The sequence below is a fragment of the Lynx rufus genome, unplaced genomic scaffold (assembly GCF_022079265.1).
Source record: "Lynx rufus isolate CCGP_SWC_20201006 ecotype Redwood Valley unplaced genomic scaffold, mLynRuf1.p SCAF_7, whole genome shotgun sequence".
Taxonomy (NCBI): domain Eukaryota; kingdom Metazoa; phylum Chordata; class Mammalia; order Carnivora; family Felidae; genus Lynx; species Lynx rufus.
Genome location: NW_025814889.1, coordinates 21,523,658 through 21,812,015, shown reverse-complemented (window position 1 = coordinate 21,812,015; position 288,358 = coordinate 21,523,658). Strand labels below are relative to the sequence as shown.

The 288,358-nt window shown below is 42.5% G+C and overlaps 2 protein-coding genes across 3 annotated transcripts; one reads left to right on the top strand and one right to left on the bottom strand.

Moving 5' to 3' along the window:
• Positions 1-42,203: 42,203 nt before the first annotated feature.
• Positions 42,204-49,758, bottom strand: OTUD1 (OTU deubiquitinase 1). Of its 2 annotated transcripts, XR_006959765.1 has the most exons (2): positions 48,045-49,758; positions 42,204-42,520 (listed from the first exon to the last, which is right to left on the bottom strand). XR_006959765.1 is itself a non-coding variant. In XM_047065669.1 (1 exon), exon 1 carries the CDS (start codon positions 49,580-49,582, stop codon positions 48,119-48,121), a length of 1,464 nt encoding a protein of 487 aa, XP_046921625.1. In that variant the 5' UTR covers positions 49,583-49,758; the 3' UTR covers positions 46,872-48,118. The 2 variants fall into 2 exon arrangements, 1 of the variants encoding a protein (XP_046921625.1); XM_047065669.1 differs by lacking the exon at positions 42,204-42,520 and having other exon boundaries at positions 46,872-49,758.
• Positions 49,759-121,763: 72,005 nt separating this feature from the next.
• On the top strand, positions 121,764-283,842 carry CUNH10orf67 (chromosome unknown C10orf67 homolog). The gene is made up of 19 exons (XM_047066303.1): positions 121,764-121,942; positions 138,464-138,584; positions 146,534-146,677; positions 148,353-148,427; positions 183,027-183,179; positions 189,549-189,681; positions 190,741-190,799; positions 199,626-199,691; positions 217,917-217,976; positions 218,944-219,121; positions 219,171-219,301; positions 222,938-223,039; positions 233,068-233,130; positions 234,083-234,162; positions 234,247-234,312; positions 247,192-247,279; positions 264,410-264,490; positions 264,577-264,637; positions 283,751-283,842. Exons 1-19 carry the CDS (start codon positions 121,764-121,766, stop codon positions 283,840-283,842), a joined length of 1,932 nt encoding a protein of 643 aa, XP_046922259.1.
• The last annotated feature ends 4,516 nt before the right edge of the window (positions 283,843-288,358 follow it).

The window sequence follows — 288,358 nt, the reverse complement described above, 5'->3', positions numbered from 1 at the left end:
GGAAAGGCAGAGAAACTTTCTGGAGTAGCCGTAAGATAAAATAATAGTTTAAAAATTTTTCTTAATACGGTAATAAAAATAGTAAAATTAGTTTTTAATTTTGATTCTTTTCTTCTCAAAAGAACACTTTGTTTCTTTTTTTAAATTTTTTTTTTCAACGTTTATTTATTTTTGGGACAGAGAGAGACAGAGCATGAACGGGGGAGGGGCAGAGAGAGAGGGAGACACAGCATCGGAAACAGGCTCCAGGCTCCGAGCCATCAGCCCAGAGCCTGACGCGGGGCTCGAACTCACGGACCGCGAGATCGTGACCTGGCTGAAGTCGGACGCTTAACCGACTGCGCCACCCAGGCACCCCAAGAACACTTTGTTTCAAGATCCCCTGCAGCAACCTTTCAGGAGAGGCATACGTAAATGAACTGCATGACCGTACTCTTTATGTGTCCACCAAATCGGTAGAGGTACGTGGGTGCTTTTACGCATTCTCTTGCCAACTAAACCACGCTTGCCCAACTGGAAAAGTTCATTTTTGAGAAAATTGGTACAAATTACAGGATACTGTTTCTCAGGGGAAAATATGGACATACACATACGTATACTTGCAGATACATCTATTGAGTCTTCCCTTGAGTCATAATTACTCGTAAAAAGAGATCAAATCAGATTCAGACCATGAGCCCTTGGAGCCCCATTAATCGGCATGTCCAGTTAATAAAGAACAATGAGCTAATTGCTTTTAATTGGCAGCGGTTCATGACAACATTGTCAAAATTCCAGCACCACTTAATCTGGCTTCTGTTTTGTTCTAAGGAGACCTTTTCCACATAGAAGATCTGCGTTACGTTGGTTGTCATGTTTCCAATGCACACGTGGGCTTGTGTAACTCTCGGCCAAGCGAGAAATAGGTCAGTAGTCACTGCACTGAAATCCGAAGTACATCCCACGCTGTCAGGCAGATCATAGACACGTACCACTCACCTGTTGAAAGAAGAAAAACATTTTTAGTCAAGAGCAACTTATTCTCCTGAAGATACAGTCTAATGCAGGCAAAAAGCACGATACCAATTTTTAAAGTACACATTTAAAAAAAAATAAAAAATAAAAAAATAAACACATTTATATTAGACTCTGTGATCGTTTGGCTCTGTTACTGGTTAAATCATTTTCTTCTGACCCCAAGACTGTTATTTGAATAGCTTAAGCTTCAAGAGTTAAACACACAGACTTTGCTTTCTGGAGGTCTGGGAGTTGAAAATGCCCCTGCTATAAAACCAAAGGTAATTAATTACACAAGAGAAATTTACAGTGGCCAAAAATGACTGAAACACTTAAACTGGAAAGAATAAACTGATAATACTAAACAGTTCTACAGGGTTTTGTATGTCTTTGGAACCAAAAGTTTAGGTTCTCAGTCACCACATGAGCAACAGATAATGCCTGGAGACTTTCTGAGGAAAGGGAGGTAAAACTAAAAAACTTGAATCAAAAGAGTTTCCAGAAGGTTTCACCCCCTCTGTAAAAGGTAAAAATTAAAAATTAAAAAAATTTTAAAAAGCCACCCAAGAAAAGAAGACTGTTTATCTTGGCTTCAGTTGGAAAAAATAATTATCTCCCCCCAAAATATGTAGTCATGCACCTATTCCATTGTCTAGAGATGTCTGAGCCAAAAAGGTACCAAACAAACAAACAAACAAAAGTCCTACCAATCTAGAAATATCCTCGGCAGCAGGAGATTAGAAGTCACTCTGGAAGTTGTGCCAGATTCCCACCAAGAAGTCCCACTTGAGATGATTTCACAATCCAAAATTTACGAATAGTCAAAGAAACCATACTGAAAATCATCATAACATCAACACATAGTGGAAGAACTTCAGATAACAAAATTATCAGAGACATAAAACAAGTATGCCAAAATCAAAGGCAAAAGAGAACTTGGACATGAGAAAAGAATAACACTGTTTAAAAAGATAAGATAGATTTGAAAAAAATAAAATACAAGTCATACATATGAAAAATATAATCATTGAAATTAAAAACTTAGAAATGTGAAGCAGCATATTAGACACTGCTGAAGAAAAGATTAGTAAGAAAGAAGTTAATTGTGAGGAAATTGCACAGAAAGCAAGACAGGGAATCAAGGATGTGAAAAACAGGAAAAAGAGGTCAAGAAACATGGAAGATAGAAGTTCAAATATAGTTCTAACATGAGTTCCAGAAAATGAAAATAAAGAGAATGCAGGAAAGAAAATATTCAAAGAGATATGTCTTATGTTTTACCAGAATTGAAAATAATCTAATCCCTTAGTTTCTAGAAGAAAAACAAACCCAAATGGGATTAATAAAAATGCACCTTTTCCTAGCATAGAAAATTCCATTCAGTGAAAAAATAAAATAAAATTAGATCCTTATCCTACACCATTTATAAATTTAAGTATAGATAAATTAAGAGCTAAATGGGGGTGGGGAGAAATACTTTAAAGCATTTAGGAGACAAAATTGGGGGAAATAGCTTTATGACCCCAAGATATGAAAAGCTTTATTAAAGAAAAAATTAGGGGCACCTGGGTGGCTCAGTTGGTTAAGCCTCTGACTTCAGCTCAGGTCATGATCTCACGGGTTGTGGGTTCAAGCCCCGAGTTGGACTCTGCACTGACAGCTTGGACCCTGCTTGGGATTCTCTCCCTCTGTCTCTGACCCTCCCTCCCTCCCCTCTGTCAAAATACAAAAAAGTAAAAATTTTTAAAAAGAGAGAAATTCAGCACAGAGCCCACTTCAGATCCTCTGTCCCCCCCCCGCCCCCTCCAGCTCATGCTCTCTCAAAACAAATAAACATTAAAAAAAATAAAAATAAAGAGAAACTTTTAAAAGAGTTACCAAATTATTTGCTAATTAAAAGATAACATTTAAAAAACAAGAAACCACAGCCTGGGGGAAAAAATATTAGTGGCAAAATATTATAAGGAACTCCTATAAACCACCAAGAAGATAAACAATTTTTTTTTTTATTAATTTTTTTTTTCAACGTTTATTTATTTTTGGGACAGAGAGAGACAGAGCATGAACGGGGGAGGGAGAGAGAGGGAGACACAGAATTGGAAACAGGCTCCAGGCTCTGAGCCATCAGCCCAGAGCCCGACGCGGGGCTCGAACTCACGGACCGCGAGATCGTGACCTGGCTGAAGTCGGGCGCTTAACCGACTGTGCCACCCAGGCGCCCCGAAGATAAACAATTTTTAAAAATAAGCAAAATGTGGGAAGCCTGGGTGGCTCAGTCGGTTAAGCAGCCGACTTCGGCTCAGGTCATGATCTCGTGGTCCGTGAGTTCGAGCCCCGCGTCGGGCTCTGTGCTGACAGCTCAGAGCCTGGAGCCTGCTTCAGATTCTGTGTCTCCCTCTCTCTGCCCCTCCCCCACTCACGCTCTGTCTCTGTCTCTTTCTCTCTCAAAAATAAATAAACATTTTAAAAAATAATAATAAAATAAAAATAAGCAAAATGATATAATAATGTAATTCTCAGAACAGGAAACCTGAATGGCCAATAAACATATACAAAGGTTTTTAACTTCAGTACCGATCAGGGAAATATCTATTAAACAATAAGGTATATTATTTCACACTCATCAGATTGGTCAAAATAAAAAGTTCTGGTAACTGTCAGTGAGAATGCAGAGCAGTAGGGATGCAGTTCCAGAAGACCGTGGAAAATGGGCACAACCACATTAAGGAACAATTTGGTCATAGCTGGTCTTAGTAAAGATGTGCCTACCTTATGTAGGAGCAATTCCACTCCTACATATTTATCCCTAAGAGATTCTTGCATAAGAGATTTGGAGAAATGTCAGAGAATGTTTAACCTGATGGCTTTTGAAACTGAGAAAAATTTGAAACAACTGAACAACAGGAGAACAGCTGAAAAAGAAAATGTTTGGTCTGTTCACCTAATAAAATGCCAAACATCAGTGAAAGTGAGCGAAATAGAGCTTACCTCTGCCAACATGGTTAAATGTCACAAATATATGATTAAACAAACAAAATTTTTTTAATGTTTGTATTTGAGAGAGAGAGAGGGAGGGAGAGAGAGAATGAGCAGGGGAGGGGCGGAGAGAGAGGGAGACAGGATCTGAAGCAGGCTCCACCCTGACAGCAAAGAGAACCGTGTTCCGGGGCTCGAACTCACAAACGTCAGATTATGCCGTGAGACGAAGTCGGATGCTCAACCGACTGAGTCACCCAGGCGCCCTACAAAAAAAGTTTTTGAAGAAGGACATATGTGGTATGACTCATATAAATTTAAAGGTATGCCAAAAAGATCATAATTTTAAGGCTGTATATGTATAGAGTAAAAGTATGAAAACTGAGGAGGGGTGACAGGGTTTCATGGGGACACCCACTGTCTTTGCAATCTTCTTCTTAATCCAGGCGGCCAGTACTTTGAGTGTTCATTATACTGTCATTTATACTTTTTATAGGTCTACAACAGTTCATCACTTAAAAAAAATAACTCAAAAGAGATGCAAACACCCTCACCCTTCATGGAGAAACCTTGAAACAATTTCTGAATCATGATGAATGAGCTGATGTGTACTCTTGGGCCTTGCAAAGCTCTTGGGAAAAATGAAGAAAGCATGTCTGCAACCACTTGGCTTATGAGTAAAGGAACCCTTACTACTTTAAATCATTTTATCTGCTTCATGAAACATTTTAGATTTTAGCATCCCCATTGGAAGCTCCATGAGAGCATTCAAGCCTAAGAAACGGGGTCGGGCGTGGGGGGCAGGGAGAGATACTAACTGCACTAAGAAAATTTCTTTTTTTTTTTTTTTAAGTTTATTTATTTTGAGAGAGGGCGCAAGTGAGAAGGCAGGGGAGGGGCAGAAGAGGGAGAGACAGAACCCCAAGCAGATTCCACGCTGTCAGCACAGACCGCAATGCGGGGCTCACGAACCGTGAGATCATGACCTGAGCCCACATCAAGACTCGGAGGCTCAGTTGACTGAGCCACCCAGACTCCCCCAAGAAAATTTCTTGTTTTATGCATTCTGATATGGCTTAAATCTTCCAGGTCCCCAAACCAGAATGATAAAATGAAACTAGAACATTTTAAAGAAGTAATTTGCACAGGAGTATCTATGAGGTTCTCTCACAGGCAAGAGGGCCACATTTTTATTTAAAATATTTCGAGAACACACTATGAAATTTATTGATACATATATAGGTGTCTCCTCTCTTCATTTCAAAACACATTGGAAGCACCTAGACCTTTATTCTGAGTGTAATAAAGTCAGGTGCTTGGGATCAGGAAACACGTATTACACAATGCCTACCCACGAGAAGTTTATGAAATAATCTACAAAACCTTTGATCCAAACATTCCAAGTCCATGTTCTACATTTTATAGACTATCTGCACACTTAAATGGCTGGCTGATGCAAGTACCTAGAGAGTAAATCTCATCATCATCAGATATAATATCCATGGGCCCATTTATGCTCACCCCAGAGTGTCCCAGCCACTGACAGAGTCAGCATTAACCTTTCTTGCTGATCATTTTGTGATCCTTAAAATACATTAAAAAAAAAATGCAGTTTTGCAATTTCACAGCAACTTCATAGTCCGCTTAGGCATTTTCTTTGCATGCCCTCTCTCCACAGTTGCTAGCCACCTAGAAAGACGTTGTCATGATCGCGTCTGGAAAATGACCCTATTCAAAGTATTACGGAACAGTTTTTACATCAGCAATCGCCAATGACAGAAGAGTCCCAGAGGATACTTACTCAGAACAGTCTCACCCGGGTCAGTCTGATCCTGTCCAGGCTGGAATGAAAAGCTTTCATTTCCATGAAGTCTTGTGAGCCCAGGAATCTTTCTGATGAACTGGTTTGAACTTTGGGAGCCTTCAAGAAGCAAATAACAGCAAAGCCTGGTCAAGTAAAGTGAGGGTGTGGGGAGGTCAGACGAGACAGCATGGAGCCCAAGGGGAAGTCAACTATAATAGTGGCTTCCGGGTCACTAGATCCAATCTCCTTGAGATGGTTATTGAGTCGAAGGGGGTTTGGTCAAATCACTTTTGTGATTGGTATGTAAGAAATACGTTAGCGGCCCAAAGTCAGTCAACTTCTTTGTGACTGGGGTTACCTCTATCAAATATGACGGCACACCTTGAAGGAGTTTACAGGCTCACCCAATACCCTCATTTTACCTAAGGAGAGAATGGAGGCCAGGTGACTTGCCCAATTACAGCAAAATCGGAAAGCAATTAGCAGGGCTGCTGATAGCAAAAACGGGTCCTTCCCCCGTCCTTGTCCCCCCACCATGCTGGCACAGACGTGTGCGATGAGCTATCGGAAGAGTCTCACCTTCAGGCTGCAGGAGCCAGATGACAGAAGCCCAAACAGGAAACAGTGACCATGGCAACATTTCTAAATATACATCTGGAGGAGGCTCTGTGATTCTTTGATTAGAGAGGTCCGTTAAGGAAAGTATCTGTCCATACACGCTTAAAGAGGCAAACAGCGTGCTGTTTTCCCAAGGGAAGGCAAGAGCCGAGAGCACGGGTGACAGGTAGAGTCCCTTCTACTTGTAGGTGGACCCTGAGTCTCGAGCGGCAGAAAGTAGCTTCCTTCAAAGGCTGCCCAAGTTAGAGCTTGTGCTCAGAGATGCCAAAAGTCCAAAAGCAAACACCTAGTTTGAGTAAAGGGAATTAAGAGGGTTGCCCCTGCTCACCCTGACCACCCCACTGGGAGACACCATCCCCGCAGGAAGTGCCTTCCCGAGCAAGCAGGATAGATCTCCTTTGTGATGTGCCCCTCCACATCATCTGCCCCTTCACCGCCAAGTTTACCTGGCTGAGTTGTCTCCACCTTTTTTTTTTTTTTTTTCACTTGTTGCTGACAGTTGCAAGAAGAGGGCTTATTCCATTTTCCCTTCTAGGTAATAAATGTCTTACTTTAATTAGGGGCTTACTCTATGGCAGGTATAGTTCTAAGGGCTTTACATGCGTTAATATTTAAGCTTCATCATAACTCTATAAAGTGGATATTACTATTATCCCCATTGTACAGATGAGACACCAAAAGGTGATGGTTTTATATATATAGTACATTCAGGTGGCCCAGTACCTTCTATATAGTATAGAATGTACTATATATATATATATATATATATATATATATAGTACATTCAGGACCCAGTACATTCTATATAGTATAGAATGTAGTGTGTATATATATATATATATATATATATATATATATATGTAGTACATTCAGGACCCAGGTAATTCACCTGTTCAATCCATGTGTAACCCAAAGCAGTGTTCTAATATTTGTGATTTTTTTTTTCAGGTGACTTAGAAGAAAAATAGTGCCAACGTTGGCCTGTAAAACACTTTATCTCTCTCCATATCTGTATTGGAAGCTGCTCGCGGTTCTCAAATCTTGCGTGGATACCTGTTAAATTTCACCTACACACGTGGTCGACTTTGTGGAAGTCCGAAGGTCCGTCTGCTCTTGAGACATATAGCTGCAGAATAAGAGAAGCACAGCTTCACACACTCCTCGTATTTACCCGCAGGGAGCATTCCTAGCACTTTCAAAACTCTGAGCTAGAATCGGCTTCAGCCAAAAGAAAAACCCATAAATCATTTCCAAAATGTACTTCGATTCATAAAACCGTGTGATATCTGCAACATCATTTTCTCTTCGATACGAATTCGTATCTTTGTAATGTATTCGCGATTGTATAGTCTGCCTGATAGAAGAAGAATTTCAGGCCCATGCGCATGCTTACCATGCTGCTCGTTCTCTCGGCTCTACCTGTTACCTATTTGGGAGCTCAGTAATACATCAGCTAAGAATCTTTTCAGTCGTGCTGCGGGGGGAAAAAAAACCAACCCTGTAGCCGTTTATAATTCATCTCCACTGTAACTTCAAAATCAAAAGATGAAATGAAGTCAGAGCGGAAATGAAACAACATGTTACGCTCTCTCGTACGTGAATGGACTGGCCCGTAGGAACCAACAAGTTGATATTTCATTCATTTCGGACAGCTCTCGACACACTTCAGAGACCTGGATATAACAGAGCTGATTTCCTTAGTGTGAAGTGGTAAGGACCTCAGCCCTGAAGCTCAAACTAAAACGGAAAGCCATTTGAGTCACGCTTTTAACACCGGCTCACCACCTCACGTGTCCCCTGCACACAAGCAACAGAGAGGTAGCCCAGGCCAGGTTGATAAATGACAGAAAAACCGGTTCTTGTGTAAGAGGCACCGCACACCTCACCCAGTTGCATAATTAAGTATATTTGGCAAGAGATGCCTAACAAAACTGGAGGACCCTGCTTGTTTGTAAGTGTTCCCACAGAAGTAGGGATGGGAACAGACATCAAGAGACACCAGTTCCACCTATTGAAAACCCTCGGAGCAGCCTTTCAATGGGCCATGTCTGAATAAACACCCCACCAATTTGCATGGGTGCTGTCTTAGCCCAGGCGGCCACAGTAAAACACTATCGTCTGGGTGGCTTGCACAACAGACACTTACCTCCTCACAGTTCTGGAAGCTGGAAGTCTGAGGACAGGGAGTCCATATGGTCCAGTTCTGGTGAGGGTCTTCCTCCTGGCTTGTAGATGGTTGCCTCCTTGTTGTGTGCTCACGTGGCCTTAAAGGGTGCATGCACACAGAGAAGCAGAGACATCTCTCTCTCTCTTCCTCTTCTTACAAAGGTACTAATTCCATCATGGAGGTGCCATATTCCATCATGGAATCCCCATACACGGAGAAACAGAGACATCTCTCTCCATCTTCTTACAAGGGCACGAATTCCATCATGGTGGTCCCATATTTATAACCTAATCAAAGCCCAATTACCTACTGAAGGTTCCACCTCCAAATAGCATCCCACTGGGGGTTAGGACCACAACTTATGAACTTGAGTGGGACACAAACATTCAGTCCATAATAGGTGCCTATATTAGGGAAGACCCTTAATTAGGGAAGATTCTTTAAAAATCATTCTTTTGTCTTTTTCCTTTTAAAACCAATCTTCAAAAAGTGAATCTTTGCTCATTGCCTCTCCTTCCTGGCCCTCTGCAATTGAGGGACTTACACCATCAGCCAAGATTCTGGAGGCTTTCTTTTCAGACAGCAAATCTAAATGGCCTTCTTCAGGCTTCACCGTCCTTGATCCCTTTGTAGGGAAGCCTACCTTCCTTTCTCAAACTCTCTCATCCACAAATATAATAGAAAGTTCAGAAACAAACCAATTGGGGTTCCAATTTGGGTCGTAGACAATTACAAGTTACTTAATTCCTGAATCTCAGTTGCTTTCTTCACCTACAAAAATAAGAATATTTTTTGCCTACGCTCAGGAGATTTGTGTGGGTTAAATGAAATAAGGCAATGAAGGCACCGACCACTAGGTCATCTGTAAGTGATTAGTTTTTCTTCTCTCTACAGCCTTGTTCTTGCCTCTGAGTGCTGGCCCATAATTTCCATTCGCCTTTGGCACACCTCCACCTGGACTTCCAACTCAACTTGTACAAACCTAAGCTAATACATTCTTCTACTCTTGCTTACTCTCCCATAGCTGATTTGGGGCTAATGGCATCAGCCCTCTTCCTATCCCCTGGGCCAGAATTCTAACGATAATGAAATTAATGGAGATGTAAGAACAAAGGACTTACTTAGAATTGGAACATCACCCTGTCTGTGTCTATCAGCCACAGAAACATGCCAGCACCCAGGCAAGCCTTATGAATGTGTCCCTCTGAGTGTTTAAACCAGTGGTTTTCCAAGTGGGGTCCCCAGGCCAGAAGCAACAGCATCACCTAAAAACTTGTTGGAAAGGTGAATTCTTGGCCCTCCTCAGATCCACAGGATCAGTTACTCAGAATGGGACCTAGTATTCTCCAGGCAATCAGGGTACAAACTAAAGTTGGAGATCTAGTGGTATAAACAACCCACTATCCTGGGCTTTAGCAGAAAACAAATATTTAAATATTGCATACAGTCCATGAATATTTAAACATTAGTGTACTTTAATTCGGTCAGTATACAACAATTTATAATTGTATGACAACCCGTAAAACAGACATTATCTTGGTCTATTTTATTCCATTATAAAAAATTCAGATGTAATCTTGGTGCTATGAGACCAAAAATATTTCCATTTCCTATCCATAAATGCAAACTATTTAAAGAAAGACTGAAAACGTACCTAGCTTAGCTCTGCGAGAAGAGTATTTGCAAGAAACAAAAGGTAACTTACAGAAGCAGATTCCCACTTGAACCTCTTATACAACAACAAAGTAAAACTACCTTTAGGAATGGAAAGGCTGAATTTGTTTTTACTTTAATGTGAAACTCCTCCTCCCCATGATCTAAATAGCATGCGATACACATGATCGGTGACATTTCAGAGGCCAGGATATGCAGAGGAAGAACTTAGCTATTTAAATATACTGTGTTAATTGCTGTCTCCAAAGAGATTAGGTTAAAATAATTGGTACATAAAAATGCCTTTAGAGACTCAGGAAATCTCAGCTCTACTTTCCAACTAGTAGAACGAGGACGCATTAACAAGATAGATTTAAATTGGAGAGCTGCAAGTTGCTTCGCAAGATAATGGATCATACAGCAAGGGGCAAGGCAACATCACCACCAAAGGCACCCTGGAAATATTGAGGGGGTGGGAGGGAGGGTGACTGCTAACCACAGAAACTGCCCCACCATCCACATAACCTGGGAATGACAGTCAACAACGAAGGGTTTCAGAACAATGAAATCAAACAAAGAAACGTGACCACCCGTTGTTTATGAAGGCTTGTTTTCTCAAAGGATTACCATCTAGCTAAAAATCAAGCGGGTAGAGAAGATTTTACCTTTTTAAGGTCATTCAGGTTAAGTTATTTCTACACACAGGATTGTAAGACATGTAGTACGAGTAAATTAACACCCATCAGGGCTGAAAAGGTGCCTCTTGTCTGCCTCCGATTTACTCGCCTTCTATTACTACTGACTTCAAGTCACCGAGCAGATGCTGAATATATTTCAACAACATTTACTTACTGGTTGCCTTTAGGTATGCCTTTAATTTTTTTTAAATGGTTATTTATTTTTGAGAGAGACAGAATGCAAGCAGGGGAGGGGCAGAGAGAGAGGGAGAAACAAGAATCCGAAGCAGGCTCCAGGCTCTGAGCTGTCAGCACAGAGCCTGACACGAGGCTCCAAACCATGAACCTAGAAATCATGACTTTAGCCAAAGCCGGATGGCTCAACTGACTGACCCACGCAGGCCCCCCGTGTAGTCATGTAATTTTGTCTCAAGTATCAAATGGACCCTTTCCCTTATTTCCCCACAGTTCAGCGGGAAGCAGGGTTACAACTTCACGGAGTCTCACTGTCATTTTGGGAACACTGGGAAGGAAGAACCACACGCTGAATACCTCAGAATTCCTACTGCACATGCCCAGAACGTATCCTTGGTCTTTAAGAAGGCTAGTTTGCTCCCAATTTCCCTGTGTAGCCATTGCTGTTAATGCACTGGAAATATCCTGAAATCCTCAAAGGAAATTCTGGTATTAGAGAGATAAAAGCTTGGGGCGCCTGGGTAGCTCAGTCAGTTAATCATCCAACTTTGGTTCAGGTCATGATCTCCCGGTCATGAGTTCAAGATTTGCGTTGGGCTCTGTGTGGACAGCTCAGACAGAGCCTGGAGGCTGCTTTGGATTCTGTGTCTCCCTCTGTCTCTGACCCTCCCCTGCTCATGGTCTGTCTCTCTCTCAAAAATAAGTAAACATTAAAAAAAAATTAATAATTAAAAAAAAGAGAGAGAGAAATAAAAGACTTTTACCACACCTCAGCTTACCCAGGATTGGCCACTCCTTGGATGACATCTATTTCTTTCAGGAGAAACCATAACCTCAACAAAGGTATGCGATTTGGCCATATGTCCTTTAAAATGAAATCGACCAAGAATCAATCACCAAGCAAGGGTCAGACTCCATTATATCAGCACAGTGTACGGACCATTAGTTATCCAGTATATATCAGACTGCAGATCTTGGCTGTTTGTTTTTCAATCTCACCACAGCTAGGATTCCAAAACTCCTGGGGTTCAACCTTACAGCATAGTCTACTATTTAAAAGCTTAAAAGAGTGTGGAGAATGGATGCCAAATTTTAGTAGTGGTTTCGTCTGGCTAGTGGATTACAGGTAGCTTTTCTTTCTTTTTTTTTTTTTTTTTGACACATCTCTATTTTATGATATTTCTACAAGCCATTTTGGGTGTAATAAAAACGTTAAAAGAAAGTATCAAGAAGAAAAATATTCTCTTGGCTTTGTATAGGATCTTGCCTTAGTCTGGAGAGAGTTGATGCTGGAAAGGGGGAATGGCTAGTTAATAGTAGGAAAAGAATGGGGACCCGAACTAGGACAGTAGAGGTGAAAAGATATTCAAGTGGCAGAACTGACAGGAGTAGGTGACAGGGTACAAAAATGGGAGCGAATGTTTAAAGATGACCCTCAGGTTTCTGGCTTAAGAGAGTTAGTGAATGGTGCTACCCAGGTAGGAGAGGCAACAAGTTACCGTGTGACAGGAAAGATGGGGCGTTCGGTTGCAGACCTGTGGAGTCGCTGAGGTAGCTAGGGGACCGTCAAGCAGAGATTACTAGCAAAAAGTTGGATTTGGAGCCCAGGAGAAATGCTGAAGAGAGGGTCAGGCTACAAAGTTGTTGCTGAGGTGAGGGCAAAAGTCACTGTTCTAGATGAGATAGTTGGAGAGAATGTGCAGAGAACAAAAGGCGTGAACAGAAGACGAAGAGCCTGAGGAAAAGTTTTCCAAGAAGGAAAAAGCAACCCGGAAGAATAGGGCCACAGAAACGAGGGGGATGATGGCAGTCCCTCTCAGCGACCACACACTCCCTGTGGGCCAGCTGCTGCGTTTCACCCCGTTTGGCAACTCGGCAACCCTACATGGACGACATGACCATGCTCCTTTAGAAAGAACTTGTGGGTTATCTGGGTGGGTTAAGTGGGTTAAGCGTCGGACTTTGGCTCAGGTCATGATCTCATGGTTCGTGAGCTCAAGCCCTTGCTGACAGCTCAGAGCCTGGAGCCTGCTTTGGATTCTGTGTCTCCCTCTCTCTCTCTCTCTCTCTCTCTCTGCCCCTCTCCCACTTGTGCACCCACGTGCTCTCTCTCCCTCTCAAAAATAAATAAACCAAAAAAAAAAAAAAAAAACAAACCACACATTAAAAAAAAGAAGGCAACTTGTAACACCCAGAAGATAAGAAGTTTCCCCAGAGTCACACAAGCCATAAAGGCAGACGCCAAGGGCACCTGGGTGGCTCACTCGGTTAAGCGTCCAACTTGGGCTCAGGTCATGATCTTACAGTTCACAAGTTCAAGCCCCACATCAGGCTCTGGCTAGCTCAGAGCCTGGAGCCTGCTTCTGATTCTGTGTTTCCCTCTCTCTCTGCACACCCCCCCCCCAACTTGTGCTCTCTCTCTCTCTCTCTCAGAAATAAAAACATTTAAAAAATTTTTAAATAATAATAATAATAATAGACAGAATCCAAACTTGGGCTTTCTGACTTTGAAGTCTTTCCTCAGTGTCGTGCTGCTTTATTAGAATGTATGGTAAATCAATCACTCGGGCGGCCTCTACCAAGATGGAATCTAGAATCTAGAATCACAGTTCTTCAACGATAGGAGGGATGGCTAGTCGGGTTTTCCTTGTACAGCTGCATCAACTACCCCGGGAGCCCCCTCTTTGATATCCGGCAGTTTTCAGTAGCTCTGAGACCAATGCCCTGTTGTCTCTTGGTACTCATACCCTACAAATTGTTAAGTGGGTTGAATATTACCCCTGCAAATAACTGAGGGAGCTAGGTAACGCTACTGACGTACGTGTTAAACACTCATGGGGCACGACGCTGATTTCCTAAAAAAAAATTTATCTTTTGAGGAAAATAGCTTTACTTTCTTATCTAAAAAGCAAGACTAGGGGCGCCTGGGTGGCGCAGTCGGTTAAGCGACCGACTTCAGCTCAGGTCACGATCTCGCGGTCCGTGAGTTCGAGCCCCGCGTCGGGCTCTGGGCTGATGGCTCGGAGCCTGGAGCCTGTTTCCGATTCTGTGTCTCCCTCTCTCTCTGCCCCTCCCCCGTTCATGCTCTGTCTCTCTCTGTCCCAAAAATAAATAAACGTTGAAAAAAAAATTAAAAAAAAAAAAGCAAGACTAATCGAAAGATGAAATTATAAACAATACTTTTAGAGATCAATAACAATCGTTTAAACAGCCAAAGAAATATGTGCGATTTTGGTGTATCCAGTATTTCCAGGATGTTCCACTTGAACAGAATAGAGTAAACATTTGCCAATGGATTAACAAGAGAGCACCCGTTAGAAATCATACAACTGTGGGACACAAAAAAGCCATGCCATAGACTCATAGATATTTTATGGGCCACGGAAAAAAATTAATAAAACATTATGGTGGAAATAAAAAAGTTCAAGGGTACAGGTGACCATACCTAGTTTCTTAGGCATTTGCTAAATGCCTCTGTGACTGGCAGATTGAGATGCAAGAAAAAAACTCGGGGATAAAGAAGATGTGGTATATATATACAATGGAGCATTACTCTGCAACCAAAAGAATGAAATCTTGCCATTTGCAACAACGTGGATGGAACCGAGGGTATTTTTTTTAACGTTTATTTACTTTTGAGAGAGGGAGAGAGACAGAGTGCAAGCAGGAGAGGGGCAGTGAGAGAGGGGGACACAGATCTCAAGCAGGTTGCAGGCTCTGAGCTGTCAGTACAGAGCCCGACGCGGGGCTCAAACCCACAAACCATAAGATGTTGACCCGAGCCCAAGTCAGATGCTTTAACCAACTGAGCCATCCAGGTGCCCCTGTGTTTTGAAATTTAAGGCAAAAATTAAAAATGGCCTGGGGCGGGGGAAAGAGGTGCCTGGGTGGCTCAGTCAGTTAAGTGTCTAACTTCGGCTCAGGTCATGATCTCAAGGTTTGTGAGTTCGAGCCCCGCATCGGGCTCTGTGCTGACAGCTCAGAGCCTGGAGCCTGCTTCGGATTCTGCGTCTCCCTCTCTCTCTGCCCCTCCCCAGCTTTAACTCTTTCTCTCTTTCTCTTTCTCAAAAATAAATAAACACTAAAAAATTTTTTTTAAAAAGATGCATTCTTAAGGGAAGACATCACCACAGGGTTTTTTGGAATGCAAGGGATAGTGTAGACTGCTTCACGCTGTATCAGTTCTGAACAGAACAGGACAACGAATGTTGCACTTCTAGAATTCTGGAACATTCTTTCTGACTCTAAGATCTCTCCTCTGTGGTGTTGTTCTTGGCTGGCTCTACTCACGCCACAAGAGAATTTGTTAATTTGAAGAAGCTCTTGCCATCCCTGGTGCAGCTGGAAGAACCCCAGCTCCTTGCTGCCCCCAGTTGTGCTGAGACATGGTACCCCCACCTTTACCACCAACCTCTGAACTCCCGTGTGAAGCTACCTAGATTGAAGGCTTCTGGCTTCTGTTGGCTCTCTACTTGTATTATTTTTTTAATAGCCTTTATTTTTTACAGCAGTTTCAGGCTCACACAAAAATTGAGCAGAACCTACGGAGATTTTCCTCCTCCATCCATGCATACCCTCCCCCACTACGGGCATCCTACACCAGGGTGTTACATTTGTTACAACCAATGAACCTACACTGACACATCATCATCTCCCAAAGTCCATAGTTTGCAATAGTGTTCGTTCTTGGTGTTATACATTCTATGGATCTTGACAAATATAGAATGACTCGGGCCCACTGCGCTAGAATTATACAAAATAGTTTCTTTCGCTGCCTGAATTTTGATTAATTCTTAAGTTAGAAAAGCTACGAATCAAATTTAATTAATTGAAGAGACACTTGAATAATAAAAACAAATTGCTTAGGTCACTGCCACATGGAACAGAGATGGTTAAACGATATATAAAAAAAATGTCTGTTTGCTTAACTCACTACCAAATTATTCTTTGTAGGTAACATAATTGTATAAGGGGGAGGGGGTTACAAGGTCTTAACTAAAGTTCAGCTGCTAGCCAATTGGTCCGTGTAGAGCTGACCACAGACTGTATAGAATGAAAAAAAAAAAAAAAAGAACAAACCACGGGTGAAAATCAGAAGTACAAATCAGAGTTTAGTGCCTTCTAAGGTCATGGTCTCCCCAAAATACATCACTCAGAGGACCCATGGGAAACGTCACTGATCAGTAGACACTTCACTGAAACGCACTTTCCCCGTTCAGTCTACACTTCACAACACATATCCACTTGTCTTCTCGTTACGGGTTAGAGGCCTTAAAGATGCTTTTGAGCTTTTCATTCACTGTTTCCTGATCCCTGAACCTGAGAATTTTCTCTGCTTCCCAGACGCCTTGCTTCTCTGAGGCTACTCCCTTCACCTGAGATGCCCGGATCCCCAGACATACAAACCTCAACTTCGTCTCCTGTAGCTGGGGTTAATAATATTTGCCTTCAAATGTGTGTGTTGAAGCATTAAACAACACATGTCCCTATTTCCTAACATAGAAGTCATCCATAATCAGTGAATAGTTTTCTTATCTTCTGGACTTCTAAATTTACCTATAATTGTTGTTGACAAGTATTACAAATCTTAATGTGTATTTTCCCCTACCATTAGATTGTAAGTTTCCTGAGGTCAGGATCTGCTTTGCTCATCTTGGCGTCCCCTTAAAACAAAGCAAGTTTAGGGGTGCCTGGGTGGCTCAGTTAGTTAGGCGTCTGACTCTTGGTTTCAGTTCAGGTCATGATCTTATGGTTTGTGAGATTGAGCCCCATGTCGGACTGCACACTCACAGCACAGAGCCTGCTTGGGATTCTCTCCGTCTCTCTCTCTCTCTCTCTCTCTCTCTTTCTCCCTCCCCCACTCACATGCACATGCTCTCTCTCACTCTCAAAATTAATAAACTTCTAAAAAATAGCAAGTTTAACCACAAAACAAATGTATAAACATGACATTTAGGGACTGTTAGAGTATCAATTCTATCTGTAGTACAGACAAGTGAACCAACTTCCCTAGGACAGAGAATGTGCTAATTATTTATTAACTTGACTCAAACCTAGTGTCTTGCTCATACTAAGAATAATTTCCTACAAGGTCCTGATAGTCCAAGTTCACAACACAGCACTAAATGCAATTACTGATCCAAGGATGATGAACCCCAGAAATCTCCAAGCTAATGGAAGATGAGGTTGTCAAATTCACGAACTGCTTTAAATTTCCTTTCTCTCCCTCACGAAGAGATGTGGCTGAAGTTCATTCGCAGCTGCCAGTCTGTGAGGGGGTAGTGGTGTGCCAGAAAGAGGCTAAGGCTCGGAATCTGACAACCTAAATTCCAGTCCCATCCCTGTCCCATTATTTGTTTTATCACTGGGTAGAAACAACGATCTCCCTTAAAACCACGGTGTTCTCATTTCCAACGTGGGAATAACAATTTGCACTTCAAAGATTACGATGAGAATTAAATGAGAGAGCACACATGAATGTGCTTTTTAAAAATCCCAAGATACCGTTACTATGTATCTAACATGGGATCATAATCCTCATCCAGATGAGTGTATTGTTCTTTGTTTTTTTTAACTGTTTAAGTTTATTTATTTAGTTTGAGAGAGCATATGAGCTTGAGCCACAGAGGGATAGAGAGAGGGAAAGAAAAAATCCCAAGCAAGCTCCACGTTGTTAGAGTGGAGACTGATGTGGGGCGTGAACTCATGAACCATGAGATCGTGACCTGAGTGGAAATCAAAAGTCAGTTGCTTGGGGCGCCTGGGTGGCGCAGTCGGTTAAGCGTCCGACTTCAGCCAGGTCACGATCTCGCGGTCTGTGAATTCGAGCCCCGCGTCGGGCTCTGGGCTGATGGCTCAGAGCCTGGAGCCTGTTTCCGATTCTGTGTCTCCCTCTCTCTCTGCCCCTCCCCCGTTCATGCTCTGTCTCTCTCTGTCCCAAAAATAAATAAACGTTGAAAAAAAAAATTAAAAAAAAAAAAAGTCAGTTGCTTAATGGACTGAACCACCCAGGTGCCCCTGTTGTTCTTTCTTTAAATATTCCTTTCAATAAAATAACGTGATGTCTGGGATTTGCTTTAGAACAGAGATGGGGCAGAAGGTACAGGATAAGACGGGAAGCAGGCTGGCCACATGTTAATGATTGCCAATGCTGGGGGATAGATACATGAGTGTCCTAAAAGATCCCATCGCAAAAAAAAATGGAATTAGGCAATGGCACACCGATTAAGAATGAACTTTAATGTAATTTGAGAAACAAACCTTAGCTTCTGGAGTGCTGCAGAAGATCATTTTAGAAAGTCAGAGACGCTTTTGAAAACCTGATGAAATGTACATACAAAAAAACATTGTGCAGCCTTCTTTAAGAGGGATCTCCAGAATCCTGCAGTTCAGCCAAAGATGCCCATTGGACTCTGGTCCCTAAATTGCCATGGATTCCGGTCAAGGTCCCTGCTTTGGTAAGCCAATCTTTTTATTTTAGAGTAAAACACTGCAGTTCTGGGAGACCTTTGGTCCAATGCCCGCATATGAGCCCAGGGACCCTGATATTCACCAGACAGTTCTTTCCCGTCTCTCTTAGGGAGAGAAAAAAATGGAATTAACAGGCTATGACTGCTATTGAGCAACTTACCACAAGGCTCTGCAAGCTGTTTCCCAAAAGACAAATATTGCAGCAAGGGAAGAATATCTTACGTTTGCAAAATACCTATAAGAATTTTCTCTCATTCTAAAATGTGTTCGCCCTTGCCAGTTAGGGTAGTTTTTAGAGACAATCTGCCCCGTGGACATGTCTCCAATGGGGAGAGAGCCGGGCTAAATGTTTTCTCAATGACATTTTTTATCTACAGGAGGTAGTAAGGGCAGAGCACTGTTGCCCTTTGGAATAGAAACGCACTCAGGGTCATAGACCCCAGCTGGTATTGCAGGCAAATTCCTTTGTATCCGCTTTTGCCCAAGTAAGTAAGAGTGGAGGATTGTCCCAAGACTTTATGAGGAAATATCTCATTTATAAATGCTCAAAACCAATGAGAGTAATATCTAGATATTGCTTAACACGGTTTTGGGCAGAAAACCAAGGGGATAGTAGAAAAACCTTTTGACTAATCATCGACTTTTGGTGCCCTGAAAGCTCTACTCATTGCTCACCCTAGAGAATTGAAAGTATGCTCTTGGCAAGGTCTAAAGCAAATATGTTTAAAGGTCGGATTACTCTGCCAAAGCATACACATAATCGATGCACGCATTGATCTTCATCCTACATTCTGTGCTTCTTGAATTGTGTTAATGCAAGTGAAATGAAAACAGAAGCCAAAAATACCATGACTTGCCAAATACCGTGGAGTTTCATTATACTCAAATTAATTTATGTGGCTGTATCCAGGGAATTTAACTAGAAGCCTTTGGTATGGGGCACAAATGGGAAGAGAAGGACACAAAAGCAAATGGGTGGCAAGGAGAAGGAGAAGGGGGAGAAGGATGAGGAGAAAGAGAACGATTTAAGTAGCACAAGTGATCACTCCCAGTGGCTGCGTGAGTGTGTGCCCGAGGTCAAATGGCACCTAAGGAGCAAGAACTTGACCCATCTGAGGCAATACCCCTGACCGCCAGGACATCCAGGGATTCACAAAGAGCTCATTGAAAAACTTAGTTTTCCAAAGGTAACTTTCACTAAGTGTCACCGTTAGAACATGCAAAACACTTCGCTGTTTAAATTCAACTTGGGGGCAATATTTTACACTACTTTCTAAATGGTACCACTCAATGCCAAAATTATACGCCTATTTTTAAATTATTAGGAACTATTTTGCCACCAGATGATAGATAATCAACAAATTTAAAATACCCTTTGACTGTGAATGCCATATTTAAAAGGCAACTTCTCTGGGAGCCTGGGTGGCTCAGTCGGTTAAGCGTCCGACTCTTAATTTCAGCTTAGGTCATGATGTCACAGTTCATGAGTTTGAGCCTTGCATCAGGCTCTGTGCTGAGCGTGTGGAACCTGCTTGGGATTCTCTCTCTCTCTTTCCCCTCTCCCTGCCCCTACTCTGCTTGCTCACTCTCTCAAACAAATAAACTTGAAAAAAATAATAAAAGGCAACTTCGGAAATTACCATCGTACAGACCTATGCAAATTTTGGAATACCAGCCAAGAAACAAATTCCTTTGGTGTGAGAAATACACTCATAGCTCCCAAATAAAAGCATGCATGGACATCTTCATTGGTCCTTTGGTTTTTCTTGAATTGTTATGGGAGAGGAGGGAGACAGAAAGTTGATCATAAGGTCCATTTTCTCTCTATCCTGAGTAACATGTTTTAATTATATTTTAATTGAAAACAACAATGGCATTTTGAGGAACCAGTGGCCCATCTAGTATATCTAGTATACTGTCCAGATTGGACAATCAGAGTGCATCCTTTTTAACATTCCCTTCTTCTATATGTCAACAAGTAATAATCATGCGATAATCAGTAATAAGCATTATTTTCTCGATTTGTTCTTTAGTTTTCAAATAAATAACTTACGATGAAATATTTTTAATTTCAAATTTAAAAAGATGTCATTCAGGGGCGCCTGGGTGACCCAGTCGGTTGAGCGTCCGACTTCAGCTCAGGTCATGATCTCGCGGTCTGTGGGTTCAAGCCCCGCGTCGGGCTCTGTGCGGACAGCTCAGAGCCTGGAGCCTGCTTCGGATTCTGTGTCTCCCTCTCTCTCTGCCCCTCCCCTCCTCATGCTCTGTCTCTCTCTCTGTGTCAAAAATAAATAAACATTAAAAAAAAAGATGTCATTCAAATTCAATAAAGTGTTTCATGTGTGAACTAAAACACACACTCAAAATATTTCACCTCGTCACTTCATGCTCTTTTCCACGATTTTAAAATCTTAATGCGAGTAGGAACACTACAGGCTCACAGAGAATGACAGATCTGAAGGATCTGATTGTGAGGAGAGCTCATTTCTTGTCCTCACAATGCCTGTGCTATCGTCGTGGATTTCAAGCACACCGTTAAATGAGGAATGTGGAACGTCACAGGGCTTGGAAAAGGCCTTTCAAGTTAGTTCCAGAGATGCTAAGCCTCCATGAATTTATTCTCTGAATGAAAACCCATGGAGAGCCCGCTGAATAACCGGAGTCTCTCCAAATTAACTTCCAGTTACCATACAGTGTTGACTGAAGGATACGAAACGAAAAATGTGTTCATTTGAAGCTCGTGCACAACAGACTCAACAGGAACCACAGCAATTGCTCAAAACTGATTTGGGGGGAGAGGCACATTTTATTACTAATATTGCTTACAAGCGCCAGCGCACGATGAGTTTTTTTAAAAGAATCACATCGATTCTTAGTCACTTTGATGATTGTTTTTGAATTCTCTACACCAGGGTACCCCTTTATTGCCTGCATCCAGAGCTGACCACCCTCACCTTTTCTCCCTTGGGACATCACTTTGAAGATTACTCTGTATCTAAAGAACTTAACTTCTTTCACAACAACTTGACGGCTTTTCACAATTTTATGGTAATTCATAAGGTGAATACGAGGTACTAATGCCTGCTTGATCTTTTTTTTTTTTTTTTTTTGAGAGAGAGAGAGAGAGAGAGAAAGAGCGAGACTGAGCAGGGGAGGGGCAGAGAGAGGGAGAGAGAATCCCAAGCAGAATTCACACTGCCAGTGCAGAGCCTGTTGTGGGGCTCGAACCCACGAACTGAGAGATCATGACCTGAGACAAAATCAAGAGTCAGATGACTAACCAACCGGGCCACCCAGGTACCCCACCTGCTTGCTCTTTGGTATAAATAAGTAACCCCGAGGAAATGTTTCAGGCAGGCCTCCTTATACCCCACTGTACATTTTTCAGTACTGTTCATCCAACCTGGCCTAATAATCCCCCTGTCTCAGGCTACTTCTGTTCTCCTATTGGACATATTAGGGACACCAATGTGCTCAGACACATACGACATCATTCCCACCATAAAGGAGCTGGATGTGTCGTGAGGTGATCCCTGCCATCTTCTAAGACAATCGGGAGTGGAGGCGATAGGTAAGGACCAGGAGAAAGATGCATTGTTTTTCCTCCTGTGGACCCACGACCTTGAAAAGGCGTTGGAGGGGACCACAAGGACACTGTTCCCCTCATTCTGACTATGAGATACTTAGGGAAAGAGGAGATAAATAGCCCCGACTAGAGAGGGTCTCAGTGGAGTCAAGAAAGTGAAGAAAACAGTACAAGACAGTTGGAGGCAGAAGGGGATGTGCTTGTTGCTCACAGAACAGGAGCTCTGGAAAGTGCCGGAAGGGCTGGCAGGCTTGTGGAAGGGCAGTTGGATTAGGGAAGTTGTTTGGGGCAGTGAGGGATGAGAGAAGGCTAGTGATAGAGATGAGGGAATATAGGAACTGCACCCCAGGCCAAGGCCAATGGGAACAGGCTATAAAGCCCTGGGTAAATCCCCAACAGAGGGCACCTGCAAAGGGACTCCTTGGGCCCACCTAGAAGAAAGCCTCAGTGATGCCCTGTTTGGCAGTTTCCTTTTTCGGGGCTGACGGGTGTAGGCAGCCCCAGAGAAGGGCAGGTCTGGAAGCCTAGAAGCAAGAATGAGCCAACAGGAGCCCTAAGACCCTTCACTTGCTTTGGAATTCTGGGACATGGGCTAAGCATACAAATTCTACTTCCCTTACCCTCTTGAAGCCCATTGAAATAGTATCTTCTGTGAGGTGCCTGGAAATCTTTCAATTCAACAAGTCTCTCCAAGCGGTTTTTATCACTAGGGAAATTAGGGAACACTGCCTGGAGACAATAACACATCCACCGGTGTGCAGGGCGCCGTTCTAAGAACTTCCACGTTTGCTCATTGACTCCTAACCACAACGGCCTGCAGTGTGGTCTTCTTTTCACAGACTACCTGCCCCTCTTCACCAATCCGTGGTGGGTGGCTGTTCCCACTTGAATCTCAGGGCAATCTCATTTCACGTATCCACCCTCTCTCAGGGAAGATTCTGAATTCTCCAACGCCTGCCTTGAGATTAAGCACCCGTTTGCAGATCTCTTTCTATCGCAAAGCACATCGTTAGGTTCGTTGCGTTACAGAGGGGCTCCAGATGTATTGTTGTTTCTAAGAAATCAGAGCCATTCCGCTTTTTGTCCCAGTGCCTTGGGCAGCGTCAGCGCCTACCTTGATCTTGAAGATGTGGAGACAGAAGTTGGCAGTAAACCGGCTTTGAAAGCAGAGACCTTTTGAGTAACTCTGGCTGAGAGTCAGAGTCCTGCAGAAATTGAACCAGGAAAAGGAAAACAGAAAGATCATCTGGTTTGGCTGGCCCACCTGGCACCGGATGCTGGCCAGGGAAGAGAATTTCGGGGCAGAAGACAAAGGTAATAGATATTTCCCGTCTCCTGTCACACCCTTCTCCCACACACTTACCCACTCTGAGCAGCTTCCCAGAGACTAATAGTTTCCAGTTTACTAAAAGCCTATACTCATCTTTCCCTTTCTAATTCCTTTTACACTTGCCTGTATGTCACAATCTTCACATTTTAGGCTTCTCTGTTCTCCGATTAGTCAACAGCACAAAAGCTAACACTTCCATTCATCTCAAACCTTGAGACGATTACCGCAAATGGGAACGCTAACCGTTTTTCTCATCAACAATTATCCTAACTCCTTCAGCCTGAAGATGCCTTTTTTTTTTTTTTTTGCTCTGTAATTCAGACTCTCTTTCTTGAAACTCAAAACATGCACGAAGCACCTACCACTATTCTTCATGGTTTTCCTTTTTCTTCCTTTAAAAAAAAAAAATCCATTCAGGTTTTTGTTTGTTTGTGTAATCCTAACAAACTGGGGGGGGGAGGGGAGACATCCATACCTCTATTTTTTTTTTCTTCAGATAAAACTGAAAAAACAGACAGATGATGAGGTTAGTAATTTGCCTGAAATCGTGCGGCTGGTAGGAGAAAGAAACAGGATCGGAGCTACGTCTGACTTCAGACTCTGTGCTCTCCCCACCATATTGGGACACTCAGCGGGCAAGCTATTATGTTCATTGCTCTGCGTGTTTACCTGTTATCTCCTCAAATAGATGAAAAACATGTTCGCAGAAAACACGGAGTGCTTCCTTGTACTGGCGCTGTGCTGGGCACTCGGTTGGAACGACATAAAATGAAGCGATTGCTTCTCTCATTGGTCAAGCCAACCTCTCTAAATCAGCTGCTGAAACCTTCAAATCAAAAAGCTCCTGAACCAAAGTGACTCTTCAGAATTTATACCAGAGTCACAAACCATTTGGTGACATCACCTGAATGTCAGACTACTGCTTAGACCATCTCAACATCCCTCGTTGTTGGGGATCCCACACCCCGTGCGACCTCCTTGCGTGACACCTCTCCACTCTGTAGTCACTTGACTTCAGCGATCTAGGAGCTGTGTTCTTACCAACAATTATCTTGGATCATTCAACAGGGGAGAAGCTTTACCTTGCTCCCTCGATTGAAAACCGCTTACCTGGAACTGTAAAGATTCTGTCAGGACGTCATTTGTAAATATTTAAGGGTCTGTGTGGTTCTGTTTTCTGGTTTGCACGCCCAGTAATAACAGTTCTGTCCAGAAACTTAACTATCGAGTGGATGAGATGGCATGATTTGTAGATCTTTTTCCGGAACTTCTGACTGAGAAACAAATAGAGAGTAAAGATCATCTTTCATCGAAGAAAGGAAGGTCTGGGTGTTAGGGGGAGTTTAACTTCTGTTTGCTCAGGGTGCCTGGGTGGCTCAGTTGGTTAATGTCTGACTCTTGATTTCTGCTCAGGTCATGAGGTCATGATCTCATGGTTCATAAGTTTGAGCCTCGCATTGGGCCCTTCACTAACAGCACAGAGCCTGCTTGGGATTCTCTGTCTCCTCTCTCTCTGCCCCTCCCTTGCTCATTCTCTCTCTCTCTTTCTTCCTCTTTCTCAAAAATAGACTTTAAAAATTAATTAATTAATTAATTCTCTGTTTGCCCAACCACCAGTTTCTAGACCTTCAACCTGAGTCTACCAACTTCTCTCCATTGCCCTTGACCCCTCCCCAATTTACTCTGTCATCCTTTCTGGCCTTGACTATTGCAATAACCCCTCAACTCTTGATTACTGCAGTTTTTTTCTCTAGTCAACACAGAGATATTTTTAGACAGTAAATCAAATATTTTGTTTGTTGGTTTGTTTACGCACCTGTTTAAAATCCTTCCGTTTCTTTCCAGTTTCTGTAGAACAAAATCCAAACTCCTCACCATCGCCTACCAGACACTCCAAGGCCTGGCCCCTGCCCCTGTCTCCAACCTCATCTGGGACGTCAGTACCTAAATGTCTGTTGAGTGAATGAATGAGTGACACTTTTTCTTAAATTTTCTGATGTATGCCACCTGCACAAAAATCATAGTGCTAGAACATAACAAACTTACTGTCGTGTATTCACTTGGACAGAAACTACTTGGTAAATGTTACAGGTGAACATGTCTATTACCAGTTTTATCTCTGCCGTGTTCATGAAAAGAAAGCTCAGAGCCAGTGGCCCACAGGTGGGGGCCACGGAGGCTTCTCGGGGCGCAGAGCAACCTGCGGGCCCCAGGCCCCTGGCCAAACCCGCTCTCGCGCCCCAGCTCGAGAGGGCCTTCCTGCACCTGGAAGCAGCCCCGCGTCGCAGTGACGCCAGACGGGGTGTCGTGGTGGCTTCTTGGAGATGCGACCCGGCACTTTGAGGGGAGGAGCTTCATACTGGTAGGAGTGAAGATGCTGCAGGTGCCAGAGGGCCCTCACCGAGCACTACCGGGGCCTACAGGGGAAGCCCTTCCACCCAGCCCTCATCAGCTACATCATCAGCCACGTGAGCTCCAGCCCCATGGAAGCTCCAGGCTGTGGTCTGGAAAGACCCCAGCGTGGCCTGCCCCTCAAAGCCCTGGAAGGACACACCGATTCAGCTGAGGCTGTCCCATCACCAACAGGGAGGACTTCGGGGTCCGCATCAGCAGGAACGTCATCCACACCAGTGACTCCGTGGAGGGGGCCCAGAGGGACCAGGGCCAGCTGTGGTTCCAGGGCTGTGAGCTGGTGGACTGGAAAGCCACCAGAGAAGCAGCTAAGGCCACCAGAACAGTCAGGCTGCCCTCAGCCACCTCAACAGCCACTCAGGATCAACTACCTCTGTCGTAAGGACTTGAGCCCACGCCCATGCTCTGCCCATCTGTCCCAGACCACCTCCCTGTCCCCCTTCCACCCCACCCCAGCCCAGAGGGGTTGAGCAACCAACTTGATTTATATGCCTTTTAGTATGCTGAGCCAGCAAGAGATTGGACCAAATCCTCTCTGTACCAAAGTGCCAGACAACCCTTGGGGTGTCTCCGAAAGTGGGTAGTGTGACCTCCCTTCCCCCGGGGGGAACGTTAAATGCAAAGTCGTCAAGAGTTTGAAAGTAGAGATAAAGCTTACTCTCTCACAAAAAGAAAAAGAAAGAAAAAAAGAAAGTTCAGCTTGACTCCAACCTTCGTAGGTATTTGGTGAGAGACTTTTACTTTTACCTTTTTGGTTGACAACTAATAAGACAAAATCTTACAATAATATCTATACTATGTTAGCCAAACAGTATATTCTATAGGGTCATCCTATTTGTACTAAGGGTCATCAGTGTTGCCTCGTATCTATTAGTTAAAATCAATCAAGTAGCAGTAGCCGTTCTGGTGATGACAGATTTGATTGTTAATTAATCACTATATCAACTGGAGGGTCTTTTTTTTTAATGTCTTTATTTATTTTTGAGGGAGAGGGAGAGAGGGAGGGGCAGAGAGAATGGAGGACAGAGGATCCAAAATGGGTTCTGTGCTGACAGCAGTGAGCCCGATGTGGGGTTCGAACTCACAAACCCGTGAGATCATGACCTGAGGCTAAGTCGGATGCTTTACCAACTGAGCAACCCAGGTGCCCCTGGAGTGTCTTTAAAATTCATACAAAACATATTTTTTTTCAACGTTTATTTATTTTTGGGACAGAGAGAGACAGAGCATGAACGGGGGAGGGGCAGAGAGAGAGGGAGACACAGAATCGGAAACAGGCTCCAGGCTCTGAGCCATCAGCCCAGAGCCTGACGCGGGGCTCGAACTCCCGGACCGCGAGATCGTGACCTGGCTGAAGTCGGACGCTTAACCGACTGCGCCACCCAGGCGCCCCCAAAACATATTTTTTAAAGGCTCTCCTTTGGAATGTAAGTAAACAACCATTGTTGACCATTTGGGGAAGCTCACCACCCTTTTGTTCTAGTAACAACACCTAATGAGCACAATAGCCAGGAATGAGTGAAATTTAAAGACTGAGAAGTGTCATACGGGTATGATCTGTGACTAGTTAACAAACACCACTCAGTTAATGGATTTCACATGGGTGATGGGCAGGTTTATTAATATGCTGATTCTATTCTGGGAATCCTTATTAGAAGACACCACTTTCATCTTTAAGATGTCAAACGTGCTTCCAATGGATGAATTATCATGATACAAAAATAGACTGCAGATAAAGCCCTCAATTTTACCACGAATGCCGAAATCCAGATTGTTACTTTTTAGAAAGGTAGGGCATTGCAAATAAAGACATAAAATTGGTTGGAAAACACGGGCTACTTTTCTAGATTATGATTTTCTTACCCATCACTTACTCAACAAATATTTATTTACATGGGGTCAGGCAGGCAAAAGAGCTATCAGGGTTCTAAGAGTAGACTCTTCAAATCATGCTTAAAGGCTCAAAGTGAGTACTTACTTAAATAGGCCAGGGATACAGTTTCATGACCCAGTAAGAGGTATGGTCCACAATATCTATCCTTCATCTCATTTTGCGTATTGGAGGAGCCCAAATCTCACGATAGCCTATTCAGCCGGAAAATCCACTTCCGTGTATGCTATAAACCAACTAGGTTATCTCTCAAAGGCAAATGAAAAAAAGAAAAAAAAAAAACAAAACATGTAGAGTCATATTTCCCAGAGATCTTTAATCTAAGTCCAAATGTTTAAATATTTTAACATAATTAGAAAGGATCATTTAGTTCCTTGCTTTCAAAATATGATCTTTTATATCTAGATCTGAATGACTCACGTGTACAGAATCAGCAAACACGTGCAGAACACCAAGATAAATTTACATTAACAGGTTTTATTGTATTAACTGAAAGCCATAAGAGCTTCACATGCTCTAATAAGCCCAGGGAATTCATAAGAGCTAACAATGCCAAGAACAAATTAAAAAGAAAGTTCAGATGTCAGACTTAGTTCAAAGAGATCTTTGGAAATGGTTTGTTTTCAAGTTGAAAATTTTCTGACTTGAAAATGAATCTTACCAGGGTGCCTGGGTGGCTCAGTCGGTTAAGCGTCCAACTTCAGCTCAGATCATGATCTCGCGGTTTGTGAGTTTGAGCCCCGCGTCGGGCTCTGTGCTGACAGCTGGGAGCCTGGAGCCTGCTTCGGATTCTGTGTCTCCCCCTCTCTCTCTGCCCCTCCCCACTTGGACTCTGTCTCTCTAAGAAAGAAAGAAAGAAAGAAAGAAAGAAAGAAAGAAAGAAAGAAGAAAACAAGAAGAAACTGAAAAAATTTTAAAACAGAAAAGAAGTCTTACCATTATTTTAAGAGAATTTATAAAAATAATAAGGAAAGGTCTAGAAAAAAAAAAAGCTAAAGCCTAATGCTAACTCTTTAAAAAAAAAATCAAATGAAGAAATAAAAAGGTGGAATATATTCTATACAGCATAAGAACCTGGGGCACAAATTAAGCATTCTTAAAAATTGAGGCATGGGGGCGCCTGGGTGGCGCAGTCGGTTAAGCGTCTGACTTCAGCCAGGTCACAATCTCGCGGTCCATGAGTTCAAGCCCCGCATCAGGCTCTGGGCTGATGGCTCAGAGCCTGGAGCCTGTTTCCGATTCTGTGTCTCCCTCTCTCTCTGCCCCTCCCCTGTTCATGCTCTGTCTCTCGCTGTCCCAAAAATAAATAAACGTTGAAAAAAAAAATTAAAAAAAATTGAGGTATGGACCGCTCAAATAAGATACTCTCTGACATAGGGGTAAATTGCTTTGATATATTTGCTTTACCTCACAGGGTCACAACACAGCTTGGGCATAAAGGAGAAAACCGTGTCAGCAAACTTTCATAACACTGCAATTTCTCTTTCTTCAAAATGCATTCTCTATTGTATGTCTAAGCTCACAGTTTAACATGCCTTTCACACAAATTGCTACGAAGAATTTTTTACTAAGAATTATTTCAAATCTAAAGGAAATAACCCCCACCATGCAAAAGCACTTTTTGTCACTGTTGTTATTCATTATTTTCTTAAAACTCACCAACCTACTTAAATTTTTCTCATGTTTTATCGAAAAACATGTGTAAAGTATATTTCATTTGACTATACACACACACACACACACACACACACACACACAGTGTAATACATGTCCCCCCATTTCTAGATTTCAGATAACCTAGAAGCATCCAGAGACTTGGCCAGAAAACTTCTCTATAGCCCAATCCTTGCATATTACCAATCTAAAGAAACATGGTGAGATCTCTTTCACTCTTAAGTGCTAAGGTCCATCTTGCATTAATTAGAAATGATTTAACTGCACGCCTCCCAACCAAAGACCTGTATCCCAGAAATTTGAAGAATTCCACCATACTAAAATACGTTTGGACTTTATAAAGCATTTTTTTAAATTGTTTTAATGTTTATTTATTTTTGAGAGAGACAGAGAGAGAGCATGAGAGGCAGAGGGGCAGAGAGAGAAGAAGACACAGAATCTGAAGCAGCCTCCAGGCTCTGAGCTGTCACCACAGAGCCAGATGTGGGGCTCGAACTCACGGAATGCAAGATCATGACCTGAGTCGAAGTCGGCCGCTTAACAAACTGAGCCACCCAGGCAGGCGCCCCTGGACTTTATAAAGCATTTTTTTAAAGCTTTTTTAAAATTCTAATCTCAACTTGGAAAATTCAAATCCCTTAAAAAAAATTATTTACTGGGGCACCTGGGTGGCTCAGTCGGTCAAGCATCTGACTCTTGATTTGGGCTCAGGTCACGATCTCACCGTTCATGGGTTCAAGCCCCAGGTTGGGCTCTGTGCTGACAGTGCTTGAGATTCTCTTTCTCTCCCTCTCTCTCTGTCCCTCCCCACCCCCCTACCTCTCTCTCTGTCAAAGTAAATAAATACACTTTAAAAAAAAAAAGATTATTTACTAATGGTCAATGGCCAATGGAACAATGGTCAACGGTATGCTTGTTGACAACAGTTCTGTAGAAGAGGAGGAGGAGAAGGAGCGGAAGAGGAGGAGGTGGGAGACAATGGCTCTAATTTGTAGCACTGCCGAATGGCATGGTGTAAATACCCCCACCATGGCTGATTTCCAGCTGTCACTGTGACATTGGCGAAAGCAGATGGATTAGATAGAATTGCAAATGGATGCTCAGTAGTACGCCATTACTTGGTATTTCCACTAGACACATGCAATCGACATGTATAAACTCAAGAGCACGTGTAAGAGTGAAATGAACTAAATTAGTTAAGAAGTAATGACTTGAGTATCATTTTTTTTAAGTTCATTTATTTATTTGAGAGAGAGAGAGAGAGAGAGAGAGAGAATCCCAAGCTGCCAGCACAGAGCCCGATACGGGGCTTGAACTCACGAACCGAAAGATCATGACCTGAACCAAAACCAAGAGTCGGACGCTTAACCGACTGATCTACCCCGCCGCCTCTCATTTTTGTTTTTAGTTCGATTTCTTTAAGTTCATATAATGAGATATTTTAATAATGGCTATTTAACCACCGCCTCACCAAATTCCTGAAAATTGAGCAGCCGGTGAGGGTGGATTCCAGCCCAACTGTGGGATCTCGGCTCTTTCCTTGGCTCTGTTTTATGTTCTTTTTTTCTAATCTCTTAAGCCGAATACTCTATGTCTTTTCATTTTCCTTTTTGGTTTATGAAGACCATTAAGGAATTTAATCATGAGAACAGTTTTGGCTGCATACCATGGAGATTTCTACACATTAATTTTCTCTCTTCACGTATTTCATAAATAGTCTGTTGTTTGTATTATGGACCAAATGCTACTTAGGAACATTTGTGGGTTTTGTTGTTGTTGTTGTTGTTGTTTTATCCATCAGGTTACATGTGTTTTCTTCAAACTTATTAATTCTGGTTTTACTGCAGGGTGACTTGAGAATGTGGCCAATATCATTTCTAAGGCATACTCTAGACACGCTGCGGTTCCAGGCCACTGCAATAAAGCGAATATCACAATAAAGTCAGTCAAATGAATTTTTTTGCTTTCCCAGCACAGATAAAATTATGTTTACATTATACTGCAGCCTATTATGTATACAATAGCATTGCGTCTAAGAAAACAATGTGCATACCTTAATTTAAAAATACTTTATTGTTGGGACATCTGTGTGGCTCAGTCGGTTAAGTGTCCAACTCCTGGTTTTGGCTCAGGTCATGATCTCACGTTTCTTGAGCTCAGGCCCCCCATCAGGCTCTGCGCTGACGGTGCAGAGCCTGCTTGAGATTCTCGCTCTCTCCCGTCTCCGCCCCTACTCTTCTGGTGCTGTCTCTGTCTCTCTCGAAAACTATTGTTAAAAAATGTTGACCATCATCTGAGCTTTAAGAGTCATAATCTTTTTGCTGGTGGCTGCTGACCGATCGGGGTGGCGGTCGCCGAAGGCTGGGGTGGTTGTGGTGATTTCTTAAAAGCAGACAACGATGAGGTTTGCCACGTCAATAGACTCTTCCTTTCACAAGCGACTTCTCCATAGCATGCGGTGCTGTTTGATAGCATTTGAACCACAGTAGAGAACTTCTTTCAAAATCGGACTCAGTCCTCTCAAACACTGTCCCTGCTTTATTAACTAAGTTTATGTGATATTCTAAACCTTTTGTTATCGCTTCGACAACCTTCACAGCATCCTCACCGGGGGTAGATCCCATCTCAGGAGATCACTTTCTTGGCTCATCCATAAGAAGCAGCTACTCATCCGTTAAAGTTTCGTCATGAGATTGCAGCAATTCAGTCCCATCTTCAGGCTCCGCTTCTAATTCTAGCTGTCCTGCTGTTTCTGCCCCATCTGCCATCACTTCCTCCACTCAAGTCTTGAGCCCCTCAACATCATCCCTGGGGATTAGAACCAACTTCTTCCGAAGTCCTGTTTACCTTGATATTTTGACTTCTCCTGAATCACGAACGTTCCTAATGGCATCCAGCATGGTCGGTCCTTTCCGGAAGGCTTTCAATTGATTTTGCCCAGATCTATCAGAGGAATCATTATCTATGGCAGTTGGGATTTATGAAGTGTATTTCTTAAATAATAAGCCTTGAAAGTTGAAATGACTACCTGATCCGCAGGCTGCGGAATAGATGTTGTGTCAGCAGGCATGAAAACAACATTCATCTCATTGTACGTGTCCATCAGAGCCCTGGGACGACCGGGGGCATTGTCACGGAACAGCCATATTTTGAAAGGAATCTTTATTTTCCGAGCAGTAGATTCAACAGTTGGCTTAAAAATATTCAGGAAACCATGTCATAAATAGATGTACAATCACCCAGGCTTTGTAGTTCCACTGATAGAGCACAGGCAGAGTAGATTTAGCATAGTTCTTAAGGACCCTAGGATTTTCAGAATGGTAAGTGAGCATCGGCTTCCGCATGAAGTCACCAGCTGCCTTAGCCCCTGACTAGAGAGTCAGCCTGTCCTTTGAAGCTTTGAAGTCAGGCTTTGACTTCTCCTCTCTAGCTATGAAAGTCCTGGATGGCATCTTCTTCCAGGCTAAGGCTATATTTTCTATATTGGAAATCTGTTATGGAGCGTAGCCACCTTCATTAATGATCTATCTTTGCTACGTCTTCTGGATAATTCGCTGCAGCTTCCACACCAGCACTTGCCGCTTCACCTTGCACTTTTGTGTTACGGTCACGGCCTCTTTCCTTACACCTCGGGAACAAACCGCTGCCAGCCTCTGATTTTTCTCCTGCAGCTTCCTCACCTCTCTCAGCCTTCATAGAATGGAAGAGTCAGGGCCTCGCTCTGGATGAGGCTTTGGCTTCAGGGAATGTCGTGGCTGGTTGGATCTTCTCTCCAGACCACTCCGACTTTCTCCGCATCAGCAATAAAGCTGCTTCGCTTTCTTATCATTCCTGTGTTCACGGGAAGCACGTTCAATTTCCTTCAAGAACTTCTCTTCTGCGTGCACAACTTGGTTAACTGTTTGGCTCAAGAGGCTTAGCCTTTGACCTACTTCAGCTTTTGACATGCCCTCCCCTATGCTTAATCATTTCTAGCTTTTGATCTAAAGTGAGACCCGTGCAACTCTTCCTTTTCACTTGAACACCTAGAGGCTATTGTAGGGTTATTAACTGGCCTAATTTCAATACTTTTGCATCTCGGGGAATGGGGAGGTCCAAGCCGAGGGAGAGAGACAGGGCCTGGCTGGTTGGTAGAACAGTTAGAACACACACAGCATTTATCCGTTAACTTTTCGGTCTTATACGGGAGTGGTTTATGGCACCCCAAAACAATTTCAATGGTAACGTCAAAGATCACCGATCACAGATCATCATGACAAATACAATAATAATGAAAAATTTGGAAATAGTGCAAGACTTACCAAAACGTGACACGCAGACGTGAAATGAGCAAATGCTGTCAGAAAAATGGCCCCATTAGACTTACTCGATGCAGAATTGCCACGGCCTTCAATTTATAAAAAAAAAAAACACAGCAACTGCAAGGCACAAGAAAGGAAGTGCGGTAGACCGAGGTATGCCTGTACTGTTGAAGTCCGTTCAGATTTTGTTATTATGAAACGCTTCTGTTGGTGACACTGCCAAAAGTTACAGCTTATGGAGTGTAATCCAGAGACATTATATCCTCTTTAAATCTTCTCGAGAATCTGATATAATAGTGTCTTAGCTCAAATACCTATGAAATAAACTGGAGGCAAAGACTGTATGCAACGCTGCCCAGACTCCCAGGACACGTCCAGTGAGAGCGTGTGGAACCAATGAGCCTCAGAATAGTCCAGCGGGGAGACAGAAGACAAAGCGATTGTGGATCTTTCTGTTCTGTCTTCCAATCATCAAAGTTCACCCCACTAGACATCAAAATTCTGTGGGAGAATTTGCAAAAATGGCCACAATAATTCCTACCGTTCCTGGATACATCCTGGTACGTTTCCCTCTGCAATGTGACTTTGCAGCAACTCCTATCACGAGGACAGGTCTATTTCCACCCCCTGAATCTAGTTTCGGTCGTCTAACTTTCTTTGGCCGAGGGGACGTTAGCAAACAAATAGGATGCTGAGCAGAGACTTGGAAACTGCAGGTGGCTCTAGGGATCTCTGTGAAGCAAGGACCAAAGTCAGAATTTGGAGGGAAGGCCAAGCGATATGGGGAGGTGCTTAAGGCGCTCAGAGAGCTATTTGTATCTAGCGTGCGTTAAGACTCTTAATTTTAAGGAAATGAAAACGAGCTTGAATTAGCTTAAGGGGAAAAAAGGTTAATTTATTGCAAGGATGCAGGAAGGCAGCAAAGCCTTAGAAAGGGGTCAATGCCGGAAATGATAATCTGGGAATTCTCTCTTCCTCTAGTACCCAGATCTCATAGCACATTTACATCATTCTTTCCTCTTTCTTTTTTTAAAATTTATGTATTTGTTTTGAGATAGAGAGGATGCGAGCAGGGAAGGGGCAGAGAAGGGGAGAGACAGAACCCCAAGCAGGCTCCATGCTGTCAGCGCAGAATCCAAAGTGGGGCTCGAACTCACAAACTGTGAGATCATGACTTGAGCTGAGGTCAACAGTCCGATGCTCAACCGGCCGAGACACCCAGGCGCCCCTATTCTTTTCTCTTTCTGCAGTTCAGCTAGCTACCTCTTCTGCTTCCCCAGAACTCTATGGAAGAAATCACACACACAGCCTTAAATTCAAATATTACCATCCCAGGCCCACAAATGTGTCCAATTTCCAGAAGAAAGAACCTGATTAGTGTAGCTTCAGTCAGATGTGTATCCCAGAGTGGTGGGGGTGTAAGGCTTCCCAAGGATTGATCCCTGCAAATGGGGGCAGAGGGAAATTTCCAGAGAAAAGGGTAAGAACTGAGAAAATTGCATTTTACAACACTTGCCCCATTTAAAAGATGAAGAAACCAACCAAACTTCAGGGAGAATAAGGAACTCTCCCTAAGGTCACAGACTACCAGGGGGCAAGGAAAAGATCTTAGCCCAGATCTAATCTCAAATCTCAACCATTTCCACTTCTAACAGAAGTGGAAAAATATCTAAGATACATGTATTTTCTATAATTAGCATGCTTAATTCTATAAGAAAAAGTTGAAATTACATTTTAAGCCCAAGATACATCAAAGAAAAATACTCCCTTGTTTTACAGTTGACCGTCTTTAACACATCAAATTTAACTTCTTCCTCCTGCCTTCCGATATCTTCTATAATGTAGCCCCACGACACCTAGCCTGGTTTCCACACGGCTCCACAGGAACTCTTCGCGGTGACGTAGGACTGTTTTCCTACTGATCTGAATGCACCTCGGTCACTGTCACATCGGTGCGTTCAAGGGGATGGTCCCAGAGTGGCCGTCCCCCTCCCCCTTACCATTCCAATCCTTTCTCCCTTCGGAGTTTCCTGTGAATCCAGCCTCTTCTGTGAACCTCTTTGGACAACTCAAATCTCGCTGAATTTCCGCTTTTCTGAACCCCAAGAGTCAACTCATTCAACAACAAAAACATTTAATACGTTTGTATTCTTAAAATTTCTTTTCTTATCTGCCCCCCACTGGGCTATTAATTTCTTAAGAGGGGGGATGACACCTTGGTTTGATTCTCCAGGGGGTCACTGAAACCTTCTGGTCATCTGAATACAAAATGTGCGTGAGGGGGTATGAGTTTTCCAACCCCCATCAGATGCCTCAATGATTAACCAGTGACTACCATCGTGGGAGCTTAATCATTCCAGGGTAGAGTCAACAGCCTGCTAGACCAACGGATTCTTTTCTCTGCCATTTCTCCTAGAAATTGCAGTGACTCTTATGCCCTGAGTATGTGTTTTGATCTGTGTAGATGAGAACTGAATCTAGCTTCATTTAAATCTAGACTGAACATAAATGTATTCATTGCTTTCCGGCCCGTTACACAGAGGTCTCTCATGTATGTCAGTTTCAGAATTCTACACTCGTACTAGAACTCAGGTCTACATCATATCTATATCACACCATAGTATTAAGAACAGTGCTGCACGGGGGCACCTGGGTGGGTCAGTCAGTTAAGCGTCCGACTTCAGCTCAGGTCACCATGTCCCGGTCGGTGGGCTCGAGCCCCGCGTCGGACTCTGTGCTGACAGCTTGGAGCCTGGATCCTGCTTCGGATTCTGTGTCTCCCTCTCTCTCTGCCCCTCCCCTGCTCACGCTCTGTTTTTCTCTCTCTCAAAAGTAAGTTAAAAAAAATTTTTTTTTTTAATTTTAAAAAGAACAGAGCTGCACATCTAAAACCTGGAACCCAGAGCTTGCGAGAATCTGTAATATATTGAATTTTCTCCGTCATCATTATTTTTATTAAGTTCTATATATTCTTACTTTTGAAAGTCAAATGGTTCAACACAGCTTAAAATGAAAAACAGGGGGTGCCTGCCTGGCTCTGTGAGTAGAGCGTGTGACGCTTCATCTCAGGGTCATGAGTTCAAGCCCCGCGTTGGGTGTGGAGCCTACTTAAAATTTTTAAAAATTTGGGGCGCCTGGGTGGCGCAGTCGGTTAAGCGTCCGACTTCAGCCAGGTCACGATCTCTCGGTCCGTGAGTTCGAGCCCCGCGTCGGGCTCTGGGCTGATGGCTCAGAGCCTGGAGCCTGTTTCCGATTCTGTGTCTCCCTCTCTCTCTGCCCCTCCCCCGTTCATGCTCTGTCTCTCTCTGTCCCACAAAAAATAAATAAACGTTGAAAAAAAAAATTTTTAATTTTTAAAAATTTAACAAAATTTGGGGCGCCTGGGTGGCGCAGTCGGTTAAGCGTCCGACTTCAGCCAGGTCACGATCTCGCGGTCCGTGAGTTCGAGCCCCGCGTCAGGCTCCGGGCTGATGGCTCAGAGCCTGGAGCCTGTTTCCGATTCTGTGTCTCCCTCTCTCTCTGCCCCTCCCCCGTTCATGCTCTGTCTCTCTGTGTCCCAAAAATAAAAATAAAAACGTTGAAAAAAAAAATTTAAAAATTTAACAAAATTTAAATGAAAAACAGTAGTCTCCTGCCACAACCTTCCCACCCCCCAGAGGCAGCTGGTTCCACTCCTTTCATCTTTATTCTAACATATGCCTCCATAATTAAAAATAATGTGTTGCCATTATTATGTGAATTACTAATACAAATGTAATTTACGCTCATATAAATATATAATATAGTTATATTTACTAAAATATTTTTAAACTTCTTGGTTTTTTTCTTTTAAGATAGTATATATTTTCTATTATGGAAGATAAGATTTTTAACTCTGCAACATTATATATATATATGTGTGTGTGTGTATGTGTGTGTGTCTGTATATATACATATGTGTGTGTGTGTATATATATATATACGTGCATCTATATACATATATATATAGGCACTTCCCCTCCCTTATCTTCTCAGTTATTTACTTCATTTTTTGCGAACCTGACATCCAGGCTGTACATTTTATGTTATGCAGTGATCTTTCGTAACTGAGTACAAACATTTGGTCTTTTGGTTACATTTCCTTTTCTTATACAACTTTTTTGTTCTCCCTAAAAGTAACGATTGTCCCTTTTTCTTCTATTTGCTTGGTTGTCTCTGTTTTTGCCACTGATCTGTCCCCAAACTGTTGTCAGCTCCCCTGACAACACTCATCCAGCCCTCAGTGGCCAGAAGCCCCGAGCTGTCCTGTGCCAGCCTCTCTGTAGACCCGCAGCCCAGATGCCAACTTGGACATTCCTTCTACCACAAACCAGTCTGTGGCTTCCCTTTATTTCAGGTGAGATGGAGACCTGTTTCCTAGATCCCGTGTCTTAATTTCCCTTGGTTGGCACCCTCGTGTAGGCAGGACTCTTGCAAGTAGATTTCTGAGAAAGGCTAAGGAGGTGGTACCTTTTTTGAGACTTCAGTGTCTGAAAATATGTTTATGCCACTCTCATTCTTAATAGTTTGGCTGGTCTAGTAAATACTGTTTCATTTCCGTGCTACCCGAGATCTCTTGGTCACCTTTCCCTTGGTAAATCTCCCACGTCTCGGGTCTCACTTTTCCAAGATAACATCTAGAATGTGCCCTTTGGCTGCTGGGGTTGGGGAGGGAAATATGTAGCCTAAATTCTTCCAATGACACGTACGTGGGTAAGACTTCGGTTCCGAAGTCAGCAGTGTGAGAGGCGCCTGGGTGGCTCGGCAGTTACTCAGTCGACCTCTGAGGTCGGCTCGGTTCATGATCTCATGGTTCATGAGATTGAGCCCAGCGTAGGGCTCTGCACTGACAGCCCGGGGCCTGCTTGGGATTCTCTCTCTGCCCTTCCCCACACACTCTCTGTCTCAAAATAAATCAATAAACTTAAAAAAAAAAGTAAGCAACATGAGAAAGTGGCTGTTTCCTTTTTTATTTTTTTATTTTGTGGCAGATTATGGAGACGGCGATCTACTCTGTGGGGGAGGGATGGCTCGATACTGAGCTGACTCATTGCTGCAAGCTGTGGTATCCGGAGAAGTGTGGTAGTGTGGATGTTTTCTCAGGTGCAGTCCCCACGATGGTCTTTGGGTGTGGGTCCTGGCAACATGGTGTGCAAGCATGCATTCTCTTACCAGAAAAGCCCATAAACAACCCAAACAATGTAACGTCAATAAACTTCTCATCTGCTTACATCAACCGTATAGATTCTGCTGTTTACAATTAAGAATGCTGATTTGGCTGGGTATAGAATTGTAGCTTCGAAATCATTTTCCTTCCGAATTTGCAAAGCATCGTTCGATGGTCTCCTGGTTATGTTTCTGTTCAGAAGTCTTAGTTGAGAATCTGTTGAGTTCTTCTGTTGAGAAATGACTTCGTTTTCTCCTCGAAAGCAATGAGGCTATTTTTTTAATACCGAGTACTTTGAAATAGCTATTCAAAATAACATGGCATGGGTTGCATTCATTGGGCTGCCACACACAGTTGTACATGTTGTGCACTGCACCACTCTGGGGAATACTATTCCCATAACATTCACAGACACAACCTATATGGCCGTCCATGATGACACTGTGGACATCCTGTGGGACCTTACAACCTAGAGGTTGCTATCCTTGAGCTCTGGGAAATCATTGGTATAACCTTTCTTTCTCAACCATCGTCTTCGTTCTATCTCTGGAATACCTATTAGTCAAATATTGGGCTTCGTAGATTCGTTTCCTCATTTTCTTATCGGGTCTCTATTTTTCATTCCATGTCTCCTTGTACCACTTTCTGAGAGATTTCCTCCACTTTATCTTCCAAACTTCTACTGAATATTTAACATCAGCTATGCTATTTTTAATTTACAAGACTTCTTTTTAAAAATAGCAGCACTCTGTTCTCCAGGATCCAAGATCTTATCTTATTTCTCGGAAGAGATCAATTAGAGATTCACTCACTTTTTTTTCTCCTTTTCGATTTTCTTCTGTTCACTGCATCCTTTCCTTTCTCTTTCCTTCTCATCCACTGCTCCTCCATCAATTATTGGGGTCTTGCGTTTATGTTAGAGACGATATTAAATGCCCGGCGATTGATGGCATTGGTATTTCTGAGACGGAAGCGGTTTGGAATATGTGTACAGTGTGGCTTCCCTCTGCGTGCCTACTTTCCTGAGGATCCCAACTGAGAGTCCCGGAGGTCTTTTCTCTTGATCTAGTCTATTTTCGCCCAAAAGAAATCCGCCTCGGGTTGGGTGTGGCAGGCAGGGAGAGGCGAAGCCTGAGCAGCCAGTATTCTCAGATCGGAGTGCAGGCAGTGGCTCCACACTACTGCGTGCGATTATCCCGAGGGGTCCATGAGGAAAGCAGGTAAAGCACCAAATTTAACTTACGATTGTGAAATCAGTGGGACCAAACGCTCCAAGAAGTGTTTTCCTTTATTTCTCTCATCTATTCAGCATATTACTGTGGCTTGCCCAGGACACCTTCTCGCCTAGATGGACAGAGACACATTGACCAATATTCTTCCTTGGTTCTTTGTTCTCTAGACATCACACAGAGCGCTATCCTTCTCTTGTGACAATACGTTCCTGCAGGCAAGATAGACAGGCAGCTAGATAATTCGGATACAGTTACTTGCATCAGTTATGGCTTTCTTTACATCAGTTACTTTTTTATTTATTTATTTATTTATTTATTTATTTTGGACAGAGAGAGCACATGCACAAGTACGAAGCAGAGGAGGGGCAGAGAGAGACACACAGAACGTGACGCAGTCTCCAGGTTCCGAGCTGTTGGCATAGCTAGCGCCTCGTGCGGGGCCTGAACCCACGAACTGGGAGGTCGTGACCGGAGCCAAAGTCAGACTCTTAACCAGCGGAGACACCCAGGCACCCACACGTCAATTACTTTTGATGAACCCTTCACAAGGCTTTGCTTATAGTACAGCTCTCCTGACTCAGCCGGACGACCGCCCATCTCAACAAGAACGTTCATGATCATCTCTTGGGATGGGTTATGCTTCCTGCTGGCGGCTCTGACCCATTTATGATGATTCTTATTAACCTTAAGAAAGTGATTAAGAATTACAAGAAGGAAGCCTCATCCTTAAATTTTAAATATGACACTTATATGGAGCCGCTAGTCCACTAAGTACCCACTAATGGTGTGAGTTCTTCCCCCTTCTTTAGGTGTGGTTTAGACGTTTTCTTTTAAAGGCTGAGCAAATTAGTAAAACTAGTAAATTAGTAAAAATGAGTAAGGATCACCTTATTTTAAGCACAGAAAACTATTCTAAAGGACAACCAGGCAGGAATTATAAATAAAAAAGAACTAGAAAGTAGAGAAAGGGAGAGAAGTAAAACCAGCAATACCCCAGAGAAGCAAGATCTATGAAAACATAAGAGGGAAAAGTTTTATATATTGTTCTCTCTGAAGAGACCCAGGACGTGTGTTGAAGGCCAGATTTTCAAGATATTTCCGACATCCTACAAAACAATTAAGAATGGAAGGGAAATAGAAAAATAGCAGCCTTCTTAAAACAAGGAAGGCTTTGCACACGTATATATTTAACCGGTGGCAAACACATTGTGGGAGAGCTGATAAGGAGCCCTCCATGGCAGCCACTATTAATTCAGTGAAGCAAGTTCATGCATATTTTATTCCCAGATACCGCCTTATTATAATTTTCTTCCTAAAGATACTGTAACCCTAAACCATTCCTGTCAAAAAAAAGATTTGGAAAAGATTGCTATTTTTCTGCCAAAACCCATTTACCCTTCCTCTTGGCAACAGTCTGAATGGTATTTGCCAGTTAGATAAGGCCATATGATGAAATTCGGGCCAACAGACAAGAGCAGAAGCGAAGGGTGCTACCTCAGGGTGTGTGCTGTTTCTCTGAGCTACGATCCAGACACGGTGGTGGCCCAGCTTGGATCTTGGCCATAGGGACCGTGTCCTGGGGACTGTGTCCTCTGCGGAGCACAGCCGGCCTGGACTGCTCCCTTGGGAACAGTTAAGCGAAAAAGAAACAAGTTTCTCTCTGTTACAGGCTTCGCTTAACTATCTTAACTATTAAAATCACACTGTCTATTTCTGTAGGTTCCTGTCGCTTTCTAAACTAGTCTAGCCATCTCTCTGCAAATTGCCTCAATTCCGAGCAGTACTGACTTCTGCCAACAGCCACCATCAACAATATGGGAAGGTAATGAAAAATCTGTCTGAGAAAACTACTTTATATTGAAAAGTGTTGGGGCGCCTGGGTGGCTCAGTCAGTTAAGGGTCTGACTCTTGACTTCCGCTCGGGTGGTGGTCTCGTGGTTCCTGAGTTCGAGCCCTAGGCTGACAGCGCAGAGCCTGCTCGGGATTCCCTCTCTTTCTCCCCCTCTCTCCTCCTCCCCTGCTCATGCTCTCTCTCTCAAAATAAATAAATAAACTTAAAAAAAAAAAAAAGTGTAACATACGTCTTAAATCGCTCTTCTAATTCCGTCCTAAAGCCCTGTAGGATAAGTCGTGTTTGAGGTTTCTGTTTCAGACATCTACTGTTTATTGAGATAGGAGTATGGTTTAGAGTTAAAGTTAAAGACAAAATGTAATTGTTCACGCCCCTGCCCACCCCCAGGTCTGGCACTTTCGGGCAAGATGACCAAGGCGGTGCAGCGACGGCTGAGAATTTCCTCGCGGTGTTCTTCCGCTTCTTCAGTCCTATTCTATCGTCAGTACGGTTCAGATTTCACTGTAAGAGACAAAAGGTGTGAATGTTTCCTGTTTGTCATTAGAACCGAAAGCTTTATTTGAGTTTATTTTACAAATTGGCTGCACGGGTCTTACATGACCCATTGGTTTAAATTTCCTTCACAATTACCTACTTTGCACACCGCCCTTTTGCGCTTTGATAGGCTACGAAATACAACCACACAGTCCGCGGTTAAAATTATTGACAGAACTTCTCATCTAAGTGGAACATGTGTTCTCAATCATCACTTCGAGCGTACGTCACTGAGGCTACCTCTCTACATACTCTCAATCTACTTGACGTCGATATTTGCTAAAAATTCCAGTTCAAAATATAAAATTCTTGGGATGGGGGTAGGTTTTCTCTAACTGCTGTCGAATATAAAATGCACAAATCCCGTCGGGAGTTTTTCCAATTGTCGTTGCCTGAGTTCTATTCAGGTTAATTGCAGAGTGCCTATGCAACCATTCTAATCAATATAAGGGGAAAATCCTTTAAAGAAAAGGGAAGGCCAGGATGAGGAAGACTCACTTATTTACCCAGTGTAGACATAATGGACGCTCATTAAAGGAGTATTAGGGAGAGGCCGTTCGAAAGACAATAGTCATATTTGTACTAGACCTATCTATGTGTACTGTACTTTGGAGTCTTCAATACAGAACTGAAATTTGAATTACTTCATAATCAGCACATCGTGGTGAACCGGAACACTAAATACAAAAAGCAAAAGGAAGACGATGACAGGTACACAAAAAGGATTACATGTGGCACAGAGGAAGCAAAGTATCAACCAGGCAATGACAAATCAATTGCAGCTTTGAGGACTAAGATAGTTAGCCTCAAGTTGTCTTGTTTTGTTTTGTTTGAATATGGCACTACGGGGTCCGGGGTCCCTTAATCAGAAAATTCAGCATTTCCAGGATACTACCCACACCATGCACAAAAGAAGACGGGCGTGCCTGGGTGGCTCAGTCTGTTGAACATCCGACTCTTGATTTTGGCTCAGGTCATGATCCCAGGGTTGTGAGATCGAGCCCTGCATTGGGCTCCACGTTAAACATGGAGCCTGCTTAAGATTCTCTCTCCCTCAGGGCGCCTGGGTAGCTCAGTAGATTAAGCGTCCAACTCTTGGTTTCAGCTCAGGTCATGATCTCACGGTTCACGGGCTCAAGCCCCGCGTTGGACTCTGCACTGACAGTGCAGAGCCCGCTTAGGATTCTTTCTCTCCCTTTCTCTCTCTACCCCTCCCCTCTCTCTGTCTCTAAGATTCTCTTCCCCCACCGTCCCTCTCCCCCTCTCCCCACTCTCTCTCTCTCTCTCTCTAAAAAAAACAAATAAAAAGAAGACAAAAATATAAGCAAAAAAACCTCTCTCGCTGCCCCAAAACTAAAGCTGAGCACATTACTCATAACAGAACATCCTATTCTCAGATTAGAAACCCATTTCCTATTATCCTAGAGTCAATTCTGATTAAGCCTGCTTATTGGTGTCTTTAATTCAACATAGGAAATCAGGATGGGGAACCGGGTTTGAGGGAGGAGACAGGAAAGTATAAACCACAAAGACAAAAGCGCGAGCACTCTGAGATCCTTTAAAGTACAAAGGGACTTGTCCGACCAACACCAGCCTGCCGTGGCTTCACGTCCACATACCCATGCCACCATGAAAGCACTCAGCCGTTCAAGGAAGATCAAACTACGTTATTATTTCACAAAGGCAAATTAGTGCACCACAGATTGCTTCTTAAAAGAATTTTATCGAAAGCAGTTTTGTTTTAAATTCTAGACCTTAATAGACCGCTCCATTAGAAAATTCACTTGTGAAAACCAGGCTAGATAGGATTTTACTACTAGTAATCTGATGACAGTGAACTCTCTCTCTCTGACCTCTACTCATAGAATAGTCACTGACCTAATTTACAGTGGGAGGAAATACACCGATTCTTTTCCCCCAATAGATCTGCTTGCCTAGGCCCCGGTGACCAATGGTGTAAGGCTGAGGCCGGTGCTGTTGAACACAACAATCCTAAAACATGCCTGAAATCTGTCCAACGTTTCCTTCCGAACCAGGCTATAGAAAGAAAACAGAACAGAACGAGGAAATGGCGGAGACTGGACTCGAGACGCGTGCAACCCCGAAAGCAAGTCAGAGCAAGGCCCCTGGGCTGAGGCAACACTTTCAGAATCACTTCAGATGAATGGAAGTTCTATTTTTAAATAATTTTCCTTAGTTTAGCTCTCAAGATGTTTGCAAGATGACACACAGATCACATCAAATTCTGATCTTTGGGTTTCAAAATCTACCTTTTCCATTAGAGAATTAAAGACTACACTGCCTTTTTGTAAGTGACAAGCTCAGAATTACTCTGTCAGTGGTAATGCCCCGTAATTGTAGAACCCAATCATTTTTACTTAATTTCCCATCCACCAAATATTGTCCCAAGCTCACGCTTTCCTTCAATCCACTCTTTCAGCAAATACTTACTGAGCATTTACTCTGCTAGTTACTAGGTTTGAGCGCAGAGACTCAACAGGGAACATAATATACAGTCCGTGTCTAGTGCACTTAGTACATTTAGGGAATGAAATGGAATTCAATGCCATCTAGTTTCTTGGTGACTCTTTGAGATGGTTATAGACACTCCAAAGAGTAATAAGGCCTGGGCTTGTGATTTCATGTAACAATCGTTGAGCGTGACCATGACAGATCTGATACAGACACTTGAATGTCTCCGGTTATGTTTACCTGCATGTTAAATTATCAGAGGTCCAAAGGTTTAAAACCTATTTTTATTCGCTAATACTTTTCCTCCATATGGGCACGCTGAGTACCAAGCTAACTTTTAGAGTTCAACTTTCTCACCTTTTAGGGAAAGAGGGAAAACACATAAAATAAATTTTAAAAAGTAGTGAGATTAGCTCAAGATCCTCTTCTTTAATACAAAAACTACGGAGAAAACATGGCAACAGAAAGACTGTTTACCCAAGCTGAGGCTAACCAACTTTGATGTTCAAGGAACCCTAAGGCATTTCCTTTTCTTAGAGAATATCTGAAGGAATATGAACCAATCTGGCTGCTGAGAGTAAGTAAATTACATTCACCACATTTCCACCGCTTCAACTGCTCGACCCAGCACTGCTACTAAATATATAAACCTGGGATGACAGCAGAGAATAAATACTGAGTGTAAGGGAGTTACAACACGGCACTTCTTCAAAAAAACAAAAACAAAAACAAAAACAAACCCGAGCCAAAGAAAGACAATGGGAAAGACACAGACAGATCTTTTAGGCGAGACCGCTAAAAAAACGTGTTGCCATGCAATACAATCTTAGGATTCGTTAATTTTTTTTTTAAACACACACCTTTGAGAATCTCGGTCGAGGAGTTGGGACTCTAATTCAAAAATGAAACCGAACCCAGAAGAAATCGGTTTCTTCTGAACAGTCATGGGCTTCTAGAATGCTTTTTAGGAAATTATACCTAATTAGCCTATTCATATGTGTAAGTTTTAAGCATATCCAAATTTTATACATGTCTACATAAAGGGGAGAAGAGGAAAGAGCCATATTTAGCTAGGTAATTCAAATAATTTTTTTCCCCAAGTTAATCAGCGACGCCACGAGGCAAACCTTATCTTGCCTGAAAAAGCAAGAGATGCGTGATTAGTTAACATTTGAAAAAGTTCATTAGTTAACATTTAAAGGAAATTGTCCTGCTAACCCATGGCATTCTTCCAAAAATGTGGTTAAGCAATGAACGCAAGCTCAAATGTGCCTAGACACGTGACACATAAACAGATGCCATTATCGACTGTAAAGTAAAACATCCAAAGCAGCTGTTTTTATTCTACGATAAACAATATACCCCGATTATATATACACAGGTGTGCTTGTAAACTAAATCCGATTAACACGTGTTAAACTTAATAGATTCCCGTGGTCTCCAGATGCCAGACTGGATAAAAATTAGGGCACTGCTTTGGTTACCCTTTGAAACATTTGAATCTGTGCTGAGAATAAGTGAAACGCAAAACCCTGATACTCAGACACTGTGCTGGCTAACACAATACCTGCACTTCCCTGTTTAGTAGCCATCCTCTAGGGTTTGACAGGAATTATAATTAGAAATAATGAGAGCAATGTCCTCAGTTACTCCACCTTCAAATTATATTTCTCAAAGACTTATCCTGTGAAATGACTAATGATTATCCTACCCTGTTCACGTGAGAACTTAAGAAACCTCCCTCAGAATTCCGTGACAGCTTTACCTACGGAAAAAAGGCACATACGTGTAAGAAAAGCTCCCACAAGTGTCACTTTTGAAATTCAAAAACGGCCTTAGCCAAAAAGACATTGCAAAAGTAAAATTACACATTTTATTCATTCATTCCATCAGCTGAGAATCGCTCTATTGTACAAATACAGCATTGTACAAAAAAATCACAAAATGTTACAAAATAAAAAAGTACAAACTGCAGTACTTAATAAATAGGACTGAAAGTAGTTAAAGTGGAAATAAGATAGATTTCAGGTTGGGAACATTGTTTGACCCAGCAAACCATACAAGATCTGTTTACAGACATTTTTATTTGTACATAATACAGGGCAATCCTATTTTGCCTTTTGAGAGAATTTAAAAGGAATAAAATATTAAGACGGTATTCTCCTGCTGTGAAACAACCGCCACGGTTGATTCAAGGCATTTATGCTGTTAGTTTTTCAAATCTCTTAGTTGAATCCGAGAAGCTCTACAAAGCAGGAGGCTTATCTTGTCACAAAGTTAAAATGCTTCTATAACAAAATGACAAATATAAATAAAAACGGTTCAGAGCACCAATCTACTCTAAATGCCAACCAAAGTACAAGAAGAGTTGTCACTGTACCATCAGCAAACATCAGACTTTCATTCAAGTAAGCTGGTACTATCCCTTAAAGAAAACTCCCACAACCTTCCCTTAAGTGTTTCTCTTTAAAAGGTTTACCATTTCTAGAAAAATAATGATTTCCAAAACAACAAATCTGGTTTTCATCAAAATGGAATGGGCCAATCAGTCTGGTAACACGAATGCATCGATATCCACTCGAAATAATTATCTAAGAATCGTAAAATTCAAAGTGAACAACATAAAATCACTACTAAATCACAAAACTCTGTTCAAAGTAAGAAACTTCATGTAAAGCGCTTCTCCGGATTTATGCTGGAAAGCTGTCAAAATGGAACACACGTCATAGGTGAAGGTACACCAATTTTTAAAAATGTTGTGCAAAAATACATTTGTGTAGAAAACAGATGACCAGGAATGAACAAATTTATACCGTGAGAAACTAGCTTGCAAATTAAGTAGTGCCAACTTTATACAGCAAATTATAAATAGCAGTAGGACAGTAGGATCACCGAAAGCCATCATGAAACATCATTTAGGTGCCCAGCAACCTTCAGCTCTGAGGAGAAAACATTCAAAAAAATGATTAAGGCATTACACCTACAGTAAATCTACTAGGAAGTTTAAAAGTGCTATTACCCTGATTAGAGTTCATAATTCTCCCGACACAAATCACGTATGCAATTCTCCCAGGGTGTGGGTTTTCAGCCACTTCAAGAGCATGCATTTTGTTCAATATACATTTTGGACAGGGATATGGCCATGGATTTGGCAAGTTCCTCATCGCGTTTTCTCTGCACTTGAGTCTGTTTGCACCAACTGTCATACTCTGGGTTAGGATAGGAGTGATCGAACACCGCATCATAATGTCCATTACTGAGCCAACTGAGCCAAATACTAGGCCTTAGGGAATCCTCTGGGCCCAAATAGTGAATCATGGTAGACACCGTGGGGCTCTCCAACCTCCCTCCAGTAGTTAAATGTATATTCACATTCAGCATCTGCCCCATGGCCAGCAGCTCCGGGTACCCGGCCCACGCCCCGTCTTGAGCAGCAGCGATGATGAACTCCCCCACGTCGCCCTCAATCAGGGGGCTAAAGTGGTCAAGGTGATCGGCGATGTAATGCACCGTCTGTTCCCTCAGCTCTCGGTGCAGGCTCTGGTCCCCGTACACCGTCTTGCTGACCGCCCGGTAGAGGCAGTTGCCGTCGGGAATGATGTGAAAACGGTACTTATTCCTCTGTCGCAGGTACTTGTCCTGCCTCTCCACCTCCGCCAGGTACAGGGCCAGTTTCTCGTCTCTGGGATCCGACCTGGAGACGATCACCGCCTCGGCCCCGCCGCTCTGGGCGGCCTCGCCGCCCCGCGCCGGGGGCGCCTCGGCCTCCGGGTCGGGCCGCCGTGCCTCGTCCGCGGCGGGAGGGTCGCTGCGGTCGCCCGCCCTCTCCCAGCCCCGGAGGCTCCTGTCCGCCGGGTGCTCCTCGCCCCACGGGCCGGGGCTGGGCTCCGGGCTCCCCGGGGGCGGCGCGGGGCCTCGGTGCTTGGCGGCGGCCAGGGCCTGGCGGTGCTCGCTCAGTCGGAAGTTTCTGTCGGGGCCCTCGCGGGCCGCGTCCAGGCCCGCGGGCTCGGGGCAGTCGGGCCTCAGCAGCTCCTCCAGCAGCCAGGCCGAGGAGCCCCGGCGCGGCGGGACCGGGGCGGCGGGCGCCGGGGCCAGCAGGAGGCAGCGGCCGCGCTGGGCGGCGGGCGCCGCGGCGCCGGGCTCGGGCCCGTGCAGCAGGAGCCGGTCGGCGCCCAGGGCCCGCACCGTGATCTGCGCCGTGGACGTGTAGTGCGGCGGCAGCGGCGGCTTGCAGGACCCGCCGGGCGGGCCGGCGGCGGCCGCGGCGGGGGCGGCGGCCCCGGACACCATCTCGAAGCAGGAGGAGAAGGCGGGCATCTTGGCGGCGGGGGCGGCGGCGGCTTCTCGGGGCTCGGCGGCCGCGGCAGGCTGGCACTCACCGGTCTCGGGCTCTGGCTCGCCGCTGGCGGGGCCCGGGGGCTGCAGCGAGACCTTGAAGGGGGCGGCGGCGGCGGCGGCGGCGGCGGCGGCGGCGGCGGCGGGAGGAGCGGGCGCTGCGGCCGTGGGACCCGGTCCCCCGGCTGGGTAGTGGGTGCAGACGCTGCTGTAGAGCTGCATGTCCCTGCCCGCCGCTCGGGCCCCTTATAGGCGCGGCGAGCCCCTGTGAGGGGGACACACCCTCCGGGCCCGGGGGAGGGGGCCGGCCCGGCGCGATGACCCAGTGCCCCTAGAATAGAAATGACCGAAGGGCCACCGGCCGCCGGCGCGTCAAGAGCCGCAAATAGCGCCCGGGTCCCCGCCAAATTCCTGCTGCGCCACAACGCGCGGTGGGGGCGGGGAGGGGACGCGCGCTCGACCCCGGCCGGCGCGCTCGGCCCGCAGACCCGGGGCGCCGCGCCCGCCTGCCGCTGCTCCGGCCCGCGGCGGCCGCTGGGGACTGTCGGAGGAAGCCGCCCGCCCCGCTGGAGCGCGTCCCGACAGCGAGGAGCAGTGCAGGGCCCGCGGAGGGGCCGGGAGGCGGGGCCGCGGTTGTTTACCTCAGGCCGCGCGGCCGCGTCACGTGGGCCCGTTGGAATGCGCGGCTCGTCGCGGCGCCCCATTCAACAGCGCGGGCTCGCCCCGCCCCCCGGCCCGCGCCCCGCCCCGTTCGGCGGACGCCATGGGCGTGGCCGCGGCGCTGGTTGGGGCGGGGGGCGGGGGACGGGCGCGCGCGCGCGCGCGCGCGGGCGCGCGGGCGGGGCGCGGGCTGGAGAGCGGGCTGGAGAGCGCTGCGCCGGGGTGGCCTGTGCGGGCTAGGCGTTCCCGGCCTCGGCGGGCGAGGAGGCGGTGACAGCTCTCGCCTGCTCTGCCACAGGTTTCGGTGCTGCGCCATCCTGCACTGCGGCTGCGGATTGTGGCGGGATGGGCGCCGCTCAGGGAAGCTACGATGCTTTCACAGCGTGCGTTTCGGAGGAAGTTTCAGGCTCGGAATGGAGGACGGAGCGCCTCCTTAAAACCTGCGTGGCCTCTGCAGGGCCCTGGCACCACTGCCGTCGTTTTGACTCAGTTCTTTGGATTAAAATGTTAACGTAGCGTGACGCCTCGCGTCCTCCCCAGGACCTTGCTGCCCTGCTTAACCGAAAGCAACTTTTCTGCACCCCCTACCCCCTGTCGACTGGCAAATACATGCATAACTTGGGCGAAAGGAAGCCCTTCAAACAGCCCTTCCAAATACCAAATGCCTAACTACCTCGGGCCCTTGGCAAATAGAGGCGGCTACTAACCGTGGGTCAGAGTCGTGATGCATACCGGGGTCGTGTAGAATAGTGAAGACTTATGCTCAACTGTTAGTTGTACCCTCTCTGTAAAACAGAGCTAGAATACTCCTGTGATCAACCGCGGACTGACTTTACAGGAGCGGCAGCTTTTGCTGCATGCTGAGCTTTGATCACGTGCAAGTAACAGGCCCTAAACGTTCAAATTGAACCTGGAAGCTCTTCCGTAGTTTTAAGAAAGGGGGAAGTAGGGGCGCCTGGGTGGGCTCAGTTGGTTAAGCATCCAACTCCTCGTTTGGGCTCAGGTCGTGATCTCATGGTTCATGGGTTCAAGCCCCACATGGGGCTCTGTGCTGAAGTCTGGAAGCCTTTTTGGAATTCTGTCTCCCTCTCTCTCTCTCTGCCCCTCCCCTGCTCGCTCGCTCTCTCTCAAAAATAAATAAACTTTAAAAAAGGTTTTTTAAAAAAGAAATGGGGAAATAGCCGTGGGCTACGGTGTACGCTCCGCCCTCCCTCAACCTTCCGTTGAAATGTAAATTCCATGAATGAAAATACTTTGTCGCGTTCGCTGTTACGGTGACCTAGCAGTGTACCTGCCACACAGTTGGGGCTAATATTTACTGAATGAATTAATTAACGGAGAATGTGGGTCCCCAAGGTTTTAAAGTTTGGAGAAACCAGAACTGGGATCCCGGTCTCCTGGCACTGGCCAGGGCTTTTAATTTGCCACGGTAGGCGGGGCCGGCGGAGGTGCGGCTTTGGGGACCGTCGGGATCCCAGCAGTTGGCCCTTTGCTTGCGTCATGCCAACCGGTTGGGTAAATCCAGGCAGAAGGAAATAAAAACTGCTGGTGGGCTAGTTTGAAAGCTTGTAGCCCCCATGGCTAACTAGAAAAGGGAGAGGTTACTTAGATTTCATCGCTGCTTTTGTGGGCGTGTCCGTGGCTCTGTGTATTAAGCACTTCGCCCTGAGCTCTACCTTTAGCCCGAGTAGTTGGTGTTCTGAAACAGGAGACAAGACAGTTTAAAAAAAAAAAAAAAAAATCCCTCCACATTTACTAAGTACCCTTTATGTGCCTAGCAGAGCTAAGCATAGCAGGAGCCTGGAGGGAGATAAGGAAACTTCCATTTAAATCCTAAAGCAAGAATGTGTTTTAACAGGTTTGGGGGCAACACAGGAACAATGTACCAAATTAGGAACAGACAGGTAAAAACAAAGATGTGAAAATACAAAATTTTTAACATACGTGAAGGCTTTTTTTTTTTTTTCCTTTTTATCTTGTGGGATTGGTGGGAGGATGTGGTGGGCTATGCCAGACCGCGTATTCACTATGGAATCAGTGTCCACTCTGTATCTCAATCTGGGAAGTCTTCCTGAAGGAAATGACACTTCAGGAAACTCAAAGCAGAAATGATTGCCAGCCTTGGGAATGGGAATTTTCCGCCTTAGGGAGGCTACTCCCTGCAAGTGATAGCAAAGCAATTAGGGTAGGAAATAGAGGGGCAAACCCAATTCCCAGATACTCCATCGGAAAAGAATTCCTAATGTTTCCATCCTGGAAACTCATCCGTCTAGCGTATTTTGGTGCTGTGAAGAACATTGGCAGGAGTTGAGGAAAATAGGGTTCTAAACTAAAATTACCGTTTTTGAAAGGGCTGGAAAAAACAGGACATTTTACCAACTATCAACCAACGGGTAGCGACAAGACAAGCAATAGGTTAAAACAAAACAAAACAAAAAGGACAAGGCATTTAATCAATGAATATTTATCGAGTACCAGCTATGCCCTCAGCATGCTGCCAATTACAGAACATTGAGAAACAGATCCTGTCAAGCAGCCCAGGTAGCAGAAACCTAGCCATCAAAGGCATCTTTATAAAATAGGACTAATCCTGGCATGTTTTCGGGAAGTATGTATATCTAAATATCACTATCTCTTAGCTACGGTTCCTTTAAAGATAATAAAACCTCCTCACCCTCAAGATAAAACTTTTAAAAATGCAAACATTCATCCATTTACTCATTCACTAAATAATCATTTTTGTATACACCTAATATAAAAAACAATCTTGAAAAAGAACAAAGTTGGAGGACTCGTGCTTCCCTATTTCAAAACTTACTGCCAAGCTGTCAAGACCGTGTGGTGCTGTCATAAAGATAAACATAGAAATCAGTGGAACAGAATAGAGTCCAGAAACAAATCCACGTTTTTGGTCAATTGACTTTGCCAGGGTGCCAAGACAATCCAGTGGGAGAAAGAATACTCTTTTCAACAAACGGTTCCGGGACAACTGGATATCTGCAATACAAAACAATACAGTTGAACCCTTACCTCACAACGTATACAAAAGTTAATCCAAAATGGTTGAAATACAACAGGTAAAACTATTAAATCCTTAAATGAAATTAGGAAATCTCAGCCCCATGGATCAGGCAATGATTTGTTAGATGTGATTCCAAAAGCACAAATGACAAAAGAAAAAATAGGCAAATTGGACCTCATTAGAACTAAAACTTTGTGCTTCAGACGACACCCCAGAGAAAGTGGAAATAGAAACTGAAGAATGAGAGACTATTTACGGTTCATGTATCTGATGAGACTTTAAAATACATAAAGAATATATGAAGAAGTCTTAGCATTCAATGATGAAAGACAACCCAGTTCTTTAAATAGCCAAGTAATTTGAATAGATATTTCTCCAAAGAAGATATTCAAACAGCAAATAAGCACATAAAAAGAAAAAAATCATTAGCCATCAGGGAAATGCAAATCCAAACCCACAGTGAGATCTACTTCTCACCCATTAGGGTAACTATACCAAAAAAATCAGACAATGGCAAGTGTTGGAGAAAAGGTGAAGAAAACAGAGCCCTTGTACATTGCTTATGGGATTTTGAAATGGTGCAGACACTTTGTAAAACAATCTGGCAACTCCTTCAAAAGGTGATACCTAGACCCCTAAGCATAGAACCAAGAAACGAAAGTCCAAAACTTGTAAAGTACAAGTACAAAAACTTGTAAATCAGCTTTGTCATAGCAGCATTATTGGTAATACCCAAAAAGTGCAAAGGACCCAATATCCATCAATTGATGAATAGATAAACAAAATGTGGTATATCCACAATGAAATATTATTTAGCCATAAAAAGAATGATACATGCTACAACCTGAAAACATTCTAAGTGAAAGAAACCGGACGTAAAAGGTCACATGTGTCACATAATTCCATTTATATGACATATCCAGAATAAGCAAACCCCTAAAGATAGAAGATAGATTCATTGTTGCCAAGGACTAGGGAGGGACTACCAATGGGAATGGATTTCTTCTTAGAATGTTAGAAATACTTCAAATTAGATTATGGTGATGGCTGCACAACTCTGGGGATATACTAAAAAAAAACCACTGAATTGAGGGGCACCTGGGTGGCTAAGTCGGTTGACAGTCTGACTTCTGCTCAGATCATGATCTCACAGCTCGTGTGTTCAAGCCCCACATTGGGCTCTGTGCTGATAGCTCGGAGCCTGGAGCCTGCTTCAGATCCTGTGTTTCCCTCTCTCTGCCCTTCCCCTCCTGGTGCCCTGTCTCACTCTCTCCTTCAAAAATAAATAAACATTAAAAAACAAACAAACACTGAATTGAGCATTTTAAAAGGGTGAATTTTATGGCATGTGAATTACTTCTAAATAAAGCTGTTTTTAAAAAGCCTACTATGGGGGCGCCTGGGTGGCTCAGTCGGTTAAGCAGCCGACTTCCGCTCAGGTCATGATCTCACGGTCAGTGAGTTCAAGCCCCGCGTCAGGCTCTGTGCTGACAGCTCAGATCCTGGAGCCTGTTTCGGATTCTGTGTCTCCCTCTCTCTGACCCTCCCCCATTCATGCTCTGTCTCTCTCTGTCTCAAAAATAAATAAACATTAAAAAAAAGCCTACTATGATTCACACATTCTATATATCTTAATGACTTTTCTGGCAAATTAATTGTAATTGTCAGCAGCTTTAATGTAATTGTTAAAATGATATAAAAGAGTTGAAACTATCTGAAATCAAATTGTTTAGGGCCAGGTAAAAGGATATTTGAAAAGCTGAGCCATTTGAATTCATAATTCATAAGTTTACACAAGCTTTTTGTGTAATCGTCATGTTACAAAAAATAATTGTCCATTCTGTTCCAACAGTTACTGAGAACTACTACGCGTAAAGCATATGGGAATATGTCTCAACTTAACCATGTACAGAACCAACCAAACTTAAAATATATAGTGTATTGTGGGAAAAGATCCTGAAAAGTGCCTGAGACTTAGTGGGCTCTCAATAAATATTTTCTAAATATTGTCAAGTAAAAAATGGAACCTAAGCAGTAAAGGCAAGCATCTTGGGAAGTATTGCGTGGGTTGATATATATTCGTTCTATTATATGGACAATTTAAAGTGAACAAATAAATAAATAACACCATAGCATGCAAACACCTCAGTGTTCTCTCTGCAGCACATTTACCACTGCTGACATGTCATGGGCTACAAGTGAAATTTCCAGACAGAAACGAAAGCTCCTTTTAATTATTTAAACCTTATAAGCTCTTCTGAAATTGTATTTATTAATATCATTGAAAATCCCATTGTCTAAAGATCTCATAACGCCAGGAAATCTAAATTAATTTAGGATAACTGGATCAGGTAATCAGTAGATTTTTGCCTTTTATAGGAAAAAAAATAGGACAAGGAACGGAGAAAAGACTGGGAAGTATGTGTAATCACTTCCTAAGTTTAGGCTTGGAAAATGTGCAGACCCTTTTGATAAATAGTCCAACAGTTCCCCCAGTGACTAGCAATACGGCTCAAGTCCTTACTCATGCAGTGGCAATGGCATTTTTTTGTGGATTCAATGGACTACTGAGAGAATAGAAGCAAAGCCAGGGCTGGTATTCACAGGGAGTTTCAGATGACACAATCTGAACAGAATAATCAGTTCCCACACAGCTTTGAGTCATTCCAGCACGAAGGGGAGGAGCCCAAACACCTCAGGTGTTCCCTGAATTCTGTTCATCAGATCTGGTATTAGCAAAGGAGTGGTTAGACCAGAAACACTTTGTTCTGTGCCCTGTTACCTGCTTCCGACTGCCTTAACCAATATGATGATCAGGTCTACTGATAATAACTAGGCCTGCTAGTTGGAGAGGAAGAAGTGGAAATATAAGATATGGCTCCTCATATGATTTGGATTTTATGTCCCCTCCCCCCAATTCCTCTGTTGAAATCCTAAAATCCTAACGTGCAAAGATGATGGTATTAGGAGGTGGGGGCTTGGGGAAGAGTTTAAGTCACAAGAGTGGAGCCCTCAGGAATGGGATTAGTGCCTTAGAAAAGAGGGTCCAGAGGTCCCCAGCCCCTCCCACCGTGTGAGGACACAATGAGATGTCTGTGACCTGGAAGGGGGCTCTCACCAAATCCGACCGAGCTGTCACCCTGATCTCAGACGTCTAGCCTCCAGAGCTGTGCGAAATAAATTTCATTTTTTTTTGTTTACCCATCCTCCTTTTTAACTCTTCCCCCCGCTTTTTTTAATACCTCACCCATGAACAATAAATTTCTGTTGTTTACAAGTTACCCCAGTCTCTGGTATGTTGTTATCAAAGCCTGGATGGATTAGGACAGCCCCTGTATATAAAGGGCTTAACATAAAGTAGCAAAAACAAGACATTACACACACACGCACACACACACGCACACACACACACACACACACACACACACACACACACTAACAATGCAGTAAGTGCTGTAATGTGTTGCCAGTGGTGGTTCTAACATTACTGAGCCATCTGGTTGTACGCCAACATGTTAAATATCCGCAATCGTGAATGTTCACACAGTTAAATATCTGTAAACAGGAGAACATGATAGTAATACAGCTCACCCCTCCCAGAGACCAATGGGGAGCACGAAGCCACCTTCACACCCCTCCCCCCCCCATACAGGTGGAAGGCCAGGTTGGGAGACACACCCTTAAAGGCTAAGAGGTCAACTGTGAACATGCCCCGCCGTTACAGAACTATTTTGCCAAGATTAAAAAAAGGAGAAGATGGAGGGGGGAAAAAGCGTGTTATAAAAGATTAAAGCGAGGCAAACATGTAAAATTAAAAGTGCCATTTCCTTCCATCCCATGTTCCCTACCTCACACTGCAGAGGTGAGCACTGTCACCATTTTGTTACATATATTTCTAGAATGTTTATAAGCATGTAGGTTGTATATTTCACATACCTATGTGCCTGTAGTAGGATTATACTGTGTGTGTTTCTTTGCGATATGCTTTTGGCCTTCACAGCTACATACTGAACATTTTTCATGTCCTGTATATAGATCTACCTTGTTCTTTTAGTGTCTAGCAAAATTTTCCAAAGTGTGGATGTGGGGTAATCTATTTTTAATGACATATCAATTGTTCTAATTTTGTCACTAGTCAATGTCATGGAGAGCATCTTTGTACGTATATTTGCGCCTTTAAATGCGGGTTCTTAGGACAATTTCTTCCAAACATTTTAGAAGGTAGTCCATGAGAAAGTTTACCGACCCCGGGAGGTTTTGAATGCCAGTGAATCTGATTTGTTTTGGAAACTGTTGCATTTATGAAACATATTTAATGACATTTAATTCTCCCCCATAACTCCAATTTTCCGTTGAGACACAGGGAAAATAGCACTTAATGATTCTATTTCTATTTTTTTTTATGTTTGTTTATTTTTGTGTGAGCAGAAGAAGGGCAGAGAGAGAGCGAGACAGAATCCGAAGCTGACTCCAGGCTCTGAGCTGTCAGCACAGAGCCTGACACGGGGCTCGAACTCACAAGCCATGAGATCATGACCTGAGCTGAAGTTTGACACTTAACCGACTGAGCCACCCAGGCACCCCAATGATTATATTTCTAAAGACTCTCTCTTTATCATATGTAAACTTACACAGTGCTAATAAGGAGACATTTTTAAATGAATGAATGGAAACAAAATAAAAGAAATCGTAGTCTCTTGGCTTCTGCAGCTTTATAACTGAGACTTCTCAATTTTCTGGAAACATCTTCCAGCTTAAGAATCTCAATCATCAAAATTATAAAAACTGCTGTGAAGCCAATGCTTTTTTTTCAACGTAAAAACAATTTTATGGGGTTTCTTATTATGAAAATACAAAAGACAGAAATGTTTTCCTAAAAAGTCCATCCACTGAAAAGACAATTCCTGGGTCAATTGTATCTATGTCAGTGGTTCTCAGCCCAGGTGAGCTGGCAATGTCTGGAGGCGTTTTTGGTTGTCACGATCGGATGGATGGAGGCAGCTACCGCCATCAGAGGTCAAGGATCCTGCTAAATATCCTATGGTGTATAGGACAGCCCCTTGTAGCAAATAATTATCTGGTCCCAAATGTCAATAGTACCAAGGTTGGCAAAACCTGAAACACATTACACGTGGGTACAGACGCAATGTTTTACCAAATGAGATCATATGCAGATACTGTGTTGTCACCTCTTTTTCTTACTTGATATGTCAAAATCTCTTCCATACTAAAAATACACTTCTCCGGACTTTTTCTCCGACAGCATTTTAATGAATCGGTTATCCTTAAGTCTTTTAGAAACCTTGTAACATCCTTACACAAGGGGTGTGTAAGTGTCAAGTGTGCGTTGTGCGATCTGCTTCATAATAATACCTGGAAATACGAAGACAACTAAAAAATATACCCTTTAGGGGCGCCTGGGTGGCTCAGTCGGTTGAGCGTCCGACTTCGGCTCAGGTCACGATCTCGCGGTCCGTGAGTTCGAGCCCCGCGTCGGGCTCTGGGCTGACGGCTCAGAGCCTGGAGCCTGTTTCCGATTCTGTGTCTCCCTCTCTCTCTGCCCCTCCCCCGTTCATGCTCTGTCTCTCTCTGTCTCAAAAATAAATAAACGTTAAAATATATATATATATACGCTTTAAAGTGATTATTGCTTCCCCTGACTCTATCATTGTAGTGAGAGATTTAATATTTATTCCTTACCGTGTCTCAAAGACTGTGAATTTTAGCTACCTTATCGAGACAGCCAATTCATCTAGCAGCTTCCTGCAAAGTGGTATAAACGGTCATGGCCTTGCATCTTCTTTTTTAGAGTTGTTAAAGTTCTGGATTTCTTTATGCCACGGCCTTCCCACCCTTTTTTTGTTTTTGTTTTTGTTTTTCACTGCAGCCTACAACAAGAAGTAGGTGTTACATTGAGACCAAGTGCACTGCTGTGTATATATGTATGTATGCATAACGGAAACAAGTTTCTTAAAATAATGCTTACTTTTACTATATACATGCATTCTAATTTAATTTTTCTTCGATTTCCTCTTTTAAATTTTCATTAGAACTCCGGGGCACCTGGGTTAAGCATCTGACTTCAGCTCAGGTCATGATCTAGCAGTTTGTGGGTTTGAGCCCCACATCGGGCTCTGTGCTGACAGCTCAGAGCCTGGAGCTGCTTTGGATTCTGTGTGTGTCTCTCTCTCTCTCTCTACCCCTCCCTCACTCTCTCTCGCTCCCTCTCAAAAAAAAAAAAAACATTTAAAAAATTTTTTAAAAATAAATAAATGTTAACTATAACCCCACATTCATTTCATGGCCCACCAATGGTTGTGACTTGGAATTTGAAAACCATTATGGCCTTGGTTTTACTCTGATTAATCATTGTATTTATAGCATAGGCTGACCCTTTTACTCCAATACATTTGCTGAGAAGATGGAATCATTGAAGAACAATGTAATTTTTCATTAAGTGAGCTAACCTGCAATTTATGTTCCCGCACACTTTTCAGGGTGAAAGGGGTTCCTCTTAATAATTATTCCAGTCATCAAGGATAAACCCAAAGTGTCCCAGAGAAAATAGCAGGTGTGGTCACTCCATCAATAACTGACAGAAGAGAAAAGTTATTTTCGTATTTTTCCCTATTTTCTCCTACAACACATTCCTCTGTCATGTCCATGAAAATCTAGGATCTCTGATATTTGGTGCATGAGTCTTTTAGTTTGGTAGAATATGCTAGAATCAGGAGCTGTGGATTCTCCTCTCAACTTCAAAACCAAATGATCGGCTTTGAACAAATCTTTACATCTCCCCGGCCTTAATTATTTCATATATAAAATAAGAGTTTAACGATCTGTACGATTCCTTTCAACTCTAAAATTAAATGATTTTGGGGCACCTAGCTGGCTCAGTCAGAAGAGCATGTGAGTCTTGATCTCAAGGTCATGAGTTCAAGCCCCATGTTGATGAAGAGGTTACTAGAAAATAAATAAACTTTAAAATAAAAAACTAAAAAAAAATTTAAGTGACTTTATACCATAGGAAACGATACAAAAAAAGCTTGCAATATACATGAGGTAACTAAGTCACATAATATCCCAGCTTTCCCCCAAAACATTATCTCTTAGAACATTTGAACACAAGAACATTTCAATACAAGTACGTTTCAATACAATACACTTGTATTGAATAAGAATAAGAATATACTTGGTGCTGGGCTCAAAGAATTAACAGCCAAATATGTAACCGGATTGGAAGCCGAAAGTGTCCCCTTCTTTTGTCCACCCAGGCACGATCCCCCCGAAAAAGACAAGATGATTAGGTTAGAGTAAGTTTCTCAGATGAAACTGAAAAACAGGTAAGAAGAAAGAGTCTGGGGTTGAAGAAAACTATGACAAGAGGCTAAACGAGAGGCTGACAATGTTGACATCACAATTTTGTTAAGAGTAGATCCTATTTTTCTTAACTTTATTTAAGAGAGAGAGAGAAAGAGAGAGAGAGTTCAAGTGGGGAAGGGGCAGAGAGGGAGACACAGAATCCGAAGCAGGCTCCAGGCTCTGAGCCATCAGCACAGAGCCCGATGCAGGGCTCAAACTCACGAACCATGAGATCATGGCCTGAGCCAAAGTCGGACTCTTAACTGACTGAGCCACCCAGGCGCCCCAGAGTAGACCCTATTTAAATTCATGGTTGCAACCCTGTGTGTCGACTATAATTTCAAAAATAAATTAAAAAAAATACACAGTAAAATAAAATCATGGTTGCTGAGTCAGTTAATCCTCATTGTTTTATTCAAATTGAATGAAACACAGCACATATGGTTTTAAGAGGTGCGGACCACAGAGGGCGTTTGTCATGTTCGTTACTGCCCAGCATCTCTTGAAACATCCTTTTCCTACGGGAAGAGCCCTTCCTCCCCAGCAGGAAGACAGGATTCATTCTCCCAGCGCCCAGAAAATGAGGTCCGGGATTTGACCCGGACTCCGGCCATCTGACACACCGCGGGCCTGGCACTTCAGCTCGGAAGGGAGTGACAGGCACAAGAAGGTGTACAGGGGACGCGTCCCCTCTCCAGGTTGCCAGCATTGTCTCTGCCCGTGTGGCACCCATGTGAGCACCAGCAGGGTGATGGAGGCCTCCCCCCAGAGCAGCCCCTGTTAAAATGTGGGCTTGTGGGGTGCCTGGGTGGTTAAGCCTCGGACTCCTGACTTTGGCTCAGGTCATGATCTCGCAGTTTCCTGAGTTTGAGCCCCACGGTCGGCTCCATGCTGACCCTGTGGAGCCTGCTTGGGATTCTCTCCCTCCTTCTCTCTCTCTCTCTCTCTCTCTCTCTGCCCTGCCCCTGCTTGCTCTGTATCTCTCTGTCTCAAAATAAATTAAAAAATAACAAACTTTAAAAAAAATGTGGGCTTGTTCCAGCCCCCCTCTGACTCTCCTGGGGGAGTTGCTGAATGAACATCCTGAGGTTACGCAATGCATTCAAAGCTACTTCGAGGAAGCGCTGTTGTACTAAGGACACTGAAAGATACCATAGCTCTGTTCCGTCTAGCAAAGTTTGACTAACGGGCGAAGAGGTTAGTTTTGTCCCAAAGGGTGGAAGTCCGTGATGGGACTCTGGACAAGGAAGATGGCTGAGGCGGGAGAGTTTAAGGAGCAGTAGACACTGAGCAGTGGCCCGCGGAGAGCGTATAGACGACTCTGACACCTGAGCCTGCATTTATGTGTTCACGATTTGGGGGGCACAGGGTAGTCATCATAGAGGTTTCCTTCTGTGCGAAGTGACTAGAACTGATTTTAGCAGCAAAGACATGCACGTTTTCACAAGTAAGTTTAAACACTTAACTTCAGGGGCACCTGGCTGGCTCAGCCGGTTGAGTGTCCGACCTCAGCTCAGGTCATGGTCTCGCAGCTCACCGGTTGGAGCCCCACGTCGGGCTCTGGGCTGACAAACAGCTCAGAGCCTGGAGACTGCTTCGGATTCTGTGTCTCCCTGTCTCTCTGCCCCTGCCCTGCTCATGCTCCGCCTTCCTCTGTCTCTCAAAAATAAATACATGTTAAAAAAAAAATTAAACCCTTAACATCAGTGGTCTCAATATTACCATTCTGTGAGAATTCCAGAAAGGTGCATCTAGAAGAAAACTCAAAAGAAGGAATAACAATCTCCTGGGAAAAATGAGAAAGTTGGGAGGAAAAGGGATGGGGGAGGAAAAGGATTTTTATTTTTATTTTTAAATATAATTTATTGTCAAATCGGCTAGCATACAGCGTGTAAAGTGTGCTTTGGGTCTTTGGTGTAGACTCCCGTGGTTCATTGTTTCCATACAACACCTGGTGCTCATCCCAACAGGTGCCCTCCTCAATGCCCATCACCCATTTTCCCCTCTCCCCCACCCCCCCCCATCCACCCTCAGTTTGTTCTCTGTATTTAAGAGTCTCTTATGGTTTGCCTCCCTCCCTCTCTGTTTGTAACTATTTTTCCCCCTTCCGTCCCCCATGGTCTTCTGTTAAGTTTCTCAAGATCCACATATGAGTGAAAACATATGGCATCTATCTTTCTTTGACTGACTTTATGTCACTCAGCATAATATGAAAAAGGATTCTTAGATCTTAGAGACAGGCAACTGTGATGCAGAATCAGAATCTGTGCATGAAACTGTCATAACCAAGCTGATTGCTTGGCTTCATTGGTGATTGATACGTAACATCACATGATTGTTTCAACTATATAACTGATGCTTGTAACATTGCCGCGACGTCTGGGTTAGGCATACCACGGTCTGTTTAGTGATCTTATATATACACTGTCCATGCTGATGACTGTCACTGTGGATGGGAAAGATGAAGGGGATACAGGAGAAAGTATATTTTGTGTGTGAGATTGAAGCCATTTGCTCTGAGCATGGATTCTCAATCTTTCACTCCCTATCTACTATTTATCTACCTGTCTATCTATCACGGTATATGAAACTTTCAGAAGTGTTATGCTCCCATGTATATACTGAGATTTTGCAAAGGGGAACATGAGGAAGTAAAATATGGAAGTAAACTTTTCATTCCTACAGCTATTTTATTTTTCAAGTAATTTCTACACCCAACATGGGGCTCGAACTCACAACACTGAGATCAAAGGCTGTATGCTCTACCAACTGAGTCAGCCAGGGGATAACTTTGAATGCACTCCAATTTCTATTTTAAAAAGAAATAATTGGGGCGCCTGGGTGGCTCAGTCAGTTAAGTGTCTGACTTCGACTCAGGTCACGATCCTCCTCCATGAGTTTGAGCCCCGCATCGGGCTCTGGGCTGATGGCTCAGAGCCTGGAGCCTGCTTCTGATTCTGGGTCTCCCTCTCTCTCTGCCCCTCCCCCGTTCATGCTCTGTCTCTCTCTGTCTCAAAAATAAATAAACGTTAAAAAAAAAATTTCTGGGGTGCCTGCGTGACTCAGTCAGTTGAGCGACCGACTTCGGCTCAGGTCATGATCTCACAGTTTGTGAGTTCGAGCCCCGTGTCGGGCTCTGTGCTGACAGCTGGGAGCCTGGAGCCTGCTTCTGATTCTGTGTCTCCCTCTCTCTCTGCCCCTCCCCCACTCATGCTCTGTCTCTCTCTGTCTCAGAAATAAACATTAACAAATTTTTTAAAAAGAAAGAATTCCTAAAGAAATTTAATATTATTAACAGCTGATTGCAATCGCATCAGTATCGTGAGAACTGCTTTGCGCTCTACACACCCTGACTAAAGAATCATGATGATTTACCCTGGAAAATGCACAAGTACAGTGGAAGGATTTGAGAAACGAAGTGCATGACTATCCCCCAAAAATATAGAGTACAGATTAGTAGTATATTAGTTTTCTATTTCTGTGTAATAAATGACCCCAAAGCATAATAGTTTAAAACATCCATGCACATTTAGTATTGCGTACAGTATAGATATAGCATAAATTCAATAATAGCTTGGCTTAGTAGCTCATAGAGTCCGAGTCAAATTGTGATGGAGGCAAGTTCAGGAAGACTCGCCTGGGGCCGGAGGACCTCTTTGCAAGCTGGTTCGCTCACATGGGTGGCAGACAGCTGGCTGTTGGCACATGGGTGCTGCCCAAAGCACTTCCATGTCTTTATGGCACGGTGGTTCACGTCCCCCAGGACAAGAAATCAAAAAAAGGAGCGGAGCAAGAGCTTCCGTGGCCTTTATGAGCTAGCCGTGATGTCACGCACCATTATCTCCATCGGAATCTGTGAATCACATGCGTCAGCCCTGACTCGGTGTGAAGATAGACGATGTAAGAAAGTGACTACCATGAGGATTATTGGGGGCCATCTTGGAGAGGACATATTATAGAAATAAGGGAAATACGACTGGGAAAGGAGCAGTCCTTCCCCTTTAGGTAATAAGAGATGAAAGCTATCTTAAGACTGGCACATTGAGGAGCGTCTGGGTGATTCAGTTGGTTAAGCGTTAGACTTCCGCTCAGGTCATGATCTCACAGTGCATGAATTTGAGCCCCCGCATCTGGCTCTGTCATCAGCGCAGAACCCGCTTCAGATCCTCTGTCCTCCCCCTCTTTCTGCCTCTCTCTCTCTCTCTCAAAAATAAACATTAAAAAAAAAAAAAGACTGGCATATTGAAACTGTTGGGAGAGTAGAGAAAGAACTGTAAAGAAAGGGTCTCAGGAACCTAGGACCTAGATAGAAGAGAAAGGATAATGGCTCTCCGTGGATCCTAGCTCCTTAGGAAATACTTAGCAAGGTAGAATGGGAGGGAGAAAGAGCTGAATGCCTGGCAGTAGGATTTATACCAGATTCTTCCTCAGAGCTTCGATCCCAAAGGGCTCCTTCTCATTTCCTCGAGATGCTTCCTTTAGGTCACTACACTCATTTCACCAGAATACAGAGGGATCCTAGGGCTCAAGGAAGAAACTATTTAACAGTAAAACTTGTGAACCAATGGGGAGCCTGGGGGGCTCCATCAATTAGGCATCCAACTCTTGATCTCAGCTCAGCTCACGATGTCACGGTTCGTGAGTTCGAGCCCCGCATCAGGATTGGGATTCTGTCTCTCCCTCTGCCTGCCTCCTTCTCTCCAAATAAATAAATAAACTTAAAAAAAAAAAAAGCTTGTGAGCCAAAAAAAAAAAGGCATAAACCAGCAAACCTCATGCCGGTAAAGCTCCCTTCACGGATGTGGCAGAGAATGAAGAATGACAGGGCTGGCACCATATGACTGCTCTGATACAGGGTCTGTGCTGTTACCTAGCTGGGCCGTCTGTAAGCACGAATCCCACCCACACCACCAGGGCTACCATTGCATGAAGCCAGGCAGGGGAGAAACTAATTACTGTTGAACATTTGACATGCGCTGGGCACCAGGCTAGGTGTTTTCTACACAGTGTTTAATATAATTATCTGCATTTCACAAAGGTGAAACTGAGGCTCAGAGTAGTCCAAGGGGTCAGGGTCTGCTAATTGTTTCCCCAAGGACCAGTTTTCATCCTTCCTTTTCATACTAGAACCTTCGTGGTTTCAGCTAGGCACATAGCTGGCCAGCTAGAGTCTATGATTCTCGACCTCTCCTCCATCCCGGTAATAGCCAAGTCAGTCAATAATAGTCCATGGAAGGTGGTTAGAATAGATGTGTGTAACTTACAGGTCAGGCCTTTTTAAGGAGTGCCTTCCGCTGACGTATTTCCCCCATTCCCAACAGGCAGGAACATAGATGTAGTGATGGGGCACCCAGGTGGCTCATTCGGTTAAGCGGCCAATTGGGGCTCAGGTCATGATTTCACTGTTCATGAGTTCAAGCCCCGCGTCGGGCTCTGTGCTGACAGCTCAGAGCCTGGAGCCTGCTTCAGATTCTGTGTCTCCCCTTGTCTCTGCTCCTTCCTCACTCATGCTCTGTCTCTGTCTCTCTCTCAACAATAAATAAACATTAAAAAATTTAAAAAAAACATAGACGTAGTGCTGAGTCAACTTCCATGCTGCAGATAAGACCACAACCTTATGGCATTGCAAACCCCAAGTTCTCAGATGGCCACATGAAGCTATTAGCTTGGACTGCCAGCCATCTTGAAGTTTTAAGTGAGAAAGAACTAAAGTAATATATTTTATTTACGCCATCGTTCTCTTGATCTCTATTAAAGCAATTAAACCAGTATTCTAACCAACACGTGAACGTGTCAGAGATCGACCAGCAGTAAGTGGCAGATCAGAGACATTTCCTCTTTCAAACTTCTACTCCATCACTTGCCATGCACTTTCACAGGGAAGATGTCCTTGTTAAGGAGAATGTTACTTTTTTTCTTAAGTAATCTCCACGCCCACCATGGGGCTTGAACTCATGACCCTGCGATCAAGAGTCCCAGGCTTTACTGACTGAACCAGCCGGGCACCCCAGAAGAATGTCACTTTTTCTCTCAACGCTCTTGTGTATTCTAAGAGCTCAATACAAATTTGAAAATGAGTGAGTCCATTCGGACAACTTTATGCCCTTATTTAGTGAAGAACCAAAATTATGTCTCCTTCAATGTTGAGCACAATCTACCTCCATTATGATGAATGTTACACTTTTTAGAATTTGGGCTCTGTTTATGTTCTGTTTTGGGGTTCTGACTCATTTTTCTTTGGAACAGAAGTCTATTTGAAGGATGTTAAATTTACTGATTGTTTTTTCAAGTGCAGTGTTCTCTGGGCACATTTTTCCTGTAGCTTATACAGATGCCTACCATCCTGCCATTTTTATATAGCTCTTCCTATTCGTACTAAAAATAAGAACATGTACAGCTAGTATTAAGCCAATACCTACTGGTGTGGTCATACCTGTTGGTAATAAAATATTGAAATAGTTCCATATTCCTTGGTGAACAGCCAACACCCTATGACCTCTGAGGTTTCCCAGCTGCTCTCACATCTATGCTCCCTCTTGCAGCGTCCCTGGTGGTCCCAGCACTCAGAAACCAATAGGCAGCCTCCAGCTCTGTGATGAGTCCTTCTGGATTAATTGCTGCGTATATCCTAAGGTCATTAAGTATTTTTAACGTCACTTCCGGACGCATGTCCAGTCTATGGCTTGCAAAGTAACTTTTTAATTTTTTTAACGTTTATTATTTTTGACAGAGAGAGAGAGAGTGAGAGACAGAGGGCCAGTGGGGGAGGGGCAGAGAGAGAGGGAGACACAGAATCTGAAGCAGGCTCCAGGCTCTGGGCTGTCAGCACAGACCCCAACATGAGGCGCAAACTCACGGAACATGAGATCACGACCTGAGCCAATGTCAGATGCTCAACCAACTGAGCCACGCAGGCACCCCGACAAAGTAACTTTATGATAGTTTCTAAAGCTCTTCATTTCAACAATGCCTTTGAGAAACCAACAGCATGAAGATACTATTCTGCTGATAGTTTTATGTCTTCTCAAAGACTTTATGTATATTTCCATAATTCAAAGCATACATTTGCAACATTCTTCCAAGGCCTTCCCACCAAATCCCCACTTACCCTACTACACACACACACACACACACACACACACACACAATCATTAAGCTAACACAAAATGGCACTATAGGGAAATAAATTAAACATAATTCAATTTTATTCAAAACTACTCTGTACTTTGACCAATTTTCCCAAGTAATTCTATGTTCCCAAAATGAAAAGTATCCTGTTCGCTTACACTGTCAAATTACGTCCTCTAAAGCTGGGGTCCACACATCACATAACGCCTCACTTGTGCTGGTAATCATGGAACAAAGCCCCATTTAAGTAAAATAAAATGAATCTCCTTTCCATTTTCTGACAGTCACAGCATAATGTATATAGCTTTTATTGTAAGCTACAGTAATGGCACTTGAAAAATATATTAGGGAGTGTTTGATATAAGACATTTAGTATCGTGTCTGATATGTTATCAACACAATGAATATTAGCAATGATTATTCTTGTTATTTATTACGATTATTATTATTATATATCTCAACTGCAAATCTTATCCTATTATCCTCCCTTGCTTAAGAACCCGTGTGACTGACTCCCCATTGCTTTTCTTTTCTTTTTTGTTTAAGTTTATTTATTTATTTCAAGAGAGAGAGAAGGTGGGGGGAGGAGCCGAGAGAGAGAGAGAGAGAGAGAGAGAGAGAGAGAACCATGAGAGAGAGAACCCGATATGGGGCCTGATCCCACAAACGGTGAGATCATGACCTGAGCTGAAATCAAGAGTCGATGCTTAAACTGACTGAGCCACCCAGGCACCCCTCCCCATGGCTTTTCTTAACACAGTGTAGTAGGTTTGGTGGTCAGGCTTTCGGCTTCTTTTGCAGCCCTCGTCTCTCAAAACTCATACTCTGTCTCCCTTTTACCTTCAAATCGTAGAAAACTTCATTAAGTCCCCTAACCGGACCCTGTCTCTCTGATCACTGGGCTTTTGCACATACTTCTCCCTTTGCCTGAACACTTTACCTGGGTAATTCTTGTCCATTCATAAGGTCTCAGTGTAGATGATGCTTCTTCCTTGCAGGTCTGGGTTAGATGCCTCATGTCTACACTTTCACAGCAGCCTGGGCCTCATGACACTGCTTTGCCATGTGGTGATTTGCCCATCTCCCAGATCACAAGCTTTGTGAACATGAGGAAATGATCAGTCCCTTCTCCCTCCTGTATCCCCATAGACTGTGTTAATACAGCAATTGTTGAATAAATCAATGTTTGAAGAGGAATGCGGGCTTCTCTCATAATAAGAATAAACCCTTTCACTCTGAGGCAATTCATCGCATATATCTAAAGAGACTGAAAACAAAACAGAAATCTATATTTATATTTAATTACCATGTGTAAATAAGTTAATACGCCTCTTACATTTTAGATGGCAGCTTATGTTTTCATTTCATAGCCAATAAAATGGGGTAAGAATATTTACTCAATTTTTTTTTTTTTGAGAGAGAGGGTGCAAGTGAGCAAGGGGCAGAGAGAGAGAGAGAGAGTGAGAGAGGGAGAGAAGCAGGGCTCACCCAATGCAGGACTCACACTCATGAACCATGAGATCATGACCTGAGTCAAAGTCAGATGCTTAACTGAGCGACTGAGCCAAGTAGGCACCTAATATTTACTCAGTTGTATTGAACTTGAAGGAGCAAAGGAGATTAAAAGTATTTTTAATTATCAACTATTAATTTTTAGTAGTAGGCTAATAGGCATTTTGTTATATAAATCTTATGTCCTTTCTCCATTAAACATATCTCCAGTAAATGTTTTTGAGACTAAAAAGTACCCAGAGTATGACTGAAGTATATTTTTAAAAAATATAATCTGTATTTAATTTACTTCTTTCCTAAATCTCATGATTATAGTGTCCTTAATTAATTTTGCTGTATGGTATTTTTTTTTAATCCAAGAAACATATAATCAAATCTATCTTGTCATAGGAGACAGACAAATATTCATATGTACTTTTAGAACTAATAGGGGCAGATGAATGTTAAAACTTAAAGTAAATACAAATAACTAGTAAAATTATATCATATTTAATTAGGAACTAAATGCGATTAGGAATCTTTTTTGAACTAGCTTATATAGGCCATACATATGTAGTCATATTTCTACTCTTTTTTTTTTAATTTTTTAAGTTTATTTATTTTGAGAGAGAAAGAGTGACAGCAAGCAGGGAGGGACAGAGAGAGAAGGAGAGAGAGAGGGAATGGATCCCAAGCAGACTCCACACTGTCAGCACAGAGCCAGATGTGGGGCTTGAACCCACGAACTGTGAGATCATGACCTGAACCGAAATCAAGAGTCAGATGTTTAACTGACTGAGCCACCCAGGCGCCCCTGTATTTCTACTCTTGAGTGGTAAACATCATTCTGTATTCTTGATGAAAACAATGTTATGAGCACTCAAATAATGACTTACTTCAAAATTAAAGCTGAAAGGGAGAGCAGGACCTCAGCCTTCTGGAACAAAATTGGACCCAAATGTCTAGAACCCTTTTCCAGGCAGAAAACTAAATACATTCCTTGTTACAAATAAAAGAGTGTTGTTGCCTTTAGACGACTGGCTTTCACGCTGCAATCTGAGATCACATATTTTGATGGAAACCAGAGCTTTAGGACAGGCAAATTTACCAGAACTACTTGTTTTTAGGGAAAAAGAGACATAGAGAAGTGGAAATGGATTTTTAGACTGTCTGCATGAAAAAAAAAAAATGGGAAAAGATTTCCAGTAAAGTTGCTCAAGTTGGAGGAAGGGGGAAGTCAGATCTGTAGATGCAGTCGCAAACTGGATCGAAGATGTGGAGTTTCCAGGAATAAGGAGCGACCTAAAGAAGTAAATTACTAATGGGGCACCTGGGTGGCTCAGTCGGTTAAGCGTCCGACTTTCAGCTCAGGTCACGATCTCGCGGTCTGTGAGTTCGAGCCCCGCGTCAGGCTCTGGGCTGATGGCTCAGAGCCTGGAGCTTGCTTCTAATTCTGTGTCTCCCTCTCTCTCTCTGCCCCTCCCTTGCTCGTGCTCAGTCTCTCTCTATCTCAAAAATAAACATTGAAAAAAAATGTTTTTAATAAAAATAAAAAACAAACATTTCTCCAAAAGAAATACAGCAGGGGTCAATAGGCACATGAAAAGATTTTCAACACCATTAGTCTATACAGAACGGTAAATCAAAAGCCACAATTAGATAAAACTTCTTACTGGATTTTTTTTAAGTTTATTTATTTATTTTGAGAGAGAGAACATGAGCAGAGGAGAGGCAGAGAGGGACAGAGAGAATCCTACGCCGGCACCCCACCATCAGCACAGAGCCCAATGCAGGGCTCACACTCACAGACCGTGAGACGGTGACCTGAGCGGAAGCCAGGAGTCAGTCACTCAACCAACTGAGCCTCCCGAGTGCGCCTTTACTGGACTACCTTTGAAGAAAATGAACACAAATCTATAGAGACAGGAAGTAGATGAAAGACTGCAGGGGTGAGGAGTGCGGCCATTGGAGAGTCACAGGTACTGGGTGAAGTTTCTTTGGGGGTGATAAAATGTTCTAAAATTGGTTGTGCTTACCATTGACAGCTGTGAATAGGCTAAAAACTATTGAATTGTACACTTTAAAAAGGTGAATGTTACTGTAATGTGAATTACCCCTCAATAAAACAGGAAAAAAAAACCCACAATAACAAGCATTAGCCAGTATGGGGAGAAATTCAAACCCTCAGACATTGTAGGTGAGACTATATAGCGGTGAAGCCACTTTGGAAAACAATTTGGCCGTCCCTCAAAAGGTTAAATATGGTTACCATACGACCCAGCAATTCCACCCGTCGGAATCTCTGCAAGAGAATTGAAAGTTTATGTCCACACAGAAAGTTGGAAATGAATGTTCATCGTAGCGTTAGTCACAATAGCCTGAAAGTGGCAACGAACGGAATCAATGGAGGAATGGATAAATAAAACACCGTATAGCAGCACAACAGAATATCAGCAATACACAAGAATTATGTACGGATACATGTTACAACATGGATGGACTTCGAAAGCACTAAGCTAACGGAAAGACATCAGTCATCACAGATGACCACAACTGTAGATTCCCATTTGTACGAAATGTTCAGCGTAGGCAGATCTATAGAGACAGAAAGTCGATCAGTGGTCATCTAGGCCTGGGAGGTGGGGGAAGGAATAATAAGGAAAGTGGGCGGGGACCAGTAACGGGTACAAGATATCTTTGGAGGATGGTGAAAATGTTCTAAAATTAGTGCATGGTAATGATTGCCCAGCCCTGTAAACATATTTAAAAACATGGAACAGATGCTTTAAAACCCGTGTATTTCATGATATGTGAATTATATCTCAATGAAGCTGCTAAAAAAGAGTTGATTGTGGGGCGCCTGGGTGGCTCAGCTGGTTAAGCGTCTGACTTGGGCTCGGGTCACATTCTCGAGGTTCCTGAGTTCAAGCCCCACATCTGGCTCTATGTTGATAGTGTGGAGCCTACTTGGGATTCTCTCTCCCTCTCTCTCTCTGCCCCTGTCCTGCGCTCTCTCTCTCTCTCTCTCTCTCTCTTTCTCAAAATAAATAAACTAAAAAAAAGAAAAAAAGAAGAGAGTGCTAGGCATATTATCAATACTGAGTTTTCAGCCTCTCACCTACTTCCTTTCACCTACCTCCAACTGTGGCTTATTCCTTCCATGGACTACCTTTCTTGAATAGAATGTGTGTCCCTTGTACCTGGGGAAGAAAGATGAACATTTTCTATTTTTCTCATAAAAACCAAAAAACTCAGTTAGCATGTTGCTTCTTCCTCTTTCGGGTGTCAGGGATTACCATTCTGCAGTTTAGAACTCTAGGGGCACCTGGGTGGCTCAGTGGGTTAAGCGTCTAACCGCAGCTCAGGTTATGGTCTCAGAGCCCGTGAGTTCGAGCCCTGTGTCACACTCTGTGCTGACAGCTCAGAGCCTTGAGCCTGCTTCTGATTCTGTGTCTCCCTCTCTCTCTGCCCCTCCCCCCAATAAATAAATATTAAAAAAAATTAAATTCAGAGTCTAAAGGAAGCAATCGCTAGAGAGATAGTTGAATGATCCTGCAAGAAGAGTCCAGTCACTCTTACTTTTCTGTGAGACTTTCCGACCTACATGGAGCTGAATTTGCTTGCCCTGCAAAACTTCTGCTGTCAGTGTATAAATCTCCCTAATGTAAGGATTTTTCATTCATTAAAATGGCTTCCGGTTAAACATTTTGGAATTGCTAAAAAAAAAAATTTTTTTTTTTTTTTTTTTTTTTTTTTTTAATCTGAATGGATCTCTCCTTTCCATTTCAGGACCTCACACTCCTCCAGAGCTAAGCATGGCAAACAAAAGAACAATCTCAAAATGATTAGTGGAAAAGAGTAAGCTTTCTTTTTCCAAAGGGCTTGTTTTTTTTGACTGTGCCTTTTCTTTCCTTCGTCTTCTTTTTTTTTTTTTTTTTTAAGAGGGAAATTTCCTCTCTCTGGCTCTTCAAGTGAGGTCAGAGCTTCAAAAATACCATACTGTATCATTTACTTGGACATTTTCTTAGAACAGGATTAACTTTGGGAAAGAGTTTAGGTGGTTACAAATGACTCAGAATGATAAAAGATGAGTCAGGGAGCGTTGCTAAAACTGTATGTAGCCCCTTCACTACAACCTTAGGAAGATTGGATTTTTTTCTGCAACTTGGCAACCGTAAGCGTATATTGATTAGCTTAATGGATTCCTTCTGAGTATGGTAATGAAAACACAGGCAGAATGTTCTTAGCACACCAATAAATTCTACCAGTCATTTTTTGATACTTGGAAAAATTACTAGGCTCAGGAAGCAAAGTTCAACCACATAGCAATCTTTGCATTATTGGAAAATGCTCTAAGAAGAAAGGCACTCTCAGTTGGATCTCTGTTTACTCAATAATATACAGAGACCAAGCGATCTTTAGTAAAAAGCAATTTTTTTTTTTTTAATTTAGGACATAGCCTATTTCCTCTGAAACTTGAGAAATTATCTGATCATCTTCACTCCGGGAAATATCTTTAAAAAAAATTTTTTTTAATGTTTACTTTTGCCAGAGCATGAGTGGGGATGGGGGGAGCAGAGAGAGAGGGAGACACAGAATCTGAAATAGGCTCCAGGCTCTGAGCCATCAGCACAGAGCCCAACGCAGGGCTCGAGCTCACAGACAGTGAGATTATGACCTGAGCTGAAGTCGGACACTCAACCGACTGAGCCACCCAGATGCCCTGGAAATATCTTTTTAACAGGTTACTTTGGGATAAAACCACATAATAATGACCAACGTCCTTAGTATGTTCTGGGTACTGTCTAAAACTTTCACCTGTATTAGCTCAGTTCAACCTCACAGTCCCTGTATAAGATAGTCACCATTATTATCACCAGTTTATAGATAATAAAATTAAGGTACAGCATATTCAGTAAGTGGCAGAGCAGGGAGTTGAATTGAAGGCAGTCCCATTCCAGTGCAAACACTATTTCTGTGCCATATTGCTTTTTCAGGTTATGGTCTTTCATTGGAAGAAAGGGAATCCCATTTTATTTTTTTTTTAAGTTTATTTACTTATTTATTTTGAGAGAAAAAGAGCATGTGCATGCAGAGGAGGGGAAGAGAGAGAGGGAGAGAGAGACAAAATCGTAAGCAGGTCAGCATAGAGCCCAATGTGGGGCTTGAGCCCATGAATCACGAGTTCATGACCTGAGCCGAAGTCGGAAGTTTAACCAACTGAGCCACCCAGGTGCCCAGAAATTCCATTTTGGTCTCATGAATGGATCCTTGTGATGAAGTTGAGTCTAGTTAGTGTTCATTCTGAAGATCTTTTGGGGCCCCCTTTTTATTTATTTTTTTTTTTGAGTGAAATTTCTAGGATCCATCTGAAATCTTGTGCATCTGAAAGGAGAATGTGTTGCTTCATACATGCAATGTTTATCCAGTTGAGTTGGATCGACTGTTCGCTGTTTGGATACCCAAGTAGATGGAATAATGACATCTGTCAGGAATCGAGAATAGCCTCTTAATCCATAGTTCTTAGGTAGTATCTTCATTTAAAGGGTGGCTTTAAGTTAATTCCAGTGATGACTGGAGTTTTGCATCCAAGACCATCCTAAAAGAAACTGAAAGGGCTTCAACATCTGGAGCTCAAGTCTGATACTTAGAGGGGACTGCCTCACTGATATGTTTCCCAGCTTCAAACTAGTTTGTTATGTTTCTCATTTTGTAACTGATTACTAAAAGTTTTACATGTTTAAGACATTTTAAAAACCGCAAGCAAATCATAATAAAACTGAGAATGGAGATTCTGATCTCTTGAGGTATTGGTGATATTTGCTGAAGTTTGTGACGTAAACAGTGCTTCCCACCAGATGTTCAGGAATATAATAATGAGGATTTAGAAATACTTTTAGTATTCTTTTTTTTTTAAATATTTTATATATATATATATATATTTTTTTTTTTTGAGAGGGAGAGAGACAGAGAGAGAGAGACATCAGGGAAGGGGCAGAGAGAGAGAAGGAGACACAGAATCCGAGGCAGGCTCCAGGCTCTGAGCTGTCAGCACAGAGCCTGCCACGGGGCTCGAACTCGCGAACCGCGAGATCATGACCTGAGCCGAAGTCAGACACTTAACTGACTGAGCCACCCAGGCGCCTCTAGAACTACTTTTAGTATTCTTAAAAGATGAGTAAAAGCATAATTCCGTAAAGTTATGTAAGCTAGTTAAATGTCAATTTCTCTATTTTTTATTGGAATATATCAACAGTAATTAACTATGAGCTCTCCAGAAAGAGCCTATTTCATTCATCGTTCTGGGAGCAGTGCTCAGAACATGCCTGGCATGTGGCAGGAAGTAAACAGTTATCTAGAGAAGTGACCACATGCCCACAGAAGCTGTGATTGGCTGCTGATGACATCATAGAGATTCCTGGGATTTATTAAATGGAGCAGATGGTTACCAGAGTGTTTCAACATGCTAGAGTTTTTTTTAACAACCCAAATTTTATCAATCTAACACATAGTTAATGTCATGCATAAATACAGAGTGACTGCTGCTAAATTTTAGTGACCAATAATAGCCACAAAGAGCACTGAAGTGTCTGTATGTTACTTACATAATTGCTTGGGGTTTTTTTGTTTATTTAGTTTTTTTGTTTATTAGTATCAGAACATTTTTGTTTATTAGTATCAGAACCACAGCAGTGATCCGTGCAATCTTCCCATTTTGTCAATTTCAGATGATTTTTATCTGATAAAATACATGGCTCGGTTTTGCAAGAGAAAAAAGGAGATACGCTGCTGCAACCAATGCTCCCCCGATATATGCATATGGCCAGATGAACGCATTCAAAGGATTGCAGTCTACCGGAGAAGATAATGAAAGGAATAGCCGAGGGTAGAAAAGGTGTCTTTGGTGGTGATGGTCAACATTCTGGGGTAGACCTATGTATATATTTGTGAACGTGTGGATCCCGGGTATGAAGTCCTAACCCATAAAGCCACCCACAAAGTAAGAGCTCAAGACATGGCCTGGAGTCACAGAGATAGGAAGCACCCTCCTCTTCCCCTCCACCCCTCCACCTCCATTCCTGTCCCCTCCAGCCCTCCACCCTTCTTTGTCCCACTGCTCTATCCTTAATAGCAAACTCAAACCCCCCTTCACCCAGGCGAAAAAGGTGATTGGCTCATTGGCAGAGGGATTCTGGCATTCCTGAGTCCTCTCACTGAATACCTTCAAAGTCCCTTTCTTAACCACTTAGTACAACGTAATTTTCGTTGCTCTTTCAATCTCTGAATATTTTGGGGCGCCTGGGTGGCTCAGTGGGTTGAGCGTCTAGCTTCAGCTCAGGTCATGACCTCACAGTTCATAAGTTTGAGCCCCGCGTCGGGCTCTGAGCTGACAGCTCACAGCCTGGAGCCTGCTTCAGATTCTGTGTCTCCCTCTCTCTCTCTGCCCTTCCCCCACTCGTTCTTTTTCTCCCTCTCTCTCTCTTTCTGAAAAATAAATGAACATTAAAATTTTTTTTTAAATATCTAAACACTGAGTCTTATTAATCTGCAAACCATGAGGTCACATAAACTTGAATTTGGGGGAAGATGCCTGCTTTATGAACAGGACATGGGGGGTGCCTGGGTGGCTCAGTCGGTTAAGCGTCCGACTTCGGCTCATGTCATGATCTCTTGGTCTGTGGGTCCGAGCCCCACATTGGGCTCTGTGCTGATGGCTCAGAACCTAGAGCCTGCTTCAGATTCTGTCTCCCCATCTCTCTGCTCCTCCCTTGCTCACTCTGTCTCTCTCAAAAATTAATAAACATTAAAAAAAAATTAAAAAGAAACAGGACGTGGGTTTATTTTCTTCTCTACCTTTGTCTATAGTTTTCAATGTTCCCAAATACCAAAATAAACCGCTGCTTTTGTAATCAGAGAGAAAACCAGTAAACCATCAGAAACAAATAGACTGAGGAAGGAGGAATAAGCAAACAACTTCACAGCAGTTGTTGGGAAGAGTTGAAATTCACACTCTAGAGGAAGATTTGTATTACCTCTAAGACTTACGTTACGATAAGAGTGAGAACAGTTTACAGAGTGATTTTATGTACCTTTTCCAGTGTATGTTGGTAGTTCTTAGCCACAGGCTGATTACTACCTAAGTGCTAGCTTCCTTAATGCACAGGAGACATGTGAACGAGTCAAGGAATATGAAGCTAGGCCCAATTTCCCCCATGTTTATCCATTCATTCAGGAGGTATTGAACTATATTCCAAATCAAAAAGCAGGTATTTTGAGTATAATAGGAGACAGGATAGACACGGTCTCTGCCTTCTGGAAATCTCACGTCTAGTTGAGGAGATAGGAGAAAAAGTAAACATAAAACAATGGAAAACATTTAGTCCATGCTATGGGAGTCAATTCCATCCCGCCAAAGGCCATTAAGAACACACTTAGAGTTGAACAAGTTGGCGTCTGACTCATTACAGTGAGGGGAACATACGATGTGGAACCACGGGCTGTCTCAGTGACACAGTGTTGTTAGAACTGAGTTTGAAGAACCTGGTTGGGTGATTTGTGATTTGCCCCACAACGGATGCTGTCAGAAAGTGGGGGGTGTGGGGGGCGATTCTATGATTGGATACAGAAGCGTCAGACACTCATTTAGTAAGAGAGGGGAAAGTTTGGGATCTGTGGGTTTTACATACAGTGGCCTGGTTTTGTCCGCGCTTTGCCCAAGTGACAAAGTGGCCTCGCTTTGTCTCATTTTATCCTGGTCTCTCGGAGGAAGCATGTCTGAACTCGATATTCCGTGAGATTGTTTACATCTGAGAGCACCATGGCATGGCCTAGCTGTGAATGCCAAGACAGCTTCTGAATGTCAGCTGCTCCTCTTTTCTCCCCACAGTAAATGAATGAAGGACTGCAACCCCGAACAGCAGGGGAGAAATCTGTGTTCACCGGGGAGTGATCAGGGATTGCTATTATCTTCCCCAGAATGGTACCACGAGGAATCCTTAGAAGGGCTTCTCGGGGCGCCTGGGTGGCACAGTCGGTTAAGCGTCCGACTTCAGCCAGGTCACGATCTCGCGGTCCGTGAGTTCGAGCCCCGCGTCGGGCTCTGGGCTGATGGCTCAGAGCCTGGAGCCTGTTTCCGATTCTGTGTCTCCCTCTCTCTCTGCCCCTCCCCCGTTCATGCTCTGTCTCTCTCTGTCCCAAAAATAAATAAATGTTGAAAAAAAAAATTTAATAAAAAAAAAAAGAAGGGCTTCTCAAAAGGCACATTGGTTGGTGGTATAATACAGTATCTCTATCCCACTAGAAAGAGGCGGTGTGGTTGTGTGTGTGTGTGTGTGTGTGTAAAAAAAAGACAGAAGCAGATCAGGAGAGAGAATGTGTTTGCATTGAAGGTTCTGGGCTAGGTGACTTTAAAGTCCTTATAGCGCAGGGGCCTCTGGGTGGCTCAGTCTGACTTTGGCCCAGCTCCGTGAGTTGGAGCCTTGCTCGGGTCAGGCTCTGGCTGACGGCTCAGAGCCCGGAGCCTGCTTCGGATTCTGAGTTTCCCTCTCTCTCTCTCTGCCCCTCCCCCGCTTGTGCCCTGTCTGTCTCTTTCTCTCAAAGATAAATAAAACATTAAAAAAAGATTTTTTTTTTAGGTCCTTGTAGCTCAGCCAGTCTGTCGGTGCCCCTGACGAGACGACTCACGCACGCGTGGTGATCGAGTAGTTGCCCTAACGGATCAGCAAGGAGTCTTGAAGATCATCTGTCTGTGGCTAACAGAAACACAGGCCTACACAACAGAAGCAAATACCGATGCAATGACTACACATGACGACAGCTCTCCTGTTGACCGCAGTTAAAATAACGGGATGGAAAACAGTAAGAAACGCAACACAGTACATTTTATTTTTCCAATCCCCACACCCTACTTCAAGTCCCTGCTCTCTCAGCTTTCTATTTTTATTAGAAAAACTGCACCATGAATTCTGTCTTGAGTACCATGGCAACTGCTTGCTCTTAGCCGAGCATTTTATGTCCAGATTATACATTTAGACAATTTTTAAAGGATGCTTAACATGATGGGTGCATCTCAGTAACAACTTCACAGGTAGAGTTCTTGTGCAGAGCCCCACAGCGGGTCACCACGAAGTGACAGCAGGGTGGGACATAAGGAATTGATGATGCTTATGCAAAGAAGCTTAGTGTCTTTCACCAACGTGGGAAGGGCTACGCGCATGCTCCAAGTGACAGATACCCTTCCCCCCGTCACCACACACACATCTGCAAGTGTGCAGACGAATGGTCAATGGCTGGCCTTGAGTCTGGAAACCCAGGTTCCACCCTCTGGCTCTGCTCCTGAGCATGTAACCAAGAGTTGTGTGACTCACCTGCCCTATCTGGACGGTGAAGAGATTGGTCTAGAGGCCTGTACTGCCCATCAGCTTTATGCTTCTGTGATTGGGGTTTTCCTTCTTGAGGACATTCTCTCAAGACCTTTCCCCCCTATTTCTTTATAGATAATGCAACATGGTTAAGAGTTTAAGTTTGGAATATAAACAAACCCAGCTTAACGGCTGGCTCAGTCCCCCTGGATGCGTCCTTGAGAAGTTCTTTTATTTGTGAAATGGATCTTATAATAGTAACCACCTCATAGGGGTGTTGAGAAGATTGACATGAGTTTAATATTAGCATCTAGCTCATATGTTGTGCAGATTGCCTGAGATAATACGCATAAAACATACTTAGTCCTGCGTTTGACCCATCAAAAGCAAACAACAAATACTAGCAAATGTCAATAACGATCCTAAAAGGCGTCTTTCCCTTTGGGGTGCCCTGAATGGCACAGGCAGCCAGCCATAAACCTTTTCAGATAAAGTAAGAAAATCTTGAGATACAAAGTATTTGCAAAACATTTACATTTCTTGAACTATCTTGACGCAATTTAACAGCCGTTGCCTAAGTTCACTGGTTCTTGTCAATAAACCTCACCCTCGGGATTATTCAGGCCGAGGTTCCAGGTAAAAATCACTCTCTGCAGAGCCAGCTAAACAAATCGCTCTGTGTGATTGTGTCCAAAGTCAAGGCCTTGTCAAGCTAATTTGCCTCTGGTCAGTGAAGTTTTTACCTGCCAAGCGCTCCGGCTTTTACTTTAATCTCTTAATCTGAATGGTTAGTTTCTCTAAAAGCAGCCTGGTATCTTTACATCATTTATCTCTTCCATATCATTTATCTCTTTTTCCTGCGCCGTGACCTGCACACATAGGCAGAGTCATATCTGCATGGTTTAACCTCACGTGTATACTGCCTGTCAAGCAGGTGCAAACGGCCAGTCGGTTGTAGTAATACATGATAGCACTATATTTAAAACTCATATGGGGAGCCTAGGTGGCTCAATCAGTTAAGTGTCCGACTCTTGATTTCGACTCAGATCTTGATCTCAGGGTCGTGGGATCGAGCCCCACATCAAGCCCTGCACTGGGCATGGAATCTGCTTAAGATTCTGTCTCTCTCTCTCTCTCTCAAATAAAAAAAAAATAATACAAAGCTTCATATTAATATTGTGATTCCTGGGGCACCTGGGTGGCTCGGTCCATTAAGCATCCAACTTCGGCTCAGTTTATGATCTCACAGTTTGTGAGTTTGAGCCCTGTGTCGAGCTCTGTGCTGACAGCTCGGAGCCTGGAGCCTGCTTCGGATTCTGTGTCTCCCTCTCTCTCTGCCCCTCCCCCGCCTCTCTCTCTCTCAAAAATAAGCCTAGTATGTATATGTATATTGTGATTCCTTTCAGTCCCTCTGAATTTAGTTTAAGAAGACCATTTAAACACCTGCCTGTGTATATATTACTTATTCAATCACAAAATTACAGGTAATCGTGAAAGATCCAAACATTGTAGTGTTAAAGAAAAAATGATTTGTGACGCTTGTTGAAGATGGTAAGGCACTTTTTGCAAGGGGGGGACTGCTCCAGGGGAGCTTTGTAGTAGGGGCGCCTCTACTCCAACCAGGATAGCCGGGGGTTCATACGCAAGGAGCAGGCTGGAGGTCAGTGGATGGAAAAGAGGAACTCTCAGAGGTAAGGGGGCTTCTTACCAGACCCAACAGAATTTCTGCTGAAGGCAAGCCAGAAGGATGAGGTGGGGGAGGGGAGGATGAGGCATTTGATCAGGTACCAGGGTGAAGGCTTTTTTTTTAAACTGGGTTAGCGGGATTCTTGCTGAAACCGGATCTTGCAAAGGGCAGACCCAGAAGCTCAACATCAGGCTGAGGCAGGTGGAGGGTTTAGAGGCACCAGGTCAGGGTTAGGTCAAGGAGAGAATCTTCGTCGTAGAAATAATATCGTGCAATGCTAGTCTCCCATAACCCCACCCAGGGACAAAGTCTCTATCAGGGTTTTACACAGTCCTCTGAGCGTGCTCTGTGCCTGTACTAACTTAATTAGGCTAAAGAGCAAGCTGCTATAATTACAAGGGGACTAAGTGACTTTAAAAGCCCCGAGCCTTGTTTTTCTTTCACCTAAAAATGCCAGCCTGAGAAAAAGCTATAAACTGCACGATTCCAAATATATGACATTTTGGAAAAGGCAAAACTAGGGAGACAGGAAAAGATCGGGGGCTGCCAGCAGTTGGGGCGGGGCAGGGAGAGGGATGAGTAGGAGGAACCCAGGGCATTTTTAGGGAAACGAAACTAGTCCACAGGCTACCGTGGTGGGAGATATAGGTCATTATATCTATGAGTCAAAACTCATAGAATCTACAATGTCAAGAGCAAACCCTAATGTATCCTATGGACCTCAGTTAATAATAATCATCCACTGTCACTAACGCACCACACTAATGCACGATGTTAATAATAGAGGAGGGGCGCCTGGGGGCTCAGTCGTGGAGCATCCGACTCCTGGTTTCAGCTCAGGTCATGATCTCATGGTTCATGAGATCGAGCCCCGCGTCAGGCTCTGCACTGACAGTAGGGAGCCTGCTTGGGATTCTCTCTCCCTCCTTCTCTCTCTCTCTGCTCCTCCCCTACTCTCTCCCTCTCTCAAAATAAATGCATAAAACTTAAAAATAAATAAAAAAATAATACAGGAAACTGAGAGGGGCAGTGGAAGGCTTATAGGAAATCTCTGTAATTTCTGTTCAAATTTTCTGTAAACTTAAAACTGCTGAAGAAAATAGTCTTTTTTAAAATTTTTTTAAATTTATTTTTGAAGGAGAGAGAGAAAGAGAGACAGAGCATGAGTGGGGGAGGAGCAGAGAGAGAGGGAGACACAGAATTCGAAGCAGGCTCCAGGCTCTGAGCTGTCAGCACAGAGCCCGACGCGGGGCTCGAACTCACGGACTGTGAGATCATGACCTGAGCCCAAGTCGGATGCTCCGACTGAGCCACCCAGGTGCCCCATCTTTTTCTTTTTTTTTTTTTTTTATGTTAAAGTAAGAATTCCAGGCTGTTAGGGAAATTCTGCTCCTCGTGGTCATTCAAGGACCCAGGTTCCTTGCCACCCCCATGACCTGTCATTGTCTGAATAGTGAGAAACAGATGGGTCCCCATGACACTGTCATTGTCTGAATAGTGAAAGATAGGTCCCTCCCGGGTCCAGGTTCCAGTTGGTAGGAAAGATGAAGAGAAAGTGGAGGATGTATGCCCACTCTCCAAGAACCTAGACCTGCACACGACCCTAAGCCATCTTCTATTTTGAGAATTTAGTCACTTGCCCACACCTACACACAAGGAGAGCTGGGAGATGTCTACACCGACGCCCAGGAAGACGGTAAGAAGAGATCATGGTGCACAGTCATCCCTAGCCACACACACGCACACATATTCATATTTCATATTTTATTATGTATTTTATATATATACGACAGGAAATTATAATTATTGTCATTTTAAAACTAGGATAATACCACAGCACATACTACGGTCCAACTGTTTTCAAATTTATAATTTATCTCAGACATAAGCACATGCTTTTCAGCTGCCTAATTCTTTTTTTATTAAGAAAAAAAATTTTTTTAATGTCTGTTTCTTTTTGAAAGAGAGAGAGAGAGACAGGGCATGCGCGAGGGAGGGGCAGAGAGAGAGGGAGACACAGAATCCGAAGCAGGCTCCAGGCTCTGAGTTGTCAGCACAGAGCCCCACGCGGGGCTCAAAACCACAAACCACAAGATCATGACCTGAGCCGAAGTCAACCACTTAACCACCTGAGCCACCCAGGCGCCCCTCAGCTGCCTAATTCTTAATGACAGTTATATGTGATTCTATTTATAGATTTGCTGTAATGTGTTAACCTATCCCTGAACTTTTTTAAATTTTTTTTTTTTTTTTCCAACGCTTATTTATTTTTGGGACAGAGAGAGACAGAGCATGAACGGGGGAGGGGCAGAGAGAGAGGGAGACACAGAATCGGAAACAGGCTCCAGGCTCTGAGCCATCAGCCCAGAGCCCGACGCGGGGCTCGAACTCACGGACCGCAAGATCGTGACCTGGCTGAAGTCGGACGCTTAACCGACTGCGCCACCCAGGCGCCCCTCCCTGAACTTTTTACCTATTGTGCACTTTGTGCTGTGCCCTATTTTTTTCTATTTCACTTCTCCGGTCTGGTCCACGTCCTTTAATTACATGTGCTCAGAGTGGCGCATACTTCTCTTTTGTTTGGCCTTAAATAATATTTATTTAAGTAATTTGAATAATTTACCATCGTGTCTTGTCTTGTCTTTTCTTTTCTTTTTCTGTTCTTTTCTTTCCTTTCCTTTCCTCTTTTCTTTTCTTTAATTAAATGTGTAACCAAATCATGAATTGTGTGACTCCTGTCTGTGCTGTCTTCTGACACAGAAACTTTGTAAGAGTCCCCCATTAAAGCTGTACTACAGCCGTCTTATTCAGTAACATATCCCCAGACCCCGCCCTACACCTACCACAGAGTAGATACTCAATAAATACATGTCAGTTGAAAGTTGAGTGTATGAATGACTACCTACCAAAAATGTCTCGGATTTTTTGATCCAAACATCATGAACCTTTTGTATTTTTATAGATATTGCCAAATAGCCCCCCGGAAAGTGTGTATACCAATTTACATTTTTAAGATTTTCACAACAAAAATACATAAGATCAAAGAGAGGAGCATTTTAAAATTCAATTTATGGGGCGCCTGGGTGGCTCAGTTGGTTGAGCGTCTGACTTCAGCTCAGGTCACGATCTCGCGGTCCGTGAGTTCGAGCCCCGCGTCGGGCTCTGGGCTGATGGCCTCCTTCCAACCGGGCCTCCTTCCAATTCTGTGTCTCCCTCTCTCTCTGCTCCTCCCCCGTTCATGCTCTGTCTCTCTCTGTCTCAAAAATAAATAAACGTTAAAATTCAACTTATTATACCTCTATCATTGTGAGATGAGAAATGTTATTTTTGGTTTGGGGGAGAAATTTTATTTTATTTTATTTTATTTTATTTTATTTTATTTTAATTATTTTGAGAGCTATAGAGAGAGCAAACAAGGGAAGGGCAGAGAGAGGGGGAGACAAAATCCCAAGCAGGTTCCACGCTGTTAGTGCAGAGCCCGATTCGGGGCTCTAATCCACAAACCCTGAGATCATGACCTGAGCCAAAGTCAAGAGTCTGACACTTAACTGACTGAGCCACCCAGGCGGCCCCTGGGGAAGCAATTTTAAAAAGATAAAATAGAGCCCTACTTAAATATGACAGATTTAGGTCTATCAAACTTTGTAAAATTTTCAAACATTATCTTCAAAATATCTCAAATATGTATTGTCATGTGTATACGGTTCGTTACTGTAACTGCTCAATTTTTCCTCGAAAAACTGAGATTAAACAGCAAAGGTTTAATGTTCTGAAGGCGTCCGGGTGGCTCCGTGGGTTGATTTCAGCTGAGGTCATGATCTCATGGTTCTTAAGATCCAGCCCTACATTAGGCTCTGTTTTGACGGTATGGAACCAGCTTGGGATTCTCTCTCTCTCTCTCAAAAATAAATAAACATTAAAAAAATAAACAGTGTATGTTTCAAACTGTTTATTGAAATATAATACAGGAAAATGCACATAAGTGTTGGGTTTCGTGGATTTTCACAAACTGAATCCTCTCTGTAAGCAGCTCCCAGATCAAGAAACTGAACACTGTCAGGACCCCTGCAGCCCATCAAATAACAGTGTTAATCGATACATGTATTTGTCTCAATTAGATCAGCAAATCGATCACACGTGTAGTAATAATAACAAGATGCATTTATATTACTATATTTAAAATACATTCGTGGGGTGCCTGAGTGGCTCAGTGGGTTAAGCATGTGACTCTTGGTTTCAGCTCAGGTCATGATCTCACAGTTTGTGGGTTCAAGCCCAGAGTCAGGCTCCATCCTGACAGCATGGGGCCTGTTTGGTTTTGCCAATCTCTCTCTCTCTCTCCTTCTTTCTGCCCCTCCCCTGCTCACTCTCTCTTTTCTCAAAATAAATAAACTTAAAAAATAAAATAAACATAAAATAAAATAATAGAACAAGATAGAATACATTTGTAAATACATTTCCATATGTTATTGCACAGGGGTTCACACCAAAGTTTTCTCCTGACTTCCCTTCATCGTTACACTATGTATTTTTTTTTTAATTTTTTTTTCAACGTTTATTTATTTATTTTTGGGACAGAGAGAGACAGAGCATGAACGGGGGAGGGGCAGAGAGAGAGGGAGACACAGAATCGGAAACAGGCTCCAGGCTCCGAGCCATCAGCCCAGAGCCTGATGCGGGGCTCAAACTCACGGACCGCGAGATCGTGACCTGGCTGAAGTCGGACGCTTAACCGACTGCGCCACCCAGGCGCCCCTACACTATGTATTTTAAAGACAGGTCAATGGAGACACATAGAAGGTGCCTCACGTCATGCATGGTTAAAATTGAAATCACCGATTACCCTGCACATTCTTAGCGGTTTCCAGGGAGTGTGGAAAGCCAACCACACAAGTCGTGGAAACAGCTGAGGACTCCGGATGACACCTCAGTGACGCAGGATGATTCAGGCCATGGGCTATTATTAGAGTAAGCAAGTGCTGGGTGTGTAAACAGGCTATTAAATAATCCCCTTGGAAGAGGAAGGAGAAAAGGGAAAGTGAGTCCCTGGCGCTTTGTCCCTCCAAACTGTACTAGTCACAATCCAAATGTCCTCTTAGCCAGTGTCCGAAGAGCTCAGATTCTTGGCCTCTGCGCGTCTGCTGCAGGACTCCCATGGGCACAGCCAGCCCCCGTGTGTGTGTTTGTCCCTCCGCAAGAACTCAGGGTCACTGTTATTCATTTCAGACACTTCAGGAAGCACATGCATTTCTTTTTCTCAGATCTTCTGTCACAGCTTACTTTGACTTCCAGTATGCTTGCTATTTTCTTAGGCTTTTTTTAATGTTTGTTTATTTTTGGCCGGGGGGGTGGGGGGGGGGGGCAGAGCGTGAGTGGGGGAGGGGCAGAGAGAGAAAGGGAGACACAATCCGAGCAAGCTCCAGGCTCTGAGCTCTCAGCGCTGAGCCTGATGCCAGGTTCCAACTCACGAGTTGTGAGATCATGACCTGAGCTGAAGTCGGTCGCCCAACCAGCTGAGCCACCCAGGCGCCCCTTTCTTAGGCTTTTAAAAAGAGCTTTTAAATGGCATGGTCTTTTATGATTTTGTTTGGGTGATAATTATCTTACATTCGAAGGCCCAAGTAAGAAAGAAAAGCATCTGTCAGCAGGATAAATGGAATCAAAACAGAAGCTCATATGACTCTCCAATAAAAAAACAAAATCAATCACACAACAACAATAAAAAAATTTTTTTTAGAAAAAGTAACTGTCCCGGAGGTACCAAATAATTACACACACACATATTTGATTTTCATTCAGCAGCCCCCGTGGATGTTCAAAATAACCCAGAAAATTAGAAAAATTATCTATTGGGGAGGGGAAGGGGGAAAAAAAAAAGAGGTTAGAGTGGGAGAGAGCCAAAGCATAAGAGACTCTTAAAAACTGAGAACAAACTGAGGGTTGATGGGGGGTGGGAGGGAGGGGAGGGTGGGGGATGGGTATTGAGGAGGGCACCTTTTGGGACGAGCACTGGGTGTTGTATGGAAACCAATTTGACAATAAATTTCATATATTGAAAAATAAATAAATTAATTAATTAAATTAAAATTAAAAATAAAAATTAAAAAAAATTATCTATTGAATGAAATTCAATAGAATAATATTACACTAAATAAAATTCAGTAGAAGTTTGAAATATGACAGATAATCCACTTCCTGTATGGCAAACATTTTTGCATTTTTTTTTGTTCACTTAATCCTTCTAATGGTGCAATGAATTAGTTACTATTATTATTGCTGTCTTATAACAGGGGACACTGAGTGTCAGTGAGGTTCCGCGATGCACACTCATTTACGTAAAAAAAAGACACCAGAACTCAGGACTATTTTGATTTGGAATGAAACCTTTGGAAGGTTCTTCTAAATGTTATGCTCTACAAAAACGACTGCATATTCTTTCAGCTCAGGTTTACCTAAAGTCTTGGCCCAAAATGTGAATGGTAATGTGGAAATAGGTCAAAGACAAAAGTTGTTGACTTACAAGCCACGTGTCCGCAACACTGTCTTTGAGTACCTGTAATTTACCAGATACGATGGCAAATGTTCACCCATCAGTTTCCAGAGGAGGCTCAGAGATGGGTCAGAGTCTTGCCCAAAGTCAAGCAGGTAAAGGGTCCGGTGGTGGGGTCTACGTGCATCACTATCAGTCTGACTCCAGATTTTCCTGCGGATGAAGCACATTAGAAATGTAGCCCTTTAACTTTTGTGCCTTTGTTCTAAGGTGTATTCCTGACGGGCCTGGGAGAGGCGTGGTTCCCTGCCGTCAAGCGTGAGGCTGCCCCTGTTATTCGTGCACCCGGGGCAGGCGTACAAATGGAGGCTCACATACCATATGACTAAACATGTACGAATGAAGCAAGATAACATTTGTTAAATACATTATGTTCCATCTTTCTGCCTACAGGTATATACCTGTAAGATGATCTGGGAGGCCAGATTGCAATTGCGGATTCTGACTCCCTGGAGTTACAAGCCGGGCTGACTGCACAGGGCCTAAGCTTGCCCTCCTCTTCCTTTGCAGTGAAAGGTCCTGTGCTGGGCCCCTAGTCCTTGGCCCCTCTATGCCCTGCATCACCTGCCTGGCCGTGGGTGCACAGTCTGCTCTTGGGACCCCCAAACGAGACCGGAACAAGCCCTGTAAATCAACCTGAGGCCACTGGACAAGAAATTCTGGGGTCCTGGGTCCTTTGGGGCACCTTTGTGGGTGTTGGGTGGGCATATCTCCCTGGCCCCATCTCTTCACCACAGGCTACAGCTGCAGGAGATCAGAGCAAGACCCCCCCCCCCCCCGCGGGCCTCCTTATGGGCAGAAAGTACTCCTTGTGGTCCCCAGAGACTTTGAAAAAAAGCATCCTTCAAACAGCCAACATTACAATTACTTTTTAAAATGAATCCTAGCCTTTTAACCGCGCCTAAGTTTTAAAACATTAAAAGCTATCCACTGCACAAATCCCAGCAATAATTCTTTAAACCTCTCTTCTCAGGGGCATCCGGGTGGGCTGAGTCAGGTTTCGGCTCAGGTCGCGATCTCGCAGTTCGTGGGTTCGAGACCCACGTGGGGGCTCTGTGTTGACAGCTCAGAGCCTGGAGCCTGCTTCGGATTCTGTGTCTCCCTCTCTCTCTGCTCCTCCCCCGTTCGCACACACTCTCTGTCTCTCTCTCTCTCAAGTAAATAAACATTTAAAAAAACTAAACCTCTTTTCTCATGTATACAATTTTGTACCACCCCCTAAGGCTCCCATCCCCCTTGGGGGGGATGAGAACTTGGCCTCCGCCCTTTTATCAGTGGGAAAACACTTGTTCCCTGCTCCCATCTAGCTAACCGCCTACTCTAACAATATATTTTGCCCTTTGTTTTAGGGGAAAACCCCTCACATGTACACTGAAAATCTGACTCACAGCATTAAAATTCAGGAAAATCATTAAATATGTATGACGACATTCCAGTAATGTTATTTTTTTACTGACTAATTTGATTTCTTGCCTACTGTGGGTTTTTGTATCTTTGTTTTCTTTTTTAAAATAACAATAGAAAAATCGTTTTTAGACGCCGGAGGTAACGTTAATTCCTCTGAATGCACAGCTTGGGCAACCCAATATCTGTATTGCTAGCTCATATGACCCTGGGGAGGAAGTGTTCACAGAACTTCATTTTGTTAAGTTCAAAGGAGTTATCAATGGTGGTTTTCCTTTCAAGTCTTGAATATTTTTCTACATGTAAAAATAACTATGAGACTATTTGCATTGGTACTTCGCTTAAACGAACGTGAATATTTTAACTAACAACTATCTTTTTCCTTAAAGCATATGCTTTCAAAAGTTGATGCCTTTATAGGTGAGCCTGCTTTCTTCCTGAGATGTGTTTCTTCCTGGCAAACATCTCTTGAATTTCATTTTGAAGGACATTGAGAAAACGAGGGTTGGTAAGTAGGGGTATGCTTTATAGATAATGTTTTTAAGAATATATTAATTGTATACAATAAGGTAGACCTGTCTTCCTTTAAAGGTTTCATCTGTACTCTGAGGAGAAATTTGTGTTCCTGTTGTACGATTTGTATAAAGCATTGCTGGGGTGCCTGGGTGGTTCAGTAGGTTAAGCGTCCAACTTCGGCTCGGGTCATGATCTCACAGCTTGTGAGTTCAAGCCCTGCATCGGGTTCTGTGCTGACAGCTCAGAGCCTGGAGCCTGCTTCAGATTCTGTGTCTCCCTCTCTTTCTGCCCCTCTCTTGCTCGCACTCTGTCTGTCTCTGTCTCTGTCAAGAACAAATAAACATTAAAAAAAATTTTTTTTTAATAAATAAAGCATTGCCTTAAAAAGGGACATCTGGGGGCACCTGGGTGGCTCAGTGGGTTTAGCATTTGACACTTGACTTCGACTCAGGTCATGATCTCACACTTTGTGAGTTCCAGCCCTGCATGGGGCTCCATGAGGAGCCTGCTTGGGATTCCCTCTCTCCCTCTCTCTCTCTCTGACGCTCCCCCACTCTCTTGCTCTCTCTCAAAATAACTAAACTTTAAAAAAATAAAAAATAAGGGGCGCCTGGATGGCTCAATCTCTCTCTCTCTTTCAAAAATAAATAAACATTAAAAAATATATAAAATAGAGGCTCCTGCCTGGCTCAGTTGGTTAAGTGTCTGACTTTGGCTCAGGTCATGATCTCACGGTTCGTGGGTTCGAGCCCCACATCGGGCTCTGTGCTGATAGCTTGGAGCCTGGAGCCTGCTTTCGATTCTGTCTTCCTCTTTCTGCTCCTCTCCCACTCACACACTCTCTCTCTCTCTCTCTCTCAAAAATTAATAAACGTTAAAAATTAAAAAATATATATAATAAAATAAAAAGGGGACATCTGGCTCCTGTAAAGTGAAGCTGAAGGCAACATTTTTTAACATGACTCTTTCTTTTTACAAATGAAACACACTTATTTTTTTTTTTTACTTTTTAGAATTAAACATTATACACTTACACTCTGTAGAAACTAAAAACCCTTCCGTAGTTCTTCAGAGAGCCAGTCACTGTGAATATTTGGGTGCCGACTCCTCCAGACTGATTATTACTCTGACAGACCCAATCGGATCCTATTCTAAACACTGTTTCACAACTTACTGTATTCATGTCAGAGGGGTACTGACATCTTACCACGCATGTATGCATATGAGTTGGGGTGTGCGAAATAGCCTCACAAGATAGAACCCAAATACAGAGGCTTAAAGAATTTATTTTATTCTTGCTCACTTAAGAGTTCCAGTTTTCAGGGAAGGAAAGGCAGGACATGGCTTCAGTCTTCATGGAGTCATTTGAAAACAGGCTGATGGCAGTTCCAGCAATTGAAGTCCAAGGTCACTCTGTGTGTGTGGTCCCAGTCAGCCAAGAGAAGAGCTCAGAGGTCTGCGCAAGGGCAGTTGCAGGACAAATATCACTTCAGCCCCCAGGCCACCAGAAAGAACTTCCTCATACGGCCAGAGTTAACTGTGGGAAAGACGGCCAAACGCAAGCCTAGATAAAAGGGGAGGAGGCCTGTGGTCAGTTTATGTCTCTACTGTGCCATGTTGTTACAGAGCATTCTATATCATTCTAACTGCTGTGGGGCAGTGGTTTCTAAAAGACTCTTCTGGGGCCAGGAACTCATCTAAAAATGCTGGCCCTTTCTTCTGAATTTACACGTGAAGGTTGTACATCTTCAGGGAATTTCATTTTAAAAGAAGAATCGGGGGCGCCTGGGTGACTCAGTCAGTTAAGCGAACGACCTCTGACTTCGACTCTGGTCGCAATCTCTTGGTTTGTGTGTTCGGGTCCCACCTCAGGCTCTGTGCTGACAGCACGGAGCCTGCTTGGGATTCTCTGTCTCCTTCTCTCTCTCTGCACCCACCAGCCCTCCCCCCAGCTTCTCTCTCTCTCTCTCTCTCTCTGTCTCTCAAAAATAAAGAACCATTAAAAAGATAAAAGAAGAATGAGTTTTACCCTTTATTTTTTTATGAGTGTAAACTATCAGACTGCTGATATTTAAAATTCACAAGGCATTATAACATAGTAGTTCTACTGGGTCAGAAATACTTGGACAGGAATCCCTACTATGACATTTACTCACCATCTGCCTTTGGGCTGGAATAGACTCATCTATACATAGGCTATAATAATAATATGCCCCTCACAAAGTTGCTATGATTCAAAGGAGGAAATGTGTACAGAGGGCTCCATACTGCCTGGCACATAGTAAGCACTCAATAAACGATAGCTTGGCTAACATTGCTAGAAAGAACAATTAACATATCGTTGGACTTTACCAAGGAAAGGCATCGGTTGTCCACCAGGAATGTTGCCTAACGTCACGTGTGAGGCAATGATGCAAAAGGTCCCACTGCCAACATACAGATGCTTGGGATTTCCACAAGTTTCCAGGAAACTACTTTTGTGTCAGGCCGCCATCAGCCGACTTTTGACGTCATTCCGATTTCTAATTTCTGACCATCTTCCTCTTGCGTGTGAAATACTTCAGTGTGTCTTCTTCAGAAGGAGCCCTATGCTGCTGGGGTCGTTTGGTTAACTCTACACTGAGCGGTAATGTGAACTGGCATCAGCTTTTTGGGCTTGTCGTTTTATAATAACCAGACCTTGCGACATAAATGCATTATGATTTCAATATGAGTTATCCCGGGCACCTGGGTGGCTCACTTATTAAGCATTTGACTTCGGCTCAGGTCATGATCTCACAGTTCACGAGTTCGAGTCCCGCATTGGGTGCGCACGAGCCCTGCTTCAGGTAAACACGAGCTCCACTTCCGGTGAACCCCACTTCTCTCTCTCCCTCTCTCTCTCTCTTTGCCTCTCGCTCACTTGCACCCTCTCTCTCTCTCTCAAAAAAAAAAAATATATATATATATGAGTTATCCTTAAGCTGCTTTCTAAGATCTATTTCTGCACATTCATTTTAATTTTTAAATTTATTTTTATGTTTTGAGAGAGAGAGAGAGCACACAAGTGAGGGAGGGGGAGACAGAGGGAGAGAGAGAATCCCAAGCAGGCTCCACTCTGTCAGTGCAGAGCCTGATGCAGGGCTCGATCCCAAGAACCATGAGATCATCACCTGAGTCAAAATCAAGAGTTGGGCACTTAACCAACTGAGCTGCTGAGGCACCCCTGTTTCTGCAGTTTTGAGGGGCTCTTTCCAGTAAGACTGGGCAGGCTTTGAGGCCTTTCGTCCCTTTAACTAAAGTGGACCATGGTACAAACGAGTTCTAAAACATCACAGCATAATATTCAAGACGACTTCTTGGAATCTTTGCTGCTGTTGTTGGAAAGTCTAATCATTTTTGAAAACGACTAACAAATCTTCAAGTGCAGGATGTAAGGACCAGATAGTGATTACCCTCTAAATTTGGTACTAATCATATCCTTTCAAATACTATATTTAATTCTAGGCGTTGCATCTAAAAGGAGACAGAAAATTTGGAGAGAGTTTAAAAGGAACCCATAAAAATGATTAAAGGTTTAGGAAACAAGACCCGTGAGGAAAAGCTACAGATGATACCGCTTCTGCCTACGGCACAGAGCAGGAGCCCAAACCTGAGAAAAGCTTTCAAGGGGAGGACAGCGATCGTGTCCTAGCTACCACATAGAAAACAATTTACATTACATGTAAGATATTTTGACACTGGGGAGTGCTTTACGTAAAAGGCCTATTAAATAAGTCCTGTGCAAAGGATTACTACAAATAGGGTAGGTTTTCAGCTGCCAGGAAGGAGATTTGGGGCCTACCCGATGGAAAGAAATATACACAATGTCCTTTTGAAATTTCTTCTCAATCTCATGATCCTAGGATTCTTTCCGCTTCTGTAAGTGAAAGACTGATGTTAGGTTACAAATGGTGTGGGGCGCCTGGGTGGCTCAGTCGGATGAGCGGCCGACTTTGGCTCAGGTCATGATCTCACGGTTCGTGAGTTCGAGCCCCGCGTCGGTCTCTGTGCTGACAGGTCAGAGCCTGGAGCCTGCTTCGGATTCTGTGTCTCCCTCTCTCTCTGACCCTCCCCTGCTCACGCTCTCTCTCTGTGTCAGAAATACATAAACATTAAAAAAAAAAAAAAGCAAAAAATAAAACTCCTTTAAGTTACAAATGGTGAGACCCCAACCTCAGTTGTGTTTAGGATCCCAATCTGATCCTGACGATTCAGATGAAGAATCAACTTTGTGGTAAGGCAGTCAATGTGATTCCAAAATGATGATGATGCTAATGAAGGTCAGAATCCAGCTCTATTGATATTTAGACTAACTCATTCATTACTGGAAGGCTTAAGTTCCCCAGCTGCAACCCTGCTCCACTGATCACTCTAGAAAATTCCGGGGAGATCATAGGGAATTGTGGTCATTCTATCGCTTTGTTGGCAAAGACCAATAACTCAAATACATGTCCATGGCCATTTTAATAATCAAGAAAAAATGCTGTACGTTCAGAATGTCAGAGCTAACCTGTACCTTTATCTATAGTCTTTACTTGATATGTATTTGACCCTGTCCCTCTCAACAACTTTGTAGATTCACTGAGGTACAGAGAAGCTGTAAAAACGTGGCCAGAAGGGATCACTGTATGAGCAAGAGTGGGACACTAGGTATAGTGAGCATTTGCTTGGTATTAAGAAGGTTTAAAATAAAAGTCTGAAAGGCACATGCTCTGTCCTCCCCAAAACAAACACACTAAAGAAGCATGTGATGTTTGCTAATAGGACCAAGCTATGTATTATATAAGATAATTTTTTAGAACCAAACTGGCTTAAAGTCTTGGCACACCAGAGTTTGGGACAAGCCATGACGTCAGGCAAAGAAAATTCAAACTTTCACTTTAAATATTGCTTTGACTGCAACATAAGCATATTCGCCAAACTTGATTCGCATAAATCTAGTAACGAAGAAACAAGTAGAGTAATCCAGAATGTGAGACGTTGTTCTTCAAGACTCTTGGGGAAAAAAATCATTAGTGTTGAATATTTTTTTTAAGGCAGGGTAATTGTCCTGCAGTAAGAACTGAAGAATCACCGAATGGGAGGGACAAACCTGGGTTGGAACCCAGAGTAGGAAAACCAGCATCAACAGCAAAATCCAGCTTTAAGACCTTTTTTGGAAGAGCAGAGGAAATTCAAATATAGACTGTATATTAAATGGTACTATACGATCATTGTTAATGTCTTTGTTTAATGTTTATTTTATTTTTGACAGAGAGAGACAGAGCATGAGTGGGGGAGGGGCAGAGAGAGAGGGAGACACAAAATCTGAAGCAGGCTCCAGGCTCTGAGCCATCAGCACAGAGCCCCATGCGGGGCTCGAACTTACGGACCTCGAGATCATGACCTGAGCCAAAGTCGGACGCTCAACCGACTGAGTCACCCAGGCACTTCCAGAGCATTCCAAAATAAAAATGTGGAGGGTGTGTGTTTCAAAACGGTGCAGTTACAAGCCCCACTATACAATTAAGAACCCATATAGGGCACCTGGGTGGCTCAATCAGTTAAGCATCCGACTTTGGCTCAGGTCATGATCTCATGATTTGTGAGCTCGAGCCCCGCTTCGGGTAAACATGAACCCCCCGTGAGCCCTGCTTCTCTCCCTCTCTCTTTGCCCCTCCCTTACTTGCATCCTCCCTCTCTCTCTCTCTCTTTCTCTCAAAAAAAAAAGAAAGAAAGAAAAGAAAAAAAAGAAAGAAAGTAAACCCATATAGTGTTAGAAGTAACAAAAGAAGTTAAATTCTTTTTGTGGTCATTATTTTCTTTTTTTTTTAATTAATTTTTTTTTTTAATTTTTTTTTTTCAACGTTTATTTTTTATTTTTGGGACAGAGAGAGACAGAGCATGAACGGGGGAGGGGCAGAGAGAGAGGGAGACACAGAATCGGAAACAGGCTCCAGGCTCTGAGCCATCAGCCCAGAGCCTGACGCGGGGCTCGAACTCACGGACCGCGAGATCGTGACCTGGCTGAAGTCGGACGCTTAACCGACAGCGCCACCCAGGCGCCCCGTGTGGTCATTATTTTCTTATAGCCTTCCCTACTCTCAAATTTATACTTGCCATTCAAAAAATATTTGCTTTAAGTACAAAAACTTCCAAAGCTAAGAAACTAAGTGCTATAGAAATTCAAAATAAATGAACAAAACCTAAGTCATTCTCAATGTACATATGTCAAGTCATGTGGTATGCCTTAAACTTATACAGAGCTGTATGCCAATAAAACTGGGGGGAAATAAGTCCTATCAAAATTAAAATCTATAGACATTGTCTCGTGATTTACAATCCTCTTTCTCCCTGAGTTCTCAGAAACCCCATCTGTGTTTGTCTGTGCGATCATATCGAATAGTGGAAAAGTGAATAAAAGTTAGGGGCATAATTCTAAAAATGCTTTGAGTTCCTATTCTTTAATATGTCAGAATATAGCCCCTAGGCTGTAATTTTCTTAATAACCTTATTAAGTTATTGCATAAAGTTTACATAAACGGATTATCCATTGAGCTGATCCCATTAATCCAAACTCACAATTTTAACATGTTTGTAGGTCCTGATGTCGTCAAGTGTAAATAATTGATGAAACTGTAACGAATCCAATTCAGTTTGCCAGCGTGAGGCTTTTCGTTGCCTTGGTCTATCGCAATCCTCCCTATGTTCCTGTGCAATCTGCCAGATGAGTTGCAACTTGCATATTTTATATTTAGATTAGGGAATCCTTCTGGAATGCTACGGACTTGTTTTGCTTTGTTCACTGAATTCTTTGTTGTGTGTGTCTTGCAAAAAGGATTCAGCTGGATGGTTGAGGGCGACACCCAATAAATGCTTCAGAAACACAAGTTGGACAGAGCATTCATTCTGTTTTCTGTTCTGAGTCACCGGAAGACTTGTTGGGTCTTGAGAGCTTGCTTAAGTAGAACAGACTTGAGGCATGATTCAGAGCCACTGAGCTCGCAGTGTGCTCCTTTCACATCAGGTTCAGTAAAGGGGCCGTGGATATTTTTCTTGTAACATTCATGTTACAAGATTTCCTTTGAAGCATTTATTAGTGAAGCGATATTCAAATTCTTCAGTGTTATCATATAGGTATTAAACCATTTGGGAGAGTTGGAGTCCATTCAAGTATTTCGGGAAACAAGCGACCCATTTTTGCAACAAGAGGAAAAACATCCTACAATGGCATGGAAGTCTCCCTCTATGCTTTGCGGAAGGCAGCTCCAAGGTCCTCTGATTAACCATCAAAGAGAAACCTAGCAATGACAATGTACTTTCTTCTTGGGTGAAATCAATAAGGTTTGTGTCACAGACATACTTGTAGCTAATCCTTTGTTATGTAATATGACGTAGGCAAAACGTGGGGCAGAACAATTTTGCACAGAAAGGTGTTCAGAAAGGTCTGCTCTTGCTACCAACTCAGGGCGCCTGGTCCCCAGGGTTTTTCCAAGGGTCAACGACGGCCCTCTGCCCGTTTCCTCGTGGAGTTCAGATGCCGCCTGAAGAAGGTGTAAGCAACGAGGAACTTCTTTCTCCCCTTCCACCCTAGTCCGCCATCCCTCGTGTGCTTTTGCAAGAGACCTTCTTCTGTGTCCCCAGAGCCCCCTAGCACTGTCATTATTGAGTCCCGACAATCTATTAAAGCCTTCTCGAATACCTGGACATATTTTAAATTTTTATTACTATTATTTTTTAATACCACCGCCACTTAGACTAACTTCATGGAGTCACATGCCAACATTTCATGCATAAAAGTGATTCACCAATTTCCAAGGACACCTGCAGATAATTATTAGAACAGTGTTTGTTCTTATTACTTATTATTAGGACTATTCCATCCCTATAAAAAGAATTCTTTTTTTTTAAGTTTATGTATTTATTTTGAGAGAGAGAGAGAGAGAGAAGGGCAGAGGGGCAGAGAGACAGGGATAGAGGGAGAGAGAGAATCCCAAGCAGCCTCTACACTGTCAGCACAGAGCCCGATGCAGGTCTCAAACTCACGAAGCTTGAGATCAAAAAGAATTCCATTTAAAATTATTTATCATTGGGGCACCTGGGTGGCTCAGTCAACTGAACATCGGACTCTTGATTTCAGCTCAGGTCATGATCTCATGTTTCCTGAGTTCAAGCCCCAAGTGATGGTGCAGAACCTACTTGGGATTCTCTCTCTCTGCCCCTCCTCTGTTGGTGTGTGTGCTCTCTCTCTTTCTCTCTGTCCCTCTTTCCCCCTCTCCTTCTCTCAAAAATAAACTTAAAAACTTAAAAAAAAAAGAAAACATACTTTATCATTTCCAAGCAGTGAGGTATAGTGATGCTAAGGTACCCTGCTTAGAGCCTGCCCACCATTTCGGGACTGAAGGATTCATTCCTCCAGCTGCTGTAAGTATTGGTGCTGACCACTCCCATCTGAGTTCCTTTCTGGTTGTTGCCCTTTTTTATACCAGGTGACCTCACCCCTGGCCAGGTAATTCCTTGGCCATCGTGTGTTTCTTAAAGGGCCATTGTCTTCTACCTGTGTTGGAAGCAAGTGCTGGTCCTAGGAAACCGGAGTTTCCTTTGAGTCTCCCTAAACTCCCATGCATCATGGTTTCACCACATCTGTACTTACGGGGCATCACATACACTATATGTAAACTGGGGGAGACACAAAACTCCATAAGTGGATGTGTATATTGTGTGTATCTCCTCTGTTCCACACACATGTTCCATTGCCCATCAGATTTCACTTGCAAGACACAGGTTAAAAGATATGATTAAGGGGCACCTGGGTGGCTTAGTCAGTTAAGCATCTGACTTCGGCTCAGGTCCTGATCTCGAGGTTCATGAGTTCGAGCCCCGCGTCAGGCTCCGTGCTGACAGCTCAGAGCCTGGAGCCTGCTTCAGATTCTGTGTCTCCCCCTCTCTCTCTCCACCCCACCCCTGCTTGCACTCTGTCTCTCAAAACTGAATAAACATTTTAAAAAAAAGAGGTATGATTAAGAGAGTAGAGCATTAAACCAAGCACAGGTCCTCCTAAGCATGGAGACGTGTGCTTCTCGCAGATCTTATGTCCATAAACCCTCCCAGTGTGGGAAACGAAAAGAGAGGTGATGTTTTCCAGATTCTAGTTCCAAATCCTCATCCTGGGTGGGGCACACACATCCCTCTCTCTCAGTTCCTGGAGACACCCGTTCTGGGCACAGATGCAATGTAGACTCGAGCCGGTTTCGTAGGTTGCACTCAAAACTCTTAATGAATAGAAACGATCACGCATAGCGGCTTTTGTTTTTCCAAATGAAGCATCTGAATTGGGTCAGCCTGTATTTAAATGAGAAGCCCTCAATGATACCTCAAATGCTTTTCAGTGGTCTCTTGAGGTGACTTCTCCAGCTTCACTTTATTTTCCTCCAGATGCCGTGACTGTAGGAGCACACTGCGTGTTAAACAGGTGCCTCTGGTTAGAGTGCAGGGACAAGATAGATGCGAGCTGTGCTATTCCGTTCACTTATCTCGGGGATGGAGGTCACACACGTGCTCAACTTTCTTTCAATAGTATAAAAACTAAGAGCTCGGGCTCTGGTGCCAGGCTGTCTGGATTTGAATCCCATTCCCACCATTTGCTAACATGAATGAATGCCTCAGTTTCCTCGTCTGTAAAATGGGAATACTAATAGTCCTTACCGCATAGGATTATTGTGAGGATTAAGTGCTTTATATAGAAAGCACTTGGAATTCTTTTTTTTTTTTGAGATTCTACATATAAATGAGATCATACCATATTTGTCTTTCTCTCACTTATTTCACTTAATCATAATGCCCCCAAGATCTATCCATGTTGTCACAAATGGCAGAATTCTCATGACCGAATATATAGTATATATACTATATATATACTATATATAGTATATACATATATATATACATATATACACATATATAGTATATACATATATATACATATATATACATATATATACTATAGTGTATACTAGTGTACACTAGTGTATACTATATATAGTATATACATATATATATACACTATAGTATATATATAGTATAGTATATATATATAGTATATATATATAGTATAGTATATATATATATATAGTATATATATATAGTATAGTATATATATATATAGTATTCGGTCATGAGAAACATTTTCTTTATCCATTCATCCGTCAGTGGACACTTAGGTTGTTTCCATGTCTTGGTTATTATAAATAATTCTGCAATGAACATGGAGGTACAGATACCTCTCTGAATCAGTGATTTTGTTTCCTTTGGATAAACAACCAGACACAGAATTGCTGCATGATAAGGTGGCTCTTTTTAAAAAAATTTTTGAGGCATTTCCCTGCTGTTTTCCATAGCGACCGCACCCATTTACATCCCCACCAACAGTGCATGAGGGTTCCCTTTTCTCCACATCCTCGCCAATACCTATTTGTTAGCTTTTTGATAACGGCCATATGACAGGTATGGGGCGATATCTCATTGTGATTTGCATGACGATGAGTGATGTTGAGCCTCTTTCCATGTGCCTGTTGGCCATCTCTGTCTTCCTTAGAGAAATGCCTCTTCAGATCCTCTGCTCATTTTTAAACTGGGTTATTTGGTCTTCTGTTATTGAGTTACATTGACTTGTATGTTGTGTTTTGGATAGTAACGCCCTATTGGATACGTGATTTGCAAATATTTTTATCATTCAGCAGGTTGCCTTTTCATTTTGTTGAAGGTTTCCTTCACTGTGCAGAAGCTTTTTAGTTTGATGCAATCCCCCTTGTTTATTTTTTCTTCTGTTGCCCTTGCTCTTAGAGTCAGATTTTTTTTTTTTAAGTCACTAAGACTGGTGTTGAGCAGCTTTACCACCTCCGTTTTCTTCTGGGAGCTTTATGGCTTCCAGATAACCCACTTTGAGTTAATTTTTGTATATGGTGTAAGACAGTGGTCCAGTTTCATTCTTTTGCATGTAGCCGTCCAGTTTTCCCAGTACCTTTTACTGAAGAGATTGGTCTTTCCCATTGTCTATTCTTGCCTCCTTCATCAAAAATTAATTGCCCATATATGCCTGAGTTTATTTCCGGGGCAAAATAGGATTTTGTTCCATCGATTTATGTCTCTGTTTTTATGCCAATATCATACTGCTTTGAGGACTACAGCTTTGTAGCATAGCTGGAAATCAGGAAGCCTGATACCCCCAGCTTTGTTCATGGTTCTCAAGATTATTGGCATCTTTTGTGGTTCCTCTCTGGCCTCTCTTTAAATCCTTACTTAAACAAGCTATTCTGTGATGAAACCTATAAGGCATCAGAGCTGACGGGATCCTTATAGATCATCGAAAGCTCTTTGCCAGAGGCCCCTGGGATTCAAACAAAACACAAATGATCTCGATCATTTTCCCTTTGTCCATATTTATCTACCATCTCAAGTAACTGTTTTAAATTACTAAGATTTTATTTCCCCCTATGTTAAAATGCTTCTTGGGGCTCCTGGGTGGCTCAGTCAGTTGTGTGTCCAACTCTTGATCTCAGCTCAGGTCTTGATCTCAGGTTTGTGAGTTCAAGCCCCGTGTTGGGCTCTGTGCTGGGCATGAAACCTACTTTAAAAAAAAAAAAAAAAGCTTCTTTCCCATTTCAGAAATTGGAGAGAATTATTTCTGAGACATGATTGTATGTGTGTGTGTGTGTGTGTGTGTGATACAGCAGGTTGGATAAAGCATTGGTATTTCTTCCATAACTGGGAGTTCATATTTTCAACACCAAAAAAAACCCCAATATATCCCGATTCTGTCGCGTGAGCTGGAGCCAAACTAAGAAGTCAGGTGGACGAGCTTCCCTTCAAGTTTTTCTATTTCTGGGAAGCTCAGGCTAGTTCTGTTCCCTGGGTCAGAGAGGAGGTAATAAAACAAACTCACACAAAGCTGTGAGTGATTCAGTGCTAAGGAGGATGTATCAGAAAGCATGACTTCATACAGACGATGAATCACTGACACTGAGAAGTCTGGCCATCGGCCAGAATAGGAGATATTTCCAAGTTTCACATCAGTTGTTTACTCAATAAGTAGTATTGATTACTTTTCATGCATAGACTGTAGTAGCTGTTGGGGATACTCAAAGCTTTTGCTTCCAAAGACCTGGTGATTTGGTAGAGGAACCAGCATAAAGGCAATTATAAAAACATGATAGTGGAATAAAAGCAGGTGCAAAGACGTGCCTCAGATATGCGATGTCAGGAGGGAAGCACAGGAACAGAGATTGTGTTTGCCCAACCTCCTCTCCACCTCTTTCTCTCTGGGTAGCCGTCGTAAGGTCAGGGGGCTGGTTCCAGCTCCAGGCATGGGCCCCGAGGAACCTAAGTCACTCAGAAGCCACGAGCCCTGCTCTGGATGCAAGACATCCCCCGGGGCCCTGGTCTACCCATTCACGTGTCACAGTTCAGACCATCAACAGCTGAGGAGAGAGAGGTCTTCTGAGAACGTTGGGGAAAGAAGTGTTCATGCTCTTCTGTTATTATTAATTGAGATACAATTTGCACGCTGTGGGAGTCAAACCCACCCAGGTCAGTGGTGTTCACATATAGCATATGGCATAGAACCACAAAAGATGCCAATAGCCGAAATAATCTTGAGAACCGCACTCTCTAATTCCAGAATATTTTCCTCACCCGGAAAGAACCCTCATACTCATTTTCCTCTCCCTCCAGCTCCTGGCAACCTTTAAATTCCTCTCTGTCGTTAGCCTGTTCTGAATGGTTCGTGTACACGGAATCACATAATATGTGGCTTTTTGGGTCTGGCTCCTTATGTTTACTTAGTGTAATGTATTTAAGGACGACCCATGTTGCAGCATGTTATCAACACTTCCTTCTTTTTCTGATGGAATATTCCATTAGGTGGGTATACCAGCCACATGTGGTTGGCCCATTCACCCGTTGATGGTTCTTGTCACTTCTTTGGTTATAACAAAAAGTGCTGCTATGAACATTTTTGCATAAGTATTTTTGTGTACCTATGTTTTCAATTCTTTGGGGAAGCAGGCTCCGCACTCTCAGTGTGGAGCCCAACGTGGGGCTCGAACTCACGAAACCACAGGATCATGACCGAAGCAGAAGCAAGAGTCGGACCCTTAACCCACTGAGCCACCCAGGTGCCCCTGGCTTATTTGTCTTTTAATTGTTGAGCTTTCAGAGTTCCTTATATACTCTGCACACCAGGCCTTGATCAGCGACATGATTTGCAAATATTCTGCCCCCTTTCGTGGGTTGTCTGTCAATTCGCTTTTGAGAGGAGTTTTGCACATGACCCTTCTCCACCTGCATCTCAATGTTACTGAGGTTTGATGTGGCTACAGCCAGCATGCTACTGCCTGAGAATGAACTGAGGGAATTGCAGGGACGTGAACTTGGAGCTACTCGCTTGAGTCAGTCCTTGGGAAAACTTTTTCTCTTATCTCTTGACTCCCAAGTTCATGAGCCAGTATATTTATTTTTAGTTGTGATGTTCAGTTACCTCCTGCTAAAAGCCTCCTAAATGATACAGGTACCAAACCCTGCCTGAGGGAGAAAGTCTTGACCATTTCCTTCTCCTCAAATCAAACCACGGAGTTCAAGAACTAACCTTCAAAAATCTCAACAGCAACATTTGGGAGTCTATCCAAGCATTGTAAGAGCCGTGAATAGTGTCACCACCAAGACAGGGGTGCCTTCTCAGAAGCAGTGGTTGTAGACGTTACTGTTGTGTTGCCAATTAAACATTAGCTTAATTACCTTTTATCTCAGCATCTGGTTTTCTGATATAATCTATATTTTAATGGACTTCAGGCAGATCAATAGGGGAAAGCCCAAATGGGTAATTTTACTGCCCCAGTCAGGAAAGCATTCTGAGTAAATGAGTTTCTTAATAGAGCACAACACCCTAGCCAATCCCTACTTCCTTTGGTTTTCCACAAAGGAAATGTTCAGCTGCTTTGTTTTCAAAAACCTCAGGGTGTAACAGTTAATCAATTGTCCTGAATGTGGCTTTGCTGGTTTGTATACTGCTACAGAATGAATTACAGAAGGAAGGAAGGAAGGAAGGAAGGAAGGAAGGAAGGAAGGAAGGAAAAGAAAGAAAGAAAGAAAGAAAGAAAGAAAGAGAAAGAAAATAAAGAAAATAAAGAAAGAAGAAAGAAAAAGAAAGAAAAAAAGAAAGAGGGGAAGAAAGAGGAAGAAAGAAAAAGAAAAGAAGAAAGGAAGAAAGAAAGAAAGGGGAAGAAAGAAAGAAGAGAAAGAAAGAAAGAAAGAAAGAGGAAGAAAGAAAACAAAAAGAAGAAAGAAAGAAAGAAAAAGGGGAAGAATGAAAGAGGAAGAGAGAAAAAGAGAAAGAAGAAAGAAAGAAAGAAAGAAAGAAAGAAAGAAAGAAAGAAAGAAGAAAGAGGCAAGGTGGGCGAGAACTGATCATAGTAAAGACGTGCAAAGCACCGACGGGTGAATTTCACTCTCATTCAGAAACTCTAGTGATAGAGTCCACTCAATACCTACCCGACTTTTTTTTCTCTTAGAAGAGAACTCCGTTGCTTTAGGAATCAAAATACCTAATCATTTTCACCAAACCTTTGTTCTGTGGATCTCCCTCAATCCATTTTCTCACAAGGATTTAGTAACACAAGCTCTTGTTAGATTTTCTCTTAGATGACATTTGGTCACATGGTTTGAAGGCTTAACCTACACCCGACTGTCAGTGCAACATCTGAGGGAAATGCATGGACCCTTCATTCTTCATCGATGTACTTTCATACCACCTGGCACGTTACGTGTTCAAGTGTTGATTACCTCATAAGCACATGCACACACACACACACACACACAAGCACCCACTATGTGACAGAAGGGAATTACTTCTATTCCCAATGCCTAGAAAAATAGATGGACAATAAATTTAATTTTTTTTTATTTTAGAGGAAGAATGTGACCAGGGGAGAGGGGGAGAGTGAGAGAGAGAGGAGAGAGAGAGAGACTGAGAATCTGAAGCAGGCTCCACACCTCGCTTGGAGTCCAACAAGAGGCTTGAACTCATGACCCTGAAATCACGACCTGAGCCGAAATCAAGAGTCAACCAACTCAACCAACTGAGCCAGCCAGGCGCCCCTGGACAGTACATTTTTATGTGATAAATAATTCGACGAATCTGCCTCTTTATTCACTGATTCATCTGTTTAAAACAGCATGCGACACAAGTTAGGAACATGGGGTCAGGACACAGACAAGTTGAATCGCAGTCCTTCTACTTATAAGCTGTGCAATCTTGGGCCATCACATAACTTCTCTGGGCCAGAGTTTTGTCATTAGGGCAACAGGAATAAGAACTCTCACAGAGCTGTCACAAGTATGAAATGAGATGCTACACATAAAACCCTGAAAACAATGTCGTATATAGCATATAAGCCCAATGCCTATGAAATCTCTTGTGCTCGGGGCACCTGGGTGGCTCAGCGGATTGAGTCTGACTTCAGCTCAGGTTAAGATCTCGTGGTTTGTGAGTTCAAGCCCTGCCTCGGGTTCTCTGCTGTCAGCCTGGAGCTGAGCTGCTCCGGATCCTCTACATCCCCCTCTCTCTCTGCCCCTCCCCCGCTGGCTCTCTCTCTCTTTCTCTCTCTCTCTCTCAAAATAAATAAACTTTAATTTTTTTTTAATTTTTTTTTCAACGTTTATTTATTTATTTTGGGACAGAGAGAGACAGAGCATGAACGGGGGAGGGGCAGAGAGAGAGGGAGTCACAGAATCGGAAACAGGCTCCAGGCTCTGAGCCATCAGCCCAGAGCCCGACACGGGGCTCGAACTCACGGACCGCGAGATCGTGACCTGGCTGAAGTCGGACGCTTAACCGACTGCGCCACCCAGGCGCCCCAAACTTTAATTTTTTAATGTCTATTTATTTTTGAAAGACAGAGAGGTTGAAAGAGAGCACAAGCAGGGGAGGGGCAGAGAGAGAGAGACACACAGAACCCGAAGCAGGCTCCAGGCTCCGAGCCGTCAGCACAGAGCCTGACGTGGGGCTCGAACTCACGAACCGTGAGATCATGACCTGAGCCAAAGTCAGACACTGAACTGACTGAGTCACCCAGGTGCCCCTAAACAAACGTAAAAAATAAATAAATAGGGGCACCTGGGAGGCTCAGTCGCTTCAGTGTCTCACTTCGGGTCAGGTCATGATCTCACGGTTTGTGGGTTTGAGTCCCGCATCAGGCTCTGTGCTGACAGCTGGAGCCTGGAGGCGGTTTCAGATTCTGTGTCTCCCTCTCTCTCTCTCTGCCCTTCCCCTGTTCACACCCTGTCTCTCTCTGACTCTCAAAAATAAACATTAAAAATATTGGTTTTCGTAAATAAACAAATAAAAATCTCTTGTGCTTCCAACACGTGAACAGTCATTACTCATTTCTTCAGCAAATATTTATTTAACGTTTACTCTGGGCCAGGTGCTGTGCTAGGTGCTGGGAATACAATGGTGGATAAAACCAAAAATGGACCCTGCCTTTATGGAGCTTATAATACAGTGAGGGAGAAAGTTATGAATTACAGTAACCACACAAGTAAGTGTAGCATTAACAGCCTTTTGTTAATTTTTAAGTAGGCTTCACCCCCAGCTCAGAGCCCAACGAAGGGCTTGAACTCACGACCCTGAGACCAAGAGGCAGATGCTTAACTGACTGAGCCACCCAGGCGCCCCTGTAGCATTAACAATCTTAAAACTTAAGAAGAGATGGGGCAAGATTATATTTATAGGGGACATTTGATCTGGCCAGAAATGGAAAACCCACATTTCTGGGAGAAGCCCGCTAGGTATGTGTGATGCGGTAAGGAGGTACACAATATCCGATTTCCAGTTGCTTTCTTTTATGTGTTGTTCTTTTTAAAAAAAAAAAAAAAACATTTATTCATTTCTGAGACGGAAAGAGACAGAGCACATCGGGGGAGGGGCAGAGAGAGAGGGAGACACAGAATCCGAAGCAGGCTCCAGGCTCTGAGCTGTCGGCACAGAGCCCGACGAGGGACTCGAACTCACGGACTGTGAGATCATGACCTGACCTGAAGCTGGACGCTCAACAGACTGAACCACCCAGGTGCCCCTCTTTTATGTACTAGTCTGTAATCCCCTGTTTTTCCTCAAAGAGTCTGTAGGATAAGAGTGAGCTCATAGCCTCGAGTTGTGATTTTTGCACTGAAGAAGAGGCCGGTCTCTGATGAGGGAGAAGCTCTCCTCAGAATGGACAGTAGCCATGGGCACAGGGACAAGGACAAGAGAATAAAGCCCCCCCCCCATCTCTGGGAATTAAAAAAGAAAATATAGGAAAACAGTGGGTTGTATAATTAAATCATTTTATTTGGACATAAAAGGAAAGTCGGAGCCCAGTGTCTAGAGTTTTGAACGTCTGGTTTGTTTATAATAACAATGTTCAGAGAAAATTTAGAGGCAGGAATAAGTTCATTCGTAATCCCACCTCCGTACATAATCATTTTTCCTTTTTGGTTTTCTTTTGTTTTCCCTTTTATTCTCGAGCTATTACAGCCGCAGGCATTTTTAAATGGTTGTACTCACAGGACACAAATAATTTCACATCTCCCTTTTATGTGGTAGATAGTCTTCATAATTATTCATATTAATCATCATCCTCTTTTTATGGGGGGGGGGGAAGAAACTGAGCCTTACAACCTTGCTGGTTGCTGTCCTCGGCAAATTAAAGGCTCATGGTCCTTCATCAGAAAGGCAAGTCCTCGACGACAGCATCTGTCTTACTGCTGCAGTCAAAAGACGAAGAAGGTACGTTTTAGAGATGGAGAGACATCTAAAGAAAAACGTGTCCTGTGTCCTCCTGACACTTCACCGCCCACTTCCCTTTTGACTTCAGACGTGCGGGGCGTCCACCCTCCAAGCAATTCTGCTCCACCGGCTGGGTGTTCTAGAGTTTGACCCGATTCTGACACTACCCTCCCTGCGGATAGTGTCCGATCCCACAGGTTACGGGCTCGGTCCCACAAGACTGCTCCCCTCCTTCAGACGCCACTCACAAGGCCAGCTTGCCATTTCGGTTTCTCATGGACCGGCTGTCCATTGGAGGGTCCCAGACTCCGTGCTCGGGTTTAATGAATTTGCTAGAGGGGCTCGCAGAACTCAGGAAAACAGTGTAGTCACCAGATTACTGGCTTATGGATATAACAGCCAGATGGAAGAGAAGTGTGGAGCAAGGTATGGGGATGAGGGTGTGCAGCCCCCATACCCTCTCTGGGTGCACCACCCTCCAAGAACCTCCGTGGGCTCACCATCTAGAAGTTCTCCAAATCTTTGTTTTTCGGGGGTATTTACAGAGGCTTCATTACAATAGGCATGAGAGATTAAACCACGGGTCTTTGGTGACTCATTCAGCCTCCAGCTTGTCCTCCCTGTCTGGAAGATGGGGCTTGAGGCAGAAACTTCCAACCCTCTCATCCTGATTGGCTCCTCGGGCAACCGCCCCCATCCTGGGGCTAACCAAAAGTTCCCTCCTTAACATCAACTGGTGGGTTGAGAGAGTGGCTTGTTACGAATGACAAGACACCTTTATCTCTTCTCTCTTGGGAAATTTCAAGGGTTTTTGGAACTCTGTGCCAGAAACTGGACAAGATAAAGACGTATTTCTTATAAATCGCAATATCACAGGGGAGCCAGAGAGCGGTCTGTGGCCAGGGAAGGGAGAAGGTGCAGGTACGTGACAAGCCAAGGTCTTGGACCCATTGGTGTCATTAGCTTATTCATTGAGCTTAACAGCCTGAAAAAAAAAAAAAAAGAAAACAAGAAACAAAAACTACCAACTGTTTCAAGCTTCAAAGTGCGAAGAAATTTTAATTTTAAAAGCGGGGGAGGGGGGGATAATAAATAAGATCCTGTGGACATCAAGATAGGGAGGGTTTGGATTAAAATTCATTAAGATGCAATAAGAAACTCTAGGCTCCTTGCAGGTAAAAGAAACTTTGCTAATGAACTATTCATGAAGAAATGAGCTGAATGAGGGAATCCTGTCTTGGCTTGGCAAAGGTTCAGACTTGGTTCAAACTTTCTCCCCAGGTAATAGTATAACAAAAAGTAACAAAGAAGCGTGTTTGTTTGTTACTTGAGTACCTTGCTTGTGGTACAAACCAACCTGGCCTTAGCCTTCCCGTTATATACTGAATGTTTCGCAGTAACCGAGGAAAAAACCGCTAGGAATAAAATCTTCCATTTAAAAATCAGCAACGAGGGGCGCCTGGGTGGCTCAGTCGGTTAAGCGTCCGACTTCTCGCGGTCCGTGAGTTCGAGCCCCACGTCGGGCTCTGGGCTGATGGCTCAGAGCCTGGAGCCTGTTTCCGATTCTGTGTCTCCCTCTCTCTCTGCCCCTCCCCCGTTCATGCTCTGTCTCTCTCTGTCCCAAAAATAAATAAACGTTAAAAAAAAAAAAAACTTTAAAAATCAGCAACGAACAGGCTCAAGAAAAGTTTGGAGCCTGTGTGAGTCCCTTTTTCTATGATTCTAAGCAAAAATTTTAAACCATACAAAGTAAACAGTTTTGAGCACATTTTATGTGCCACATGCAATGCTTACTGAGCTTATCCAGGGATAAATAAGTCCTGTTCCTCAAAATGACAACAATCCAGTGGGGTAGAGATACATCTAAGCAACTAATAATAACCCAAAGTGACGTGCCACCCCATGCCACTTTCCCGGGAGCACAGTACAGCTCCACCATTTGTTCATACTGTTTCTAGAACTGACTCCCTTTTCCTGTTCACCTATCCAAACTATATTCAGGCTTTAAGTCCCGGGTCTACACCAGCTTTTGCACGAAAGGTTCACTGAGTATTCCTCTTTCGTAGAACTTAGTTTTCTTGGGGCACCTGGGCGGCTCAGTCGGTTAAGCGTTCGACTTGGGTTCAGGTCATGCCCTTGAGGTTCGCGAGTTTGAGGCCCGCATCGGGATCTGGGCTGTCACTGTGGAACCTTCTCAGAATCCTCGTCTCCCTCTTTCTACCCCTCCCCCACTTACTCACACTCTCTCTCTCTCTCTCTCAAAAGTAAATAAACATTTTAAAAATGGACATTAAAAAAAAGAACTTAGTTTTCTTCATATTTCCTATTTGGAGTTTTTACTGTACAAAATAGCATTTTGTTATAGACCATTTGATGAGAACACGTGTCATTTTACACGTATTCATTTTGTCTTTTTCCACTGATGCATACGTTTCCAGAAGACCACCATTTTCCTCTGTATTCTGTCCTGTGACTTTTTTTTTCCCCTCCCCGTCCTGTGACTAACTTAATACCAAATGCTTATTCTGTGATTGGCCCTGCCATTCTCATTTGGCTCTACTTCTAAAATCCTAATTGTTGGGGCGCCTGGGTGGCTCAGTTGGTTGAGCATCTGGCTCTTGACTTTGGCCACGGTCATGATCTCATGGTTCGTCAGTTTGAGCCCTGCATCAGGCTCTGCGCTGACAGTGCAGAGCCTGTTTGCGATTTCTCTCTCCTTCTTTCTCTTTCTGCCCCTCTCCAGCTTGCTCTCTCTTTCTCAAAAATTAAATAAACATTAAAAGTTTTTTAAACATAGATATTGTGTCTGTCCTCACCTACCAGGCAGGTTTTGTTGCAAAATTTGGTTATAAGTAAACAAATCATAATTAGAAACTAGCTGCATTATTTCTTTACTTTTACAAACACTTTTGCGTCAAAGCTCTTTCATACTGAATTCTGGGGATGGGTTTCTCATATTGGCCTGTCCCTGGATGAGATTCCGAATTATCCCACTTTTCTTCTTCGGTCATCTTCAGCTCTGACTAGACTGTCAACATTTCATCTCCTAGAGACTCAATTATGTGATCCTAAGCAAATCACTCCATTCAACTGAACTTTCCTTGAGACTGATTTTCTCATATGAAAAGGGAAGATAATGTTATTGAACAAGGTTGAGTTAATAATGCATATGAGAGAGGGACGCCTGGGTGGCTCAGTCGGTTGAGCATCCGGCTTCGGCTCAGGTCACGATCTCACGGTTCGTGGGTTCGAGCCTCGCGTCGGGCTCTGTGCTGACAGCTCGGAACCTGGAGCCCGTTTTGGATTCTGTGTCTCCCTCTCTCTCTGCTCCTCCCCCACTTGTGCTCTGTCTCTCTCTCTCTCAAAGATAAATAAACATTTAAAAAAAATAATAATGTATATGAGAGAAGCATTCTCTGGACCTTAAGGACCTATGAGATATCAGATATCATCATCATTGTCACCGTCATTGTTATTGTCTCCTTCGCTACTTTGAAATTTGCAAGGTTGTTTAAGAAAGGTGATATAATAATGGGGGCGCCTGGATGACTCAGTCGGTTGAGTGTCCGACTCTTGGTTTCGGCTCAGGTCATGATCTCCCAGTTTGTGGGCTCGAGCCTTGCATTGGGCTCTGTGCTGAAAGCACAGAACCTGCTTGGGACTCTCTCTCACCCTCTCTCTCTGCCCCACCCCTGCACTCTCTCTCTCTCTCTCAAAATCAAAAAATAAACTTAAAAAAAAAGGAGGAGGGTGATATAATGGAAAGAATACTGGTTGATATTACTAGTGTTCACTAATATCAATTCCCTTCTATTTCCTGAGAGCTTGACCAATAGATTTTCTAGTCCCCTTTGCAGTTGGTAGAGCCATGTGACTCTCATCAGTGGAATGGGCAGAAGAGGCCAATGTATTTTACTGCCAGTGCTTGATTCTTTCTCCCTCCTTCTCTTCGTAAAGTGACTCAAGAGGCCTTGTGTTCCACATCTGTTCCCATAAGAAAAAGATGTTTCTTGGCACAAAAACAGACACTCAGATCAATGGAACAGAATAGAGAACCCAGAAATGGACCCACAAACATATGGCCAACTATCTTTGACAAAGCAGGAAAGAATATCCAGTGGAATAAAGACAGTCACTTCAGCAAGTGGTGCTGTGAAAACTGGACAGTGACATGCAGAAGAATGAACCTGGACCACTTTCTTACATCAGACACAAAAATAAACTCAAAATGGATGAAAGACCTAAATGTAAGACAAGAAGCCATCAAAATCCTTGAGGAGAGGGGCGCCTGGGTGGCGCAGTCGGTTAAGCATCCGACTTCAGCCAGGTCACGATCTCGCGGTCCGTGAGTTCGAGCCCCGCGTCGGGCTCTGGGCTGATGGCTCAGAGCCTGGAGCCTGTTTCCCATTCTGTGTCTCCCTCTCTCTCTGCCCCTCCCCCGTTCATGCTCTGTCTCTCTCTGTCCCAAGAAAAATAAATAAATGTTGAAAAAAAAAATTTAAAAAAATCCTTGAGGAGAAAGCAGGCAACAACCTCTTTGATCTTGGCCGGAGCAACTTCTTACTCAACACGTCTCCGGAGGCAAGGGAAACAAAAGCAAAAATGAAGTACTGGGACCTCATCAAAATAAAAAGCTTCTGCACAGCGAAGGAAACAGTCAGCAACACTAAAAGGCAACCGATGGAAGGGGAGAAGGTATTTGCAAACGACATATCAGATAAAGGGTTAGTATCCAAAATCTACAAAGAACTTATCAAACCCAACACCCAAAAGACAAATAATCCAGTGAAGAAATGGGCAACAAAAATGAATAGACACTTCTCAAAGAAGACTTCCAGATGGCCAACCAACACATGAAAGAATGTACATCACTCATCATCAGAGACATACAAATCAAAACCACAATGAGATACCACCTCACACCCGTCAGAATGGCTCACATTAACAACTCAGGCAACAACAAATGTCGGCGAGGATGCGGAGAGAGAGGATCTCTTTTGCACTGCTGGTGGGAGTGCAAACTGGTACGGCCACTCTGGAAAACGGTATGGAATTTCCTGAAAAAATTAAAAATAGAACTACCCTACAGCCCAGTAATTGCACTTCTAGGCATTTATCCAAGGGATACAGGTGTGCCGTTTCGAAGGGACACTTGCACCCCCATGTTTATAGCAGCACTATCGACAATAGCCAAAGGATGGAAAGAGTCCAACTGTCCCTCGATGGATGAATGGATAAAGAAGATGTGGTATATGTATACAATGGAGTATTAATCGGCAATCAAAAAGAATGAAATCTTGCCATTTGCAACTACGTGGACGGAACTAGAGGGTGTTATGCTAAGTGAAATTAGTCAGAGAAAGACAAATATCATACGACTTCACTCATATGAGGACTTTACGACACAGAACAGATGAACATAAGGGAAGGGAAGCAAAAATAATATAAAAACAGGGAGGGGGACAAAACAGAAGAGACTCATAAATATGGAGACAAACTGAGGGTTACTGGAGGGGCTGTGGGAGGAGGGATGGGCTAAATGTGTAAGGGGCATAAGGAATCTACTCCTGAAATCACTGTTGAACTATGTGCTAACTTGGATGTAAATTTAAAAAATGAAATAAAATAAAGAAAAAGATGTTTCTATCGGCTGGATCCCTAGGCAGTTGCACGGAGCAGAATTTCTTGCCAACTCGGCGGGAATTGTAGTGTGAGTGAGAAATTCACTTTTGCTGAATCAAGTCACTGAGATTTGGGATTGTTTGTTAGTACAACATAACATAGCCTCATGGGACTAACATACTGTGATGGACCAAAGGATAAAGGAATCCTAGATAGGGGCACTTGGAGGGCTCAGTCAGTACAGCATGCGACTCTTGATCTCAGGGTTGTGAGTTTGAGTCCCACATGTGGCAAGGAGTTTACTTAAAATTAAAAAAAAAAAGAATCTTAGATGTATCTACAGCCTAACCTATATGCCCTTGAGTGAGCAGACTAAATTATACTATCTCTAAGGTCCCTTCAGCTCTGAAAACTCTGATATTGCAATAACACAAAGCAATCTCATGGGAGCAACAAAGAAATGTCACCTTTTGTTTAAAGAATAAGATAAAATTTCAGTTATATCAAACCATCTCAGAGAATGAATTCAGCCAGAATACTTTTTAGGACACTTTTCTTGGCTGTAGAGGCAGAAAGCAGATTTCCAACTCTGTTGGGACTGTACATAATGGTAAAGATATATAGGGTCTAAGTAATGGGTTAAGAAGCTTTCCTAGGAGCAAAGCAATTAGGATTTAGGCATGAACTTTGTAGCCTCTTTAGGCTCACAGGTCTTTTGCTTAATTTCTAGTGCTCATGAATATTGCACAAAGGTGAATTTCTCTGATAACCAGGCTCCAGTTATACAGGGTGTTAGTGTATTTCTCGACAGCAAACCCAGCAACACAGATCCATAATTACGTGGCTAATATGTACTTGACAGTTTGAGAGATACTTTGTAGGCCATTTGCAAAAACCAACATTATGGAAAGAACTGAAATAATTCGTTCCTCGTGACGCTTCAGTGAGGCAATATAGCATCACGATGAAGCGTGTTAGGTTCTAGAACAAAACTGTCTGTGTTCGGATTCCAATTTCACCCCTGAAAACTGTGAACGTGGGCAAGTAAATGAACCTCTTGGTGTCTCCATTTTCTCATTTTTAAATTGCAGGTAATCAAAGTGATGTGTTAAATGCCTAAGAAAGTTGCCGACACATAGTAAGCACTCAGTAAAGATTAGACTTGTAGCGATTATTTTTTGCAGTCCTTTTAATATATTTATGTATCCGTCAGGGTTCTCCAGAGACACAGAATCAATAAGAAAGATTTGTTATAAAGGGTTGGTTCATGTGACTGTGGAGGCTGAGAAGTCTCACACCCTATGGTCTGCATGCTAGAGGCCTAGGAAAGCCGGTGGTGTAGTTCCAGCCTGCACTGGGAGGCATGGGAACCAGGAACCCATGGTCTAAATCCTTGTCCAAGTTCAAAGGCTGGGGAACCACGAGCGTGAATGTCTGAGGGCAGGAGAGGGTGTCTGTCACAGCTCAAGCAGAAAGCTAAGTAGTCCTTCCTCCCCCTTGCTGTTCTATACAGTCTCTCAACAGATTGGATGATGCCCACCTACATTAGTTGGGGGGGGGGGAGTTCTTTACTCAGTCTCCTGAGTCAAATCCCAATCTCTTCCAGGAACATCCTCACAGACATATCCCTAAATAATGTTTTACCAGCTATCTGGGAATCCCTTGGCCCAGTCAAGTTGACACATAAAACTAACCATCACAGGGGCACCTGGGTGGCTCAGTCAGTTAAGCATCTGACTCTTGATTTTGGCTCAGGTCATGATCTTACGGCTCGTGACTGCTAGACCTGCATCGGGCTTTGGGCTGACAGCACAGAGCCTGCTTGGGATTCTCTCTCTCTCCCTCTCTCTCTGCCCCTCCCCGCCAAAGTAAATAAATAAATTTAAAAAACAAAAAAAAATGCTCTCTTTCTCTCTCCGCCCTTTCTCTGCTGTCACGTGCACACTCTCTCTTTAAAAAAAAAAAAGAAAGAAAGAAAAGAAAGGGAAAAAAATCAACTAACCATCACATTTACTATTATTGATATCATGTAAGAGCTGCAAAGAACATAAGAGTATCCTTTGATTAATTTATTAATTTTTCATTGGTCACTGTGTTAGCCAGGGTTTTCCGGAGAAACAGAACCAATACGATGTATACAGAGATTTATTTTAGGGAATCAGTTCACGTGATTATGGAGGCCGGCAAGTCTAAAATTTGCAGGGCCTGGCAGGCAGGCTGGAGATCCAGGGAGGAGCTAATGGGACAGTTGTAACCTTCAGGTCACCAGGCGGAAGACCTAGGAAAGAGCTAATGTTACAGTTCAAGTCTAGAGGCCACCGGCTGCAGAATGCCCTTTTGCTCAAGAGTGGGCAGTCTTTTGTGCTATTCAGGCCTTCCACTGATTGGATGAGGCCCACCCACATTATGGAGGATAATAGGTTTCATTCCAAATCTACCAACTTAAATGCTAATCTCATCCAAAAACCACCACAGAAGCATCTAGAATAATATTTGGCCATATATCTGGGCAATGTGGCCCAGCCAATTTGACGTACAGAATTAACCATTATAGTCAAACATACAATTTTTCCTCACCGGGCCAATCATTTCAATTGGTGGCTTGAACCTAGACCTAGAATCTCCTGATGGGAACTCACCGCTTGCAATCCTTCCCTCCTTTCCACTTGTACATTGATGATGGGAGTTTCCTTCTTCATAAAGAATGAGTCAGCAGAGAAACAGGGTCTTTCTGGCCCAAACAGCTCCTTCTCCCCCCTGCCATGGGGTATGGGATTTCAGGCAGCCATCTGGCTTTGGCAGTGTGGATTAATGTCTCCCCCCACCTAGAAATAGCAGCCAACAGTATTTGCTTGCCTAGTTCCTAGTGTGAACCACGGAGGTACCTTATGCTTAAGAAATAGCTCTTTTAAAGGAACTTATTCAGAATTTCCCCATCACTGATTCATTGGACAAATACTTACTGAATTCTTACTATGTGGATGGCACAGGCTTGGGCTGGGAATATTCAAGGACGAATTAAACAGATACAGATTTTGCACGTCAAAATCAGTTACAATGAAGATTTGGTTACGTCTTCTGGCTTCCTAGAACGCTGACTTCATTTGGTCACGCACAATTCTTACGTTTCTTTGCATCGATGCTATATCCTTCAAAGAAATTTGATGAAGGTAAAGATCGGCTATTCCCCACCTCCTCGCTCTCAGCTTGCTCATATTGAAAGCAAGTCTCAGGATGCCTGGGTGGCTCAGTCAGTTGAGCATCTGAACTTTGGCTCAGGTTGTGATCTCATGGTTCGTGAGTTTAAGCCCCACGTTGGGCTCTGTGCTGACAGCTCAGAGCCTGAAGCCTGTTTCAGATTCTGTCTCTCTCTCTCTCTGCCCCTCCCCTGCTCAAGCTCTGTCTCTCAAAAAAAAAAAAAAAAAAAAAAGAAGTTGAAAAAAAATTAAAAAAAAAAAAAGAAAGCAACTCTCCCACATTTTTTTTATTAAAAAAATTTTTTTAATGTTTATTTATTTTTGAGAGAGGGAGAGAGAGCATGTGGGGGGGCGAGGGGCAGAGAGGGAGGGAGACGAGGATCCTAAGCAGGCTCTGCACTGACAGCAGACAGCCTATGTGGGGCTCGAACTCACTAACTGTGAGATCATGACCTGAGCCAAAGCTGGACTCTTAACCTACTGAGCCACCCGGGTGCCCCTCTCACATTTATTTTTAAAAACACTCATGGCGGGGCGCCTGGGTGGTGCAGTCGGTTAAGTGTCCGACTTCAGCCAGGTCATGATCTCGCGGTCCGGGAGTTCGAGCCCCGCGTCGGGCTCTGGGCTGATGGCTCAGAGCCTGGAGCCTGTTTCCGATTCTGTGTCTCCCTCTCTCTCTGCCCCTCCCCCATTCATGCTCTGTCTCTCTCTGTCCCAAAAATAAATAAAAGTTGAAAAAAAATAAAAACACTCATGGCAAGCAGACCCCAAGAGGTTTATGCAGGCTATTTGTGGAGGTCTCCAGAGCCCCACCTTTCTGTCCTGGTAGGTGCACTAACGGCAGGTGTGAATGATTCCTTCGAAGCCGATGTGATAACATTCCAGAAGCAAGATCCTAGTCCCTGTCAGTAGGCACTGGGCAATTACAAATCAAAGGCTGGACGGAGGACTGTCAGGGGATCAAGATCCAAGCCCCATCCCTCAAGGCTTAAGTTCCAGCCTCCCTGAGACTCTTGCATACTTTTCCTGCAAGGTAGGGAGGGTTTCTGAACGATTTTGGCTGACCTACATAGCTTGAAGATCTTTAAATTCACCAATTTAAGCCCACTTCTAACATCGACTGTGCTAGTCACTAGGCCACTACGTTCACCAACAAAAACCCGCTGCTGACATTCGGTATATTAACTAGCATGGCGTGGCTTGTTGGTCTAGAACGGTTAACAGCAGAGCTTGGAGTAGCCCCCTCAGTAAGTTCGAACTTCCTGATTTGAGCAAGAGTGGATGTGCCATCCTAGACCGTGAGCTCCTGAACAGCACCTTGGTAGAGCAGAACCCAGGTAGCCTAAGTCCCTCTCAGGGTACCTTGAAGCATTTCTAGGTAAATAAACAGGCATAACAATAACAAACTGGAGTTTCACACTACCGAATTCTTCTGTGTCCAATATTCCCCGTGAGTTCTCAAAATTGCTAAATTAGAATGTTTTACTCCACGTTTCTGAGATGGAGTTCGAAGCAGAAGGACAATGAAGGTGTTCATATTACACTCGCTGGAATACTAGTTCAAGAGCCGAGCTGACTTTCTAGGCAAAGCCTGACCTGGTGGTTCGTTATGGGGAACGTCTTGTCTCTAAGTCTGGTCCTCCTGTAGAAGGTCTAAGCACTGTATCTTATTTATCAATTCACTTAGGTCAAAGCACAGGGGAATACGCTAACCAAAACCAAATGTCTGCTATCTAGATTATGTCTTTTGTGTGAATCTATATATCCAAGGATCTGAATTACCCTGTGGCACTACAAATAGAACAGAGAACTAGACGGTCCTACGTAGCTGATTTATGAAAGTCTGATGAGTGTTCCACTCCTCGTGACAGTAAATCCAAGCCTTCTGTGGTCTGATGAAACGGAGCCCCCAGAAAAGGGCTTCGTCTCATCAATTCTTATTATTTCTTTCACTGATTCTGGGATTCATACCTTTACCGTCTTTCGTTGAAATCTCAGACTGCACGAACCATGGTAATTGCCCTTTTATATTACTCTCCATTCAGACTTCTACCTTTCCAGAGTCACTTCACTGCATATTGCAATTTGCAGTATATACATATTGCACCGTATATGTTGCAGATTTGCCAGGTTGTGTTGGCAGGCATGCAGACCCACTATGGTCAGTTGGCCAGACCCAGGAGACTTCCCGAATTTCCCTCAGCAGCAAGGTCACAAACCTTCTTGCAGGTGGCCTGACTTCGGCAGACGGCTAAGCCCTACCGTCCTTTTTTTTCCACATTTTTACTGATCTCCCTTTTAAACACCTAGACCAGCTCCAAATAGAGGATATCCTCTATCCCAGCGCTCAAGGACATTTGGCAGTAAGATCCAAATTCCACATCAAGACTGCTCCTGCCCAGCTCCCATCATACTTCCCATCTTGGTTTTCAGCTCTAGCCACGTGACAAACACTTACCGATGGATTTTTACAAGAGTGGATGTGCTATGTCATTGCAGCAAAATTTAAGACATAAAAATGATGCAGTCTCAGGAGGTTTTCCATAAAGGATTTAGTAGTATAATATTGTCCTGGCCATTTCCTTTCCCAACCCTTTATTTAAGACCTTGGGTTATGGATGAAGCACAACATAAAACAAGTTTACCTAACAGAGCCTGCACCACATAATCACAGATTACAGCTGGTGATAAAAGAAAAATAAGCACTTTACATATGATGGCTCCAGAAAGAATTTAAATTACAAACCTAGCCTGAAAACTCTTGGCTTTTATTAGACTACAGGACCGATAATATCCAAGTGGGATATATAAATGACTATGTTTAGAGTCAGCACTTGACTCGTAATCAAATCCTCATGCTGTTTCATCTGAGATGTTATCACTTTTAATAATTGGTGGATGATATTTTCATATAAACACACATTACATTTACACCCGTTTCAAAGAAGCATTTGAAAAGTTAAAATTGTGCCGCAAGTAACACAAAGTTAAAAACTTTAACTTACAAAGTAAACTGAACTATTAACTTATAAAGTAAAAAGTATTTTAGCTTATAAGACATTTCACCTTTTTTTTTAATTTTTCTTCAACGTTTTTATTTATTTTTGGGACAGAGAGAGAGACAGAGCATGAACAGGGTAGGGGCAGAGAGAGAGGGAGACACAGAATCGGAAACAGGCTCCAGGCTCCGAGCCATCAGCCCAGAGCCTGACGTGGGGCTCGAACTCACGGACCGCGAGATCGTGACCTGGCTGAAGCCGGACGCTTAACCGACTGCACCACCCAGGCGCCCCAGACATTTCACCTTTTTAAAAATGGAAAACTTTAAACGGTGTATTCCTTAGCTATGGTTTAGAAAGGAGGGACCCGCGTTGTTACAGGCCTGGTTAGGATCTGTTTTACCATGGGCTGCCTGAGCCGTGTGCTTTTCTTCCTTTATAGATTGCTCCCAACCATCCTGAGAAAGGTTGATTAGCCAGTTTTTACTGGTGAGAAAAAAGAGGCTTGGAGACGTTAAATCAATTTTCCAATGTTCTAACGCAGCTAAATTTCACAGGATTAATTTATTTTTAATGTTTACTCCAGAGCTCGTGAGCTTTCCACTAAAAACCATCAATTAATTCATCGTGCGATACAAGAGCCTGGATTTAGTATGACAAATGCTTTGACAGGGCCAACCCCAGTTGTTTATAGGTGAGAACATGATCTGAAATGACCAGTTTTATAAGGCAGAAGGCCTGAGAGGTAAACGTAGGTAACTGACAACAAGAGAAGTGCGTTAGGTAGTTAATAGTTTCAAAAACAATCCTGCTCATAACTTGGTCTCCCAGACACTGAAATCTGAAACTCTTTGATATGCTCTAGCAAGGCTTGAAACAAAGAAGTTTTGTTCAGTCCATGTTTTCGTGGGATGGTGTAACTATGTCCGTATCAGCCAACAAATGCTGCACAGAGCTGACCAATGACTCATGAAGTCTACCGTGAGATGTCCCTCTTCAGTTTCAAAATATTAACTTTGAATTGCATTAACGGAAGCAGCCAACAGCTTTGTCACGGTCTTTTCACCACCTTAGCCCAGTCCTAACCAGATTACATTTTTTTTTTAAACAACAGACTTCTAAGTTTTTTTTTTCCTTTGAGATAATACTTTTTACTTATTTTTTAATATAATTTATTGACAAATTGGTTTCCATACAACACCCAATGCTCGAGACAAAGCATGAGAGGGGGAGGGGCAGAGAGAGAGAGAGAGAGAGAGAGAAAAGGGAAACATAGAATCCAGAGCAAGCTCCAAGCTCAGAGCAGTCAGCACAGAGCCCGAATTGGGGCTAGAACCCATGAACCGTGAGATCATGACCTTAGCGAAAGTCAGACACTTAACCCACTGAGACACCCAAGGTGCCCCTAACCAATTTACATTTTTAATTTTACCTTTTAGAATTTTTACCTTTTGGAATTTTTATGTGCACTGTGATAAAAAAAAATCACTTAAGATAATTATAGATTTATATACATTTCTCTCTTTTAATATACTTTTTGATTATGATGAAATTTCCCTCAAGAGACTTAGAAGTTAGATTTTGAAAATAAAAATCTACATAAAATAAAAGTAACGCTTTCTGTCTTCACCTTCTCAAAGGAAAACAAAACTTTACAGAAGATCATGTTGGCATTGGTTGCGATTAATTTTTTAGTCGTCTTCGGATTGGGGCCTTCGGTCTTTGTCTTTAAATACAAGAGCAGTGTTAATGCTACCTAATTTCCTTTTTGTAGTTTGAGCTGCCAATATGAAACTTACTTTGTTTTCACACGATTATGAGAGAAAATATTGTTTTCCTGTAGCCCATGTGTTGAAATGGAAATCTAGTCTCTACTTAGCTCTAAAACTAGCAAATGACATACTATGACATTAGAAACGATGTATCACCATTGTCAACACGTAATTTAGAATAACGGATGAACAACAGCTTGACCATTAAGCAGTTTCTCTTACGATTTTAGACACTTTGCAACAATAAATTCCACACTACACTCCATCGCTTAAAACCTAACGCCGGAATTCTGACCTTCATACTAAGTAGGAATGTAGGCTGTTGAATGTGTGCAAAGAATTTTTTGTCCACGAACGCCTACGTCTGTGGTCAAGTGGCAGGTGTAGGCAATTCATCAGGCAGCCCTCTTCCTTCTTATTAAGGCACTGCTCCGGGCGCCCGAGGGTCCTTAGGTCCCGAGCATGGCTATTTGTCGTCCGCCGGGAGGGCGCCTTTTGGCGCAGGGTGGACGGCCAAGGAGGCGACGGTCGCTGATTTTCGTTCGAACGTCGCGTGGGGAGGGGTGTTCGTGTGAAAAGAAAGGCGCTCGGGAGAAGGGGCGGCAAGGAGAGGAGGGGCGTGGTGGGATGCTGCAGGGGCGGCTAGACGGGTCCAGCTTTCCCGGGGACACTTCGGCGGCCTGGCCGTGGGCGCCCGGGGCACAGGGCGCCGGGTCGGGAAGCCCAGAGTCAGACGCGCGGTGCCAGCCGCCCGGGCCCCTCCGCGCAGGCGCCGCCCGTTCCCGCGCTCCGCCCGCCCCCAGGGGTCGCCATGGCAACGGACGCGGGGTTCTGGACTCCGACTCCCCCGAGCCCCCAGCTTCGCGGGAGGCGGCCGGCTGAGCCGCGGGCTCCGATGGCGGGCAAGGGCGACACGCCCGAGACCGAGGAGTGCTGGAAGATCCTCGAGAGCCTCGAGTCGACTATTGAGCAATGCCGGTTCAGCCCCAGGTGACCCGCGCGAGCCGCAGCGCCACCCCTCGTCCGCGCGCCCCTTTCCCGCGCCTCCGCGCCCGCGCCCCGGGCCACGGCCCTGCTGGTCTGATTTCTTCAGTGTATTCACGTAAACTGAGAGCACGGGTTCTGGAGCCAGGGGGCCTGAGTTCAAATCCTGAGACCCACTGCAGGGCCCCTGAGTTGGGCGAGTCACTTAAAAACTCTGTCTCAGTCACCTGCTGGGAAAGCAGCCGGGTGGTGCCGAGCAGCGCCTACTTCATAGCCCACAGCGAACATGAAATGGGTGCATGTGGGTAACGTGTTTAGAAGTGTGCCATACATATATATACATAGTACCCTGTAGGTGTTTGCCAATATTCTAGTTATTTCTTGCTGCTTTCTTTACGTCTCCTCCCTCCTGTGACCCTTTGCCCCCCCCCCCCCCCCCGCCACATTTTGTTTGGATAACGTAGAGCTGATGTATCTGGAAAAATGTATTTTTCTTTCTGAAATCAGTAGGTGGCCGGCACTAGGTTAGCTACCGTGTGCAAGCACTTAAAATTCTCCAAGTCAGGGGTCTCACGGTGCCAGGTGGGCTGGCTTAGAGGCAAGTCCCACACACTGAGGCTCCGGAGTGAGAAGAAAGGACGAGCGCCGTACTCGCCCGATGGTGGGGACTGACCCAGTGAGCCAGTGCTGCTTAAGTGGGTGCGTGTTAAATCGGGTTTTTTTGGTGGTTGTGAAAGTCACATATTGCCGGTGGCACGTAATAAGCACCATGGGCACAGTGTCTAACCTGTTCGGCTTGTTTACTGCTAGGAATGACTTCCTGCCTGGGCATTGCGTGGCGTGTGGCTCTCCCACAAAACACACCGGCCCCGCTCAGCGGACAAGGTGACGTACCAGGGCCCAGGGCATGCTTGGGGCCCAAACAAAGGAGCCGCTGATGCCCACGTGAATTCCTCTTCACCCCGAGTGCCAGGGGGACCGGGTTGGTGCTCTGGTAGAAGAGGCTGGAGTGCTGTCTGCCATCCTGGGTTTAGGGCACAGGTTGGCACCGGGCAAGCAGCAGCCTCCGCCTCCTGTGAAGCCCCGCCCTTCTAGTCAGGAAACAGATGATGAGCCAGCAAACTAGAGGATAAATAAGTTAGCCTGTAAACGCTGAGGACGGAATAGCAGGGAGGGAGCAGAGGAGCTAGTGTATGGAGTGGGGAAGCGGATGGTAATTTTAGACACTGATGAAGTTTTAGGGTGATGGGGGCTTGGTTCGTAGGGTCCGGAGCCAACAACCAAGAAAGAATTTTGGAAGATGTCTTTGGTGCAAAAAAGTGATTTTATCGAAGCGCAGGGACAGGACCCGTGGGCAGGATGAGCTGCGCTGCAGGTGTGGGGGGGGGGGGGTGACCATTTGGTTGGGGGGGGGGAGATAAAGTCTAGAGGGAGTTTCTGAAGAGAATTTCACATGCTAAAGACTTACTGGAGGCCTAGCTGTTGTCAAGCTAAGGTGGGTTTTCCCTCTAGCAAAGCATTAACATTAAGACTCTCGGGAGTTCCTGGACTTTTAGGCTGTTGATGGGATCGCCTTGATTGCCCTTTTCTAGTAAACAGTTTAGCCATTTGTGGGTTTTTTTTGGTTTTTTTTTTTGTCCTTTCCTGTTTTGGGGTAGCTTGGAGTGTCCAAGGAATATCATACATGTCCCACCTCGGGGGGGGGGGGGGTGCTGTGAGCCTGTACTTTGCCCCCAGCTTGCCCCACACTCCCTCATCAACACTGTGGTCAAGGAAAGCTTCTCAGAGATGACACTGGAGTGAAGAAATGCAGGCTGGGGGTGGGGGGAACCATTCTGATCTCTCAGGGGACAAAGTGTTCCGGGCAAAGCACAGGAAGCTGGAAGGGGTGGGGCTGGGTGTCTGGGGCCCAGCCAGGACCCCTGTGTGCCTGCAGCAGAGAGAGGGGAGCGCAGTGGAGAGGAGGTCAGACCTAAGGGGGACAGTGCCAGGTGTGGGACCTCAGCTTTGACTTTCAGTAAGGTATCAGATGTGCTTTTTCAGCACCGCCAAGCAATTCTCCAAATGTCAGCACTGACTGAGTGTCCTACAGTTTAACTCAGTGCTGACACTGCTACCTAGAGACGGCCTCAGACACCACAGGTTAAGGGCTCAGTCCCACCAGCCTGCTCTCCCCCACCCCACTTCAGGTGCCAGTTGCAAATCCAGGTTGTTACCTGTGCTTCTGACCATTCAGCCTTAAGTGAGCGGTTCCCCTAACTCCCTCTGTGGGTTCAATTAATTTGCTAGAGCCACTCCTAGAACTCAGGGTAGTAAAGGAGACAAATACATACATGACCAGATAAAGAGACACATAGGGTGAGGTCTTGAAGGGGCCAGAGCACAGAAACTGCTCTCCCCATGGAGTTTGGAGTGTGCCACCCTCCTGGCACCTGGCTGTGTTTTTGTTCATCAACCCAGAAGCTCGCTGAGCCTTGTAGTTCAGAGATTTTTATGGAGGCTTCATTACAGAGGCCCAATTGATTGAAATCATTGGCTTTTGGTGATTGGGTCTACCTCCAGCCCCTTCAGAGGGAGGTCTGGTCATGGGACTGACAGGTTCCACCCTCTAATTGTGGTTGGTTTCCCTTGCAACCAGCCTCCATCCTTAGGGGCTTTTCACAAGTCCCCTTAGGAACATCAACTAAGGTGTGGTTCAAAGGAGTTTGTTATGAATCACAAAAGACACACAGTTGACCTTTTTCCACATCGAGGCTATTTCAGGAACTGAGGACAAAAGACCAAATATAACAGAAGATGATCCTATTGCCCTTGTCCTTTAAGAAATTCCAAGGGTCTTGGGAGCTTTGAGGCCGGAACCTTGGATGAAGACCAAAATATATATTTCTTATTATAAATCACACTGTCAAAGATGGGAAGCCATTGCGGGGTGGGGGTGGGGTGGGGATTGGAACAGAGGAACAATTTCATATGATTAATCTTTCAACTGGATTACTCTGGCTGCTGTTTTGATAATAGATTATAATGAAGATAAGGGCAGAAACGGGTAGACCAGTTAGGTGGTATGGGGGGAAAATCATTTTGCCCTTACCTTTCTGTGTTCTCACATGAGACCAACCCCATAATAAAAGATAGATTAACAGGAAAAAACAAACAAACAGAAGTTTAATAGGGTGTATGCCTCTTGTATACAAACACGAGAGATACCCAGGAACACTGAGTAACTCCTCGAAATGGCCCAGCCAGCACCTTAAATACCATCACCTAAACACAAAAGATGGAGGTTGGGTAGAGGGGAAGAGTGAGTTATGGGAGATTGTCAGGAAAAGCACAGTAAACAAAAGCATGGCTGTTATGCAGATTTAAATTGGTGCCTTCTTATTGGTAAGCTTCTCCTGTGATTTACTCATCCTTTTCTTCCTGGTCTGGAGAGGAAGACACTTCCAAATGGCAATATTTGTAAATGTAAATTTATAAAATATATTATGTAATATAAATATACATAAAGAATATGATATATTCTTTATAAATGTAAATTTACAGAAGGATAACTTCTGCTTTGTTTTCAGAGCTTCTCTTGTGTCTGCAGTTCTCAGAATAATTGACTCACAATAATCCTCATGCCAAAGAGGCATACTTTGAGGTACCATATTCTGCTTCTCTTCAAGTCTGATGTCCAGAAGAGAGGTCCAGGCTGACTACATCAATTTGGGAGTAATTAGCACAGAGACAGAGAGGCTGGAGGACTTGGTGAGATCACCTAGGAAGTGGGCACAACAAAGAGAAGTCTCTTTGAGCCTGGGGTACATCATAGTTGTGTATTCTTGGAGGAAAGGAAGAGGGAAGCAATGTTTTTCTTATTTCAAATTGAACAGTACGCCACGGTGAAAGTTTAGCATGCCGAATGCCATCTTCTTCGACTAATTCATTAATGAGCATTTGTTAGGGTAGTCTATTCTGGGATTCAGTGAGAAGTATCATTGCATTCTATTAATAAATATTCATGGGTCTGTTTTCTATAATAAATTTACATGTTAATTTTGTATCTAGTTTATTAAAAAAAACACAATCGTCATCTTTCCAAGATTGTATTTTATGCACAACAACCAAGCCATTATTCAGAAGTTGAATTGCTGAGACTATAAATAAGGACTGTGTAGGAACCACTTAGCTAATTTGTTGTGATGTGGGTTTCCATTCTAGGCACGGGGGCTGCCATTTAAAATTAGAGACATTTGGAATGTGACGGGAAACTGAAGAATGAACCGTCATGTTTCACTTAGATCTTGAATGAGCCAGATCTTTCTGAGTCGATTATACAAAAATTTAAGACTCGAGAGACCTTGGAGCCGTGAGCCTGTTCTCACTAGGGATGGAGAACTGGAATCTGTCACTTCAGGCTTATGATTCTAGAGGAGTTATTTCCTCTCTTCAAATCCTGGTTTCTACATCTTCAAAACAAGAAAGTCAGTATCTCTCTTATGAAATTATTGGGAGGATAACCTGAAGGGAAAATGTGCGTGTTAATGCATGTATCTTAACAACCACACGGGACCAGTTAAGCACTCAATACATAGTGCTTAATATAATTTTTAGATGCTCTGTAGGAGGTATCTATAGAATTTTTGGACTTGATTTTAAAGCATCGTATTGTAGTATTATAACATTATGGCACCAGAAGGAATAACTGAAAACGTTATGCCAAGTATGTAAATCATATCCTGAAAATATATGTATTGGAGGTGTTTTAAAAATACTTTTAACTTATTTTTACCAGCGTTATTGGCATGTAATTGACATGTAACATTATATATGCATAATAACTACCCACATTCCATAAACCTACTGTCCACAAAAGATTTTTTGCTTAAAATGGAAAAGAAAGAAGATACATGTTCAAGCTTAATGAAAAATGAAGTTGAATAATAAAAAAGAGCTACTTGGCACCAGGGAGGATAAAAGATTGCATTTCTAGACTGGAGGATGAAGCATTGAGGTCTGTGAAACATGCAGCATTGTAGAATATAAACAAGTTAAGTCGTTGTTCGTATTTATTATATCACTGTAGGACTCGGGATCTAGACAAGAGGGAGAAACCTTGCCAGTATTTGAATGGGAGAATATTTCCCATTCCTTATTAAATTTTAAGTATTTTAACTAGTAAAAGTACGAGAAGTAAGTGAGAGGATTCGTTTTCCGAAACACCAAATAAAAGCCGTGCTGTCTAGTTAACAATAGGTTTACAACCTATTGGAAAGATGTACGAACCCCCCACCCCCAAATGGAGTCCCAAACCCCTAGACACTTCACCTCCCAGTTCTTCTTCCCTCTCCATCTTGCAGGCTTATTTTCGTGGGCTTTGCAATGAGCGTGCACCAAAGAACTGAAGTCTCTGTGGCTCCTCAAGGAATGTACTTTGGGGCTTACATGGGCGTGGGGCGGGGGGTGCTGGGTAAGGCTGTAACGTCTGTAGTACTCAGCCAATGGGGAGTCAGGGGAGGAACTTGCACGCTAGGAGATAAATTGCCTGCTGTAACTGCCTGTCTGTCAGACACCCGCTCTTGCAAGAATGTTGACTAAAGCCTCGCCTCACTGTGCCTGAGTCTCCATGTCCCTCCTTTGATGGGGCTTATTTCCCGCAAAAAAGGCAGTAACGTTGGCAAAAGAAGACTTTAAGCAGTATCCTCACAGCGATCGAAGACTGGAGCTGTGAACCCAAGGGCAGAGGGAGAGTAAAAAAGAAAGGAACTAAGAATTTAGAGGACCCTCACTTCCACCCCATCCCGGTCCAAAGCGGATGTTCAGACCTCTTGGGAGAGAGCATGGCTGGTGGCAGAGAAACTTGTCAGAGTGGTGGTGAGTGGCCAAGAGACTTGGGGGAAGATGTAGGCAGGCTGAGGTTCTTTACCCAGCTGGGAGATCCACATGTTCATTCCTGAAGGTCCTGAGTTCTGAAAAAATAACTTTCCCAGGGTGCCTGGCTGGCTCAATCAGTGGAGTCTGTGACTCTTGATCTCAGGTTTGTGAGTTTGAGCCCCATGTTGGATGTAGAGATTATTTAAAATCTTAAAAAAATAAATAAATAACTTTCCCTCTACCCTTCTAGGCAGGTTCTTGGCTGAGACCCCTGTAGGAAAAGACAGATTACTCGTAGAAAAACAAAGAGAAGTTTAATAACATGTATACCTCCTGTATGCACGGACCCCAGCAAATTTAGTAACCCCCCAAATGGCCCAAGCTACCACTTTAAATACCATCTCCACCTAACGACAAAAGAAGATGTTGGAGGGTGAAGAGGGAGCCAGTTGTGGGAGGTTACCAAGCAAAGCACAGTAAAGGAGGGTATGGCTGTTATGCAGATTTAAGTCCTTGCCTTGTTAAATTTCTAGAGATTTAGTCTTCCTTCTCTTGCTGGTACAGCTTGGGAGACACCTTTACAAATGGAGATAACCCTCATAAATGTACATGTCCCTTACAAAAGGGCAATTTGTGCTCTGTTTTCAGAGCTTCTGTCCCTGCTGGTCCTCAAAAATAACTCGCTCAAGATAATCCTTATACCAAAGAGGCATGCTTTGGGGTGGCAAGTTCTGCTCCCCTTCAGCATGGAAATGCTAAAAAGCACCCCAGAGAATCCCCTGGGTTCCAAACGTAGCCTTCCCTGACTCCATTGTGTACCAACAACCCCCTTAACCCCTTTGTAATCAGAATCAACCATTTCAGCCAGACGCCATTCTCTCCAATTTGGTTCAAGGGCAAAAGGATAGGGAAGTGGCCAGGTAACCGTTCAATTAAATCTCATCTAACCCACTGGAATTATTGTCGTGTTTCTGGGTGGAAGTAATCACCCCCTGAAAACGAAGACATCCAAGCCAGCAGATCATCAAGTTGCTGGGACAGGAAGCAGTACTTTAAGGAGTGGGTTACGAGGTATCCTAGTGAGAGGAGCCACTTTACTTCCATCTCTCGGTTCCTGGACCCGTGGCTGTGTGAATGAGAGCACCACATGCTGATTCAAAGCATATACTGTATCCTGTAAGACAGAAACACATCCTCGCATGGGTTTGTCTCTCAGATGCCGTAACGGAATCTGCAGTAAGCTATTTTACCCTTCCATTAGGCCAGCCACTACTGGGTGATGGGATATGTGATCAGACCCGTCATTTCCATGGGCATGAGCCCATGGCTCCACTTCTGCTGTGAAACTAGTACGTTCTGATAGAAGTGCTTGTGTGCACCGTGTCACGATGGTGGATGAGGCCTTCTGTGATGGATGGTGGTTCTGGCAGATGCATTATGACCAGGGAATGCAAATCCGTGTGCAGAATACGTCTATGTCTATCCCAGGGAGGATGATGGAAGAGGTTCAGTGTTATCAAGCTGGTACCCGCCCCCCTGGTTAACACTGCCATGTTAGGAACTCAGGATTGGTGTGTGTTGTTGGCTGAGTAGGCCCTCAGTGCTTGCAGCAGCCAGGCCATCCTCCGTAAGGGGAAGTCCATGTCATTGAACTCCGTCCCTGCCACCATAGCCATTTCGTTCAAGGGCCATTGAGCGAACGCTGGGTTGGTTGCAGAAACTAACCAGCTGCTATCCCCAAAGGATGTCATTTTGCCTCCTCGATCACTGAATACTTTCTCTGTGGTAGATTCCCTTTTGTGAGCATTCACAAGGGGCACAAGTATCATTATAGCCTGGGCCTGTTCTTAAAAGTTCATCCACAGAACTCTTCCCCAGACTTTCTTGTCACCAATTTCTCAGTCTTCTTCCTACCAAGTTCCTGACCATTATCCACTTAAAACTTGAACAACAGAACATAAATCAATACAGATACGCGATCCTGGCTGTCCCTCATCCAGAAAAAGCAAACAACCAAATGTACTGCATGAAAGTCTATTCAGTGGAAGGATTTTCCTTCATGGCTGTCCTTCACGGTCACCTCTGAGCAGGGCTGCGGGACTAAAGGTATCCCCCTTCTGACGGCAGCACCCTCTGTTAACCAGGCTTGAGTTCTTCTTCCTCAATCAACTGATCATACGGAAGTGCCCATGAGGCCGTAGCCGTGGACGGAGGGGGAAGAGGCGATGCAGCGCGAGCCACATGCTCCCTGTAAATGTCGTCCCTTCTCCTTGAGCCTGGTCTCTTACATGTCCCTTCCATCTTATGAGACTGAAGCTGCCTATGCCCGATTTTACGGTTTGGTGGGTCAGATAAAACCCAGTTTGTCATGGGAAACTCAGGCCTGCTGACTCACGGTGACGTATTCAGTCTTTTCCAGGCTCAGTAGCAAGCCAGGGCTGTTTCTCAAAAGGAGAATAGTCATCTGTACAAGAAGGCATAAGGTTTGCTCTGAAATCCCAGAGGTCTCTGCTGTGATCTTCTTAGTGGTGCTTGCCACAGGATCACAGATCATCCCCGTTTGTCATAGGCACTCATGAGAGCCATTTTATCTGCTGGATCAGATAAAACTGGCAGCCTTACCTGTGACTTGGGAAATGGGTTGAAGTAGCATATACAAATGTGGTATATGTCGCTTCCAAAGTCACACTTCATGGTTCATTAAGGCCTAAAATATTGACAGTTCTTCCTGGTTGAAAGTGGTGAAATTTGAGCTTGCTTGAAGAATGCATATGACTTTTAAAAAATGATTTACTTTGGGGGAGCCTGGATGGCTCCGTCTGTTAAACATCTGACTCTTGATCTCAGCTCCGGTCTTGATGTCTCTCTCTCTCTCTCTCTCTCTCTCTCTCTCTCTCTCTTTTTTAATGAGTTTATTTATTTTGAGAGAGACAGAGACAGCACAAATTAGAGGGGAGCAGAGAGAAAGGGACAGAGAGAATCCCAAGCAGGCTCCATGCTGCCAGCACAGAGCCTGATGCAGGGCTAGAAAACACGAAACCATGAGATCATGACCTAAACTGAAACCAAGAGTTGGACGCTCAACTGACTGAGCCACCCAAGTGCCCCAGCTCAGGTCTGGATCTCTCGGTTATGAGTTCAAACCCCCACCCCCTCGCCCCCGTTGGGCTCCATACTGGACGTGAAACCTACTTAAAAAAAAAGATTAGTCTGAAATTACTTTGAATCTACAGAAAAGTTACCAGAACAGAACTAAGATCTTTCATATCCCCTTCACTGAGATTCTTCAGTTCTTAACATTTTACCATATTTGTTTTTCCTCTCTCTCCCTGCTTCCTCCTCCTCCTTGTCCCCTCCCTTTGTACACATTCACACGTATAAAAACTCATACACTCATTATTGTTAGTCTTTTTCAAACATTTTGAGAGTAACTCTAGAATTGGTGCCCACCACTGCTAGGTATTACGGTACGATTTTCCTAAAATGGATATTCTCCTATATAACTAGCACACAGCTCTCAAAATCAGGAAGCCGACATTAGCCCAGCACTACAACGGGCCCCTTCAAGTTGTGCCAGGTGTACTAACAATAACTTTTTCCTTTTTTGTTCAGGATCCTGTCTACGTATGTGTTGTGTTCAGCTATCCTGGCCCTGCAGGCACATTCAGTGTAGAAGAGTTCCTTAGCCTCTCCCTGGCGTTTATGTCCTTGACACTTTTAAAAAGTATTGACTTCAGATTTTGTAGGATGACCACCTCTATCTGATGTTTTCTTGTAACCAGACTCAGGTTATGCATTCTTGGCAGGAATGCCCCAGAAATGGAGATGTGCTCTTTCCAGGGCATCAACTTCAGTGGGCAAATGTCATTCAGTCTGTTTCCCCATTGGGGCTTTAACTTTGACCTTGTTGGGTTGGTGTTTGCCAGGGTTCTGTATCATAAATTTACCATTCTTCCCTTTGTAATAAATTATTATTTGGGGGGCACCTGGGTGGCTCAGCCAGTTAAGCGTCCTGCTCTTGATTTCGGCTCAGGTTATGATCTCAAAATTTGTGAGACTGAGCCCCGTGTTGGACTCTACTGGGACAGAACACAGCCTGCTTGGGATTCTCTCTCTCCCTCGCTCTCTGGCCCTCCCCCATGTGTACGTGCTCTCTCTAAATAAATAAATAAGCATTAGAAAAATTTTATTTTGTGAGTGGGTATTACAAAATCTCCTTCCCCCCCCCCCCTTGCTTCACTGAGATATAGTTGACACTTGACATGGTGTACGTTTAAGATGTATAATGTGATGATTTGGTATACGTATATATTATAAAGTGGTTACTGCAATAAAGCTAGTTAAAACATCCATCACCTCACGTAATTACTTGTGTGTGTGTGTGAGGACATTTAATATTCACTCTCTTAGCAACTTTCAAATATACAATACAGTACTGTTGACTGTAATCACTATGCTGTACATTAGATCCCAGAACTTCTTTCTCTTTTTTTTTTTTTAAATTTTTTTTTTCAACGTTTATTTATTTTTGGGACAGAGAGAGACAGAGCATGAACGGGGGAGGGGCAGAGAGAGAGGGAGACACAGAATCGGAAACAGGCTCCAGGCTCTGAGCCATCAGCCCAGGGCCCGACGCGGGGCTCGAACTCACGGACCGCGAGATCGTGACCTGGCTGAAGTCGGACGCTTAACCGACTGCGCCACCCAGGCACCCCAGAACTTCTTTCTCTTAAAATTGGGAGTTTGACTAACATCTCTCCATTTCCCCACCCTTCAGCCTCTGCAGCCACCATTCCTTTCTCTGTTTCTGTGAGTTTGGCTCTTTTAGATTCCACATATAAGTGAGATCATACAGTATTTGTCTTCCTCTGTCTATCTTATTTTACGTAGTATAATGGCCTCAGTGTTCATCTATGCTGTCACACAAATGGCAGAGTTACCCTTTTTTATGGTGGCATAATATTCCATCGTATATAAACATTCTATCTTCTTTATCCACTTATCCATTAATCGGCACTTAGGTTGTTTCCATCTCTGGGCTATTTTGAATAATGTTTCAGTGAACGTGGGGTGTAGATACTGAGATAATGACCTAATTTCCTTTGGATATATACCCAGAAGTGGGATTGCCAGTACATAAGGTAGTTCTATTTTTAAGTTTTTGAAACAATTTCTTAAATTTTGATTAAGAAAAATTCTCTTAATCAAAATTCCGCTGACCAGCCTTACCTGTCACTGATGACTCCCACCTTAATGAGTCGCCTCTGTGGGGGTTGCCAAATGCTGGTTCCCTAGTTTCATCATTCTTTTTTACATCCATTACATTAACGTACCCAAGTCTCCTGATCATTCTGGCTCTGCGATGCTGTTCCTGTTTCTCACACTACCCTACATTCTTGGCTACTGGGCCTACTGGCCTTTTCCCCTGCATGGCTTCCAACCTTTCTCATGGGGAAATTGACTCTTGTCATTGACCACGATGTTGATTCCTCCACTCTTGCGAGGGAAGGGAATGGAAGGAAAAGGAAGTTGGAAAAGATAGTGACTACATACGGTTTCAATAGGTGAAACTGTGGGGAGACTGTATCTTAGGCTATGGGTACTACCAAGGTACAGATGTATTTTGAGAACATTTAATAGGTGACCATGGTACATAGTGTATATGCAATGAGAGATGAGTTAATCGCTGCCTCAGAATATATAGCATATTTTTGTTCACTTGTTTACTGGTTGTCTTTCCCTTTACAATGTAAGTTTCATGAGAACAAAGACTTTACCTTGTCCACTCCCGTTAGCTTTGGTGCCCAAAACAGGGTCTAGCAAAAAATAGGTACTCAGTTATGCTTTGTTAAATGTGTGAAGCTCAAACAAGTAGTTTGCACCCATATTTTGAAGGTCAGAATAAGAAGACTGTATTTAATTCTCTTTGACAAGGGAAGACGGTCGAAGTCTTTTATAGCAGGATAGTGAAACAACCAAGGTTTTTGTAAAATACCTCTAGGGATAATGGGAATGATAGATTAAAAAGAGAGAAATTTGGAGCCTTGTAGTAATTTTAGGAAACATTTATTATCTATATTTTATGGGATGCTTACTTGAAAGTAAAATGATTTTTTTTTATATCATGTTTTAAAAGATTTCAGGGGCATCTGGGTGGCTCAGTAAGTTACGTATCTGACTTTGGCTCTGATCATGCTCTCATGGTTCGTGATTTCGAGCCCCCCCCGCCCCCCCCCTTCGGGCTCTGTGCTGACAGCTCGGAGCCTGGAGCCTGCTTGGGATTCTGTGTCTCCCTCTCTCTCTGCCCCTCCCCCGCTCATGCTCTTGTGTGTCTCTCTCAAAAATAAACATTAAAAAAATTTTAAAAATTCTTATCATAGATAATAAGATTCATCCATTTCTATAGTGTAGTATACTGAATTTTAACATAATATACTGAATTTATACATAAATATACAGTATACACATAAATATACTGAATTTTAACATAATAATTACAACTTGGTGGTTTTCACAAATTATTTTCCAAAATGGTTGTAGATGTCAGGTAGACAAAGCTTTAAATATTGGTGGTCTCTTTAGTTAATTGCTATATCTTAGTCATAAAAAAATTCAATACAGAGGTGTGTGGCTGGTTCAGTCAGAAGAACATGCACCTCTTGATCTCAGGGTCATGAGTTTGAGCCCCATGTTGGGTGTAGAGATTACTTAAATAAAAAACTTTTTAAAAATAAAATAAATATAAAAAATTCAATACAAGAAGCATTTATTGAGAGGATTTATGGGTCAGGTACCTGTCAAGGACTCTGCAGTGTTTGAGATCTTACCCTACTTATAAGCTAACAAGTTTGCTTGTTTCATGGCTGTCAGCAGAAGACACAAGACTCCTGGGTCAAAGACAAAGGACTTTATCATCATTGCAAAAGGACTATCCAGACTTTCATGCTTATTTCTGATGATTTGCCATGCCCCCGCAGTGCCATGAGGGTAACACTAAAGACCCATCATAGATACCTATATACACAGCGTGTTGCATTAAAGGAGGGGATCCCTGAGCTTGCTACTCTTTATAGTAAACAGTATCAGCCTGCTTCTTGGCAGAGGAAAGGCATTACCTCATCCTTCAAGATTGCTCACTGCAAACTCAACTCTGAGGAATGGCCTGCGGAAAGAGTGGTCAGGATTTTGCATTCTTGGCATACACAGAAAGAATGTGCAGGGACACTCAGGGACCAAGGAGATGGCCTCTTCCAATAGTACTGTGTTAGTGTGAAAAAGATACAGACTCCTAAAATGAAATTAGGCCAAATCTAAAATACAATTTTCTGTGGAAAAACACGGGAAATATTAGTTGGAACTGAGGTATACAACATTACTGGTGCTCCCTCCCCATCTGGATAACACTACTGATGAGATTTGTCATCAGTCTGATATTGATGAGTGTGCGAAAGATGAGTTGAAAATTTAGTGGGAGTAGTTGAAAATCATTATTTTAAGTGCTTAAAAATTTATGAATTTAAATTTAGCCTTTCTTGGTTGAATATTACTAGACTACAATGGTTTTTTCCAAATGTGATGAAAAAATGATACTTCAGACCATAATAATGATAGTAACAATTGCCACCACAACACCAATAGCAGTGAACATTTCTTTTTTTTAATGTTTATTTATTAATTTTTGAGAGAGAGACAGAGTGTGAGCAGGGGAGGGTCAGAGAGAGAGGGAGACACAGCATCTGAAGCAAGCTCCGAGCTAGCAACACAGAGCCCCGTGTGAGGCTCGAACCCACGAACCGTGAGATCATGACCTCAGCCAAAGTCGGATACTTAACCCACTGAGTCGCCCAGGAGCCCCAGCAGTTAACATTTCTTAAGGGCTTACTATGTGACATGCATCATTCAAAGTGCTTCTGGGTATTAACACACTAATCCTGACAATAACTGTATGAAATAGGCACTATTTTTTTTTTCATAAGAAGAAATTAAGGCCCAGAAAGGTTAGGTAATTTACATCGTATCACATAGCTGGAATACCAGGAAGCGTTCAGCCGCGATTAACAGAAACTCTCAACAATTGGTGCGTTTATTATATGATGCAGGAAGACCAGAGGTATGGCGGGTTTTAGAGCTAGTTGATTCGATGGCTAAACAAAGTCATCAGTGAAAATTACTTGGTTTTTTTTTAACAGCTCATCATTCATGTACGAGCTTTGCCCTCTGACTGGCCCCACTTGTGGTCACCAGATGGCCGTGGCACTTCTTGGCATCGCTTCCACGCAAGGCAGTGTTCGGTCACAGAGGAAAACTCTCCCCTGGTGCCCTGTCGGTGTCGGAGTGTAAAAAGCTTTCCCACAAGCCCCCAACATATCTTTCCTCGGGTCATTCTTGCCAGAAGCAAGTTCCACACCCTCCCCTAAAACATCTGCCCAGAAGAATGGGATCTCTGTGATGGAAACAAGACAAGAGTTACCCTCGACACTGGGAATATGATCACCCTGCCCTGATTTCTGTGGGAGATACATGTGAGACTCTGCCAGCAAATCAGGAGGGAAAGGGTTGCAGGGGGGCGCTCCCAGCAGGGTCAGCTGGTCAGCAGACAACGGAAGATAGAAGCACTCTGTCTTCTTCGGGGCCTGCCCTGAAAAGTCTGGTGATTCTCCTTGGGCTTTCATGGCTTTCTTTGTTGAGCTGACATTTTAAAATTTTTTTTTTTCAACGTTTATTTATTTTTGGGACAGAGAGAGACAGAGCATGAACGGGGGAGGGGCAGAGAGAGAGGGAGACACAGAATCGGAAACAGGCTCCAGGCTCCGAGCCATCAGCCCAGAGCCTGACGCGGGGCTCGAACTCCCGGACCGCGAGATCGTGACCTGGCTGAAGTCGGACGCTTAACCGACTGCGCCACCCAGGCGCCCCGAGCTGACATTTTAGAAGCTGGTAGTTGTGGTAAGTTTGATCACATTGACGGAGTGAATCCAGAAAATTGGCTTTCTTTTTACTGTTTACGATAGCCATCATTCAAGGTCGGTAGGAAGAGTTTACAAATACTTAAATTCCTTGCCTACTCAGATTTCTCAAGAAACGGAGTCTGAAAATCAAATACAGTATGGTGGTGTCATGATCCCAAAGAAGAATCCTCAAATTGTTTGGTTCCGGGAACTGTGATCGTTCCTGGGGACCTCAAAGAGCTTTAGTTGATGCCTATTCATGGTAACCGTATTAGAATTTTACAAGGAGAAGTAAAGAATATACGTAAATTAATTCATTGAAAATAATGGTAAACCAATTCTATGTTAATGTAAATAACACAGTTTAAAGAGAAATGAACTTTATTTTTGAAAACAAGAACTTTAATGAGTATAGTGTCATTACTTTACATTTTTGCAAACCTTTTCAGTGCCCGGCTTCGTGAGGTAGCTGAATTCTCATATCTGCTTCTACATTCATGTCTTGTGCTCACATAACCTGTAGCTTCTGGAAGACTCCACTGAACGCTTGGGAGAGCGTGATGGTGGAAAAGGAAAATAAAATTTTAATGCTATCGGGGTGCCAGGGTGGCTCATTTGGTCGAGCATCTGGCTTGATTTCGGCTCAGGTCATGATCCCATCCTTGGTCATGGAATCCAGCCCCGTGTGGAATCCAGTCCTGCCAGAGCCTGGAGCCTGCTCAAGATTCTCTCTCCCTCTCCCTCTCCCCTGCTTGTGCACTCTTTCTCTCTTAAAAAAAAAAAAAATCTTAATACTATTATGAAAATAATTTTGGGGCGCCTGGGTGGCGCAGTCGGTTAAGCGTCCGACTTCAGCCAGGCCACGATCTCGCTGTCCGTGAGTTCGAGCCCCGCGTCAGGCTCTGGGCTGATGGCTCAGAGCCTGGAGCCTGTTTCCGATTCTGTGTCTCCCTCTCTCTCTGCCCCTCCCCCGTTCATGCTCTGTCTCTCTCTGTCCCAAAAATAAATAAACGTTGAAAAAAAAAATTTAAAAAATAAAAAAATAAAAAAAAAAGAAAATAATTTTGACCTTGTGGACTCCCTGGAAGGGTGTCCTGGAACTCCAGGGGTCCTCAGGCCACATTTCAAGAACCCCTATCTCAAAGTATTTTTACTTGTATGCCTGTGTATAATTTATAATGGGTTTAAGCAGTAGCACAGGTAAAACAGTAGATAGGATATTAAAAGGAGGCTCAAATTGATCATAACTCAGAGAATGGAATTAAGATGAGTACCAGTAGAGCAATATGCCCAGTGCCGGGAATCTGATAATCCACCAGAGTCCTGGTGAAAACCCCAAATCATGAGCAGCTAATTCAGAACTTTCCTCACCCCACAGGTCCCTTTGAATCTTTAAAATATAGTATGATTCAGGGCACCTGGGTGGCTCAGTCGGTTAAGCATCCAAATCTTGATTTTGGCTCAGGTCATGATCTCACGGTTCGTGGGTTCGAGCCCCCATCAGGCTCTATGCTGACAGTGCGGAACCTCCTTGAGATTCTTTCTCTCCCTGTCTCTTTGCCCTGCCCCACACATGCTCGCTCTCTCTCTCTCTCTCTCTCAAACTAGGTAGACTTTAAAAATATATATAACATGATTTACACAAAAATATGTGTAATAACACACATGTTAAAGGAAATATCTATTCTATAAAGCACTTTTAATCTCTGTTTATTTTTTCCAGACTTAAAATTTCCGATGATTTGAAGATTGGCTTTTTCAGCACAGACCATGCTACTCAAACAGATTCCAATGAAATTTTGCCATTGAAAGAGTTGAGTTCATCTACAGAGAAGCTAGTACAGGTAAATCTGGATTCATTTAGAAACTTCTGAGATTATTTTAGGTGTTGTTTACCTTTATGTCTCTTTCCTTCACAGAATGGAAATGATTAAAAAATTCTAAATATTAGCATCTTTTTTTTTAATTTTTTTTTTCAACGTTTATTTATTTTTTTGGGACAGAGAGAGACAGAGCATGAACGGGGGAGGGGCAGAGAGAGAGGCAGACACAGAATCGGAAACAGGCTCCAGGCTCCGAGCCATCAGCCCAGAGCCTGACGCGGGGCTCGAACTCACGGACCGCGAGATCGTGACCTGGCTGAAGTCGGACGCTTAACCGACTGCGCCACCCAGGCGCCCTAAATATTAGCATCTTTTACAAGCTGAATTGGATGAGAGCTGTATTTTTTTTAAATAATTTGTATACACTGCTGCTTGTATTTACATCACGCGCATATATGTTTTGCGAAGTGTGTTGTTACTCTCCTTGAAATTCTGTTGACATCTGTGAACATTTTCTATTTATGATACCTTCCGAGATCAGACGAGATCGTGCGCGTTCAGGCTGCTATGGCCATAGACTATTTATGATACCTTTTAAAAATTGTAAAATACTTTTGGTGTGTAGAAAAATGTGGCGAATACTACAATGAATAACTTGGGTTACCCATCATACAGCTTTGTCGAACCTTGGCATTCCATCATATTTCCTCTGGATCTTTCTTGATTGTTAAGAAACAGCACATTTCATACACATCGGATATCAAGAGTTATTAAGGTCCCTAATCAATAAAACTGTCACACGGGATAGCATACAACTATAAATACTCTTGTGTCCTTCGTTTCTGTTTTTTTTCACTCAACAATATAACTTGAAAATCATTCCATATTGATACATAGTTTCCTTGCCTATTTCAAAAGTACATCATATCATAAAATGTGCATCATTTATTTAACTATCCCTCTATTAATGGATGTTTTGGTCATCTTAAATCTTCTACTGCGATGAATAATTCTGTACATACTCATAGGCCAGCAAATTTGTGGCATAAATTTAAAAGTGGAATTTCTGAGTCAGAGGATGTATCCATTAGTCACTTTGAAGGATATTGCCAAATTGCCCTACACGGAGATCGTACCAATTTACACCCCAACTCATAACTTTTGAAAGTTATTTTCTTACATACTTGCTAATTTATTGTCTTTCCTAATGCCTTCAGAACGGTTTTATAACTTCATTTCCTTTGCAGTTTGGCGCGTCCGAATGACTGACTTCTGGTCAGTAGAATTAGGTGGAAATATTATGCGGCAACTTTGGGGAACCTTCCTTAGTGAACAGTTCATGTGCACTCATTTTCTGCTACTTCACTCCTTCCTCCACCTCTTCTCCCTACCTCCCTTCCTTCCTCCTTCCCACTTTCCTTCCCTTCCTTTCCTTCTTTTCCTTATTTCTGCGCCTAGAACATGGGTGCTAACGTTTGTACCGTGATTTTGAGGCAGTGCATGCAGCGGAGTGATAGAATGGGAGGGACTTGTGTCATTTTCACCACTGATTGCCCACATCAATTTCCAGTGAAAGAGAAATAATTTCTCATTGACGCTTCTGTTATTTGGAGTTCTAAGATATAGCTGAACCAAATTCTGACACAATATGCTTAAATCAGATTAAGAGTGTTTCCTCTATTTTTAATTAATAAGAGGCATTTAAAAAAATATCATGAATGACTGGGTTTGAATGCTTTTCATGGATCTACTGAATCATTATGGCTTTTCTCCTTTACATGATGATGTGGTGAAAACTGATTTCTTTTTTTATTCCAGTAATCTTTTTTTTTAATTTGTTTATCGTTTAATTTACATCCAAGTTAGTTAGCATATGGTGCAACAATGATTTCAGGAGTAGATTCCTTAATGCTCCTTACCCATTTAGACCATTCCCCCTCCTGCAACCCCTCCAGCAACCCTCTGTTTCTTCTCTGTATTTAAGAGTCTCTTATGTTTTGTCCCACTCCCTGTTTTTATATTATTTTTGCTTCCTTCCCCTATGTTCATCTGCTTTGTATCTTAAATTCCTCATATGAGTGAAGTCATATATTTGTCTTTCTCTAATTTCGCTTAGCATAATACCCTCCAGTTCCCTCCACGTAATTGCAAATTGCAAGATTTCATTCTTTTTGATTACCAAGTAATATTCCAGTGTGTGTGTGTGTGTGTGTACATCTTCTTTTTTTTTTTTTTTTAATTTATTTTTGGGACAGAGAGAGACAGAGCATGAACGGGGGAGGGGCAGAGAGAGAGGGAGACACAGAATCGGAAACAGGCTCCAGGCTCTGAGCCATCAGCCCAGAGCCTGACGCGGGGCTCAAACTCACGGACCGCGAGATCGTGACCTGGTTGAAGTCGGACGCTTAACTGACTGCGCCACCCAGGCGCCCCTTTATCCATTTACCTGTCAATGGACATTTGAGCTCTTTCCATACTTTGGCTATTGTCAATAGTGCTGCTATAAATATTGGGGTGCAGGTGCCCCTTCAAAACAGCACACCTGCATCCCTTGGATAAATACCTAGTAGTGCAATTGCTGGACCATAGAACAGTTCTATTTTTAGTTTTTTGAGGAACCTCCATACTGTTTTCCAGAGCGGCTGCACCAGCTTGCATTGCCACCAACAATGCAAAAGAGAGCCTCTTTCTCCGCATCCTCGCCAACATCTGCTGTGGCCTGAGTTGTTCATGTTGGCCATTCTGACAGGTGTCAGGTGGTATCTCACCGTGGTTTTGATTTGTATTTCACCGATGATGAGTGATGTTGAGGAAAACTGATTTTTGAGTAGTAAACCCAGAATGAACCCAGCTGGACCATAATAATTCTTTCTGCTTTCTGCATCATTTGCTATCATTTTACCAATGATTGTTTTCATTTATGTTCCTAAGATATTGTCCTGTAATTTTCTTTTCTTCTTACAGTATTGTTCAATCTTGGCACCAGGGTCTTAGTACCTTTATAAAATGAGTTGTGAGATGTTCCTGACTCTTTTCTCTGGAATAATTGACGTGAGGTTGGAATTACCTGTTTCTTTATTTGTTAAAAGTCACTTGTGGGGCGCCTGGGTGGCTCAGTCGGTTGAGCGGCCAACTTCGGCTCAGGTCACGATCTCACAGTCCATGAGTTCGAGCCCCGCGTCGGGCTCTGTGCTGACAGCTCAGAGCCTGGAGCCTGTTTCGGATTCTGTGTCTCCCTCTCTCTGACCCTCCCCTGTTCATGCTCTCTCTCTCCCTGTCTCAAAAATAAATAAAACGTTAAAAAAAATTAAAAAAAAAGAAGTCACTTGTAAAACTGAATGCGCCTACTTTCATTGCTATTTTGATTTTGTTATGGATATATTAAGGTTTTCTTAAATCTTCTTGGGTGAGTTTTGACATTATGTTTTTCTACAAAAGTATTCAGAACGGCAAATTTTTAAATTTTTAAAAATTTTTTTTCAACGTTTTTTATTTATTTTTGGGACAGAGAGAGACAGAGCATGAACGGGGGAGGGGCAGAGAGAGAGGCAGACACAGAATCGGAAACAGGCTCCAGGCTCCGAGCCATCGGCCCAGAGCCTGACTCGGGGCTCGAACTCACGGACCGCGAGATCGTGACCTGGCTGAAGTCGGACGCTTAACCGACTGCGCCCCCCAGGCACCCCAGAATGGCAAATTTTTAAATTACTGTCTTCTCTTATTATTCTTAAATCTTTATTGTATCTGTAGTTATATATTTTAAAAAACTATAATTTTGTCCGCACACTTGTTTTTCCCTAGATGAATCTGGGCAGTTTTATCTATCTCGTTAACTTTTTCAGAGACTCAACTTTTAGATTTATTAATCCTCTCCCTCATATCTTCATTTCTAGTACATAAATTTCTTATCTTTATTATTTAATTTTTGCTGCTGTTTTGGGTTCGCTCTGTTTTCCTTTGTCTAATTGCTCGAGTTGGATCTCAGTGTCAGTTAGGATGGCATATCACTCTATTTTTAGAAAATGCAACTATCGTGGCTCCCCTGCTTACACTCTGTCCCTCTGTCTCCCCAAAATAAATAAAACATTAAAAAAAAACTTTAAGAGGCACCTGGGTGGCTCAGTCGGTTAGGCATCTGACTTCAGCTTGGGTCATGATCTCATGGTCCTTCTGTGGGTTCGAGCCCTGCGTCAGGCTCTGTGCTCACAGCTCGGAGCCTGGAGCCTGCTTCAGATTCTGTGTCTCCCTCTCTCTCTGCCCCTCCCCTGCTTGCACTCTGTCTCTCTGTCTCCCCAAAATAAATAAGACATTAAAAAAATTTTTTTAATAAAAAATTTAAAAAAAGAAAATGCAACTATCGTGCCTTAATCCCATAATTCAGTTAGAGTTAGATAATCCATAGTTGGGGCAGTAGCTCTCTGTTGTTATCTATATACTAGACTTGTTTTATTTTTTCAAATCTCCATTATTAGTGCATGGTTTTGCTTTCATATTCTGACCTCATAGTAGCAAGATGGCTGTTTCACCTCCAGTCTCCATTTGCTGTTCATGGAGGAAGGAGAAGATGAGAGAAGTAGAGGGGGCGGCAGCCATGTGAGGAAAGCAGAAAACCCCATAGAAAACCCCTGCTTGTTTATCGTTGGCCTTAACTGTATCCCTTGACCCCTTTAACTGGACGGGGTTCTAGAGAAGCGAACATTTTTTTTTTAATGTTTATTTATTTTTGAGATGCGGGGGAGGGGCAGAGAGAGAGGGAGACAGAATCCGAAGCAGGTTCCAGGTTCTGAACTGTCAGCACAGAGCCTGACGTGGGGCTCGAACCCACGGACTACAAGATCACGACCTGAGCTGAAGTCAGACGCTTAACCGACTGAGCCACCCAAGCACCCCTAGAGAAGAGAGCATTTTAACTAGTCATATTTCTGTTCCAAAAAGTCCTGGCCCTCTCAGTAAGGAAGAACCAGTGTAATGGATATTGGGTTGTCAGCTACCAAAGCCTATAGATCATTGTTTTTGAGGCCCCCTCTTTCCTTTGATAAGCATTTACAGTCTTATATTTCCCATAAAGTACTTTTTTACTTTCATTCCACAAATTTTGAAATATAGTATTTTTATTGGTATTCATAATACTAATTATTTTTATTAGTTATTGCTATTAATATTTATCGGTATTAGATTGAAATACTCTAACATTTTCCAAGTATGCTTTTTAGTTATTCTTATGTTGTTGATTTTTAACTTCAGTCCTTTGTTGTCAGTAAAAACTCTTTGTGAGACAAATTATTTGGTATTTGTTTGCAACTTGTGCTCGTGTGAGGTCGGTCTTTGTCATTGTGCCCTGGATATGGGAAATTAAAGATAAGCTGCACTTGTTAACAGTTGAGAGCGTATATATATGTATGTGTATATGTGTATGTATATATATATGTATATGAACATATATGTATGTGAATATATATGTATGTGTATACGTGTATGTATATATGTATATGAATCTATATGTATGTGAATCTATATCTATATCTATATCATCTATATCTATATCTATATTTTTACCATTCTCTTCAATATACCTATATCAACATTCTTTGATATAGTGTTTGCCTGATAAATCTTTCTCATTCTTACACTGACCTCATTTCTGTGTTGTGTCTTAGTACGTCTTTTACAAGTTATATATAGCAGGTTTTAAAAATCCAACCTAAGGGCTCCTGGGTGGCTCAGTCAGTTAGTTAAGTGTCTGACTTTGGCTCAGGTCGTGATCCCACAGCTCGTGAGTTCGAGCCCCGCATCGGGCTCTGTGCTGACAGCTCAGAGCCTGGAGCCCGCTTCAAGTTCTGTGTCTCCCTCTCTCTCTGCCCCTCGCCACTCATACTCTGTCTCTCTCTCAAAAATGAATGAACATTAAAAAAAATCTTTTTAAACATTCCTATATATATTAAACTAATAAGAGGTAAAACTAGTCTTTTATATTTGCTTGGATATTTACTATTTCCAATGCTCTTCACTCGTTCCTGAAAATCTAAGTTTCCAGCTTGTAATATTTCTTTTTAGCCTGAAGGAATTTCTTTAGCAATTCTTGACTTGGGCAATGAATTCTCATAGTTTTCTTTATTTAAAATGTTACATTGATTATAGCATTTTTGACTGATGTGTACTTTTTTACTTTTCGCTGTAACATTGCGCCTCTGACTTCCATACTTTCTAATAAGAAAACATCAATCATTTCAAAAGTTATTCCCCTGTATGCACTTGTTTTCTTTTCTGACTGCTTTCAAGATTTTCTTTTTGAGGCGCCTGGCTGGCTCTGTTGGTAAAGTATGCCACTCTTGATCTCAAGGTCATGATAGGGCATAGAGTTTACTTAAGAAAAAAAAAGTGTTTTTGTTTTTTTTACTTTTAGAGAGAGAGAGAGAGGGACAGAGTGTACACATGAGGGGAGGGGAGAGGGGCAGAAGAAGAGAGGGAATGAGAGAGAGAGAGAGAGAGAGAGAGAGAGAGAGTCTTAAGCAGGCTCCATACTGATGTGGGACTCAATCCTATGACCCTGGGATATGACCTGAGCCAAAATCAAGATTTGGGCACTCCACCGATGACTAAGCCACCCAGGTGCCCCTAAAAAAAGATTTTCTTTTTACCTGTAGTTTTCAGCAGTTGAATTGTTATGTACCTAGGTGTGGTTCATATGTATTTATCCTGCATGAAGTTTGTTCAGCATCTCGAGTCTATCTTTCACCAAATTCGGGAGCTTTTTGGCCATTATATCTTCACAAAAACACATTGTATGTTTTGATGACAATCAGAAATGATTCTTAGTCACCATGCTAGTTATATATTTAAATGTTTGGCTAGTAAATTCACAACAAATATGAATTTTTTCCTATCTTTTCTGATTTAAAATCCACATCTTGGATGATACTTTTTGAGGTGTGATAAAGGGTTGTCGTTAATAACCCAGGTATTTTATTCCATTTAGGAAGAAACCACCAGGAACCTTCTCTCCCTTACTCCATTAGCATATGTTAATAGCAAGTTAACTGGAGTTCTCCAATGTGCACCATAATTCAGAGGTATTCTTAAAAGGCAGGACAAGCCCCTGACCACATTCCAGACCATATGCTCATGTTGGGGAGGAGAAATTTTTATTGACCCTTCAATATTCATCTGGCTGGTCTAAGAATCAGATTGATGTTTGACAGATTAACAGGAGAAAATCAAGCAATTTTGTGACACGTACACCCCCTGCATATATGGGAGAGGCCCAGAAAAACTGAGTAACGCTGAGATGGTGGAAGTCGTCATCTTAAATACCACCTTCAACTAAACACAAAAGAAGATGTTGGGGGAGGTAGGGCACAGTTATGGGAGGTTACTAGGAAAAGCTCAATAAACAAGGGTATGGTGGTTATGCAGAGTTAAGTCAACATAAGACTTTCTAGGGGAGTCTGGGTGGCTCAGTCGGTTAAGCATCCCCCATGATCTTGGCTCAGGTCGTGATATCATGGTTCATGAGATCAAGTCCCACATTTTGGGCTATGTGCTGACAGCACAGGGCCTGCTTGGGATTCTCTCTCTCGCTCTCTCTCTACCCCTCCCCTGCTCACGTGCACTCTCTCCCTCTCTCTCTCTCTCTCAAAAATAAATAAATAAACTTAAAAAAAAAGGGTCTCTAAAGATTTTGCGTCATGCCCCTCTTGCTGGTACAGCTAAAGAGACACCCTTACAAGTGGTGATTTCCCTTATAAATGTAAATGTCTCTTATAAAAGGGAAGCTTATACTCAGTTTTCAGAGCTTCTCCTGTATTTGCAGTTTCTTAAAAATAATCAGCCTAAAATAATCAGTTTGCCAAAGAGGCTTACCTTGCGGTGGCAAAATTTGCTTCTCTGTGCCCGGAACCAGGCAATGTGCTAGAACCTTTACACAGAGCGCCCTTACTCTCTACAACAATGTATGTTTTTCCCATTTTTAGGTCATTAGATCTCTTCAGGTGGATTTTGGGTTCCTCAGAGAACTGCTTCAGCTGAAGTTTGAGGACCGTCTCAAAGAGGAGTCTTTCAACCTGTTCACTGCTCTACATGACAGGATCCTCACAATCGAAAAACACTATCACGAGGTACAAACTCTCTCATTTCCTTTGTTTTCTATGGCTTGATCGCCTGCTTAGGTAGATACCTAGTGCAGTTTTGAATTCAGCAACTCATGAAGGCGATTTTATTTGCCTACGTTGTGTCTCATAGAGTAGATAATACAAATAATAGCTTTACTTTGTGTCAGAAACTTTGTGAGTGCTCTGTACACAAATTAATTCTCACACTCACCTCATAAAGTAGGTGCAATTATTATTATCCTGCTTTCACAGATGAGGAAACTGAGGCCCAGAAAGTTTAATTCACTTGCTCAAGGCCACCGGTTAAAACAAAACATCAGAGTTTATGTTCCCAGCCAGCCAGTTTGACGCTTGAGATCTGACTCTTAAGCACAATTTTATATCATCTTATTTGTGCTTATTATCTCTGTGGAGCCAAAGGCTTGAAAATTCTGCTGTTTCAAGGAATTTCCTAAAATCTTTGGTCAGGTTAGCGTACGTATCTGTCATTAAGAACAGGTATGGGGGGCGCCTGAGTGGCTGGCTGAGTCAGTTGAGCATCCGACTCTTGATTTCGGCCTGGGTCGTGATCTCAGGGTTTTGGGATCGAGCCCCATGTTGGGCTCCACACATGGAGCCTGTTTGAGAGATTTCGTCTCTCCTCCTTTCCCCCTGGCCTCCACCCCTGCTCTCTATCTCAAAAAAAAAAAAAAAAAAAAAAAAAGAACATGTACTGTTACTATAAAACAAAAATCTCATCTCACCATTCTAAGAGCCACACTAGCCTTTTAAATTTTTTTTTTAATGTTTACTCATTTTTGAGAGACAGAGATCATGAGTGGGGGACGGGCAGAGAGAGGGAAACAGAGAATCCAAAGAAGGTTCCAGGCCCTGAGCTGTCAGCATAGAGCCCGACGCGGGGCTGGAACCCACGAAGCACGAGATCATGACCCGAGCTGAAGTCGGACGCTCAACCGACTGAGCCACCCAAGTGCCCCACACTAAGCCTTTTAAATGTGTTTCCTCCTTAAGTCAATGCTTAAATGAAACCTGATCACCCCTAATCTACAGATAAGGAAACTGAGATGCCAAGGTCAGGTAACCTGCTTCAGGTCAGACAGATTGAAAGTGGCACAATGATATTGAAATCCAATTCTGTCTGACTCTAAAACCTAATCGTTGTTTGCACTCCATGCTGGAATCAGAATTGACATCAGAATCAAGATTTGTGAGTTTTTTTTTAATGTACTATCTTTCATTGTTATCCAAAACGGTGGTCAAGTGATTCGATTAATCAGAAAATCACTCTGGTTGATGGATTAGTGGCTTTAGATTTCTTTTTATGAGCATATCCTATTCAAAAGGTATAAGGACCGGGACAAGATATGAATCATAAGTAGATTTTATTACTTTTAAAAGCAGTTCCAGGAAGACACTAAAAAGATACATAAAGCGAAAGAACATGCTCAGATGATCTGTATTTATTTTATCCATGTGAGCTCTCTATTGCCTTTGGTTAAGTGTAAGTAAAAATTGACTGCAGTGTAATAGCTTTAGTGTAGGAGAAATGGTTGCAAATTGAAGTGTTCACAAGATTTGTGATGATCTGAACGATGGTTTTATATGGAGTCCCTTAGTAGGTGTGAGAGCTATATTTGAAGCTACATTATGGTGCTCATTGTATTTATTTTTTGGTTTGCAGAATGAGGACATCATAAGAAAATGCTACAATCAGCAGTTGGCTGATGCCATAGCTGTTATCAAAGGAACGTACAAGGTGGGTTTTTAGTGCCGTCACGGATCAGGCCAGCGTCACGTCCTGGGATCGCACAGAGTGGGGCTCACTGTGGGGTCCCCGTCCGTGTTTTTAGCTTTGAAGAGCTGTTTGCTCAGTTTTCAGGTCACTGTTCACACGCACATTAAATTGACCAAAATGACACTTTATGGTGACAGATGTAACTTTGCAGACACTGGAAAATTCCATCCTGGTATGCGGGTAAGTGAGGGAATAATCCAAGGTTTGTTTGGTGAGCGTGCAGTTGGAGGGAAGGCTGGCCAGTCTCAGAGGGTTCACTGGGTCTGTGGTAAATCCCGATGAATCATCTCTGACTCTCGGTCGAGTCACTTTTCTTTTGATGAGGACTCATCTATTCGCCAGTTACGGTGCTTCATTCTCCTCCATGCTGGGAAAACTCATCGTTTTCCGTGCTTACCCTGCAGGCTTAGGAAGGACCTTGTGCTTCTTTTAGGTTTTATAACTGGAACCTTGTCTTTCATGTCAATAAACCTCCGGAAGAAATATTTTTATTGTGGCAAACTGTGCGTTGATTACATGCATTTTTTTCCTTGGCACTTGCCACATTTGTACTTAATTATAACTACTTGTTCCGTGTTCTGGTCCACACCAGACTGCAAGCCTTAGGAGGGCAGGGATGCTGTGTCTTACTCACTGCTCTGCCTGCCTCTCAGCAGGCCCGATGTGTGGTTAGCGATCAGCTAATATCTGCTAAACAGGTGGACGGCTGCCCACATTCGTGGCAGACACTGGTGACTCAGGAGTGATTCTCGCTCTTCCTTTTTTTATTAGCGTAAACGCTTCTCACTTCTCTTCACAGTATTAAGGGGCCCAAATGCTGGGCCCTTTCTTTCCCTGCACCCTTTCCAGATACGGCGGGAACACGGGCAAGGTCAGGTCCCTGACCAACGTGAGCTGAAGCTAAGTGGGCTCTGAGGTTATTCTTGGGCGTGTAAAGCCACCCGTGGGAAGAAATACCCTTCGTTTTCTTTGCTTGACACGTTGCCTCCTTCTGATGCTTGGGATTGCCGCGGCCAACCGAAAATGAAGGACTGAGACACTTTGGATGTGCGACGTACAGGTGGCAGAGTGAAAAGATGGAAAGCACTGGGCTCCTGGATGAATCACTGAACCACTAAATAGCCCCGGACTCGCTCTGCCCCTGGCCCTTTCATTTCCAGACACAATTACCCCTCTTGCTGTTCAAGCCACTGTTGGCTGCCTGTTCCATAACCTACAGCTGGACCTACTGCTCTGTCAGCAACCTCTCTGACTCTGCACCAGTCGTTTGCTAAAGTGGCTGGGACGGTGTCCCGCTCACGTGCAGTGTTACCTCGCCCCTCTTCAACAGAGAGGAGGAGCCTGACTCCCCCTCCTTGAACCTGGGCTGGCCTCAGTGCCTTGCTTGTCTGTAGCCAAGGTGAGGGCAGTGACGCCAGCTCGGAGACCAGGTCCAGAGAAGCCCTGAGGCTCCATCCTTCTACCCTTGGAATGTTTTCTCCGGCTTCACCCTCTCCGCATCCAGCTGCCGAGCCGCGAGAGGCCCAGGTTTTCGGAGGACCCACGTGTGGACACTAGGTCCACAGGCTCACCTGGGCTCAACTCCCCAGTCACGCGGCCCCCGGCCACTTCGTCCTTCCGTCTGAGGTCCCGGGCAGTATAGAGCAGAGACAAGCCATCCGCCTGTGCCTGTCTTACCCCCTGACTCACAGAGCCCGTGAGCATGAGGAACAGTTGTGGTTTCGTGCCGCTACGTTTGGGAAGATGTATTCTGCAGCAGTAAATAGAGGGGACGGTTTCCTTGCACTCCCATCAGTGAGCAGTTTCTGAATTACATTTGTTGGGTGACAGAGTTCTGCCAGCACAATGGAGCATCATGGATAAGAGTTCGTGTAATGTGTGTTTCAGAACAAGGACCCTGCAGTCAGGCTACTTGGGTTAGAATCCTGGCTCTGTCTCTTAATCGTTCGGCGACCCGAGGCAAAATACCGAACCCCTCTGCCTCCGTTTCCTCATCTGTCCATTGGGGATCATAGCAGTACCTGCCTCCTAGGCTTGTTACGAAGATGAAGCGAATTGATCCTTGTGAGGCCCTTACAACTGTACCCGAGTCGGTTAAGCGTCCGACTGTCGGTTTTGAGCCAGGCCACGATCTCACGGTTCGTGGGTTCAAGCCTGACAACAGGCTTTGCGTTGGCCGCACGGAGCCTGCTTAGGATTCTCTCTCTCCCTCTCTCTCTGCCCCTTCCCTGCTCACACTGTCTCTCTCTCTCTCAAAATAAATAAATAAACCTTTAAAAACACATAAATAAATAAACATTTTCACATATTCATGACAGTCCTTGGTACTGGTAAATTTTTTCTTCTCTTTTATCATCTTAGCATTCAGGCTTGTATCTTTCTGTCCACTGACTGTGGACTTCAGATACGATAAAGTGCCCTTAGGATATCTATAATAATTATCAATATTTATTATGTTGGACAATATGAAATTGCCACTTTTGGAGCCCGAAATGTCAAATATCGGCAATTTCATATAGTTCACCATAATAAAATACTTATTTTAACAAATAAAGGCAGCAACAAACTGCATAAAATATTAGGCTATATAATAACTTAATATTTTATTTTTTTAATGTTCATTTATTTTAGAGAGAGAGCACGCGAGCGATAGCCGGGGAGGGGCAGAGAGAGAGGGAGACACAGAATCCAAAGCAGGCTCCAGGCTCTAGGCTCCAAGCTGACGGCAGAGAGCCCGATGTGGGGCTGAAACCCACGAACCGCGCGATCATGACCTGAGCCGAAGTCAGATGCGTAACTGACTGAGCCACTCAGGTGCCCCTAGGCTGTAATAACTTAAAGTCAAATAAATTTATCTTCGATTTACATGTTGAGTGAATGCTGTGTGCTGAGATATGCTGGACACTGACATTTCAGAGATGGAAGAGGGGTAAATGGAGGAAGATTATAAACTAAACCATAATATACTTTGTTCGGTGCAGAGAAAAACACGTAACAGGAGTTATGTAAATTCCACAAAGGGAACAATTATTTCTGCCTTTGTGCTTTGGGAAGGCTTCACAGAGGAGGTGATATTTGTGGTAGGTTTTAAAGTAAGCTCTCAGTTTGTAGACAAGAAATGCAAAGGGATTCCAAGTAGACAGCATAGTGTATATTAGTCAGAATGTTTACAGTGGCAAGTTATACACATAGCTAATTACACTGGCAGTAGTTAAAAGAATTTATTGGTTCATGTAACTGAACAGTGTAATGATAGTAATGACTTCAGGAAAAGCTGGATCTAGGTGCTCAAATAATGTTATCGAGCAACCGTCCATCCCCTGCTTCTGCCTTCTTCTCTGAAGGTTTAATTTCCAGGCAGATCTTCTTCCCCCCAGAGCAACCTTAGAGCATCTCTTTCTAAATAGTTCCTACAAGAGTCTCAAGGCTGACCCTGACCAATCTGGCCTAGTGATTCTCCCCCGCCCCCACCGCAAGCCAAGCCAGAGTGACCTACGCATCTCAGGAGATGATATTGAGGACAGGGTTCACCCAAATGGAAAAGAGAAGTTTTGCTGCCTCAAGGAAGATTACTGGGGAGGCAAAACTGGTTAGGCAAACTGGCTTGCCACGTCCCATAGCATGTGAAAAGGCAAGTAGGACCTGGTCGGTCACTGACCGTTTCATTGCCCTGCATGGTAGCTAGGAGCCATATGTGGCTATTAAAAATGAAGTTGAAATCAAATTAAAAATTCAGTTCCTGGGTTGCACCAGCCAGAGGTTACCCAGCAACATTCTGTGAAACTAAGTAACAGGAGAATTCATGAAAGTTCGCACAGGTATATTTCAGTTATTTATTTCATTTTTATATTTGTGTTAACAATAGTAAAAGAACAATGCCTTACCGAGTGCTTTCTTTGTGCCAGGCACCACGCAAAGGTGTTTAGATACATTGTTTTATTCGGTCTTCACATGAGCAAGTAGCAAGAACTGGGGCCCCAAATCGAATCCTCACTTCCTAACGTGGTAATAATAGGAACCATGTCACAGGCTCATATTCTAACCTAGTGCTCTTGTGAATTAGAAGGCAAATTAGGCTGCTACCAAAATGCCTATGCTCTCGGGCTCATCCAAAACGTGGTGCCCAGAGATGAAGTCCAAGTATCTTTTGCTGGTTCAACCGTATGATATAAGCATTTGAAGTGGGCAGTAGGATCCTCCTTGGCTAACCGGGGAAACAGAGGCATGGCTACATTAAGCAACTTACCCAAAGCCACAGAGCTGGTCAGCAGTGGAGCTGGGACCCCAATTCCCATCTATGTCTCTAACGTGGTTCCACAGAAAATGGGAAATGCTTGGATTTTCTGAGCAGGAGAAAGAGAGGTGCCTTTGTACCCTTCGGGTTGGTTACTCCTGTAACGGTGTTAATAGCACATTGGAGAAATGGAGACTCAGGTAGATATACCATCTAGGAAGACAGAAACCGCGAGTTTCCTCAGTGCCCAGCACTGTGCTTGGATTTTAATAAATGTTTCTTGGAGAGAGATAGAAGGAAGAATGAGAAAGAGGGAAGGATGGAAGAAGGGCACTATCTGTGGTTTAAGGCTGAATGTTGGATAGTGGAGGGAGGGACAAAAGGAACCAAGTTCTGCTCTAGATTAAAAGCATTAAAGAGACGTGTCACTAAATGCAATCTGTGGGGCTCGTTAGAATCCTGATTTGAACAAACCAACTGTCAGAAAAGTTGGAGAAATTTTAATATGGACTGGCTGTTAAATGACATTAAGAAACCCTTCATCAATTTTGTTAGTATGATGGTGGCATTATGATTCTGTAGGGAAAAAAAAAAAAGAAGAAGGAGGAGACACCTGGGTGGCTCAGTCGGTTAAGCGTCTGACTTCAGTTCAGGTCATGATCTCACAGCTTGTGAGTTCAAGCTCTGCATCGGGCTCTCTGCTGACAGCTCAGAGCCTGGAGCCTGCTTCAGATGCTGTGTCTCCTTCTCTCTCTGCCGCGTCCCTGCCCGCACTCTGTCTCTCTCAAAAATAATAAATAAACAAATAAATAAAACATTAAAAAATTTTCTTAAAAAGAAGAAGGAAAGAAACCTTTAATTATTAGAGATGAACTGGAAGTGTTCAGGGATCAATGGCAAGATGTGTAGGATTCTCATAAAAATATGTAAGCACAAAATGGGTAGATAAGTGTGTAACAGACTGTTATAATTTTCTCTACTTTGGCATATGTTTCATCATAAAAAAGTAGACATATTTGAAACACGCAGGCCACTGCTTTGGTCCTCTTTCATAAAACCCTCCTATGGCCTTTTTAAAATTATTATTATTATTTTTAATGTTTATTTATTTTGAGAGAGAGCGAGCTTGTGCAGATGGGGGAGGGGCAGAGAGAGAGGGAGAGAGACAATCTCAAGCAGGCTCCACACTGTCAGCACAGAGCCCAAGTGGGGCTCGAACTCACAAACGGTGAGATCACGACTCTCCGATTTCAAGAGTCCTGTGCTTAACTGACTGAGCCGCCCGGCCCCCACCCCGCCCATAGTGCCTTTTAGAGTTCAAGGTGGAGTCCGAGCTCCCGTGCTTGGTCTATGCCTTCCAGGCCTTGGGTGACCCTGCCCCGTTGGCTCTCCAGGTTCATTCTGCTGTAGCTTTCATACCCTCAACCCTGCCAAGTACGTTCCTGCCTCGGGGCTAATGCCTGGAACCATCTGTCGCTCATGTTCATCTTGTAGTTCAAATGGCTCCTCCTCAGGCTCCCTGTGACCACCACCACCCAGGCGAGATCTTCTATGCCAGTCTCTCCCTACTCCATCATCCCATTCTGTGGCCTTCAGAGCAGTTCCCCTGGCGACAACTGTCTTCTTCACGTTTGTTTACTTATGAGAGTTCTGCTTCACCCCGCCAGACTTTATGCTTTGGGAGGGCAGCTGTCTCAGCTTCATACCTAGAGGCATGTAGCAGGTGCTGGACAAACATACGTTGAAAGAATAAATACATGAACAGATAAATGGGGAAGGGCTTTCTGAGCCATGAATCTTTCCACAGAGACCATAAAGGAAAATAAAAGTAGGCATAAAATGAAAAACTCTGCACAAGAAAAGCAAGGAAAAGCAGTTGGAAGACAAACGAAGAACTGGGAAAGTAGGTGCAAATAACCTATGCAAATAACATATTAACATTCCTAACGTATTGAGGCCTCCTACCAATCATACAGATAATGCCGAATAGCCCAGTAGAAAATGAAGCAAAATATATTCAAAAACTGTTAAAATAAAAATATCCAAATGGCCAACAGACTTATAAAGAATGCTCAGCCTTATTAAAAATCAAACAAATGCAAATGAAGCAAAAAATACTGCTTTCGTCTATCAGATTGGCAGAAATGTGAAAGATTGAGGGGCACCTGGGTGGCTGAGTCGGTTGAGCATCTAGCTCCTGATTGTGGCTCAGGTCATTATCACACAGTCGTGAGATCGAGCCCCATGTCAGGCTCTACACTGACCGTGGAGCCTGCTTGAGATTCTCTCTCCCCTCCCCCCCCAAAACAAAACAAAACAAAACAAAAACTGTAAAAAAATAAAAGATTGATATGATCTGCTGTTGGCAACATGTGGGTGAATGGACAAGCGCATATATTGTAGAAGCATATATTGGTACCACCCGTTTGGAAGAAATTTAGCAAATTCTAATAAAAATTCAAATGTACATTTATTTTGATCAAGCTATCCCACTTCTAGGGGAATCTATTCCACCAGTTGAAATAGAGACAAATACATATACAATGACTAGCTGCATTATAATTTACTTTTTAATAGAAAATATTGGAATGGGGCGCCTGGGTGGCTCAGTCAGTTGGGCGTCCGACTTCGGCTCAGGTCATGATCTCACGGTCCATGAGTTCGAGCCCCGCGTCGGGCTCTGTGCTGACAGCTCAGAGCCCGGAGCCTGTTTCAGATTCTGTGTCTCCCTCTGTCTCTGACCTTCCCCCATTCATGCTCTGTCTCTCTCTGTCTCAAAAATGAATAAATGTTAAAAAAAAATTAAAAAAAAATATTGGAATAATACTACTTAATGATACAAATGATAGAAAAATACCCAGCCATTTAAATTAAGGTAAATTCATATGTACTACTATGAAGCCATGTCCAAGATATATTTTAATTGAAACAAAAAAAGAGGCAGAACAACACAATATTGTAGCATGTGCAGAATGTCTGGAGAATGAGGGAGAAAAAGAAAACACTTTTTAAATTGAAGTCTCTGTATTTTTATAACAGTCATGCTTCCATTTTTTATAACTTGTACTACTTTGTAGTAAAAAGAAGTATCATTTCAGTTGCAATACGTTTCTTTTCCCCCCTCCCTTTCTCTTCTTTCCTTCTTTCCCTTGACATTGACTTTTGCAACAAATAACAACAAATAAGGCCGTTGTCTTTCCAAATGTCCCACGTTCCATATTTGTTAGTTTGCTTCTTAAAAGGATGTGTCACTTGTTCCTCTGTTTTCCATATTTCCTATAGAATTTAGCTCTAAAATCTTGATTAGATTCATGTTCAAGTTTTATGCCTTTTGGCAAGAAGAACTTATAGGCAGGGCTTTTAAAAAGTAAACTTTTGGGGCGCCTGGGTGGCGCAGTCGGTTGAGCGTCCGACTTCAGCCAGGTCACGATCTCGCGGTCCGTGAGTTCGAGCCCCGCGTCGGGCTCTGGGCTGATGGCTCAGAGCCTGGAGCCTGTTTCCGATTCTGTGTCTCCCTCTCTCTCTGCCCCTCCCCTGTTCATGCTCTGTCTCTCTCTGTCCCAAAAATAAATAAACGTTGAAAAAAAAAAATTAAAAAAAAAAAAAGTAAACTTTTAATTGAAGTGTAACTCACCCACATAAAAGTACACAGATTGTGGGGTGCCTGGGTGGCTCACTTGGTTAAGTGTCCAACAGCTTGAAGCCTGCTTTGGGTTCTGTGTCTCCCTCTCTCTCTCTCTCTCTCTCTCTCTCTCTCTCTGCCCCTCCCCCACTCGTCATCTCTCCCTCTCTCTCTCTCTCTCTCTCTCTGCCCCTCCCCCACTCGTCATCTCTCCCTCTCTCTCTCTCTCTCTCTTTCAAAAAGAAACATTATTTAAAAATTAAAAAAAAAAGAACACAGATTACAAGTGTACAATTCAAATTTTTGTTAAACAAAATGAACATACCCAGATCATCACTGCCTAGATCAAGAATTAGGACGTAGGATGTTAAGGTATGCCGACACCACCCCACCTCTCCAAATGTTACCGTGATCTAACTTCTGTCGCATGGATTTGTTTTGCCTGTGTTTGGATTTTACTGTAAATACAGCCATAGGACACTTGCTTCTTTGTGTCTGGCCTCTATCACTGGACCTTCCATTTGTAAGGTTTATCCATATTGTTGCCATAGCAACAGTTTGTTCTTCCTTATTGCTGTACATTGTTCCACTGTATGACTAGAGTTGTATGAATTATATGAATGTACAGTGGACCCATTCTATTGTGGATGGACATTTGAGTTGTTCCCAGTATTTGCCTGTTAAAGGTATGGTGCTGCTATGAACATTCTTGTACGTGCCTCTTAGTTTTTAGATTTTATTTTTTTCAAGTAATCTCTATATGTGGGCTCGAACCCACAACCTCGAAATCAAGAGTCAGATCCTCTATCAACTGAGCCAGCCAAGAGCCCCTCTTGTATGTATCTTTAAATGCACATATGAATGCATTTCTGTTGGGCATATACTGGAGTAGAATTGCTAGATCACGAGAAATATACAGAGAAAAAGGTAGAAATACGGATATATCAGCTATAGAGTCTATATAAAAATGTTATCTATGGGGCGCCTGGGTGGCTCAGTCGGTTGAGCGTCCGACTTCGGCTCAGGTCATGATCTCACGGTTCGTGAGTTCGAGCCCCGCGTCGGGCTCTGTGGTGACAGCTTGGAGCCTGGAGCCTGCTTCCGATTCTGTGTCTCCTTCTCTCTTTGCCCCTCCCCCACTTGTGCTCTGTCTCTCTGCATTTTTTTTTTTTTTTAAGATTCCTAAGGTTGCTGGGAAGAAAAAGGATTATAGGAAGGCAAGGATGGAAACAAGAAGAGCGGAAGGTTGTTTTAGTAATCTCTGTAAGTGATGACGATGGCTTGGAATAGGACAGTAACAATGGAGATAGACGAAGTGGATGAATTTGGGATATATTTTAGAGGGAGAGCCAACAAGATTCACCAGTGAATTCAGTGTGCGAAGGGAGCAACACAGAGAAATCATGGGTAGTTCTTAGCTTTTTGGCTTGAACAGCTGGTTGGATGATGGGTCATGTTACTTTTTTTTTTTTTTTATGTTTCTTTATTAATGAAGGCAGAGACATGACCACAAGCTGAATCAAGGTGGAGAAGTGAGAGAGAGAGAGAGAGAGAGAGAGAGAAGAGAAAATTGGAAAATATTGTACATTAAACAAATTTTTTTTTTGATCTGTTGTTTTAAATCTGTTTTATGTTTTAAATCTATTGGGTCTTATTTAACTTGCAGTCGATTAACTTCTGACATATAAATATCTAGTTGGCGTAACTTTGATATAAACTACCTGACTGTATAAGTATCATTTTTAAGTTACCTTTATTAAGTTTTGAATAGAAACAAAAGAATTTTTATAAAATGTAATCACATAGGAGATCATGGCACAGCAAATACCCATGTAACAACTGCTCTACTTAAGGAAGAAGATGTAACAGTATCTTTGATGCCCTGTGTATATCCTTCCCCAGCCCCTCCCCCTACTGCTTTCCATGCCCAGAGGTAAACATAATCATAAATTTTGTGCTTAATAATCCCCCCATTTTTATTGTTTGCACTTCAATGTATATTTGCAAATGAATTATTAAGACCTACATTTTGAACTCTCTATATGTAATTGTATATTATATATATTATTGTATGTATATATTTTTATACTTTTGTTCTGAAATTATGTCCCTGAGATTTACACGTCTTGCTATGTATAGCTATCATCCATTGACTGTCACTGCTATATAATATTCTATAACATAATGCCACAATATTCTTACCTATCATGGTAATACTTTTTTTTTGCTGTAATTACAGTTTTGTTTTTAAAAAAATCTTATACCATATCTGGTGCAAATGTGCAAGAAGAGTGCCCTTAAAGTATATTCCTCAGAGTGGAATTCTTAGGTAGAATGTATGTGTATTTTCCTACTTACTAGAAAATGCCAAACAGTCTTCTAAATTGATTGCAGTTGGGGCACCTGGGCGGCTCAGTTGGTTAAGCATCCAGCCCTTGGTTTCAGCTCAGGTCATGATCTGCGGGTTCGTGGGTTCGAGCCCTGCGTCGGGCTCTGTGCTGATGGCTCGGAGCCTGGAGCCTGCTTCAGATTCTGTGTCTCCCTCTCTCTCTCCCCCTCCCCTGCTTGCACTCTGTCTCTCTCTCTCTCTCTCTCTCTCAAAAATAAACCTTAAAAAAATTAAAAGACCAAAAAAGGTAAAAAATAAACTGATTGTAATAAAAGACATTTCCTTCAGCAGTTTATAAAAACATTTCTACTTCTTCACTGAGACTTCATAATTTTTCATCATTCAGTTTTCTTGTTCTCTGAGATGCCTGTTTAAATTAATTTTGTATTGGTATTTGTTTTCTCATTGATTAATAGGAGTGTTTTGTTAAATTAAAAAAATCAGGGGTGCCTGGGTGGCTCAGTCGGTTAAGCGTCGGTCTTGGTTAAGCGTCGGTCTTCGGCTCAGGTCTTGATCTCACGGTCTGTGGGTTTGAGCCCCGCATCAGGCTCTGTGCTGACAGCTCAGAGCCTGGAGCCTGCTTCGGATTCTGTGTCTCCCTCTCTCTCTGCCCCTCCCCTGCTCACGCTCTGTTTCTCTCTGTCAATAATAAATAAATAAATGTTAAGAAAATTAAAAAAAAATCAAACTACCAGTTATTTTACAGGCAAAAGATTGGTTTATTTGGGGGGGGGGCAGGGGGGAGGGAGGAGGTGGGGGAAGCCAGGGAGGGAGGGCTGGAGAGGAAGCATTCCTTCCTCCTGCCAGGATAGTAAAATAGTACCTGTTTACAAAGTCCCGCCTTTTCCCGTTTGATTTGCAATTGATGGGCACCACCAGTGAGACTGAGGCATGAAAGCCACACCCCCTTCCCCCACCCCCAACCTCCCATCTCCATTCTAGTGAGATTTCCCTTTATTAATTTTCACATTTTTTAAAAACATATTATGAACTCATTTTTATTTGTTGTATGTTACAAATATCTTCCCACTTCTTTGTCTTTCCAGCCTTTTTATGGTGTTTTTTGATGCCCACCCCACCCCCCCCTCCCCGCAAACTTTTTGAATGTAGTCAAACTTTCTCCTTTCCTCATTGTTTCCACATTCTATGTTTTGTTTTTAAAATGCTGCTACATCTTAAAGTCTTTTAAAATGTTTATATTTTTGCCTTTTACATTCAGGTGTTTAATCTGCTAGAATTGATTTTTAGTATTGGTTTGAAAAGCAGGGAATCATTTTTCCCCATAAGTGATGAGCTTTTGGGGTGATGGAGGTTCGGAGCTGATGGCCAAGAAAGAATTCTTGGAGACATCTTTGGTGCAAAAAGTGATTTTATTAAAGCATGGGGACAGGACCGGTGGAACAAAAAACACTGCCCTGGGACTACGGGGAAAGACTGATTATATACTCAGGAGCTGGGGGAGGTAAAGTCAAGGGGAAGTTTCCAAAGGAATTTTCATATGCTAAAGAAGACTCAGGGGATACTGGAAGCTTAGCAATTGTCAAGCTAAGATTGTTTTTCCATCTAGCAAAGCATTAACATTAAGACAGTTCCTGGAGAAATGTTCTACTCTGCCAGCCTCAAGTATTTGTCAATGGGCTGCAGGTAATAAGGAAACTTAATTTTATCTAGCCATTTCCTTCTTGCCTTTGTTCCCATATCACTGTGGAAGGAGGGTGATGTTGGGGTTCCAGGACACTGAGTCCATAGGTTCCCGGAGATTTAAGCTATTGATAAAATTGCCTTTTTCTTGTAATTTACTAAAATATTTTAAACTGATGGAGACTCCTGTTCTGCATGGCTGTGATCTTTATCAGTTCATCATTTGTTTTCTTTCCTTTTCTTTGTTCTTGGGCAGCCAGGCATGCCTGAGGAATATCACACATATTTCACCTAGGTGGGGGGGCAGGGGGCAGGGGCAGGGGGGATGGTAGTTGCGGGCATTAGCTTGCCTTTGGCTCCGTCATCAGTACCACTACAATTTACATGTAATTTTAGGTATTTGGTAAGACAAGTTATCTCATTTTCTTTTCTTCTACAGAAATGGACTGAGTGTTCTGGGCTCTGTGTCCCTCCGTATACATTAAATAATGTGTTTCGTGACATATTGTACAAATAAACTCATTGAAAATTGTATTGGGTTTGCACGAAAACTATAGACCTTGGGGGCGGGGGATGCATATTTTCCTATAGTTAGAATTTTTTTTTCCCTCCTGACACCAAATTTGCAGACTTTTCCAAACCCTGACACCAACAGGATGTCATAGAGGAGGAAAAACTTTTTCTTTTTTTTTTTATCGAGTGAGATGGCAAAAATCAAACTGATAAAAGACAGATTAGGGGCACCTGGGTGGTTCAGTCACTTAAGCGTCTGACTTGATTTCGGCTCAGGTCATGATCTCAATGGTTTGTGAGTTCGAGGCGGATCTGGCTCTGAGCTGACTGTATGGAGCCTGCTTGGGATTGTCTCTCTCTGCCCCTCCCCAGCTCTCGCACGCGATCTCTCTCTCTCAAAAATAAATAAATGAACTCAAAAAAAAAAAAAAAAAAAAAAAGAAAGAAAGAAAAAAGACAGTGGCGCCTGGGTGGCTCAATTGGTTAAAAGTCCAACTTGGCTCAGGTCATGATCTCACCGTCTGTGGGTTTGAGCCCCACGTTGGGCTGACAGCTCAGAGCTCGGAGCCTGCTTCGGATTCTGTGTCTCCTCCTCTCTCTGCCCCCTCCCTAGGTCACGCTCTGTCTCTCTCTCTCTCTCAGAAACAAATAAGCATTAAAAAAAAAAAAGATTAACAGGAGAGAAAAACAGATTTAATTAAATGCTATGTAATATGGAGATGTTGGGGTTCGACGCGAACGGTCAAGAGAGAATTCTTGAGATATCTTCAGTGGTTTTATTAAAGCACAGAGACAGGGCCCATGGACAGAAAGAGCCGCACTGGAGTTGTGAGGGGTGGATGATTATATACTTTCAAGTTGGGAAAGGGTTAGGGATAGTGTAACTCTCTAAGGAATTCTGGAAGCAAGGTCTCCAGGACCTTGAGGGGCTAGCTGTTGTTAGGAAAAGGTCATTTATTACTGTCTAATAAAACCTTAGTCATGAGACCCTTCAGGTATATATCAGTGGCACATATACTTAGAGGATGATTGCTAACATATATCTTGGGAGGGTAGAGATCAAGGAAGTTTCCAAAGGAATTTCTACATGTTAAAGGAGACTTCCAGGATTCTGGAAGTCGGGATAATGTTAAGCTAAGATTGCCTTTTGCCCTGAGCAAAGTATTAACATTGAGGTAGTTGAGTTCCTAGAGGAAGGTCACTCTGCCGGGTCTCAAGGACTTGTCGAAGGGCTGTAAGTTGTAAGGAAATTTAATTTTTTTTTCCTTTGCCTTTGTTCCCCACATCACTATGCATGCAAATTCACAAAGAAATGTGGCTTAAGGAGGCAGCCAGAATTTGGGGACTTATAAACCCTCCCAGAAGGCAATAAAGTCTGGAGAGGCTAAACAAAAGAAAAGGGATTTGGGGCTTTTGAGGGAGGAGAGTGGTAAGTTATGGGCAGGTGACTACGGAGAGTTTGATAAGCAAGGATCATTTACTAAGATTGTTATACAGATTCAAGTCAACGTCTTCTCCATTCCTCAGAGCTGCTCGTTAAGGGTCCGCTTCCTGGTCCGGAAGTGGGAGACACCTTTACAAATGGAAATTTCCTTTGTAAATGTCAATTTCCTTGACAAAAGTAGTTTTATGCTGTTTTTAGCACTTTTCCTGCACCTGCTGTTCCTCAGTTGCCTTCAACTCAGAATAATCATGTCAAATTGGCATATTCTGGGGACCTTCATCGTCCAAGAATTTTATTCAGTTCTGACACCAACCATCCATAGCTAGTGCAGACCCCACAGGTAAAGGGTTCCATTCCACAATACTGTTCCTTTTCAGATGCCAGTCGCAAGTCCCAGTACTTCTGACCCGCTGGCTATAAAGTGGGTATTCCCTCTCCTGCCCTATCCTGCTAAGGTTTGGTAATTTCATAGAAGGACTCCCAGAGCTCAGGAAAGCACCTTACTTCTAGTCACCAGTTTATTATAAAGGACACGACCCAAAAAGCCAAATGGAAAAGATGTGTAAGGGAGCAAAATAACTTTCCTTCTTCCCTTCTAGTTCCTAACTGAGCCCTCGACCCCTTCCCCCCCCATAAGTGACAGATTAACAGAAGAAAAACAAACAGAACTTAGTAACATGGCGGGGGGGGGGGCAGGAAAACTGAGTAACTCCACAAACTGGCCCAAGCCACCACCTTAAACACTATCTCTGGGTAGGGGGGGAGCCAGTTCTGAGAAATTATCAGGCAAAGCACAGTAGACAAGTCTCTGTTATGCAGATTTCCATCCTCGTCTCCTCCATCGATAAGCATTTCTAGGGTTTTAATCATCCTCTTTCTGGCCCAGAGGGAAGACACCTTTACAAATGAAGGTTTTCCTTATACATGTCTCTTTCATATCTTCTATGTCTAGTCCCTTGTCCATGTCCTGACAAAAGAGTAACTCCTCAGTTTGCAAAACTGCTGTTTTTGAAAGGAAATCAGCCTAAAATAATCCTTATACCAAAGAGGCATATTTTGGGGGGGCAAATTCGGCTCGCCTTCAGACGCACAGCACAGCACGAAGCTTCCGTGACCTCTCCACAGGCATCACCTTCCCAGCTTCTAGTTGTGTTCACCAACCAACAAGCTCTTTTGAGTGCGCTCATTTGGGTTTCTAATAGAGATCTCATCGGGTAGGCACGATTGAATAAATCATTAGCTATTTACTCAGTCTCCAGCCACTGTCCCCTCCCAGAGGTGGGAAGATAGAGCCCAAAGTCTTAAGCTTCTAATCAAGGCTTGATCTTTCTGGCAACCAGCCTTCATCCTGAAGCTATTTAGGGGCCTCCCAAGAGTGGCCTCATTAGAACAACACGCTTCTGGGGCGCCCGGGTGGCTCAGTCGGTTAAGCATCCAACTCTTGGTTTCGGCTCAGATCACGATCTCACGGTTCATGAGTTTGAGCCCCGCGTCTGGCTCTGTGCTGACAGTGTGGAGCCTGTTTGGGATTGTCTGTCTCTATCCCTCTCGCTCTGCCCCTCGCTGGCTCTCACATGCTTGCTCTCTCTCTCTCAAAATAAATAAATTTAAAAACAACAACAACAACAGATGTTCATGTCTCTCTTACCAGAAGTTTTAAGAGCTTTAGGTGCCGGGAACCGGGGACAAGGACCAAATATCTTCCTGTGATACCATGCCTATATTGAGTCAATCAGTACTGTGCATAATACAGTACAGTATTATTGACTTAGCTTTTTTTCATATTTTAAAATACAATTTTACAATTATATTCAAAAGGACGTCTGGCAGTTTTGATGAGAGATGAAAGCAGAACGTTTTTCACCTTTAGCCGAGAAGGCTGACCTATGGCCCGCATATTTTCGATAAGGATCAAATATGTGCTGGCCGCTGCATTCTCAGATGGTCTTATGACTGCCTCTAAATCTCACTGATAGTTAATAGCGACTGAAGGAGAAGCACCAGAGAAATCTTGCAAAAAGTGGTTTTACAAGTAGAAATTCGAAGAAGACATTCGTGATCTCATATTCCTTGCACACCCCCTTCCCCTTGAGCACCAAGCATATGATCACCAGCTTCATACAGCAGAAGTGCAGCCCTTTCTGCCCACGGGTCCTGTCCCGGTGCTACTTAAACTTTGCCACACCACACAATGTCCCAAGAATTCTTTCTCGACCATCAGTGCTCCATGACCCCACAACACTTTTACTGCATTTATTCCAAAATACTTTTCTTGAAGATACAGCAAAGTACCTTTTCAAAACTACATTTTCTGACTGTTTATTACTGGGGTAGAGAAATGCAATTGATTAGCATGCATTGATTTTGTAATGACCATCATTAAATTCTTAGACTTTTGGGGGCGTCTGGGTGACTCAGTCCGTTAAGCGTCCAACTTCGTCTCAGGTCACGATCTCAGTTCATGCATTTGAGCCCTGCATCGGCTCTCTGCTGTCAGCACAGAGCCTGCTTCAGATCCTCTGTCTCCCTCTCTCTCTCTACCTCTCTCTCTCTTTCTGTCTCAACAATAAACATTAAAAAGATTCTCGAACTTATTTTAATAATTCGTCCATAACATTTTCAGGACTTTGTATATAAACAGTTATATTAATTGAGAGGAATTACATATTTGTTACTATATTTTTCATCCTTATACCATTTCTTCATTCATTCATTTATCTTTCTTTACTTCACTGGTGGTGCAGCCACTATAATTAATAAAAGTTATTAAAAGCAAGCATCCTTATTTTATATCTAATCTTACAGAGAATGAATCTAATGTTTCAACATCACATATAATACTTTCTACATTACCAGGCTATTTTAAAGAGACTATTAAAAAATCATGGATACATTTCAGTTTTATAAAGTGTGGGTTTTATGAGTCTACTGCGAGGCCATATGATTTTTCCCTCAAACTATTAATGTGGTGAAATTAATTAATTACTTTTTTTTAAGTGTTACGTCAACCTTACTTTATTTGTCTAAGTCCAACTTGGCCATGATACGGCTTTTGGAAAAAATGGTTGTTGATCTTAGTGTATTGATATTTTGCTTAGGGTATTTTAAATCTACATTCATCAGGGCCTGGACAGATTGATTGATTAATTGACATCTTTTGGATTCCTCAATTTCCTTAGTGATTATAAGACTATCTGGTTTCCTATTCCTTTTGATTCAGATATAATGAGATATTTGTCTAGGGTCTTGTCTATTTGATTGAAACTTAAAAATATGTTGGAATAAAGGCTTAATAATATATATTGTTCTCATATAAAAATTTAATACTATATTTTTAAGCCTACTTTTTTTTGTATTACTGTTTTAGCCATTTCATCGAGTTTTTAAATATTATTTATGATGTTTTTTATGAGTAGGAATTCTATTTGACACTCTGTGCTTGATTATTGGTTATTTTTTTATGACCCTTGCTCTTTGCTGATAATTTTAGCCCAGTTATCTTTCTAAACGTATTGGAATATACTTGATCTATATTCTGTGTTTCACCGTTTCCATCATGGAGGGTCTGATAAGTGCTGGCTGTCACACGTGATGTGTCATTTACTTTTGGGTTTTATGATTTTTAAAAAAAAATTTTAATGTTTATTTATTTTTGATAGAACACAAGGGGGAGAGGAGAAGCGAGAGAGGGAGACACAGAATCCGAAGCAGGCTCCTGGCTCTGAGCTGTCAGTACAGACCCCAACGCAGGGTTCGAACCCACAGACCATGAGATCACGACCTGAGCTGAAGTCGGTCACCCAGGAGACTGAGCCACCCAGGCACCCCTGGATTTTATGATTTTTGACTCTGAACTTACATTTCTGTGGGAATTCCTTGAAGCCTAGGACGGAAGTAGTTTCTGTAGAGAAGATTCGTGTTTGCTTTTGTGAGATTCCTGGGTCTGTGACCACTTTAATCTGACTTTAACTTGAGACATTTTAGACCACCCAGGTGTATGAATTTATATAGGTCATCTTTCATCTTGTGCTTACAAAACTCAGAAGAGATTTTTTTTCCCCATTCTCTGCACTTGTGCCAAGTTTCCAGACAGGAGGCAATTTCACTTGTAGTTGACTGGGAGCGGGTACAGAGTTCAAGGTGGTTCTGGTTTGTTCTCACACTGAAGGAGAGTGGCCTTTGGTGTCTCTACCTTGAAGAGATGGTCTCCTATTATTTAGAATGACCACTTTGAGGAGGACCTACGCGATGTCTCTTCTCTGTGTCCTGCAAAGAGGTGTAAGCCAAAGTTCATGTTCACCTGGGTTAGCAATTCCCTAGAGTGAAAGCCAGCTTCAGTGTGCGGCATACTTCTGTGGAATTTTGCATTCACTTCATTTTGGCCTAAAGTATTCCTTACTTTGTCAGCTTCTAGATGCATTTCGCGTATCTTCTCCAGAATTTTTGTTGTTTACGGTAGGAGAGTAAGTCAGAACCCTATGGTTTTTTTTTGAACGTGCTTTCCTAATCTTTTGTGTCTTCAGCAATTTCTGGGACACTGATATACTTCTAGTGTATCAAATGCTCAAAAAATATGGCCGAATGGGGTGCTTGGCTGGCTCCATTGGAAGACCATGTGACTCTTGATCTTGGGGTTGTGAGTTTGAGCCCCACATTGGGTGTAGAGATTAATAAAAATAAAGAAAGAAACAAAGTTAAAAAAATATGACAGAATAAGTGACTATCACTATATATACGTCTTGTACTTCTAATAGTAGAAAGCCTTGAAATTATCAAATGTTGTATATTCATGAATACATGCTGATTAAATATACTTAGGCAACAATATTAATTGTAGTTAGTTGGCTTATCGAATTAGAGAATTATTGTAATGGCATCAAAGTGATTATTTGAGTCTTCCCTTTGGCTTGTTGTCATTACTTTGATCCATGACCTCAGACAGTCTTCCTAATCCTGGCCACCCAGTTTGTTAAGGCTCAGTCATAAGAAAAAAAAACAGAAGAGTATTGGGGAAAAAAAATCAAAGTAAACACTTTGGTTGAGGTAACTTTAGTTAAGTATAAATGACTCTACTGCCCTCTGGAGACCAGTTAAGGATACACAGGTACATTCCCTTTTCAGCTATGGAGAAAGTTTTTAAATCTACTTAACTTTTTTTTTTAATGTTTATTTATTTTTTGAGAGGGAGAGAGAGAGCACGAGCATGAGTGGGGGAAGGGCAGAGAGAAAGAGGGAGACACAGAATTCGAAGCAGGCTCTAGGCTCTGAGCTGTCAGCACAGAGCCCAACGCGGGGCTCAAACTCACGAACCATGAGATCATGACCTGAGCCGAAGTCGGACGCTTAACGGACTGAGCCACCCAGGTGCCCCCTACTTAACTTTTGAAACCACCTCTTGTGTGATATAATAGTACCTCATTTGCAGATGAAAGAAAATATTTTTCTAAAACTTAGACCTTATTTACTTATTTTTGGTTTTGGAAATGTATGAGCTCAGATTCAGATAAAAAAACAAACCAGGTATTTCAAACACATAGGGATTTAATGCAGGGATTTATTTTTTATTTTTTATTTTTTTAATGTTTATTTATTTTTGAGACAGAGAGAGACAGAGCATGAGCGGGGGAGGGGCAGAGAGAGAGAGGGAGACACAGAATTCGAAGCAGGCTCCAGGCTCTGAGCTGTCAGCACAGAGCGCGACGCGGGGCTCGAACTCATGAACTGTGAGATCATGACCTGAGCCGAAGTCGGACGCTTAACCGACTGAACCACCCAGGTGCCCCAATGCAGGGATTTTTAATGAAGGGATGTAGGAGTTTATAAAACCCTTGCAAAAGTGAAGGAGACTGTCACTAGCTTTTGAATTAACAAGGAGTTTTTCCATTTCTTTTTTATTCCTCCAGGTAAACTTTAAAATAATTTTGTGTACTGCCACTCCAAAATGGCCTCTGTTGGCATTTTTATTAAAATCGAACTGGTTGGAAATTATTCATGAATTTTGAAAGAAATTTTATCATAATATCCAGTCTTCCTATTCAAGCATATCTCTTGATTCACTTATGTCTTACTTTATGTATCTTAATAAAGTTTTATAGTTTTATTTATGCAGGTTGTATCTCTTTCTCTTACAACTAAGTTATTCCTAAGTATTATATTTTATATCTTTAGAATATGGAATCTTCTTTGTTGTGTTTTAAGAGTATTTTGGTATACATGGAATTTGTTGATTTTGTTTTTTAAGTTTTTTATTTTTTTAAGTACTCTCTATACCCAACGTAGGGCTCGAACTCATGACCCCGAAATCAAGAGTCGCCACTCTTTTGACTGAGCCAGCCAGTCACCCCAATCAGCTTTACTAAGGTGTAATTTACATAGCATGAAATTGACTCGTTGAAAGCATACAGTTTGATGATCTATAGTATATATACAGAGTTATGCAACCATCACCATAATCTAATTTTAAAACAGTTTGATCATGTCCCCCAAAAAATTGTACCTATTAGCAGTCACTCCCTATTACTCCCCCTTTCTTCCTCCCCACTCCAAACCTCTGGCAACTGCAAACCTATTTTCTGTCCTTACGGACTGACCTATTCTGAACATTCCATATAAACAGGAGTACAATACGTGCTGATTTGTGATTGCTTTCTTTCAGTTCGCCGATATGTTTTGAGGTGAAACAATTGAATTTATAAATACTGTATCCAACCACTTTCTTGATAGATTTCCATATGTGGAATTATCAGATCTCTCTCTCTCTCTCTCTTTTTTTTTTATTGACGTATACTCAGCATATAACGTTATATCGATTTCAGGTGTGCAACGTGATTCAATATTTGTGTGTATGGTGAAGTGATCACCCAATAAGTCAAGTTCAACATCCATCACCACTCATAGTTACAAATTTTTTTCTTGTGACAAGAACTCTTAAGATTTATTCTCTTAGCCACTTCCAAATATACAATAGAGCATTGTTAACTATAGTCACCATGCCATGCAGTACACCCTCATGACTTACTTATTTTATAACTGGAAGTTTCTCTGTACCTTTTGACCCCCCTTCACTCATTACACCCGCTTCCTACACCTTGCCTCTGGCAACCACCAATCTGTTCTCTGTATCTATGAGTTCAGTTTTCTTTTCCTGTCTTTCTTTTTTTAAGATTCCACATGTAAGTGAGCTCATATGGTATTTGTCTCTCTCTGGCTTATTTCACTTACCATAATGCCCTCAAAGTCCATCCATGTTGTTGTAAATGGAAAGATTTTATTCTTTTTCATGTCTGAATAGTATTTTAGTAAATAAATACAAAAATAAAAACATATGTTATGTATAATCACATTTTCTTTTTTAATTTTTTTAACTGTTTATTTCTGAGAGAGAGAACGCGAGCATGAGTGGGGGAGGGGCAGGGAGGGGGACAGAGGATCCGAAGCAGGCTCTGTGCTGAGAGCAGCAAGCCCAATACGGGGCTTGAACCCACAAGCCGTGAGATCATGACCTGAGCCAAGATAAGAGTCAGATGCCTAACCAACTGAGCCACCCAGGCGCCCCTCACACTTTCTTTATCCATTCATACATCAGTGGACACTTACGTTGTTTTCATGTCTTGGCTATTGGGGCTAATGCTGGGGGGGACACAGAGGTGCAGGTATCTTTTTGAATTTGTGATTTTGTTTCTTTCAGATAAATACCCAGAAGTGGAATTGCTGGATTGTAGGGTAGTTCTATTTTTAGTTTTTTTGAGGAACCTCCATACTGTTTTCTAGAGCGGCTGCACCAGTCTGCGTTCCCCCCAGCAGTGCGCGAGGGTTCTCTTTCCTCCACTTCCTCTCCAACACTTGTTATCTCTTGTCTTTTTGATATCAGCCATTCTAACAGATGTGAGGCGATATTTCATTTTGATTTTGATTTACGTTTCCCTGATGATTAGTGATGTTTCACATACCTGTTGGCCATTTGTATCTCTTCTTTGGAAATATGTCTTCTGTCCATTTTTTAATTTGATGGGTTTTTTTGGGTTTGTTTTTTTTTTTTTTGGTTTTTTTTTGTGTTTTTTTTTGTTTTGTTTTTTTTTTTTTTTTTGCTATTGAGTTACATGGATACTTTGTGTATTTTGGCTGTTATCCCCTTATCAGATATGTGACTTGAAAATATTTTCTCCCATTCAGTCGGCTGCCTTTCCATTTTGTTGATGGCTTCCTTTGCTATTCAAAAGCTTTTTAGTTTCATATAGTCCCGCTTGTTTAATTTTGCCTTTGCTTTTGGTGTTAAATCCGAAAAATCATCCCCAAGACCAATGTCGAGGAGCTTACTGCCAATGTGTTCCTCTAACAGTTTTATGATTTCAGGTCTTAGTCTCAAGTTTTATCAGATATTTTAACAGTTCTTGGTTGATCCATTTGTATTTTCTACATACAAACACCTAACTGAAAATGATAATATTCATGTCTCAATTTCTCAATGGTATATCTATCTCTCTTTTACACTAGATGGACATTGTGGAATATTAAGTAATAATCAAGACAGTGATCATCCTTTGTTATTACTGAATTTGATAGGAATCCATCAGTGACTCATTGTTACGTATAACAATGGCTTTTTGTTTGGCATAATTTACTGACTCCATCCCTAGATGGAGCAGCTGGATGGAAAAAGAATGAGAGATGTGTTGGTGGTAGAAATGTAATTAGCCTACGGTCTTAGTGCATAGGGCAAGCAAAGAGATATAGAATACATGTTTGTGGGAGAAAGCTAAAATTGCACCAGAAAAGGAGGTCAATAAAGACCGTAGGCTAATGAAGCCAGAGAGACTGGCTATTGGATGTCAGGTGTACACAAGTCAAATGGGGATCAGGACATAAGCAAAATGAGGCTAGAAAGGGTGACACAGGTGAACTAACTCCTGAGGCTGGATTCCTATATGGCCCTAGAACATATTGCCCGAATTAATCAGGTCCCTTTACAGAGGCCCACGTGGGATAGATCCTTTTCCTCATCCCCGAGGAGGGAGGGATTGGTTGTTTCTCTGCCTTGTCAAGTGGAAGAGTTGAGTGCATACCGTAAAGGGAGAAATGGGTTGGGGACACAGCCTTTTGGCACAAATGCATCAAGAAAGCCAATCATCAGCCTTACGCTCCTTGGGATGAATGTAGCTCCTGGCAAAGAGGGGAGTCCCGTGACTTTGGTGAGGCCGAAGAGTCTGAATCAACCTAGGAAATGCTTCTTTGCAGAGAAGCATCAAGGTGAAGTTCAAATGAAGGCTGACAGCCTGGTGGAGGTGATTCTCAGGTCAGACTCTTTGGCCCCGAAGATCGTTCCGTTTTGCTTTCCAGTTTGGAATATGTTCACCTCCTGTGCCTTACTGCTTGATTTTGGATGCTTTTTGAGACGGTGGTCTCTCAGGTCTTTTAAAGAGAATTTTAGTAACTATGAAGCTCTAGTCTTTTCTCCATCTACACTGGATGTTGAGGATTTTCTTATACAAAGAGTAATTTGTGACTAGACCAGAACTGTGCATAGCAGGCCCTGTGAAGATGCACAGGAGTGCTGGTGTTTTCTCGCAGGACTCTTCGTGTAGGAGAGACTCTGGGTGACATGGAATTGTATTAGGCACAGTCACACCCCCAACGTGCTTAAAATATAACCATGAGAATTTCGTTTCCTCGGGTGCCTGGGTGGCTCAGTCGGTTAAGCCACCAACTCTCGGTTTCAGCTCAGGTCACAATCTTGTGGTTCATGAGTTCAAGCCCTGCATCGGGCTCTGCGCTGGCAGTGTGGATGGAGCCTGCTTGGGATTCACTCTCCTTCCTCTCTCTCTCTCTCTCTCCCTCTGTCTCCACCCCTCCCCAGGGCGTGCTCTTTCTCCCTCTAAATAAATAAATAAACCTTAAAAACAAAGAGAATTTCATTTCCTCAAATCAAAGCACCGCCCTCTCCTTTACCAACAGAGGGCTGAGGAATGAAGTCATGACCCTCCTAGTGGGTGTTCTTTTCTCTGTAAGAAAAATCTGGAGTAGACAACGGACCCTTGAGGGGAGTTTGGGGGAGAGAAAGGGGTATGGAGAGATGTTTTAGTTGAGAAAAGGATATGGGGGTGTAGAGAGAGCCCTGGATAAGCTTTGTCTCCACCCACCGTCTTGCTTACACCTGCTCTACTGGGCCTAACATGGCCTGGGGCTGCAATTACTCTTTTTGTCTTTGGTGGCCTTAGTCACTAAAGGGGAACAGAAGTCATAATGCTTGGGGAGACTTCCTCATTTTCTCCAGGCTGATATCTCCAGTAATCACATATCAAATTATTTACTATGGCCCAGGCACTGTGCAAAGTGCTTCACAGGCAGCATTGTTATTTATTATATTTCTTTTTTTTTCAATGTTTATTTATTTTTGAGAGAGAGAGAGAGAGACAGACAGAAACAGAGCACGAGAGGGGAAGGGACAGAGAGAGAGGGAGACACAGAATCCCAAGCAGGCTCCAGGCTCTGAGCCTGTCAGCCCGGAGCCCTCGGGGCTCGAACCCACGAACCATGAGATCATGACCTGAGCTGAAGTCTGACGCTTAACTGACTGAGCCACCCGGGCACCCCATTATTTATTGTATTTCTACAGAAAGACGAAAGAGACTAGAGTTAAATTCCGATGGATTAGAGAAAATGAAAATGTTTAAAAATGTTTATTTATTTCTTTTGAGAGAGAGAGAGAGAGAGAGAACTACGCGTGCATGTGTGCGTGCACGTGTGGGGGAGGGGCAGAGAGAGGGAGAGAGAGAATCCCAAGTAGACCCCACGCTCAGCGAGGAGCCTGATGCGGCGACACTCGAGCTCACAAACCGTGAGATGATGACCGGAGCCGAAATCAAGAATGGGAGCCACCCAGGTACCCCGAAAAATGTAAATCTGTATGTCTAGGTTTATGACTTCCTTTTTTGGTTCAACTATAATCGGCATTCAGAAGGAAAGGTGAATGCAATTAACTCCTTTTCCAGGTGTTCTCACATAATTGGAGAAAACAGTATTCACGTCTTCTCGCCTCCGGTTGAGTCACCAGCTCCTAAACTGATCTTCATAGGAAGAGAATTTCACACTCCTCAGCATTCTGATCTTAATTAAAAAAAAAAAAGAAAGAAAGAAATGTGACAATTGTTTTATCATTAAGCCAGAGAAAATTTCTTTTCTTTTTAACTTTTATTTATTTTTGAGAGGGAAAGACGGAGTACGAGTTGGGGAGGGGCAGAGAGAGAGGGGGACACAGAATTTGAAGCAGGTTCCAGGCTCTGAGCTGTCAGCCCCAAGCTGGAGACGCAGGGCTTGAACTCACAAACTGAGATCACAGCCTGAGCCGAAGTGGAGCGCTTAACCAACTGAGCCAGCCAGGCTCCCTGCCAGAGAAAATTTCTGTGTAGTTTTCTCCCTTCCCAGAAATCTCTTTCTGATTGTCGTTCGTTGGGAAACTGGAAAACTGCTGTAAATGAACTTCGAGTGTTTCCCCAAGACGTCTTCACCATCACATAATCATCCTCGCTGACTTCAAAGAGATCTTGCCAACAGCTCAGAGTCCATTTTGCAGGACTGAAGTCCTTTTATGGATAGCAGGTAGCAGTGTTTGTTCCAAGGAAAGCGTGTCAGGTTTGTCTTCTTTACTTTGTCATATAGAGATGAAGATTTGATGCAGGATTCCCCAAATCCATTTCAAGGCGATAAAAAAATGTTTGTTACAATAATGAAATGTTAACATTGTTTTTAAAAGTCTTTGAGCTGGGAAAGCACGTCGTCTGTATTCTTACAATGGAAGCCTTGCTTTCTGGACTATATCAGTGAGAAGGAGATGGGGTGCCTGGGTGGCTCAGTCGGTTAAGCACCCGACTTCAGCTCAGGTCATGATGTCACGGTTTGTGGGTTCCTGCCCCGCGTCGGGCTCTGTGTTAACGGCTCAGAGCCTGGAGCCTGCTTCGGATTGTGGGTCTCCCTCTCTCTCTGCCCCTCCCCCGCTCACGCTTTGTCTCTCAAAAATGAATAAACGTTAAAAAAAAAATTTTTTTTTTAAGATGGAAGAAGTAGAGAAGAAGCCTATCTAATGAGGGCACTCATTTTAGATCCCAAATTTTAATGCAGCAAATACTATCCGGGTGTTAAATGATTTTTATTTCAGATTTTTTTTTTAAGTCTTATTAACAGTATTGTGCAATTAAATACCAACATGTTGGTATTTGGAAGGGATTGAATTTTCTGGACTCTGACTTAGGAAACCAAGGCAGACCTCTGCCAAGGCAGGGTGCATCTCCTTGGATTGTGAGGAACGCCTTCCCTGCAGCACTGCTAATGGCCTGAAGGAGGCTTTACGCTGGGGAGACTCCGGGAAAGAAAACAGCCTAGAGGAAATGGCAAAACAACTAAAATGAAAGAAAAGACTTAGGAAATTAAGTCAAGGCAGACTCACCACCACACAAGTTATACAATGTATCAGTCAACACAAGCTATATAATGTATCTTCTCCAGCTGCTGCTGGGAAGCTAGCAGGGGCTGCTTGTGCTGAACACCCACAATCCAGCCTCCATGCGTTCACACCTTCTGTGATCACCCTCCTTATCTCCTTGAGAGAGGGCAGGATTTGGGCCTTGCTTCTAACTGATAGAATACAGCAAAGGCAAAGGCGCTGGCATGATTATGTTCCACAAGGGTGTGGCTCCTGCCTTACAGAGTCTCTCCTTTGCTGCCTTGGAAGAAGCAAACAGCCATGATGGGAAGCCCCAACATTTGGAAGGCAATAACCGCAGGCAGTCTTGAATGAAGGGAAACCTCTAGCTGACAGTCAGCAAGAAACTGAAGCCCTAAGGCCTCCAGGTACAAGGACGTGAATCCTTCCAACAACCTGAGCGAACGTGAAAGCAGATCCTTTCCCAGTTGAGCCTCCAACAAGGCACTAGGATTGCAGCCTCATAGCCCCTCCACAGAGGACCCACTTAAGGCATGCCTGAGCTCCTGACCTGCAGAGACTGTGAGACAATGCATGTTTGTTTTAAGCCACTAAGTTTGTGGTAAAACTGTATGCTTGTGACACAGCATAGATAAAAAATACACCCTAATTTCCAGGGAGCCATCAACTCCTGCCTGTTTTTTACTTCCTACATCCATCCCTGTGATCTTGCCATGGAACTGGCTCAGGCAGCCAGCATTGCTTGCCTGGCCTGTGGCTGTTATCCCCTTATCCCATCTGGTCTCCATTGGTCTTTATCTGCCCAGTCAAGTGAGTGGTCTTTCAAAACATAAATCCCTTCGCATCTTGCCCTTGTTTGAAACCCTTCAGTATCTTCTCCATACCTGTAGGATGACGTCTAGCCCTTAGCAGGGCCCAGAAGGCCCTTACATTTCTCCACTCTTATCTCCTTCCACTTCGTAGGGAAAGCTTTACCCTCCAGCAATACTGAGCTATAGTCACCTGCCTCCCTCTGCACACCTCAAGGTATCAGTCACCTCCCTGGAATTTTCACATAATGTCCCTTCTTGCTGGAATGCTCTTTCTCTCCTCAATAACTGACACACTGAATTGTGTCACAATTACCCACTTGTGGATTGTTCTGTACTCTAGATCCTTTGCTCCTGTGGACCAGGGACTAAGCTGTGTTTATCTTTATACTTTCCTCCTAGCAGAGAGTCTGACCCATAGTAGCTACTCAACAAATGGTTTGTGAATAAAGGCCTGAATATAACCAAGAAAGGTACCAATGAACTTGACCTATGTCATGCTACTGGAAATAGATCATGAGTTCTTAGTAAAAACGTCTTAGACCATGGCAGTGCATGATCCTGAGGGCTTAAATTGTTCTTTCACTCAATGATTGATTCATCCACCCATCGTCTGATTTTGTAGCAGAGACAATAGCAATCCTTGCACTCAAGTTGTTCATAATCTAGTGGACATGAGAGATGAAAGAAAGAAAGAAAGAAAGAAAGAAAGAAAGAAAGAGGGAGAGGAAGGAAGGAAGGAAGGAAGGAAGGAAGGAAGGAAGGAAAGAAAGAAAGAGGGAGAGAGGAAGGAAGGAAGGAAGGAAGGAAGGAAGGAAGGAAGGAAGAAAAGAATACTCAGCAATTAGAATCCATAATTGAGGTTTGCACCTGATGGATGCCCAACTCTTCTGGGTGATTTGGAGCAAGGAAAAGGAAAATTTTTAGGGCAAGGGGATTTCTGAGCTACACCTTGAAGGATGGTGAATTTTTGGCGAGCCTGGGGGAGATGGGAGAAATCAGGGACGTGGCCAATTTCACAGAACAGAGGCATTAAGGTGAAAGGAAGTCAGGGAGGTGGTTTGGTGAGGCCGGAAGACTGCAGGACTGGAAAGCGTGGTGGGAGGCAATGCAGGAAAGTGAAGCCAAGGAATCAGTACTTTACTTCCAGGACGTCAAAGAACCATCATAGAATTCTAAGCAGTTTTCATGACATGCTTAGATTTCCCACCTTGAAAGATAACGACTATCGCAGTGTTTATGCTTGATAAATAACACCGCTCTTCCCCTCCCAGGTTCTGGACAAGTTGAAAAGGAAAGTCAGGGAGCCAACAGATGGAGATCATCTGCTTTGCTGGTGAGGCGGGCTGCCTCATGCTAAGTCTCAGAATTTGGCAGACTCGACTCCCATCACAGTCTGCACTGGGCTGGGCGGGGCTCTTCCTGCTGGAGCAGAGCAGATGCTCCTGCAGCATTTGCCCCAAAGAGAACGGGAGAAGGAGAGAGATGGCCAAAGCGTGACCACCTTTCTTCTTCCAAGGTCATAACTGAGAGGAAGATATCACTGCCCATAAAAGGAAACCACATTCCCTGGGCTTCTCTTTTTCTTTTCACACACTGATCCTCACCGTTTAGCCTGTGATTAATTAGGTGTGTATCTGAGCCTTAGTGGGGAGGACACCCTCCTGCCACCTACGTGATGCTGTCCCCCTCGCCCCCCGGTACCACGTACTGCTCTGGGGGGTCCTGAGACCGCGGGTGCCCTGGAAGGTATGGCGTCCAGCTAGAAGAGTGCATTATCGACATTTAGCTGCAAAGTGACTATGTATCCACTACTGGGACTTCATTTGCTAGTCTGTTTCTCACCCCTGGTTATATCCAGCTGTGTCGTTCGATACTGCTGGTCAAGAGGCTTTGCCCATGAGACCAAATGACATCATCAAATTATTCTAATAATACAAAGCCAACAGTTAATGCCAAGGATTTGAATATTAGGTCCTTCTCACTTTCAAAGGCTGAAGGAAAAATTAAAATACAAATATTAACTCTTCTTGCAAGACCAAAGGAATGGAAGCCCACAATAAAACTTTCTTGCCATCGTGAATTAAAAGTCCAAAGACGTGCTTCTGCTGTCCCCGTCCCATCACCTGCTTCGGAGCCAAGCTCTTGGAGGCACGGTGTGGTGTGGTCAGGAAATGGGTTACTTGAAGGGAGGGTTGAGCAAACACATCAATGCATCAGGCATCATGGGACCCAGCTTTCTCAGTGCCAGAGGGTTATGCGATGGAAAGGAGACAGGTTGTAATGACACCACGGTGTTGGGTTGGAATTGACGGTGTTGGTGAGAATTTAGGGTCTTTAGATGTAGATATTAGATTAGTTAGGATTCTCCAGAAACAACAGAACCAGTGTGTATAGAGAGGAAGCGAAGAAGCGAGAGGTTGATTTTAAGGAACTGGTGCACATGACTGTGGGGGCTCTGGAAAGCCTGAAATCTGCAAGGTGGGCTAGCAGGCCAGAGATTCGGGGAAGGGTTAGTGTTACAGTTCAGGTCCCAAAACAGTCTACTGACAGAATTCCCTCTTCCTCTGGGACCTCAGTCTTTCTCCAAAGACCCAAAGACCTTCAACTGATTGGACAAGGCCCACCCACATTATGAAGGGTAATCTGTTTTTCTCAGTCTGTCGATGTTAATGTTAATCTCACCTAAAAAACACTTTCACAGCAACATCTAGACTGGTGTTTGACCAGATCTCTGGGTACTAGGAAGAAAGCAAAACCCAAAACAAAAAATAAAATGCCCCAATTCCCGCCTAATCTTACCCATCAAGGTTCCTGTCCTCCCCACCTGTGGTCTCCCTTGGATGTGGCATTCTGTGCTGGGGGAGATGGTTTGAAACTGGCTTTCTTTTCTATTTTTCTTTCCCCTGTCCAGTGTTGTTGTTGTTATTTAAGAATTAAAAAAAAAAAAAAAGCAGTGGAACTTTCCCGAGAGTTTTTCTCAGAGGGGAGAAACACGAGACGGGAGACCAGATTGGAGGGGTGGTGAAGAAAAATAAAAGCGCCTTCCGCTTGTCTCCTCGTGAGCCCAGCTCATTCCATAAATGTTGGTCGAACATCAGAAACATTCCTGGAGATGAAGAGAAATGAATCCAATGTGTTTGGGCCTTACAATTATTTTATGAAATGTCAAAAGTGAAACTTTTTGTTCTTGCAAGGAACTGCGTGACCCTCCCTGCCCTGAAGTCCAGAGGGAACGAGCCCTTCCTAGAGGCAGGCTCCCTGCTGAGTTTGCACAGCATCTCAGCCCAGTTCCTGGGGGCAGATTTTAAATGAGCGTCCAGGGGTGGTTTGTGTCATGTTAGAGAGGAGACTACCTGGCCAGCTTTTCAGAAGCATCTTTATTTTGGTGTTTTTTATAAGTAAAATAGGGGCGCCTGGGTGTCTCAGTCTCTTAAACATCGGAGTTGGGCTCAGGTCATGATCTCACGGTTGGTGGGTTCAAGCCCCAAGTCGGGCTCTGTGCTGATAGCTTAGAGTCTAGAGCCTGCTTCAGATTCTGTGTCTCCCTCTCTCACTGCCCCTCCCCTACTTGCTCTCTGTCTCTCAAAAATAAATAAAAACATTAGAAAAAAAGTAAAAAAAAAAAAAAAAAAGTAAAAGAAACCCAGGGGCATCTGGGTGGCTTAGTTGGGCTGGCTTCTGACTTCTGCTCAGGTCATAATCTCACGGTCTGTGAGTTCGAGCCCCACGTTGGGCTCTGTGCTGACAGCTCAGAGCCTGGAGCCTGCTTCAGATTCTGTCTCCCTCTCTCTCTGTCCCTCCCCCGCTCGCACTCTGTCTCTCTCTCCCTCAAAAATAAACATTAAAAATTTTTTTTTTTTAGATACAAGTAAAATAAATCCAGCATATACTGAACATAAAAAGCAGTGAGCACATAAACAAATAATAAATGAAGTGACCCAAGCAGCATGTTGGTTGACAAGATACAGGAAGAACACAGCAGTGGAGAGCAGGTGGGCAGGTGGGGTGCTAAGGCTTCCCAGAGGAGTGGCATCTGGGTTTGAATGACAAAACAGATAGAACGATACGAAATGCTAAGATGTAATACTTACAGGGAGCTGATCGTGTTGTGGACACTGTTCAAAATGGTTTACGCGCATTATTTTATTTAATTCTCGTGGCAGTTTAGGTATTGTTATTAACCCCATTTTACACATAATAAAACTGAGGCACAAGGCACAGGCACAAAGCTACTAAGTGACAGAGCTGGTCTGCCAACACAGGCTATCCTGTCCTCCACAATCAGCCTTGTTCTTTAAAGTCACTCAATTTAAAAAGCTGGTATTATTAGGGCACCTGGTGGCTTAGCTGATTGGGCGTCTGGCTTTGGTTCAGGTCATGATCTCACAGTTTGTGAGTTCGAGGCCCATATTGGGCTCTTTGCTGTTAGCTTGGAGCCTGCTTTGGGTTCTCTTTCTCTCTCTCTCTCTCTCTCTGCCCCTCCCCGCTCTCAAAAATAAATAAAAAATAAAACATTTGTTTACCAAGCTGGTATTGTCATATTGATTGTTCTCTCTTCCCTCTTTTCCATTGTGCTGTATTACGCATATGCTGATTTTTACGTTAACACTGTGTAGGTCATGTTAGCGTTCTGTTCCTAGCTTGACTCTTAATTCTATCATGATATATTATTCTCCTCAGGTGACTGGCGTTCATTATATATTATAGAACAATTTTAGTTTGTAAATCTAACTCTGAAATATAATATTAAGTGTAGTAGCAGATACGATTAGGTTTTCCTGTATTTCCTGTTTGTGCATGTGCTCAAATATATTAGCAGTGAACAAATAACAAAAATAAAATAATTCTGTAATTCTCAAAAGGGTACCCATATGAACAATAGGATTTTACACATCAGCGTTGAAAATGAGATTTTTTTTTAATGTTTATTCATCTGAGAGAGAGAGAAAGAGAGACGGAGCTCAAGCAGGGGTGGGCAGAGAGAGAGACAAAATCTGAAGCAGGCTCCAGGCTCTGAGCTGTCAGCACAGAGCCCAACACGGGGCTTGAACCCACAAACTGTGATATCCTGACTTGAGCCGAAATAGACGCTCAACTGACTGAGCCACCCAGGCGCCCAGAAAATGAGATTTTTATATGCTAGAAATAAGAAACAGCATTCCTGGGGCTCCTGGGTGGCTCAGTCAGTTGAGCGTCCTACTTTGGCTCGGGTCATGATCTCGCTGTCTGTGAGTTCGAGCCCCGCGTCGGGCTCTGTGCTGACAGCTCGGAGCCTGGAGCCTGCTTCGGATTCTATGTCTCCCTCTCTCTCTGCCCCTCCCTGCTCATGCTCTGTCTCTCTCTCTCTCTCTGTCAAAAATAAATAAACATTAAAAAAAATTAGAAAAAAAAGAAAAGCATTCCTTTTTTAAACATTTCCTCCCAGTTTGGTTTTGCGATACAGTTCTTACTGACTGTAAACGGAGAAGCCAGTCCCAACAGACTGTGGAGAAATGGCGCTTCTATTCAAATGGAAACAGTAAAGCTGATCAATAACACTGATGAATAAATTGATCAGTGGAGGTCCTAAAACTATTTTGAGTTCTCAGTAAAAGGGCGTATAATTAGAATCGAGGACTTTCAAAACACAAAGCATAAACAGCTAATATCATGTGAAGAAAATTCACTTTGAATGGTTATCAGAACATGCTGATTAAGGGGCACCCGGCTGGTTCAGTCGGTAGAGCATGTGACACTCGATCTCGGGGTTGTGAGTTCAAGCCCCACGTTGGTTGTAGAGACTACTTTTTCAGAAAAAGGAGTAAAACAGGCTGATCAATACAAAAATAAACCACTATGTTCATATATTGTCATAGTAAGACTTACAAAATAACAATATATAATCTTTCAGAGAGTATAGGAAGACAAACATCCTCATTCTCAAGGTGGAGGGTAAACTGAGCAATCTTTTTGAAAAGAAATTTATAAAATGAGTCAAGACCATCAATACCTTCATATGCTTTGGCCAGGAATTCTACTTCTAAGGGTCTCTGTCAAGAAAAAAGTAATTAGAAATGCAGACAGTGATGTATATATAAAGATTTGGTATCATGGAAAACTTAAAATATATATAGTATGATGAGTGTGTAAATTATGGCATTTCTGTGGAGCAGAATGTTATGGAACCATCAGTAACTACACTCATGTAAAATGTTAATGGTGTGGGAGATGCTCACGATATGAAGTCAAATGAATTAAAATGGGGCAACACCATTTATGACGCATTGTATCAACTCGTATACAAATTCATTTCAAACCAATTCAAGAGTATATTTTTCATTTACTTTCTTTTTGATTAGGGTTAGCAAAAAACAGCTTATGGGGCTCCTGAGTGGCTCAGGCGCTCGGTTGAGCGTCTGACTTCAGCTGGGGTCATAATCTACAGTTCGAGCCCCACCTCAGGCTCTGTGCTGACCGCTTGGAGCCTGGAGCCTGCTTGGGATCCTCTGTCTCCCTCTCTCTCTCTCTCTTTCAAAATAAATAAATAAACTTAAAAAAAAAAAACCACAGGGGCGCCTGGGTGGCGCAGTCGGTTGAGCGTCCGACTTCAGCCAGGTCACGATCTCGCGGTCCGTGAGTTCGAGCCCCGCGTCAGGCTCTGGGCTGATGGCTCAGAGCCCGGAGTCTGTTTCCGATTCTGTGTCTCCCTCTCTCTGCCCCTCCCCCGTTCATGCTCTGTCTCTCTCTGTCCCCAAAATAAATAAACGTTGAAAAAAAATTAAAAAAAAAACCACAAAAAAACCCCAGCTTATTCAATTTTTTTAAGAAAAGCAAAAACATGGCTGTTTTTTCATGCAGAGAGAAGTAAATGATATGCTAGAATTACATAATTTTATAATGCACAATGGACCCTGAAGATGACTTTCTCATACCTAACGGTTCATCTTCCACAGCTTCCCACGGGGGAAAAAAAAAAAAAAATTCAATCGTAACGCATCTTCCTCTGCTCTGGTCTCAGTTGCCTGATTTTTCAAATGGAGCCTCGTCTGTCTAGATGCATGGTCTGCAAACCTCTTCTGTGGGCGAAAGAAAAGGAATGGTATTTCTCTCCACACCGCCACACCAAAGCACTGGGGGAATTAGTGACACCAGTGAAGTTTACGGCTCCTTTTTACATATTCAAATGTGCGCTTTCTTTCCAGGGGAAGATTGAAGTAGGACGTTCACACCACGATGTGAATTGACAATTGAAGTTTAGTGTTATTACTTGCGTGGCCAGTGCAGTTAGAGTACCGCATTATGCTTTGTGTTTCATAGGATGACGATGTGCTGTATTCTGTGGCACTTTAGCGTATCATTCGATATAAATATAGTTACTTACTGAAAATTGTGTGCAAGTGATAAAAAGAACTTACAAGATAGTAGCTTAAATAAAACATGAAATAGCTTTTGCTTGGTGTCTGATTTTTTAATGCCGCTTTTCTCCCTAGCAATTCTTTGAGGTGGAGGAAGAGACTTTTGTGCAAGAATCAGCTACTATCAAAATGAGTAATTTGTTAAAAAGACTGAAGGAGAGAGAAGAAATGATTAAGGAGTTAAGAGAAGAGCTATGTCAATATGAAGAGTCTAGATTTCAAAAACTTGTAAGTGTCAAAACAATGAATAATTAATTTTAATACAGGTAAATAAGGCTATAACTTTCCAAAAGTTTGGGTTAAGAATAAAGGAAATACAGGTGGTATAGCTTGGGCATCTCTCCACAACACCAGCCAGTCCAAACTTTTCTCCTCAATGGCATATTCCAGAAAACCCATAATAGTTATAAATAGGAGCAATATAATTGTATTCAATTTTTATTCATAATGGAAATAAAATAACCTATCTCCCACTGCAAAAATTTTCCTCCCCTCGAAGAGCACGTCAATAGATTTTTGTTTTAATTTTGAAGACCCCGGCCCCGTTTTGCTGTTCTGATAGTTTGAAAGACACAAAGCAATCTCCCTGAGTCAGAGGCTTCCAGCAAGTCCCTTGGAACGAGAGAACTTCTGAGGAAAAATCTTGGGGAGGGTTTTCCCCCAGTTCTTCTCGTCACAAAGGGAGTCAGAGGCTGGTTTACTACTTAAACAGAGGACTGGTGGGAACAGATACGGAAAGAGAACAGAGAGGCTAAACTCCTGTCAAGGAGGAGAACTTTAAGGGCTCTGGAAAGTGTGGACACTGAGGGTGAGTTCACTGTCACCTCACTGTGAGACAGTGGCTGTGGCTCTATGGCAGTTCAGAGCCATAGAGGGGTTTTCGTTAATGGATTCTAAGAACAAGAAGCTGATTGTTTGAGTCGGAGAGGCTCGCAGAGAGGCCGGAGGAATAACAATCTTTTTGAATATCAACTGGCGGGCACCGCATGCCTCATCAGCGGTATCTTATCTTGTAGCTAAGTTTACAGCGGAGGAAGCAGAGATAGGGTGGCTAAGTTACTTCCCCCAGGCATATGGCTAGTAAACGGTGAAGATAGCATGTGAACCAAGGTCCAACTGAATCCAAAGCCCACAAAAGGAAGTGGGGCTCTGGGCTCTACAGTAATATGTCAAGGTTGTAATTTTCAAAATTAATTAGTATGTATATATAAAATAGACTCTTATCATAATGTTATTATAATGTACTAGTATATTAATACTTATGGATATATCCACCTGTAAATATCGACACACGCATATACATGCACAGAAAAAGTCTGAGAAGTTACGTACCAAAATGTGAACACTGGGAAGAAACACTTGCTCGTTGCTGGGCCCTTTAAGTGCAGTCTATAATTTACCTAAATCCCGCATTGGTATTCTTATTTAAAACGCCAAGTTTAGAAGAGATAAGGAATTGAATTTATATGATTCTAAAGGATTTCGTTTATTAATTGGTGAAGGCGTGTTTGCTTTGTATAATCTATTAGGATTCTTTACGTTCTAAAAAAAACTGAGTATCTTCTAAGCAATGTATTGTGGAGTGTGATTAGCATAGATCTAATAAAAATGAATACTAATTCTTTTTACATCTTCTGATGGCTTTGGAGGAGGCATATCCGGTTCCTGCACTGACGTTAACCTTTTCCTGGGTCTAAATCTAGTCTTTTTAATTAATTTTTAATTAATTAACTTTAATGTTTATTTATTTTTGAGAGAGCGAGAGAGAGACAGAGCACGAACAGGGGAAGGGCAGAGAGAGAGAAAGAGAGAGAGAGAGAATCCAAGCAGTCTCCAGGCTCTGAGCTGTCAGCACAGAGCCCGATGCGGGGCTCAGACTCACAAACTGTGAGATCATGACCTGAGCCGAAGTCGGACGCTGAACCAACTGAGCCACACAGGTGCCCCTAGTCTTACTTTTCGGAGATAATAATTTAAGAGAAAAGACTAAACAAACTGTAATAGTATCGGCTTTTAATCTTGCCTTGGTCAAAGTTATCCAGCATAGATTGGCAAGGTGATTTTGACCCATTCATTTCCCATTTGTGAAGTGCAAAGCGATACCCGCTTAGCTGAAAGAGAGTTACGAGAAGGATACCTGTTACACTGACTGTGAATTGCTTTGAGCTCTTTGAAAAAAGGTGAGTATATACATTCCAGTTATCATTATGAGGAAATGCACTAGCCCTTATGACTGTCTGGTTTACATTTGGAGAAATGCACTGAACAGAACTCAGGACTTGTTGAAACCTTCCCAATTTGGTAATTGAGCTCCTTACACTAAGACATGAGGTGTATCTTGTAATGTTTACACTCGTAAGTGTTCTCTACCTGTTAATTGGTCTCTCTGGTGCCCTGGGGAAAGAAGGAAGGTAAGAATAAGTGGTAGTGGCTTTGTGGGGACCAGGGAAATGGAAGGGTCCACCCTGCTCTTGTACAAGCAGGTGTTCCCTGGCTCAAGATGGCACCCGGAGGCCCCGGGTTATTCCACTGTAATTTGTCCCCAGGGAGACCACCTCACAACTTCTGTAAACACCCTAAGATCTGAGGAAGGTGAGATAGTCCTGATTAACTAGGTGTGTACGTTTCTCTCAGCTCCTTCCGACTCCAACAGAACGTGTGACCCCGGACTCCCACCTTGACCGAGGGCCACGTAGGGCAGTCAGTAATATGGTGTACATTTCAGAAACATGGATGTGAGTGCCACAAAACAGATCGTGATTTATATAAAATAAACCTATGGAGAATACCCCCACCTTTTTTTTTTTTTTTAAATCCTCTAAGAATAAGATTTCCTAAAACTCCCTGCGGCTTCTAGAAGAGGTCCTTTTTCATTTGTAATTTCATCCTGTGCAACTGCTCCCTCTGGTGGCACCAAGAAGCTTACCACACGGAGCCCCTGAAATCTGATTTGGAAAAATGAGTTTGGAGAACCAATTGGGAAATTTCAAAGTAGCAATGGAGATCACTTGGAAAAAAAAAAAAAAAAACAACTTGAAATAAGCAAGGCGAAAAAGCAGTATCTTTCCCTACTGCTGGTTTATTCCCACTAGCAGCCAAATCACATAAATAGCTTTGTAGTTAATACACATTCCGATTATCTCTCCAGAACTGTTTTTGAGGAAAACCTGATAAGAATGTGGTCGCAGAGGGGAAAGTTTAATAAACAGCCGCCCTAAATCATACTTGTAACCAAATGGAAACCAGGCAAGAAAACTCTTCGACTTTCAGAAGCCTTCCTCTCTCCGATCGGAACTTCCTGGGTGTCGAATATTCCTCAGAGCAACTTCATGCAAGGGCTGAGCCTCGTTTCCAGGTTTGTGCCCCGTGACTCATCTGCGTCCTGCTGCAGTTGTCACGTGGTCACGCTGTAGGCTGACAGATCCCCGTGAGGACGGCCGAAGGAGGCCAGCCCGAGTGCGTGTACCTGGACGCGTGTGTGTGCCTGCAAACCCGCGTGCGTGTTGCGGTCGCTTTAATTAGTTGTCGTTTTGAGAAGGCTTCATTTTTTTCTCACCTTAGCACGGATGAGCTGTGCCACCATCGCCCTCGCACCGCCCACAAGCGCACATGACTGCTTGTTGCTGACGGCGCTGAAACAGAGCTGTCATTCAAGAGCCACAGCTCTGCAGGGCTGCACTGCCCCAGTGCGCCACTTTCCTGGTTGTCACTCACTGGGAGAGCACCTGCTCTTCTCCATGACTGTCATGCAGCACGGGCACGCATCAGCACAGCACAACACGCCCCAGCAGCAAATTGAGATGTCCAAGTATTATACGCGGAGCCTGCAGAATTGAGACACGAATACGGCAGAAGGAAGACTGCTGAGAGGCACATGCAGGGCTCTGAACAGAACTCCTCAGACTTTATTGTGCGTAGGGATCACCCGCAGCTCCTGTTAAGATCCAGATTCTGACAGTAGGTCTGGGCTGGGTCCTGAGAGTCTGTTTCCCATACGCTGCCGGGCGATGCTGAGGTTCCCGGTCTGTGGACCAGACGTGGAGTAGCAAGGCTCTGTGGTGTGCCAGCCCTCAGACATGATTCTTGCAAGATCTGCTTAGGATTCTGAAACCTGGGAACAGTGATCCCATTCCGCACATCTTGTGAGTGTTCACCAGAGAAAAATAGTGCATGAGCCATGGCCTGAAGTCCTAATTTTCACGTGATAGAAAAACTTTACATCGGTGAGTTCCGTTATCAGTTTAAAATTCCAGAGTGATCATGGATCGCACACAGTCTCTCCTCAGCTATAACGCAGTTTTAAATAGCGACACCTAGTTAACCACCTTTTAATGATCTCCATCCTTTTCAACCTTGGTTTATTAAATGCAGTTTATTTTAAAGAAGTCTTGTGGTTTAAATAAGCCAGAGCTAGTGGTGTGGGCAGATGGTAGAAGGAACCCCACCACAAAATCTGCCACTCAGAGTGTAACAGATGACCGTAGCAGCCCAGAACTATCCCTTTGTTCATTTTGCTAATGAGTGTCCTCATTGCTGTGGCAGTCTGAATAGTTAATTACGTGCAGTTCCTGCAGCTGACAGATGGTGGGGACAGAGCTACAGATTAACCTCACAAGAACGAGGGGCTGTAGATGGACATGAAGGGGAAAACCAGTTGAATGTGTTTTCCTTGCTTCCTGCTTTTATGTGACAATTTTAGAAAACACATCTAAGTATTAGCCGCCACCCCTTATAAATACTGTGTGTGATTAGTTCAAATAGTTCTTGTATAGTTTATGCTAATGGGTGCTCATGTAATCCACTGTGGGTATTCTTATCCTGCCAGTTAGGAAACCTTTGCTTAACCCTTTGAAGACAAATATTGTTTGTTTGTTTGTTTGTTTGTTTGTTTGTTTGTTTAAAAAGCCCTTTTAGTCTATAAGTACATTCTGTGATGGCTTCAAGTTGAACGTGTGGGACTAGAAATTAATTTATTAAGGAAACAGTGTTGTTTGTTAACTATTAGATTTGTTAGCTTTCCTTAGTTAAAGAATGATTTGGGCTCAAATGATTTAAATAAAATGGTGATTCGAAATCATAAAGATCTGTATTGGGTTTGGTGCAAAATTTAACATTGCGTTAAAAATTAACTCTCACGGAACTAACTTCCTTGGTAGGTGGCTTGTTATTTTTTAAGGGTTTATTAAATGCACTGTAAAAATCGCAGCCACTTATTTTTCTTTTGAGCCATTATGGCCACAGAGAAAAACATTTTAATAATTGACGTTCAGGTATCTGTGAAGTTAAAGAAAAATACAATTCCAAAAGGAAAGCAGTATACTGGGAGTATGCTCTTTTTGAGGAAAGGTTTTATTTTGGTGTGTTAGCAATCACGGCATGCCTGCAGAAAGAACAGGTTATCATTCATCTGAAGATGAAAGTTCAAAAGTATTTCTGTCCTCTAGATGAATTTTGAAGGGAGGCAGATAGAACCTTCTATCTCTTGTAGGATAATAATATAACGACTTTTAAGCATCCTCCTTAAGATCTTGAGATTGCATAGTCATTTAATATTTTCCCACCATGAAATATAAAGTTCTCCACCAGCTTCCCCAATCCATTACATCTTAATTTAAAAAAAAATGCGTGGCAGTAAAATCTAGACAGCCATAAGCGAGCATATTCAGATGTGTTTCAATAGCTTTGAAGCGGACAAGAAGAAGAAGAAGAAAGGAAGAGTAGCTTCCCAATAAGCTTCTATTGCGTAAGAAAAAGCCTCTCCCATAACGGACAAGGCGAGATTTAAACAAAAGACGCACATAATAAAAATGTAAATGAGTTTGCTTTACTAAAACTATAACTTTAAAGTCTTTTGTTGTAAGTTATCCTGAAACCTTCTTACAAGGTAATCACTGTTTGCATAGAGATTTAAACCGAAGTCTTCAATAGCATTCAACGCCTGCACAGCCCCAGTGTGACAGGCATGCAAAGCCATGTTAATGTTCAGAATGTGAATTGCCTCTGGGTGGTTCCTCCACGAGGCAGAAAACCAACTGTGTGGATATCCGTGTGCCTGATGGACTCCATGCGGCTCCCGGCCTGAAAACGTCACCACTTTGACATGTGATGTGCTCCTCATGACACTGGCGACGCTGACACCGGGAAATGCCACAAAGGCAACAAGCCCCCCTCCTTCGCCGTGCACTTTGCTACCCCCTGGCGCTGCCCGTCCCGGTCTCCCCAGTCTGCCTAGTTACAGGCGGACAGCACTTCAGACACACACAGAGGGAAGGGTGTGGGTGGGGGGGCCCCAGCTGCCTCCCCGGACACAGCCTCCGTAATGAATTGACCTGAATGATGAGGGCACACAAACAGTATGATATGCATTATTCCTGTCAATAAAATGTCCCCATGGGCTGTGGTCTTTGTACGGAATGTACCACAGCCTTTCTTCCAGCGCGCTCTATTTAATCTCCTTCCTTTTTACTATTCATATTATAAGTGTGTAATAGAATTCAGAAAATTATATGATAGCTCTTCTGTATCTGTATTGTCTCGTGTTGCATATTTAAATCTTTGGCTCTGTGCTTAGAAGTACGGGATTCCCCATCTTTTCAGGACGCTTTTGCCAGAGAGACAGCTCTAGAAAGAGAGGATTTGGAGTACAAACTGGAAAACGAGAGGCTGCTTCAAATCGTTTCAGAGCTCGAAGAAGCAATCCGACTCAATCTAAGGGAAAATGCAGTATTAGGTAACATTTTACAGTCATCTTGGAGAAAAACCTATGCATCGGGCACTTCCTAAAATCCATAGCTCTATTTGTCCTTACCAAATGTACATTTGCTTGGTTATTTACGTTTACAAGATCTGTTTGATTTTCACTGAAGATGGCATTCCTTGCTCGGGAAAGAGGATTTTTTTTTTTTTTTTTTTTTGCTTAGAAATATTATAAACGGAAACTTTTGCTGATTTCTGTTCCATATGATTGATTGATGATCTGAAAGTTATGACATTTAAATACTTAACACGCAGATTGGGGTATGGTTTGCGGAGACACAGAGTTAGCCCTTTCGGAAAAAATATGCTACTACTTACTATGGAATTATCTGCAATTTTGGATTCAGATTTAAAGCACAAATTTCCCTGTGTATGCTTTCTACACCCCCCCTTTTTTCTCCAAACCATAAACGTTGGCAAAAGTCGCATTTAAATCACCAAAGTTGAAGTGTTTTGAAGTATTTTTTCACTTACTGTTATCTTCGTATTTATGTTAATTATAACATAATTAGGAACATATAGGTTCCCCTAACCTGCAGTTATGAAAAGCAATGAATAAGCAATAAAAAAAAAACCTTACAGCAAAACATTGATAAAACCAGAGATATTACAATGTCCCTTGAATATAAATGATGCCTTGCCAGTGCAGTTTCATTTTCCTCGTAATGTGGTGTAATAACGCTTTTTCAGGTTCTGGTGGTTCTTACTGTGTCCCAAAGTACCACCTGCTAAAGCACTTTGTATTGGCTGTGACTAACAGCAAAAATGTCCCTTGCTAGTATTGATGAAAAGCTTTCAGCCCTCGGCCACACTTGGATCTTGAACTTAGTTCTTAATCCCTATCTGACCAGCCGTCTGAACAGCAGGAAGAAGGCTGTGAATGTCAAGGGCAGTTGTGAAGGTCACAGTCCTGCTAGGACTCGAGTCCACCACGCCTGCCAGCCGCGTACAGCCTGTCCCGGAGCAGGGAGTTTGAATACAGGGCCATAAGTTTGTAATTTCATGCTTGGCCTCTCTCTCCTTTTGTTTACAGAAGATGAAATTATAACTCTGAAAGAGACGGCAGCAAAGGATCATAGAACTATTCAAAAGGTACTGTAACTTTTTACATCGACGAACGACTCCTTTACGCTGAAATATCAGCACTATCGGTGGCTTAACACTGCATCCCGCTTGTCCCGAGGTACAGAGAAAGATCGATTTCTGTGTTTCATCTCTCCCGTTATTTAGGTAGGGTCTCTGGTAATCCATAAGGATTCCATCTTGAAAATGAATTAATGTGCAGAGACTTTTTTCTTTGGGATAGCTGAGTGTTTACCTTGTTGACTGTAAGGAAAGAAAAGTTACAGGACAAGGAGGTCCCAAGATGTGCCTGGGGAAAAATTCTATTATCAACAACGAACAATCTTATTTTCAGCCCAGATGTGGCCGCGTGTTCATTTTGCGGTGTGGGTGTACTGGGCTTATGTTGTGCAGGAAATCTGTATTTAGAACAGGGAATTCTTTTGGTATCGCCAAGGTCAAGATCTCCTAGAGCATCCAATGCAGCAGGACCTCAGCGGTTCTGCGCCCTCGCACAGGTCAGGCGCCCCTGCTTTGGGGTTTCTTCGCTCTCTGTACCATAGCCATCGACACATTTTCAGTGATGGTGAGTCTTCCCTGCCATGCTGTAAGCCCCACGAGGGCAGAAGCAGTATTTTTTCCATCTCTGGTACATTGCCAATGCTGAGCACAGAGCCTGGCACCCTTACAGATGCTCTTTCCGTGATCCGTAGGATGAGAATGTGTTTAGAGGTGAAATTCACAGGCGAAAATGTGTATTTACGTCCCTGAATTGTTCCGAATAAACATAAATGCTTCCTGCTAGCTGAATCGAGGGTCAGTTAAAAATGAGAATTAATTTAAAAAATGAAAATTAATTAAAACTGGATAACATTAAACATTCAGTTCCTCAGTTGCACTAGCTTTATTTCTAGAGCCCAGGAAACGGCCACCTGTGCTTAAGTTTAGGTCCAAATTTCAACTTGATTTTACAGTTCAGGGTATTCTTGGGTTTTAGGTAAATGACTTTTAAGAATTATTTTTTTATCTTAATTTAATTTTTTTAAGTTTATCTATTAAACTTGAGAATGAGAAAGCATGAGTGGGGGAGGGGCAGAGAGAGAGAGAGAGAGAGAGAGAGGAGAGTCCCAAGCAGGTTCCACACAGCACAGAGCCCGATGCAGGGCTCGAACTCACAAACTGTGAGATCATGGCCTGAGCTGAAGTTGGGCACTCAATGGACTGAACTACCCAGACGCCCCTAAGAACTACTTTTGATTTGATTTGATTTGATGTGATTTGATTTAAGTGTTTATTTTTGAGAGAGAGAGAGAGAGAGAGAGAGAGGCAGAGAGAGAGGGAGACAGAGGATCCGAAGCAGGCTCCGTGCCAACAGCAGACAGCCCTATGAGGGGCTCAAACTCACAAACCATGAGATCATGACCTGAGCTGAAGTTGGACACTTAATCAGCGGAGCCACCCAGGCGCCCCCTGAGCACCATGTTTTAAAGAATTGGTTAACCTGAAGGCTCAGAGTTGGGAGATGTTTTCTCCGATAACTGAACCCATCACGAGTTTCCAGGGCGAATTCTTTTTCTAGCACTGCAGCTTACTTGCAGTGGTGACCGTTCAAGTCCCAGCCACACAGAGAAAACAACAGAGTTTGTGGACAGACAAGTTTCACTTTCTTGGCATCCATGTCTATGGTTGAAAATGAAGTCCCAGCCTTCTAGTGTCACTTCACCTACAAGGAACCGTCACAGTTTATTTAAATGTTTCTGAAACTGCTCAATCCGTACTGTCACCGGGAGAAATGAATTGTGTAGGCTTACTATGCTCGAGAGGAGCACGAGAAACTAAGGCCAAAAAAATCTGACCGTCAGGCCACTGATTAGAAAAAACATGCCCTTCAAATGACAGGTTATACCCTCTGTGAGCTTAAATATTTCCCTTAAATCCTTCCTCAGCTTCCTTAAATCTTCACTGTCCCAAGGTAGCCCTCTGTGGCTATTTGAATACATGAATCATGTCTAGTGCAACTGAGGGACTCAGTTCTTACTTGTATCTCATTTTAATTTAAAAAATTTTAAAACCGATACTTGTTTCGGGATATTGGAAAACCTTTATGTATATTTTAAGTAACTTGGTATGTGAATCTACTTTTTCTTCTGTGGATTTTATGCAGTCTAAATACAGATCAGACATCCCCAATGAGATTTTAGCCCCCAAATTGAGATTTGCCACATGTGAAAAGGACACAGTGGGTTTCAAAGACTTCGTGTAAGTGAAATATCTCAGCACTGATTTTTAATATTAATTATTACACATTGAGATGATAATTTTTCAGATAGATATTTGGATAAATAAAATTTATTATTAAAAGTAATTTCACCTGTTTCTCTCACCTTTTCTCACAAGGCTACCATAAAATTTAAAATTATGTATGTATTTACACCATATTTTAATTCACAGCTCTCTTCTACACAAATATAGCAGATCCCTAGTCTGTTTGATCATTTTTTTTAACTTTTTAAAACAGTTTTATTTATTTATTTTTGAGAGAGAGAGAGAGAGAGAGCACAAGCAGGGGAGAGCCAGAGAGAGAGAATCCCAAGTAGGCTCTGCATTGTCAGCACAGAGCTTGAGGTGAGGCTCAATCCCACGAATTGTGAGATCACGACCTGAGCCAAAATCAAGAGTGGGATGCTTAACCGACTGAGCCATCCAGGCACCCCTGTTTGATCATTTTTTAAATCCTGTATCTTTCTTTTTTTTTTTTAATTTTTTTTTTCTCAACGTTTTTTTATTTATTTTTGGGACAGAGAGAGATAGAGCATGAACAGGGGAGGGGCAGAGAGAGAGGGAGACACAGAATCGGAAACAGGCTCCAGGCTCTGAGCCATCAGCCCAGAGCCTGACGCGGGGCTCGAACTCACGGACCGCGAGATCGTGACCTGGCTGAAGTCGGACGCTTAACCGACTGCGCCACCCAGGCGCCCCAATCCTGTATCTTTCTTTAATATGTACTGGATCGCCACAAAAACATTGAATATAGGCACAATGTGCTATTGAGCAGAAAGAATCTCAAACCGTAGGTTCCTTTTCCATTTCTGCCACTATGGTCCCTTGGGCCAGTGCCTTATCTTTCCTCCTGTCTCTGATAGCTGACTGTGTGGATAGAATGAGAGAGTGTACATCAACGTGCTTTGTCAACTGGAAAGCGTACCAGTTGAACAACAACAAGAGTTGTTGAACAAGTGAGAACTGATATTTACTGGTTTGGTTTCCAATATCCTCCACGTAATCAATTAATGTAGTAATGTTTATTAGATGCCTTTTAGTGCCAGGCACTGTGCTACTGCTGAGATACAAAAATCACACACACACACACACACACACACACACACACACACACCTCCCTGCTATCGAGCAGATTAAGTCTAGAGCAGGAGACAAAAACCTCTGGGCTGTGTGATAATGTAATATAATATAATATAATATAATATAATATAATATAATATAAACAATGAAATAATGAAATAATTAATATAATATAATATAATATAAACAATGAAATAATGAATATAATGAATATAATATAATATAATATAATATAATATAATATAATATAAGTATGTACACAGAGAAGAGATGTCTAGCTTTACCCAGAAGGGTCTGGAAAGGCTTCTCAAAGAGTTCCACACCTGTCTCACACTCTTTCACTCAAGCTGATCTTTCCAGGTAGGTAGGAGGGTGTGGGAGCTGGATACAGAGTGTGAATGCATAAAGTGTGAGATATCCCTGTGGACTTGTTTGTGATTTGGTATGGCTAACGAATGAGGTAGGAATCTGGTGAGCCATGTGGTGAGAATTTGTGTTGGGGCAGGAAGAGGGGGAAATCTGGGGAATGACAGGCAGAAGGAGAAGCAGCTCAGAAGCCTCTGGATAAGACACGTTTTCTTTTTTAGCCCTGGATGCAATTAGAAACAAGTTGAAAAAGGCCTGTCTCTGGGTAGGCTGACCTCTTGCCATCTCTCAGGGCTTAAAGCACTGTCTGTGATGGTATTCAGTAACTTTTATGTTTCAATTCCAATAATCTAATAACAGCTGCATCAAATCTATCCTCCAGCTGTGGCCATAACATGAATGTCCTTCTGGGAAGGAGTCGGACCAGAAGTCAGACATCACAGCCCAGGGTGTGATCAGCACAGACGGCCGTGGGGCACGTGGGGGAGCCCAGCATGGATTGTAAGGGATCCGGGAAGGTTGGAGGAAGGACGCTGAGTCGACTCCCCGAAGAGAGGCTCTAGTAAGCCAGGAAAGGGATATGGGAAGTGGGAAGGGTCAAAAACATGCAGAAGGGGAGTAAATTCAGGCGATCTGCGATAGCGGAAGGGTATGCGAGAGCAAGTGGCAGCAAGGAGCAGGGCACATGGCAGGGGATTATTATTCACGCCAAGGGGTTTGAATCCCCTTCTGAGTGCACTGGGGAGCCTTGGACATTGGGCAAGGATTGGATTCATTGGATTTCTTTGTTTCAGAAAGGAAATGGGTGGGAAGGGGGGAAATAGAGAGCTCGAGAGACCAGTTAAGAGGTTCCTTGGATAAACCAGGGAAACTATGATCTGAAACAGGAAGAGGACAGTGACCCTGGTAATATTAATGAGAGTCATCTGACTGGTGCAACTGGAGCAGTTGAGAAGCCGGGTGAATGCCGAAATGGAGACGGTGGGCAAGGGGAACTCTCTAGAAGTTTGGCTGTGGATGGCCAAGAAGCGGTAGGGGAGTAGTTGGACGGGGACATGGGGCTGAGGAAGGAATTTTTTTAAAAGAAGAAACTAGAGTATTTTTAAATGATGTCAATGGAAAGAAGAAGGAGAGAGTGGACAAATGGCAGAAGTCCTCATTGATAAAGGGTGCTCTCAAGAGGACAGGAAGGGTTGGGGTTAACGGCCTTGACGTTTGTGGTAATTGGCCCCCGTTGGAAACTTGGCGACCCTCCTTTTCAGGCCAAGGTATGATGATTTAATACAACATCTTTTCCTTTCCTTCCACCTCATTCCTTTACTTTCCCTAAACCTGCCGTCCAGCCCTCCACCTCATCAACTACACCGCTGAGTCACCTCTGGAGCCTCCTGTCTAGCCAGTCCCCATGTTCTCCAGCCCTGCTCCGGTGGCAGTGGGCCAATCCTTGCCTGTGGTGGCATTGTTAGACTCTGGGGTTTTAACCCAGGATAGCCACGCCCTCCATCTGCCCATCATTTCACTTGAATCTAATTAGCACCCTTTCTTACTACCCCCTACAGGTCTTCCAATCTCCACTACTTTTCTCAATTCCCTTATTCCATCCCCCCATGCTACTTCCTAATTCACGGACAACATGGCAGACTCTTGGATTTTTTTTTTCCCTTCTGCACTCTCTTACTCTGTCACCTTTACTCTTTTTCAACAGAAGAAGGACATTCTTTGCCCTGATTCATCCTTCCATCTATTCCCCGACTCATCTCTACGTCCCTCCTCTTCTGGAACTTTCTGCATCAGCCCCTTTCTCTCTAATGCCTTTAAAATTTTCCCTCTAGCCTACCGAGTGAAACCATCATCTTGGTGGTATCCATTGGCCCTAATCATCTCAAGTCATTGCCATTTACTGTACCTCAAATATTATTTAAAAGAAACCTGTATTTACCACCCCTTTCTCATTCCCCCAATGCTACTTTTTCCTGTGGGTAAGGTCACAGTGAGATGCACATTGCTTTCAGTCCTTTTGAGGTTTTTTCCTTCCTGAATTTTCTTCTGTATATGACAGGATTACCGCCCCCCCACCCCCCCTCATGTCATAGATGTCTTCTGCAGCAATGCTTGCTTCTAATTCTTCACACACTTCTTCATTCCTTCCTAAGCAAGATCTGTCAGTGGCTTCTCCTCCTCCATTTTCCACTTGAACGCTATTCTTGGGATTTGTATTTATCCTTGGTCTTCTTCGTTTTCTCTCTAGCTGACCTCAGACTTTCCCGTAACTGTTTACCAGTGACTTTCAAACTGCCTTTCCTACTTCATGATTTCCCTGAATAGCACGTCCATAGTTTTCACTCTATTCTCATCCTTAATTTCAACATTACATGCATTTTGATCGTTTCTGTCCACTCCCTAGGGTAATTAGGAGCTCTCTCTGGGGCCCCAAATACCTGGGCCTATTTGCCCCCTTAAGGTCAGGAAGCATCTCGTTTATCTTTATATTCTTAGTCACCAGCACTAAAAATTATTGGCCGAAAAAATGCTCTACACATTTGTCAAACCCAGTGTCAGAACTTGAACTCATTATCCCTTGAATCTCGACTCTCTGTGTTCCCCAGTTTAAATGAATGACATTGCCATGGATCCAAAAGAACAGATGACAAATCTAGGGCCATTCTCTACGCTCTCCTTTATACTTTATATCCAACTCGTGGCTCAATCTGTACATTTTTCTCCCAAAATTTATCTCAAGTCCCCTTTCTCCGTCACAGCATTGCTCCAGACGTGGTTGAGTCTCTCATCATTTCCATAGATTCGAACTTCACTTTCCTGTCTCCACCCTCACTCATCCCTTTTCAAATCCAGCGTTCACACTCCTCCATAGTTTTCTCATACTCTAGTTGTATATGCTAAAACCTTCAATGGCTTCCCATTGCCTACGGTATAAAATCAGGCCACGCAAAAATACACTGAGGGATTTTTATATGCCGGGAACAGCCTAAAACACCGTCACATTTGCTGTCTCAAATTCTCTCTGGAAGAACTCTTCGAGATGGGGTTTATTCTCTTAATTTCCAGACAAGAAAACTAAGACTCGAAGCGTAGGTTTAGTTTACCCGCACAGCTTGTAAGGAGAGAGCTTCGATTTGAGCAGTCTCCTGTTCCTCTCACTGCACCGTCCTGCCTTCCACCCCTAATTATGGCATCAAATGCCTCTCATGCCGTCACCTGACTCTCCTCCTTTCTTTTCCTGCCACTTCTTTCTCTCCGCACCCTGGGCGCCATGACATTAAGCTTTTCCCACCTCCTCCATGACTCCACGCTCCTCTCCACTTGCTGTTTCGTCTGCCTTTTTCTCTGCCTTTTTCCTTCTCCAGCTTGTTGTGCTTTTTCGTATCCTTCACAACTGTTGCCAAATGGTGCTTCTCCTGTTACATCTTATTATAATTATGGTTGCTGGGATGTGTGGATTTTTATGCTTTTTGACCATCTGAAATTTTGATTTGTTAACATATTTTCTTATGTATTCTAGTCAATTTTTTCCACATTGCTCTCCTGCCATAGTGTAGATGCTCCAGAGGAAGGGATCTGTTCTACTTCCTCTCTGTACTTCCATAGATGAACAAAATGCCTGGCATCTAAAAGGTGTTCCTTTTAGATTATATATATATATATATATATATATGTATATATATGTATTCATATATATATGTGTACATATACATATATGTATACATACATATATACATATATACATATATGTATATATACATATATACATATATACATATATGTATACATATGTATGTATATGTATATGTATATGTATATGTATATGTATATGTATGTATATATATGTATATATATATTAGATAAAATAATACATGTGTATTAAATTAATGAACATATGAATTGATTGAATTGAATGGATGTCAAAACCAAGGTTTGGGGGCGCCTGGGTGGCGCAGTCGGTTAAGCGTCCGACTTCAGCCAGGTCACGATCTCGCGGTCCGTGAGTTCGAGCCCCGCGTCGGGCTCTGGGCTGATGGCTCAGAGCCTGGAGCCTGTTTCCGATTCTGTGACTCCCTCTCTCTCTGCCCCTCCCCCGTTCATGCTCTGTCTCTCTCTGTCCCAAAAATAAATACACGTTGAAAAAAAAAAAATTTAAAAACCAAGGTTTGAATTTTATCAGTGTATCTGACACACACAAATGCAAACAATCATTTAAGATACTGAAGCAAGTCATAGGAGTACAGTGGCCCTGCATTGCGTACTTTTTGATGGCTATTTTCTTTTTTTTTTTAAGTGTTTATTTATTTTAAGAGAGAGACAGGGAGCAAGCGTGAGCAGGGGAGGGGCAGAGAGAGAGAGGGAGAGAGAGAATCCCAAGCAGGTCCAGGCTCTGAGCTGTCAGCACAGAGCCCGACGCGGGGCTCGAACCCACAGACTGTGAGATCATGATGTGAACCAGCATCAAGAGTCTGACACCTGCCTGACTGAGCGCCCCTTGATGGCTGTTTTCATTAGGCGTGAATATACTTTGATGTGCATATAAATATAACACAAAAATCTATAAAGAGAAAAGCAAAATTGCTCTTTTTGAGAGACTATACTTGCTTTATTATCTATTGATGTCATATTTAAAAAAACTTTTTTTTTTAATGTTTGTTTATTTTTTGAGAAAGAGGGTGAGACAGAGTGTGAGTGGGGGAGGGCCAGAGAGAGGGAGACACAGAATCAGAAGCAGGCTCCAGGCTCCGAGCTGTCAGCACAGAGCCCGATGCGGGGCTCGAACTCATGGACCACGAGATCATGACCTGAGCTAAAGTCGGATGCCCAACCGACTGAGCCACCCAGGTGCCCCATATTGACGTCATATTTTGTCGGGATAAGGTAAGGAAGATTGTAAATAAATTGGCATTTTCTGTGCATATTTTGCTTGCTTTTATAGTCAAAATATAGTAATTACATAATAATATATTATTATTACATGGTAATCTACAGACATTTAAATTTTCAAAATCCTATTAGGATCCCCTTTTCTCATATTTAAAAGCAAAATACATTTTGCTCAGTTCTACTGAGGAGGAATTTTAGGTGTTCTGTTCTTCTCTTTAATAAAAATGTAATATTCTTTTTCAGCTGATTGATGGTAGAGACAGATTACTATGTGAGCTTGATTATGAAAAATCAGTAGTTCAAGAAATGGTAAGGTGATTTACATTATTTCCTAATAAAGTTGAAATCAGGAATTTCATTTAGTCATGAAAGTTTTCTTTGTAACCATTTACTGTAAACGATTTCACCTTCGTGAATAATCTGAATGCATGCATAAGTATAAACTTTTTTACTGAAGTCTTATAGTAGTGTTTTTTATAAAACTGAAGTTTTATAGTAGTGAAGTTTTTACACAGTGTTATAGTGTATCAGCTATCGTGACCTGACAAATCTATACATTAAGCTACGTGCACTACAATAAATGGAGTCACCCCACAACGTCATTACGATATTATTGACTATATTCCCCATGCTGTATTTTTCAACCCCGTGACTTCTTTATTTCATAACGGGAAGTTTGTACCTCTTAATCCCCTTCCCCTGTCTCTAGCAACATTTTCGAATGATCGTCTTAAGAAAACAGTTTGATTAGTACGCGAATAAATGCGATACGCTGTCATGTTGAAATAGTGTCACCCTTTAAAGCACTTTACAAAATTTTTGAGGATTTTTTTATGGAGATTTGAAAAAAAAAACGCAAATATGAGAGCCCAATATTTTGAAGGATTTGCTACTTTTCGTTACAAATTGCCATAACTGACCACAATAAAGAGCCCAGCTAGACATTTTGCCATTCTGTGTTAGTCTCGTAAGAAAACACTGCCTTTTTATGTTCTTTTAAGAGAACTTTCCAGACGGCTGCTCTTTTATTTTATCTGTTGACTACCCAACCCCCTAGGCCCCCGCCACCTCACCCCTCCCCACCCCCGCCAGCTTATGGTGTTGTAATTCGGCTTTCAACTGGTCACCACTAGTATGTCTTTGTTACAGTAAACTGACTGTGTTTATTATGATCAAAAATAAAACACAGCTTGACTTGCGTTCTAAATGTGCCTGAAAAGAATATGATACTGTTTAGAGGAGAAAAGGTTGTTCATAGGAAGTCAACACCACTTCAGATATTGAAACATTCCCTTTTTTACAGCTCGTCACACTTAGTGCCAAGTCATGACTGTTTCCCTAACTCTGTTTTGTTGCTCTCAGCACCATGTGTTTTGGGTTCCTTGTCATAGAAATTAATGCCAAACAATGCTCCGGGGCTACAATAAAGCCTTCTATGAAACCAACTTGGGAATGCAGGCGAGGACAAAATGATGGTTAGCTCTTCACAGAAACCGTGGGCTAACAAATACGTTGTTTTGAACCCTCTGCTTTTCGATACCTGGCCTATAAAAATCGTCTCCGTTATTTGAGGTTACTTGGTTGATTCCCTCTCTCCCCTCCCCCTCTCCTGTCATTCCTCCAAAAGTCTAGGAGTTGCTTCTGAAAACAAACTCAATGTGCACATTGTCACGAAAAGCGACAGTGTTTCTATAGAATGGGGGCCAAATGTTACATCGTCAGTCTGTTTGTGGCGTCAGAAATCAGACTTGATCGTAAAAAAGCGAGTTTGGGCCAGTACTATGAACAGAACCCGTAGGTTTCCTTTGTCTCTTTATTTAAGCCTTAAGCAGTTAACTGGTGCTCTTACGGTGCCCGCAGAGGAGCCAATCACGTCTTATTTTGTTGTTGAGAAGTTTTTTGAGCACCAGGCTTCTTGCCAAGCAGCAAGAGCTTGCATCACAAACCCGGCCGGGCACAAGAGCCTCCGGAAGGCTCAGAACTAGCTTGGGGGTTCGTGTTTTCAGTAGAGGGAGTCTGCTCAAGGTTCTTCTTATGTCCAAGGTTTCCATGGTGTGCTTTTGGGCCCAGCAAGGTCACTGGCGCCCCCTCCCTCCCACCAGAGCATTCCGTTACTAACTCAGAGGGAGGTTGGCTTTGTGGCTAGTGGGCTTCCTTTGTTTCTTCCCACGGGACTTTTTTCCAGAAATGAAGATTTCTGGATTGATGATCGCACCTAGATGGGGAAGTGGGAGAAGGTGGAGTTGATGCTGAGTCGTTTTGTAGAAATTAAAAAACTTTCTCACTGAAGGGTTTTTGTTCCATGCTTGTCTATTACTGTCCTCCAACACGGTTTATTTTCTGGCCTCTTAAGAGCCTAGTTTAAAAAGTCAAAGAGTTGGGGCGCCCGGGTGGCTCAGTCGGTTGAGCCTCTGACTTCGGCTCAGGTCATGATCTCGCGGTCCGTGAGTTCGAGCCCCGCGTCGGGCTCTGTGCCGACAGCTCAGAGCCTGGAGCCTGCTTCGGATTCCGTGTCTCCCTCTCTCTGACCCTCCCCCGTTCATGCTCTGTCTATCTCTGGCTCAAAAATAAATAAACATTTAAAAAAAAGAGTCAAAGAGCTACAAGTAAAAAGGCACCTTCAGTAAGGGTATGTAAGCGATGCGATATGGGGCAACGATGTCCTTGGATTGGCTTGAGAGGAAGCATATGAAATAATTTGGTATCTTCCTGTGATTCCTACACTTAGTGGCTTTCACTTACCTTTTTTTTTTTTTAATTGAGCTATAACTGCCACCTAACATTGTATTCATTTTTGGTGTACAACAAAATGATTTGATATATATGTGTATATTGTAAAATGATCACCACTGTAAGTCTAGTGAATACCCATCACCAAACCTAATTACAAAATTTTTTGCTCGTGATAAAAACTTTTAAGATCGGCTCTCTTAGCAGTTTCCGGATATACAATACAGTATTGCTAAGTATAGTCACCATGTTGTATATTATATTCCCAGGACATTTGTCAAAACTAGGAGTTTGTATATTTTGATCACCTTCACCCATTTCGCCCACCGCCCTTCACCCCCCAACCCCCAACTCTGGCAACCACCAATCTGTTTCTCTAAGTTCAGTTTTTAGACTCCACATATAAGGTGTTTCTCTTCCTGTGACTTATTTCACGTACCATAATGCCCTCAAGGTCCATCCATGATGTTGCAAATGGCGGGATCTCCTTTTTTATGGCTGAATAGTATTCGGTTATACATATATGCCACGTTCTCTTTACCCATTCGTCTGTAATGGACTCTTAGGTTGTTTCCACTTGTTGGCTATTGTGAATATGAACATGGGTTGCAGATATCTTTTTGAGATAAGTGATGTTGCTTCCTTCAGATAAATACTCAGAAGTAGATTTGCTGGGTCATATGGTAATTCTATTTTTAATTTTTTTTGAGGACACTCCATAGTGTTTTCCAGAGCGACTGCACCAATATACATCCCCACCCGCAGGGCACACGTGTTCCCTTTTCCCCGCTTTTTTGCCAACACTTGTTATCTCTAGTGATAGCCATTCTATCAGGTATAAGGTGATATCTCATTGTGTTTTGATATGCATTTTCCTGATGATTGAGGATGTTGACCACCTTTAGAGGTACCTCTTGGCTATTTGAATATCTTCTTTGGAAAATGTATACTTAGATCGTCTCCCCATTTTTAATTGGGTTATTTAGGTTTGTTGGGTTCTTTTGTTTGTTTTGTTTTGTTGCTATGGAGTTGTATGAGATCTTTATATATTTTGAATATTAATTCCTTATCAGATATATGATCTCCAAATATTTTCTACCATTCCATAAGTTGCCTTTTTATTTTGTTGATTGTTTTGCTGTGCTGAAGTTTTTAATGTGGTGTAATCTCACTTGTTTGTTTTTTATTCTGATACTTGTGCGCTAAGCGTCATATCCTAAAAAATCATTGCTAAGACCTATGTCAAGAAGCTTTTCCCCTGTGTTTTCTTTGAGGAGTGTTATGGCTTCAGGCCTTACATTTAAGTCTGTAATTTATTTTGAGTTAATTTTTGTGAGTAGTGTAAGATAGGGGTCTAGTTTCATTCTTTGACATGTGAATGTCTGATTTTCCCAGAACCATTTATTGAAAAGACTGTCTTTTCTTTTTCTCTTTTCTTTTCTTTTTTCTTCTCTCTTTAGAGAGAGAGAGTGAGCGAGAGAGAGAAGCATGTGCAAGTAGGGGAGAGGGGCAGAGGGCTGGGGAGGGGAAGAATCTTAAGCAGACTCCACCCTCAGCCCAGAATCTGATGTGGGGCTCAATCTCAGGAAATTGGGACCATTACCTGAGCCAAAATCAAGAGTTGGATGCTCAACTGACTGAGCCACCCAGGCACCTCTATATTTTCTTTATTGAGCATTCTTGGCTCCTTTGTCAAATATTAGTTGATTATTTATTCGTGGGTTTGTTTTGGACTCTCGATTCCATTTCATTTGGTCTATCTGTCTGTTTTTATGCTGGTACCATACTGTTTTGATTACTATAGCTTTGTGATATTGTTTGAAATCACCAAGTGTGATGCCTCCAGATTTATTTTTCTTTCTCAGGATTGCTTTGGCTTTGGGGGGTCTTTTGTGGTTCCATATAAGTTTTAGGATGATTTTTTTCTACCTCTGGAAAAAGCACAGTCTGTGAAAAGTGGAATCTTAATAGGGGATTGCATTGGCTTTGAGTAGCATAGACCTTATAACAATATTAATCTTCCAGTCCATGAACATGAGATATCTTTTCATTTACTTGTATCTTCTTCAATTTCTTTCATCAGTGTCTTTAGTCTTCAGTGTACAGATCTTTCACCTCCTTGGTTTAATTTATTCTTAAATGTTTTCATTCTTTTAATTCTATAGTAAATGGGATCATTTTCTTTAAGATAATTTGCTGTTCGCGTATAGAAAACGCTACTGATTTTTGTATGTAGGTTTTGTATCCTGCACTTTCATATATCTTGAAGCTAACAACAACAAAAAAGGAGTGTTCTCATCAGGACAGTACTAGCACTGAACTCTTAATTTCAGTTAATTTTCCATCTGCTTCATCCCAGTGTACCTGGCTCCTAGGGACAATCCAGACTTAAGATGGAAAGGAGTTATAAAGGTTGCTCTAGCTCCTCATTCTGGGGGCACAGCCCTGAGTTATTGCTGCAGTTGGACTTGATCCTGTGACTGGGTTCCCTGTTGTCTGAGTTCCCTCTGAGTCATGCCTTGGGTGCGTCTGGTCCTATTCCAGGGAATGTAGCAGTGTTTGGCCATTCAATGAGGAAACCAGTATTTGGTGACTCAGACATTTACTGTAATGAAACATAAGATTGAATTTCTGTGCCTCGACCTGTATATTTGATAAAGTTTAGGACTTCTCATTGGTACCATCGCTGTTCTGAAGCTGGTGTCCCACAGGTAGAATCCACGGTTCGCCAACAATTGCTGCCCTAGGGCTGAGCACCATTCTGGAATCTGGGCCATGCTTTCAGTGATCTGTGCGAAACTGTATTTACATCGTAGCTCTGGAGAATAGTGGCTCTTCTAACAATTTTTTTTAAAGTTTATTTATTTCTGAGAGAGAAACAGAGCATGAGCTGGGGAGGGGCAGAGAGAGAGAGAGAGGGAGACATAGAATCTGAGGCGGGCTCCAGGCTCCGAGCTGTCAGCACACAGCTATTAGCACAGAGCCCCATGCGAGGCTCGAACTCACGAACTGTAAGATCAAGACCTGAACCGAAGGTGGACACTTGACCGACTGAGCCACCCAGGTGCCCCAAGAATAGTGGCTCTTAATGCAGATGAGCATGACAGACTAGTGGCTCAGGGTGACTGCCTCCCTCTATACATGGCAGGGAGAGGAACAAGTTCCCCGATCCTGCCTACCATTAAGAAAATGTGTTCCATACAGTCCCGGACATCTGGTAGCCCTTTATAATCTCCTTATGAGCCACAGAGGTGGAGGGCGGACCTTGTGGAAGGAATGTTCCTTTGAGCAGGTGTTGTTCAAAGTCCATTACCACGAAGCCCACACGCCCTGGCAGTAATTCACCCCCTCTGAAATGAGCAGACACATTTGTCTGCCTATGGTCGGGAGGTGTATTGCAAACTATCTCAGAGGGCTGTTTCTTCTCCCTGGTTTCCTCTTCCCGAAGCGCCCTCTCTGGGTTAACTCCTAGTCATGCCTCAGGTCAGAGGTCAGATAACATCTCTGGGAACCCCGCCCCATTACTGCCCCAGACTGGATGAGGTGTTTATGTAGGTTTTTATAGCACACGGCCCCCCTCTCGTGGCTCCCCTCGCACTGTGTACAGATGGCCCGTTGACCTCTCTGCTGTCTCCATCCGGTGAGCTACTGGAAAGCAGGAGCTGCGTCTTGTCCGAAGCCTACCATGGCGGCTGCCACAGAATAGAAACTCAAACGTTTGTTATGAGTAGGTGAAGGAATGAATTTCAAAAATGGCTAGCTGTGGGGCACCTGGGTGGCTCAGTCAGTTGAGCGTCCAACTCTTGATTTCGGCTTACGTCGTGATTTCTCAGTCCGTGAGTTGGAGCCCCGTATCGGGCCTTGTGTTGGCAGCGTGGAGCCTGCTTGGGATTCCCTCTCTCCCTCTCTCTCTCTGCCCCTCCCCCCCGCCCTCTCTCTCTCTCTCTCAAATAAACTTAAAAAAAAATGATTAGTTGAAAATGACTTAACCCATACTATGACCTGAACTACACAGAGTTTAATAAGCAAATAGTACCGGGGCGCCTGGGTGGCTCAGTTCTTTGAGCATCAGACTTCAGCTCGGGTCCTGATCTCATGGGTTCGGTTCATGAGTTCGAGCCCCACATTGCGCTTTGTGCCTTCAGTGCAGAGCCTCCTTTTGATCCTCTGTCTCTGTCTCTGTCTCTCTCTCTGCATCTCCCCCACTCAAGCTCTCGCTCTCAAAAATAAACATTTAAAAAAGTTTTTTAAAAAGCAGGTAATACTGTTAATACATGTATGTGACATAGCTACACAATATATCAACGAACTACAGTGTACTTTCCAGTATTAATTTATAGGTTTTGTTCCAATGTTTCTCAAAATTTTTGGTCTCAAGATCCCTTTTGCTCTGAAAAATTATTGAGTCCCCTAAGGAGACTTGGTTCAAATTGGTTTTATCGGCTAATATTTGCTGCATGTGAAGTGAAAACAGAGTCAGATTATTTCTTGATTCGTTTAAAAATGACAATAATAGCCTCTTACATGCTGAAATAAGTAGCATTATTTATGAAAATATTTTCCGAAACGAAAAAGGTTGGTAAGGGTGGCGTTGCCTTACATGTTTGCAAATTTCTTTAACATCTGGCTTACCGGAAGACAGATGGATCCTTATATCTGTCTCCGCATTCATTCTGTCATGATAAACATCACAGAGCCTCTGGAAAACTCCACCCGACACTGGTGAGACCATGAGAGTGAAAAAAAAGGTGACCATTGTCTTAGTATTATTATGAAAATAACAATGACGTTGCAAAAGCCCTAAAGATCTTGGGAACCCCATGGATTCTTGGACCGTACGTTGAGAATTGCGGCCTTAGTCACTAAGGGAAAACTCGTAGCCAGGTGTGATTAAGGGAAGTGTCTTTGTTCTGGTCTAGTCCTGAGCCTCTCTCCTTGGTTTTTATTGAATTCACTTATTTCCTGACTCTCTCCCTTGACACCTCCCTGTCAGAATGTCAGGCTGAAACATTTCAATGAACAGAAGCCATTCATGCTGAGGTCAGGCAGAAAGCTCCAGACTTCCATTTGAGGAAATTGTCATGTAGCTCTCATATGGTCGTAGTTGCAGTAAGCGCTCACTGTGGGTAACACCCGCTGCTGGGTTGTGCTGTTGTGATCCTAGATGTTGGGCGAGGGGCAGAGCCATAAGTACCGCTAGTTTGTGTGGTATAAATATATAACGTTTATTAATAACAATTTACAAGAGTAAAATGAACAGAGAGGACACTCTCCCTTGATCTTGTATTATTCCACCACAAGGTGGTCTTGGGCTAGGTCGGCAGGATGAATCATGGAAAGTGCTGCGGGAGAGGAATCCCAGCTCCGTAGCACTTTGTACGTTTATTGGGGAAGTCGGAAAGGGCACTGGGACCATCCAGTGCACTTTGTTGTAGCGGGAGCTTCCGGCCAGGGAGATGCCCCGTTACAATCACTGAGATGTGAGCTCAGGGAAGTGGCACCAATGCCGTCAGGGTCACGTCTCCCAGGGAACTCACTTGGGTCCAGTTGAGTCATCTACTGGTCAGGTGGAGGACAGATAAGTAGCTGCTGGGCTATGGGTTTCATTTTTCCCACTGGAGACTGTGGTGGTTCCTTTCCTCCTCCGAGAAAAGAGAGGTGGATTATTCACACCTACACTTACTGAAGAAGGGGTCATCGTTGAGAGGGTGACCCACTTATCCTGGTTTGACCAGAGTTTCCCCAGGCTTAGCTCAGAGAGTCCTGTATCCAGAAACCCCTCAGCCTTAGGCAAACCAGGATGGTGGGTTCCCCTGATGGCTAGAGACCTGAGAGCTCCTCCTGAGAACAGACGTGATTCCGCGTATCAACTCCAACATATTAAGAGTATTTGGAAGGAAAATTCAAACTCGTTGGGAAAGAGAGCCCAGACTTACACACACTGTGTTGATTGGTGGGGGAAACTATCAAATAAGTTAGGCATTCACACCAACTCAGAGAAAAGAAAACAAAAAATTTTAAGTAAAGTATTATAAACATCTTTATAAATAAAGCACCAAAGGATTGACAAGAGAGGGAATACCAGGTCAAATTAAATGTCAAGGGAGAACTTAGCATTCCAGACTAAGTGTTCCTTTAGGGCACTCACCAGTCTGTACAAACCTGAAACAGAAGCCACAGGGGTGGGCGTGCTAGTGTGTGTGTGTGTGTGTGTGTGTGTGTGTGTGTCTGTGTGTGAAGAGGTGGTAGTAATCTCCCACGTGAGGCTAAGAACCAATGACCTTTTCTGCAGGGCGAATGTGAACCAAAACTAAGTCGGCAGGAAATAAGGAACGTGTGTGAGAAACAAAAGTGCTATATCTGTCATTGTTATATGCCTTCCATTCTTTCCTTTTTGTGTAGGAGAGGGTCTCTCGTGGTTAGCCTGTCTCCCACTATGGTAGGTTGGCTATGGGGACTAGATAACTTATCTTTTTGGTTCCTGGATCTTTGGATCAAGATAGACTATCTGCACCTGGACCAGATTTAAACAATGAGATCTGGGCTTCCAGCTGACACAATTACAAGATGGGATTTGGGGGAGGCCTTGGGTGGGGATGAATGTGTTTTGCATATGGGAAAAAATGTAAAATGTGGGAGCCAGAGGACAGATAAAGGTAGAAAACGAATTTGAGAAAGTCCAATGTACATCTGTGATAGAAACTCTCAATAAAATGGGAATAGAGCTGCTGATGGGTATCTACAAAACACTTAGACAACCGTTGTTACGTTTCATGGGAAAAGACTGAAACTGAGATCAGAAATGAGACAAGAGGGGCGCCTGGGTGGCTCAGTCGGTTGGGGGTCCGACTTCAGCTCAGGTCGTGATCTCACAGTTCATGAGCTCGAGTCCCGCGTCGGGCTCTGTGCTGACAGCTCAGAGCCTGGAGCCTGCTTTGGATTCTGGGTCTCCTTCTCTCTCTGCCCCTTCCCCACTCACACTCTGTCTCTCTCTGTCTCAAAAATAAACAAACATTTAAAAAAATTTAAAGAAATGAGATAAGAATGTCTGCTCTTATCACTTCTATTCAACATCGTATTTTAGGATTTAACCAGTATAATAATGTAAGAAAAAGAAATAAATAGTATCCAGATTGGAAAGGAAGAAGTTTTATTCCTAGATGGCATGATCATCTATATAAGAAATCCTAAAGAATTTACCAAAAAGCTACTAGAATTAATAAGTGAATTTATCAAGGTTACGAAGATCAAGATATAAAAATAGTGTAGTGCTGTCTACAAGCAATAAATAATCAAAAATTAAAATTAAAACAACCCACCAAACTTATAACAGCATAAAAATAGGAAACGCTTATGGATAGATTTGACAAAGCATGTACAAAACCATACAAAGCACTACGGAGAGAAATTAAGACTTAAACAGATGGAAAAACATACCGTATTCATGATTGGCACAATGCATATTGTAAGCTTTCAGTTATCGCCAGATTGTTTTATAGATTCAACACAATCCCAATCAAAATGCCAGCAGGCTTTTTTAAAATTATTATTAATCAACCGTCTCCTCTAAAATGTATGTGGAAATGCATGGACACTGAATAGGTGAAACGATTTTAGGAAAGAACGAAGCTAAAGGACTCATACAACCTGCTTTCAAGACTTACTCTAAAGACACGGTAGTCAAGGTACAATGATATTGGCATAAGGATAAGCATATAGGTGGATGGAATAGAATAAAGAGCCCAGAAATAGAGCCAGCGGGTCGCGTGTGGTGAATCGATTCCTGACATCTGTGCCCAGACAATCTTAGTGGGAAAGGATATTTCTTTCAACAAAGGGTATTGGAACACCTGGATAGCTATAAGCAAAAAATGAACCTCAACTCTTCCCTCACACCTCACATAAAAATTAACTCAAATCTATCATAAACCTAAATGTAATAGCTAAAACCACAGAATTTCTAGAATAAGGTATAGGAGAGGATTTTGTATATAGGAAAAATATAAAATATCGGAGCCAAAGGGCAGAGAGATGTAGGAAAAAACGTGTGAGAAAGTCCAATATACACTATGATGAAAACTTTCAGCCAACTGGGAATAGAAAGGGTTAAGAGGAAGACTACAATTAAAAAACTTTTTTTATTTTTAGTTCATTTATTTTGAGAGAGAGTCAGTGAGCTCACTCTGTCAGTGCAGAGCCTGCTGCAGGGCTCAAACTCACGAACTGTGAGATTCTGATCTGAGCTGAGATCGAGAGTTGCATGCTTAACTGGCTGAGCCATCCACGCGCCCCGAAATACAATTTTAAGTACAAAAAACAGAATGAAAAATAAAACGTATCAAATATATGAGACACAGCTAAAGCAGTGCTGAGAAGGAAATATAGCTCTAAATGCTTACAGTAGAGAAGAGGAGGGTCTCAAATCAAGAACTGAAGTGTCTACCGCAAGAAATTAGAAACAGAGGAGCAAAATAAACCCAAATCAACCAGAAAGGAAGTAAATAATAATGATAATAGCACTCTCTCGCGCTCTCTCTCTCGCTCTCTCTCTTGATCTCTTGATCTCTCTCGATCTCTCTCGATCTCTCGATCTCTCTGTCTCTGACTCCTTCCCCACCCACCCAACACTTCACTTCATGTGCACACACTGATGGAAGGCCAAGTGAGCATACTGGGAAAAAACCGCAGTCTGTAGTCCAGGAAGCAGGCTCTCACTAACCACCAAATCTGCTGGCATCTTGACCTTGAACTTCCCAGCCTCCAGAACCGTGACAAATAAATGTTTGCTCTTTAGGCCACCCAATCTGTGGTATTTTGTCATACCAGCCTGAGTATATTCAGATAGGACAGAGTCCAATTTATCAATCTTTCCTTTCATGAATTGTGCTTTTGGTATCATGTCCAAGAACTCTTTGCTTAGCCCTAGATCCCAAAGATTTTCTCTTACTTTTTTTTTCCCTAAAAGTTTATGGTTTTATATTTTACATTTCGGTCTATGATCCATTTTGCGTTACTCTTTGTGTAAGATGTAAGGTTTACATGAGGTTCGTTTTTGGTGGCTACCGATGTCCGATTGCTCCTGCCCTAAATGTTGAAAAGGCTATTCTTCTTCCAAGGAACTGGTGTTGCACTTCTGTCAAAAATCAGTGAAAATATTTGCGTGGCTCTATCTCTGGATTTACTGTTCAGTTCCATTGATTTATGGGTCTAGTCCTCTACGAGTACCACAGATCTTTGATTACTGCAGCTATATAATAAATCTTAATATCAGGCAAAGTGAGTCCTTCTAATTTATTCTTCTTTTTCAAGATCGTTTTAGCTGTTCTAGGGCCTTACCTCTAGGATAAAATTGTCTATGTCAGCAAAAAACCTAGCTGGGATTTTGATAGAAATGCATTAAGCTAGAGATCAATTTGGGGGAGAATTGACATTAGGTAGCACATTGAGTTGTCTAATCCGTGAACACAGTATGTCTTTTTATTTACTTGAGTCTTTGAGTTTTTTCATCAGCATTTTGTAATTATCAGCATACAGAATGTATGAATGGTTAGATTTATATCTATTTATGTTTCCTTTGGCGCAGTTGCAAATTGCGTTGCATTTTTAATTTTTGTTTCCATATGTCCATTTATTTAGGCCTTCCCTAATTTTGTCAGCAGTATGTTGTCAATTTCAGTGTAGGGGTTTTGCACACCTTTTGTTAAGTTTATTCCGTAGTATCTTATCATTTTTAATACACTTGCAAATGGAACTGGTTTTAGGTTTTATTTCCACTTGTTTGGTACTGGTCTATAAAAATACAACTTATTTTATATGAACTTTGTATTCTGCACCTTGTTAGATTCACTTGATCGTTACAATAGTAATTTCATAGATTTCTCCAAATGTAAACAATCTGCAGATTCTTGATATGTAAGCAATCAGGTCTTCTGTAAACGGAAACAGTTTTATTTATTTGTTTCTGATCTTTCTACCTTTTATAACAATGGCTAGGACTTGCAATAGAGTGTTGTGTAACAGTGGTGAGAAGAAGCATTCCTGTCTCATTCCCAGGCTTAGGGCATACTTTATTGTGTCATCATTAAGTATGATTTAGCCGTAAGGTTTTCATGGCAGCCATTTGTCAGGTTGAGGAAGTTCCCTTTTATTCCTCGGTTTCTGAGAGTTTCTTTCATGAATGGCTGTTGAATTTTGTCCAATGCTTTTTTCCGCAGCTATTGAAATGATGATACATTTTTTCCGTTGTACTGTAATGTGGCGAAATACCTGGGTTTTTGAACGTTGAAGCGATTTTGCATTCCTGAGATAAACCCCTCTTTGTCATGACGTTTTAGACCTTTTATATGCTACTGCATTCAATTTGCTGAGGACTCTGAATCTATGCCCATAAGGGACATTGGTCTCTAAATTTTCTTTCTTTCTCTGGGTGTGTGTTTTGAGTTACAGTTAGGCAGCCTTCGTAAAATGAATTTAGAAATATGTCTTCTCTGTCTTCTGAAAACAATTTTGGCGGTGTTAGTAAAGATTTGTCATTTCTTTCTTAAATGTTTGATAGAATTCACCAGTGAAACTGTCTGAGCCTAGAGTTTTCTTTATGTAAAAGTTTTTACAATTTTTTACAATTTTTTTTTTCAACGTTTATTTATTTTTGGGACAGAGAGAGACAGAGCATGAACGGGGGAGGGGCAGCGAGAGAAGGAGACACAGAATCGGAAACAGGCTCCAGGCTCCGAGCCATCAGCCCAGAGCCTGACGCGGGGCTCGAACTCACGGACCGCGAGATCGTGACCTGGCTGAAGTCGGACGCTTAACCGACTGCGCCACCCAGGCGCCCCTAAAAGTTTTTGATAATGGTTTTATTTTCTTGAATAGCTTACAGCTATTCAGGTTTTTTATTTCATTTTCTGTTTTGTTATGTTGTGTTATTCAATTTGTTCACTTCAGTTAATTATGTATTTGTTGGTATGAGGTTTTGCATAACATTCTCTTATTATCCTTCTAATATCTATAGGATCTGAAATAATGAATCCTCTTTCATTCCTGATATTAGTAAATTATGTTTTTGATCAGTCCAATTGGGGGTTTATCAATTTTGCTGATCATTTCAAGAAATTAATTTTGGCTCTAACTTCTCTATTTTTTTCTTTTTATTTCATTGATATCCGCTCTGACCTCTGTCCTTTTTCCAACTCTATTTCCTTTCTGTTTACTTTGCTCTTCCTGTTTCAAATTTTAAAAAACTATTTATTATTGAGAGAGAGAGACAGAGCACAAGTGAGGGAGGAGCAGAGAGAGAGGGAGACAGAATCCAAAGCAGGCTCCAGGCTCTGAGCTGTCAGCACAGAGCCTGATGAGGGACTCAAACTTGTGAACCTCGAGATCATGACATGAGCTGAAGTTAAACACCCAGCACACTGAGCCGACCAGGCACCCCGCTCTTGCTTTTTTTTTTTAAGTTTATTTATTTATTTTTGAGAGAGAGAGAGAGAGAGAGCATGCAAGTGGGAGAGGGGCAGAGAGAGAGGAAGAGAGAGAATCCCAAGCAGGCTCCACACTATCAGCCAGGGTCCAGGGAGGAGCTTGATCTCATGAACAGTGAGATCATGACCTGAGCCTAGATCAAGAGTTGGATGCCCCTGCTCTTCTCTTTTGACCTTCCCAGGGTGGAACTTTAGGTAATTGATCTCAGGCTTTTTATTATTTTTAATATGAGCATTTAAAGCGATTAATTTACCTCTGAGCAGCTTTCCACACGTTTTGATATCCTGCATTATTACTCAGGGTAGAAAATTTTCTAATTTCTGATTTCCTTTGTGATTTAGAACTGCGTGGTTTATATTTTTTGTTATTGATTTCTAGTTTAATTCCATTGTGATCAGAGAACCTTCTCTGTATGATTTGAATTTTTATCAGTCTGTTGGCAGTCCTTTCATGGCCAAAAAGCATAGAGTCTATCATGGGACTGTACCATATACACTTGAAAATGATTTATCTTCTGCCAAGTTGATGGGTGGTATTCCAACCTCTTTGTGCATTTATATTTAAAGTGCTTATGTAATAGACAGAAAAAATTGGTTCTTGATTTTTTAAATTTTTTTTTAACCTTTATTTATTTTTGAGACAGAGAGAGACAGAGCATGAATGGGGGGGGGTGGGCAGAGAGAGAGGGAGACACAGAATCGGAAGCAGGCTCCAGGCTCTGAGCCATCAGCCCAGAGCCCGACGCAGGGCTCGAACTCACGGACCGCGAGATCGCGACCTGGCTGAAGTCAGACGCTTAACCGACTGAGCCACCCAGGCGCCCCGGTTCTTGATTTTTTTTACACATTCCGGCCATTTCAGCATTTTAACCAGATTGCTTAGTCTATCAACATTCAATGTGATTATTGATAGGGGTGGATTTAGGTCTACCATTTTATCACTTGTTTTCTACATGTGCCCTCTGGGTTTTGCATTGTCATTTTTCCTCTGTTCCTTTTATTTATTGATTGATTTTTACCTTTCTTTTAATATGTTTTAGAATCCCATTTTAATTTATCTGTTATCATTTTGGCTTTTTGCCTATCTTTAAGTGGTTACTGTAGCAATTATAATTTACATCCTTAACTTGTTGCCGTTTGGCTTAGAGTTAATTTAGGGCCATTTCGTGTAACATATAGTACACCTGAAATATGTAGGTTTGTTTATATAGATTTATTTCTCCATTCTTCAAGTGAAAGTTGTTCTATGTATTCTATTTACATCACAATTACAATTTTTGCCTTACTTTTTTAAAGTTTTATTTGTGTATTTATGTGATCTGTATACCCAACGAGGGGCTTGAATTCACAGTCAGCAGCTGGAACATTCTACCTACTGAGCCAGCCAGGTGCCCCTATAATTTTTGCTTTCTTATTTTATTTTCTTACAAGTTTTGCTTTAAACAGTTGTATGTATTTGAAAGAAATGAAAACAAAATACTCTTACCTATTCACCATTTCTGATGCTCTGCATTCCTTCCTAAAGATTGGAAGCTGTCCCTGGGATCAATTTTCTTCGGTCTGAGGAGATTCCTTTAGCGTTTCTCATAGATCAGGACCGCGGTGGTGCCGTCCCTCTGTTTTTTTGTTTTTGTTAATGTTTATTGCTGAGAGAAAGACAGAGAGAGAGAGAGAGAGACAGAGGGTGAGCGACAGAGGGGGAGGGGCAAAGAGAGACACACACACGGAATCGGAAGCAGGCTCCAGGCTCTGAGTTGTCAACACAGAGCCCAACGTGGGGCTCGAGCCCACGAACCAGGAGATCATGACCTGCGCTGAAGCCCAACACATAAGTGACTGAGCCGCCCAGGTGCCCCTCTTTCACCTTCGACCTTGAAAGATACTTTCTCTCAGCACAGAATCCCGAGTCGACAGCGTTGGCTTCTCTTTCATTCTTTTAGCACTTTAGAGACATCATCCCACTAGTTTTTCAGCTACCGTCCAAGTGCCAGTCTGTTAACAGGCTTTTCCTTGAGAATAGATCAACCACACACCCTTGTTGTGTAGAGCATTTGGGGATTTTAAGGACATTACGAATGTTCTATGTCATTTTTAAGAATCAAGCAATGAGTGGCTCACTCGGTTGAGCGTCCAGCTTCGGCTCAGGTCATGATCTCACGGTCTGTGAGTTGGGGCCCCCGCATCGGGCTCGCTGCTGTCAGCGCAGAGCCCTCTTGGGATCCTCTGTCCCCTCTCTGCCCCTCCTCTGCTTACGCTCTGTCTCAGAAAAAAAAAAAAAAAACATAAAGAAATACATTTTAAAAAGCAGGCAATGAACTTGGTTGCAATCAAACTGCAGCCGCGTGTCGCAGGCGGTGGGTGGCGACATCGCCACCAATCCTAATTCCATCTTCAAGGCTTCCCTTCGCTGCAGGCATCGCCCAGGCATCAGCTAGAGATTAGGCAAAATTTACGCACACGGTTTGGGGCCGTGCAGTCTGACTTTCCTCGGGGTCTCCTTGCCTTGGGACTTTCGTTGGCTATGGCTGTCCTGAACTGTGTCCTCAGCAATCCCAAAGGGCTGCGAATTTCCCCTCGGTTTTAGTTACTCCCCCCGCCAGCCAGACCGGGCACTGCTCTCAAGTTTAAAGCCATTGTCTTCAAGTAATTGCTTTTGTATACTTTTCTCCAGAGTTTATAGTTGTCATCTGCGGGAGGGTTGGTTTCACAGCAGTTACTCAGCCGTGACCAGAAGTGTAACCCCCACCTAATTACGCCTTCATAACGTGAATATTATCATGTCACACACATACACCCCCACACACTTAAAGTCATTCAGTGGTGCCCTCCTGCGTTTGAAATAAAATCCAAGCTTTGCGTGTTCTCCTTGATCTCAGCACACCTGCCCAGTTCTCCCCAAATGCAGCGCTCCATGGACACCAGTTACCACCCTCCCAGACCTCAAGAGTTCATGACACAGACCTGTCTTCGGTTGAATTCTGCTCTATCTGTAGGTGACAACTACTTTTGAAAATCCATTGCAGTTGGTGAGACGCTAGTGAGATGAATGGCTAGAGGTATTTCTCATTTTTCATAAGATTAGCCAGAATTAGAATCACTGGCATTGGGGCACCTGGGTGGCTCAGTCGGTTAAGTGTCTGACCTCAGCTCGGGTCATGATCTTGCGGTTCGTGGGTTCGAGCCCTGCGTCGGGCTCTGTGCTGACAGCTCAGAGCCTGGAACCTGCTTCGGATTCTGTGTCTCCCTCTCTCTCTGCTCCTCCCCTGCTCACGCTCTGTCTCTCAACAATAAATAAATGTTAAAAAAATTTTTTTTTAAATCACTGGCATTACTCGTAAATCAATATGAAAAAAGCTTAATATGATTGACGCATGCATTAATGATATATTGTTTGCCCCTTGCAACAACACAGATGGATCTGAAGGAAATTATACAAAGTGATGTGAATCAGAGAAAGACAAATACTGTATCACCTTACTTATAGGTGGAATCTAAAAACAAACCTGAGAAAATGAACTTAGAAATGCCAGAGGGTAGGGTGGGACGTGGGTGAAATGGGTGAAGGTGGTCAAAAAGGACAAATTTCCAGTTATGAGATAAAAAGAGATCATAGGAGCATCACATGCAACATGGTGACTATAGTTAATAAGACTGTATAGTATATTTGAAAGTTGCTAAGAGAGTAAATCCTAAATGTTCTCGCCAGAAGAAAAAAATGTAACTGTGTGGTGATGGATGTTTTAACTACATTTATTGTGGTGATCATGTTGTAATAGAAGCAAATTTTGAATTATTACGTTGCAGACCCGAAACTAATATAGCATTATATGTCAGTTATATCTCAATGATACGTATGATAAAAAGCCTTTTATGCCTGGAACCTAGAATTGATTCCTTAAATCAAAATTTCATCATTATATGATTGAAGTCTGGCTATTGAATTATCTGAAATTTCTTTGCAAATTTTATAAGACCTGGGATTTATAGCTATCGTAATAATATATGAAACAAATTATTACCACGAAAGCAAACAATATATATTTCTCTATAGTCTCTATTATGCTTAAAGCAATGAACAAATGCTAATAACTTTAAACATTTACAATTTTATTTCTTTCTGTTCACCTCTTTTAAGTGTTTTTTTTTTCTGGGTACAAATTTATCTTCTAATTCATATTCAACATTATAACCTTACATCCTCATCATAGTTTTAGCAGTCAAGGGGTTTACAATTCTATTCTTTCATTGCTTGAGGAAGTTTTCTAGAAAATTCTTTTGAATCTTTGCAAATGATAACAAATGATACGGGCCTTCCATTTCACAGATTAATAAACAGCAGGAGGACATGGAAACAAGGAAGAGGATTGAGAGCCTAAGCGTCAAGGTTTGCATTTAACTTTAAGTTCTTTTTTTGTCTTTTATTCTGTGCGTCTCATTTTGGCGTCTGGGTTGAAGAATGCCTGCATACACCGCACCGAGACTTTTCACTTCCCAAGATCTGAGTCTGAAGGAGAAAATGCTTAAAAGTGTGTATGGGAGAAGCGTCTGGGTGGCTCAGTCGGTTAAGTGTCTGACTTTGGCTCAGGTCATGATCTCATGGTTTGTGGGTTCGAGCCCCGCGTCGGGCTCCACGCTGACTGTGTGGAGCCTGCTTGGGAATCTGTGTCTCCCTCTCTCTCTGCCCTCCTTCACTTGTGCTTTCTCTCTCTCAAAATAAATAAATAAACTTAAAAAAAAAAAAAAAGTGTGGGTGGGAAACCAGCAGCCGGAAGGCTGAGATCAGTGAGAGGAGTGTAAGCTGACAAGAAGGCAAGCCTGGGGGCGCCTGAGCAGCTCAGTGGGTTGGCCTTCCAACTTTGGCTTGGGTCATGATCTCGCGGTCCATGAGTTCGGGCCCCGCTCTGTGCTGACAGCTTGGAGCCTGGAGCCTGCTTCTGGTTCTGTGCCTCCCTCTCTCTCTGCCCCTCCCCTGCTCATGCCCTGTCTCTTCAGACTCCTGTCCCTTCCCTCCTACCTTCTCTTCCCCGAGCTCCCTACAAATCCAATACAAGCTGTCACTGCACCCCACTCCTCACCCCGCCCCCGCCTTTCCAGCTGCTGCCAGGAAACATTGAATTTGTTGGTATGTTTTTCTCAGTACAGCAGCATCAGTGGGAGGAGTGGAAAAACAGACCCAGCCTGCAAATTAAATCAGGCCAACGGGGAGTGTGGGACCGGGGGAAAGGAACAGATCCATGCCCTTTGGGACTGAACACTTTAGCCTGAAATGCCCGCTCAAGGGAGGAAAAGAAAGAGACGTGAATCGGAGGCGTGAAGTGAGAATAACAAAGTTGGTTGTTTTTGTGTGCCAGAGCTGGAGAGCACTCAAGGAGAAAGAAACCTCTTTGTCTCTGTGGTCCTCACAACCCAGGATTCCATCCAGGCCTGGAACCATTTCAAGGGCACGCTCGCCCTCCTCCAGTTTAGCGCCTGTTAAGACCAAGAAAGTTAAGACTCCGAAGAAATCTGCCAAGGAAGAACAGCCCTGTGGCAAGAACTTCTCGTATGACCACACGCCATGACGCTTTGGTCCACAAAGGGCCGCCGTTCTGCGGGCACTATTGCGACCTCACGGCCAGCATCAGCAAGGCGGCCGGTCTCACCCGCCGGGTCCCCTACTCTCTGTGCGTGCAGCTGGGCAGGGCTCTGTCTGCTCTTCTGTGCACCAAGGTGTCCTTGTTGGGCCCCTTGGCTGCCCAAGAGGATGCCACCCTTGTCCCCAGGTTCTGGTTTATTAGCTTCATCACTAAGGCTTAGTGGGTCTCTATTAAATTAGCAGGAGAGAAAAGTCACGTCCAAAGCACGTTCTAGGGGGTATAATTTCTAACTCATTACTGCCCGATATCTGTCAAAAGCTTACTGAAAATTCCCTGAATTTTCAGGGCATGCAGGCTACACAGTCCATTTGTTCATAGTATTCTAATTAATGTTTGTTTATTTTTGAGAGGCAGAGCGCAAGCGGGGGAGGGGCAGAGAGAGAGAGAGAGAGAGGGAGACACAGAATCCCAAGCAGGCTCCAGGCTCCGAGCTGTGGGCGCAGAGCCGGACTCGGGGCTCGAACCCCCGGACTGCTAGATCACGACCTGAGCCGAAGTCGGACGCTCAACCGACTGAGCCCCCCGGGCGCCCCTATTCGCTCATAGTATTCTAAATTGACAGCTGGATTAACTCACACCGTCAGGGACATGCACGCATGAAATATACACTCTTCCTGTCCTAATCCGCTAGACGGCCACCAATCAGAGTTGCTTTTACCGGGCCTGCCGCGTTACTGCTGGTCCGTACAAGAAACCAAGTTAGGAAGTAGCTTTGTGATGTGCAACCCACCCTGTCGGCTTCTTGTGCGGGCACGGAGGAGACACTCCTCCCTGCATCTCAGGAGCCCCACCTTCCTATGATCCTGAAGGGACCTTTCTGCTGTGAGTCATGGGGATCGTAATTCTCCCAGCAGTGACCCAGCCTGGGGGCTCTGTGAATGGTATGACTAGTCAAAACTCTTTTTCCGTTGGAGTTTTTAGAAAGCTTAGAAGCCGGTTGGCGATACGCACAGGCAAGGCGCAGCATTTCCCAAACTCTCCTTTCTGCGCGTTCCCCTGCTCTTCCTCCTTCCCCCACGGGGGGCAGAATCTGCTTCCCGAACGCTTGGGACCCGGAGGAGCAAAGCTGATTCTTGCTCTCGGGGCTCATCCATATTCTAAATGCAGAGGTGCAGGCCTCTCGTGCCGACTCACCAGCCAGATGGCTCCCTGTTCCTCCCGAGCAGAGGAGTAAGCATGCAGGTGGAGGGAAAGAGTCACTCCCCCCGGAGCTGAGGCAGATACTCTCCTCTGAGAGCACCGCCACTGGGCACAAAGTTAGGAAGTGTGCACAACTGGAAAGCAGTGTAATTTCCGAAGGAGGAGAATCACATTTGGGGGGACATTTGGTGCATGGCTGACCAGCGCCTGGGTTCTAGAAGTGAGATGTTTAGAATCCAGTTCTTGGGAAGTTTTTGGTTTTTTGTTTGCTTTATTTGTTTGTATGTGTTTTGATTTTGTTTTGTTTTGATTTTGGGGGTTGTGTGTGTGTGTGTGTGTGCAAAAAACAAAATGAAAAACCTACCCCCTGGTGTGAGTGTGCAGTGTGGCTGGCTGACCCGAATGGATAAGGCAGCCAGACTGGATGGAGGGATTGTAGCCCAAGCTTGGGATTTAGGGAGCCTATGGCCGAAGCAGTGTCCTGTTTCAGAAGGCGCCATCAACGCCATGATGGTGTCAGTCCCCTTGGCAACGGTGGCTGAGGAGAGTCCGGGTCTGAGGCTCTGAGCAGATGGCAGGACTGCAGAGCAAGGTTGGTGACTGGGACAGAGCAACCGAGTCTCTAATCATACGATCACAGCCCCTGGGAGAGCTGCCCCATCCCTGCAGCAAGCCCAAGGCCCTAAGTAAGTCCTGCAATTGCAGATTAGAAACTCCAGTGTGCTCAGTTTACAGATAGAAATTGAGAGGTCATAGAAATATGACCTCAAGGTCATAGCCATGAGGGGCAGAAACAACCACTTGGTCTCACCCATAGAAAATACACTGTAAAGGAGAGACAAAGGCAGACAGGATCTCACAGAGGTATCATTCAATGAGATGTTCTGTTAGGGTCACAGTCTTTCCTTCTGACTAGAATGATTGTTGTTTTGATGTGGCCAAAGCCTAACTGTGTGCCTTGTCAGCTGGAGAGACTCAGAAGTTAATGTTTAAACAGCAAGGAAAAAGGAGACCGGAGCGGGGGATGGGGGGAGGTGACGTAAGCTAGTATTTATATATTTATATGAATTGGTTGGATTGTAAAGTGAAATATATTTTTCTAGTTCACCAGTACCTCTATTACATGCACTTCTGTTGTTAATATTTTTATCGCAAGTGCTCCTTTATATCACCTTTCCACGTGGTATATTCTCCACTTGAGATTAACTTTACGTATCATGCACACCGATTATAATTTCCCTCTTTTTCTCTTTTAAATATTTTATTAGACCGGACTCCTTAAAATTTTCAAAAAAGAACGAAAATTGTTTGAAATTAAAAAATGAAAAGCCCAGCTAGCTGGATTTGTTAAAAATCGCCTCTAAAGGGTTTTGTAACATTTACTGCATGGAAAAGCCCAAAGAGAGAGCTTGCTGAAGGAACTTTTTACATCAGTCACTTATCTTATCTAATTAATCATACTTATTTTTTTGAAATCTGTGTCATTCGGTGGGAACGGTGCACATGCTTCACACAGAGGAGGACACAGTGATAAACTGAGTGTTTAGCCAGTCTGAAAAGCATGATACGAACATTGCTGTTTGATTTCTATTTATGAGAGATTTCACAATATCAAATTTGTATTTGGACAGTGTTTTGTGTAAAGTTTAGTTTTTGATATCCGTAAAACATTGCAAATACTCAGGTTTCACATAACAAGGTTAGATTGGCTTCCCAGGGTTTTTGCCTGCCCCCCCCTCCCCTGCCGCCCCCCTCCCTCCCCCCGGGTAATTAGTTAATTAAGGTTGCACCCAGTCAATGATTCCCTGGAAGACTTCTGAGCTTCCACGGGGTAACCTGGTCTGTGCTCATGGAACATATGGTGTGTGCTCCGATCCGCAGAAAGCATCAGGACCTTCTGTGTGGGAAATGGGACACGGACAAAGTCAATCCTGTTCCCATTCTTAAAGTTCACTCAATACAAAGCAATTTGTACCGCACAAAGGACTTCAACAAAAAGTCTAGGACGTTTTTCTTTTCCCATTTAGACATTGTGGGATAAAATAGTTTTTGCAACGGTTTTGCAAATTATGACCATATGCACCCTGCACGCTGGTTAATTTACTAAAAAAATATTATTATAGGGTAGAGAATGATTGTTATATAGTATTATAGGCTAGGTAGGTGAGGGAAAAATCTTTCTGAAATTGACCATTGCTCTCTCATGCCACTCTTTTATTTGATTAAATTGCACATGAAGTTTAATTAATTTTTTTAATGTTTATTTATATTTGAGAGAGACAGAGAAAGAGAGGGACAGTGTGTGAGCGGGGGAGGGGCAGAGAGAGAGAGAGAGGGAGACAGAATCTGAAGCAGGCTCCGGGCTCTGAGCTCTCTCAGCACAGAACCCGACTGCGGGGCTCGAACTCAGGTGCCGCGAGGTCATGATCTAAGCCGAAGTAACCGACTGAGCCACCCAGGCGCCCCACGCATGAAGTTTAAAATAAACATCCTCAGGGAAGACAAAAATAATCTAATCTGTTTATTGTTTCATTATTTCATTCTTTTCCCCTTTGGCTTCCTTTGCTAGAGCAGTTCCGCCCAGCAAGGCAAGAAGGCCTGCATTTTGCTCGCCGTGGATCTGGCCGCCTGGGCGGCGGTGTTAACACAGAGCTGGGGTGATTCTGCGCATGTGCGTGCTCTTCAGAGGCTTGTCAAGCAATAGTCACCGTATTTGGGTAGATTAGGTTGACCCAAGAGAATTTGCCTCATCGTACCAGATCTTTCTCTCATAATATAACTTTAAAAGGAGAAGATTACAGAAGTCATACACTACACCTTTTTTATTTCAAAATCAAATTTCTCACCTGCCACTAAAATGAATTCATCTTTGGATTCTGCTCTCCGAGACCGAAGTTGGCAAGCTGAGCGATATCATATTCAGAGTTCAACCGAAAGGTGGCTTTTACTTTCTACATCGTCCTATTCTGAGTGGTTCGATGGTAAATTAAATACATACTTTCAGGACATTCGGAACAAAAAATAATATTCATTATTCGTGGCAGGAATGAAAAAGGCTTTTTGTTAAGAATCACATAATGGATTTGCCTTGCCTTTTCGTTTATTTTAGTATTTTAGTATTTTCTTTGTAGGGCTTATGATATTTTAGAATAGCTTAATTAAGGACCCAAGATGTTGCTGTGGGAATCAGGAAAAGATAGATTTGAGATTTGTATCGATATCTATACTCCCCTAGGCACGCGCGGCCAGGGGCAGTTGCTAGGTCCCATAATGTCACCTTGGTGGTAACAGAAGTGTCATCTTGACATTCAGGAGCCCATAAGGCAGCCATCTTGCCCCTCGCTGCATGGTGCTGCTTCATTCCATTTGCTTGGATGTCAGCTGTGGGTTTCTCTCCAGTTCCCGCTGGCGGTTGAGGCCAGTCTTGAACACCAGGTCATTTAGCCAGAGTCCTGGTGCTACCCAGACTTGGGTCTTACCCCCAGAAGACCGAACATTTGATATGCTGTCAGTCATCCTAACTGCCATTATTGTACGTACCCATGCTGCTGATTGGTGCCACGAATGCTGTCATAGAACTCAGTGCTATAGGACTGCTTCAGTGTGGCTGCCGGCCAGAGTCAAGCCTGAGGTAGCTGCACCCCCACGGACACTGGCATTGGACTATTGGCCACCCTCTTTGGATCTAACTCTGCTAACTTGTCAGTTTCTCCAGCCCTGAGCTCTTCAGGCCAGATCTCCCCCAGATCCCAGCTTTGTCCTCACACCCTGGGGATAATTTTCCAACACATCGATTTTTTTTTTTTCTTAAGGCATATGATTTCATGGAAGATGGTATTTAAACTTTCTTTATTATTTAATATCCCTTTGTTTTCTTTTCCTGTAGTCTCTGCTTGTTCGTTAAAAAAGCCCCAAACTGGGGCACCTGGGTGGCTCAGTTGGTTGAGCGTCCAACTTCGGCTAGGTCACGATCTCACAGTTTGTGGGTTCAAGCCCTGCATCAGGCTCTGTGCTGACAGCCCGGAGCCTGTGTTGGATTCTGTCTCCCTCTCTCTGCTCCTCCCCCACTTGTGCTCTGTCTCTCTCTCTCTCTGTCTCAAAAATAAACGTTAGAAAACATTTTTAAAATAAAATTAAAAAATTAAAAACCCTTGAACTTATTACAGTTCTTTGTCTTCCCTTACTTATTCATTTAGCACGTTACTCTTAGCTTGCATATCTGATCAACCTAGACAACCGGTGATATTTCACTGAGTTGATTTAATGCCAATCAAATCCAAAGAGTTCTTAAGGATTGTTAGCTCATGCAACTTTATTAGGGAATCAAGGCACACTTATTTAGGCTTTTAAAAATCTTGAAAATAGCTTGAAGATCTTCTTCACCAATCTCAACGTGGGATCCATCCCTCTGCTGAATATATGAATATACATGAATATACATGAATATATATGAATATACATGAATATATATGAATATATATGAAAATATAATATAATGTAATATAATATAATATAATAAGCAGTTACATACAACATATGCCATGAAGCGTTATGGAGTTCAGTGAATCCATTGGCTACGTGTATATATACGGTGAGCCCATATTCGGTTTCAGGCCACCGGAATTGATTGACATGGGCCTAGACAATCTAGAGTATAATTCTGGTTAGGATACATAACATTTCTATTGGTTTACATTAAATAAAGCATAAACATATTTTTAAGTTAATTGCCTATGTTAAGATTAGAAAGATTTTAATCTACAGTTTTAGATGTTTATACAACCATTGGAAGTGTTAGGAGAATAAGTATTAGGAAAGCGACAAAAAAAGATTTTGGACTGAAGCACCCAAGTAACTGATGAATAGGAGACCAATACAAAGTCACTGCAGTTTTTAGGAGCCTTTGGCCACCTCCTACCAAATCGCTTTGTCTTAGCTGTGAAGATAGTGTTTCTCAAGAACTCTCCAAAAAGTCATTATGAAATTCATGGCTGCCCATTTACCTTGCTTCAAATGCCCCTGCAGAACCTTTCCCAATGTTTCCATCAAAAGCACAGTCCTTGGAACTCCTAACGTGTTGCATCCCTCAAATATTTTGAAGTTTAATATATTTTCATGTAAAAAGAAAAAAAAAAAACCTGATATAATTTGTCACAGCAAGATTTGCACCTGACACCTTCACTTATACCATTTCCCCAGAGCTTTCGTTTCTTAACGTAGGTCTGATAAGTTTCCATCTGGTATCATATTCCCTCTTCCTGAAGGACTTCATTTTGCAGTTCTTACAGTGCAGGTCTGCTGGCAATGAATTCTCTGTCTCTTGATTGAGCTTCTCAAATGTGTGGTTTGATGTCTCTCATTAATCTCTGACCATTATCTCTCATTATCTCTTTTGCCCCATCCTCTCTCCGTTCTCCTCCTGGGACTCCAGTTACACATATGTTAGACTGATACCCTCCCACATCTCTTGAATGTTCTGGTCATCAGTTTTGAACTATTTTTTCCTCTCTGTGTTTCAATTAGGGGAATTTCCTTTGTCTTACCTTCAAATTCACTAATTGTCTTCCTCAGCTATATTGAATCTACTGATGAGTCATCAGAGAAATTCTTTATTTTGGGTGTTGTCTTTTTCATTTCTAGTATTTCCATTTGACTCTTGTTTAATATTTATTTCTCATCTTTCTGCTGAAATTCCTTATTTATAATCATCCATGTTGTTCACTTCTCTAGATTCTTTAACATTGTAATTATAGTTATTTTAATGTCCTCATCTGATAGTTCCAAGATCTGGGTCATCTTTAAAAAAAAAATTTTTTTTTTTACTGTGTATTTATTTTTGAGAGAGACAGAGAGACAAAGTGTGAGGCGAGGAGGGGTAGAGAGAGGGAGACACAGAATCCAAAGCAGGGTCCGGACCCTGAGCTGTCAGCACGAACCGTGAGATCGTGACCTGAGCCGAAGTCATATGCTTAACCAACTGAGCCACCCAGGCGCCCCTGGGCCTTCTTTGAACCTGATTTTGTTGATTGCTTTGTCTCCTGACACTAGGTTTTCTCTTCTCCTTGCCTTTTTGTCTCATCTTTTTTGACTGACCAGCAGACATCACGTGTAGACTAGTAGAAACTGAAGTAAACAGTATTCACAGCTGGAAATGGCGTGCCTCTTCCATCAGATTGCTATTGTAAGGGACGCAGCCAGTCTAGCTAGAAGTTGAGTTGAGTTGAGTTGAGTTGAGTTGGGTTGTTGCTGTGGTTCTTCTTCATGGACCGCAGCCTTGACGTACCTCTTGGGGTGGATGTGCACTTGGAATGGGGGCCAGAGGAACAGAAGGCTTTTTTCTGAGTGATGCCCCACCCTCAACTTCAGCAGAACCTTTCTGCATGTGCCCCAGGGTAGGTCTTTCTCTGGGCTCCTATCCTTCCCTCAGTAGTTGGCAGCCGTTGCTTCCCTAAGTAACACAGAAGGGGTTCCCTCTTGTTCTAATCCAGACCAGTCTTTGGGGAATGCTGTGTGCCTGGGCCTCAGAGGTGAGCTCTGTCAGGATTCCTGCCCCTCCTCTCTGTGGTGGTCTACCTGTGCCTGTACTTGAAGCTGACCTTGGGCGGGAGTTTCCCATCCCTCCTGCAATAGGAGGAACCTCCCCTTTGTATTATGACAGACTCTAAAGGCCTAAGACAATTGCTTTCCAGGGAAGGAAATGTTTCTTTTTATTTTTTTTTTAATTTTTTAATGTTTATTTATTTTTGAGAGAGAGAGAGAGAGAGACGGAGTGCAAGTGGGGAAGGGGCAGAGGGAGGGAGACACAGAATCTGAAGCAGGCTCCAGGCTCCGAGCTGCCAGCACAGAGCCCGATGCGGGGCTCAAACCCACAAGCTGCGAGATCATGACCTGAACTGAAGTTGGACGCTCGACCAGTTGAGCCACCCAGGCGCCCCAGGAAATGTTTCTTTAATTTTCCCTCTTGCCATACGATGTCTTCACCTATGCCCTGAGAACAGGAAGGTTTGCTGCCCTCCCCAGCAGTTGAAAGTTTTTCCTTCCTAGGAAAGAAAGCCCTGGGAGAAGTGGGTGGGGCCTGGTGTTTCACACTTCTCCACCCATCACCTCCTTTGAGTCTGATTGGCCAGAGAATTTGCTTCCCCTCTCCCAGGGCCTTAAGACTTGTCCTTCTCTCCCAGGCAGGGTACTTTTGCCTTAGCATCAGCCTATCCCCTCCTAAAGTCCACACCATCAGCAAGTTTCCTGCCCTGCCCTCAATTATCCCCATGAGCATCTGGTGGGAGATGGGGCAGAAAGCTGAGAGTGAGTGTGAACTCTCCCTGTAACCTGTGCCCCCAGCTACTCGGACTGCTCTGTAACCCATCCTTGCTCTTCAATGGTTCTTCACATTTTAGCTTATTTTTCTTCCCTGCTTGTGTTGCAGCTGGCATGGTACTGCTTCTGCGGTAGATGAGACTGTTCGTGCATCACATCTCCCATCGCAGGGAGGTCCTCTCTGGAATTCATGTTGCCTGGTTGTGACCTCAGTTCTCTGACAGGTCCAAGAAAGGTTGTGATTTTTAGAGTATCTGGGTTTTCTCGCTAATAGTACGGCAGTGGCTTTTTTTTTTCTTCATCCTATGTGGGATGCCGGAAGTCTGAAATTTTTTTATAAAACATTCATACATTTTCTCAGTAAAGAAATGTCAAGAGAAGAAAGTAAAAAAGAATCCTGCACCCAGGGATAATCACTAAAAACTTCTTGCGACCATCCATTCAGACAAATCTTGACACATATTGGCACACACAAGATACAGGGGACATCCGTCAGTGACACTCAATGTATATAATCAATTACGGACAGTATTTTACTCCACGGAAGTAGCATCATTTACTTAACCAATCTCTGTCAATTTACTAGCGCCTTCCAGAGATGTTGTTTCTATTCTTTTGCTACTAAAAACAATGACTTCATCATCTTCGTTAGAGCCATTTCCATCGTGGATGTTTTGGCTACAAATTTCTTAGAGCAGATAGTTTGATAGAAGGTGTGTACGTAAAGTCTAGGATGATCTGCAGCCAGGCGAGGAGGCCAAACCCACAGACACTTTTGTGGCCTCCCGGGCCTTTGAGAAGACGTGCTTGAGATTTGCAGATTGCCCAAATCAGCATGGATTCTGTAGGGCTTGGTAGCCCCATCGTCTACCAAGATGTTTCAGAGCCTCCCTGGTAGAGGGCACATCAAATGAAGACTTGTCCCATTTTTGAGAGAATTCCCTAGCGTGACAAGTTTATTAGAAGAAAATTCACTGGCGATATACGTAGACAAATGTTTTGTTTTTATTTTTGGCCTATACAATGGTGAGTGCTTGCTTGCATACAGCCTCATATCTTATTTCAATGTTCTTAATCCCCCCGTCTGTTTTCTCCCAACTGGCAGCACGGAGGCTGGTCCTCCTCTCTTCATATCCTTGTCATTCCCCCTCTTCCCTGCCAACCAGCACCCACGGGCCCATACTGGTGTTTAAAAATTGCTGTGTTGCTTAGAAGGTAAAAAGAAGAAAAATGTTAACATAAAAGTCAAGATTAATGACATTTAAGGGACAAAAGATTACCTCTGTTCGTGATGAGTTAGAAAGATTGTTTTGATGGTAATCTGTTTAGTGGTTTAAAGGAGATGCAAGGAGGCATTAAGCCCAGAAAGAATGGCCAAAGTTTCAGAAAAGGGATATTTGTGGAAATTAGGAGAAATAAGAGAATGTAATGACTCATTGACAAGAAAAGAAGAAAGTGGATATGATAAGGAATATGGTTAATCCTATGGTGATTAACAAACATAATTGCACTTTAGTTATTACAAACGTTGACTCTTGAGTCCTCATTTAGAAGATTATATTGATTAACTGTTGATTTTTAATATGGTTTAAGTGCAAAAAATGGAAAACAAACTTAAGAATTACAACCTGTCATAAATGAACCTTGTTTCTTAATTTTATGATTTTTTAAAATTTATAAATATATATACACTCAAAAGAAAATGGGAACTATTTATCATAAATTATTTCTAATCACAATTTTTGGTTATTTTTACCATTATTTACCTTACCTTTTCCTACTTAGGAAGTTATCTACTTTTGTATTAATATTACCATTCATTTTCACCTCTATCTATTGCTCTGCAGTCCAGTGTTTGCACTTGACAATGAAGTAGCCACAGAAAGACCAGCATGCATATTCCAGAGAAAGTGGAATGTCAGCAGCTGACAAAACAAAATAACAGTTTAATGTGGACAGAGCCAGGATTCAATGTAACATGCTGTAGCAAAGTTGAAAGTTCAACTCAAACTGGAGAGCAAACACTCTAGTCTACGTGTAGTGCTTCGTTGTTTTGGGTTTTTTGTGGGTTTTGTTTTGTTTTGTTTTTTTCAGTGAAAAGAGAAGCCATCTTGGTCATTGTTGAAGTATTGTCTTTGGGGAAATGGAATGATTATTTGCTTTATAGAAGATACGCTTTAGCAAGAGTCTTATCTTTAGTTATTACAGAGTCGATCATTATATGAGAGGCAGGAAAAGAGAGCCTTGAAAATTGGAACTAGTATTTACTACGTGTGAATTTAAACACAAAGACTTTCATAAACTTTCAATTACAGGTATCACTTTGGATACAGTGACATGAGTAAATATAAATGTCTTTCTACATGGGAACTTATTTTGTTTTACCAAACCGTTTTCCTAACTTTTTGTGGATTAATTGTTAAAATTTGGGTTAATTTTTTCTCCATTAGCATACTGGCAAGTGCCCTCCAAAGCCTGAAATTCTTACCCCAATGATTTCCTTGGTCCATTGTTAACCAAGTGGCAGTGAACTTGCTCTCTACTCCCTGTGCCTAGGAAGAGAAGCAGTTCAAGTGGATGGTTCCCTTTGAAAAAAAATAGGTGGAAAGATTCTAAAAAGTGCACGCCACGGTCACTTTGGTAATCCTCACTTTTTTGAATCCAAGAAAGGCTAATGATAACAAATACTTCTCATTGTTCTTGTTAAATTGGTGCTGTTGTACCTTAAGATTTCGGTTTTGTCTAGCTTTCTGTCACATGGGCCTTGGGAAGACTGAGTCACAATGTTGGTAGCGGTAGTTGGTGGTTTCATCTAGGGGGTTTGAGATACTGTGTAGACAATAAAGGGAACATTTATTTGGGTAGTTCTCAGACCACTTCAAAGTCTCCAAAGAAAGGAAACTAATTTTCTCATCAGCATCATTGATTGCTACAAGAAAATAAAGCAGGGTTTTCAAAAGGAAAAACATTTCTGAATCCTAATTCTTATGTCGAACTAAAGTCTCAACTGAGTATGTAAGAAATATAAAGATCTTTTTGAACGTGTAGAAACTCAAAAAGTTTACCCTACGTGGAACCCGTGTAAAAAAATTACTCAAGAAATACTCCAACCAAACACAGAAAGAATCCAATATGCAGGATGATACGGACACAGGAGAAGGAGAAAGTAAGTGTGACTCAGAGGGAAGAGGAGCTAGAAAAATGAAAACTTGTAGCATTAAACTAGCACTTGGAAGTGCCTCATTCAGGGGTGCCTGGGTGGCTCAGTCAGTTAAGTGTCTGACTCTTGATTTTAGCTCATGTCATGCTCTTACGGTTCGTGGATTTGAGCCCCATCTTGGGCAGTGCTTAGTCTGCTTGGGATTCCCTCTCTCTCTCTCTCTCTCTCTCTCTCTGTGCCCCTCCCTTTCCCTCTCTCCCCTCCCTTTGCCCCTTCCCTGTTCGTGCTCTCTCCCTCTTGCTCTCTCTCAAAAATAAATAAATAAACTTTCAAAAAGGAAGGTCCTCCTTTCAGTGGCAAAGCTTAGTAACAGGTTTACATTTCCTTCCCTAAGGAGCCAATGACACTACTTGGCCCTGTAGTAAATAATATTTGCAAAACCCACATTATACTTTTTAGAATCAGTGTGTCGATAAAGTGTAGGCCACTCCATCATAGTTCGAGAACAATCCCATAGACATTGACGATGTAAAAATAACATCCCTTCCAAAAATTGGTAAGTTGAGAGAGTGAAGGGTATTGGGGGGGAAAAAAAAGACTAAACAAATTTCCCATCTTTCACACCAGGGAGTTGGTAAATCACCATCTAGAAGTTTCCATATATCGAAACGATAATAAAGGCCACTATGATAAAAGCTAAACCCTTGCAAAATTTTAAAACCTTGTGAAGGAGAGAAGGTGGAAAGTAATGTGAATGCTTTAAATTCTTAACCGTTATTTGTGGAGAGGCCCAAATCAATAAAGGCTATTCTTTATTTTATAATAATGTGGAGAAAAACTAAAAACAGAATGAATGAACAAAACCCTTAGCTTCTGAGAAGTGAGAGTTTCAGGTTCATGTATGCTATTCGTAGTTCATTTAAAGAATATGTGCATGCATTATCTATCGATAAAAAATCTAGAGTAACAGGAATGAAAAGATCAATAGGTTAGTATATAGAAATAAAGAGTAACATATGTGAAGTGCCTGGCACGTAGTAGGCACTCAGTAAGTGATCGCTTTTATGGCTGTTATTACAAATTTTGTTATTCTTCTCTGTGGCAGCTGATGTCAGCTGGGTTCTCTCTGCTCCTTCAGATAGAGGCAAAATTGGTTCAAACCATATTCTGGGCTTTGTGGCAGCCTAGAGCGTGTCCTGTGTTTCCTGCAGATGCCCGGGCATATTCTGTGGTTGTCGCTCTGCCCGGCTCCCTCTTCCTTTGAACTAAGTCAGTCTCCGAGTTTCATGGTGCTCCGTTTGCCATCCCAGCTTCCATTTTGTTTAATCCGACGCCAAATTCAATCCAATTCTGCGACTCCTACTAAAATGGCCCACTCACGTGACACCTTTGTCTATGTAAATTTCAGGAGGCTGAGGAGGCATCCCCAAGGTGCCGTTTCAAACTGAATAGTGGACATCACCCCTGGACACTGGTCACCCGTGGCTTCACCACACCCCAGAAGACCTCTAGGCTCGTGGTCTTGCCTGGCCATTTTCTTTCTGTCTCTTCCCAGCCCTTACTTCTGATTACCCACAGGGAGCTCTAGGTTCCTTTTACTTTATTCTGCAGAACTCTCTAGCTGCTCTTCCCAGACCTGGCTCCAGACCCTCCTGGGTAGAGCCTGCCTCACCAAGATGGGCAACAGATTTGGGGCCTTTGGGGTCACAGAACCCACCAGAAAGGTAGTGGTAGTAATAAGGAACACCTTTTTCTGTCTTTCGTGTAGGAACATAGAGATAACTAACCAAGCAGATTTTTACCTCCAGTCTGTTTTCTCACTGTCGTCGACTCTTGTCATCATCGGAGAGATACGGCAGTGAAAAGCCATCAGAGTTATCATTTAAAATAAAGTTTTCTTAAGCTTGTGACTTCACTGGGTAATAGCTGCCCATTTCGTTAAAAAAAAAAAAGTATAATGGTAAAATATGACCCAACACATAAATGCAGAGTAATGCACTTAAGTTGGTTTTAATGGCTATGACTATCCAACTGCAAACGCACTGTATAAAAACACTAGGCTTTGTACGTTAGAGAAGGCAGAAAAGACCCCTGTGGGACTATGGCTGGCACATTTTAAGGCTCAGTCGCCTTTCTCTAAGCTGCAGAGAAACCACATCTCTATGCACGGATTTGAAATGTTACATTTCATGCAAATATATTTCATACATTTATTTTCATGCCAGGTAAGATCTCCAAAACCAGTCGGAATGCACGAAGAAAAGAAGGGGAGATTACCAGTGGCTAAGGTAGAATAATAACTAATATGACCATTATTATTAACATACTTATTCTTTATGTTGATGCTGGCCCTTCTTAAAAAGTAGCAATGACTTTGAAGGCTACACTGAGAGTCCATCACCATGAAGAGACAGAGGACATGACACTATAGTCTGATTCTGGGGTACATCCGGGCTGGACCCAAAGGAATCGCTCTCATTCATATGCCTACCACTCCACTGTTAGAGATTCATTCCTTTTACCAAACTTTGTCCCCTTGTAAAATATAAACAATACTGAGAAATGGATGACACAAAGCTCTAACATGATTGCTTTGGTCAGATCTTTCCTGAGAACAGTTTTGGTAAAAAAAAAAAAAAAAAAAAAAAAAAAAAAAGGAACTAGAGAAGCTCCTGCTTATAATGAACTAGAGAGGTCATAGGAAGGATTTAGGAAAAGGGATACCCAGGATCGGCAGGGGGAGGGTGATGAAAATAAGTTTTGATTCCTTTGTAATATTATCTAGAGCTGGCTGCCTTTAAACGAATCACTTACAGGACATGGAAGCATGGGATCTTAAATTCTGGAAATTGATGGGGATTTGCAAGTAAATGTAACTCAGATTATTTTTGATAGGGGCGCCTGGGTGGCTCAGGTGGTTAAGCGTCCATCTTCAGCTCAGGTCATGGTCTCACGGTTCATGAGTTCAAGCCCCGCGTCGGGCTCTGTGCTGACAGCTCAGAGCCTGGAGCCCACTTCGGATTCTGTGTCTCCCTCTCCCTCTCCTGCATGTGCTTTGTCTCTCTCTCTCTCTCTCTCTCTCTCTCTCAGGACTAAATAAAACACTAAAAAATTTTTAAAAATTAGTTTTGATAGTAGGTAGAATATGCATGCGATTTAACAGATAACAGCTTTTCAGACTTATGAAGACACAGTATATTCTGCACATAATTCACTTTGTGATGTGTTTTCTATTGAAAGATGGAAGAAAAACATGATTTGGAAGAGCAAATACGAGTGCTAAGGGCAAATTTAGAAAGTGAGAAGAGGAAGATAGAAAGGTACTAGTAATAATATTCCTTTGTTGCTAATAGTTGTTCATTTGTAGTTAATAAAACATTTAACCATCTATAAATTTATTACAGATTTAAGAAAGAATCCGAATGGATAAACAAAAACTGGGAAAAGAAATTCTATATTCTCAGGAACAGGTATGTGGTGATATATACATATTCTATTTATAAAAATATGACTAATCATCTTTTAAGGGAATGGGGAGACTTGCATTTCTCTGTACATATTAATTAATATAAAATGCCAACATACACTTTTAACAGGAAATGCAAACTAATTGGCCTATAATAGAAGAGTTGTTGAAGTCACTTCAAAGAAAAACTAATTCAAGACTCTGTTTTCAGTCCCTATCTCCATATTTCAACTTTTTTTAAGATTTATTCTTTTTTTAAAAAAATTTTTTTAATGTTTATTTATTTTTGAGAGAGAGAGAAAGACAGGGTATGAGCCAAGAAGGGGCTGAGAGAGAGAGGGAGACACAGAATCTGAAACAGGCTCCAGGCTCTGAGCTGTCAGCACAGAGCTGGATGCGGGGCTCGAACCCACGAACCGTGAGGTCATGACTTGAGCGGAAGTCTGGCACTTAACCGACTGAGCCACCCAGGTGCCCCAACTCACACAGTCGTTTGAATTTATCTTCCCGATGTCATCTCTGACTTTTTGAAAGTGTAAAATTCTGGAGAACACTCTACAATTCTGGAAAGGCTAAAAGCAGCACCAAGTAAATGCCTATTTATTTTCTCCCTAGTCCTAGCATGTTAATTTAACACATCTATATTCGATGCTCTTGTTTTCTGCCATAACGTCCCCCAGAGTCTCTTCTTTATTGCATGTTGGAAGTTCCTTTGCAGGATTTTCTCACAGTCAAGCAGCATTCAAGACAGGACCGACTGAGTGTTGAGGTCAAGCGTGAGAGTCACCTGACGTCATAGGATGATAATGCCCTACAATTGTACAGCGTTTCATAAGCATACACTATTATTGTGTGTGTGTGTGAGAGAGAGGGAAAAAACCATAAAATTCTATACATAGCTGTGTTCATTACACTGAAATAGTCCCAGGCGGTACACTGATAATCCACGTGATAGCAGAAATATCATCAGATGTGACAGAAAGATCTCCTCCTTGTGGTAAAACGTTCTGCTTTGTGCTCTTGCTTGTGCTTCGAGTTTGCGCCGATGACACTTTGTGCCCTGAAAAATGTGCACATTGATACTTGCCCCAACCACCTCATACAGTCGTTATAAGGATAGAATATAGACCCTGGTGAAACACGAGACTGAGAACAAAGGCAACTTGAATATGCACTTCATTTCATTTCCCCAAACATGGATTTTGGAGTCTCTCTGAAACTGAGTAGACTCTCTTCCCCTTACTTATTTCTGTGGGGTTCACGTTCATCCTTAATATTTACCTTATATCTGTCCCAATGGGATTCATCCTATGTTTCAAAGACCATGTACAACAATGTCTCGGGTTTACTTCAAGTTGATTTGCTGTTAGGATGTTGACAATCATATTCATCATTTTGGTCTGTGCAGACCCTATGTTGATATCTAAATATCGTGAAGAGCAAGAAGTCTGTTTGCATAGTTTCTATGTTTTCTCATTTAGTCGACTAACTGGGACGTGATGTTGGGATCTAATGCATTGTGTCTCTGGTGTGGTTGCATCACCAAGTGTTCGTTCAAGGTGATATATAACATAGAGAGTGTATATATCCCGGGCACTGCATCATGGTGTGGGATGGAGATTAACGGTGCAGTCGCAGATTTGCATCGCTAAAATGGTCATTTCACTTCATCTAACAGAGCTCAGATTGGGAGCCATCATTTTGTTCAGTAGAGGAAAAACTTCACCTTGGCCAGCCAAACCAACGGTCGAATCCAACCATTTCTCAGCCGATTCATGATTTATATTCGGCTCCGGTCCAATTCAGAGCTTTCTCTCCAAGCTCCTTTTCTGTCTCTGCCGAGTTGGCTCTATTTCCAGGAAGATGGAAACTAAGCGGTGATGACAAGGACAGGGGCTCGTCCTTTCTCTTAGCGTGGCATGCCTGGTACAGCGGCTGATGCCATCAGTGTCGCTTCTCTCGACACAGATGGCGTGCAGGTGTGGCACATGGGCACGAGAATAGATCCCCCTCTTCCTGGTGCCACAGCGATGCCGCCTCTCCCGCCTCAACCCCAGACACCCATCCGAACCGTCCCCCTGATCTGCCTGCTGAGCTCCTGGGGGTGGCCAGACCCACCGATGCGCATCACACTTCCCAGGTCACAGACAACTTGCACACACGCTGTTCCCCCATCACTTGCGAGTGCGCAAGTCTAAGAGGTGGATGTACGCACCCCTTCCCTCGCCCCTCCTCTCCGCATGCGCAGAAGCGTCAGCGTAGCATCCAGGGAGATTGCCCCCTCCCTCCCCCCCGCAGAACTGAAGGTAGGAAGTGTCCGGTCCAGCTCGCTGGGCTCTGTATTCCCTCCTTCTTCCCCTCCCTTTGAACCCGTTATAAACCCCTTCGTTCTTGGATGTGGGGGGCAGGGGAGGTTAGGTAACCAGAAACTCTATACTGCTCCCTTCCTCTTCTCTCTCCGCTTCTCTCCCTGCTCAGGTGTCGAGCTTGCCCCTGATGTCACGGGAGGCGTAGCACTTTCCCCGGTACACCTGCCGTCCCCGGTTTCGTTAGTTTCACCCCTGACAGGCCGAGACTCTTGTATCTTTGTTCTCAGTTCACGTCAGGGTGTGGTCCGGAGGTGGGGGGAGGTGGGAAAGAAGATGCAGCCCTTGATAGCTTGTTGTCTCTCATTGCCACGAGTACACCCACAAAACATTCATTTTCAGTTGTCTATGAAGTTCAGATTTCACAACAACTGCCAAAGCCAAATCGGAATAAATCTGGAGTCTTGGGCATTCCGTGGTTTTTCTGAGTCTTGAACCTTCTTCTTAATTCAGCTGCCTGAAGCCTTCTCAGAAGCTAGACCCTGGACAGGTGAGGGGATGGTGTGGGGTTGACTCATGAAGTTCCCAGTGTTCGGCTCATGGTGATACAAGACACAGTTTCCCAGGGTGGGAAGTGAGGGGAATTGGAATCCAGAATCGAGCAGACATGGGTGCTGATGGCAGCTTTATTTATAACTGCCAAAACTTGGAAGCAACCAAGATGTCTTTTATGCAGACAATGGAATATTATTCAGCAGTGAAATGAAATGAGCTATCAGACCATGATAAGATATGGAAGAACCTGAAATTTTCACATATTACTAATTGAAGAAAAGCCCGTCCGAAAAGGCTATGATTCCATATGCCATTCTGGAAAAGGTGAAAGTATGCAGACAGCAAAAGGACCAGTAGTTGCTAGGGGTTTGGGGCTAAGGGGAGATGAATCAGTGGAGCATAGAGGATTCGGGGGCAGTGACATTACCTTGTACGACACTGCAAAGGTAGATACATGCCATTATACATTTGTTAAAACCCATAGGGGGCGCCTGTGTGGCTCAGTTGGTTAAGCATCCAACTCTTGATCTCAGCTCAGGTCTTGGTTTCAGGGTCGTGAGTTTAAGCCCCGAGTTAGCCTCAGTGCTGGGCACGAAGCCTACTTTAAAAAAAAAAAAAAAATGAATGTACGAGACCAAGACTGAACCTTAATGCTATGCACTCTGAATAATAATGGTGTATGAGCGTAGGTTCATTGATTGTAACAAATGGACCACTCGGTTGGTTGATAACCATGGAGGAAGCTATCCACGTGTGGGGGCAGGAAGTATATGTGAAACCTCTGTACATCCTTCTCAATTTGCTGTGAATCTAAAACTCCTCTAAAAAATAAAATATATTAAAAAAAAAAAAAAGAAAGAAAGAAAGAAAAGGAAAGGGGGGAAAAAAGCTAAGCAGACAACCAAACGTAGATGTCGGTCTGAAGGTACTGTTCAGAGACATGGGATTCAGAATGAATAGTAACTGGGAGCTCTCCGGGACAGAGGTGTGGAGGTACATGATAGAGCATGGAGGGCGTTCCAGAATCTCTGAAGGGGTGTAGCAATCTTTTTTTCCCCCTGATTCTTGCGGTTTCCTAGGCTGAGTGTGGGGAGCAGGCTATTAAGACCATCAAACAAAACTCAACTTAGATCCGTCTGAATTTTCCAGCTTCTCTTTTGTAGCAAATGAAAGTTGGCTTCAATCTTGGAGTATATTTATCCATTCCTAAATATCTCAGCCCAAAGTCCTCTCCCCAGTTTAGCCAGCCTACTGTCCAGAACGGATACTTTTAGTTATTTGGAAATAGATCCTTTCTCCAGCAGTCATCTTCATCTAGCAAAGTTACATTGTGTGAAAGATCCAAACTGTCCTCTTTGCAAATGTATGTGCAACAAAATGATTCATCTCAAAGATGCCTGCCATGAAATTGTTAAACTGAATGAAATCTCAAGCTGATAGAATCACCTGCCTATCTTCCGTTTTTGTATCTAAAACAATGAAGTCATTCCTATGGTTTTATAAAATTGAAGATTATACTACACTATTTTTTTAGAATTCCATCCGTAGTGCCCTGTATATATCAGTTAGCCCATTTTTTCTGACCACTGCATAATATTCCATAGTGTGTCTTTTTGAAAATTTAATTTTTTAAGTTTTTTTCTGACCACTGCATAATATTCCATTGTATGTCTTTTTTTAATATTTAATTTTAATTTTGTTTTTTTCTAAGACAGAAAGAATGCAAGCAGGGGAGGAGGTAAAGGGAGAAGGGGGTAAGAGAGAGAGAGGGAGAGAGAGAGAGTCTTAAGCAGGCTCTATGCCCAGTGCAGAGACTGATGCGGGGCTGTATCCCATGACCCTGACACCACGACCTGAGCCAAAATCAAGAGTTGGACGCTTCACCGACAGCCACCCAGACGCTCCCATAGAATGCCTTTACCTAGTGTTACTAATCTACTCCGTTTTTGGTGGTCAGTCAGGTTTTCGCCAGCTCCTCTTAAGGCTTGCCAGGATTTCCTTTGGTACATATGGAGTAAGGTGGTTGAGTTCTGTTACGATGACCATGCTTCTTGATTTGCCTGGGCTGATTCTGGTTTAAGCTGGTTGCCTAGTATAATGATCAATAGCATTTCCTTTCATTCTCAGATGTGTCCTGAATCGGTTGATAAATCACATGGTCACCCTAGTCTGGTTAAACAGGCTCCTGTTCTTCTCCAGGAAGGCTGTAACAGTTTACACTCCCAACAGCAGGCCCATTAAAGTTAGTTTCACTTTTGTACATTCTGGAGATAGCGCAGTAAACAAAATAACCAAGTCTCTGCCCTCACAGAACTTACCTTCTATTGGGAGGAAACGCAATAGACAAATAAATATATAAAATGTCCAGTTATGACATTTTATATAACACATTGTTCCCCTGCAGGACAGGGCAGGGGTTGCGAGTTTAGAAGAGGTGGGCAGGGAAGATGTTTCTAGTAAGGTGATATTTGAGTGAAGACCTGAACTGAAATGAGGGAGCAAGCCATGAGGTTGTCTGGAAGAACATTCCAGGCAGATGGAATGGCAGGTGCAAAGGCCCTGGGTTGGGAGCTTTCCTGTGTGTTCAAAGGATGTTAGGAGGCCAGGTGGCTGGAGTGGAATGAAGAGGGGCAAGTGGATGAGGTAGAAGATTCGGAATTTCGCTCTGCATGGGAATAGCTAACATTTTTTTAAATAAAAAAAATGTTCTCTTTCACGTGTCTGCTGTGACATTATCACACCTAATAAAGTTAGGAATATAAATTCTTCGCTATTATTTAACCATATCCGAAGTTTCTTGATTATCTCAAGAGAATCTCTCGCGGTCCGTGAGTTCGAGCCCCGCGTCGGGCTCTGGGCTGATGGCTCAGAGCCTGGAGCCTGTTTCCGATTCTGTGTCTCCCTCTCTCTCTGCCCCTCCCCCGTTCATGCTCTGTCTCTCTCTGTCTCAAAAATAAATAAAAAATAAATAAATAAATAAAGTGAGATCCAGATATTCGCGGTCCGTGAGTTCGAGCCCCGCGTCGGGCTCTGGGCTGACAGCTCAGAGCCTGGAGCCTGTTTCGGATTCTGTGTCTCCCTCTCTCTCTGACCCTCCCCTGCTCATGCTCTGTCTTTCTCTGTCTCAAAAATGAATAAATGTTAAAAAATTTTTTTAAATAAAAAAAAAAAAATAGAGAACCAGATAAGATGAACCACTACATTTGAGTGTTATGTCCCTTAAATCTCCACCCCCCATAACAGTTCCACATTCCTGTCCATTGATTTGCTAAAAAAATATGCCCGTTTGTTGTCTAGAATGTCCCACATTCTGGATTTGGCTAACTCTGTGTGGGGGGGTGGGGAGGGGGTGTCATAGTGCCCCCTCTCTAAAGAATGCAGCCCTCCTCACTCCAGGGGTATAGGAAGGCAACAGGCCCTTCACGCAGGGCAGCCAAATCTCGCCCCTGTACCACCTTTTCCTGAAAATAGAGGAAAAGTTCTGGGCACCTGGTCCCCGAGGAATTCCTCCAGTTCCTTTATCCCAGGACTGGCATAACAGGACCCTATGTGCTTGGAACTGAGCTTATCTTATATTTTCTACCGAAAGAAATATACGTGATTACTGCAGAGATCTTCTCTGCCGTGTCAACAATAAGGCTGCTTATCTATGTAGTTAACAAATGTGGTGCCTCTACTGGAGAATTTGCTGACAAACACAATGAGCAAAAAATTGCCCAGCTAGAAGAGGTGAAACAGACTTCCAACAAACAGATCCAGAACGCAAACGATATACAGAAGTCACAGCAGGCCTTGGTTCAAAAGCGCCATTGTCTTTTTGATGTCCAGAGGAATAACACTGGAGCCTACTTACCAGGAACGGCTGCATAGAGTATACAAAGAGGTAAAGAATCGTCTGGACTGTCACATCTCTGTGCAGAACGTGATGGGTCAAAAGGAACAAGAACACATGATAAACTGGGTGGAGAGGCATGCGGTGCAAAGAGCGTCTCTACACAGCAGGAAAAGGAGGCAATGGCCAAGTGCATTGCAGACCTAAAGCTGCTCGCAAAGAAGGCTCAAGTACGGCCAGTTCTATAAATGCGTCTATCTCAGTGGAGACAGCTAGAAGCAATTGATCAAGGAGACTAGTCAATGTGGCAAAATCTTTCTGTGTTGCTGTCTACTAAAGTTACGCTTAACCTCTCCTAAAAATGAAAAGTTTGAATTTTACATAGTGAGAAAGTGAAAACAATCTACTGGCCAGAGAGATGCTTTTCATCCTCCTTGTGCTGTATTTTGAGTTGTTCCGTGATCACTTTTGAATGAGCAGTTTGCTTTTAATAAAACTTGTTGCCCGAATAAAGATTACCAGGATGTAGTTTAAATTTGTAATTGATTCTACCACCTTGCAATACAGTGACAGTTGAAACTACAAGGAGGAGGAGGAGGGGAAGAGGAAGAGGAAGGAAAAAGCCCATCAAAACCAGGAAGTGCAGCCCCTTCCTCTTATGCGGACCTAGCAACCAGAGTACAGCAGGAACATGGTCAGTGTGAAAGACTCCTCTGTATTTTCCACTTCTTGGCTCATCGGGGCCCATTTCTAGCAACCCAGGTGGGTCAAAGTGGAATTCTTTTGTTGGCGGGGCGACCATGTGGTATCCGCTGCTGCAGGGACTGTAGGGAAGACAGGAACTTCATGACAACACGTTCAAGACAAGATAAGCACGTAAGAATCCAGGCCAGCCTTCTATCTCATTTTCAGCATACAGTACAATTAATGTGTCCTTTTGTTTATTCATTCACTTAACAAATATGTATTGAGCGTGTACTAGTTGAACTTCTGGCGGGAGGAAAAGTAGGAATTGGCTGCCACTTGCTGTAACTCTGACACTTCAAGCTGACAAGGGAGCGACTGTGCAGCATCTAAAGGAACAAGGAGTAAGCTGGGCAATTCGTCTCCTCGGCTAAAAAGGTCACCGATTTCTCTTCAAGAGAGATTCATATCCCCTCTCATAGCAATCTACTCGCGGGGGGAGGGGGAGTCACAGTGGGCCTGCCATTCACTGCATTCAAAATGGCGGTCGCTAGTTGTGTGTTAGCCTGTTATGAGTGTGGTGAACGTATTCGATGAATGTTTTAGTTTGCTAGGTGTGCCAGAGACAATGCTAATCATTTTACATGCATCAGATCCTCCTTGAAACTGTAGGAGGTAGTTAAAAAAATGCTAACTCCACTTTTCTTGGGAGGAAACTGAACTTGAAAGAAGTTGAAGGAATTTGGCAGAATTCATGTAGCTGAAGAGTGGCAGGTCTCAGGCACGGACACAGCTCTTTCTGACCCTAAAAACATGTTACTCTTATTTTATTTGTTTAAAAACATTTTTTTGTTCATCATTGAATACGTACAGAAGAATACTCAAGATATCCTAGTATAGTATAAAGATAACAAGATAGTGAACACGTGTATTCTCACTACAAGATAGAGTATTTTTTTTTTAATTTTTTTTTTTCAACGTTTATTTATTTTTGGGACAGAGAGAGACAGAGCATGAATGGGGGAGGGGCAGAGAGAGAGGGAGACACAGGACCGGAAACAGGCTCCAGGCTCTGAGCCATCAGCCCAGAGCCCGACGCGGGGCTCGAACTCACGGACCGCGAGATCGTGACCTGGCTGAAGTCGGACGCTTAACCGACTGCGCCACCCAGGCGCCCCCAAGATAGAGTATTAGTAGTAGCTTCGTAGCTGCCGTGTGCCCACCCGGTGCCTAGTGCCTTTTCTTCCTCCAATATAATGTCTATCCTGAAGTTAATGTTTATCATTCTCTGGGGGAAGGTTTTTTGGTTTTTTTTGTTTTTTTGAGTTCTTATTTTAATTCCAATTAGTTGACATACAGTGCTATATTAGTTTCAGTTGTACAATGTAATGATTTATCGGTTCCATACAACACCCAGTGCTGATTACAAGTGCACTCCTTAATCCCCATCACCTATTTCCCCCCCCGTCCCCGCTGGGAGCCATCTGTGTGTTCTCTATAGTGAGGAGTCTCTTTCTTGGTTTGTTTCTCTTTCTTTATTCCCTTTGCTCATTTGTTTTGTTTCTTAAATCCCACATATGAGTGAAATCGTATGGTATTTGGCTATCTCTGACTTACTTCACTTAGCAGAATACTCTCCAGCTCCATTTGTGTTGTTGCAAATGGCAAGATTTAATTTTTTGGGCCGAATAATATTCCATATTATTCCATATCCATTCATCAACTGATGGATGCTTGGGCTGCTTCCATATCTTGGCTATTGTAAATAATACTTCTACAAGCATAGGGGTGCATGTATCCCTTTGCATTAGTGTTCTTGTATTCTTTGGGTAAATACCCAGTAGCGCGATTACTGAATTGTAGAGTAGTTCTATTTCTAACTTTTTGAGGAATCTCCACACTGTTTTCCACAGTGGCTGTACCAGTTTGCATTCTCACCAACAGTGCATGAGCTTTCCTTTTTCTCCGCTTCCTTGCCAACTCCTGTTGTTTCCTGTGTTGTTGATGTTAACCATTTTGGGAGGCGTGAGGTGATGTCTCATGGTGTGTTTTTTAAGTTTATTTATTTATTTTGAGAAAGAGAGAGAGTGTGGGAGGTGGGGTGAGTCAGAGAGAGAGAATCTGAAGCAGGCTCCACACCAGGAGCAGTGTGGAGGCTGATGCAGGGCTTCAACTCACGAACAGCGAGATCATGACCTGAGCCGAAATCGACTGAGCCACCCAGGCGCCCCTCTCATTGTGGTTTTGATTTGCATTTCCCTGATGGTGAATGGTGATTGAACATACTTTTATGCGTTTGTTGGTGATCCCTGAAGGAAGGTTTTAAATATTATCCAATTCATTAAATAGATACTGAGTTATTTTGATTTTCTACTTTTAGTAGATTTCATAATTTATGTTGTCTTTTTAGGAGAATTTCACCTTTTCACTAAAGTGTCAGATTGACTTAAAGTTGTTCATAATATCCTCATATTATATATACACTTAAATTATCAGTAAGATCTAATGATGTCCCCTTTTCATTTCTGATAATGATAATTTGTGTTTTCTTCTTTTTTCTTGATCAATCTTGTTAAGAGTCAGCTTTATTATTTATTTCAAAGAAATCGTTTTTCCTTTGTTAAATTTCTCACATATATTTGGTTTCTTTTCATTAGTTTCTGTTCTTAACTTTATTATTTTGTTCCTTCTACTTTCTTTGTGTATGACTTGCTGTCCTTCCTAAGAAGAAAGCTGATACGATTTTTTTCTTCTACCATGTACATGTCAGGCTATATATTGTCCTCTAAGCACTGCTTGAGCTGCATCCCACAAATTGTGACATGTTATATACTATTGTTCGGTATAAAACATTTTCTAAATTCTATTTTATTTCATCTTTGATGCATAGGTTATTTAGAAGTGATAAATTTTATTTCCAGATAGTTGAAGATTTGCTAGTTGTGTTTCTAGATTAATTCTACTGTGCTCAGAGAACCTACTCTGAATTATTTCAGTCTGTTAATATTTTTGATGTTTGTTTTATGCTCAGTGTATGGTTGATTTTGAAAAAAGATCCATGGGCACTTATAAAGAATAGGAATTCTATCATTGGGTGCAGTGTTTTATATATTTCAATTAGGTCAAGTTGATTCATTGTGTCTTTTATATACTTATGTTTTTGTCACAGTTCCAACTATTGAAACCGAAGTATTAAATTTTCCACTATGCTTATACATTTATTTCTCTTTTAGTTCCTTCAATTTTTGCTTTAAATATTTCATGACTATGTTGCTGAATACTTACAAATTTAGAATCATGATATCTTCTTCTGAAGTTATCATTTGTATGTGTCGTTATGAGCCATTCCTCTTTATCAGTAAAAATGTTCTTGGTTTAATGTCTACTTCATCTAATAGTAATAAAATTATATCACTCTTTTATGATTAAGATTGAATGGTGCATTTTCTTCAGCTTTTTTCTTTTGGCCTATCTTGTTTTTATATTGAATGTGTCTCTTCTAAGCAGTGTGGAGCTGGATTTTTAATCTGTTTTGCCAATCTTATTTATTTAATTGGCCCACTTCATTTACTTTTAGTGAGATTACTGGTATCGTTGAGTTTGTATCGATCACTTAACACATTTTTTTTCTGTTTAGCCAGCCCGTTTCTTTTTCTCTCATTTTCACCTTCTTTTGGATTAATTAACTTACTTTTATTCCATATTTTCTTTTATTGACTTGTTAGTTATTCTTTCTTTACTCTTTCTGAAATTTTAACCCACACCCTTTGTTTATCACGGTCTTCTACAAATTTCTATTTTATACTTCCGCAAGAATTCTAGAACCTTAAAATCACTGTAATGTACATCTGAAATTAATAGCACTGTGTATGTCAATTAAACTTCAAGAAAAGAAAGGAAAGAATTCTAGAAACTTAGAACATTTTACCTCCATTTAACCCCTTCTACGTTTTCATTTTGATTCCATATGAATGTTCAACACCATCAGACATTACAATTATTGTTTGGTGCAGTCAGCATTCACATACATTAACCCACATTTTTACTCTGTGAGCTCTTCGTTTCTTCCTGTGTGCAGTGTGTTTCCATCTGGGGTCGTTTTCCTGCTGCTGGATCAGCACTCTTTAGTTTTTCTCTTAATACAGTTTGCTGGCAAATAATTCTGTCGGCTTTCTTTATAGGGAGATGTCTTTATTTTACCTTCATTATTGAGGAATATTTTCTCTGAGTATAGAAATCTGTGCTGGGAGTTACTTTCCTCAGTGTGAGGATGTGTTTCCTCAGTGTTAATGATGCCAGTGCATTGAGTACTGACCTCCATTATAGATATTGAGACCTATCAACTATCAGCCTCTCCTTTTCTAGGATTCTAATTATATGTAAGTGGTTCCTTTTAGCTATGACCTACATCTTTCTTATACTCTTGTCTGGTGTTTCCTATTTTTCTTTCCCTCTGGGCTTCACTTTGAATATATATATACATACATATATATGTATATATATGTCATGTGTATCAATACACACACACACACACACACACATATATATATATATATATTGATCTTCCTTTCAGTTTAAGAATCGTGTGTTCTGCTGTATCCATTCTACTATTCAACCCATCTATTGAGCTCTTACTTGGAGCCTGGAGCCTGCTTCAGATTCTGTCTCTGTCTCTCTGCCCCTCCCCTACTCGCTCTCTGTCTCTCTCTCAAATATAAAACATAAGAAAAATTTTTTGAAAAAAGTAGGGGCGCCTGGCTGGCTCAGTCAGTAGAGCATGCAACCCTTGATCTGAAGGTTGTGAGTTCAAGCCCCATGTTGGGTACGGAGATAACTTAAAAATAAAATCTTTTAAGAAATAAAATAAAAATAGGGGCGCCTGGGTGGCTCAGTCAGTTAAGCGACCAACTTCTGCTCAGGTCATGATCTCGCGGTCTGTGAGTTCGAGCCCCGCGTCGGGCTCTGTGCTGACAGCTCAGAGCCTGGATCCTGTTTCAGATTCTGTGTCTCCCTGTCTCTCTGACCCTCCCCTGTTCATGCTCTGTCTCTCCCTGTCTCAAAAATAAATAAAACGGGGGCGCCTGGGTGGCGCAGTCGGTTAAGCGTCCGACTTCAGCCAGGTCACGATCTCGCAGTCTGTGAGTTCAAGCCCCGCGTCGGGCTCTGTGCTGACAGCTCAGAGCCTGGAGCCTGCTTCGGATTCTGTGTCTCCCTCTCTCTCTACCCCTCCCCCGTTCATGCTCTGTCTCTCTCTGTCCCAAAAATAACTAAAGGTTGAAAAAAAATTAAAAAAATAAGTAAATAAATAAATAAATAAAACGTTAAAAAATAATAATAATAATAAATAAAATAAAAACGAAAATAAAATACTGCTATTTTAAATGTTCTCCTTGTATCTCTTTCACAGTGAAAATAGTCGTTCCTAACCACATACATGAACATAATATTAATTTGCATTGTCCTATGATTTCTATACGTTTCAATCTCACTGTTTCTTTTATTTCAGCTTTCATGTCCTTAAAAATGAGATGTTTACTAGGCACACGTTGTTTCGTCAGTTTGCAGTACTTGCTGATTCATCCTTCAATTATATTGTGAGTACATGTAATGTTTAGATGCTGTTGGTCTCTTTGGTGATATCTGTACATGTCTTTCTGTTCTTATTTAACATTTATTGAACCCCTATGCTTATAGACTCTGGAGATAGTACATGACGGTCACTCTGCTAGACACTAAGGACATAGGACAGAGGGCCTGACCCCAAAGAGCTCAATCTGATGCGAGGTATAGACGTGAGAACAAATTGTTTCAACGCAACATAGTTGCGCTTTAACAGAGGCAACCAAGATTTCCGCGCGGAGGGGTGACACTCCCTGGGCGGCACCTGTCAGTCTGACCATGTGTGGGCATGAATGGAATGGAAGGAAATATCAGAGCTCAAGATCCAAGTATCCAGTGACTTCCAAAGGGCAAAGGGAGGTAAAAGAATCTTCCTCTAGTTTCAAGCCATTCATCTTCATACTAGAAGTCACCTGGAGATAAAGCCCAATTTTAAAAGAGACTATTTTTTTTAACCTGTTTGCTTAACGGTTTATTTGGGAGCTTCATTTATAAAGGTAAATGAAGTCCAATATAGAAATATACCCAGTACATTTCTGGGGCGCCTGGGTGGCCCAGTCGGTTAAGCATCTGACTTTGGCTCAGGTCATGATCTCAGGGTTCGTAGGTTCAAGCCCCGCATTGGGCTCTGTGCTGACGGCTCAGAGCCTGGAACCTGCTTCGGATTCTGTGTCTCCCTCTCCCTCTGCCCCTCCCCCACTCATGCTCTGTTTCGCTCTGTCTCAAAAATAAATAAACATTAAAAATTTTTTAAAAAGAAATAAACATATCCAGTAAATTTCAAATAATGAGAAAATTAGCATGCTGTGAGTGCTATTATATACCCATCAGGATGCCAAGTATCCTGGGACAAGTCAGGTTTGTGGGAAAGAGCACAAGAAATACAAAATACAGTCTCTTGCTTTAGGAGGCTTCCAATTTAAAATTACTCTTTTAAAATGTTTTTCAACATTTTTTAGTCTAAAACTGTCTTCTAAATTTAAGTTGCTGCAGGAGATGAAAGAACTTAAAAGAATGTTGACAAGGTAACATTAAATTATGTCCGATTTTATTTAAATATAGCTAGTAATCTGAGGCTTGCTGAGGTTTTAATAACTGACTCCCCTGAAATGTCCCTAGGCTGGTGTACATAGATAAAAATACATAGTCTTGGGGTGCCTGGGTGGCTCAGTCGGTTAAGCATTGACTTCGGCTCAGGTCATGATCTCACTGTTCGTGAGTTCGAGCCCTGCGTCGGGCTCTGTGCTGACAGCTCAGAGTTGGAGCCTGCTTTGGATTCTGTGTCCCGCTCTCTCTCTGCCCCTCCCTTGCTCATTCTCTCTCTCTCTCTCTCTTTCAAAAATAAATAAAACATTACAAATTTTTTTTTAAATACATAATCTCTATTTTCCCCTTTTGTTTTTTCCTCTTCTCAACTGAAGGTTACAGTTTCTTTCTTTTTTTTTTTTAACTTTTTTAAATGTTAATTTAGTTTTGAGAGAGAGACAGAGTGTGAGCAGGGTAGGGGCAGAGACAGAGGGAGACACAGAATCCAAAGCAGGCTCCAGGCTCTGAGCTATCAGCACAGACCCCGGTGCGGGGCTCCCGGCTGGAACTCGCAAACCACAAGATCATGACCTGAACCGAAGTCGGTCGCTTCACCATCTGAGCCACCCAAGCGCCCCTGAAGGTTACAGGTTCAATGGGAAGAATCCTCATTTCAGATCACCTAGACAAATAAAATACTGGAGGACCTGTGAGATTATTGTGCTACTCAAACATCAGGTTTTTTTAGGATTTCCCTGGTAAAACTGTCTGCTCCAAATGCGAATTGGCCAGCTTTTATGAAACAGAATTCTAAAATCTCAAAGTTACACTGATCTAAGCATATTAATAGATCCAGTCTTTTTTTTTTTTTTTTTTTTTTTTTTGAGAAGAATCTCTTCCCTGCCCCCAAGCGATCGGGTCTATCTTCCTGCGGAGGAGGGCTGGTGCCCCGTCGGGTCTAGAATCATCCATATGCCATTACCTCTCTGGGATTCCAGGCTCCTGATTCTTGACCATACATCCACACAGTATACGGGCCCTCGAGACACTCGTCAGAGTGGAGAGCAAATATTGAAGTAAAACAGAGGGGGGTGGAGAGGAAGAGAGGGAGTGATGAGTGAGTGAGTACTGGGTAACTAACATTTTTCCTCGGTTCCCTGCACAGTAGCTGCCCATCCACTCCACAAATATTTATTGAGTGTAAACATGTACCAAGCACCATGCTCCGTGCTGGGAATGAGATAGCGCACATGACAGATAGGGCGCTTTTCTTTATAGACTGTACCTTTCATGAGATCACAGACTGATCTGTCCTGTAAACTGTTTGGCGCACAGAGATTAGAGTAGTGCCTGACTCACAGAGCAGAGAAGACAGACATGAATAAGGAAATATTGAACTTTAAGTTGCATGTCTGAATCAATGCTATAAAAAAGGTTTAATATTTTCTTGCTACGGAGGTATACATCTGGGAAAGGGCACAAATACCAAGTGTATCATTCGAAGTGCTTTGATCTGCGTAGCCATCACCCAAGTGAAAGGAAGGATAGAGCATTCCCATCTTCCCTGGAAGTTTTCTGCGTCCCTTTCCAGACAATACCTTAGTCACATCCCCCACGCCGGATAAATATTGCTGTGATTTCTATCACTGCAGGTTAGTTTTGCTCGCTCTTAAAATTTATGCAGGTGGAATCATGCAGTGTGTGTCCTTTTCTGTCTGGCTTATTTTACTCAGCATGGTGCTCTTGTGATTCATCCATGTTACTGTGTGCATCTACAGCAATTTCTTTAGATTGCTGAATAGCATCCTATGGTATGAATAAAAACCAATTTGTTGATCCGTTCTCCTCTGATGAACACCTGGGCTGTTTCCAGGTAGGGGCTGTTTGGGGGGGAAAAAGGTGCTACAAACATTCTTGTACTAGTTATTTCTGGGAATATGTTTTTGTAACCCTCAGGTAGGACTGGAATAGCTGGGGCATGGGCATATATTTTTATATACTTTTTAATATTTATATTTTTGAGAGTTATATTTATATTCTGAACGTTTGAGAGTTCCTGTGTCCCACATCTTCACTGACATGATCTTGTCAGTTTGTAAAGCTCAGCCATCCTAAAATAATGTCTCACTGAAGTTTTAACTTGCATTCCCTAATAATTAATGATGTTAAGGGATGTCCGGGTGGCTCAGTCGGTTAAGCGTCCCACTTCGGTTCAGGTCATGATCTCACGGTTCCGGGGTTTGAGCCCCGCGTCGGGCTCTGTGCTGACAGCTCAGAGCCTGGAGCCTGCTTCAGATTCTGTCTCCCTCTCTGTTCCTCCCCCGCTCGCACTCTGTCTCTCTCTCAAAAGTAAATAAACCGTTAAAAAAATGATGTTAATGTATTTTGCTGTGCTTATTGGTTAGTTTTAGATCTACTTTCATAAAGGGACCATTCAAGACTTTTTAAAAATATTGTGGCACAATACTCATAAGTTTACCATCTTAACCATTTCTAAGTGTGGAGTTTAATAAAGTATATTCACATTGTTGCGAAACCAACCTCCAGAACCCATTCATCTTGCAAAAATGAAACTTTGTATTCTTTAAATAATAATTCCCCATTCCCCCTTCCTCCCATTTGTCTGTTTTTAATTATTATTGAGTTGTAGCCTTTTGTTATATATTCTAGATGTGTCTTTTGTCATATACGCATTGCAAATATTTATTCCCATCTGCAGTTCCTCCTTCTATTTTCAGAACAGCATCTTTTGAAGGTCAGAAATTTTTAATTTTTGTAAGAAATTCTTAATCTTAATGAAGATCAACTTAGCTTTTCCTCTGTGCGGCAGATTGTGTTTTCTGTGGCCTTGGCTGTATCCCACATTCCGCATATACTTACGATGGGATTTTGATCTTCCTTTCTCACTGAGTTTCGCTGGTTCCTTTGTTCTAATTCAGTTGACAATGTGTTCATGAATCTATTTCTAAAATCTGTTTTGTTCCATTCGTCTATTTGTCCTTTCGCCAATACTATATCGTCTTAATTAATATAGCTTTGTAATAAGTCTTGAAACCAGATAGTGCAAGTCCTTCCATTGTATTCTTCTTCTCCAAGATTGTCTTGACAATTCTATACCCTTAGTACTTCCATATGTTTTAGAATCTGCAAGTCAATGTCTTTAAAAAATATATCCACTAGGATTTTGATTGGGATTTTGTTAAATTATATTTTTTGAGTCTCTTTAGCTGGTGGTTTATTTCAGAATGCAAAGACCCAAGTGGCTATCAGATATCTAGTCTAACTAAATATGAATGACAAAGATTTCTTTTTAAGTTTTGAGGCTATGCCCTACAGCAAGCTAGTAGATATAGTTAGCAAGGAAAATGCCACGATGATAACTTTTGCTTCACATTGTATATCATGATGTTTTATGATATAAAACAGCTCAGGGAGACTCTTCACTGTCCTATCTTTGCTGTGGATTATACCTTTCATTCATGGCCAGTGAGGTTCATGCTAGCCTTGATGTCTAACTTGTCTATTATTAATTTTGTTACGTGTATTATCTTCTTGTCTGTATTTTACTATCTTTGCTCAATCTTTGTGTTGCTGTGTCATTTTCTTTTAGTTGTGAATTTTTTTTAATTAAAAAAATTTTAATATTTATTAAACATTTTTTAATGTTTATTCATTTTTGAGAGAGGGAGAGAGAGAGAGAGAGGGCGACACAGAATCCGAAGCAGGCTCCAGGCTCTGAGCTGTCAGCACAGAGCCCGATGCGGGGCTCGAACCCATGAACTGTGAGATCATGACCTGAGCAGAAGACGCTCAACCGACTGAGCCACCCAGGCGCCCCAGTTGTGAACTGTTAAGTAACAGCATGATTAGATTTTAGTTTTTTAAATCTAACCTGTCGCTCATTTACATTTAATATGCAAACTGAAAAAAAATAATATGCAAACTGAAACAGCATAGGTGATATTTTTGGGGGGTTTTGTCACCTTATTTTATGACTGCTGGTTCTTCTCTTTATCTCCTGGCTTATGTAATATGAACCACATTTTAGTTGTGGTTTTTATTATCTGTATTGTAATAGTAAACTTCAATGGAAAATCAAATTACATTTCTGCAGTTACAATAACAAGAACCAAACAAGTTCAAGTCTTAACTCACTCTGAGTAAAACAAGGGGTTATATGTGGTTTTGTCCCTCCAAGTGTCACTTCAGCCTTAATTTCATCAGTGTATCCCTCCTTTCCTTCCAGTCTGTGTTAATTTTATTCTGTTTAGAGAACTACATTATTATTATGTGATTCTTTTTATCACATAAAAGTATTTCTGATTACTTAGCTTTTCTTTTAATTTTGTAACCGTTTGAATAGCAATGACTTGTACTTACTTAGCCATGTTTATCTTTAACCTCACAACCTTTTTTATTTTTATTGTTTTAAATGTTTTTGTGTGTGTTTTATTTTATATTTGAGAGAGAGAGAGAGAGAGAGAGACAGAACATGAACGGGGAAGGGACAGAGAGAGAAGGAGACACAGAATCCAAAGCAGGCTCCAGGCTCTGAGCCGTCAGCACAGAGCCTGGCGCAGGGCTCGAACTCATGAACCATAAGATCATGACCTGAGCTGAAGTCGGAAGCTCAACTGACTGAGCCACCCAGGCGCCCCTACCTTACAACCTTTTTTAAAATCGTGACTTCTGCCCTTCTTTAGTTCTTAATCTTGATTTATTTCTTGCAAACTAGACCATGTCTTTGAGTTTTTTCTTCTTTTCTGGAAACATTATCTTCACTTTGCTATGTCTTGCCCTGACTGGAGTCAGCTTAATATTTGTTTGTTGCTAATTAACCTGGCTTATTTTCTCCCAGTGAATATTTATAAGCTATTTTCTTTAAACTTGAAATTTAAAGGTGTCACCAGGATATGAGTTAAGAAGCAACATTTATTAATTTCCCTTGAGTGAAATGAGCCTCTCTCATCTAGAGATGTAAATCTTTTTTTTTCCAACTCAGACATATTTCTTATGTATACTTCTAATGATTGCATCTACAGGATCAGTTTTTGTTTCTTTTTCAGAAACACCATCATAGGTTGAAAATCTATTTTCTGTCCTCCATAGTCATCGTGTTCTCTTTAATGTCATGTTATTCTCTTTGTTCTTTTCCTTGGCGTTTTTAGGAAACCTTTCCAGTTTGAAATTCTCATCAGAATTTCCTGAACTTGTTTTAAAAGTGCAGACATAGTGATTGTCCTTGGCCCTCCGGGTGGCAAGGGTGGGGGCATGACTGGGGCAGCCTGAACCTCTCCTCCCACAGTCTAAGGCCATGAGTAACCTTGTCCACTCCCCCCCCTCCCCAGGGCTCCCTACACGTAATGCCATATTTATGTGTCCTGTGACAGGCTAAAGGTTCTGTTATTGTGTTGTTAGCAATCTGTGCAAATTATATGCACATCTGTTTGTGTAAGTTTCCTTACCTCTCAGCTCTTACTTTGGTGTTGAGTCTCGGTAGGAAAGAACCCATTTTGTTTCTACTCGGAATTTTGCTTGTTTCTATCTTATTTTTTTTTTACCGTGAAATAATCATGTGTACAAAAAAGGATGAGTGAAAATACATGTGTGCAATTTAAAGAATGACGATCACATGCATACTTGTGTTCCTAGGACCCAGGTATCTGTAGACTAAAACTGGAGACGCCCACTGAGCACATTCCTCTCCATTCCCTCCCAGAAGCCATTGGCCCAGTGTCCTTCTTGACAGTTTTTGTCATTCGTGCCTGTATCCCTAAGCAGCTTGTTGTTGACTTTTGCCCGTTTTTAAACTTTCTATCAATGAAAGAATATAAAATGGTGTTTTTTTAGCATTTATTTATTTTTTGAGAGGCAGAGAGCGACAGTATGAGTGGGGAAAGGACAGAGAGAGAGACAGACAGAATCCAAAGCAGGCTCTAGGCTCCAAGCTGTCAGCACAGAGCCCAATGTGGGGCTCGAACTCACAAACAGTGAACAGTGAGATCTTGAACTGAGCCGAAGTCAGACACTTAACCAACTGAGCCACCCAGGTGCCCCTATAAATGAAAGAATATAGTTGAAAAAATGTGAGTATTCTTCAGTGATGTGCTCCATTTTCTCAACATTATGCGTTTCAGACTCACCCGTGCTGACGCTTGGGGTTGTGGTTCACCCATTGAGAGTATTCTGTTGCTTGAATATACCACAACTTATGTATCCATTCTGCTATTGATCAACATTGGAATTCGTCCTCGCTTTTTTGCTATTATGAGCATTGTCACCCAAAGCATTCTTTTCATTTCACCTGATACCCACATGTAGCAGTTTTTCCAAGTTTTGTAGTAATAATAGAATTGTCGGTCATAACGTATTGGTGCGTTCAAGTCTATGGATGAGCTGGTATGATTGCTATGACAAAAATATATTGGCTTAAATAAGATCAAAGATTACTTTTCTTTCATGTCATAGTGACACAAAGAGCCGTTCCTGGCAGAGGAGTGGCCCGTGAGGAACAGTACTCCAGTCATGATGATACACAGGTTTCTTCAGTCATTTTCAATCAACGGTGCTGGCCAACTGAAAGGCCACATGCGAAAGAATAAAACTACACCGCTCTCTTACACCACACACAAAAACTAAGTTAAAATGCGTTGAAGACTTGAAAATAAGACCGGGAACCATAAAACTCCTAGAAGAAAATATAGGTGGTAAGCTCTTTGACATAGTTGTTGGCCATGATTTTTTGGATCTGACACCAAAAGCAAAAGCAACAGTAGCAAAAATAAGTAAGTGGGACTACCCCGAACTAAAAAGCTTCTGCACATCAAAGGAAGCCATCAACAAAATGAAAAGGCAACATACTGAATGGGAGAAAGTAATTGCAAATCATGTATCTGATAAGGGGCTAATAGCCAAAATGTACAAAGAACTCATCCAACTCAACAGCAAAAAACAAACAACAAACAATACAATTTTTTAAAAACTTTTTTTTTAAAGTTTATGTATTTGTTTTGAGAGGGAGGCAGAGAGTGAATGTGCAGGGGAGGGGCAGAGAGAGGGGGAGAGAGAAGAGAGAGTATGGCAAGCAGGCCCTGCGCTGTCAGCACAGGGGGCCACACGGGGCTCAAACTCGTGAACCATGAGGTCCTGACCTAAGCCGAAATCAAAAATCGGATGCTTAACTGACTGAGCCACACAGGCGCCCCCTAAACAATATAATTTTTAAAAATGGCAGAAGATCTAAATAGATATTTTTCCAAAGATGCTATTCACATGGCGAACAGATACACTTAAAAATGCTCAACATCATTAATCATCAGGGGAATGCACATCAAAACCACAATGAGATATCAACTCACACCTGTTATAATGACTGTTACCAAAAAGACAAGGGACAACAAATGTTGGTGACGATGTGGAGAATAGGGAATCCTTGTGCACTGCTGCTGGGAATGTAAATTGGTGCAACCAGGATGGAGAACAATATGGAGGTTTGTTAAGAAATTAAAAATATGAGGCCCCTGGGTGGCTCAGTCAGTTAAGCATCTGACTCTTGACCTCAGCACAGGTCTTGATCTCAGGGGCGTGGGTTCAGGACCCACAATGGATCCCACCCTGGGTGTGGAGCCTTCTTAGAAATCAATTAAAAATAGAACCACCATATGTATGATCCGGCAATTGCTCCTCTCAGTGTTTGCCTGAAGAAAACAAAAACAATAATTTGAAAATTTTGTACACCTCCCTGTTCATTGCAGCATTATTTATAATAGTCTATATATGGAAACAATCTAAGTTCCCATCAACAGATGAATGGCTAAAGAAATTTTGGTGTATATACACAAAGGAATATTGTTCGGCCACAAAAGGGAATGGAATCTTGTCACTTGCATCAACATGGATGGGCCTTGAGAGCATTATGCTAAGTGACGTAAGTCAGCCAGAGAAAGACAAATACCACATGATCTCTCTAATACGTAGAATTTAAACAAACAAACAAGAACCAAGCTTATAGATATAGATAACAGACTAGGTTGCAAGAGGTGGGGGTGGAGGGTGGGAGAAATGAGTGAACTGTTTTTTGTTTTTTTTAAGTTGAAAAACATTCAATTAAAAAGGTTCTAAATATTGTACTGTGTGTTAAGTAATTAGGATTTAAAGTAAGAACTTTAAAAAAGAGTTTATTAGGAATACAAAAATTTCCTAAGGACCATTTTATACAATTTGGAAACGAACCCCTTGTCGGTTATACGTGTTGCAAATGTCTTCTTTCAGTTTTGGATAGTATTTTGGTATCTTTTCACAAATGAATGTTCTTAATCTTGATGTTAATTTAATTAGTAATATTTTCCTTTTTGCCTTCACATTTTTCCTGCTTTAAGATGACCTTACCTAACCTTTAGTCACAAATATATTCTTTTTGATAGTCACATTTTTCCCTCTTTGCCTTCCATGTTTAGAGGCTTAATACACCTGGAATTGATAATGTGTGGAGAGGCAGATGTCTGATTTCATTTTCTTTGAATACAGATAATCAACTGACCCAGCACCATTTATTAAAAAACCTATCTTCTCCCTGGATGCATAATTCCACCTGCTATGTGTGAGCTCATATATGTGAGAGTCTGTTTCTGTCTCTCTATTCTGTTCTACTGTTCTATTTGTCTATTCTTGCACTAATATGATACTAATTTAATATTTCTACTTTTATTATTAAGTCTTTTTCTAGTAAGGGAAATACCCCTACCTTGGTGTTGATCTTTGCATCTCCATATAAAGTTTAGAATCAGATTGTTAATATTCACAGAAAAAAAAAAACAGAAGAAACAAAACAAAAATTCAATTGAGATTTTGATCAGAAGTGCATTAAATCTAGATCAATTTGGATACAATTGACATCTTTATGGTACTGAATCTTCTAATTTATAAACGTTACTTCTTTTGTCTAAGCTTCAGTTTGGTAGTTTTATGATTTTCTCCACAGAAGTTTTTTTTTCCTTGACAGAGAGCATGACTCGATAGAAAGACACAGTGGGGGGTGGGGGAAGAGAGAGAGAGAGAGAGAGAGAGAGAAAGAATCTTAAGCAGGCTCCACGCTTAATGCAGAGCCCAATGCAAGGCTTGATTCCATGACTCTGGGATCACGACCTGAGTCAAAAAGGGAGTCGGACACTCAACTGACTGAGCCACCCAGGCACCCCTACAAAATTGTTTTTTAATTTAATGTTACGTATCTTGTGTTTTTATGCTACTCTCTTCTAATCGATGAGTTGCATATTTATTCATGTAATTTGTATCAAGTTTTGCTTTATATAATTTGAAACTGTGTCATTAGATGCTTACTACTTTAGAAATATTATATCCTCCTGGTAAATTGAGCATTTTACCATTATTTTGTGACCTCTTTATCTCTACAAATGGTTTTTGCCTTGACGTCTGTTTTGGCTTTATATTACTACAGCTGCCTAACTTTCTGTAGGTCATCATTTTCATGGTGTCTTTTTCTATGCTATCACTTTCAGCCTTTTGTATGCTTATGCTTTGGTTGTAACTCTTTTAAGCAGCATATAACTAATGTTAGAATTTGTTCTTAATCTGGGTTGATAATCTTTGTCTTTTAACTGGAGCATTTAGTCCGTTTAAATTTATTGTAATCATTGATACATTTGGATTTATTTCTATCTTATTTTGTGTTTTTCATCTGACCTTCTTGTCTATGTTTTTCTCCTTGCATTTTTTTCTTTTTTTTAAGGAATACTCATTTTATTTTTTATTAATTAATATTAAGACATTTAAAAATATAATTTATTGTCAAATTGGTTAACATGCATTGTGTTCAGTGTACTCTCGGTTTTGGGGGGTAGATTCCCATGATTCATCGCGTATATTCAACACCCAGTGTTCATCCCAACAAGTGCCCTCTTCAATGCCCATCACCCATTTTTCCCCTCTCCTCCACCCCCTATCAACTTTTAGTTTGGTCTCTGTGTTTAAGAGTCTCTTATGGTTTGCCTCCCTCCCTCTCTGTAACTATGTTTTCCCCTTTCTTTCCCCCATGATCTTCTATTAAGTTTCTCAAGTTCCACATACAAGTGAAAACATATGATATCTGTCTTTCTCTGACTGATTTATTTCACTTAGCATAATACCCTCCAGTTCCGTCCACGTTGTTGCAAATGGCATGATTTCATGCTTTCTCATCGTCACATAGTTTTCCATTGTATATATAAACCACATCTTCTTTATCCACTCATCAGTTGATGAACAGTTGGGCTCTTTCCCTGATTTGGCTATTGTTGAAAGCACTGCTATAAACATTGGGGTACATGTGCCCCTATGAACCAGAATTCCTGTATCCTTTGGATAAATTCCTAGTAGTGCTATTGCTGGGTAGTAGAGTAGTTCTATTTTTAAGCATTTTTTTTTCTTTTTAAAGTTTATTTATTTGTTTTGAGAGAGACAGAGACAGCATGAATGGGGCAGAGAGAGAAGTAGAGAGAGAGAATCACAAGCAGGCTCCATGCTGCCAGCCTTATGTGGGGCTCGAGCCCACAAAACCATGAATTCATGACCTGGCCTGAGATCAAGAGTCAGATGCTTAACCAAATGAGCCACCCAGGAGCCCTTCCTTCTCACATTCTTATGAATTGGTTAATTTTTTTCTCATGTGTCATGTGGGAAGTTCTAAACTCTATCAGAAAAATCCAAATCTCTGTATCTTTACCATCATCCTGAATAGTAAGACTTCTTTTTTTAATTTTTTTTAATGTTTATTTATTTTTGGAAGAGAGACAGACAGAATGCAAGCAGGGGAGGGGCAGAGAGAGAGGGAGACACAGAATCGGAAGGAGGCTCCAGGCTCCAAGCTGTCAGCACAGAGCCTGATGTGGGGCTCGAACCCAGGAACCTGAGTTCATGACCTGAGCTGAAGTTGGACACTTAACCGACTGAGCCACCCAGGCGCCCCAGGACTTCTTTAAGCAATTAAATTTAAATCACCGCTACTGTCAGTTTATTATGCTATTATGTCATATATTTTAGTTCTATCTGGTTTCCTGTATCCCCATAACATATTATTATAGCCTTAATTGGTCAGTATTTATTTGAGTTTACTTATGTATTTACCACTTTCTTTATTCACAATTCCTTCTTGCATCTCAGACCTTTCATCTGGGACCTCTTTCCTTATGTATGAAGTACACTCATTAGGATTTTCTTTAAAAAAATTTTTTTAATGTTTGTTTATTTTTGAAAGAGAGAGAAAGACAGCATGTGAGTGGGGGAGGGGCAGAGGGTGTGGGAGACACAGAATCCAAAGCAGACTCTAGGTTCTGAGCTGTCAGTACAGAGCCCGATGTGGGGCTTGAACTCATGAACCACGAGATCATGACCTGACCCAAAGTCAGATGTTTAACCGACTGAGCCACCCACCCAGGCGTCCCTCATTTAGAATTTTCTTTAGTGGGTATCTGCTCCTGGCTCACACTCTCAGTTTTCACTTCATGGAAAACGTCTATTTTTGCCCCTGTTATTGGAAGATATTTTTGCTAGGTATAAGATTTTAGGTTGATGATACTTTCTCTTTGCACATGGAGTATATCATTCTACTCCCTCCTAGATTTCATTGTTAGTAGGGAATTTTGCTCTTTTTTTTTTTTTAAGAGAGAGAGAGAACGAGCAGGGGAGGGGCAGAGAGAGAAGGGGACAGAGGATATGAAGCAGGATTCATGCTGACAGGAGAGAGCCCAATGTGGGGCTTGAACTCACGAACCACGAGATCGTGACCTGAGCTGAAGTTAGATGCTTAACCAAATGAGCTACCCAGGTGCCCCGGGAATTTTGCTCTTTTTAACTGTGGTTTCCTTAATGTCAATCTGTTTTTCGTCTTTTTCTGCTTTTAAGCTCTTTTTTTCTTTAATGTTCTGCAGTTTTACCATGAGGAGTCTGGTTGTAGATTTCTTTTGTTGATTCGGTTTGAGATTCATTGTGCTTCTTGAAAGTGGAGATTTGTTTCTTTCATTAGTTCTGAAAAGTTTTCAGCTACTATTTGTATTTTGTCTTAACTCTACTCACTTTTTTGAAATTCTGATTAAATATATGCTATACCCTGTCCTTCTAACCTCTATATTCCATATTTTTTCTTTAATATTTGACCCAACTTTGTCTTTGAGCTGCATTCTAAATAGTATATTCCATTCTGTCTTTCAAAGTATTAAGTATTTTTTCACATATGTATATATTTTTGTTAAAATTTTCTTCTGAATTTTAATTTCACTTACTATATTTATCATTTTTAAGAAATGCACAAATAAATTTTGTTTGGTTTGTCTTTCAAATATGTTTACTATTCATCATCAAGCTTCTTGCTTTTATTTCTTGAAATATATCATACACATTGATTTTATGTTTTATGACTGAAAATTCCTGGGTCTAAAGATTTAGAGGGTCTAGTTCTACTCTTTCATTTCTTCTAGCAGCCACTTATGATATATGTAAAGATTTTTGTAAAGTTTCTTTGGAGACTTATTTACAAAAAAAAAAAAAAATGGAGCCTGGGCTGAAGAGGAATTCTTACATTAAAGATTTTAATGTGACGGGTGCCTGGGTGGCTCAGTCGGTTGAGCGTCCGACTTGGGCTCAGGTCATGATCTCACAGTCTGTGAGTTCGAGCCCCGCGTCGGGCTCTGTGCTGACAGCTCAGAGCCTGGAGCCTGCTTCAGATTCTGTGTCTCCCTCTCTCTCTGCCCCTCCCCCGTTCATGCTCTGTCTCTCTCTGTCTCAAAAATAAATAATAAACGTTAAAAAAAAAAGATTTTAATGTGATTCTCTCAATCACCATGAACACCATCACCATATTATTACATTACATCAAATGCTTTCAGCTTATGGTGTTTCAGACCACAGGCGTGAATTCAGCTTACAAACAACATGGGCTAGGTTAGGAGTTTTCAGGAGAGATTTTTTATTTCCTTCAAATTTTCCTTGCAAACTGCTTGGGAGAACCTTACTTGAAGTTGTATTTAACCCTAACTGTGGTTCTAGCCTTGTGGTCCCAGATTTATCGTGGAGTGGACACTTGTCACTACTCATCTCAGGTGGACCTTGGGCTCCAGAGTCGTAGGAACCTTTGACAACTCTTGCATTCATTCAGTAAGTCTGACGAATGCCTTCAAGGTGAATGGTAGCTCCAGGATGGAAACCTTGGGTGTCCAACTTCCCTTAGTCTGAGATACGAACATTCGTGTGTGTGTGTGTGTGTGTGTGTGTTTCACCAGCTAATGGCTACATTTAAGAATATAAGAAGCGGAAATCTTATTTGGATTTAAATGCTGCTCTTATATTTTAATCACCAGTAATCTTTCCATGTCACATCCATAATCCCTTTGCATTTTATCTTACCTGATTCTTTTCCAGAGACTCCTGCCTGTGTTTCCTAGAGACCATTTACTCTTATACTCTACTGGTGGGCCCAAAAAGCTTAATGAAGTTTTCATCTAGATGTCTTCATAGATCTTTTTAAAATTATACACTTCTTCTGATTTCAGTATACTGTTGAACTGATTCTACAGTGTTTTCATAGTCCCTGTTTTATTTACCCTTTTCTCATCCTTGACAGGGTGAGATGTGGTGAAACCCAATATTATCAACTGTGTTCTTTTGTGTATTGCTTAAATCTGTCCTTCACATTTACGGTCGGAAGGCAGGTTGGTGTGCACAGCACCTATTTCTGGCCCCAATTTTAGCAGGATTTTTACCATTTTCAGCCCTACCATAGAGGTTACATTTTCTCCTACACTTGCACTTAAAGATACGAGACTGTGGAGTACCTTAAAACTTAAATTCCCAGCAGTCATACAGTTGATACTGGCTTCTTTTACCATTTTCATGAAAGACTTGAAGGTACTGAGGGAAGGAACTAGGAGAAGAATTTTCTAGACATGGAAAGGACCATTTGGAGGGCTCTAATAATGGAAGTGTGCCTGGCATGCTCGAAAAACAGCAAAGTATCTGGTGTGACTGGAGCAGAGTGAGCAAGAGAGAAAATATAATAAATGTCATCAAAGGAATAATAGGTTTTTGACTTTTTTTTTAACTCGGAGTAAAATTGGGAGCCTTTCACAGTTTAGAGCAGAGGAATAAGACAATCTCACTTAACATTTTACGAAGGTCACTGTTGTCATTGACAAGAGTAATTTTTTTTAATGTTTATTTATTCGTTTTGAGAGAGAGCTAGAGAGAGAGAGAGAGAGAAGGAGGGGTGCAGAGAGAGAGAGAGAGAGGAAGACAGAGAATCCCAAGCAGGCTCTGCGCTGTCCTGCCTTATAGAGCCTGACACAGGGCTCGATCTCACAAACTGCAAGATCATGACCTGAGTGGAAATCAAGAGTTGGATGTGTCACTGACTGAACCCTACCCAGGCGCCCTTCACTTAACATTTTAAAGGAGCAACTCGGGCGGTTCTGGAGAGCTCGGGGGGGGGGGGGAAAGAAGCAGGTCAGGAAGCCATGAAGTGTGCTGGTGACAGACAATGGTGTGGCCTGAACTGCCGTAGTGAGTAGAGGGGCAAAATGAGGTAGATACATGCCTGCAGTACTAGGTAGTACTAGGTACTGTGCAGTACTCGATTTTAGGCATATGTAGCAGGCTAAGCGGATCTTAAAAACATAGTACTTATTCAAATTACTTAGTACTTAGCAGGAGAAGGAACACACAAGGTATACTGTGCGTCATTTTTTAAATTATTTTTTAATGTTTATTTATTTTGAGAGACAGAGCACAAGCAGGGGAGGAGCAGAGAGAGAGAGAGAGAGAGGGAGACACAGAATCCAAAGCAGGCTCCAGGCTCTGAGCTGTCAGCTTAGAGACTGACACAGCACTTGAACTCACGAACCACAAAAGCATGACCTGAGCCAAAGTCAGACTCTCAACCGACTAAGCCACCTACCCAGGCACCCCTTCACTTTGAATCTAAGATGTGCTTAACATCGTTTCAAAACTTGCTAAGTCTCTAAAAGAGAAAAGTGCCGCCAATTATACTGTGACACTCCATCCATTGCAAGATACATCCAATTTTAGGGATGTTAAAATACCAGAAAACTATGCCTTAGAATGAACAAAATAGGATATCACGTAGCGCCACTTGCAAATTAAAAGGCACGCACGAAATTACATGTTTTTGCAAGAACGTATCCAAATAAAACACACACATAAAACATTTAAATTGTTTCCTTGGGGTAGTAGCAAAGAGTGGGAGTGGGTTCTGGGGAATAGAAAAATACATACAAACACCCCTGTGTGCGGACACGTATGCATGCACACAAATCACCAAGATAGAAGCTTTGAATAGGGAAAATTTCACATAAATCCGCAGTATACATCCATGGATCTCAGACCTCTTTTTTTTTTGATAAACACGTGTAATGTTCCTTTGGTCCTTTTTTCACCTGTACATGTTTAATGTCGTAATGTACTTTGCGACATATGATGCTGGTGACAATTCTGCTTGCTTGCTGCTGCTCTTGAACTCCTGGAAGAGCTACTTTTGGTTTTTCACCATTCAGTTCCCGGGGAATCAGGATTACCACCGCCATAGCTTGCCAGAAGTAGGAGGTCCCGAGGACAAGCCTGTGACACCTGGCCAGTTACAAATTCTAAACCCCGAATGGGGTGGAGATCATGAAAAGGAGGCGGAATCCGGAGACAGAGGGTAGCGATACCCGTGAGCGCAGCATAACATAACGTGTAGACTCGTTAAATCACGAAATTATCCACCTGAAACTAATGTAACATCGTGTGTCAACTGTACTCAAAAAAGGAAAATGAAAGAAAAGGAAGAAGAGTCAGAAAAGACATTGAAGAAACCATTTTTCTTGAATTTTCTCTCAAGGTAGTCCAAATAAGGGAGGGGGTCTGTCTATTCCATGGGTATCAAGGAAAGGATTTCCCCAGCCATATTTAAGCCAATAAATCGGGACCTTAGTTTTCAGATCTTAGTTAATTAAGGGTCGAAGAACGTTGTACATCATTTGACTTGATGATTCTTTCCTCTTGAAAACACAAAACATACCTTCTGTGCCTTTCAGAAATTAAAACCTTTATTTGTGGAGTCTAAGATGAACCTGATAACAGACCGTACCTCCTCTTCAAGCGATCATACACCTGTGGTAGGTAGATTATTTGTTCTCTGTTAAACATTTAATCAGTTGCTATTATCCACCCTCAGTAATGAAACCTTTTGGTTTACCTGCAGCTAGACAACAAGGACACGGATGTAGTCAGTGATCAGACGTATTTTCCCCCGTCACCAAAAGGTAAGTATCATTATTGTTGGAAAAAACAGTTCACACGCGGAACGGGCACTTAGTCTAGATTGAGATTGCCTTCTCGTTGTTATCGCGAGGCGTTTGGAATTCTGGGTGGATGCTTTCTTCCGCCAGTTTATGAAACGAATACTTGGATATGCTGAATAAAAGAATGCTAATACGCATTGCTGAGTATCAATCCCTGCTAACTGAAAATGAATTTAATCACACTTCAAAACTAGAAATGGTCTCAGTTGAGATCCTTTTCTATCTTATTAAACTATCACAAGCCTGAAGCTCGTGTTGAATTCCCATTTGTCCATTTTAAGAACCAGAAGAAAAGTATGACTTTCTAGCATACTTTATGTGCCATGGGTCCTGACGGGGCTTCAAACTGAATTCTTTTGGAACCAGAAGTATGTTTCGTCCATAGGCTTCTGGAGGTCTTTAGGAAATAACCATGCTGCCTATTCTGTAACAAACAAGTTAGGCGAACAAAATATGACATTATTCGTTTGAATTCTATTAGTTTGCTGATGATAACCAAAGGGTGTCAGTAATTTCTGTTTTTCTGTCTGGGAATGGTTAAAAGTAGACTTCTATAATGAATATTTATGCAAGGGAGAAGTGTGGGATAAGAGGTTTTAAATCCTGGGCCCTAATCTTAAAATCTGCTTTTTGAAACCTACATTGTGCTTTAGCAGAGGGGAACCTTTCTTCTGGGTTTCCATGCAACAGAGAGGCTTTTTCTTTAGTGCTTATATTGTAGGTAGTGTCTGTTCTAGATGTACCTGCCCTGGGTACAGAGAAATCTTCCAACAATCATAGGGCTGTTTGCTTCCTGGGCTGCCGTTTACATTATAAGAACACCAGACTCTAAAGCATGCAGCTGCTAGCTTGCAGAATGGCAATCTTTTCTTTCTTTCTTTCTTTCTTTCTTTCTTTCTTTCTTTGAGAGAGAGCGTGTGTGCACACGCCTATGCACGCACACAGATGGAGGAGGGGCAGAGAGAGAGGGAGACACAGAATCTGAAGCAGGCTCCAGGCTCTGAGCTGTCAGCACAGAGCCCGACGTGGGGCTCCAACTCACAAACCGTGACATCGTGACCTGAGCCAAAGTTGGACGCTTAACCGACTGAGCCACCCAGGCGCCCCAGAGTGGCAACCTTTTAAAGGCATCTGAAGTTAAATAAGTTTAGATCAATTAAATGAGATCAGACCTGTTGAGTCGTTGGAAATTCTAACCCACACAGCAAGTTACTTCTGAAACATCATAATGTATTAGGGTAAGAGAGGCTCTCAGGATTTGTTCTAAAAAGCTAGATTGTCGAATTTGGAACCTATGGGTTGCCTGACATTTTAATTAGAGAGTTTAATTAACAGCAACATTCCATTCCCCAGAAATCCAGTTGACGATTTTGCATCCAAAATTGATTTTCCATTTTTCAAAGGTCCATTCAAAGTAACACAAATTAACCTTGATGGCCACCTAGAATACACGGTAGCTCCGGCCAAAACAAATGCTGTCACTCCCTTTCCTCAGCCCTGAAAATGCAGGGTTATTTCCACCCTTCATTAACCTGCTCTTTTGTTTTACTAAATAAAATCGAATGTAAATGCTTTTTTATGATCCACAATCTTGCGATACTCCACAAAGCTCTCCCATCATTCTGAACGTTTATCTGCATTGCACTGGAGATGTATGTGACCGTGTTCACACCAAACATCTCTGGACAAAACCCCCGAAATTGCTTTCTACTAAATCTCTGATACAACTTTGACATGCCGCGTTGTTCCCTTTGAAGATAGTGTGGGGAAATAATCCAGTCAATAAAAGTCTCTTGTTAAGTGGATTCCAGTTATTCCAAAATTTACTAGAAATACATATTCTTTTTTTTTTCTCTAAATTTTTTGTTAATGTTTATTTTTGAGAGAGATACAAAGACAGAGACAGAGTGCGAGCAAGGGGAGGGGCAGAGAGGGAGACACAGAATCCAAAGCAGGCTCCGGGCTCTGAGCTGTCAGCACAGAGCCTTATGCGGGGCTGAAACTCGTGAACCTCAAGATCATGACTTGAGCCGAAATCGGACGCTTAACCGGCTGAGCCACCCAGGTGCACATAGAAATACATGTTCTATTTTTAATGAATGGAAATGAATAAATGAATGCCAGGAGGAAAACCGAATTATAAATTTGCTAATTCGGAGAGTAAATGAATCTCACTAGCACACAGGTTACTCCCTTCAGGCCCCCAAGGAAATAGTTTAGTACATTTTTAGTATTTTTGAGCACAAATTCACAAATACATTATTAAAGAGCTGTTTAGTTACATTATGATTTTCTATAGCATGGGGGATTACTGTAACCTATCTGGTGACAGACCCCCAAATCAAACTCTTTAAAGTCAGTGTTGTAGGGGCGCCTGGGTGGTTCCGTCGGTTGGGCGGCCGACTTCGGCTCAGGTCACGATCTCGCGGTCCGTGAGTTCGAGCCCCGCGTCGGGCTCTGTGCTGACAGCTCAGAGCCTGGAGCCCGTTTCAGATTCTGTGTCTCCCTCTCTCTCTGACCCTCCCCCCGTTCATGCTCTGTCTCTCTCTGTCTCAAAAATAAATAAACGTTAAAAAAAAAAACAAAATAAAGTCAGTGTTGTATTGAGTTCCGTTTTTTAGAACATGCAAATCAAATATTAATATTCTAAATACTTACTGAATACTTAGCCTCCATGTTAACAGCATCCTCAGTGTTACATCAGAGAACCCGAGAGGTTATTAGATCGTATTTTCACACCACAAGGTACTTTTAATACTTGTGCATGGCTAACATTTAGTGGAAGTAGGTGCTGTTGTAAATGTCTTTCACGTTTTAGCTCTAGTCCTCACAAAGCCCTAGGAGGCTGGCATTCTTGCTTTCCCCCGGTCTACAGAGGAGACAGTGGGATACAGAGAGTTTTAGTAGGCTACCAGAGTTGTTCCACAACAGGTGGCACAGCTGGATTCAAACCCAGACCGTGTGGCCCCAGAGCCCTGGCTTGTCACCATCCAATTATATTGACTGACCCCAAGACGTATGCGTGACATGAGCCCCGTTCTCAACCGCACGCAACGGGGAAATGAGGGACGTTAGAGAGAAGCCATGGAGGCCAACAGACTTCAGTTCACATCCCAGCTCCAACCACTCGCTTACTGACATCATCTCAATTCCCTCTGCTCTGTACCATGGGATGGTGACCCCAGCTCATGGCTTTGCAATGAGGATTACACGAGATACATGCTATGTGCCTAGAGAACCCCTCTCCTTACCTTTCCTCCTGAGCTATTGACCAAATTATCCCCAACTTCCCCAAGTAAAGTCCGCGAACCTACCTTTTAGCCCATCACACGAGTCATAATGTCCTCAGTACGAGGCTACTCTGGTGATTTAAAAGAACTAGTCTCTCCTCTAATTCTTCAGTAATTACCTTTCTACCAGCCGGGAGCATAAGAATAAAATTGACCATTCGTATCAAAGTACACAGTAGGCATTTTGAAAACGGTGACAGTAAACATAAAGTATAGTTTAAAACGATGTTATATCAGGGGACACATCTCTTCTAAGCAGCTTGAAAATAACTTTTTGTGTTGTGGCAAGTTTTAATCCAAAAAATTCTAAAGAGAACAAAAGAGAATCATTCATGCGACATAGAAAAAGAGATCGCTAAAAAGAGAGAGAGAGAGAGAGAGAGAGAGAAATACATTTTGTCAATGTAAGAGAATAAAAAATGAGGTATGATACTATCTGCAAAATTTCAAAGCAGTTTTTACGCAGTGGTAATTATCCCAAGAGAGCCCAGGTAACATTATTAATTTGTTTGCTACTTAGCGGTGATAAAATTTGGGATCTGAACTGCCCATTGTATACTGTGGACTGCCGCAGATTTTATGTACTCAAGAAGACCTTTCTCACAGCCCAGTAATTAGGTGCTATTGACATTGTAATCTTTGGAAATGTTCTTAATGAGCCCCAAAGACACGAATCTCATAGATAAAACCTCAAAGTAACACTGACCCTTTAAGTGGCTTGTCAGCAAGAGAAAGCTCAAACATAAATATCTGAAACACAGGAGACACCCAAATTTAAACCTAGATTACATTGTTTTGTTCATTCTCTGAGACTTTCAAGGAAGACATATTGAAGAGGTGATTTTAAAGGCTTTTAAAGAATAGTGGAACAATTGTAATATATTTGAAATCATTCAAAAATCCTTCTTTTCACCCTTTGAAGCTCTGGACTCGAAAAGTATTTTTTTTCTAAATGTGTTTTCCACCAACTTGTAAAGATACATGTTCATTGAGAGTGGAGTTCAGTGACTCCTGTTTTTGTTGTAAACACAAAAATAACTTTACAAATCACGTAAGAAGTTGGAACTTACGTAAAAAAAATGAAAAGCAAAAGAAATTTCAGACATAATGTTAGCATTATTTTATATATTGCTTTTAGAGTGTAACTATAATTAATATAATTTAGTAAGGTTTTCAAATTCATGTTCAAATGCATATTTTGTAATATTACTACATACACTACATATATGCATAATCAATATATAACATCATTTACCGTGTAATTGATAGCCATTGTGGCTATTAAAAAATGTTAGAAGAAGGAATTAATCCATCAATACGAGTTAATACCAGGACCAAGCTGATTTACTAAACATAATATGTTAAGGGGTCTGTAAGTGTTAATGGAAACTTCTCTACTATTTCCCTATTGTCACCAATTACCTATTATTCAAATGGTCTGTTTCCAAGTTATATATGTGATCCTTACCTTTAAGATTTGGGCTGATTCTCAACGACCTTTCCTTAGGAATGTTGCTTGCTCTTCATACCTATATTCTAGAGATATGTTCTACTCAAGGTCTGGGATTTAGGAGATTAGATGATAATTAAAGCTTGGACGATCAGCAGTGTGTCTCTTAAAACACCTTCCCAAATACCATGAATTCTCAGTAGCATAGAAAAGAGTCAAGATGACCAGTTGGGTTAGAGAACTAATCACAAAAATCAGAGGTTGTCTGTGTTACTGAGGCTCTGCCCATGGGTTAGAGGGAGATTGAAAAATGTGAAAAAGGAAAATGAAAGGTAATCCATCCTTTGAAAATACAGTGTTAATCTTTGAAATGAGTAAGCCGGCAAGTTACTTTGAATTTATAAGATCATAAAACTTTGAGTTAGAATGGAGTAGAAAAGAGGGTGAAGACTAATACGTATTCTGAAAGTACTTTATTAATTTGGCATCAGGACTGTCCTGTGTTAATTTAGTCTGGTGATGCTTTTAAGTATATGTGGGCAATGTTTCATTTAACAAATGCCACTACACACGTTCGTAATTGTGCCCCAAACTGATAGGTAGAGCTCTCCAAAGTATAAAGCGTGAGACAGGAACGCTTTCTGGTGCGCACTGTTAGTCACGCGTTGGACCACGAGTTGGAATTCAGCAGCCTCTCTGGATCTCGTGAACATTATTTTATCCCACACCTTAGCTGCCTGCCTGTTAGTTACGAGGCCTTATAAACCATATAAGCCTCTGTGGTGGGAACGAAGTATTGAGAGAGGGTTTAATTAGTGCAGAGACAGTGGGGATTAATTTTTAAATTTAGGAGTGGTTCTGTTACAGAAGTGACAAAATGTTACAAGATATTGTGTATAGATTCATGCAAATTTGTGGGCATATCAAGTACACCCTTAAGTGGGCTTGAAATGATATCTTGGGGTGCAATAGATATCGTATGAGTATTACTTTCAACTGGAGGGACCCCAAGTTTGGAAACTGAGGAAACTGAACTCTGTTGATTCTAATAGCTTGTCTGAAAGTCTCTTAGCGTGTCTGTTTAGACAATCACATCTATAATTTTGAAAACTTGTGTTTTCCGATCTTCATATAGCGATTACTTTTTCTTTCCTTTTTTCTTTTTATATTTTTATCTTTTTAAAATGTTTATTTATTTTGAGAGAGAGAGAGTGAGCGCGAGTGGGGGAGGGAGAGGGGCAGAGAGCACGAATCCCAAGCAGGCTCCAAGCTGTCAGCACAGAGCCCTACATGGAGTTCGAACTCATGAACCCTGAGATCATGACCTGAGCGGAAACCAAGACTCAGACACTTCACCGACTGAGCCACCCAGGCGCCCCTGTTTTTTCTTTTTCGTATTGCACTGGCTAGGATTGTCACTATGATGCTGAACAGAGAAGTCAGGGACACCCTTCTCTTGTTTCTCTCTTAATAGGACAAATTTTGAAGTGTCACTATTGCAATATATTGCAATATATTACAAGAATTAATTATATTCTCTATGCTGTACTTTCTATCTCTGTGACTTATTCTTTCCGTAACTGGAAGCCTGGACCTCCCCACTCCCCTTCACCCATTCTGCCCATTTCCCCACCTCCTTTGCCTCTGGCAGCCATCACTTTGTTCTCTGTCTTTATAGGTCTGATTCTGCTTTTATTTCATTTTTTTCCTTTATTTTGGTTTTCAGACTCCACATGTAAGTGAAATCGTTTTGTCTTCCTCTGTCTGCCTTGTTTCACTCAGCATAATGCCCTCTAGGTCCATCCATGTCGGCACAAATGTCAAGATCTCATCTTTTTTGATGGCCGAGTGATATTTATTATATATACCATATATATACATATATATACATAAACATATACATATATATATTCATTATATATACCATATGTGTATATGTATATGTAAATATATGGCATATATATATTCATTATGCATACCATATATGTATGTGTATATGTAAATATATGGTGTATATATGTGGATATATGGTATGGGTGCCCGGGTGGCTCAGTCAATTGAGCGTCTGACTTCAGCACAGGTCACGATCTCACGGTTTGTGAGCTCAAGCCCCACCTCAGGCTCGCTGTTGTCGGCCTGTCAGTGCAGAGCCCGCTTCAGATCCTCTGTCCCCCTCTCTCTGCCCCTCCCCCACTTGTTCTCTCTCTCTTAAAAAATAAATAAAAACATTAAAAATATATATGTGTATATTTATATAAATAACATCTTCCTTACCCACTTAACATACCTATCAATGGACACATGGGTTGCTTCCATATCTTGGCTATTATAAATAATGTTGCAGTAAACATAGGGGTGCCTATATCTTTTTGAATTAGTGTTTTTATTTTCTTTGGTAAATACCCAGGAGTGGGATTACTGGATCATATGGTATTTCTATTTTTAATATTTTGAGGAACCTCCGTACTGTTTTCCACAGCGGCTTCCCCAACAATTTCCACTAACCGTGCACAAGGTTTCTTTCTCTCCACATCCTCACCCACACTTGTTATTTCTAGTCATTTTGATTTTAGCCACTCACATGTGTCTCACTGCTGTTTTGACTTGCATTTCCCTGATGATTAGTGACGTTGAACATATTTTCATGTGCCAGTTGGCCATGTATATGCCTTCTATGGAAAAATGTGTATTCAGGTCCTCTGCCCATTTTTGATCAGATTATTTGGGTTTTTTTAGCATTGAATTGTGTAAGTTCTTTATGTATTTTGGATATGAACCCCTTGTCAGATGTATCATTTGCAAATATCTTCTCCCATTCAGTAGGTTGCCTTTGTTTTCGTTGGTTTCCTTCACTGTTGCGTTTTATTTTGGAGTAGTCCCAGTAGTTTATTTTTGCTTTTGTTTCCCTTGCCTCAGGAGACATATCTGGAAAAATGTTGCCATGGTCAATGTCAAAAAAATTACAAGCTCTATTTCTTTTCTTTTCATGTATATATTTATGTATATTTATATGGTTTTTGTGTATTTTGTTCTGGCCTATTTTGTATCATAATTTTTTTAATGGACACTATCAATTATTTCTGTGATACACATATTTCAAAGTTTTTGTCGGACTATGTTATCAACTAAAATTTATCTGGAGTGAATTCATGTTCTCACAGCTTATCTTGCTATTGTCTTTACAAGCATTCTATTCTTTTATTTATTTTGGAACTTTGGTTTTCAGGCTCATTTCCTTCCTCCTTCCTCCCTCCCTCTGTCTTTCTCTCTTTTCTTTTGTTTTTCTCTTCTTTTTCCTTTTCTTTTCTTTAATTTTCTTTTCCTTTCTTTCTCTCCCCACCTGAATACAGCTCTGTGCCTGCTTCCACTATGCTAGTCTCACTCCTAGTCCAAAACCAGTTCTCCTAAGTTTGGGGGTTGCCTGTGCCACTGTGACATTAGGGTCTTGAAGCCTCCAAGCCATCAGGTGGCTTGGTTCAGTTCCTCTGTGTGAAGTAGTTTTTGCCTTTGAGCCTCCCTAGGCCCAGAGCTTTCTATAAAGCCATAGCCCCAGATTAGAAACTATTTTTCTGGGTTTTTTTTTTTTTTTTTCCTCCCACAGTATCCTTTCATTGAAGCTACTGCCTTTGAGGAGTGAATTTCTTCTTTTACCCAACATGGAGCACATTTAGCCTTTTTGACCATACAGGAGCTCTGGGGCGTCTGAGTGGCTCAGTCGGTTAGGCATCTAACTCTTGATTTCCACTCAGGCCATGATCTCACAGTTCGTGCTTTTGAGCCCCACGTTGGGCTCCATACTGACAGTACGGAACCTGCTTGGAATTCTCTCTCTCTCTACCCTCCCCTGCTCATGTTTTCTCTCTCTCTCTCTCTCAAAATAAATGAATAAGCTTTAAAAAAAAAAAAAAAAAAGGAGCTCTATTCCCGGCTGTCATGAAATCCTGCAGCCAGAGCCCATAGGCCTGTGGTTTCAGCCCCTGTGTCAATTTTCTAGGGCTGCTGTAACAAAGTACAGCAAACTGGGTGATTTAAACTACACAAATGTTATTGTCTCACAGTTCTGGATGATAGAAGTTTGAAATCAAGGTGTTAGCAGGGGGGGTGTCTTCTGACAGCTGTGAGGGAGGCGAGGGAGAACCTGTTCCATGCTTCTCTCTGAGCTTCCGGTAACCTCGAGTGTTCCTCGGCTTGTCAATGGCATTTCCCCTATGTCTTCACATTGCCTCCCCTCTGGGTGTGTCTGTATCTGTGTCCAAATTTCTCCTTTTCATAAAGACACAGACATATTGCATTAGGGCCCACCCTGAAGACCTCATCTTAACTTGATCGTCTACATGACCTTATTTCTAATTACGTTCACACTCACAGGTACTAGGACTTCACCATCTTTCAGGGAGACACAATTCGATCCATAACAACCTGGTTCATTGCTTTACATGTCTTATGTTTATCTTATCTTGCCCATTATGTCTTTCTGGTCTCTCTTTTGAAATTCTATTTATCATGGAGCATAGGGTATACTAGATCGTAGACTCACTGTATACCATTGTACTTCCTTCTCCCTTCACCAAAAAAAGTCCTAAATGTTCAAACATTTTTTCTTTGTGTTTTCTTTGTGTTTCTGAACCAAAGACTTTTCAGCTTTAACTTATGCTGTTCTAAGAACATTTTGTCTTGTAAATTTATGGCCACAATTATCATTGTCTCATACACCAAAAGTGTGCATTAAGATATTTATGAATATAAAAGGAATATATAAATAGATATTATATATATTATATTTGTAAATATATTTAAAAAGAATACCTTTTTAAATTTTTTTAATGTTTATTTATTCTTGAAGGGGGGGGGCAGGGAGGGGCAGAGAGAGGGAGGGAGACACAGAAACTGAAGCAGGCTCCAGGCTCTGAGCTGTCAGCACAAAGCCCAATGCAGGGCTCGAACTCACCAACCATGAGCTCATGACCTGAGTGGAAATCAAGACTCAGATACTTAACCAACTGAACCACTCATGTGCCCCTGGTTTATTTCTTAAATTCCATATATGAGGGGTGCCTGACTGGTTCAGGAGGTATATAGCATGCGACTCTAACTCAGGGTCATGAGTTCAGGCCCCACATTGGGCATGGAGCTTACATTTTAAAAAAAAGACAAGAAAAAATTCCACATATGAGTGAAATCATATGATATTTGTTTTTCTCTGACTGACTTATTTCACTTAGCTTTATACTCTCTAGCTCCATCCATGTTATTGCAAATGGCAAGGTTTCAATTTCATTCTTTTTATGGCTGAGTAGTATTCCACTGTATATATATATATATATATACACACACACACACACACGTATATAATACATATAATATAATATATAATATATATTATATAACACATATAATACATATATGTATACATGTATATATACATGTATACACGTATGTAAATATATACATACATGCGTGTGTACATACATGTATATACGTGTGTGTATATACATACATGTATGTGTATATATATATAGAGAGAGATGAATAGATACAGGTATGTGTATATACATACCTGTATGTATATATAGAGAGAGAGAGATGTGATATCACATCTTCTTTATCTATTCATCTGTCAGTAGACTGTTTGACTATTGCAAATAATGCTGCAATAAACATAAGGGTGCATGTATCCCTTTGAATTAGTGTTTTTGTATTTTGGAGGTAAATACCCAGTAGTGCAATTACTGTAGTTCTATTTTTAAATTTTTGAGGAACCTCCACACTGTTTTCCACAGTGGCTGCACCAGTTTGCATTCCCACCAACAGTGCAAGAGGGTTCCCCTTTCTTCATATCTTTGCCTGGCCTGTTGTTTCCTGTGTTGTTGATTTCAGCCATTCTGACAGGTGTAAGGCTCATTGTAGTTTTGATTTGTATTTCCCTGATGATCAGTGATGTTGAGCATCTTTTCATGTGTCTGTTGGCCATCCGTAGGTCTTCTTTGGAGAAATGTCTGTTCATGTCTTCTGCCCATTTTTTAATTGGGTTATTTTTTAGATGTTGAGTTGTATCAGTTCTTTATATATTTTGGATACTAACCCTTTATCAGATATATCATTTGCAAATATCTTCTCCCATTCCGTAGTTTGCCTTTAAGTTTTGTTGATTATTTCTTTTGCTGGGCAGAGACTTATTTTGATGTAGTCCTAATAGTTTATTTTTGCTTTTGTTTCCCTTGCCTCTGGAAACATATCTAGAAAAGCGTCACTATGGCCAATGTCAGAGAAATTGCTGCCTGTGCTTCTGGTATTTTTTATGGCTTCAGGTCTCACATTTAGGTCTTTAATCCATTTTGAGTTTCTTTTTGTGAATGATGAAAGAGAGCATGGTCCGGTTTCATTCTTTTGCATGTGGTTGTCCAGTTTTCCCAATACTATTTGCTGAAGAGACTGCTTTTTTCCCATTGAATATTCGTTCTTGCTTTGTCAAAGATTAATTGACTATATAGTTGTGGGTTTCCTGAGTTTTCTGTTCTATTCCATTGATCTGTGTCTATTTTTATGCTAGTACCATACTGTTTTGGTTACTCTCACTTTGTAATATAACTTGAAATCTGGAACCGTAATACTTCCAGTTTTTTTTCTCAAGATTGCTTTGAGGTCTTTCGTGGTCCCATATTAATGGAATGTGTTTCCATTTCTTTGTGTTGCCTTCAATGTCTTTTATCAGTGTTTTACAGTTTTCGGAGTACTGGTCTTTCACTTCTCTGGTTCAGTTTATTCTTAGGTATATTACTATTGTTGGTGCAATTGCAAATGGGATAGTTTTCTTAAATTCACTTTCTGCTGCTTCATTATTAGTTATAGGAATGCAGCAGGTTTCTGTACATTGATTTTGTCTCCTGAAACTTTACTGAATTCATTTATCAGTTCTAGTAGCATCTTTGGTGGAGTCTTTAGAGTTTTCTATGTATAGTATCAAATCATCTGTAATTAGTGAGAATTTTAGTTCTTGCTTATCAGTTTGGATGCCTTCTATTTCTTTATGTTTTCTAATGAAACCCTTAAAAACTCTCTGTTGCATCTTTTTTTTTTTTCCAACGTTTATTTATTTTTGGGACAGAGAGAGACAGAGCATGAACGGGGGAGGGGCAGAGAGAGAGGGAGACACAGAATCGGAAACAGGCTCCAGGCTCTGAGCCATCAGCCCAGAGCCTGACGCGGGGCTCGAACTCACGGACCGCGAGATCGTGACCTGGCTGAAGTCGGACGCCCAACCGACTGCGCCACCCAGGCGCCCCTGTTGCATCTTAGTAAAAGTCATTTTTGTTGATATTCTGCCTATGAAATAGGCAATGAGTTACCTTTTCCAGACAAGAATGCATTATGGGTTGAACTATGTCCTCTGCTCCGAAAAGATGTTGAAACCCTCACCCACAATTCCTGCGAATGTGACCTTACTTGTAAAATAGGGTCTTTGCGGGGGCGCCTGGGTGGCACAGTCGGTTAAGCGTCCGACTTCAGCCAGGTCACGATCTCGCGGTCCGTGAGTTCGAGCCCCGCGTCGGGCTCTGGGCTGATGGCTCGGAGCCTGGAGCCTGTTTCCGATTCTGTGCCTCCCTCTCTCTCTGCCCCTCCCCTGTTCATGCTCTGTCTCTCTCTGTCCCAAAAATAAATAAACGTTGAAAAAAAAAAATTAAAAATAGGGTCTTTGCGGATGTAGTCAAGTTAAGATGAGGTCATTAGGTCATTAATTCATTATGACTTGTGTCCTAAGAAGAGGGAAATTTTGACACAGACACACAGGGAGAATGCCTTGTGGTGACAGAAACAGAGAATGGAGTGATGTAGCTGGAATCCAGAGAACATCAAAGGAGGATGGCTGCCACCAGAATTTAGGGAGAAGAAGGGAAGATTCTCCTCAGAGTCAGAGAGGGAGCATGGTCTCACCAACACCACGATTTTGGACTTTCAGCCTGCAGAACTCATGTGAGGGAATTAATATCTTTAAGCCATCCACTTTATGTTACTTGGTTCCAGCAGCGTTAGGAAGCTAATACTTAAGGCAATTGAATAACTTCCATGACGTCCACATTAACTAGAGGGACAGCCACTGTCCCAAATGAGTTCAGTGACTTTATGTTTCCACTTTGCGTTACATGTTCTGCCGTTAATTTTCACCATAAAGGAGACATTTCCCCTTGATTGATTAGAAACTTAACTTCTTCCAAGCTTCAAAACACATTCTAGCATTAAGGAATCAAATGTGATAAGCCTTGCGTATAAATTGTGTATAGATTTGCCTGTCACTTTCCTGGCAGTCAGTAAGTGATCAACAAATGTGTAATAAAACTGAATCTGAAGTTCATTCCACTGAGACTTCTACTGTTATCAACTTAGGTTGCTAATGCACAAAGTCCCTACTTGTCCTCAGACTAAAGGGTATCACCGAGGTCCCTGTGCCCTCTTCCTATAAACGTGTCCATGCCTCCTTTTCTTACTCATTCCTTCCCTTCCTCTTCAAGCAAGTGCCTCTGGTCCTCCTACCTTAAATGTTAGCCCTCCGGAGAGCAATCAGAGCCTGCTTTCTCTCCTTCCTTCCCCTTCTCCAGGTTACTCTACTTGCCTTCTGGCTTTACATCTCACAGACACAGCTCTCACCTAGGTCATCGGAATCCTTCAGATGCGAAACTGGTTTCCAGTTCTCTCACTTGACTGCACGCCAGCGTGTTACTAATGAGCCTCCCTTAATTCTTAAGATGCTCTCCTTTTGACTTCCAAGTCACCAGCCTGTTCTAATTCTCCTCCTACTTCCCGGAGCTCCCTTCTCTGTTTCTCCTGGTTACTCAACTCTGCCGGTGCTTTGAGTATTAAAGTGCTGGAGTCACTAAAGATTTTAATTTTGGGGTCGCTGTTACACACTTTGTTTGCCCCTGCTTAATCGGTCAATAAAAATCGATGGCTTTCAGGATAAAATCAAGTTTTTCAGTTTAGCATGTAAGACCTTTCATAAGAGCTCCCTTTCCCCTACATGGGCTCTCTAATCTAGTCGTAACAAATGACTTACTGTTCCCTGCTATTCCATGCTATTCCGTGCTTCTGTGCCTTTATACGTGCCTTCACCTAGGTGACAGGTCTTGCGCCTGGTCTTGCTGCACTCACTCGTCTTCTGTGGTTAGCTGGCCATCTGCTGGGGTGACAGGGTGACTGGATCTTGTATTTCTTATCACTGAGCAGGCACACTGAGTCTTGTGATCAGATGCGCTCAGGGTTCTTAAAAGCAGCAAAAGAAAACAAGCTCCAATGCACAGGGACCGTTCAAGTCTCTGGTGGCACCGCCTTTGCTCCTGGCCCATTGGGCAAAGCCAGTCTGACGACCAAGGCCAGATTCTATGTCGGAGGAGCTGCAAAGGCCATGGATGCCAAGGGAGCCACCCTACTTACCTTTACTGGGTTTCACCTTCTCTTTGTTACTCCATTCGTTCATCCATTGGACAGGTGTTATGATCACCTACTAGAAGTTAGGCTCTGAGGATGCGGGGTCTTCTTAGTGCTTGGAATTTATATTCTTTTTCTTAAAGTTTACTTATTTATTTTGAGAGAGAGAGAGAGCACGCGCGTGTGTACAAGTGGGGAGGGGCAGAGAGAAGGAGAGACAGAATCCCAAGCAGGCTCCGCACCATCAGCCCAGAGCCCTATGTGGGGCTCAAGCCCACGAACTGTGAGATCATGACCTGAGCCGGGATCAAGAGTCAGACGTTTAACCATCCGACTAGTCCACTCAATAACAGTAATACCAGGATTTAAGGTGGTGCAGTGAGGTGGGGTGGGCCTGAGAAGGCCTCTCCACTTCCCCGTTTCTGCAGAAATTGCCACCTCGTTACTCAGAATGACCTACTTATGGCCTCCTCCCCCCAAATAGGGAGGGGGAATTGGAGGAAAGTGGTCAAAAGACACAAACTCCAGTTTTGAGATAACCAAAACTGGGGCTGTATATAGATCTTTAAAGTCCTCGTCACAAGGAGAAAAACGTTTTGTTTCTCTTCTTTTTCAAAATATCTGTATGCGATGACAGCCGTTAGCTAAATTTACTGTGGGGCTCATTTCACACTATACGTTAAGTCAGGTCCTCGTGCTGTACATGTGAAACTTACACAGGGCTGTATGTCAATTATAGCCCAATAATGCTGGGGTGGGGGGGAGGATAATCAAAAGCCAAAATAGAGAAACAAAATATAAAATGTTTATAGTGTGTCTGTTTCAAAAATAATCGCAGAAAAATTACTGAATTTCCTTGGTAACCGATAAATTTAAGCATGATTGTGTGAAAACAGCATTTCCACTAAATACCCAAACTTCAGAGGTGAGCGAGAGAAAAAGGCACAGTTTAATCCTGAGGCCCCAAGCTGTTCGCCTGTTGATGGGAATACATAGCTGTTTGTAACCTCAAATTCATACTTGTGCAAATTACATAGACCAGAAGTCCCAATGCAAATCGCTTTAAAAATAGCGATCTAAAGCTTCCATATGAAGTATATTTATTTTTCTCTAGGATTAGGACAGATTGCGTTGCCAGCCTAGTCTTTCATAAAGAGGGGGGTGGGGAACAGAGTTGGGCCTTCATTTTCTCACAAAAGGCACAATGGGAAGCGCATCTGTGAACATTGCATAATTTGTTATGTTCTACAAAGAGGTGGGTTTTTGTTATACACATACCAAAGCTATTTGGTACTGTTTCACCAATGATCTCTATTCAGGTCCAGAAAAGAAATTGGCCTCCGCAGAGTGAAAGGAGAGTAAATTTTTCTTTAAAAATTAGATACAGATTATCACTTCCAAATGCAGGAGGGAATTTTACAAGTGACGGTGCACTGATTAGCTTTCCAATGGACATCCAGTCCTTTATGAAACACATACTAGCAGTGGTCAACTGTGACCAATGTGGTTTATTACTCTCCAGAAGAGCTGAACTGAGATTACCCATCTAATCTAATTGAGAAATGTTGGGTGAACTTGAACTCTTTCATGGACATGAATGACCAGAGAATTTATTTGATAAGACATTAAAAGCTGAATATGGTAACTATCTCTTTGATGGTTTGATACAGTCATTCCCTTAGTTCATTTGCATGCCTTTCATATTTTTTCGTTAGTACTCTGCTGGTGATTACATGAGCAGTCTAAACGAAAAAGGAAAAAAAAAAAAAAGTTTCCGTACAACATCCTTACGGAAACATTAGAAACCTTACCTTTATCAGTAAACACTCATGGCAGTCTTGAGTTGGTTTAACACTTTAAAAAGTGAGTCCAGCTTTCAAGAACAGTAATTACATTGGGGAAAATTTAATAAATCCACTGTTTTCTCGGGTGACAGTCCCTAAATTATTTTTCAATTTCGTCCTCTGATTTTACTAATTAACATTTTAAAAAGACATCAGGAAGTTGACGTATTATTTACCAGCCTCCTTTGCATTTTGTTGTAAGCTGGGCAGTGCGAGCTATTATTGGTGGCACCTCGGTGCAACATTTATGGTAAGTTTGCCAACAGTATGGTATACAGGTGGCATCAGATAATAAAGTAATAAAGTGCTTGCTCTTCATACACCGGCTGACTTCAGGATAAATGCTGTTGTATTCCCAATGGCTGTCACCATATAATTTGGATATATGCATCTCCTTCTTCTATTTAAATATTATACTTTAAAAACAACTCCTACAAACGCAAAGATAGAAGCTCGAGGTACAAATGACAAAATCGCGCGTCACGTTACTGGTGACTCTTTAAGTAAAATTTTTCATTGCCACTTTGTCCTTAAAATAAAAAGGCCTTTTGGTCATGCCCATACAAGCATAATAAATTGTATATGTTTGTGATACTGAATGACTCTTGCCCATATGCTGCACCGCAAAGCTACATGAATGAGGCATTTACCAAATCAGGCCCACCACATTAAACAGAAAAACAATCTTTATTCATGGTAACTTATCAGTTTCAATTAATCAACCTTAACAATGGAAATTCTGATGTGTTCAAGCAACTTGAAAGCAATGGGTCATCTCCAGGGCAGCCATGTTGTGTCTTTGTGCCTAACGTTTCAAACAAAGCAACATCTCCAATAAATAGACATACGTATACATACATACATGTGCACGTATCTACATCCCGATGCGTGACCACAGCTATGCCGCGTTCTGCCAGTAAACGAGCATGTTTACTGCCTGTGATTTTTATCACGGTAAGTGTAATTGTTTTCCTTCAGAGTATTACTTTTTTGAGCTCTGCAAGTTTAAACAAAAGGAAAGAAATTTCCATTGGATGACCATCCTTTCAGTTTCTGTGCTGCTATGTGAATAGCATTGTGCAAACCATTCCAATGGTTTTGAAAAGGGGTAACCATTGGTTTGATTTGGTTACACGGTTTAGCAAAGAGCTCCCTCCCACTGCCTTAGGGTCTGTGAAAGGTCTGTGACCTGTTTAGAACTGCCAAGTGAAATGTCATGTCGCCCCTCCCAAATGGGAGTATCTGCATTCATTTGATCAGTATAAAAAATGATTGGGGATGGCGAGATCAGTGCTTTTGAATTGCAATTTATAGCAGTTTACAAAAATGCACATTGTTGGAAAAGAAAACATGGAAGTGTTTCTTTCTAAATTGCATTACCTGTGAAATGTCATTAGTCTTTTAAGGATATTTACATCCTTTTTTTATTATTAGTTAGGAGACTTATTTCAGCTACAGAAAATCAGAATTTTATCACATTATGATTTTTAAACTTGTGTTTTGGTTTTGATAGCAGAATTTAGAGAAAACGTTTCTGAGTTCTTAGGATAAACATCATTTGTTGTCGTTTCCCTTTATTAACTCTCCAAGATAGTCTGCTGATCAGTTGCATTAGCGGAAGACTCCCAATGATCTTTCTCAGATTACAGAGGAGATCCATTTGTTGGCAAATGCCTTGTCGGCTGATTTGTAATAGTGAGTCCGAAATCATGGGCATACTAACTCTGCCAGGTTTCTGTTACTCCTTCAACAGCATGCTATGTAAATTTCTTTGTGAGAGGAAATTACGGTAGCCCCAGATTCATCTACATGTATGCACCGCTTCATAAAAGGAAATGTTATTTATTTTCATTAAATACGCGAATGTTAACCGAAACGTGAAGGTAGGCTGTTCAAGTTCACAAAGGCTTAATGCAGCCACCTGGGTCTCTGGGTTGCAGAAAACAGCATCTTTTATACGATGTCTAGGAATCAGCACCTTTTCTACGATGCCCATCTCTTTGCCTAGGCAAGTGGGTGGAACTGGGTGTTATTTTGAAGAATTCTTCCTTTAGGAAGAAAAGTTATCTTGGGAAAAGGGCCCCAGAACTTCCCTGGCTGATACTTGAGTAGAAAAAGAAAGGGCCTGCTTCAGAAAAGACTTGACCCAGATAGACTCCCTAGCAATCCACTTTGAACCTCCCCACCATTGAAAGGCGAGGTTGTCACGTTTTTATCTTTGTTCATGTTAAGCCTTGGAATGACAGCCTGTCTCTGTGTTCCCCTCTCCCACTGCCCCGGCTGTAAGTGTCCACATTGACACCTACCGGTGACCGCAGGCTGCAATTCTTTGTTGCCTTGTCCACGCTCCTGGCTTTCACTGGGATTAGCTCAGGGCCTTTGTTCCCCTTCAAAGCTGGAACATCGCATCCCATGTTGTGGCTTTCCTGTCTCAGACCCCCAACGCTTTCCTCACAATTTACACACCAGGTAAATGTCCCTCCCTACAGAGCAGAGAGCCTAGCCTGAGTGGGGGGTGGGGGGGGGGTGGGAGGAACCTCCCCAGTCCCCAACTTCAGAACCCCTGCCAACTGGTTTTGTTTCCTTCTCATTCATAATTTTCTATTTCATATGGAGGAAAGACTGAAAATGCAAATGGAAGTTTAAATCTTCGTTGGATCCTTGGACCCAAACACAAGACAGCCTCTGCCTTTTTAAATTCTCTTACAACTGCTCCTAATTCTAGGAAGGTGACCCTCAGCAGAAGGTCATTTACTGGCCTTGGTCACAGGCTCCTAAGACCATTTCTATAGTATGGAGCAGCAGGAAAACTGTCTCAGAAAAAAAAAAAAAAAAAAAAAACTTGGCTGACAAGCTATTCTGAAGGCCAAGGAGGATCTGACTGCCCGACCTCCCCCACTGCCCACCTGTCCTACTTCCCTTCCAGGTTATTTGAAGGGGCTCCCAACTGGGGCCAGACAGGGAGGACCCACTAAAACTGAGGCAAAGAGCTCTGCGTGAGGAGCGGGAAGTGGTTTATATATAGCAAGTAAAACAAAATGCACGTATGTTCCTTTTCCCGTCTTTTTAGGGAGGGTGTCTGGAACCCTGGAAGAAGAGTCTTTGGAGAAGCCATTGATACTCCAGAACAACCCAGTGAATGATGTGGACGCTACTGAGTGAGGGGCAGGGCCCTGGGCTGCGCAGAGGGGGACCACAGAGAGGACCCTCTCCATCCTGGCGTAAGGCCTGCCTCCCTGGCCAAGAGATACTCCCTCCAAGGCGTTTCTAACAAAGCTGTTCCGTCTCCCCGATGATGTAGACTAACTCGAGGCCTGCCCTTGAAACGAAGAGAACGCGACGTCCGCCTGGCTGTGCGCACCTTTCCAAACCCTCAAAGGCAGGTGCTCGCTCATGCTGGGTGAGAGGGACGCACGGACTTCGAGGGGCTGCCAAAGCCACTGGGGGCGCTTCCTGGGCTCAGCAAGATGCCCCAAAACCTTAGGGTGGGGAGGAACGGACTTCAATTAAAAAAAGTTTGAGGCACTAAGCTTTCACTCCCTCGCTTATCCATCCGGTCTCTCTGTAACACCACGTCAAACTGATTTGCTGCCTCCTCGCTTGCCGATGAATCCCCGTGAAGGCGAACCTTAACGCCTGGTCCAAGGGGATTTTAAATTTCCTCTAGGGAGAGCCATTCTTCTCTTACATGGGCACTGGGCTGCCTGCCCTATCTTAAAAGCCATAAACAATTCTTTCGTAAGTGGGAAGCTCATTGGAGTTTTGCCTCCTGGTAAGTATCAAGGCCAAGATTCACGTGTCTCTTTGCAGCATGTCAGGTATCATTTACGGAAAGTCCAGTTTGCTTTCTTCTGTGCGTAATGTTCAGCTTGGTCCTTTCCATTCCCCTAACTGCAAGCGGGGCCCTGTCTGTAGCCCAGTTTCAGAAATGCAGACTCCGAATTACACGTTTCTAAAGCTATGTATTAAGTCTCAAGAAATATATTTGTAGTAGCTGTCACATAAAGCTGATCTACTCTGCTGTAAAGGAAGCTGGAGAGGCGATTTATTTGTGCGTAAAAGGCACAAGATTTAATTGGAGAGAGACGTGTTATTTTCAACGCAAGAACATGGGGTGGCATAGCGCCGGGGAGCATTATTCGAGCTTCATCTACTATGCACTATATGCCACCGTCTCCAAAGGAGTGTTGCCCTAGAAACTTGTTTTAAATCTGCTGCTATATATCAACACCTTGTTTTAGCAGTCCTTGGCTGAATTACAGTTACACAGTTTGGCGCTTCTTTCAAATTTCCTCCCATCAGTTTGGCTAAAGAAAGGAATTTTTCTCCTTTAGAAATGAATTGGCTTAATTAGTAAGTAGATTAATGGCAATTGCTGGTGAGTTGGTTTCCAGCAGAGTTTCACCAGAGAGGGTTAATCGGAGTCAGGTCTGGAATCTTTCCCAGAACTGGCTGCCAGCCATTTCCACCAACCAATCAACCCTACAAGAAACGGAGGAAATGAAATAGAATTTATATTCCCTGTACTACCATCCTGGGCAGAAATTCCTTGGAAGCAGCCTCCTAGGCTGGGTTGGGTTCAGTACAGGTGGTTTCATTTCAGAATTTTAACAGAAACCTTGAAAGGGTTTCACCTTCAAGATTTATCTGAGGACCAAAGCAGAATTTCAAATGGCACAGGGAGGCTCTCCACAGAACACTGAGGGCGCATTGGAAACGCAGGAGGCTCTTAGTCAATTTCAGGTTTACCTAAATTGCAAAAACCTCCCAAGTTCTGTCCTAATCTGTTATCTACCAGAAGCCTTTAAAAAGTTGTGTGTTTTGCAGTCTTTTCCCTTATTTGTTCCATAGTGATAAAAATGCATTCATAGTTTAACTCGCAGCTGCATTAGTCTTGCAAAAAAAAAAAAAAAAAAAAAACCATCCCTGCTGAGAAATGCATATAATAGGAAAAACAGATCGGCTGGACAGCAGTGTAATTAATGCCAGAAAGGGCTGAGGCCGGTTTCATAGTTTGTCTTTTGAGGATATCAAGACGAGACCTGGTGAAAAATGACGCATGCTTTAGCATTTCAGAAAGCTGGCAACTGGCAACGCTGTTCCTTTTTTCTTTGACTTTCTGCCTCAGAACAAAGAGGTCGGCAGAACTAGCTAGGTTGTAATGAGTTCTATGTCCCTAGCACATTAAGTGCATCATGGAAACATATTGTATCGAAATAGTTTGGAGGAGAATACCGGGGATGAAAGAGAATGGGTGCTTTGATCAGCTCCCTGGGGTCCTGAGTGCCACAGACTGACTTGCAAGGAGTTATTCAGCCCCAGCTAGACACACTTACAACACCATTCAAAGAAATTTGCATATCTGTAATTTATCACATTGGTCCAGAACATTTTTGCAAGGTAAATAAAAGTTGGCTGAATAAAAAAAAAATCAATCATCGCAGATATAGAAGAAACTGTGAAGCCTGTGTTTCCATTAAAAACATAAATAAATATGTCCATAAAACACGACGATTTAGAGGCTGACTTTATTTTAAAGCGTCCTTAGAGCAACAGGTTGTGTGCTCACAAAGGCAAGAGTGGCCACAGTTTTGTTTTTTTGTGTTTTTTGTGCACGTCTACTTTAGGGGAGTGTATTCGCAGCTTCCCGCTAGAAGAACAGCAGAATGTGAATGAGATGTGTGTGGCTCTAACCAGCCCGCGACACGCAGAGAAAAATTAGTACACACTTTGAGGAGATGTGAGAGATGGCTTCATCTCTTTGGCGGCTGCAAGTGCTAAGGTTAAATCTCATTTCTCCTCCTGTGGATGGCATTGCCAAGCCCTGGTTGCTGAATTCAGAAGCCCGAGAGGATGAAATGTCCTCGCACGGGTCAATAGGAAAACTTGCTCTCGAACGCCCCATGAGAACAAGTGGAAATTTTAACAGGCAGGCATTGTTCTGAGTTTTTAAACAACCCGGTTAAACAGCAAACAAGAATCTTCAACTTGACCTTGGAAAAGGCTGGTGTGCCTAAAGATCATCTATCAAACAACTCTGGATGACAATGATATATTTCTAAGTATTGTCAGATGAAAAGATTGATAAATTTGCTGCTGCAAAGAGAGAACTTTGGAAACAGGCAACAGGCAATTTAGTGCGCTGCCTCGACCGCCGCCTCTGTCCTTGCCACCCCATCCCCACCCCTCCACCCCCCGGCCTTGGGGCCAACTTGGTAGAAAAGGGCCAGTAAATCAGCACTGTAATATTTCTTAAGGGGCACGGAAAAGCTGTGAACAGTACCTCTCATATTAAACGCAATATTTCTTTGCTTTCGTGGGGAACAAAAGTCATAGCACGACGTCTTTATGGCTAATTCAGTCAAAGGCACATCTTGGTTCCCCCCGCAGAAAGGTCAGTGTCGTTGTGTTTGGTCCACCGAGGGGGTGTTTTCACACTGAAAACTGAGCCAGCTGTCCCTGTCATACCCTCGCCATTGGGGAGCGCGCACTAGCCATGGTTATTAGGCACATTCTACACCTGCAAAATATACCGATTTCCAAGACTTTTCAGGACACCCCCCCCTCCCCCGTTCTCATGCCCCCTCCTCCCTCGTCTACTAAACTTTGACAACACAATTCAAGCCCTGGATGAAAGCGCTGCCAGCAAGAGGAGAGCTGGGGAGGGGGCAGCTCAGCCAGCGGCTCCTGGTGTCTATTGAGCAGTCATCAAAGAAATGAGGCGTCAAGTATGTTTTCAAAAGTATGGAAAAACTTCCAAACGAGGGCTTAGAGCCATCACACATTTGCTATTGCCAACATGCTGATTTCCGAACCCTAATATTTAATTTTATGTACCAGTGTTAGGTGAGGGGTTATAGCCAGGCAGCCCTCATTTAGAACTGGCCCTTTTACAATTTTCATTTGTATTCAGCGTGTCAGGACATACATGTTTTTTTCTAAGTTGCCCCCGTGTGAGCCCACATGCCTTTTTGAAACTCCAAATGCCAACTCACTGTTGTCATCCATTTCACAGCGCCTGCCCAACTGGATCTCATAATAAAACTCCTTCCAGAAGCATCTCTTAGCTGGCCTTTATCGCCGGAACCCAACTTCAAAGGCTTGCCCTCTAACGCTGGATCCCTAGCTGTCTGAGGGACGCTCAGTGGTCCAAACAAGAAAGGGGCTGAAGGGGATCCTGTGCAACCGCTGAAAAGAAATCGTAAAAATTAGAAAGAATTCAGAAAAATTCGCCTCTAGAGTGAGAACCCCAGTTCCTCTGAGGCAGTAGTGCAAAAGTAACTGGTTTTCTCCAGGAGCACTTGAAGGCGGGGGTGGGGGACTCAAGATTCCTATCCGGCTGCAAGGTTTGAGGGTGTGGGGGTGAGGAGAAAGGAGAGGATTTAATGAGCCCGTGGTGAGTCTCTAATCCCGATCTTTGTCTAGTCCTTCCTCCCAAATTACAAAGAGCTACGTAAGAAGTCCCCAGGGTGGGCAAAGTGCAGGAGTGCCCAGGACACCTTGGGGACTCGGGACACAGTCGGAGGTGAAACACACTGCGTGCCACAGGAGGTGGGGGAGCGTTTGCCTCTCACTAGCAGGGAACCCTAAACTCTTTTCCCGGCGCCCCGGGGCCTCGGGGGAGCCCGCCACCGCCAAGCGGAAAGCCGGCGCCTTTCCAAAGCGAAGTCCGCGCAAC

Coding starts and splice junctions, on each gene's coding strand:
- OTUD1 (XM_047065669.1), bottom strand. CDS start 49,582: ATGCAGCTCTACAGCAGCGTCTGCACCCACTACCCAGCCGGGGGACCG.
- CUNH10orf67 (XM_047066303.1), top strand. CDS start 121,764: ATGGCAACGGACGCGGGGTTCTGGACTCCGACTCCCCCGAGCCCCCAG. Junction 223,040..233,067: donor GCTGGGGTGATTCTGCGCAT/GTGCGTGCTCTT, acceptor TTTTCATGCCAG/GTAAGATCTCCAAAACCAGT. Junction 264,638..283,750: donor TTTTCCCCCGTCACCAAAAG/GTAAGTATCATT, acceptor CCGTCTTTTTAG/GGAGGGTGTCTGGAACCCTG.